At 42.2% G+C, this 284998-nt stretch overlaps 9 protein-coding genes and 1 long non-coding RNA gene across 16 annotated transcripts in view; 6 read left to right on the forward strand and 4 right to left on the reverse strand.

Moving 5' to 3' along the window:
* Positions 1-16142: 16142 nt before the first annotated feature.
* On the reverse strand, positions 16143-17403 carry LOC104579771 (neuropeptide Y receptor type 4-2). Its single transcript, XM_010227223.2, has one exon. It carries the CDS (start codon positions 17273-17275, stop codon positions 16145-16147), a length of 1131 nt encoding a protein of 376 aa, XP_010225525.2. The 5' UTR covers positions 17276-17403; the 3' UTR covers positions 16143-16144.
* Positions 17404-34317: 16914 nt separating this feature from the next.
* Positions 34318-38758, reverse strand: LOC104577208 (beta-microseminoprotein). The gene is given in 6 exon segments (XM_010224656.2): positions 34318-34447; positions 35148-35253; positions 36409-36517; positions 37180-37248; positions 37250-37293; positions 38698-38758. Coding segments are annotated over 6 exon segments (519 nt in total).
* Positions 38759-41254: 2496 nt separating this feature from the next.
* Positions 41255-45198, reverse strand: LOC104577207 (beta-microseminoprotein). The gene is made up of 4 exons (XM_010224655.2): positions 45103-45198; positions 43036-43135; positions 42478-42580; positions 41255-41619 (listed from the first exon to the last, which is right to left on the reverse strand). Exons 1-4 carry the CDS (start codon positions 45103-45105, stop codon positions 41490-41492), a joined length of 336 nt encoding a protein of 111 aa, XP_010222957.2. The 5' UTR covers positions 45106-45198; the 3' UTR covers positions 41255-41489.
* Positions 45199-52168: 6970 nt separating this feature from the next.
* LOC104577210 (WASH complex subunit 2C-like) lies at positions 52169-83304 on the forward strand. 3 transcript variants are annotated; one of them, XM_088528751.1, is made up of 30 exons: positions 52169-52319; positions 52492-52656; positions 54207-54272; positions 54966-55139; positions 55804-55897; positions 56323-56381; positions 57148-57195; positions 58030-58134; positions 58963-59050; positions 60281-60349; positions 60672-60787; positions 61285-61357; positions 62165-62221; positions 64227-64388; positions 65081-65211; positions 66415-66507; positions 67035-67139; positions 68496-68612; positions 69641-69804; positions 70202-70313; positions 71210-71392; positions 72423-72611; positions 73595-73723; positions 73959-74054; positions 76100-76222; positions 77783-77845; positions 78537-78749; positions 80017-80604; positions 81223-81397; positions 82790-83304. In XM_088528751.1, exons 1-30 carry the CDS (start codon positions 52209-52211, stop codon positions 82924-82926), a joined length of 4005 nt encoding a protein of 1334 aa, XP_088384877.1. In that variant the 5' UTR covers positions 52169-52208; the 3' UTR covers positions 82927-83304. The 3 variants fall into 3 exon arrangements, with proteins under 3 accessions (XP_088384877.1, XP_088384879.1, XP_088384878.1); XM_088528753.1 differs by lacking the exon at positions 77783-77845; XM_088528752.1 differs by lacking the exon at positions 62165-62221.
* Positions 83305-86058: 2754 nt separating this feature from the next.
* Positions 86059-107577, forward strand: ZFAND4 (zinc finger AN1-type containing 4). Of its 2 annotated transcripts, XM_088528761.1 has the most exons (10): positions 86059-86191; positions 86985-87287; positions 93773-93848; positions 93948-94015; positions 95291-95477; positions 99127-99274; positions 100098-101282; positions 101915-101969; positions 104465-104582; positions 106681-107577. In XM_088528761.1, the coding sequence occupies exons 2-10, from the start codon at positions 87104-87106 to the stop codon at positions 106814-106816; spliced, it is 2157 nt and encodes a 718-aa protein (XP_088384887.1). In that variant the 5' UTR covers positions 86059-86191; positions 86985-87103; the 3' UTR covers positions 106817-107577. The 2 variants fall into 2 exon arrangements, with proteins under 2 accessions (XP_088384887.1, XP_010217825.2); XM_010219523.2 differs by lacking the exon at positions 86059-86191 and having other exon boundaries at positions 86923-87287; positions 104468-104582.
* A 9548-nt stretch (positions 107578-117125) lies between these two features.
* On the forward strand, positions 117126-194614 carry MARCHF8 (membrane associated ring-CH-type finger 8). Of its 4 annotated transcripts, XM_088528773.1 has the most exons (9): positions 117126-117163; positions 137312-137490; positions 151482-151613; positions 175847-175897; positions 185087-185166; positions 185470-186315; positions 188269-188449; positions 191422-191569; positions 193236-194614. In XM_088528773.1, exons 2-9 carry the CDS (start codon positions 137395-137397, stop codon positions 193538-193540), a joined length of 1839 nt encoding a protein of 612 aa, XP_088384899.1. In that variant the 5' UTR covers positions 117126-117163; positions 137312-137394; the 3' UTR covers positions 193541-194614. The 4 variants fall into 4 exon arrangements, with proteins under 4 accessions (XP_088384899.1, XP_088384896.1, XP_088384898.1 ...); XM_088528770.1 differs by lacking the exon at positions 151482-151613; XM_088528772.1 differs by lacking the exons at positions 151482-151613; positions 185470-186315.
* Positions 194615-207017: 12403 nt separating this feature from the next.
* ALOX5 (arachidonate 5-lipoxygenase) lies at positions 207018-232719 on the forward strand. The gene is made up of 14 exons (XM_010225167.2): positions 207018-207175; positions 212191-212389; positions 214111-214192; positions 216189-216311; positions 218038-218144; positions 220780-220952; positions 221784-221930; positions 222035-222238; positions 222465-222551; positions 223296-223474; positions 226305-226426; positions 228468-228568; positions 230666-230836; positions 231952-232719. The coding sequence occupies exons 1-14, from the start codon at positions 207026-207028 to the stop codon at positions 232129-232131; spliced, it is 2025 nt and encodes a 674-aa protein (XP_010223469.1). The 5' UTR covers positions 207018-207025; the 3' UTR covers positions 232132-232719.
* Positions 232720-252417: 19698 nt separating this feature from the next.
* LOC148593985 (cytochrome P450 2H1-like) lies at positions 252418-259866 on the forward strand. Its single transcript, XM_088528806.1, has 9 exons — positions 252418-252627; positions 254334-254496; positions 255441-255590; positions 256230-256390; positions 256836-257012; positions 257453-257594; positions 257860-258047; positions 259119-259260; positions 259685-259866. Exons 1-9 carry the CDS (start codon positions 252451-252453, stop codon positions 259864-259866), a joined length of 1482 nt encoding a protein of 493 aa, XP_088384932.1. The 5' UTR covers positions 252418-252450.
* A 9488-nt stretch (positions 259867-269354) lies between these two features.
* Positions 269355-284998, reverse strand: part of LOC148593986 (uncharacterized) — a 21351-nt gene continuing 5707 nt past the window's right edge. Inside the window, exon 5 of the long non-coding RNA XR_015913597.1 lies at positions 269355-269391. This is a non-coding gene — a long non-coding RNA (uncharacterized LOC148593986). The remainder of the gene's footprint in view (positions 269392-284998) is intronic.
* LOC148593987 (cytochrome P450 2H1-like) lies at positions 273399-281224 on the forward strand. Its single transcript, XM_088528807.1, has 9 exons — positions 273399-273608; positions 275350-275512; positions 276456-276605; positions 277245-277405; positions 277851-278027; positions 278469-278610; positions 278877-279064; positions 280307-280448; positions 280944-281224. Exons 1-9 carry the CDS (start codon positions 273432-273434, stop codon positions 281123-281125), a joined length of 1482 nt encoding a protein of 493 aa, XP_088384933.1. The 5' UTR covers positions 273399-273431; the 3' UTR covers positions 281126-281224.

Raw genomic sequence — 284998 nt, forward strand, 5'->3', positions numbered from 1 at the left:
TTCCAGCCATCTGCAGGAAGGGAATGTCATATTGCTTGAAAGACATCATGTATTTAAGAATATACCTTGCTGATAAATAAATCTAATGCAGTGAGTTTTGGATGTCATAATGATAACTGTGTAGAACAAACATCTCTCACTGTTACTTGGAAGCATTTACATAACCCCTTTATTGTGGTATCTGAATACTTCCTGGTGTGTAAGTGTTTGTCCTCCCAACACTCCTGCTACATTTTATCTTTGTTTTGGAGAACAGGACTGAGTGAACATGGGAGCTGTTGCTACTCCCTACAGCAGGGCTTGGCTGTGTCTGTTGTCACATAGCAAATCCATAATGCTGCAAGATTTCAGTTTCCAAGGGCTGAGATTGGTTCTCCATTGACTCTTTCTCCCTCTTTCTAGTGGATCCAGCTAAATATTTGCAGTCACTAACCACCTTTCCTCAGAATTAGTCCCAAGTTGACAGGCGTGCACGAGAGATCAAGAAGTAGCCCTGCACCCACACTCCGGAGCAGGAACAGCAGCAGTGTTGGAACAGCGAAGGGTGTGCTCTCACTGTCCAAGCACTCTCTGTATTTTGGGTAAATCAAAATTTGCACTTGCTGGAACTGAAGCTCTTGACAGTCTGTTTGTTGAAAGGTCAGTAGATCTTATAAAGCATATAGGGCAGAATTTACCACGTGGTAAATTTTTGCTTAGTCTCTGACACTGCTTGACTCTGATAATGGATTCTGATCCCTAAAGAAAAGTGCTGCTTTGCTAAATGGGGCTGTGACAAGATCTGTCCCTGCCTGCTTTGACAGCTACTCTCAGCTCTGAGAGGTTTCTTGCTCTCTGGGAACCAAGTTTTGATGTTTGGACTGAGTCACCCATAGCTCTCTAAGAATCTGTTTGTAACCACCCCTGTTCAAGGACTTGTGTATAATGTAAAAATAAAACTTGTTACGCTTATCCCTTTTCTCCAGTACAAACATGGCCCATAAGGCCCTGGCATGTGATGACACCTGACTAGGTGGCAATGCAACCCGTAACCTGTGAGATTCTGCATACTTCCCTCCTGCCCACCAGCCAAGGCCAGTGACGTGAAGCAGCAGTGACAGCACGACCTTGCAAAACTCAAAAGCTGTATCTTTGCATGAGGGGATCTGTGGGTCAACAGCCAAGGAACTGAGAGTTCAACAACACCATAGGCTCTATTTTGCAAGAGCCAGCAGCCTTTTAAGGAAAAGCCAAAACTATTTTAAAAAATATGTGTTTGTGAATCAGTTAAAGGAACAAGACAGCTTATACAGGAGCCCTTTACAACAGTTGTAACATGAGCTGTGGGATACTTCCCTCACCTCAGGACCACTGGAGATACCGTATTTTGATGTTTCAGAAGTTTGTGCTGGGACTGATATCCTGCCAAGCACAGCAACATTTCTGTCTTTGGGACAGGGTGAAGTTGTTACATGTGGGTTTAAGGCTAAATAATCTCAGGGGCCAGGCTATTTAGACTGAACTTGCAACATAGCTCTTAACATTTTTCCTATTTTCCTCTAGAAGCTGACAGTTGAAAAAAAAAAACATGAAAACTCATGTTTCTTGTTAATTTTAGCATGAGATTAGCAATGAGATCCTGCTGTTATGTACAACAACATGCACAGAAATTCAAATCTGTCCCCAGAATTAACTCATTTGTGAAAGATTTATTAATGTCCTGGGTTGTCTGGGCTCCAATTCCAGTAGCTGATCCAAAACTAGGATGGAGACCCACGGACTTTAAGGAAGTTCCCATGGGTCCAGCCAGGGTCCAGTCAATGTCTTCTCAAAATCATGTGGGCTGAGAGGTGCAGAACACTGTTTTTATCGCTGATTTGCATAAGAGATGTGCAGTTCAAGCACTTGTAATAACAAGTAGATAAATATGTACAAAGTGCTTGTCATAGTGAATGAATATATGTCGCTGCTGGATGAGAGCCATGTGAAGGGATCCTCCAGAAGGATCTGCCAGTGCAACCTCTAACAGATCGCTAACTGGGTCCTCCTTTTCTTATAGCTTGTGTTATACGTCTGCCCTATGAGCACATCAGACTTTGCTCCAGACTTTGGCCTCTAAAGCCCTAGAAGCCCTCAAGATGTGGGTACCACCTCCCGGTCCCGGTGTGGTTTCCTGCTTGCCTTGCTTGCGGCTCCTGCGCGAGGCTGCCTGGGGCAGGGGCTGGAAGGCTCCTTGCTCACAGCACACGGTTTGCTTCTGCCCCTGCTCTGGCACAGCCCAGCCTGTGCGACCAGCAGATCCTGGCATCATCTAGGTACACAAAATTACTTCTTAATTTCTTAATGCTTAAAAGCTTCTTCTAGCCTTTCATACTTCTTCCCAACAGAATTGGTAATAGTAGTTTTTTTGTCACAGCGTGGCCCATTTTCCAAAGGTGTGTTAGCCAGGTGTGAAAATTCACCTCATATTTTGAAGCTCTTACAATCCAATAGATTATTAGACATGGCCTGTACAATGTCTTTCACCAAATAATAATGGAAACATTTTATTCTACTTTGCTTTCACTCAAAACTGATCACCATGTTTGGCTATTTTATTTTAGGATTTTATACATAGATATAGATATATTTATATACTCATGCACACACACATATACGTAAGTAACCTTCAGATGAGACTAGATGTTTTGGTTAACATTTAGCCTTCTGTCATTAGATCTGGACCTTAAACTCAGCTGCTTTTTGTGAACTAATCTGGGGTAGAAAGTGCCTGGAAACAGGTTTTTGAAAATAGGTCTCTTCCAGCTTCCACTTCATCTACTATAACGTTAGCCCTCCTTTCAAGATTGTCATGGGACTTTACTAATATTTGCAAAGGACAGCCTCATGCTTTGCAGAAAGGAGCTTCCTAGCTATGATGCAGCATTATAATCTTTAATATTCAAGTACATGATAAAATCAGGAAGCAGACTGATTGGTAAGAACTGAGTGTAAAATCACCAGCTGAGACATCAGGGCATGGAGAGGTGAGCAAAGCAAGCTCCATATAATTCCAATCTAAGATAATTAAACCTGAGTGTTAATCCCTGGAAAGGGCCTTAGGAAGCTTGCTCTTCATCTGTGCTACTGCATGAGCTGGGCCTGGGGTTTTAAGGTGAGAGCTGAGGAAGGGGATTCTGAAAAGATGAGCAAAAAAGCTAATATAGTTTTTCCTGCAGGCTCTTGTTGTGTTTCCCTGTAGAATAATTATTAGTGGAGATCTGATGACAACTAGAATTTCTTCAGCGTTCTTAAGTTCCTTCTTCGTAGGCATTTATCACTCATAGAAATATTTGGCTCATGGTTTGGAAACTTCCAGGCCTGGTTCTATCTAAGTAGGAATTCTTGCTGAAAAACAAACAGATCCCTGTGGGTTTTTTTGTTTTTGTTGTTGTGGTGTTTTGGTTTTTTTGGAGGGGAAAGGGAGGAGGTTGGGGCGGCTTCAGGGAGAGGAAAATGCAGTGATTGTTGTGGTGTTACTATGAGCTGCTGGATGACTCTAGGCAAGTTCCTGGGGGAAAAAAAAAAAAAGGAGGGCTTCCCAAGTCAGTGCCGCCTTGCAGACATTTGCCCACAGGTGGCTGCTGCTAAAGAAAGTAATTTTATTGTCTATACATTGCAGAAAGACCTGTCAGGGTCATGGAAAGTTTTGTGAAGTGGTGGACTGGACTAAAGGAGGAAGATTGAGGCAAGACTGGGAATGTCCTTGGGCTGCCAGCTAGGCCAGTGCCTCAGCTGCCTGTCACTGGGCCGGGCTGCGAGGGCTAGTTCACAGCTACTGTGCTAAACATTTTCACCAGCTATCCAGGTTTTGTCTTAAAAGTAATGTGGTTAAGAGGTGGCACTCTTAACTCACTCAAAGCCTTCTAATTTCCACCCCTTGGGGGGTGGAATGTTATTCTGTACCTTAAGTAGCTTGTCTTTCTCTCTGGTATTATCTGCCCCAAAACTGTAGTCACAGGCTAAATAGCCAAACTTCTTGGTTTGTAGGCTGGCTCTTTCTTGGTCCTATTAATCTTGCTTTTTAGCTGTCCTGGTTTCTGCAGGTCTTTAAGTAGATCATCAGAGCTGTATGTTGAATTCTGTATGAGGGCCTTGCACAATACAATTTCTATTATCAAAATACTGCAAATATTGTGCTTCTCAGAGTTGCCTCATATTATAAACTCACAGTTATTCTGCCTCCTTTTTCTCAACCCTGTTTAGCTGTTGAACCTTATATCCTCTTCCCATATTGCTGATGCCTTTAAATTCAGGGTCATTTTATATAATTTCAATGCCATTGTCAGAAGCAAAAATAAAGGCTAGTATTTGTCCTGTTCCCTCCTTTCCCAGAATCAATTTCCAGCTACCTGTGTCCAAACTAAAGTTTTATGTTTCTACATAATTCACTGTCATCTTAGCTGTACCTCATGTGCTGCTTCCAGACCTCCCAGACAGATCTTCAGTCCTAAACACTGCAATTACCACTGCAATGCCTCTATGAGGAGAGATGGAGAAGACTACAGGATTGCTTGAGGTATTTCCTGGAGTAATGATTTGTAGTGTGTTTTGTTGTTGTTTTTGTTTTGTTTTCCTTCTCTCTCCCCTATTCACTGATAATTTACTAGGTGGGCTTGATGTAAATATATATTCACTCAGGTTTTTAATCATCTGATAATTCTCAGCCTGTGAACTTCATGTTGACTCCCTGTCACTAGCAGGACAAATTTAAAAAAAAAAAAAAAAAAAAAAAAAGGGGGGGGGGGGGGGAGGGGGGCGGCATTATATTCCTAACTAAATGTTTGTTCAGCTCCATCTATCCCGCTGCTGTTACTTAGCCGTGGTTACTTAACATAACACCACAGAGAAGATGTTGTATAGGACAGAAAATAAAATTGAGGCTATCATGTTCCATAGAGAAACTCAGCCAGCAGACAACAATTAGGCAAGCTGGAATATGAACAGCATCCAAAACACACAGTAAGAATTCCCCTTGGCACAGTAGTGCTCAAAAAAGAAAGAAAGGAGAAAAAATAGCCATACATTTGAAATAACTATAAGGTCAGAATCTCAACTTTACAGCTCACTGTGAAAGATGGATTAGCTATTCTTTCACTCGAGTGCTTACGCCAGACTGTACCAGGTCTCTTCCTGGGTTACACTTGCCTCTGTGCTACAAACTAAGAAACATTTGGTGTTGTTAACATGGGACTGGGGTATTTTTGGAGAGCTTATAAGGCAGTAGATCAGCATGGGACTCTTATTCCAATCAGTATGGAACCTACATCTGTAAGTTAGATGACACTTTTTTGGGTGAACTCATGGCTGTATACAGCAGTTACAAATGCTCCTAGCAGAGTGATGCAGTATTTATAATATTGAGTCTAAACTGCTGGCTAAGTACCTTCTGCCTAATGAAAAACCCTCCAGCATATTGACCATGTTATCATTTCCTGCCCTGAAAGACTGTTTAGTTCTGCTGAATATCACTAAACAGATGCAGTGTTTCACCCAAGAGCAGGTTATGCTTCAGTTCTGGATGAAGTGGTTCCTGTAAATAAGGCTTTCAAAATGCTTTCTATCTGAAAAAACTACGGGCCAGTTTTTATTACATGCTATTATTATAATTATAGGATCTTTTGCTTAATCAGGATGCGCTTAATTAGGATAGCCATTTAATTGGGACATCTCCCAAGGAACCAATTTAACTTAATGATATTAGTGCTATCTAATCAGGGCAGCTTAGGAGAAAAAAAAAATGCTTTTAAAAAATAAAACCCCAAAAGAGGAAAAGATAAGCTGACATTTTGCCATTTTGATAGACCCAGCCCATTCCCTAAAGATTTGGATTGCAGCATGGCTCAAGGGTTGTGGAGTCAGTCTCCTTAAAGTCACAGAAAGCCACCGCTGTCCTCCTATGGTGGAAGCATCAGGCACCATGTATGCTGTCGGTAGCACCAGCTGTGTCCTCACATTGGAGTGCCTTGGCACAGAAAGCCCATGAACTTCACATTGTGCCCAAAAGGAAAAGTCTCCTGCTAGTATAAATGACAAATCTGAAAATACTCTCAAATTTTAATCACAAAAATATTGCAAAGGATCTTAAAGCATGTTACTTCTTCCTTTATTTTAGAAGCAGTGCTTCTTAAAGACAGATTACCACTGAAACTCTTGGCCGTTGAGTTTTTGTTTGTGCCTTAGGAAAAGTCTCCCTTCTGCATATAGCTTTCACTTTGGAATGAATCATATTATGGCTGTGCATTCAGCATTTATGCATAGATAACACTACCAAACTGAAGCTTGCTGGTCTGTAAGGAAACAGAATGATGCAAGTTAGGGATACATTTCAAGAATTTCAAAAGGACTATTTTTCATGATCAGAATTGAGATTCAGTTTTAACCTGGCAGATGTGGTGAGCTAATATGATTCCGGATGGGCCATATGGAGCCTGAACAAGTTCTGAATTTGGAGTTTCAAACAGCAGTGAGAAACTTGAAGTGAAAGTAAACAAAATAGAGGGTAGGTGATAAAAAATGGGGACCTCCCAGCACAATTGGTGCAAATGTACTTATCTACACATAATTAAAATTATGGGTTAATACAGTAAGATATAATAGTGATACGTTTACTTGTGCAAGGTTCTGACCGCATTCCCCTGAATGAGTGCGAAAGAAATGCACAGACTGAAGGTTTAGCTAGACTTCAGTCATGAAACTTGCTTAAGAAATCCTAGTCCCCAAAATTCATGTTGCTATGTTGCAGGTCACTGTGTCTTTAGTTGGTCTGATATAAATATAGATAGAGCCACAGCATCAACTGGATGCTGTCACATGGCACATGCACAAGAAAATTAAGAATAATCACTTTTCATTTCTTGGAGTGCCTCTCTTTCTCTCTCAAATCACAAACACAAAATCAGTTAAGCTTTCTTTAGTTTAGCTGAGGAGCTCTAATGGTTAACCAAAAAAGAACTAAAATTGTATGAAAACATATCTAGCAAGCTCCATGTAGGTATGTGTCCCTCAAGGCCTGGAGGGCTTATTAGCACTACAGAGCTTGCAAAAAGTGAACTCATTCAAACTAAGTTAATTACAAAATCAAATGACTCCCCAAAAAGGGAAGTTGTTATAATTGTGTCACTGGCCATCCTTATCCAGGTCACCTTGTGCAGCCCCATCTCACTCCCTATGTGTCTTCTGGGTTGAAGATCCTGAGGCTGCAGTTCTCAGGGATTTGGTTAATGTTAAGATACAAGCTGTCTTAGGGATTAGTTTATCACTAGGACTATTGTTACAGCCCTATAGGAATATATAGCCATATATGTTATAGCCCTATAGCCCCTGTTTAGGGCTGCATTCAACACCATCTTGGTTTTAAACTCACTGTATGACAGTGGCACATCACGTTGGACCTGGACTCACAGTTAGATTTAGAGGAGGTTTAGGCACCTAAAACCCAGAACAGGATCCTCGGGGCTCTTTCTAATTTCATGTATGATCCTGCTTAGCCACCTCCTTAGTCCATCTGAAATCCTACCGGGATCATGTCTAAACCCCGCTCCGTTTTGTCACCACCAGTCAGGCTGTTGCCTTTCCAGCCCCCGCCGCTCTATGTAGACCAAGTATTGCTCAGCCTGTGCTTCCCAAAAGCCTGCCTCCATAGGGGTGTACCAACAGCAATGGGAATACAACATCCTTCCCCTTTGTGCTTGCGCAGCTGCGGAGTAGCTGGCACGCAGCTTCGTTGCCCGGCGCAGGGTCTGTGGCAGAGGAGAGGTGTAGCTGCACCACGGGTTGATAAACAAAATGGTGGCTGTCAGAACAGTGCCTTTAGGAAAGGAAAGCTGTAAGGCATAAACCTAGTTACATTTTTGATGCATACTATTCTTGGGGTTAACTATCTACACGTTGTTATGGTCTCATGGCTAGGAGCAGGTGTACTGTGATGCACACCAGCAGCTCTGTGCACACACAGCCACACAAACATAGCAGATGTTGCTGCAAGCGCTTGTGGCAAGAAGGCAAAAGCACTTCTGGACCCGCTGAGGTCTGCTAGTGTGTTCCAGCCACTGGAAATGTCATTCTCTGTAGCCATCTGCACTTAATTTCTGCACATCATGAGTGTACTGCCTGGCCTACGTCACTGCAGAGGTGCCTTTCCCCTTGGTCTTGTGTTTCCCCCTTGTATCGTGGCTGCCCAAAGCCCCATCCTCGTGTGCAGACAGGCACTCGTGCCCGTGGGGGCAGTGGCCACCGTGCTGCTCTGCTTCCCTGCTCAGCTCTGCTGCCTCTCCCACTGACAGCCTGGCCCTGCTATCAGTTTCTGCTGTCATTGTTTTTTCTTTTTCTTTTCTTTTAATAAATTACCGTGAAAAGGGCAAAGCTAAATATAAGTAATGTGTAAATATTTTTGTCTCTATCGTGGTTTCCACTTGCATCCTGTATCTCTTTTCCTTTTGCTTATATTGAGAAATGGAACATGTAGGCCAGATCATTAGCTGGGCCCAATTTCTGCTCTTTAATATTGCTATTGCATTGCTGAACTAGACTGACTGAATTCAGTTTCCTATGTCTGTTTCTTAATTCTCAAACTTCTTATATTTAAGTTTTCAAAAACATAGTTTAAGCCTTCCTTGGTCTATTAATTTTCCATTATGAAAACAAGCAGTGTTGATTAGGCATAATTAAATCAATTAAATTAGTATTGGTTGTAATTTCTATTATGACAGTGACAAAGTATTCATGAGAGTGACATGACGTATTGCAATGGGAATTTGCATTGCCACAGGGCAAACAGAGGCCCAGAAGTTGGGTCTGCTGTGGCAGAGTGTGCAGAAGGAGGGAGGAGATGGGGCTGTAATGATGGGACTTATCTAGGATCAAACACTAGGTCATGAGCAGTGCTGGCAACAGGCGTCCTGTCTTTTGAACTGTCCCGGCTCACACTGTCTCTCGGAGCTGTGAGGTTGCAGGTGATCTTTCTTACACTTAGCTGCTTTTGTAAATGTTTCCACCTGTCTAAATGCATACGAGGAAGGCAAGTTTGCTGGATGTGCAGGGCTCTTGCAGAAGGGTGGCCTCCAGAAGGCTGCTGTAGATGGGTTCAGAACTGAGCTGATACTGAGATACACAGACAGTAGCAGTTCTGTGGGAAAGTTTACCCTTTTGTAAAATGTGTTGTGAGATGCATTATACATTGAGTATCTGATCCTTTAGCAAGGTCTCCAGCTAGTGTTGTCATTCTGATAATTGTACGTGGAAGTAAAAGTTCTGCCTTTTCTGAATGAAGAACTTGTAGTAGTTAAACATAGTCAACCAAAACATCTACTTGGATGTATCAAACTGCCCTTAGAGTGTAGGGAGGGATTCTTAGTTAAAAGTCAAAGTGTCTGAGGTGCAATTACTTGATGGAGTCTGTGGTGGATGGTGCTTGAGTGCATAACTTGGTTCCAGATTTGCACTTCAGGGACTGATGAGATGATAGCTCCCTCTTTGGCACTGCCGACAAAGAACAGGTATTAACAGCAACCATCCTCATAGAACCTCCTCTCCATCAAGGTTGCAACGATGTATTTGTAATGCTGTTCTTTAAAATGTGAAAATTGACTTAGTGTTTGGCTTCCATTCTGGAGTATTGCTGAGTGGAATGGGATGCTTCTGGCTGACATTAAGCCCCTTTGTTTTTGAAGGAGAAGAACAAGTAAAAGTTTCAGAGTATTACACACATCTTTAGGAATATCTGTAACTTTTTAATGACTGGTAATTCTTCTCAGTTAGTACACGTTACTATGGGATGGAACATGGCTAATCTTTCCTAGCAGGACAGTGATTTTTAAGCCTCCATTAAAATAAGTGATTATACTTTCCTCACTAATCATTGTAATTGCTGCTTTAAAAGTTTGATTAAAAATAGATATTCCTGGGACTTATACCAAGGGCCATCTTATTTACTTGTAGTTTTCTATAAAAGGAAATATTCAACATCATTTGCTCTTAGCATAAAATGAGAGATTGCCACTGATAAGCACACTTAAAAATAAGCATCACCGGGCATATTTTCATTTCCTACCAGTAAAAATAGACTACTGAGACCAGAATGAATACAGCCAGTCCAGCTGATGGCTGAATCATAACAACAGCATCAGTTAATTTGTTTCCAGGTCTAAAAAATAATACTTTATGTAATCTCCTAGAAATAAGACATTCAATGTTACCATAAGTCTCTTCCTTATGCTCATCTACCTTCTCTGTACACACAAGTGCTTTCTACTGTCTCTTTCCTAATGACTTCTAGTAAAATATATATAATATAGAATTTAAGATAGTTGTAGCAGACACATGTAACCAAGTGTCACACAGAATAATGATGCACAGTATATACCAGAAGTGTATCACACAATATAATAAGCTTCTCTTATTTATGCTGAATGAGGAATTCTTTCTCATCCTTGTGAATCATTTCTTGGAAGTTCTTAGTGTTTTATGATATTAAAAAAATGCATAGTTTATGTGTTACTCAGTGGCCCATATTCCAGAGAAATTCAAAGATTCATATTGTATTTGTTAATCCTCAAATGCTTCATAAATTGCTGTCGTGATTAACATTGATAGAGATTGTCCTTTAGGACATCAGGAACTATTCTGTAACCTGCCTTGAAATTAAATAACTACTTGGTAAGTGTAATTATTTTTAGTTTTTAAGTCAGCCTATCGAGTAGATAAATCAATGGTCATTACTGTGCTACGCACATAATGCAGGATAAGTACTTTCTGCTTGCAGTCACCCTGTAATAAAATGGAATCCAGACAAATATTCATGTATGATGGAGTGTTTGTCTAGCTGTTGGCAGGTAGGCTTTGTATCCCCATAGTCTGCACAGGGGCCACAGTAATTCATAAACTAAATTTATTGTAATCCAAGGACAAAATGTTTTTTATCTGGGATTTAAATGACAAAACCTAGTCCTATTTCTAAGAGTTAAAGTGTAAGTTTCATGTTCTGCATGCTATCCTAGCTTTTGATTGACAAAACTATATTTCTACTGCTAAGTGTTATACCTTGAGGTGGACAGAATTAGACTGTATTTGCACCTATAATAATCTGGTAAATAAGATGTATTTATGTTACTGTCACTATGTCATCTTGTCTGACATAACACACCATATTTTGCCAAGAGGCAGAAAAATAGGTGCCATATTTATCTGTATTATGATTGCTACTGAACAAAGTATATTCTACCATACAGGATGAAAACTATTGCACTATTTAACTAGTGGTTATATATACACAAATGGATTGACTGGTGGGATCTTATCAATTTTAGCCCAGTAGGAAACACTGAAGCTTATTATCATACCTGATTTCTGATACATAATCTCTATGCAGCTACTGGATTCCATGTTTGCTAAACATTTATTGGAAAAGTAACAAAGCAGTTCTGACTAAAGCCTAATGAGCACAGTCTGTCAGGAAAAGGCCTTACACAAAAATATAAATCCCATTCTTATCTTACTTATGACTTCCTGAGTTCAAAGCAGTGACTTTGTTAAACAAACTGAGATAGTGGGGGAAGCTCATAAAAGCTACATGCATGTTGATGTTTATAAAATGTAAACCTGGATTACCCATGGTGCTAAGCAACAATTTTCATTGAAATCAATGTGCTATATCCCTGAAAAAGTAGCAAGTAATTCTTGGAGATGAGCCTGCAAAAGAAAGGTGAGTGAACGTGTGAGAAGTCACATATGTCAAAGACACCTATTGTCACAAAGGAGTCTTTAGTGGGTCCTTAGGTTGTGATGAGCAATTTAGAGCAAGCTGTGTAGACGATTGCCTTTGGTGTGCATGGTCTTCATCTGAACTTAGCACACCCTGGCACTGGCCCTGCTGGAACAGCCCTCCCATGCAGGTCTACTGCTGTGCATCCTGTGACAGCATCCTTGCCTCTGTGCCCTGCAATGACACACCGGGGTGAGCAGGCATCGCTGCTGCTTTTCTTCCCTGCGTGGGTTCATGTAATAAAAAGCAACCTATGCTTGTTGTTAAAGCACAGCCTGTGGTCATCCCCCCATTTGGTTTTACTTTGTTGGGGCAGGGAACCCAGCTCATAAAAATAAACTTATTCTTTTGACCCAATCAGCATATATGAGGTTCCGTAAATTTTAGTTTTTGGGTTGGGTTTCCTGTTATGTTTCATGACTCTGCATTGTGTAGGGCCCAGTGTCCTGTGAAATTCAAGCAAGCCCCTGAAGGTGAGCTGAGTCTTGTGACCAGGAAATTGAAATGCCCCATGCCAAATTTTTGATACCTTTGGCCGAGCACCATCGTTTGTCCTGAGGAATAACATCAAGTTACGAATCCTTTACAGATCAGTGACCCCTAATCATATGGTGTAACTTTTCTTCCCCTCCCTAGCTGGGATCTAGCTGAGAACCAAATATTATGCAGTTTACACTGTAAATAGTACTATGCCATTTTATAGCAGCAGGCACAGAGAAATTAAGTAATGTAGGCAATATTGTTTTAATTTTTCTTATTAGATTTCCCAAAGTGTGTCACTTAACATCACAGGAATAAGTTGTTTGCTTGCTATGAAGATCTGTGTTCTTACAACATGTCACAAGAGGCAGAATCATGAAAAGGTTTAAAAAACCTCTGGAGTAAGTAATTTGGGGTAAGATTTGAGAGATTTTTGAACTCACGATTCACACAATGCCTCTTGCATAGTTCCTCCATTTCTTTTGCAACTCAGTGGCAGAAGACATTTCAAAACATTGCTGCAGTACAACAAACACAACAAAGTTTGATCTTTCTTAAACATAAACATTATTATTATTATTGTTTTAAGAATGGGGAAAATGTATATACACTAGTTCTGCCCTGTTATTCTTTGCTGGGTCTAAAGAGACAGAACCTCCCTTGGTTACGCTGAAGTCTCAAAGTGACAAAAATAGCTGTTTCAACAAGTGTGTAAGTTATCACATCCATCCTTGTGCCTTTGGCTTCAAAGTAAACAGCTGCTACAGAGGTTCTTAAAAACTAACAATTCAATAACTCCTACTGCTTTTGTGCATAGATACTTAGCTTTGCAAGTCTTTATATCCAAATGTAATGAAGAAGTGGCAGCAAAGACACCTTTCCTGAACATGTGATAGAAGGATTCCCAGTGGCAAAATACTTAGATAAGGCTTACACATGGCATAGAGCTTTTGCCCTTTGGAACTTAGTTTTTTTTTCTGGGCTTACTTTAAAGGTTATATTTAGCTATCTATGAAACTTTGGAAGTTGAAACACATGTGCTTCCAGAGGGTATGTAAGGGGATGAATAGATGGCAGCTGATTGGGAGTTTCAATTATCTGAATTTTGCAATTAACTGTATGAATGGGAAGTGGTGGATTTTAATGCCTAAATCCAGCAGTTTATCTAGATGAGAGTCCACTAGCATCAAACAGCACTTGGTTCAAAGCTTAACACTTTATTTAGTCATTAGAAGCAAATCAATCCCTGTGTGTATCAGTCTGGGTTATTTTAATGTTGGATCTGATTGTTTCACATGCACTTGTGATCATGGCTGTCAATGGCCAGGTGAACTGCAGTTCAAAAAAGAGTCAGACCAACTTATGTTTCTGCTTCACAGGAATAGAAATGTTGCTTCACAACACACATGAAATGAATCCATGAAATTTTTGCTTCAATGAATATGTAGTTTTAAGGATGCTTGCATCAATTTATAGCACTGCTGCTTGAGAAGTAGCATATTAATGATTACAGGTAAGATAATCTTTCATGTTTAGCAGAGTATTTTTAGTCTAGTTTGACACACATCTTAATTAAATGTGGAAATACAACAACTATAGGAAATAGACAGGATTCCTTAAGGCTAATCGGATGAAATACAAAGACACCACAAAGTTGAAGCTGTGTTTAAGCATGCAAATACAACATAATGTGTTTTGTACTGATCAGCACCACATGGTTGTATTAACTGTTTTCAGTTAAAATAGTAAATTTTAAACTAGAACTGTACATGAGAAAAAAATTAGCCCTCTTGTTCTGTGTTTCTAATGGGCTCAGTCTCCAGACTAGAAATGACATTACATACGAATGAATCAATAAAAACAACTCCTCATCATAACCGGAACAAGAAACAAGAAAAGCAAAGCAGAAGTCCATTAGAAAGAAGCATAAATATCTTGCCAGATAGTTTTGGGAAAATGCAAATGGTATTTGCACATGAACTCTCTCACTGAGGTTCTGCACAGAATCAGAATGTCGTCAGCCTCAACTTTTGAGTTAGCACTCTGAACTTGAGAATTTAATGTCCCAACCTGAATTCTGTGTTCTCGCCTCCTGGGAGTGGATTCACTCCCACCTCTGTCAGCTGAGGGAATGATCCTCTTCTTGTTGATGGCTTTTGCTAGTCTATAGCATAAGATTTTGCTCTTATCTTCATTTTTCAATTCTTTGTCCAACATCCATATGACCTGTCAGATTGTAACATGGAAAGAATTTTTCCCTCACATAATTATTTACTAGTCCATCTAGTAAGAGAGATTCCAGTCTAAGAGTTTTCCAGCTGTATACAGAGCTACGCATTGAACAGCTTCAATTCCATGTAAACCTACTGACTATGATGAGTAAGGACAGTTTATCGTGGTATCATTCAGGTTAGAATTCAGGTGGTCATTTAGTTCAGTCTTGTGCTAGGATTAGCTTAACAATTCAGGACAGAAGATGACTCCATGAATCATTAGCTGTGACCTACTGTATTGAGAATTAAGATTCACAATGTTTGTTGTGACAACAATGCTTGTTGTCTTTTTACATTGCTGTGTTTATTTTACTATTATTATTATTTTTTAAACCACTTCCTTAGCATGAACTTCTCAAAAGTACATGCTTCTTGGTTTCTTAGCAGTCACTGAACAATGTCTCAGTTTGTCCCTCAACAAGTTTGTCATATCATTCTTTTCTGAAGAAAAATTAGCTTATCATTTGTAGGTTTTGTGTAGGAAGTCTGAAAATACAACAGATGTTTAAAAAATAAATAAACACATTTCAGTAGCGTGAGTGATAATGCATCTTATTTATCTCTAGCTTGGCTTTAAGATGCGTGTCTCCGCTTGATCTGGATTCCACTTGTCTGTGTTTGTTGACCTTCAGTTGATTACTCAGTGTTTCAGCACCTTCCAGGACTAGTGTCCGACATGTGGTTGTATTTTAACCGGAAACCGAAAGCCTCCATGCATGGTTACTTCTTTGGGAGTGCAAACACTCCTATAAGCAAAGGTTTTTGGAAGGTGGTTTTTCATGCCTATTTCAATCTTCTAGTTGGGATACTCTGCATTTAGAGCACCAAAGAGCTAAGAAGCATTTCACTGTTCAAGTAGCAGTAGGACCTTACTACTAAGGTTTTGGAAAACTCCAGTAATCCAGCCCTCTCAAATTATCATGGCATGCATTTTTAGCATGAGGAGCTTTGGCAACAGAAGGAATCTGGATATCCTGTTTATTTTCATCTGCCACCATTCCTCAATAAGCAGTTGTCATCTTGAAGTAACAGGATTATTGATCTGTGTCTCTACAGAGACAGACGTTGTGAACAGGTATCCAATAGTTTGATATGAACTAGATCTGCTGAAAGATTAGTGTTACCTAATAAACTGTGAGAATCAGCAAAGCACAAAATCTTCTATATTTACATGTCTGTGTTCCACTGCTCTGTCTACAGTGGCGCAAAATCTTACTGATACTGAAAAACGAAAGAGAATCTGGATAGGTGGATAGCGTTCTGTGCAGGCTGCAGTGCCAAAACTGTCAGTCTTGGATTCTGCCTCGGTCATGACAGAGATATGGGCTTAGCTGATGAACCTATGTCAGTTTGTGTGCATCCACACCATAGTTACGGAGCTGTTAGAGCAGCCCAGTCTTCTCTATCTGTACCATCTCGGTGACGTGAACAACTTGTGTGCCATAGGAGCTACCATATATGCTTACAAACTTCCTTCGTGCTTTCTTCCAAAAATCAGGCAGTAATGGGCTCCTGTTCATGGCTGTAGCATCATCAGTTGCTTTTTATACCAACAGGTAATAGTTGGTTTGCAGTGTGCCCCACACATCCTTCTGTAAATGTTTGCTTTCTGCTAGATGGAATTATGCCTGCCGTTCAACAGTGAGCCCTTGGAGATTTCAGTCTGCATGGTGGATAAAGGTAAATGATCATATTCTTCCATGGATGCATTTACTGAATTATGCTGGCAGCTCAGAATCAGTGACTTCACTTCTTTTTTGAAATTACTATTTAGGAAACCATAGATAACAGGGTTGACACAGGCAGAAGCCATGGCTACCAGGTGGCACAATGAGAAGATCAGATTGTGGTGGCAAGGTGAAATGATTTTGTAATTCCAGTCCTCAATGGTGTTGAAAACGTGCAGTGGTAACCAGCATACAGCAAAAGCAGCAACCATGGATGCTAACAAAATGTTTATCCTTCTCAGCTGAACTGCTCGGTTGCTATATTCACTTTTCTCAAACATGTCCTTTCTCTTCTGAAGACGTAAGTAGATACGCAGATAGCAAACAATAATGAACAAGAGGGGCATGCAGTATTGCAAGAGCAGCAAAGTGGTGGTGTAGATAAGTCTGTGCTGTTCAGAAGGCCACGAGTCGATGCATATGGCCTTGTCAGTGGAAAAATTCATGATGTATGAGAGCTGCCCATACAAATCATTAGACAAGATAGATGTGGTCAGAAAGGGCAGGGACATGAGACACGCTAAAATCCAAATGACTCCAATGCCTAGATAGGCTTGGGAGACACTTGGCCTCCAGCCCGTTGGCTTTATGATGAGCTGATGTCTTTCCAGAGCAATAAGGACAAGAGAAAGAATTGACACTGTCACAGATGTACACTGAGTGAAAGAGGTCATTTTGCACATGACCTCCCCAAATATCCAGTAGTCCATCATTGTGTAAACAATGGTGAAAGGCAGGCAGACAAGACTCATGAACAAGTCTGAAATTATTAAGTTGGAAATTAGGATGTTGGTGACATTGGACTTTTCCTTCTGCCTGGCTATGACAGCAATCAGACAAATGTTTCCCACAATGCCTAGGACAGTCTCCAAACTGTAAGAGGTGGCCAGAAAGACAGTAAGGTCAGTGATATTCCTGCACTGGTTTGAAAGGTGCGTGGGGAAGCTTCGATTTGAGCTCCAGTTCTTGCTATTCACAAAGGGAAAACCGTCATTAACAACTCTTGTTTTATTCATCCTGGACCCCAAGATTATCCAAAAAGGTGATAAGGAAATAGAATTGAAGCCTTTTGAAGGCAGTCTTAGAAGTGTTTCATTTGTTCTCTTCAGCTGCAGAGGATTTGGTTAAATCTGCAAAGGAAAGGAAAAAAATAGTTGCTTAATTATGCTAAAAAGAGATAAGTCAAAAGGGTAGCAATGTCAGGGCGTGAGATAGGGAAGTGAATGCCAGTGATTCTCTGTGTCTTTTTTCATCTCCCTTTCATTTAGTGTATTTGACTGTAAAATGGAGTTATTTGCTTTACTACGGGTTCTTACTGTTGTTAGGTTGGTGCAACTCTTTTGCAATATACTTGTTTTGAGGTTGAGGTATACTCGGTAGAGAGGACTGTACGAGTGGCTCCCTGAGAGACCATTATAATCAACCCATATCACTCCTTCCCAGATCCATTGCCTCGTCTGTACACCAGGCGGATGTCCTCTTGCCCTTTCCTTATGGGTTTCCTAGTGCAGAGCTCCTTCCTTCAATCAAGCACCAGAATCCACTTATGTAGATAGTTGTCCCTTGCCTTGGCACAGTCTGCTCTACAACCTTTCCTCTGCTGTCCAGGCTTGTGCTATGTCAAGGAATGGAGAAAAACATCTAACCCTGCTGGGACTTCTCAGATCAGAGGTAGCTACATGGAGTATGAAGGCTTGTAATGTGCAGTGTAAATAAATTCTTAGGGAACAATGCTATTTACCCATTGTACGAGCCTTTTCTAAGCAATAAAAGGTTGCTCAAATGAGTTTGTGAGGTTGTGATAAACTTCTCAGGGTCTCAGGAAAACAAGTGGTCAAGCTATTAATACATAAATAAAATGATGCAGTGAACTTATCACTGTTTGAGCTGCATTCGTTGCTGAGCAGCTGCATGCATAAAGGTAACCAATACTATACAGAAGAGTCTACTACGCTATGTTCTTTGGTTTATCTAATCTTTTAAGATTTGTACTGTCTGCCTCTTAACAGGTTGACTCTCAGGAATTGTCAATAAAATCAACAATATACAGTAAATAAGGTGTTTTGTGACTGTTATTCTGTCTGATCTGCAAAAATTAGTACAGTCAGTTCTTTTGCTTCTTTGTCTGACCTGTTGGTATATCTGTAATAAATAGGTGTTAGAGATGTTCACCTAAGAAACATACATTAGTATTTTATTTTTCTTGAATTCTATTTTCCTCAGCAATTTAAAACTTGAATCCAAAAGGAAATTTTCCAAAATGTGGCCATGACTATAATTGTTTCTGTCCCCTCACTGTTGTGGTGTTCCCTGCCCAGGGTGAACAGATTTTTCTTCTCTGGAGCAAAGAAAGGCAATGACTGTGTGTGAATTACTGTCATGTATGGAGATGGCCAGTGCAGAAAAGAGTGTGTTTCAACTTGTTCGGTGTGAAAATGGTGATAGAATGGGAAACCAGGAACTGCAGCTTGTGATAACTGCTGGCCTGTGGAGATGGTCTGCAAGGGAAAAAGAGCAAAGGGATCGGGGGCTGCATATCATGTGGTACCAGCCGAAGGAGCTCAGTCATGGCATTTGGACAGGACAAGCAGGTCCTGCTGTCCATGAACACCTGGGCTTTCCACCACAGTTCCAGCCTAGTATCCTTAGCTGCAGGATCCTGGACACCAAGCCCATGCTTCTCTCGTAGCCTGAAAAATGTGTCCTGAGTTATTACAAACATCTGTGCCCGAAAGGCTGAATCTTCCCCAGGATGACAGACTCTTCTGGACGTGCTGAGGAGTCAGTAATGACATCTAGTAATGCTGAAACAAGAATATAATGTAGTGAAGCCACTCAAAAAGCAAAAACCAGAGCCCAGCACTGTAAGGGGTGTGTTCCCAAGGGCAATGTTGCTTGTGTGGCTGTAGGTCTGTGGCAGGCGGCAGATGTGTGGGGGTAATGAATATCTCAGCAGGTCTGGAATGCATTTTGAGGGGGTTCGCTGCCTTTTAGTGCTTTCATTCTGTGGTGTCTCTCACAAGGCAGCTGTTAAGCATTTCCTAGACATCCATGCTCCAGTACTGCCTAGAGGTGAATAATGTATTACCATCACAGATAAGGGCACTAAGACACAGAAGGGCAGTGAGGCTCAGCAGGCTGGTGTCTCAAGGGACTCTGTGGTGCGTTCTGCAGGTGCACACTTAAAACCTCCTGCTCACCTTTGCAAAAGTCAGAGCCCAGATCACCTGGGTCTGTAGTTCTCTGTATCTCTTATGGCAACCATAATGTAAGGAGAAGCTTTAGAAATACAGAAAAATAAAAGTTTCGGTGAGTTTTAATCATACCTCCTATTTATGGTATCCTTATATGGCTTAGGGTCAATCACTGGCAAGTCCTGTGACTGGCAAGTCTCAAAGTTTTTATTGCTATTTGTTTTTCTCTAAATCAAATAGTAAGCTAGTATTGCTAGTAGTAAGCAGTGTGTACTTACTCTGTTCAGATGTTTGAATGAAATGTTAGTTAATGTACTGAATATCAGATGTAGAGGAAAAAGCTATAGTTTCTTGCTGTATCAATTTTTTTTTGATTAGTCAGTGAAATATAGCAAAAAGACGTTATGTATGAGCAGACAAAATAGCATTTGCGTCTAGAGAGTGAAACAATTTTTACTTGCTTTGTAGGAGTAACAAGCCAATCTCCTAAATGAGCTTGAAGGAGGAGTGGGGGGAAAAGGTGGATTTTTTTTTCTTTCCTTTTTGTTACTTGAGGAAAGAGGAAATGTCTCAGAACCTCCAGGGAACTTAAAGAAAGAGAACAGCTTCAAAAACTAATGTGCAGCCTGAGATAGTTTCTCTGAAAGATGAGCGTAACAAAAATCTGCAGCAAGTCAGAGTAGGAGAAAGTGAAGGAGCTTTCAGATTTAACCTTAGTGCAAGTTAAATTCTTCATCTGTGTCTCTCAGATGTTAATCACTGTGATGCCTATGCTGGAAGCAAGTAAATAGGGCAAGCAAGGTTCGTCTTGCTGAATGTTTCAGCTTTTTAAACAAGCAAGCAAACAAATCGGTTTATCTCAAAAGAAAAAAACACCCATCAGTGATCAACTTGAAAGTCGTATCCCAAATGGCCATCCTGTATTTTTCAGAAAAATTCCTCATGGACCCAGACTCTTTGTGAACTCTACCCAAATTTGCTGAAAAGTTCCTGGATGACTTAAAGTTTTGATTTAGCAGGGAACTCCAAAAGTGTGAAAAACACCCTTTCTCCATATAACCAGTAGGAAGGGAATGTTTTATGGAGCTGAGAGATTTTCTTCCAATTCCTGATCTAAACCAGATGGAATTGAGGGTTAAATGCAGTGTTTTTCATAACCCAGATAATCACTAACTCCATTGGGTTAAATCACAGATTTGGGTATCACCTTTGCCTGTACGTTGGTTCATACCCTTTGGTCTCACTAAAAAAAGCTCAGAAATGAATTTAAATATTTTGTTTCTAATGGAACAAAATATTACATTCATATCAAAATCACTTAAAAAAATCTGAAAAATGCCTTCTTACTTAAAACAAAAACAACCCCTCTCTCACTTCTTATGTTTTGGTTCAGGCACTGACTGACAAAAGCAATTGTTTGCACAGACCTAATCAAAAGCTGAACTGTAAGCAATAAAGTATTTATCTAGGTCTCCCTTGTTCTAATAGCCCTTCTTGCTAAGTTATTACTATTAATAATTTTTATACTGTTTATTATGGTGTTTATTATGGTGGACTTATGGTAAGTCACAGTCCAGAAGACCTTAGAAAGTGGATAAGGATTAGGGAAAGAGCTAAAATGTATACAAACAAAAAAAGAATTTATTACTGTTTTTCCTTGCCATGTGAGTGGACTCAGAGCCCATTACTTATAGTGGACTTTGGATCAGGTTCGCTTTGTATTTCTGCATTTTTATTTAAGCTCTAAAGAAATGCACAACATTTGCATGGAATTGAAGGACTGTGCAAGAATTCCCTGCTCTTCAGAATCCAGCTTGTTTAAAGCCCTCTTTACTCATGGCTTCTCTTGAATTTAAACTTTATGTACCTGTCAGTAGCAATAGATTAATTTTTAAATATAAATGTTAACTGAATGCTTTGCTTTACCTCCTGCTTCCCTTAATTGTCGAATGAAGAATCATATCATATAAAGCATTTCAGAACTCCTTTTTAAATCCCTATTCTCATGTTCTTTTAAAACTTGCTACTTTAAACTGCATACAGCAGCCTCTCAGTAACTCACCATTAAATACTCCTTACATAGGACTGTAGCCTCAACTCTTGGATAAAAGTCTTAGGAGAATTCTTGGCTGACATTTTCCAATCAGAAATCAGAGTCAGTTATGCAAAGAGCTGAGCAAAAAGTTAATAATTATGGCACCAGCTTTCAGCCACACAAGTGAAAGTTTTTATAATATATTTTTATAATAAGAAGTGATGACTCCAATGAGTCGATCTGAGCTGTCATAAAGTTTAAACAAAAATTGGAAAATTCTTACCTGTCACTTGCTGGAGAAAATTGCTGCTTTTCCTGCACATTTACGTCTTGGAAGAGTGAAGGGATGTTGCAGCAGCAAAGCAAGGTCTTCTGTGTCTCCGTGGTTCACAAGAGAAGCTCGCTCTGCTGTTTCTGTAGGGAATTTGGATGGCACCTCTCTCTCTCCTCTCACTCTTTCTCTCCCCTTCCTTCCTTCCCTCCCTCCAACTAAACCACTAAATTCTGCCTTACGCTGCTTTGAAGATCTGGCTCCCTCTGCTGTTACATGGATGTGTAAATTCTACAGATACTTGAGATAAACTGCAGCTTCAAGAAAGAGCTACAGAGCTGTCTGAAGTACAACACATGTCCATGCTGCGCATGAGGGAATAGAACCTATTTCTGGCCTCCTTGTCACAGCAATATTTCTGCAGGATTCAAAAATTGTGCCTCATAGATGTAGCTAAGTTAATAGTTTCATTTTTCTCTGTTTTTTCAGTCCATTACAGGCTAGCATTGCAAATGTATTTTAGATGGATTCAGGCTTTAAGTCTTAAATATCCAGCCTGTGAAAGCCCAAGAGGTACAGCGTAATTCAAGTAAAGAACTCAGAAATGTTAGGCCTTGAGAAATTAAAAAAAAAAATACTGGAGAAAAAGGATTTGCAGAAGTGCCAGTTCTCGTTGATTCTTTCTCCTGACCTTTCTTATGAAAACCCAAGGCAGAAGTTAGAGTCACTAATTTTTCTCTTGTCTTGAGAAATGAACGAACAACAACTCCAAGAGCCATACCAGAATAACATAATTTGCACATATACTTAAGCCAGCCTTTTACCTGTGGTTGGCTGCTTAACTAGCCCAGTAGTCACTGCTGCTCTGAGGGCTTTTTTAAGGCATGATATATAGTTGAAGGAAATATGCATTTTCATATGGAGACACATAGAACATCAGCAAAACCCAAACATTTCAGTACCAACTAAACTAGCAATGAGAACAGTTAATGATTTGCACTGTGTTCTTTTTATCTTTCTTTTTTTTTTTGATACAGCTATGAGGTGACATGTGGCTGTCTACATTCTTAGCTGACATCTTCTATCATCAGAGAAATAATCAAATCATCAGCATGTATTTTTAAGGTCTTTCTATGGCATTTTGGCATTTCTGGTGTGCAAGTGGAATCTGTGTGATGAGCAGTGAAAGCTAGAGAGTTGTCTGTAATTACCAGTCCTTTCTTGTGGCAGTGCTCAAGTTGCTCCTTATTTTGTATTACTGCTTTTTTTTTTTCCAGCCTCCTTTCCAGCAGTTTTATTTACCATCTAGTCTGAAATAGCACCCTGTATCCCAGCATCCCAGACCTTTACGCAGGCTCCTTTCCCTTCCGCCTAGGTAAGGGGGCATGAAAAGTCAATGCCTGCAGCTGAGAAGGCAGCAGCCCACGCAGATCTTGAGTGCCCTGCCAGCTCCTGGGGAAGCAGAGGCTTCCAAGCCTACTGAAGCCAGAAAAACTGAAACAATTTACTTAGCTGGCCTGTTCACTTCTGTTTCTTCCCTAATATATTTATCATATGATTATTTGTGCTGCTGTTCAAAGCATTAAAGAGAAGGGAGGAGAACCACTGGGACCCAGACTGTCCTTTTACAAGAGGACAATTTGATTTGTGGAGCCGTTTTCTCTGCCTCCTCAGCTTGCAGCACACTTTGGCCAGTCTCATCTCCACACCTTCCAGAGTTGCAGATATGCTGTGTCACTTTTATTCCCTCGATTCAGAGCTTTAGGAAGAGCCTGCAATAGCAAATTAGCATCTGCTCTCATCTTAAAGTCAATAGCAGCTGCAGCACTGCTTCCGAGAGCCTGCTCAGGCCTCTGCAGCCCTGCAATCGGGAAATGACCTAACTGGGATTAGTCTGCTGTGGCATCTGGGACTTTCTTCTTGACAGGTCTTTCAGATGAACCGCTATATCGAGGTCTTGGCCATTTTCTGGTGAGGTGAGTGAGGCTACATTAGAGTCCTATTACACATACCTTTTTTCTGTTCCCTGTCCGAAGTGCACAGGGAAAATACGCCCTGTTAACAAGCTGATGGGAGAGCAGCATTTGTTTGAGTCCAGCTCTCCACAAGTTTTTGCAGCTAGGACTTGCACAAACACACATAGTAGTAATTGAGTGTAAGCAAGATACCTGGTGATGCTGAGGCTGCCCTGCCACATCTGTCCTGACCCCGGCACAGTGGGGACAATACTGGAGCTGGCTTGGAGTGAGAGCAACTGCAGCAAGACAAATGTGCAAATATCTGTTTCCTTGCTTAGATGGGTCTTAGAGCTTTGGGTCAGCCCTCTGCTGAACTACTGGTACCTGAGATGGCTGGTTTTAGGCTGGTGATACTCCATTTCGCTATACAACCAACACTACTGAACAGTGAACCTGTGGACAGTGTCTGTGAGGATCCTGACCTGCTAAGCCTTTTGGCAAATGCACAGAGTGCATAATGATGGAAATTTCTTTGTACGCAGGAGATTTGCAGTTGGAAGGCAACAGGTAAATACAGTGGAACCAGCTATTACAAGTCATGTGCCAGTCACACTGAGTATTTCTGTTCATATCAGTAGATTTGCATTGATTTTAGCAACCAATGGACCAGCCCCTGTTTGCTATTGATAGGGAGCGGGGTGAAGAAACAGTAGCTGGCATGGCATGGAACCTATCCTACCACCAATGAAGTGATAAGAACACATGCTGCAATTTTCTGTCCACAGCACATGTTCCTGTTACAGGCAGGTACTTGCATGCTGTTCTCTTTGCTCTATGGATTATTACATAGGGCAGGTGGATTCTGTGCAAACAGGCTCTTCCAAGGGGGTACAGCTGCATGGGAAATTGTCCTCTTGGTAGTGGCCAAAGAACATCTTTCTGAAAGAGATTATAGGGATAGCATGAAACACCTGTGGGCTGCAAGTATTTCCGTGGGAGAGAGGGGTATTGTCATAGCTCTAGCTCATAACTGCACCTTTGATGCTTTGAGAGGCTCTTCAGGGGCTCTTGTGTCAGGCTAGCTATACTAGCCTTCACACGTGGAGCCCCAAGCTCTGTCATTTTTTTTCCAGTGAACTTGGAGTTTCAGAGGCAAATCTTCTTACAGTACATCTAGCAAATCTAATTGTGGATTGGCATCTGGAGTCCTGCTCACTCTCTGCCACTGTTAACCTCACAAAGGAGAGTTCTAGGTAATCAAAGGCTAATTTATCTCCCTCGGATGGTGGGTTTTTTTTTTTTTTTTGACTGTTTAAGTGATGTTCATGTCTCCAGGAAAGCCGTGTAACTCCTGTCTCCAACCCCAACCAAGCCCTTGTAAATGCATCTAACTCTTACGAAGCTGATAGTGTCATCCCTTATTGGCCCCATGTGTCTGTGATTTCCTCTTCCTCTTTCCAAGGTCTTGCCTCTGTCCTGGATCTTATAACTCTATCTCAGCCCAGGAAGAAGACACAGTAGCAACTGATGCCTCATAACAGTTCAACAGCATTTTAAGTTTAAAGGTCTGCTCTGAAGTTTTTTGACATACAGCAGATTTGTTAGGTGGCAGTTCTGTGGCCAGCGCTGTATACAACCCCTGCTAGCTAGCACGAGGTTTCACAGCAGAGCCATTGGTGTCCAGCTGTTGGGGCATGCTGCACTGAGGCCCAGCCTAACACCTCTGCCTAGAGCTCAAGCCTGAGACCTTGGACACTGTCATCAGCCCTTTCATGACTATAGAGCCGTCTGTTAATGCAGAGGCATTTAGGCAAAGAGATATTGCTCTCTCTAATATACCAGCCATTCTTCTTAAGAGACTGCATGGTACTATCAATTTTGAAGCTGGGTTGCAGTGCGGGTGGTTTGCATGATTTTGGCATTAGGGTAGTAGATTAATTGCTCATGAGTTGGTCACAATACATGGCTTTTTAGAATCAAGCAAAATGATACTGCAAAATGAGTAAGAAAATGTGTGCCCCACTTTGGCGTATGTATCAAAAAAAGATATGAAACAGTGGTGTTTCTATCGATGTGTTTCAATGCTATGTGAAGCTGATGCCTCTGCAGATGCTAATGCCAGGCCAATGAAGATTATTGTTGTTTTTCCCTTTTAACCTTAAAAGAGCAACTTGTCTTGTTGCAAGGACACAAAGAACTCTTCCCCACCAACTGGTGACAAAAACACTTTTAGCACTTCACTGTTCTGGAAGCTGCAAAAGCAGAAACAACCCCTTACTTATAGATGGTGGTTTGTGGCCCTTCCAAGGTCTCCTTGCAAATGGATGTGTGTTCTGGGTAGCTCTCTTTTATAATTACTTTTGAAGTTGTCTAAATATAGAATATTTCTCACATACATGACATTCATTAACTTTGCACCAGGAACAGGATAGTGCCTAAAGTCTACGCTCTAAACATGTTTTATAGTCTAGATTTTCTGTGCAAACAGCTTTCATGAGTTTGTTTGTCATTGGGCTTTGAACCAAACAACATTATTGTAGGAAATTCTACCCTAGTACATAAGGCTACAGAACTATTTATGTGGCAATGCTTTGCAATAAGCTGGACTCTCTTATTTGCTCTATGTACAAATTTATTTAACTCTGGATCCCAAGAGGTACAAAGTTAAAAATTACCTGCGGTTAAGCTTGGTTTCAAATGTGTATGTAAAATGACAAGCCACCTAGTGACAGAGATGAGACAGATGTGATAGAGCTATGAAAGGCATGAGGAGAATCCCTTCCTCCAGAAACCATGCTGTTTTGCTGCTTTCCTCTAAATAAGAGCCCCAGAACCTGTTCATTTTCTAGGGGAGACATGGAAGTGGAGGAGCACATCAGCTGGTCTTAACCAACTCCATTGTAGACTTTGCAGTGTATGTCAGGATTGGTCCTTTTCACTACTCGGATGGAGCAGCTTTTCTTGTGGAACAGAGCAACGCAGTTCACTTTGTCATATTTCTTGGGCATTGAAACTCTGTCATTGAGAAAAGCAAAGAGAAAATCAGGAGCCAAAACAAGGATTAGGAAAAAAGATGCTTATGGATCCTGGGGCAAACTGCATCATGGATTGATTTGACTCTCAATTTCCAATAATTACAAATCCTATGGACTATCCTAAAAGGAATACAGAGCTCTGATCATGATTGTTAACACTTAAAGTGATCCGCCAGTTTGGGGCTCTTATTGACATTTTGTTACAGACTGGCAAAAATTCCCATGCAGAGGCAAAAGGGAGGCAAATTTTGGATTCCCCATTTGGACTATTTTGAGAAGAACTTTTTCAAGAGTGCTGAATCTGCCCTCATGTGAACATCTGTGGGTGAACAGCATTGGCCTGATCAGATGCTTGAGGTTTTCTAAGTCTGAACATCTCAGTACTTGAATAAGCAGAGATTGGGAGAACTTACAAGCTGCAACAGGTCATTCCAGTTATCTTGCATCTGCACTGGTAGCACTCTTCAGTCTTCCACGTAGCACCAAAGACGTATAGGTTTTCATTTGAAAGGCACCCTGCATGCACACACCAAAGAACAACAGTCAGTAGATCAGTACAAATACATACAGACATAGACCACAATCTTATGTCGGTGGCCTGGCAATTAAAGCATTCATTTATGTAGAGCCAGGAAAGAATTTGAGTGAAGTCTTTGCAAAAAGGATGCAATATCTTTGCTCCTAAAGTGTGTGTGAGTTCATGATCTGGCAAGAGAAAATGGTAGCAGTCACATACCAGAGAAGTACTATTCTGCTATTGCAGTATGTCTGAGAAAAGTCTTAGCTTATGGCTAGAATCGGATCTTTCAATCCTTTTTCATACTCAAAACAGAGGTCTAGACTATAATTTCTGTCTCTTCCGCTCCCTAATTTTTTATTAGACTTTTACTTGTTCCGTTAAACTGAATTTAAACACTGGTTTTGTTATCTTTGTTTTGATTTTAATGTCAAGTATCCTACATTAGTCAATACTGCTTAAAAGTACATGTTTTCTGTCAGGTAGGCAAGACCTTCACCTATACATAAACCCTGAGGGTGTCCCTGTTATAAGGGATAGTGTGTGTCTATCCAGAGATGCCTCCAGGTGCCTTGATATGTGAATATGCAAGTGTCTGTATCTTTTCTCAGCACAGAATGAATTATATTATTCCAACATTTCTAAGAAAATTAGGTTTACATCTCTGAGTTATTGTCTTAGAGATGACTGGTATATTTCCCATTCTTACCATATTTCCTGGGTGGTCTAAAGTAACAGTAGGCATCACACAGAGTCCTTAAGAGGAGAAGGATCAGGCAGAAGACCAGCAAGAATTTCTGGAAGACAGACAGGAAACTTTCTTTAAAATATATTTTTTTCCCCAATAGTCCAGTAGAAAGTTTGGAGACACAGAGTTAAGGATAAGTCTTACTAGTCCCATGAAACTAAACTAAAAAACATTTCCAGCATACACATGCACACACATAATATAAGCTTTTGACTTACCATACTTGCATGGGCTGCTCACATTTCTTAATGAGGAGAAGCGTGCATTTATATACAGTGAGGAAACAATGGTCAGTGCAAAGTGGGTTGATGAAAATGTGAGCACCCCTTGTGCCAATGGACACTCTAACCTGTTCCAATCATCGATCAGAAGATGTGGCCTCAAGAGGTGTTGCAAAGTCAGGTTTTGTGCACTGACATACATCAGGATCTTGATCTCCATGGCGCTGGTGTAAATCTGAAGAAACTCCAGTGGATAACCTGGTTACTCCGCATCAACGCTGGTGTTAGCAGAAGAATTTGACCCCCAGAAAGCTACACCTCCGGAACTGGCAGGCCATCAAGAAACAGTGGGGAAAGGGCACATGGTAAGCAAGGTGGCAATGCACTATTGTTCAGCTGACCTGCCCCCCAAGTATGGAACAGGTCATTCATACAGTGCAGTGGTGTGGAGAGTCCACTGTTCTAAGACTGATTTATTGAAATTTCAATTATATTATAAGAGACACATTATTTTGTCCAAATTTAGCAATCTGTGGGGACTAGCTGCAGAGTTTTGTATCCTTCAGTTGTTCATCCAAAGCCAAGCTGCGGGGGCAAAAGCAGATCACCATGACCAGATAGTGCCTCTTCGTCAGCAAAAGCTAGAGGAGCAATCTCCAGCCAAAAGTGAATGTAAGAGTCAGAATGCTTGTCACTCTTGGCTCCCTTCCTGACAGCAACAAGGGTGATGACAAAGTTTGGGGGAGGCGAGGCAAGGCGAGTGAGATCCCAATTTTCCTTCACCAAATGTGCCTCTAACATATCTGTCATCAGAAACCTTGCAGTGTTGTCATGAGGGCATTTTTTTCTATGCACATCTGGTCACAGGTATATAAGTCTTTATGCAACTTTGTGCAAATTAAAGTATTGCAACAGAGAGTTCTTGAAGCTGCACCTGAGAACCAAGCAGGTAACCTAACACAGATCCCAACTTTTATCTGTGGCTGTGTCAGGGGCTGTCAGATCTACTGCTTTGCTGAACTGGAGCACAGGTATAACAGATTAAAATAGTTACCAGAGGATTACTAGCTTAAGGAATTTCATTAATCCAATTAGCATGGATCCTCTAGCATACTTAAGCTTAATTAAACACCTTGATTGGTGTGGCAGAACTCATTAAATTTCACTGATCGACAGACATCTAAAGGAAGTGAAGTTACAGTGCATGCAGTTTTTAGATAAAAGCTGTAGTGGCAGAATGAGTTCTGTCTTTTGAGGAGTCCAGAGTAAAGGGAAAGTTATGGAGAAAAGTGTTGTTTTTTTGTAGTGACACAAGATTTAATTTATATTGTTTTTCCTGTTTCTGTCACTTACCTGAAATCGCCTCCCGCTTTTTAAGTACAAAACTTTAGAACTTTTCCAGTTGTTTGTTTGTAATTTTGCAATGCAGTTACTACTTTTGGGTTATTCTTACAATTTTGTAGATTATGCTCTGTGTGGTTCTGCTCTAGGAAACACTTCTGATATCTGCTAATAATGCCTTGAGGAAAAATATCTCTTGTGATACTTCTTAATAATAGTATGCTGCATTTGATGTGTTGAGGTGAAGGAGGTATTCATTTGTTTTACGTGTTAATTCTAATGGAGAGATATGAAGTAATGAACAAACTCTTTCTGACACAACAATGACTTTCCTCAAAGTTACTTGTTATCTGTTAGAAGAAATAAAGTGAAAATATAATGTATTTCTTTAACCACTAAGCTTTTAAATATGATCTAAATTGCTTTTATTTTAATTAAGCATCTGATTAACATCTCAGGGCCAATCTCACTTCTGGCCTGTCCCTGCTGTAACGCTTGGCATATCTTGTACTAATTTTTGTGAGAGGTAAGTGTTAATCAAAGGTATTTTGGAGAGAAATAGCCATATTAACAAGTTTCTTATATTTTTTGCTGTATCTTGGTGAGTGTGTACATTGTGTTTAAAGTAGGAAATTGAAGTGCAGTATGATTGAGGCTACTGTTAAAGAGCCACCCAGTCGTTTATGATTCTGAACCATATGAGTGTCTTAAAGCATGCCGTGCATGTTTTTCCTCTTGAGAAAAGATAAGGCAGCTTAAGGCATCTCGCATTGTAGATTTGAGAATGAAGGGCCAAATGTATTTGAAAGTCTGTAGTTTTGGGGGAGTTGACTATGAGATCAGTAATGGGGCAGAGTTTGAACCTGTCCCACTGACCATGTTCCTGCTGACCAGTTCTGAAACCGCTTCCTGAGACAAGTAAATTCTTCCAGGCCAAACAAGTAACAAAGGAGTTGAGGCCTCTCTGCTGTGCAAATGCAAGTGAACATTACCTTCTGGGGCTGCCCTGTTAAGCACAGGCCCTCTGGGGTGCCTATTTGTCATGGGAAGGTGGAGTTCCCCTAGCCTGGCTTGCCTAGTACATGACTGGGAAGGTGAGTAACATAAAGTAACCCTGAGGCTTGGAAGGGCCCCTGCGACTTGCTGTGCTCCCTGTGTATCTGTGGTGGTAGGACAGCTCTTGATCCAACTCCAGATGAGCTCTGACCTAAGGCAAGCAACCTTGTTCATCTGGCTGTGAGGATTTGGCAGCAATTAACATAGGGGTCTCCTCAACTTGAGGCCTGAAGTGATGGGTGCAGTTGCCAGTGCTGCCCTTCCCTGTTCATCTAGCAGCTGTTGGGGAAGTCACAAACTAACATGGTCGCAAAATGTAGCAGTTTGACTAAAGCAGTGACCCTATGCAAAGCTGAGGAGGCAGTTTTGCCCTGGGAAGCTGCTGGTTATTAGAAGCATTTGGGGTATCCTGCAGAGAGCCGTGGGGTAGAAAAGGCTGGGCCCTGCTTTCCTCTCTCAGATGTTGAAGCAGAGGGTGCCCAGGCAGCTGCTCTGATCACTGAAGCTATGACTGGGGGAAGGGGACACAAAATCTGCAATTCAGCTAAAACTTGCTAGTATTAAAAGAAACTTCTCACCAGTCTGTGACTTCAGACTTGGCGTGCTGCTTGCCTGTCACTCCACCTTGTATTCTGCGATTAAAACTCTATCAATATACATTTTTTTGTAAAGACTGGCGAAATTTCAAAATTGGATTAAAGTACATAAATCTGAGCCGTCTCTCAAATGATTCACATCACTAGTTTAAAGACCATCTAGGAGGTGAAATTGATGTTTCTTCTGACTCTGACAAAGGATTTCCTCCACTTCTAGCAGAAGTTGTGAGAATGAGCTGTTATGAAGTGCAAGGGAAACTTGTGCCGCCATTTGTGTTTCTTCCAGCCCATGTCCATGGCCTCATCAACTCTGAGTTATTGGTCTTTCTTGGGAAAGAAGTGTTGCAGAGACTGACTTGGTAGACAAGTAGTTGTTTCTCATCATGGCTTTCTTAAGTAGCCTCTCTGAGGACACTGGCTGGAAATCTTGAGAGGGATACATAAGGAACTTCTGGTCATGTTTGTTGCAAAATTTTCAAAAAGACAATAACCTAAGGCCCGAGCAGAGCGCAAACAGAGCTTATTACCTCAAAGTTAGGGCACGCTGCACTAATACAATACCAAACAAGGCACTACTAATGCTGACGTCCTGTGCAGTTATTGGTACAAACTGTTGAAGAAATCTCTTCCTCAGCTGATAGGGGTTTTCAAAGCATTCATAACTTTTCTGGCATCTTTCTTTATCCCTGAACATCAAGAAAGATGCAGTAAAAAAAAGGGAGTATAGTCAGAAATGGAAAAAATAAAACTGGATTTTTTTTTTTTTGTGAGGAAGGGCCTGTAAGAAAGGACAATATTGTTACTGCAGGTTTTAAAGCATGATGTTTGCTCTTTCAATGCTCTTACTGTTGAGAAAGCTTACGAAGTTGCTTCTGTTCCAATACAAAATTGATCCCAGCTTTGTAATTTCTATGATTCAGCCTCTCTAATTCTGACTTAGTTTCTTCCACTTCATCCCTAGGGATGACTCCCAGCCATCAGCCATCTGCTCTGACTGAATGCATAGCACTCTGCTCCAAGAGGCAAATTCTTCTCTTTGTTAACACAGAAAGAAAGTACTGCAAGTAAAGGTGCTAATGTGTTTATTCCCCGAAGGAAGCTTTGAAATAGCATTGCTGCAAAGTTTTAATTCTCTTAGTCCATGGTAACCCAGGCAAGCCAGACTACATCACTACATCACTACTTTCAAAAACAAATCCAAAAACCTCTAAACTACCCAGTCTTGTCCATGGTATTTGCTTGAAGGCTTTTCTCTATATGGTAGATTAAAGACACTTCTAAAATGCTGCTTGTGTTTCTAAACCTCACTGAAGCAAATAGAAATTAAGCTCAATTCTGCCAATAGAGTCGAGATGTGCTTGTTTAGTTTTTGGTTGTTTGTTTGGTGTATTTTTGTTTGTTTGTTTGTTTTTGATTTTTCATCTCCCTACAAGTTCTCCTTTAGTTCTTGCTTGCCCTGCTAGTAGCTGTTTTGGTACAAAAACGCCGTGGCAGAACCAGGATGCCACCTAGTGACTTTAGTAGCACTTTTTTTTTTTTTTTTTTTGGAGCTGATATTCACCTCTGCACACAGGTAAGCTGTATTAATACAACTGGAGCTGTAGAGCAACTTGCCCTGTCAATTGCCTGGTAGTTTCACTGAAGCTTGCTGGAAAAATTAGGTTGTATCTGAAATTCTTAGCTACAGCTGTAGTTGTGAGAGGAAAAACTGGCAGAATACAGCACTGGAATACCCTTCTCCATGTCTGATGCAATTTTTGTTGTTCAAACTTCTGAATCTCCCTTCTTCCTACTGAAGAGGCATGGGATAATCTCCTATTTAGAAGCCATAACTGAAAAAAGGTGGAGAGAGGTGTTAAGGAGAAATATTGACTTGTCAATAGAAATTATATTTTAGAAATACAAACCAGGGGCCAATCATGCAGCCTTACTAGGTATTTAACTTCTGGGTATTATACCAACAAATACTCAGGACTAACATGACTCAATAATCTTACAGAGTTGCTGCCTCATCTAAAGCATTCATATCGGTAAATCACTTACCAATTGTATTATCAAATATTACAGAGAGCAACAAGCAACTGAGTTTAAAAAAAAAAAAGGCTGTTAAATAATCCAGTCTCTAACTTCAGGGGGTATGAAACATTTTACTTGAATACCAAGCCAGATCCCTGCTCGCTTTCCCTGTCTCCTTTGATGCATCTTTTTGTCCAGCAGCCAGGCATGAAGAGGAGACTGCCTCAATAAAATAGGATCTTGCAGCCTCTTGGAATTCTTGTTCCCCAGGCAGGAGATAGGGAAACTAAGGGGCAGTGTGTTTGAAGGCATCAGGCATGACCCAGCTGGAAAGGGGAGGCAAAGGGCCTCTGTGAGCTGCTGTGCTGCACTCGTAACACTGCATGGCAGCAAAGCGACTCCTGGGTCCTGCGCTGCCATTTCGGAACAGTCGCCTCTGCTGCGCTTCGTAGCGTCATGCAGCACACTGTGGCATCTTCTGCTTTCTGCAGCTTGGATGGTGCTTTTTATTTTTATTATTTTTTTCCTCCACAGCCTTTATTGTTTCATAATCCCTATAGAGCTTTTTTTAAAACAAACAAACAAACAAAAAAAGCAAGTGATAGAAAAGTGAGTTTTCAAAGAGTTTTTTTTTTTTCATTAATTAATTTAGCTTTCTTTCTTCAACAAAGACAGTAAGAGACCCATTTGAGTCACATGAATTTAATCTTTTAATCTGATTTTATTTTTAACTTTTTTGTATGCAGGTAACAGAACATACTCCCTGACACTGACCTGTGATTGGAAAATACTTAAAATTCGTAATTACTGATGGTGCTTTAAAAGAAGAAAAGTCACTTTTGGTTTCTGATCTCAAGCATGGAACAAGTCGGCTCCTTCTTCATGAAGAAGCAGAAGGCAGAGAAGTCAATCTTTCGTGAGTCGATATAGCTCTCAGTTTCATCAAGCATTAGGTTTGGGGAATAGATTCACTCAAATGCTATGTATTTCAATGTTTTTGAATCTGACAGAGAAAAAAACGTTGAAATGAAATAAAGGAAATATCCTCCAAAATCACCATCTTTTTCTTGTTAGCCCACCCATGCAGAGACCGGGCATTCTTTTGTGTGATCAGCTTTCTCAACTACTTGGTAACTGCAGGTCTGCTTATGGAAAATACGCTCGCATTTCTCTCCATCAAAATCAACTGGTGTTGCATAGCTGCCATTGGGAAAAGAAAGACATGATGAGAACAAGAAGTAAACAGCTTCCATGTGAGACAGTATTTACACTTTTAATAGGAAGAGGCTGTATTAGGGGCATGATGAAGTGATTGCTCAGGAGAAAAGGGAGCTTCAGCAAATGTTACTTAGTGCTGAAGTGGGATGTGGGGAGAGTTGGCTTACTGATCTAGTTACATCTGAGTTCAACATGCTTATTTGCTACACCAGTATCAGTATTGCCATGTCTCTTTGTCTGCAGTATGGAATGTGAAGTCCATGATTGTCTAGGTGTGGCTATCATACAAATTTCTCTCCAAGCAGCAGCTCAGGATACATAGGCCTGACTGTAAAAAGCAGCAATGTGTGGCATTGGGAGCATCTGGAGCAAGAGTAGTAGAAAACTCTCAAACAACTAAGCGTTCTTACTTATGTCAGGGCTTCATCTGAAAATTTCACCCCAGGAAGACTGACTTTTTTTTTCCCCCTTAAAATCTTTTCCTTTTTTTTTTTAAACATGAACTGTATTTGTCAGGAACTTCTTACATGATCTGTGGTGATGGTGTTGGGTGAATATATAGCTTTACGGTATGGAGTAAGAGAAGGGTTGTGATCATTTTCCAGGGGCTTCTTAGTAAAGGAGAGTGCTGTGTGTTGTATCAGGATAGCAAAGGAAAACCCTGCTGCCAATCTGAGCTCACCTGCTACAGCATCTCGTTCCATCCTCTCCACAAGAGCAGTCCAGGCAGTTCTCGGTCCTCCATTGGGAGCCAAATTGACGTATCTTTCCCTTGGGGTCGATGCAGCCTGAAAAAATAGCATGCAAGCAGCCTGCTGGACAATTGTGCTAATGATGCTATTGCCTGTACAAACAGAGTGGGCTTTTTGTGTCAATATTTCTATTTGTTAAACACTGTTCACTAAGAGCAGGGCTACTACTATACTTTTGCATGGAAAAGGGGATCCTAGGCCCCTCCATTCCTCTGGCTCTTAGCGACATGGGCTTTCTTAGAGTAGCTCATCTTTAGATACAGGAATCAGAGTGCCAAGCAGAAAGAAAAAATAGGCAAAAATCTGTTCAGGAGTAAGAAAAGGCTTTGTTGCTCCCCCCCATTTCAACCAAATTTCAACCAAATGTTGTTGACTTCTTGTTTAAAGCAAGTCTTATTCTGTCCAGAAAACTCTCTCCAGTTCTCAAATGCAGGAAGAAGGCATACAGTGGAGTAAAGCTCCTGCCCAACGGTTGTCTAATAAATCTTCTGAGTGATGTTGAAAACAAGATTTTATGAGGACAGGGCAAAACAGAGTAGAAGGTTTGTGCATTCTGCTTTCTGTCTTTGCATACTGCTTTTGAACACTTAGTCTACCCTAGCTCCCCGAATCTGCAGTCTGGGAGATGAGCTGTATTCTGGAAGAGCTGCCTCAGCATCATAGGAAGCAACAATTTTTTTCTTGACTTTCTTGGGATAGGGAAACAACTAATGAGTTTATTGATCAGTGTGCTGAATGTTTGCCAGTCTGCTCCCTGCTTTACCACTACCATTCATAGCGCCCTGCAGTTCACCTGCGCATACTTCCCTTGTGCGCGCTTTCTCTTTCTCTCTCTCCTTCTCCCCTGCCTTCTCTGTCTTTCTAAATATGCTGGTTTTGAATTACAAATGTAATGCATAGGGTAGCTGCCAAAGCAAAAACAGAAATAGTATTTCATGCAAGTGGATAAACTAACATTATACTACTTCCTTGGAAAAAAAAATCCATTTTTTTCAGTCTCAGTGATGCTTCTCAAATAAGCTCTTCCTTTTTATAACTGTAAAATCAGTGCTCTCTCTTTCCCTTTTCCCCCAAATCTCCATGTTTTCTCCCTCTTGTGCCCAGTTTCTTCTAACTGGTTCTGCTTTGGAAAAATGAAGTCCAGCATTTCTGTGGTGCTGTCTGTCAAGCTGAAGACAGTTGACTTCTTACCTAGAATCTCTTCACCAGGCTTCCCTGCCGTCAGTGGTTCCATGAAGCAATATGCATTAGATAATGTCACACAGATGGCAAGAATGAAAAGGCAGGCCAAGAAGGTTTTCTGAAGAATAAAGCAGACAATGTGAATACAAAAGTGACTATTGAAAAGTCTTGATGCTGCCACCTTTAGAAATAAATAATAAAAAAGTTGCTTTAAAAAATTGCTGGGAAAGGTTCTACTAAACAGTAGGTGCTAGATCAAAGTTTTAAAGATATCTTGCTCAAATATTTGTGAAAATATGCTCAAGTATTTGCGAAAGAAGGAAACATGCTACTAAAATTTAGTGACATATGTTTTCATGTGGAGAGATTTTAGCTATATTTGAGCTAAAAAAGACTAAAAAAGGCATGGTAACATTTCTGAGTTTAACCAGAAGCTCAGGTGTTACCCAAGCTTTTCACAAAAATTAAAGTCAGTTCCAGGTTGAGACACAAGAGAGCTGCTTGCTGGCAGAAAAGAAGTTATATTCAAAGACTACAAGAAGGTGAAAACTGAAGGTTCTAATAAAAATCTTAACTGGGAATGTATTAGGCATTTCCTGTTGTACAAATTCTGCTCTTATGCAAGGTTAGTGCCTACCTGTCCTTATGTATCTGACTTCTACTATCTCTGAGATAGTATCAAAGAAATTATATCAAAATTATATCAAAGAAAGCTCAAATAAATCCGAGCCTTCTATAAGATCTCTGGTGTCTCTTACAATATAAAATGTGAGGACTCACCATTCTTGCAGAAGTACAAGGCTTCCAGTAAGGAGGCAGTCTGTAGGAAGATGATCTTCTCAGAGGACTTTATATAGAGAGGGACTTTCTGGTACCAGTCCTTGAGCAAACTGTCTGTATATGAATAACTCCAATAAGATTTTTGCCAAATGACCTCATTGACATTATTAAAATAAGCCAGTCATCAAGAGGAGGAACCTAAGATCCTGAGAAGTTCTGAGGAAATACGTATGCCTTCTGGCTAGAAGGCAAATATAGGAGGTACTTAGAAGGAGTTCTAGAGGAAATATTTAACACTCTGGCTGTTTAACAGCTGAGAAGCTGTTTAGAGATTGTGTGGTTGTACTTGCTACATCAAAATTTGCAGGCACTGTTTAAAGAGACTGACTTTGAGCTATCTCCTAACTTTCTTCATTCATCAACTGAAAATGAAAGAAGGATTTTATGGGAAAGGATTGATGGTTATAAAGATTATATAAAAGACTGGGTCTCTGTGGAGGGAAGCCGGCATCTCTATGTGCTTAGAAAAGAGTAGCAGATAACAATTTTATTCCTTGCTCAATTGTTCGATTTTCCACTATGTAGAACATCTAGAGGCTTAGACTGTCTGTGGGTGTGAAGAAAATGGCATCCTATACTTTCTCCTTTTATCTCTGCAGACATGGGGGAATGGGCCTTTCTGTGAAGGCTGTGTGTCAAGGGGAGCATGTGCCACTTCCAAAGGCTTAAGGCAGCAGCTTCACAGCAAGGGAACCCAGTACATGTCCCTGTTGCTTAGCTTTGAAAAGGTTAATTCAAGTATTGAAAACTGTGTGATGCTGATAATCTCATCATAATATGACTGCCTAATTGTGTTGCCTTCTTGATTGGTTTGGTAGTTAGTTCATGTTGAGCCCTGCTAGAGTGACTACCCCAAATCTTTTACCCGAGCTACTGTTGAGAGTCAGTTCAGGAGGTCGTCTTGAGAAAGTCAACAATATTGTAACTCGTATTGTAGAGTGATCACTGCTTGGGGTTCAACCTTAGCTGGCTTTCAACTTGGTAGATTGGATAAATAGCTGCCACAGGAGTGTGTGTGGTTTTTTTTGTTGTTGTTCTGTTTTCAATTACTATGCCTTTCTTTAGGGTGGGAGATAAGAACTTAGGGGTCGACAAATGTTCATAGGTTCGATAAAATTACCCAGAATCAACACCTTACTAAAAATCGGATTTGGCCAAGTTTATAAACGCACCGTCCTGGAACAGGAGAGGACAGACAGTACAGGTGCGCATGGTTTGCTCTCTTGGCATGTCGTCACTGATAAATCAACAGCACATGACAATCTGTGAAGATAAGCACTGGGTATTTACTTACTGACCTCACTGGAGTCCAGATGTCCACTTTGGATCTCTCAGAAATATGTATGAAACGAATTTAGAGTGTGGTTGTGGTTTAACATACTGTTGCTCTCTGACATATACTAGCTCTATACTGCTGCTCTTTGTAAGCTTAACAACATATGGAAGTAGCTCTTTCACCTTGGCTGTGAATGCCGTGGGAGGCAACTCTGAGTCCTCTTTCAGATATTGACCCCTTCATGTCTTCAGGGGTAATCTGGAATAATCATTCAATGGACCATCAAATTACATTACCTTAATTTTGAATGTGCTTTTAAAATACATGTTAATTCCTGAGCTTATCTGGAAAATGTTTTCCTCATGTCATGACCCTAAATGAGGTTCAGTGCTAAGCAAGAGACATAAAGCATGATGGAAAGAATTAAAGGGCCCGGGAACAACATGTTGTGTGTGGCACAGGTGTGTTGAAGACTGACAGCTTGTACAGATCGTGCCTGGATGGGACTGCCAGTGCTGTGTGGCCACCTCTGAGGAAGGTAGCCACAGGTATTGTAGCAGCAAGCTCAGTGTTTCCGTGTTTTTGGGAAAACTCACTTAATTCTGTTTATGTCCCCACCTAGCTGACTTTATTTAGAGAGCACAAGCTTCTTTCCATTTTCTAACCTGTTAGTCATTGATTCCACAACGATAAACTCGGTGGTTGGATGTCATTGCTGCACAGACTCAGAAGCGGTTGTGGTAAGAATGCAGCCACACAGTGCTTCAGTCAAATCCATGGTATATCTTGGCCACGGGATTCTTTTTTTGCCTGTTGTTTTCCACTGTAATGTAAAAAAAAAAAAAAACCTACTTTCTCCCATATTTCTCTTTCCTTCCCTATTGTTCTACAGCCTTTATATCATTTCCTGATGGGCAGTAACTAGAATGGAATGATTTAAGGGGAGCTGTTGTGGCTCTCTTCTCTGCATGTTTCTCCAGAGTTGTGAACTGGTTAACTCAAAATGTCAATCTGCATTGCATAACCATGTCAGGAAGCTAAAGGCCAGGAGGAAGCCAATGAAACACTTGTTTTAAAGAGAGACAAAGTCTGTGGCAAATTCTGGGAAGTATTTTAATAGTTACTGAGGAAGTGTCTTTGCTGGAACCAATGCTTTCTGTTCTTTGAGAAAGCAAAAGGAAATTGCACCAGCAAAAAGGGTAGGACTGAGGGCCAAACTCTAAATCAAACTCTAAATACAAGGCAGTTCTTGCAGAGGCAAGAGACTGCATTCACTGATGCAGGATATCATCTCTTCTAGCCCTGTGTCCATACACTGTTTTGCCCATTCTGGAGAGCCTACATGCTGAACAAGATTTCTGCCCGCTCTGCGGAGCCTGCAGCTACTGAATTCTGTCTCTGTTCATAGCTGTAAATATACTGGAAAATATTCTAATCATTATACTGGAAAATGTTCTAATCGGCATGAGAAACCTCACTGAGAGTAATAAAAGAATACTAGAAGGGGAATGAATAATAGCAATGGCTAATAGCAAAGGTATGCAAAGGACTTCTAGCTGTATAGAACTTGAGTTTTCTGTCTGCAACCTGAGTGCATGATTCTCAGTACCAGTCTGTAGAGCTATTGCGGACCTCCCCTCTTTCAAAAGGTGAAAATGTCAATCAATAGTTAATGTTTAAAAGTACAGTTATGAGCAAATAATTAAATATGCTTTTAGCTTGATGTATTTGCTTTGAGAAAAGCCTAGGCTTTTCTTAGCCTTGATAAGTAGGTATCTGGGCTTAGGCTGATGTAGGAGGGACCTCTAAGAGGGTGCCGGGTTATGCAAGAAAACTCCTCAGGTCTCTCTGCACCTGCTTCTACCTTTCAATGTTGAGAGTGAAACTGAAATGTGGCTATAAGCCAGGGAAAACGTATTTGTCTGTACTCAGCAGACACCTTTGATATTCTAGGGCAAGAGGGCTGTAGTAAGAAGACAATGAGGCAAAAATCTGTGTGGTTGTGGGGTTTTCTTTTGTTTTGTTTTTGTTTGCTAAAGTATCTGTTATCTCTTGCCATCATTTACCCTATAATAGACAGGTGTGTTGAAGACTGACAGCTTGTACAGATCGTGCCTGGATGGGACTGCCAGGTACTTACTTTGTAACTTGAAAGCTCAACTTTTCGCTGGAGTGGTGGGAGATGATATGGTTAACTTAGACAAGCTATTTTCTGTATCCTAGCAGTAGGTAGTGCCTGTATTCAGCTCTGATAAAGAAGTGATGAAGTATTTGCATCCTAGGAGCATCTCTTGAGCAAGCTAAGAGCGTGCTGGATTCTCTCCCTACTCCAGAGATTTCCAGTGTCTTACAAGTGAGCTCTAGCCGCGTAGTCACGGTCACCATTGAGTGCTGGGAGGTCGTCTCAGAAAAAAATGTGGTTTAGAGGAGGTGATATCTTCCTGGAGGGAATCTGGCCCAGTGACCTTGTCCCCTCCCCAGACTGCTGTATCCTTGCAGTGTGAGCCATTATGCAGCATATTTGAAGAGTGCATCGCTTCCCAGTAATGATGAATTTCCTCAGCAGGGAAAATATTTGGCTGTTCTGATGGTTAGTTAGAAAGGAACCTCCAAAGTGTGGGAGTGGCTTGTGCCAAGGCACTGGTATATGGTGTGTGTCAGAGTAGTAAGGTGATGAGGGCATTTCTCTCAAATAAGTTGAAGCTCCCCAGTGTTGTTATATAAAAAGAAAATAAGGGCTTCTGAGTTGCTTTGTCTGGATTTATTTTACTTAAAATGCTCAGCGATGCAAATGGCAGTAATAACAGAAATGACACATCGATAATCTAAATTAGAAGAAATAGGAGATTAAAAGTGAGCTGATTAAGTGCTCTCTCTTAAAAGATCTCCCGTGTGTTAGAACATCTCTGTAATGGCAAAGCGTCTGTAGAAGAGGGAGAAATTCCACGGTGCATAGTCTGGAGCAGGTCTGATATTAACCCACACGGGAATATACAAAACATTCCTTTGAGGGATCATCCTTCTCTACCACGTCGTAATTGCAGGTTTTCTTGTTGAAAACTACTTTGCATCTCTCTTTGTCGTAATTAACAGGAGTATGATAGCTGTCATGGGCAAAGAAGAAGCAAATGTTAAAATGAGAGCATATATTCAATCATTTAGTGGTTCACTGTTTATTCCTTGAAGGACTGCTGAGTGAGATATCCCTGAAATTGTAGCTAAGAACAGGGAGCTATCCTACATGCCACTCTCACATAGCTATATGACTACTTGGATGTCGTCTGCTGTCTGCAGTGGCCTGTTCACTTGGAACTAGAATAGGGATTTCTAGCATAGCACTTTAGTGTGACATAAAACATACTGGAACCATGTTTATCTCTTCTCTATTAATTTTTTGTTACTGTAATTTGCTTAGTTAGAGTGTGCTTTCTGTTTCTGACAGGAGAGGTGTCTCCTGAGCAAAGGGAATGATCATAATCAAGGCATTTTTGCTCTTTGATAAGATGCAATGAAAGAAAAAGTGAATGAAATGCCTCAGAGCAAAGCCCTTGTCACTCTATGGTCTCTATGTTTTGTGGAGAAAACCACCTGCAGCGATTCTGATCATTGGGGCTCTCATGAAGAACTTTAGTTAAGCACATGGTAGTACAAATTCCTTCTCGCCCCCAATTTTCCCACCGAGGAAAGACTTCACTGTAGTGTGAGAAGAGTTAGTAGGTGGCTTAAAGATAAAGCCAAGTATCAGCAGGAGGTGTCTGGAAGGGCCTGACCATTCCCAGGAGCTAGGAAGTGAGCAAAATTAAACCCATCCAGGAATTTAGGTGATAAGGAAGCATATGTCACTTGCCCCAGCCTTGTGACATAGATATGGGAAGGCTATCATGAGAGCTCATTTATTCTCAACAAATGTCAACCCACAGTCTTCCTATGGGCAGTGGTCCCCCTGGGAAGTTCAAACTTACAGGCTACAGCAACGCATCTCCTTTCGATTGCAGCTACAGCTGAGGCAGTCTTCTGTCCTTTCTATTTCTCCAAAGGGGTATAATTTTCCATTCAGGATACAGCCTGTGCAAGAGAGCAGCGCAACAAAAATTATTTATCTGCATCACCACAAAAATGCTGAAATTTTTTAGAATAACTGTCAGTCTCCTGGAAATTATCTGTATTGTTACTGATAAAGGAGAAGTCAATTTGCTCTCCTGACCACTACCCAAACTATTTTGAGAGCCTGAACCTGTTTCCTCTTCATTTCTTAGACAGTTTCAGCATGAAAATCTGGGATAGCAGTGAATAACCAGAGGCTGCTACCTGCTGTCACACTGTCTTTGGCGTTACCCCTAACTCCACTAGAAGCTTTATGTGCTGGATAACAGAACTAATTTTGCTACAATTACACCCAGAGAAACTTGGTGCTGAAACCTTCTATTCGGGTCTTTCTGACATCTCCTTCCCTCCCTAAAGTTTCAAGCCCCTTCCGACAGTGGCCCAAAGAGCCAATACAGAACTTTTCCTGTTCTTACCTTTGCCAGATTGCTCTGCAGTGTTCCTTTTTGTAAAACAGTACGCATCGCTCAGCGCCACTACGATGCCCACTGCAAGAAGGAAAGCGAAAAAGCTCCTCTGTAAGAGAGAGACAGAGCCCACTTCATGAGTTCAATTACGCATTGATTACATTTGTTTTAAAAACAAATGGAAACATTGTAAAAGGGAACTCCTAGATATTCCATTGCATTGATGAATTTTTCCTTAGATGAGAAGGGACAAAATGCTGTAACATAATGTGTTTTCAGCATGCCTTTATGTTAAGGCTGTTGCTTCTGGAAAGTGTGAGTGGTTAAAAGTAGCAGTGAAAGTCTTTATTTTAGAAGCAACTCTGCTGCCTACCTTGGATGACTTGAAACATGAAGATCAAAAGACAGTGAAAGGTCCAGAAACTTAGGGATATGGTGAGTAAAGGTGATTTCCCTTTCTCTGCTATGGAAATGCTTGCTAATTTAATCCCTGAAACACTGCAATGTTACAGAGTATAGGGATATTTATGGTACAGCAAAAGGAAGGAGAAGGGACTCTGGAATGGTCTGGGAAGGTTGGAATGCTGAATTTCCATAGTGGTTCTGCAGTTCAGAGTTCTTTAGACTTTAGGGCTGAGTGGAGTCAGTCACCATGCTCAGCATCACAGCCAGGAAGATGAAGGTCAACAAGAGAGACAGAAACTCTAAAATATGCCATTCCATGGTATCTGGCCAGAGCAAAGTTGTTTAACTTCTGTAATGTGAAGTTACAAGAGAGCACGTAACGCTGCAGCCTGTCTCTGCGAAACCTCCGCATGCGCCTGTCAGGGATTTCCAAGGCTGGTAGGTGTGCTGCTGCCTGGGATGATGTGAGTTCAGGGGATCCTGAACCTCCGGGGAGGATCTCCCCTATTTGGGATAGTAAGTGCTGAATGCTAGTTGTCCTGAGCTTGCTAAGTTTGAGAGTGGCCTTCCTCCAAACTGGCTCAGCACAGGCCAGAGGTCTTACTGCTCTCACTCATGCCTTTACTGCAGCAGCTGGAATCCTTCTCTTTGCTGCCCTGGGCTGCCTTCTGTGAGGGTTTTATCCTTTGTTTGCTCCCATGTTTGTCCTTATCTTGCTATTACTAAATGTGCCAGTCAGATGAATTTGGACATGTTCCTCTCTCTACAGAGCAAAGTTTTGGATCTTCCACTGAATCAACACAGAAAGAGAAGGGGAGGTCAGTGGTGTGATTTGTGACTGAGCTGGCCTTATGCTGGAAAAAGTGCAGGATATATTGGCTAAGTTGTTTAGCAGAAAAAAAGCCCACATGCAAATACAGAGGGTATCAAAACAGTAAGAAAGCACTGCAGCATCAATACTTAAGTAAAAAGTGGAGAGGTACACTGTTACACTAATGCCAAGGAATCTTAGTTAAACATCAAAGTTTTGCTCTAGATTATTCACTAACAAAGCATTTGAAGAAATGCTTTTTGTTTCAGATAGTTTGCTCCCATTGAAAGTGGATGTCATCAGCCATCTTGCAGAACAAAATCTTCCAGACTGGTTTGGATGGCCTATGAAAGTGAATGAATTCATGTGGCATGTCATACCAGATCACTTTGTCCAGCTATATTTTGTCCCACTCAGTATAGCCAAGCCCTTAGAAAAGTACAGAAATAAGTTCATGATAATTTTTCCATTTATCTACTTGTTACAGAAACAGCCATTTCCTTTGTAAAACTTAGGCCATTCCTGAGATAGTCATCAAAGATAGTATTTCATGTCTTGTGTTGGGGTTATGTGGGCATAAATTATAAAGGAATTACTTTACAAAAGAAGCATTTCTAAGAAAAGACTAAAAGCAGGTAGAGAACCTAGCAGTATATTTGTACAGCTTCTTGCAAACAATTACAAAACAAGGAACAAAGTTCACTGACAGCTTCATAAATGTCTCTCTTCTTTACATCTTTTAGCATTTTTTTATAAGAATAGTTACATTGAATGAATGTGTAATTAGGTGATTCTCTTGAATACCCTTCTTTCGCAGTTTTAACACAAATCGCTTTTAAAGATATAAAGCAGTGACTTACCATTGTACAATGTGTGGATTCCAAAGTGCTCAAAGTCTTTGGATGAACTCTGCAATAGAGTCTGCAAGCAAATATTCTATGTTGCTTTTATACTGAGGAGAAAGGAATCCTGTTATATATTAAGCAAGTCAAGTCTGTAAAAATAGCTTGCTCAATTCAAATGAAGTTATGTTGAAATTTCTGAGGAAATCGCTGAAATATGGCCAGCTGGTAACATGAAAGTGTTTGATTCTGTAAAATATTAAGCAAGCAAGGGGTTGAATGAGGAATTCTCTATTTCCTGTAAGCCTTATGATTAGACTAAACACCTTTCGAATTAAATAAAGGACTGGCAGGCTTTCAAGGTAAGCTTACACAGAGAGCTGTAGGCACTGTTATATGGTTGGTATGTTGTCTTATTAGTCCTGGGGATTTTTAGCTTTGGTAGGAATGCTGATCATTTCTTCTTTCAGTGGGCTTGGACATGCTTAGAGAGGGAAAGTAGGAGCTTTGAGAGCTTTTGATCTTTTGCCAGATCTTTCATGTATACTCATGCCTAATGCTACAAATGTGCACTATAAGATAACCAAATGTCCTTGGTCATTATCGGTATCAAATCCTCTTAATGCTCCAATCTTAGTCAAAGCTGGAGCACTTAACAACATCTGCACTTTTCCTCAACCAAAAGAAGTAATTCCTCCCAAATCCAACATCTGTTTTTCTTGTGGGACTTCTCAGGCTCTGGATTTGGGGATAATATTATATACTGGCTACCAATAACAACTGATTCCCCTATTCTATGTCTACATTCCTGCTTAAAGATATGAAGTTTTTCTATTTAGTCACCTTTAAAACACGGATTATAGAAGCACAGTTTACTCTCCAAAGACCTGACATACAATTGTTACCTGACACATTAAGCATCAGTTGCAAACTCCATCAGCAAAATTTTATATTTTATATTGTACTGCTTGATACAGGTGCTTCACAGAAATATAGAGAAAGTATAGACCATGCACACCCATCTAAGACTTTCTCCAGTTTTACAGAAGGCCCCACACCTACTGTGTTCAGGCTTTGGTACATTCAAGTCGCCATAGGCTCGTGAGGCAACTTTCTGCCAGTCATTTTGTGCTTTTTCTCAGAGCCAGTTCAAAGCAAAACTATTTTATGCCTTCAAAGCACCTGTTAGACAGAAAAGCTTATTCTTTTGCCAAAGAGTTCTTGATAAGCATGGTGGAGCCCTGCCTGCTGTGCTGCTACATGTCTCCTGGTAGGCTGGCATTGCTTTTGATACCCTTTAGCCTCCTGTCTCAGGATGGGCAGATTGTGCTTTGAAAGGATCAGCCTCTCTAAAGCCCCAGATCTGGCTGCATCTCCAATGAGAACATGGTGAGCCTGTGACCAATTTGGCCTTCTCTAAGTGTTTTCAATACTTTGCTCAAAGCTGGATTATCTAAGCATAGAGCCTTTAACACCTGCCATCTCTGAGTGAAAGAGCCTACCGATCATCAGGAAACATTTTTAAGACTTTGTGGGTATGATGATCACTAGGAATTTCATCATTAGAATTTATCTAATTCCCCAGCTGAATACTACTAAGCCTGCCAGTTCTCTTGCAGTTCCTCCTGAAGCATTTTCTCCGAAGCACTGACATCTGGAGAAGTCCCTGAAAGGTCTTTCTGTCTGGACATCATGGTATTCTATTTAGTTTTCCTGGAACATCCCTCCTGATACCTTTTTGTGTGTTTCTGCACTTTGTTTCCCAAACAAAGGTGTTGCTATTTCATCATCAAATGCAAGGGCTGGACCTATGCTTGTCACCTAAAAATATCTCTCCAGTTCTCCAGTTTAGGCTGGAAAAAAATGCAGATGGGTTGAGATGAGGTAACTCAGGATTCTCTAAGTCTGCAGCACTCTGTCTTCCTTCTGGAACACAGCAACTGGGCAGACACTGTGAACAAGAAATTGGTCTGGGGACTTGTGTTATACCAAATCCTAATGCAGAGGTTAAAGGAGAAGGAGGTTTGAAGATGCACCTGATAATATAACAGATACAATGTCAAATGTGTTACTAAAACATGCAGCATAACTGACGTCAAGTGGACAAAACCCAGAAAACTATCTTCAAAATCCAGAGCTTAAAAAAAAAAAAAGAAAAAAAAAGGTTTGGCGAAGGGGCAATCATTAGGCATTTTTCAGCCTGTACAATTCATGTTTTCTAATTTTTCCTTACAATCAAAGAGTGGAACTTGGATACTTCAGAGTTCAAAAGTGACTCCAGGTCTTTTAGGGAAGTGCTAGTGTCACAGCAACATACTTTACACAGCAAGAGCTTTCTGTATTGAAGACAAAACTAGCAACAAGGACTTATCTCTGGAGGGAGATTTAAACCCAGTGCAACTTCCATGTGAACACATTGGTTGGTTTTGATTTAGAGCGCAGGTGTCACCCAAGTAGGCTCTTTAAGTGCAGATGTGGAAGCCTCAGCAAGGCAAAATGCCTGAGATGATGTTAAAATAGAAATAGTCTATTTTATTTCTGAAAGACGTGGGCCATGTGACTTTTTAGTGTGAGTATAGTGTCAGTCTGTTGTGCATCTGTGAGCTACTGTGTTCATAAAAGGTGTATGTTGTTATGTTGTCTATTCAAGATGTAATATTCAGGAGGAGTTTCTTGATCTCCTGAATACCAATCCTTACAAATACAGGACGACAAAGGGTTATTTTCAGAAGCAATCTGTGGTGAAAACTATTCAAACTGTTATGTACTTATAAACTTAAATATATATTTTGCTTTAGAGCTGTACATAGTTTCATTGTTTACAGTAGAGCCACTCCTTGTTCTCAAGCACATGGTTGGCAGACAGCTTTGCTGGGTAACACTGAAAGCACAAACTGGCAGTCATCCTGCTCTTGATTACTTTATTAGCTATGATATGTCAACTGGTATGGAGGGTGTGCTTGACCAGTTTATAAATGAGAGAAGATAGAATTATTTTACCAGTCCTGTGAGTTTCCTGTTTCAAAGTTTTGCTAGCTCCTGGAGGAGAAAACCATGGGACTGATTCAGGATCTTCCCCTTCTTCCCTCCCTTCTCTCCCTGCCCCTCCAACCTTGAATTTAGTATTGACTTGATACATAGTTTTGGATGGCGCCATTAAGTATGTCAGCAATTATGTCTTTCAGAGCTTATGGCATGTCTGTGAAGGACCACAGACTGAGCCCAATACTCATCTTTCCCCATTCGCCACACACCAGGCATCCCTACCCCACTCCACAGGGAACCAGTTGCAGGGTAGTGCTCATCCTTTAAGACTGTGGTTTTCCTGGGAGAGGTGACCTTGGAGGATCAAAAAAGGTTCAGATCTATGTAGGGAAAATGATGAGCCAACAAAGTCAAGCATCTGTGTCTTTTTCCAGGTTCTTTCCAGGTTCTTTTATAGTATTGGCATAAGTAGTTTTTTGTTGTTGTTGTTTCTTCTTTCTTCTCTTCTTTCTGACTACCTGAAATGAGTTCATATTGAACTAGAAAGGAAATCTTTCATTCAGCCATCTTTATTTTTTCTGCTTGTATAACAACGGTCTTCCAGTAAGAAAAAGATTGTTTCATCTAGCTCAGTGCAAGACAGGAAGGTCTTTTAAATAGTGTTGTGTAATTATAGTCTGCTTATTTTTAACAGGCAAATCATGATTAAGTGTTTTTGTAGGAAAGACGAACTGATTAGCGAGTCCTGAGAGGGACTCACTAATGGGCAAGTGGTGTGTTCTATTATTTCTGTCTGCAGAAAAAAATGTTAATAATACTACAGGAAAAAAAAAAGGAAACAAAAAACCCCCAAAACCCTCTTTGAAGTTTTAAAAAAAGCCAACAACAAAACAAAAACAGTCTGAATATGAGATATTGTGTGGATCTTCTGCTGCTTATGCCTCACAAACAAGCCAGTGGAAAGAAGAAAGAATGTTTCAGTGGTTCTTCGGTTTCTTTAGGGTAGGAATTTAATGCCATGTAATGTTTCTTCATTCTTTTTGCCTTGAGGAAAAACAAATTGTACTGTCAGTTATAAGTTTACCCAGGAAAAGATAATAGCTTGTATTTTTATTGTACTTTGAATTTTTTCTTTTGCTTGCATCCTGTTCTAATATTGTAAAAGCATATTTGCTTTGTGTCAGCTATCAAGAAATCTAGCTATGGCATTCTCTTTTATTCTTTTCTTTGTAAACATTTGAGAGTTTACCAAAGTGCTGTGTCTAAGTTTTCGATAACACCTCAGTTGTAAAGCACCAGGAAGCAGCATTTCTGCCAAAATCTACCCAGAGATAAAGATAACCAATATTTTTATTTAGGTGGCAATATGGCATCTCATTACCCCAGATTACTAAAAAGAGAGAATTATATTTTAATTTCTATTTAGTTTATTATCAAAAGCCTATATCTTGGTCCACTGTAAGCAGTAAACTCTTCAGGAAACGTTCATGGGAACTCAGACACCACTTTGTCCAGAGAGCTTAAAAATAAGTGAAAGAGAAAAAACAGATTATTTCATAATCTGACTAATGTATGTATTAGAAAGCATTCTGTTTCTAGTCCTGTCATATCCTGAAAGTGAGTGGTATAGGATATCTAATGCCTTCCTGGAAAGTTGGCTGTGTTTGTAGGAAAGTTTTCTGGACAAAAAAAAATCTCCTACTTGATTTGAGAGTAGTCAGGATCCATTCCAAAATAAAATATTTGCCTTTAACTCTGCAAAAGTTGTGCAGAGCAAGTAAGATGTGTTTGTATGTACTAAGTGCACTCCAAATAATTTTCAAGCTTATATAGTTTTGCCGTTAGCCTTCAACTGGTATTCTGCAGCTGCTGAGAATCCTGTGCAGTCCCACGGGCATTCTGAGGTTAATGGGGATGCCATTGAGGGCCAGGGCCATTGGAAGGAATATTGGTCCACTTGTGCAACAGTGTAAATGCCAGATTTCCTCCTTTACTTTGTTAATATTTATTGTGTTGATGTTCGGAGATATTTTCCTGTGAACATAAAGAATTAGCTTTGTGGTTAAGATAATTTAAGTTGGTGATTCAGGAGTACTGCTATGCTCTTTGGTCTGGGTAAGCACCCCAAACATCTTTTTTACCTGTCCTACTTCCTTTTCTCCCCGTCCCATGCCTTGGTTTCTGAAAGAAGAAAGTTTGGGACCTAAGCCAGGATAAAGCCACCTACATTTCCAGGGCATAGAATCCCTAAGTGTGCCAGGGTAGCCCCCAATCGCTCAGTCTCGACAGAGTTAGTTTCAGTCCTGCACTCAGGAAGCAAACTACAGATACATATTTGCATCTGTATACCCAATTGATTTAGAAAATCTCAGTCAGCTGCAAATTCAGGCAAAATGCCATGTCTACATAAAAGTGAACCTTCAGCACTTCTGCTTCCAGTTTAAATGCCATCTTACTATTATCAACCAGAGGATTCATGGATCAACAGCAGCTTGGACTAGTGAATTTTTAGACAGCACTAAAAAACAGCTTCTGTACATACAGTTCCTTTTGCACCATCAAACATGGCAAGAGAAAGTAGACTGAAGTACGACCTAGAAAAGACCCATTAAGGTTTGTTATTCCTCATATTAGCATAGCTATAGCATCCCATTTTGCAGTGCCAGTTCTCTTTCTCCAGAAACTGAAGGGGTACCCAGGAGAAAGGAGCACCAACTGCAATATGTGTCATGTTGCACAAATCTGTCTCATGAAAGTTTCCTTCAAATCCTGTGTGTCCTGTACTTTGGCCCACATCTGTAATTGCCAGAGGCCTTCCAGGAACCTTCTGACTATCTGACTCCATCTTGAACAACTCCCGGCAGCCTCCAGATCCCCATCAAGACACCTCTGACTCCTCTCATACTGCTGCAAATGTATAAAGCCAAGCAGTTGTATGGGACTGATGGAGGTGCATCCTTGTGCTAAGCAGAAAAGATGAGCTGTCCCATGACCATTCTGGGACATACCTGCTCTGAAGCATCTTAGATAATCTGAGATACACTGACACAGATCCGAGTGCCACATACTAGTAGTAGATAGGGAGAGGGAGCTTGGTGCCTAATCTGGAACAGTGTGGAAATGAGAAAAATAATTTTCATGACTTGATGTTTCAGGCCATGCCGCAGAGCTTGGTCTGGCTGTAAATGTGACAAAAGACAGCTCAGCTCTACATAATATTACATATTCTGTTTCTTACCACGCAAATCAGTCTCTAGTGATATATGTGATTACTGATAACTTTGCATCCTGTATTCATTTGCATCCTGTATTCATGTGTTTTCCTAAAGGAAGCAAATTTGCAAGACGCCCCCCCAAACCTGAAGCTACTTCAGGAAAGGCCCCGCTTCAGGTAAGGCCCTGCAGCATCACTAGGCATGGAACATGTGATCCTCATATTCTAATATATGCAGTTTTATGCCTGTAGAGAAAGCCACTGTATTATCAACAAAGAATTTGTGAGATTAAATTCAAACATTTCAAGGAACATGAAAACCAAACTAAGGGCAATTTTCTGGGTTTCTAAGTGTAGCAAGAGAAGGAGCTACAGCACTACTAAGCCCTTTTGAGAATAATTTTAGATTAATTCTGTCTGCCTGTCCTTTTACACTCAAGTTATTGTTATGAAACTAGCCTGGGCTGACGCTTTTTCCACCCTTTATTTATTTAATTTTGGGGGGTTATTTTGTTGATTCTCTGGTCTATTACCAGTAATTACTGTAATTATTCAAGTTCTACGGGGGTTGAGGGTTACAGTCAGCGCAGGACTGGCATAAAAACAGAATTCCAGGGGATAAGGTGACACTTCGCTGCCGCAGCTCCCCAGAGCGCCACCCTTCGGGCTCTTTACAGCGTCCGGGCGCAGCCATTAGAGGCGACGCGGGGGGCGCTGGGCCCGGCCGCTGCGGCGCCCCCTGGCGGCGCGGGGCGGCGGCTCACGTGACCAGCGCAGCTGACTGCCGGGCCGGGCGGCATGGCGCCGGCGGGCGCGGAGCGCGGCCCGCGGCAGCGGTGAGTGCGGCCGGGCCGGGCCGGGCGGGACCGAGCCGAACCGGGAGCGGAGCGGAGCGGCCGGGCGCCTCACTGCCCTTGTCCCGCAGATGAACGCGGCGCAGGAGGCGGCGGCGCCGGCGGCGGCGTGGGAGCGGCCCTGGTCGCTGGAGGAGATCCGTAAGGGCAGCCAGAGCTGGTCCTTGGCCGCGGACGCCGGGGTGAGCGGCGGGGGCTGCGCGGGGCCGGGCTGGGGGCGCCGGGGCCGAGGGCCGCCCAGAGGACGCGCCTCCCGCGGCCTGGTGCTCCGTGGGGCCGAGCCCGGCCTTGGCCTGAGCGGCGCTCGGGAGGCGCGAGCGCGAGCTGAGCCCCGCTCGGTTGTGTTGTGAGCAGCTGCTGCGCTTCCTGCAAGAGTTCTCCCAGCAAACCATCTCCAGGACCCACGAAATCAAGAAGCAAGTAGATGGGCTCATTAGTGAAACGAAAGCCACCGACTGCCGCCTCCATAATGTCTTCAATGACTTTCTTATGCTGTCGAACACGCAGTTCATAGAGAATGTGAGTATGGTCGTGCACGCGCCAAGCTTGGCCTTCAGACTGTGCATCACCCCTTCCCGTGACTTGTCTTTGGGGCAGATCTGATGTTAGTTTAGAGACGAAGAGGTTTGTCATTGCGTCTTGTTAACAGGCCTTCCAGTTTCTGCTAGAGTGAGGCGCTGTTCAAGATGCGCAGATCTTGAGGCATCTTCCTCCTTGTTTATGTGTGACTGGGAGGCAGAGCAGCTGCTGTTGCTATTGGGGTTTTTCACTTACTTGTTAGGACTCTGAATGAGTCAAGATCTCTACAGGGATCTTTGGTGTATCTCTGCAATTAACATAAATATAGGATGTGCACCTCAGTTGTCTAAATGCGGGAAATGTTGTACAATACTGTAGGGTTTGCCCGTTTATTTTATTTTTTTTAATTGAAAGTAGACTGTATTCAGGGTGATGGGTGGCAGATAGTAGTCTGTTATGTTTGGTCATGATGGGTGTATCCGTTGGCTAATGCACCCGTGTTGTGAATAATGCTATTCTGGGGGAAGATAAAAGCTAGAAATGAAAGTCTGTTATGACATTGCATCAGTGAGAGCACGTGTGTAACAAAGATACAGAGATATAGTTGTTTTTAAGCACTGTGAGTTTTATCAGTCTGGATGTGCCTCCTATAAAACCACAGTGCTATAATTGAAAAGATCTTAGAAGAGAACAAGAGAATGAAAATGTACATCTCTAGTATTTTTTTTTTCAGTGCTGCAGTGTCTTTCCTAAACTAGCATTGTAATCTGAGGAGAATGGGTACCAAATGTCCTACATCTTGGGTACTTCAAGCTCTTCATCTCCCAGTTTAAGCACACAGGAATGTCTGTTCCCCCTCTTTCCCAGTTCTTAATTCTCCCTGTCTCTTCACAGATGATAGTTACATCATGTTTGTTTGGGATTTGAAAGGGTTTGGATTCAAGTGTGAAGGCTTTCTATTCCCCTGTATCTCCTGCAGTGACTCCTAAGAAAAAGTGCTAAAGAAGCCTGGGGATCCCTCTCAAAGGATTTCTCCTAAGTCTAGGCAAAGAGTGAGCACTAAGGAGGTAGAGTTCCTAAACACACAAGAACCTAAGGAAATAGAATGCTCATAACTGATGTTTGACTTTGAAAATTTCAAGAATAGCTTTATACTTGGGATTAAAGCAGGTTTTTTTTCCCCTTTATTTTTTAATTACATTCAGATCAGTCAATGAACAGAATTAAATGATGAACTTGTCTGCCACTGCCATGGACAGGTCACACTTGTAGTCTTGTGTTATCTGTCTTGGGTTGAGAGGTTAACTCATGGCTGCTTCAGAAGGATGATTTTGATGAATGAAAAAGGCTTTGAAGATGCTTAGCATGGTCTTTGGATTTTGGTTGGTTTGTTTGTTTTGTTGTTATAGTTTTGGAATGTGTAATGAAAATTGTGCTACTTATACTATCAACTTTTTTTTTTTTTTTTTTACTTTATGAGTGCTGCCCATGGTGTAGCCTCTGCAGCAGTATGTTGTTCTTACTTGAATTTATTTTGCTTAAATTCATAGAGAGTATATGATGAAGAAGTGGAAGAGCCTATTCCCAAAGCTGATGTTGGAGACAAAACAGAGCAGGTAGCTACCTTAAGTTGCAGTGAACACTAGCATCATATTTGCAGCTCTTGTCTACCTTCTTGCTTTCAAGCTTCTTTTGCAGCTGTTTACAGCTCATGAACCAAACTGCTTTCTTTATCCTTGAAATCTTCCTATTAGATAGTGCATATCATTCAATAAAACATACATAAAGTTGATAGTACCATTAGAGGCTGCTACACTACATCATCTACTAGACTCCCCCCACCTTGATCTTATATCTAGTAGGCACATTGTTGTTTAAAAAATAAAGTATCTTTTTTATTAAGAGCATGGAGGCCTCAAACTATCTTAACAAATACAGATGTAGTGAACAGTAAAAGTAGAATCTGATGGCACATCACAGGGATATAAATTTGGAGAATGTATTTTTGTATTCATATATATATGTATGCATATCTTATAATTTAATGCTTTATACCAAGATTCCTTTGGCGCCTGGGAGCACAAATAGGACAATACTGTGCTGGCACAGATGCTTAGAATGTCTCTGTGTTTGGGTTTGATAAAGATGAATTAAATAAATAAACAAAAATTTGTTGAAGGTACTTCTTTTTTTACATGTAATGAAATTGCTCTCATCATACTGATTTGAAGCTAAATTTTTTTTAATGCATATTGAGTTACTGAGTTTGACCAAAATGTAATAAGAATGTGTTGTTGGTGTTACTAAAGGAAAAGACCCGTGAGCAGAAGGAAGCTGATCTGATTCCTAAAATCCAAGAAGCAGTGAACTATGGGTTGCAAGTTCTGGACAGTGCTTTTGAGCAGCTGGATATCAAAGCAGGCAACTCTGACTCTGAAGAAGAAGAAAGTAACGGAAGGCTGGAACTGATACTTGAGCCCAAGGTACAGAGACATCTTCTTGTGGGGGCGTGGGGTTTGCGTTTTGCTGGACTCGCTCTTCACTGCTGTTAGTGGTGTCACTGCACTAATGTGCAGCTAATATAAGGTATCCCAATAACAGCATTTGGTTACTGCATCAGAAGTAGAGATGCCCACGTATTGAGCTCTTGCATGTGTAGCTTGCTTGCCTTGTAGTTGGGCTGTCATTAAGGCACTCCTAAAGGGAGTTGGTTCAGTGGCAGAGAACTTGGAAAGTAAAGCCTGAATTTTGGGTAGAATGGAACCTTGTAATCTCATGCTTTTTAGGTAGAAACCATGTATTTGTAAGTGGGTTTTATTGTCCCAATAATTAAGAGTGCTAGAAGCACCAGTTCGGGTAAGATCAGTATCTGCCAATCTGTGCAGGGATATTTACACATAAGAAACATGCTGGAACCATACAAACAGAAATAAGAATAAATCTCCTCTGACCTATGCAGTTGCACCATGGTGTACCGCATGTCTGGTAGGTCTCTCTTGAGTTAGGTTTGTCTGGTAGGTTTCTCTTGAGTTAGGTTTATATTTTCTTATGCTGAAATAAGGGTTGCAAGACTTATCTTAGGGAGCAATGTAGAGCTGTTCCTAGATGTCAAAGAGACCTTATTGTCCTTTTGTTGCCTTTTTCCAGGATCTCTATATTGACAGGCCTTTACCTTACTTAATTGGCTCTCAGCAGTTCATGGAACAAGATGATGTTGGCTTGGGAGATCTCTCTAGCGAAGGTGGGTGCAGTGTTACCTTTTATTTCTGTGAGACTACTTTGTTTCTAATGTGAAATTTTCATCTGTTTTAGCGGAATAGTGAGGGGTCATAATGCACAGCATCCTTGCATATATAGAGGCACACTGTAATTAACTACAGGAAAATGTGCAGCATGTTGTAACACTCTTCCACCTGGCACACACAGTGTGTCGTCAGTAACTAGTGCTCCTTGTGTTAGAAGAGCTAAAGTGCTGAATTTCAGCAGCCTCTAAACCTCTTTCAAAACAGTCTCTTCTCCGCCTTATTTTTGGTTCTCTTCGCAAAGCCTCTAAAGTCACAATAGATATGATTGGTGAGCAGAGAATTTCAATGTGCAGATGTCATGTTTGATATCTTAACTTCTAACTTGAACTTCTGTTAACTTTTCTGTTTTTCACTTTAATAGAAGGGTCAGTAGACAGTGATCGTGGAAGTGTAATTGACAGTGAAGAGAAGGATGAAGAGGTAAGTGAGGGAGAACTGCTCTGGAGAGATGTTATTTTGCATAAGCATTTTTGGGTCCTGGTTAGGTAAGGCCATTAGCTATTTTGCTGTTGTCAGTACTGTCTTGAGATCCCACCAGAACAGTGTCTACTCCATAGGTTTTTCCCCTTACTATTCTTATGAAGTATTTTTTTTTTCTGCAGCGTTTCAAAAAAGCAGTAAAGGTGTTGTCTGTAACTGCTATCTGTACCAAGAGATTTTAATGGAGCATTTTATTCCAGTCCAACTTATTTTATTGAAGCAAAGTAGATGCTTATCAGGAATTACGGACAGGAATTGCGGAGAAAAATGTGTGTTATATTATGTGTAGATTATGATAGTGAAGAATAAGATGGAGAATAACAAGAATAATTTTAAAAGTTTGACACGTGTCAGTGATATGCCTCCAGGCATTGCCTCATAAAATACACTGCACTGGACTGTGTTTTGCCAGCCTTTGCTGGGATATGTCTACTTTCTAATTTGTACTATGGAAGCAGTCTTTTTCCTGAGGAATTTATTTTTTCCTTTCACCAGTTAAAATTAAATCATTTAAGTTACCCAACTGCCATTTCAAACAGAGCTCTCACTTTTTGCTAAATCAATAATAGGCAGCTGTGTTCATACAGGCTGTAATGAAGTGATCTGAATGTCCAAAGCTAATCAGATTCAGAGCTTGCAAACCCTCTTCCTCAACTAATGGACAGAGTAATGCATAATACTTGTCTTTGGATCTGTTGTGTTCTAGGAATCAGATGATGAGTTTGGAAACCCTAGTGAAGATGATGCAAAGACGGTATGGTCATATGCCCTGATACAAGCAGAGAGACTTTTTACTTTTGACACAGTGAGGATGGAGGAAGGAGGAGATGAGAATTTTAAACAACTGACTATTAAAAGACTTGGTTAAGCCTGATTTGTATAATTTTGTGTGCGTGGGTTGTCCTGACCAGATGGCAGTGGCACTGGCATTATGAAATTGAACCTGAGTTGGGCTTAAAGATGTTTGCAAGCCATGTGGAATGGCATTGCGTAATGTCCCTTTTCCTCAAAAGTAGCTTTGGAGCCCTCAGAAGTCCAAGAACCTGTGGGCAACTAGGCTCCTGCAGTGATATTGTATCTATAATTAAAATTTCAGACTTTCACTGCAGGAAGTAGGAGACATGTATTTTCTGTCATTCTGCCAATCACATTAAGACTAACTCAAGGCAGTATAGTTCTTTTTGTTTTGTTTATTTGTTTTTATGCCAGTTGAGCTCATCATTCCTGAGTTAAAGCTAAATGCTAGGCCTTCACAGGGGAGCAATTAATAAAGGAAGCTGCACAAGCAAAGCTGTTTAGGCCTGTATGTGCTGGCGGTGCACTGCTGGTGATGAGTTCCTCAGTGCCGTAGGCTGCATCTCTGACCCAGAAACATTCAGTGACACAGCACAGGGCTGTACTGGAGAATAGAGCAAGTTGCTTGGAGCTAGAGGCACTCTCTCCTTACCTCAAAGGTTGTAAAGTACCCCAGTTTGGCTGAATGTTTCCTTCCTCCCAGTAAGTTTGCTCTGAATATCTTATCTTAGCAGATGGAGTTTTGTGCTTGTGTCGTTGTTTGAGAACACAATCATGTGTTACTGTTTCTTAGAGGACGGCACTGATGAGTGATGAAGATGATGATGATGGCTGTGACCTTTTTGACTCTGAAAAAGAGGAAGATGAGGATGGAGAGTTAGATGAAACCACAAAGCCTGTAAGTAATTGCTGCTGCCCTGAGAGGGGGAGGTTTAATTTCCTTCATGACTTCAGTGTGATTATAATGATAGTTCCCAGTTACCTAGAATGGGATTTTATAGAGAGGGCCTGTAAGGAACTTGTATGGTATTTTAATGTGGATGGTCAGACATTGTGCCTATAAAATACAGGATTCCTGTCTCAGAAGCTGGCATCAGCACTGACTTTAAAGGACCTTAAAAATTATCTGTTGTATTTGTGTATAGTAGATGAGTTCCAGCTTGTCCTGCTCCCAAAACAGAAAGACACTTGAATATTATAGGGCTATAAAGGATTAGAAACACATTGTTTTTCTTGATGAATGTGTAATCTCTTAACAGTTATCTTAATATAAAGCAGCATTGCCTATTCTGATGGCTTCAGTCAAAGTCTAGACAAAAAATTGTACAGATGAGGCAGTAGAATATAGTATTTGTTATTACAGCTGGGTATTGGGAAGAACTTCATAAAAAAGCTGAAAGACCCTTTATTGTGTCAAAAAAAAAACCCCACAAGTGTTGTGCCATGAGCCCCTTTCTTTGTATCGGGTCAGAAGCACCATTCCTCTCTGAGTTAATCAGCTTGAAATGATGAGCTGGGAGTGTGGAGAGCTAACATTTTTTTTTTTTTTTTCTGGGAACTCTACCTCTATTTCTAGGAATCTATCAGACTTGTTAGTTTAGGTGACTTAAGTACTGGGAGTTTAAATATCTTTATTTCATCTCTACACCACTTTATTCCTCACCAAGTTGTTAACAGGTTTACAAATAAGAAATATGGTGCTCTTTGTTTTCCCTTCCCACCCTAGAAAAAGAAAAGACCAACGTCCTTTGCAGATGAACTGGCAGCCCGAATCAAAGGAGAGGTACCAGTCAAACAGGATGAAGAGCGGTCGTGTAAGTTAGCTCTTCCATTTCAGTATGTGCTCGTGACATAGTGGGGAACTCCTGAAAGTCTATGTAGCAGTATGGGAAGTCATGTAGATCTGTTATTTGTGCCTTTATTGAAGGGTGAAAATCCCAAAAGAAGGATTAAAGTTGCAGTTACAACATACAGTTTTGTGCTGTAAGAAAGACTTTTTTTTTACCATAAGTTATATGAATAAATTGGAGTCCACTAGGATTTGTAGTGGAAAACTCGTTGATTTGGTGAGAGAAACCACTCCATAAACATACACATGGTAATGGAAAGGAAAATCCAACCTGATTGTCCCTCAGCACAAGAACTGAATGTTTGACCATGTTTACATTCTCCCTGTTTCAGGTAAGTGAAAGCCACTGGTCATTGTAATCTCTTTCCTTGAGCTCTGAAGTGGAAAACCTGCCAAACAATAGATTGGTGTTCTCATGCCCTTTTTTTTTTTTTTTTTCCTTCTCTTCTTCTTCTCCCCCGCTTTTCTCTTTGTGGATTAAATATACTGTGTTTCTTGAGGAAATTTCATTGCTAATGTTCTCAGTGATATTTTAGACTAAATATTTTATTTATCTTGTCTTTAAAATACCTATTTCAAGCTGTTAGTTGTGCAGCAAAACAGCAGTTGCATATAGCTGTCTGAAACAGAGTTGGCAAATGTTTGTGAGCCTGCTTTTGACCTGTACCTTATGAGCATGAACAGTTAAAAACCATGTGAGTTTGTTCTTAACTCCATTAAAACAATCAAGTTAGATTTGTGGATATCAGAGTATAAAACCGAAAAGCTTACTGCCTTATTCATCTATGGGGAAATCTGCCCACTGAAATAACCTTGGGGGAGGAATAAGAAGAGAGGGAATAAAACTGTCTTCACCTTCTTAGGTAACTGGATTAAGCCCTAACGTTGTGTCCTGAGCCATTTGAGATGCTCAGATGTTTCGTGTACCCTTTGCAGGACCTGTACTGTCTGGAGTGCTGCATTACTATCAGCGCTTGTGTGGGCAACTGTACTGAACTAGTAGTGACATAATGATGCCATCACTTTTCAAAGTGCCAATTTTAGAAGCTACAGTTTATGGCATTGCTTCAGCAGAGTGCTATATAGGAAAAGATGTAGATCAGCTTGCTTTGGTTATTTAGATTCTTCTTAGTATGGATTGGTCACAGGTAAAGATGGACTATCTTGTTTGTGCTTTGAACTTTTTTTCTTAAAGCCCTGTCATCAGAGACCAAAGTGAGGAAAAATCTGAAAGAGAAGAAAGAAGTTAGAGTTCCATCTGATGGTAGGATTTCCTTCTCTTTGCTTCTGAATTGCTAGTTGGATTGGAAGGAACTGCTTGGGAAAGTGCAAGTTATATACTGTAGAAGCAGGGTGGGATATCACCAGGCTTGTATCCTAGGCTTGTAAAACAAGGTAAGAAGCAGGCGCAGCAAGAGTTTCTCCTCAGATGTGGGCTTGTAGACCAGCCACAGGCAGAGAAGCTGCTATAGACAAAGTGGGTTATATCATGTTTGTAAGAGCAAGTGCTGATTTTGTTTGTATCTTAAATCCTTTTTCCCGCCACTTGATAGTCCCACCACAGTTCTGGCTCTTGTGTTTTCTAGATGATGAAGATGACATATTCAAGCCCCCCAAGCTGACTGATGAAGACTTCACACCTTTTGGTTCCAGAGGTGGCCTCTTCAGTGGTGGGAAAGGCCTCTTCGATGATGATGAGGAGGTGAGAACACTGGAGAGGATGGCAGTGGAGATCCCTATGTGTGTCCTCCTTTAAAAAACGTCAACAACAAAAATAAACAAAAAGCCTACACAGATTCCAACCTTGGGAAAGTGGGAAGAGGAAACAACACTTTGTTGCTGGGTAACTTTGAAGCATCTTGGGACAGTTTAGCTTTCAAGGTGGAAAAAAGAACCACCCAAGCAAGCTACCTGTTTTGTTTGTTTGTTATTCTTGTTTGCTCCTCTGCAGTGAACTGACTGACAATCAGTAAGTGTAAATTAGAGTAAACTATATTTTAGAAGATAGAAAGCTACTCTTCTGACTGTGTGTGCTCAAGTGAACACTTGTTTGAGTATCTAAAGCTTATATATGCAGATATACTGGTTACCTGTCTTGTCTTGGCTGAAGTGGATATTTAAGGTATGAATATGGGCATTTCTGCCTTTTGTTGCAGTTGACAATTTTTTTCCTTTCTTTGTGTCTTCCTCTACTATCAGAGTGATCTTTTTGCTGAAGCGCCAAAAAGAGAAGACTTAAAAGAGCAAGAGGAGCGAGTTCCAATAAGTGAAGGTAAGAACGAATTTTTGCTTCCTGTAGTCCTGTGTATGCAGTGCTTTATCTCACTTAACTGCTAGGGTTTTGTTTCCAAACTAGTAAGTCTGAGGGAGCAATTGCTCTCTATCAAAACTGGGAAATAGAGGAGAGTTGCCAGCACGTGTTTTTCCTTGAATTTTAAATGCAAGTGTTTAAAGTGCTCTCTCTCTTGCAAACACCTTTTCTTATGGAGTTTAAAAAATGGCTTTATTGATGGTGCCAGAGCTTACTGCACACATTGCATTGAGTTCCTGATGCTGAGGAATACTTTGTAAACTCCAGTGGTGGGTTTAAGCAGGGACAAGATTTCTTCTATTAGATGTAGGTATGTTTAAGTTTCATATTAGCTACTTCACTAGACATCTAAGGAATCGGACATGTTCTGTACCACAGCTGCTTTTACTGAAGGATTACACTCATTGAATTTTCAGATACAAGCTTGGGGACAAAATTGCTGAATGTTTTTGAGGTATTAAAAGTGTGAATGTGTACTCTTGTAAGTAATGCTGTTGTGTAGATGTGTGTCATATGTATAAGCTTTGGTGTCATAGGCTAGCTTTAATTCAGTGAAAAGAGCTAGACAGCTCTAATAAATATCTGTAAAAACAGCAAAAGTTCAAGGTGAGTGTTTAATGAGTTCTGGGCTGTTGAGCAGAAAAAATGGAGCTGAGAAGACTGCTCAGATTGTTCTCTCTGTGGTAGAATTCTGAAGGCTTTGGCAGCATACAGAAAATGCATCCATCCTTAAGCTTTTGGTTTGTATTGTACTTCCTGTGATTTCAGCGTCCTCCACAAAGTCCTTAAAGAAAGTTCCTGCAGGTGCAGTGTCTCTGTTCCCAGGTATGATTCATTCAATAGCAAATTGCTTCATGCACAAAATGCACTTTTCTTTAAACTGTACCAAGAAGTTTTTAAAGAAGAAAAATATCACAACATTGCAGCACTGCATTGCTCAAGCACGCGCTTAATGACAAATACAGGTGCTTCTACCATGCTAAACCTAATCTGCAGCATACTTCATGGATAATAGATCTGTCATGGTTCTGAGAGTAGGTATTGGCAGATGCTAGCTGCTGTCAGCCTCCAATGTTATGCCAGTTTACTCCTAAGGATGTGTGTTACTTGAATTGATATTATGTTGTTTAAATTTCTGGTATACACAGTCTTTGTTTCCCTCTATAATCTGAGAAGAAAATGCATTAAGTTACGGAGATTTGATTGTATTCTCCTGAGGTTAGCAGAGACCAGATTAAACGCAAGTACTTGAGTTTTTCTTTTTTTGTGGCACAGATTAAAAAAACCCACTCTTGTTTTTTCTGTTTTTGGTTAGGAAGATTTTCTTACATGGGGAGGAAGCAGTCCTACAACCTGCAACTAAAAATGCAGGTTTTAATTTATTTGTGCTAAAAAGCCTGTTTCTTATTTGATTTAAACCTGAGGAACAAAAATAAACATATATCCCCAGTCATTTTGAATCTACTGTGTTGCAGTAGTGTTTTTGGCTCTGTGTAGAGTCTTTGCTTGATGTATAGGAATTACTTCATCTTTTAAGTTTTGTCCTTTATTAAGAATGATCCAGTTTAAAATCTTACTTTTGTTAATTGAGCCTTCAGTCAGCACATTTCTTAGAATAGGAAAGATAAAAACCACAGGTGTTTTACTCCAGGATCAAACTCTGACATCAGCAATGAATGTTCTATGTAATTATAAAACGTGGTAGAAAACTCTAAAATAGCAATTGTGACTTTATCTTGGAGATACTGTTGTATAAGCTGTGAATTTCTACATAATTCTGATGCTATGTATTACTCCAGTTTTTGATGCCTTGTTATATGTATCATTTGTTCAGTCTTCAGTTGCTCCCCTGAGTAACTTGTAGACAATAGACTAAAGTAACAAGAGAGAAATCAAGACTGAGGCTCATCTGCTATTTGAACTTGCATGATGAACAAGTTTGCAGTGGATGTTTTGTTTAGGAACTTTTTAAGAACAATTAACTAACCATATTCTGTGGCTGTGTAAATTCTGTGGCACTTTGTAACTGGGTGAGATGTGTGTATGGGGCATGCGTTTTTTGTTTGTTTGTTTTTACTAAGTTGCTGTTGTAATGCTCAAAATTCATGTAATTTGCTGTCTTTAACCAAACAGCAGCAATTTTACTCTAACATCAGCCTTTCAGTTAAGGGTCCCAAACATCTATAAATATCTATAAATAAGGAACAAAAAGACAGGCTTCTGATTTTAACAAAATGGCTAAAAATCTGTAGAGAGTCTACGTGGATTATGTGCATCATTGAAGCAGGATATTCTCACACCAGATGCAGAATCCATTTTGATCATTGCAGTATGTGAAGTGTGCAGAAATCTTGGGGCCAAACTTGTCCTCACACTGCAGTAGTAGTAGTGGTTTTGCAAGGGCAAGTACTCCTTTTTAGGAGGTCTTGGTCTTCTGTCCTGTCCTCATCCATCTTGCCATTTTTATTTGTCCCCAGTGGCATGGCTCACTGTAAGGTGCCATTCTGGTTTGGGAAATCCATCCAAACCTCAGTGTGAGACTGAGGGCTCCTCTACCTTGAATGCAGAACCTGGCCGGCGATCCTAGGGAAGATGGACAGGTTTGAGGAAGAAGTGATTATGTTATGAGCAAGTGACTGTTGTCTCTGGCTTGCATCTGTCAAGAGGTGCTAGTGCTTTGGTAAGGCAGCGATTGAGGAATTAGTGTAAAAGTTGCTGTGGTTGAATCTGCTTGCCTGGCTCCGGTTACTGAGGTGCAAGTCTAACTTTCTGGAAACTCCTCCAGTGACATGTGTGTTGGGGGGGGGTCATTTCCTCATCTGACCTGCAGGTGGGAGTGATGTGTTTAATTCCTCCGTAACTGTGGAAAAAGACAAGAAACCTGCGGCACGGAGTACAGAGAAGGCCCCCAAACAGCCTGCGAAAGTTGCTCTGTTTGATGATGATGACGATGATGACTTCTTTGGGACAACTAGGAAGCCCCCAGATTCAGGTACCTATATTTGGTGAAGAGTTAAACCTCAAAGATTATCAAAATTTGAATTTAGGAATCACTGAGTTACAAAATTCACACCAAGCACTTCGTGTTGCTGCTCATGCTCTCCCACTACTACTTAACCTTTCTGTCCCTTATTGTTGGTACTTCTGTTCTTGTAGGAGAAGTGGTTTTTGTTTTTTGTTTAAATTTAGATGGTGATTTGGAGATTTGGGGTGTGTGGTGGACAGGACTTGTTTATACATTCTGTCCACTGACCTTCCTGTCTTGAGAGGCTCCTTCTAAGACAACATTGAGATCAGACAATCATTTTTTATTATATTTTCTTATTATTCAGTCACTCTTGAGTCCCGATGCTCATCACACTGGCAAGTTTTAGAGCTTTAGAAATACTAGCTATTGGGAACTGCTGTGTTCAGGGACTTAGGGGTGCCAAATGACTACATGGTTTGACACTACAGCTTTAACGGGCTGCACTGTCTGTTGCCAGTGGTGTCAGGCAATGTTCAGTGATATCAAGTGAGTCATAATTTATTTTGTAAGCCTGCCTAGCTTTTTCTCTTAAAGATTTCCATTGATCACCTCTGAAGAATTGAGCCTCATATCTTCTAGAACTTGGGTACCTTGTCTGGGTCAGAGCTGGCTATTCTGTTCTAGTAATTCCCTGTTTGTTTTGTCTCTTAATGCAGTCAAGTCCACATCTGATCTATTTGATGATGATGAAGGTGACTTATTCAAGGAAAATCCAGTTGTTCCCCCTGTGGCTGCCAGCATAACTAAGGAACCGGAAAGCCATAAGGAGACAGTCATGGAAAAAAAGGTATTAGTATAGAAATTTAGTTTTATGGCTAGTGTTCTGGGATTTTGTTTTCTAAGCTGACATTATTCTACAGAAGGAAAATATGTGGAAGTGCCATATTTGAGAGGCAGAACCAAATTTGTAGGATCTTCAGTGGCCAGAGTGTTTCAGGGGTCCCTGAATATATTTTGCTTCTCAAATTTTGAGTTCCTTAAAGACTGTCTGTGACTGGTCAGTGGCTGGAGGATTTCATTAAGGCAGGATTTCAGTGAATGCAATGTAAGAAGTACCTGTTAATATGAGTTGTTCATTACATGCATGGCTGAGATGAATGTCAGTCTGACCCAGAGCCTTTGGAGGCAGCACTGTGTGCTGCAGATACCATGTTGGTACTTGTGCAGCGACCACAGCCTGGAAGCAGCTTAACTGGTAACTTGTTGCTTGTGAGGGAGGAAGGGTAAGTGTCACAGTGCTTCTAAGTATATGCAGTACTTCATGAATACTCAAAAGGGCTGTTTCAGCTTAAAGCTCTTGAACAGTAGAATATTTCAGTTTCTCTTCTGAGTATGTAACGTTAGAGACCCCCTCCAGTCCCAAATACAGTCTTCCTTTTCAGAGTCTTGAGCAAAGCAATATTTCTGTTTCTTTCTATGTCAGAGACTATTTATGTTCACATGTAGAGTCATCAAAATATGAACTGATAGGAACTGAATTTGAGTGGTGTATGCTTATCACATTATATAAAGTATATCCGTGTGTGTTATATGTGTATATATGTATATGTATCTTCACTGTCCAAGGAGTGTATGAATGTAGTGAAAGGGGACCTTTTTACTCCTTTTACAAACTTGTAAGTGTACAGTCCTGGGGATGCCCAATGTAAATTGTTATGAGACTTTTTTCTTATCGCCCTATGAAAATCACCTAAGCACATCACCCAAAACCACCCTTTACCTCTCGTGCGATGCAAGAGTATCTGTTGTCATGGAGCAGGAGGTTTTTACAGAATACAACTTATTAAATCCCATTGCATAGCTCTGGCTACACTGGACAAGCTCATTCAGAACATGAGTGTTGGACTTCCAGACCACAAGGTTGTGTCCTGGTCCTTTGCTGCTGAGCAGTGCCAGCAGCGTGCCTCCTAGAGACAAAAGATCATGGAATTTGCCTGCTCTTATTCATTCTAAGTTGGTGCTTATGCTGTGTTTTTTATTTATTCTAAAGAGTCAACTATCTTCAAATGAGGACTTCAAGCCTTTAGCTGAAACAACTCCCCCAAAACAGAGGGGCCTCTTCTCTGATGAAGAAGATTCTGAAGTGAGTATTTCTAATAAATCCCTACAGAATTCCTTGGGATCTGAATTGCTGTGACTTTATGGTATCTGTGGACTACTTGTTTGTGTGTAAGATTGGGAACTTTGACACCCAGGCTTCTGTTCCCAGCCCTCCTGAAAGTTCCTTCTTTCTCCAAGGGTAAAATTTCTGAGAACTTTTTCCCCAGTATTAGAAACTCAAACTTGTCATGTCCACTCAATCATAAGCTGAAATGTTGAAGAGTTAAGAACAGCCAGTTGAGAGCAAGAATCATGAAAGAGTCTGTGTGTGTGTCTCTGTGTGCGACTGTATCTGTTATCTTGTGTCCTTGGCTTCAAGCTAGCAATTAATTGTAAAGCTGAGGGAGATTCCAGTGGAGTTGCAGGTGGTCAGGACATCTGAATTGGACAATCTTTCCTTGCTTCTTGGACACAATGCTCCTTTTTCTAAACGAAAGATGGGAATGTCACACTTAAGTGTTCAAAAAAAGAGCGGTGCTTTGCAAAGTAACTGTTTGTTTGTTTGAGCAGGATTTATTTTCATCAGCTAAAACTGTGAAATCCAAAGCAACATCTCTGCCCAGCAACAAGTCCACAGCAAAAGCTTCACTCTCGTTGTTTGATGATGATGAAGAGGTAAGTACCATTTCCTGATACTGGGTACATATATGAACCTTCCTGGATAGCCAGTTGTGAATGCAAAAGAAAGTATTTAAATACAAGTTTAAAACATTTAAGAGTTTATGACTAAAGCTCTAAATTAGAGCACAAATTGTGTACATTGTGTACAAGTCCAGTGCATGAAGACAGCATCCAGAGAGAGTGTGTGTATGTGTGTGTGTGTGGGTGCTCTTCTGGATTCTTGGTGTCTCTTTAGAATTTTGCTTTCGGTGCATCTCATCACTGGACTTAAGCTGAAGGAGATGATCCCTGTGGTATGGCTAGAGAACATCAAGCTATAGATTTGGTATAGTCTTGTAGAAGCTGTCTTACCCTGTCCCGGGGTACCTAGCCACACGGAATGCTTGTTTCTTCTGTGTCTGTGATAGCTGGCGAATTCCTTTTTTTTTTTTTTTTCTCTTGAGTTTCAGTAAGAATCACAGTTTCTAGCCCAGCGAGTGAGATCAGAGCAAGGAACTTTACAAATCTGGATTGGTATCTTTTGTACCCATTCCCTGTCAGACACATGCTCCAGAGAACTTTCCACTCTGAACTTGCAGACTTCAGGAGGAGTTAATTTATTCCATAATCATAGCCTAGGGCGAAAAGGAGGTCTATTCAGAGCCATAAGATCTGGAACCTCAACAGACTTGAGGGATGAAAGTGTGTATGTGTGTGTTTTTATTGTTTTGTTTTTGAGGAGAGAGCTGTTTCCTTTTCTCCCTTCTTCTGGGTAGAAGCCATTTGCAGATGCACTTGGCAGCATAGTGAAACATTTTGTAGTACGATTAAGACTTCTGGAGTAGAGGTTCTGTAATGGAATTGAAGTGCAAGTTTGTTGCAGAAAAGCATAAATATGAATGTTAGGTGGAGAATGCAGCATCTACCAGTATTTATTCTGGTATCTGTCCAATAGTCTGCATGAGTGTTTTGGGGTGAAAAGCCTTGATTGTTGCCACTAGCAGTGGTTCAGCTTTCCTTTGTCCATCCTCTTAAAAGGCATTAATTCCCTATCTTATTACGCAAGTGCAGAAATTGTTCCTCATTATTTTAGCTGCTGTGCAGCGGATTTGTTGGGTTTTTGCCTTCTAGTCAAGCCTTATGGTGGAGAAACTGTGGCTAAAACAAAGCTGTGATTTTAGAGGTTTCTGGTCTATCAAATAGTATGTGTGATACTCCCTGTACCACAATACTGTATCACACTTGACTCTCTTCAGAAAGGGTTCAGGAAACACTGTTTTTCTGCCCAGCTTGGCTCAACAGTGGGTGACAGCAGTCTTGCATGATGATGACTTCTCAGTTTTCCATCTTGGCTTTTTTTTTTTTTTTTAGGATCTCTTTGGTGTGGTGACTGCCAAGAAGCAACAGGCAAAACCTCTGGAAGAGAAAGCAAAACAGTCGGAACCACTCAAGAAAGCCTCCAGCTTATTGTTCAGCAGTGATGAGGAGGTACTGAAGAGTGAGATTTGCTTTAAAGGGGTCACTATATGTTTTATAATGGGCAAGTACAAAACTTGAGACAGGAACCAGTACTAGAACCCACTGCAAAACTTTCTTCTGTGTCCAAATGCCATGCTAGCTTTGTTTGCAGCTAAGGAAATTATATCATTCTTGGCTCAAAATTACTTAGATGCAGCCCAAGAAGTGGTCTATGCAGAAGGCATAAATCAGGATTTTTCAAGTAATTTACAGAAAAATGAATAACAAATCTTCTAAAATCTTGTCTGGAAGTCTTTGAATTAATTCATGTTAATACTATCTAGAACTTTAAACAACAACAACAACAAAATGCTCTTTTGCTTAGACTTCTTTTCAGTAGCTGTCCTGTAACTGCTTATTCACCAACCAGTAGTACCATTAGACTAAAGCAAGGCGTTAATTTCAGGTAAAATGAAGCAAGTCCAAGCAATTCCCTTTCAGAAAGAGAGAGATGAGGAAAGAGACAAACCAGGTGAAGTGCTGGGAATAAGAAAATGGATCAGATAGGAAACTCTCCCAGAAATATATTTCTTCCTAATACAGTTGTTATTTTTTGACTTGATCAATAGATTGACTTGATTAAATGCTATCTCCAAAGAGAAAAAATACGGGTAAAAATTGCTGAAACTAAAATATGCAGTTTCATGCCTACCATGCATGGCATGTGTTGTATTTCCTCATATGTTGCACTTTATTTAAATGGCACAGACCAGCTGTGATCTTACTTCTGCTATTCTGACCTTAATTTTGGAAAGCAGCTATAACGAGGAAGTGTGTGTATCCTGTTTTGTGGCACAGATACCATATGCCAAAAGGAGGTCAGGTCCTCTGTAAAATTTGAACACTTTTGGCTCAAAGTTCCTAATAGAAAGACAGGAAAAGAAACCAATAGAGGGATGCAAGGACTGCCAATGTGCTGAAATGTTTTTGCTTGTAGTGATGATGTGAAAGTGGCATTAACCAAGGTGAAAGAAACTTAAGACTTCCTTGTTTTTAAGGACCACTGGAATGTCTCCAAACCAGCTTTGCTTCCTTCTGATGATGACCGAAAAGACGAACCTGCAAAACCAGCCAGCACCATCAGTCAGGCTAAAACTGTGAAGAAGACAAGCCTTTTTGAGGAAGATGATGATGAGGATTTATTCGCAATCACTAAAGAGAGGTGAAAACCTTTGATGGGGAAAAGTTCTTCAGAACAGCCAATCATTGTTCTCAACCCTGACAGATACAAACATATTTCAAGTGTTCTCCCATGTTACTGCTGCTAAGAAGGAAGTAGAGATGCAGGAATGGAAACAGTCTGGGCTGGGCTCTTTCACCTCTCTTTTATCTGTGTGGTGGCTTCTTTTTTTTATTTTTTTCTCTCACTACTCAGAACTGGGCTCCTCAGTTCACTGCTTCTAATAGGGAATTCTGCTTGAACCATTTTCCTTTCCATTTCTGCAGAGGACCTTGCAGAGGAGGTTGGGAGAGTGGTAGAATTGCTGAGAAGTGAGGATTCCTTTACTTGTCCTTACATTGGCCTTCAGCTTTTTTCATCTCCCTCTCCCTCGCTACAGCCAAAGAAAGCCACAGAAGGTGTCACTGCTGTTTGAAGATGATGCTGTTAGTGGAGAATCACTCTTCAGCTCCCAGTCAACGCTACCTGCTTCAGCTGCTAAAACTGCAGTGGTACTTCTCTTTTAAATCTCATGTTGAACATTAATCAGTTTTTTCATAGTGCGTCTTCCTTGCTAGAGACTGAGTATAGGCCCAGCTTCTTTTAGATGCTGGGAGTTCTAGCAAACTTGACATGATATCAGGGCACACTGAATTCATGCATGTAAAACTTCTCATTAGTGTAATGGAGATTCTGAAATCTCCCTGACCTCTACCACCAGATTTGTTCAGCTTAGGCTAGAAGTCCTTGCTGAGGATCTTCTGAGAGCTTGGACTGTAAAGTACCACTAAAAGAGATGGACTTCATCTTTTGTGTTACCATTCAAGCTGACCCTTTAAACATGTGTACAGGCTTTTTATTGGCCATTTGTTGAGGTTTATTCTGCCTCAAACTCAGCCCACTGTGTACTGCCTTTCTAGTGATGCTCTAGAATGAAAGGAATGCTAAATTTAATATGGCTGTGTGTTTGATGGGATCTCTTCCCTCCTCTTCTTCCTCCCCTGCCAGGGTTTCTATTTACCAGGCAAACAATTGTCACAGCCAGTAAACATTCCCCCTGCCCTTGCCCTTTTTAGATTGAGTCCAGTATGGGCTGAAAACAGAAAAAGAACTGCCCAACCCACAGTTTAGCTACTGGCAGCAGTAGGCCATAATGCAGTAATCTGGACGAGCTTTCCAAAACATTCCCTCTGAGCCTGAAAATGGTTCCTGGCACTTTTCAAATAGGCTTCAGAGCCTATAGTACTAAAAATAGAAACTCAAATTTGCAATGTGCCATGGGAATAAAGTGGCAGAGAGAAAACTTGTGGGCAGTGTCTTAGACTGACATGGCAAGCTGAGAGCCTACTGTATACTTACTTCCTGTATATCCATCAGTTTTGTATCAACATCATTCTCAATTTTGCAGGAGAAAGTAAAACCAGCAAAAGCACCACCTTTGTTTACTGAAGAAGAAAAGGAGGAAAAGGAAGATGTGCCAGACACAGCAAAGTCTAAACAGGCAGAAGATACGCTGTGGTGTTTAGATGAGCCTGGAGCAGCTCCTGTATCTGGAGGAGCAAATGTTGCAGGGCACCAGACAGATGAAAAAGTGAGGGATTTTTCTTACATTAATCAGAAGCTTGGCAAAGATTCAATTTAAAAATCTGTTCATTGCTTTGGGGTAGAATTCTTTTTTCATGACTGCCTCTCCTAATGCTAAGGAGAAAAGACTTGGTTTCTCTGTTGCAAAATCACTTGTTGGCCAGTCAGCCAGCAAATTGAATAAATGACATTTTAAATTTGTTTCCAAAATGGCATAGACAGGAGTTATCTCTCTCTCCTTTTTTTTTTTTTTTTTTTTTTTTTAAGACTGAGTAGTTTTATTCATGTGTATAGATCTCTGCTTCAAAAAACAGCATATACTAATGTGTAGGCTTTGCAACTTTGTTATTTGATCATACCATCTGATAAATGTAAATGGATGTAAGAGTTGTGGAACTGCGGTTTTAGTTGTGATTTTTTTCTAGGCAGTATTGTTTGCAAAATGAAACTTGAGCACATGATTAAAAAAGCTTCTGGAGAGCTGACTCCTGAGCATGCTTCTAAGTGACTGTTGGAGAATTACCAGCTGATAAATGATAGTGTTATCATGCTTTATAACGTTAGTGTTATCATGCTTGGTAAAGGGTTTTGTGAGTACCCTTAGGGTTTAGGTAGTGCTGCTCATTTTGAAGAATCTCAAATTGTATGAACTAGGTATACTGGAGAGAATAGCAAAGCTGCTGAATGTAGCCTTGTGCAGCAGATGCAACCTGGCGTGTGTATATAGGGAGAGGAATGCTCATGCAGCAAGGTACTTGTAGTGCTATGTGTAGGATGGAAGAGGAAACTTGTATTTCCATCAGAACTTTAAAGTGTGTTCCCTTCTTTATCTATTATAGTGTCTCTTGGTTATCTGCATGGTTATCATGCATAGGAAAAATGAATTAACTTGTCTGCTATGATACTGGATTGTAGGACTCTGACCATTGGTGGTACTTAACCAGGGAAAATTAGCATTTTTTGGGCAACTCTGAGCTAATTTACTGTGTGAGTAATGTTGTGGGTTTTTTTGTTTTGTTTGTTTGCTTTAACTACAGTTAGAGACTCGTGCAGCGACGTCTTTTGAACAAGTCTATAATTCAGATCCGTTTGCCATGTCGTCACCAGCTCTGGAGAAAGATGTTAAGACCCAGGCTAAGAAGGCTTTAAGCTTGTTTGAGGAGGAGGAAGAAGAAAAAATGGAAGATGATGATGGCATTAAAAATGCACAGAAAGAAATTGGTGAGGTGAGTCTCGAGAAGTTCTGGAACATTATGAAATACTATTTTGCCCATTCTACCTCTTCTAAGAGAGCTCTTGGTTTTTTTTCCTCCTCTCATACCATGCAGAATGGTCCTTCTTTCTAAGCTTCCAAAGTGTGTGGGTGAAAAATTGTGCCTGCCCTTCCCTGTGATCCAAAATCCTTTTGCCTGGAAACTTTTTGCATCAAGTCTAAAGCATTTTAGTGTGTGCTCATACAAAAGAAGAAATTCTGCACTGATGTTTCAGTGTAGCTGCTTGATGTCTGCTGTACAGAACTCATTCACCAGTTACTGCTTAGGTCAGAGGAACTAGAAAGTAGGAGTTTGAAGTTGTATGTTTTATTCCTTTTCTTTGTGCATGTGTGTTTTTTATATATGTGTGCAATCTGCTTGGTAGATATCTGCATGCAGACTAGCTTCATATAGAGGTATCTTAAATTCTATGCTTAATTCTATTTTCAGGCATGCATATAGATTTGTTTTCTTCTCCTCACACTTGCCATATTCTGGCTTTTCTGAACTAGTGGATGTCATTACATTAAGAGGTGGGCCACATCTGGCCTATAAACTTAGGAAATCCCAAGTCCTTTCAAGCCTTCCTGGAAAGCATTCAGCAAGTAACAGCCATGCAGTCAGCAAAAACCTTCTCCCCTGCATCCCTAGAGGCAGAGATGGTAAATAGTAGAGGCAGTTTCCCATGTCAGCAGAGTGCTCTAATTAAAACTTCATGTTTTAGCTAACGGTTCCTTTATATTGTAATACAAACATTTTTATGGTATGTTTTGCTAATGCAGTCAAACTTAAATATAAAACTGATGCTTAAAGTTGTGTTTGTGTCACCAGGGTTGTAGTGTAACCTTAAGTGAATTGCAAGTCTCTGTTATCACTAGCCAAATAAGGAGGGCATCTAGTTCACAGGCTTAAGGAGGGGGTTTCTCACTGTGTGGATCTGTCTTCTCTCCTTCCAGCATTCTAAGAAAGGCAGCCGTCCCAAAAGCACTGGAGTTTTTCAAGATGAAGAGCTTCTTTTCAGTCACAAGCTTCAGAAGGACAATGATCCAGATGTTGACCTCTTTGCCAGCCCCAAGAAATCCAGGGTCAGTTCCAAACCCTTCTCTGAATCTGTTGCTTGAAAATAGTCTTTGCAATATGCAGCCTCTGAAGCTTCCAGTGTTCCTTCTTTGGACACTGCCTAAAGGATACTGACCTTCAGGGAGGGCCAAGTGCCCAGGGAGGGCTAGAATCATTTTGGGCATAGTGGGTAGTAGGACATGTGCTTTTAATCTGTGACACATCTTTTTTTTTTTTTTTTTCCCTCCTGTCTCTCTTTAGTCTGCAAACCATATCATGAAGCCATCATCTGGAGGAGGACTCTTTGGGGATGATGATGAGGATGATCTCTTCAGCACTGCTAAAACAAAGCCTCTGGTATCTGCTTCTTTACTGTAAATACCTCCTGTAAAAGACTTTGGAAATAAATGTGTAGAAGGGATTTTTTTCCAAATATATTCCTGCAAGAAACGAAGTGACATGATTAACAAATCTTATCTTTTTTAAGGGAGAGAACAGAAATGACTGTTGTAACCCTGAAGACATAGGGAACAAATAGATGCAGTTGATTTCCCAAAGAAGGGATGGGAGAATTGGATTCCTTTCCTGCCATGTATGTTGCTGGGACTGACTTAGGTGTAGGAGGTTGGGCCTGAGTAGAAGTCACAGTGGTAAAATTGTATTTGTCTTACTCGGGGTCTGTCTGATTTTCTAGATGATGATTTCTTGAAGGTGGGAAAACTCCAGCTGACTCTGCTCCAGAGGGCAGTGACATTCTTTAGGCACTGTATGTGGTGTGGAATGGTAGTAGTAAATGTAAGCCTGCATTCTGCCTAGCCAAGTTGCAGATAGCTAATGGCTAGGAAACAGGTTAAAGGGCTATAAAAAAAATCATAGTCCCTTCATCAAGGCATTATGTGATCATGGGTCCCTGTGTCCACTGCAATATGAAGTAGCTTGAACCACTTCCTTAGGAGTTCAAATGAACCAGTTCTAACTTCTGCTATAGTAGCCTAACTGTATAGTTACCCTGTCAGAAGTGAGGACTGTAACAATTTACTCCCATCTCTTTCCATATGACTAACTACTTCAGGATATAGCTATGCTTTTAGCAAAAGCACCTCTGATTCACATGCTTCCATGTCTCCTAAAAGTGAATTTAGATGTTGTTTTTTAAAACAAAGTTTAGGGATAAATGGACAGTTCTACAAGGTTTATGAAGAAAACAAAATAATCTGTTCCTTCAAGACCACAACTTCTATTGAAAAAAGCCAGGGAATAAATGTTAGTGTGTTTTTGTTTGTTTTTGTTTTCTTCCCTCAGAAGCCTTACTGGTTTATGTAGGAAGCTCTGACTGTGTATCTAGATCAAAAGCCCCAGGTCATTAGCCCAGTGGTTGAACGTTGGTCTTGAGAACAAAGCTTGTAATTGCCTGGCAATGTATCCTGAAAAGTCGACTCCCTTACAGACTATGTTCCACTCTAATTCTTTTGGCTAATAATAGTATTAAAACAATGCAATAATTCCTATGTGAGCCCTGATTTTAGGTCCAGCCCTTCTACCGAGGAAATCTAAATCTTCATTGTAAGACTTTCCATCTTTTATAGTGTTCGTGCTCATCCAGGCTCAGATCCCAGTTTTTGCTTACTTGAAAGTGATATTTCATTTGCTACTATGACTTGCCTGTCAGGCATACATGCCCGGGTCTTGGGCTGTGAGTTATGCCATTGAAATGGTTTAATTTAAGGCAATAACATGATATTGAAATGTTCCTTATAGCTAGCTGTTACCTGAATTGTTTGGAGAGTGAGCAGCTGCAGTAATGAACTGGTGTGTATTACAGATAGCCTGAGCTCAGAGTTCTAACATATATTTTGAACTGCTACTCTAAATGTATTTAGAGTTTAACTAGGTTGAGGTCATCTCTTCCTTTAACCTATTTTTTTATATCTGCAGTTGGAAGTTTGGCTAGAAAACTGGCAGTAGTTCCTGAAATTTCCTTCTTTGAGCACTGTGGAAGGAGTGGATTTAAGTAATGAGGGTTTGGCAGTTGTATATGGAGCCTGCTTGCTTGAAAATGAAGAAATAGCTTTCCTTAGTTATATTTTTTTTCCTGCTGCCCTGTGTATGTAAAGTGTATGTGCATTTGGAAATTTATCCAAACTGATTTTATGTGTAATTTCCAGAAAAATGGGAGAAAAAAAAAAAAAGGCTGAGTTAAGTCATAAAGGGTGGGAAGGGAAGGAATAGCTCCTTGTTATTACAAAGCCAATACATAATAGCTCTGTACTACAAAGCTAAAAGATACCTAATATTCTTTGCAAGTGAAAACAAGATTGTAAAAAGCTCTGTTTGATTTTATTTGTCCTTCAGGCCATGTTTTTTCCCCTATTTGTGTTGACTTCTGGTCTTAATGCTTTCAGAAAATTCCAGAGAAGAAAACAGTTACTAAGGCCAGTACTAGCCCTTCCTTGGAAAGCAGTAACCTTCTGGAAGATGCTTCAAGTGCCAAACAAGTTGAAGCTCCAAAGGCAGAAACCACAGAGGTAAGCACCTAAATCTTGTGCCTTGAACAGCACACACAGAAAAAGGCTATGCATTATTTTATTTTACAAAAGTCTCCTGAAAAGATCAAAACTAATGTCTGACTTTATTGGTTGCAAAGCCGTAGAAATGCAACAGCATGTGACCAAACTTGTCTCTATTTATTGTTCTCACTGAGAGGTTTAAATGTTGTTGAAATAGTCTTTTATTCACTGCCCATTCGGTTACATGACAGCAAAGTACAAACCAGTGAAGAATTAGGCTTTAGACTCGGTATGTTGGAAAGTAAGGTGTGATTTAACCCCTTGCACATTCTTCTCTGAAGCACCCATATCTGTTGGAGTGAACGGGATCTTTAAATGACAGGTACACTTTCTCAGAAAGGAGTTCTTGACACATAGCACAAATCTGTGGTTATTGGAAATTTTATCTTGGAGGCTGTGTGATGAGCAAACGAGATTCCAACTCCTGATTTTAATCTTGCTAAGCCACACGTCTTTGGAAGGACAGCCTGGCTGTCTTTCCATACTAGCTTGTATCTCCTAAGAGCCATTTGTTTGGTTTTTCATTAAACACTTTTCCTTAGGTTGAGAAATACAAGGTTAGTCTGTAGAGTTAAGAATTAGCCTATTTTCACTTGAAATGCTGTAATCTTTGATGTAGAGAACTAGTTTTCCCTCTTTCTTTACCACTGACAGTATGGTATAAGAAATTGGGGGTTCAACTGAATTCCCCAAACATGCAGAATGATCTCAGGTGGTGGCATTCCCCTCTCCTGCCATCAGAGCCCTCTATGACAATGTCTGAACCTTTCCAAATACCTAGATACTTCAACCCGTCCGAGGGAACTACGAGTGATCAGTCACACCCTTGGCAACGTAGCCCAGCTCAGAGCCAAAATAAATCACATATCTGGACTGGTTTGGCTCATCCTCTAGACCTAGAATTGATCCAAGTCTTCAGACCACATAGCCACTCTTGTTCAGTTAGTCTGTTAGGTCCAACTTCTGGCACTAATGGTCTGCTTCCCGTAGGGCAGCTCTCTGGCTCTGAAGCTGTGTTTTCCTTTCAGGCTGAGAGATACAACTTTGTAGCCCTTTGGCTTTTGCATGAATTCCTGTGAAGTCTGTGACCCTGTTATAGGCAGTTATAAAGAGAAATGTTGATTGTAACACGAAGGGCCAACGTGGCCTAAGAGGTCTTAGGAGGGGATAAGAAAAGAGTGTGATTTGACAAGAGGAGAGGGCTACATGACACCTGGAGGAGATGGAAGTGTAGGGTTGCTGTGTCAAAGCATGGTGCTGGGTAGAAGGAGCAGGGAGTCAAAAAGCCAGAATTAAGACGGGACCTTTGGCTGCAAAGAAGAGTTGAGTGGAACTGAGAAGAAGCTCAATATTGAGTGATTGTAGCTCTGGTAGTTGAATATGTGTTAACAGTAAGATATTTTAAGTAAGTGAGCTGTTTTCTTTCTCTAGATATATTAAAATGGAAACTGTGGTCTGGTTGAAGATGATGGTATCAACTTGTTTAGCTGATGTTTAATCCAGTGTAATTTTGTGCAGAAATTTACAGGTCCTGTTCCCATTAAAACCAAAGAGCCCTCATCTCGGATTGGAAAGCTACAAGTAATCACTTTACTGGCATTTTGGCTTAAAAAAAACAAAAATCTTCCTTGCCTCACTGATGGCTCTTTCTGAAACAAAATCTTTTTACTACTTTATCTCACTCTTGTGATTTTTTTTCAGATGACTTATTGTCCATTGTTACTTTTTCTGTATCGCATGTTCAGTGCTTTATTCGCTTCCCCCCGCGCGCCCAGACCTGACCCTGCACTGTTTAACTCTGTTTGCGGGCAAAGAGGGAGGGCTGCTCTCTGACCTGCTTTTCTCAGCTTTACTTTGAGGATGCCCAAAGACTCTTGGGAGGAGGTTGGTTTTTTTCCCCACCCTTTTCTGCCACAAAAAGGGTAATAATTGCCTGTGTTACAGTATCACCTAATGTGGGAACTCTTCCTATCCACAGGCAGGATGCTGAGCTGCATAGAATGGCTGTAGAACATCAGACTAAACACTTGTTCTTAGAGCTCTCATATGAAATAACAGGGCTGAGCTCTCTACAAATTTAGTGAGACAGAGAACATGGGAAACAGAAGTTAGTAGAGGTGAGAGGCCCAGCACTTTCAGGAGTAGAACTTGAATGCCTAAATGTGCTGTCTCTTGCTGCTTCTCTGGGGCCATGCTTCTCTCGAGCAGCATAATCTCTTATGTATTTTCTTTTTTTTTTCGTGTGTGTGTGTGTGTTCTTCCTGTGTTGCAGGCTAACTTGGCTATTAACCCTGCGGCCTTGCTTCCTGGTGCAATGCCCAAAGTCTCCAGTGTGAAGCCTCCCTTGCCGCTTTTGGAGACTCCACTGCATGAGCCCAGCAATGCACAGAACAGCGAAGCCTTCTGTGCTGCAGGAAACAATGAAGAACTCGGGGTGAGCTTTGATCAGCCTATGCAAGCAGATACCTTGCACAGTGCCAATAAGGTAGGAAGATACAAAGGGGATTAAATGTGATCTCTGTCTTGGAGAAACTTGTGTTTTGGCATGCAAGTTCTTCTGGTGGTCTATCTGAATCTAAATGTAGGTGTGGAAATTCAGTGCAGGTTTGCACTGCAAAATTCTACAGAAGTAGAAGCACTGTAGAAACCACACAGTGGATACCTTTTGTGGCTCAGACTACACATTGTAATTTTGGCATGTTGTTGCTTCTTGAATTTTTCAGTTCTGAGCTTAAGCTGTAAATGTATGCAGGCAAACACTTTTTTTTCTTTATTTTTTCTTTGCAAAGATTGGATCAAAGCAACCCACTGAGCATTCTGTTTTGGCTTTCAAAGCACAATGCATCAATCGGGGAGTTGGGCTTGCAAGTATATGTCCCTTCCATCCTTGTTTTAGTGGCTTTTTGACATGCCTTGGTTAATACATCCCCACATCCTGAAGGCAGATGTGCTGCTAAAATGATTGTGACAAAAGAGCATGGCTCCTCTAAGCTGAGTTGTCCACCTAGTTTGTCCTTCAATTGCAACACAGCAATTAGGGAAAGGGGAACAAAGATTGTGCTGTCCTGTTTTCTGCCACACTGAATACACCTGCTCATGTAGGGTATAGTAGCAGCTATAATTAAAATTTGCAGGTGGGCTGCCCTAAAAGCATTCAAGGAACAAACTACAGCTGGCTACACACAAAATGAAATTAAATGGAACATGTTATTAGACGTGACCTGGACAGAGTGTACTGCAGGAGCAGAAGCCCCTGGAATAGCATGTTGTCCAACTGAGGTATTGCCTAGAGCTCAGGGTATCAGGGCTTGTGACCTGTGTTGTTACTCTGTATGGAATTGATAGCTGTTGCTTTTGCACCCTGATTTCATCCACTGACCAGAAAGCATCGAATAGTTGCAAACTTCTCTCAGCTTTTCCCTTTCTGAAAAATGGGGGAAAAGGAGTGATGCTGAGATAATGATACACGGAGCCTCCTGCTTCCTCTGAAACTACATCGGTGTCTGCTCAGCTTTACTTGCTCAGCATTGCCAGCTGAGCTCTCATACATGTAACTGTTCAAACTAATTGAACCCAAAGCTATGAGCGGATCTTGAAGTTAATCCAGTTTCCATCATGCTACTATGAAAGGGGTAACACATGCTAACTTGAAGTGTTAAAAGAGAACATAACATGAATCTTAACCTATCTTCTGCAAAGTCTGTTTTTTTTTCCCTGCATATAAGTGTTCTGCTTTCACTCCATGCTTGCAGACCAGGATCAAGGTTACAGGAAAACGGAGACCTCCTAGCAGAACAGCTCGCCGTCTGGCTGCCCAAGAGTCTGCTGAGAGTGAGGAGGTGGACAGTGCTAAGGAACTGCAGTCCTCACTACCAAAGCAGAGATCAGTAGTGACCACAAAAGAGCCCCTTCCTACTGAACAAGAGTCCAAGGAAAACGGCTTTCTCGCTGTCTCTCCGCCAGCTCATGGCAGCACTGTCTCTGTTGGGACAGATAAACTCCTTTCTTCAGAATTCACGGGCCAAGGGGATGATCTGTTTGAATCAGAAGACCTTTTTGCAAACAGCTCAACATCTAGACCAGCTGTGCAATCAAAGGCACGAGAGGGAATGGCAGAGAGCTTAGCTAAAAAAAAATTTAAGGATAGGGAGGAAAAAACCATTCTGGATGATCAGGACAGTGGTGATCTCTTCCAGTCTGTACAACACACATCTCTGAAGAAAAATAGTCCAGTTTCATTTTTGGAGGAGGAGGAAGATCCTCTCTTTACCTATCAGAAAACTGGAAAGAAGGAGCTGAAACCTGAAAGTGTTGACCCTACTGCCCAAGATATCTTTGAGGTAATGTTTGAGGTTTGCTAGAAGGAGTTAAGGGAAAAGCCTTCCTTGACCTTTTGATACCCAGAGTCTTATGCAGGACTTTCTACATAGGCACAGGCTGAATGGAGGCTGCTGAGTAGGGTGGGTGTATAGGATGGGCCTTGAAGGTAAAATAGACACACACGGCTTCTAGGCAGTAGAAACACTTTCCTTGAATGTTCACCACTTTAATGGCAAGACTGATGTTAAAAAGTAGGACATTAACACAGCAGACAAGTCAGTAGACTCCGTGACTATGTATTTAATAGTAACATCTTTTTCAGACTAGAGAAGGACTTGGTTCTCTTCTGTTACCTGCCAGTCAATACACAGCAGAACAAATAGCACTTTTAAAAACAGGACTAAAGTTGGCAGACTCAGGAGTTGGTACAAGCCTCTCTGTGCTGTATTCAGTCTGTGCACAATCTCACAGTAAGGTGTCTGCTAGGCCTACCATGGATAGAAGGACTTGAAGTTCTTAGGTTTGTGATGCCCAGGCTGTCAGGTCTTCTAAACATCTCAGCTGCTACTTACAGCTGAGCTTGACTGTTCTTTTGGAGCATGTTGTGTACTGATGATCTCCTTATGCTTTGTTCTAAGGATGATATATTTGCTACTGAGGCAATTAAACCAACAAACAAAGTGAAAGAAAAAATGCCAGACACTAACCTGTTTGATGATAACATTGATATATTTGCGGATCTCACTGTAAAACCAAAAGAAAAGAAGACCAAGAAGAAAGTGGAACAAAAATCCATATTCGATGATGATATGGGTAAGTATTTAATATCTTGCTACTAACTTTATAATACTGGCCTAAGTTAAATTAATCAGAGATGTTGTACAACTCCTTGCTTTTTTTAATGCCTCAATTGTTCTGAAGTCTCTGGCCAACTTCAGTTTTAATCTCTGATGAGGACTTCCTAGGCTTGTAGAATGAGCTAAGCACTTAAATGCCTTATGAGAGACCATATAGAATTGTCCTGACCTCACTGTCCTGACTACTACATCAAGAAACATCTGGAACAATGTGTGTTTAGGGGGCAGTTAGAGCCAGACTCTCTTGTGCAAAGTGTCAGTACTATTTCCCATGGTCAAAATTCCTTCCTCTTCTTTAAGCCTTGTTATAAAATGGGAGGTTTTGTTGGTTTTGTTTTTTCTTCATAGTCCTTCTACATAATCTTTGAGTTAGCCTAAATTTAAAACCTAGGTGTACAGGAAGAGATAGTGAGGTGTGTGCATGAGAAACCTCCCTGGAGCACAGCTGTTCATAAGTCCTAAACAAACTTCTCTGTGATCTCCAGTTGTTGTTTCATGTCAACAATTCAGCCTGTGGACAGTGGGAACTTTATTCTTTTTTGTGAGCACAGTTCCAAACATCACTGGCATCAGCCACAAAAAGAACTGCAAGCATCTGTGAGCTCTGCTGCTGGCAGATGTTATCCATGTTGGAGGGTTTCATCTCTCCTGTTGTTCTCCAAGAGAGAACTCTAGTTAAGTGTCAATAGCACCTTAAAATTTTTCTACTTTGTGGTCCTGGTTATTCATAGCAGAAGTGTCTGCACTGAGGAAGGCATTCTTGATTCAGGACTACAGAAGACTTTATGAACACTCTGTGGGATGTCAGTCATAGCTGTCTGCCTCTTTGTGCCTTAGCTGTGCCCTATTCTCAGGTGACTTTTTATTGTGCTATAGGTTAGACTTTCTTATGAGTAGCAGATGTCACAACAGTATTCGCTAGCAAGTACTATGCGCTTTTCTCCTGATTTACTTTGACACCAATCTCAGCAGGTCTTCAATCTTTCAAGTTCCTCGAACACTGTTGTTCCAGATCAGAGCGATCTGGAACTTGCAAAGTGGAATTCATTGTACACAGTTAGCTTATTTATGCTTATCAGATGCTTGGATATATTATAAAATATAAAGTATTCTGTTCAACTAAAAAGAAAATATATTTTTGATTTGACTTACAGTTACCAGCTCCCACGTATGTTCTTACAAATGCATCTAGAATCACAAGCAGCAGGAGGACATTTGCTTATCATAGAATGTCTTTGGCGATTGCTGCTGTGTGTTGGAGATTTCTCCGTGCAATGTTATTTCTGTTTGGTAATCACTTCCCTTTAATAGCCATATTTTTTTTCTTTTTTTTTTTTTTCTTTCCTAGATGATATCTTCTCTAGCAGTCCTGTAAAGATACCCACTCCCAGAAGTCGATCTTCTCAGGCAGCCTCGGACATGAAAGCTGAAAGCAAGGCCCTGAGCACGTTTGATGACCCACTGAATGCCTTTGGAGGCCAGTAGCCACGCTGGGGTAGGCGGTGTCGGAGAAGGAGGCCTTCTTTATGTCTTGTCCAGTACTAATACTCTGGATTATCTAATACAATAGAGCTTAAATGAGATGGCTGTGGTTATTTAAGTGACAGGCTACCCATTTTACATGGTTAGTATCTTCTTGTACTGGGTCTAATTGTGCTTAATATATAAATATATTTTTTAAAAAAACAAACCTCCAACAGTAAACTCCTGCTCTCCTGTTTCTATGGTGCCCAGATGAATATAACCTGTGCAATACCTGCAATGAAGTAATCTATTATACAAAGTATAGTTTGTTTTATTGAACAGATCTACAAAGAGAATCACTGATATTGCTAAATAGTAAATGGAATCTGTTTAAACCAGGTCCGGCTGTATGTCTTGCTTTCTTTACCACTTGCTAAGAACATCTGCATCATGACTTGAAAACACTGTTAGAATGTGTCAGGGTGACCTCTCAGTCTTTATGCTAGTGTTATTTTAAGACTGAGCTCTGCTATCAGGGATTGTTCTTATGTCATAAAGTAGTTATGTGTTTTGTATTGGCAACTAGTGCAGTCCGTGAAACAACAATGGCTAGTACTTCTCTGCCCAAAAAAGTATGGCAGATCACCTAATACTACTACATCAAGATGACAGAAATCTGGAATTGTCTTCTGTTCAAGTTGCACCAAAAATGTGTACAGTGTTTTCCGAAGGGTCTATCAGTACTGGGAATTTTTGGTCATTTCCTGGATGACAAGACTATGGGCATATCTTAATGCAGAGACTGGTTTGTGCCTGGGCTTGGTTCACCCCTTGCTGTCTATTTTCCTTTCTCATCTGTTACAGTTTTATCATAGGCTGTTAACAGGAGGACATTATTTTGTGGAATCTCATTAACCAGGTAGTGTGCTTGGTTTAACTGTTGCTTCTCTTGTTTTCTAGATTGCCCCTGGTGAATTTTGTCCTTAAACGTACTTCATGTCCAGTGGAAAGCACTTACCTTCATGCATAGAAGCAGAGTGAATGTATAGGTAGAAAAGGATCAAATGTTGCTTTTATCTTACCAGTAGCTGCCTGTAATCCTGTCTTTAAAACAAGGCTGTTTTTATGGCAACAATGATCGTTTGATTCAAAATGCTGCTTGTTCCACTTTCACAGCATCTGCTTTAAATTCTCAGAAGGCCTCTTTGAGAGCACTATCTCTGTTGCCTAGGTCATTTTTCTGAGATACCTGCTTCAGTCTTTCCTGCCTCTGGAGTTGGCTTTACTTTATCAGGCATGCTAAATGCTGCAGGTTAAGCATTTAGCAATATTTAGGATAAAGCAGAGGGGAAGGTTGGAAGTAAAGAAGCACGTATTAATTTGCACCTTAGGTGGGCCTGGCACTGATTCACGTTGGGCATTGGGGGAGGTGGGAGGGGAAGGTGAGTGAAGAACAGCAGCTTGGAGAGGAATGTGGGAGATCCCTTTGTAAACGGGTGTCTATGGTGAGAACTCTTCCACTTTATTTATAGCCTTTACATCTGCTGCTTATGTCTCATACATGACTTGTACTATCTCTCTACTCCCTTCTTCTGTACTTAAAAATTCTTCAGTGACATTTTCCAGGGTGGGGGTGAGAAAAGAGATAGTGAATTCTCCCTTTTTTTCCCCTCTGTCCTCCTTTCCAGCCTTCCACATTAATAAATTGTATTAGCACTGCAGAGCGTGCCAGTCACAAGCCAAGAACCCTGAGGGCCAGGAGCTGCTGCAGTAGAAAGTTTCTGTCTTTTGAAAGAGTTCCTTAAACTTTCATGTGAAAGCTCAGTAGAGAAAAGGCCTTGATTAAAAACTTGCAGTATATCATAGATCAAACCCTTTCCTTTTCTCTAGCTCCCCCAATCTTTCGTGGCATATGTTAAAGTTGCCATACTAAAATGTGTGGTCCTCCATTAACTCCTCTTAACAGATAGTCAATCTTGATATAGGCCCTTCAGTTTGCGTTGTGTGTGTGTCTTTGTTGTTGGTGGTGTATTTTTTGTTTGTTTGTTTTTGCTTTAGTAGTGTTTGACTGAATTTTTGACCTGAAACTTTTTTTTTCAAACTTTTCTGTGTGAGCATGAAGCCCAGCAGTTAGTGAAATTGTCATTCTTGCAGAATTTAAGATCTAAATTGAAAAGTAAAGCAGTGAGTTTAATTAGCACCTTTTAATAAATTACACTTATTTTATTTGATAGTTTAGCAGAAGAACAATCTCCTGACCATTATTGTGCTGGGAAAGTATTGCTGTTGCTTACTAAAAATGAACCTTATCATATCATGTTAATTAGCAGTAGAGTTAAATATTGATGCTGAGTAAGATTAGAGCACTATTTCCTGTTGTGAGCTGCTTGGTTTCAGCAGGTTGTTCATTCTGTACCCCTGTTTGAGTCCTGAATGAGGAGGTTCTGTAGAAGTATTTAAAGGGTGGGAGAAACTATTATTCTGCTTTTAATAATGTGTGGCGTGTATTGGCATTGCTCTGAAGTCATAGCTATGCCACGTTAGTGCCTGCAGCATTCTTCATACACCCCAGCAAGCAGTGAGAAAGGAAACCCTCCCCAGGCAACAGAGGGGTCATCATTTTGCCTTGAGAGAGTTTTGCTGCCATTTCGAGTGTTTTCCATCAAGCTGGGGCTACGTGCTGCAAGGGCAGCTTTGGTTCATGACCAGCCTCTTCCCGCCAGGCTGAGTAGCTGCTGCTTTTCCTAGTGTCTTTCCCGGCTGAGGATTTACGGTGAAGTGTTTTAGAATGACAGGTCTATGAGGGTGGTTTTTTTTTTTTTTTTTTCTTTCTCTCTTGTTCATCTTCAGCAATGTATCGCTGTTCCTAGGACCGAAAGAAGGTGCTTTATATATTTTGGCTTGCATTAAAGGGTGCCTCCGCGTTTTTAACGGGAGCCCCGTCCCGTGCTGTGCGCGGTGGCGCCGCCCCCTGCCCTTCCTCGTCCTCCCCATCTCTTGAGCCTCACCCCGCCGAGACTACATCTCCCAGGAGACACCGCGGCAGGGCCACGTGACTACCGCGCAGGGCGCTGCATCCGGGTCCTTCCGCGCGTGCGCCCTACCTCCCCCCCGCCCCTTAACGACCACAACAAGCGACATCAACGCGCTGATGCCCGCGGGACACCCTCCCCTGCTAGCTCCCAAGAGCTCCGCCCCTCGCGAGCTCTGATTGGTCGGGCAGCATGAGAACAGCTGCCGCATTGGCCCGGCGCCGCCCGCCCTGCGGGGATGTCACAAAGGCTTGGTAGGCGCGCAGGCCGCCCGGGGCGCGCGGCGGCGGCGCTGGTGGCGGCGGCGGCTCCGGCCCCTCCCTCTCCCGCGGCGGCGGCGGCGGCTCCAGCTCCAGCTCGGCCGGGCCCGCCGGGGCCGCGAGCTCTGCGGGGCGCCGGGGGCTGTGTCCCCGCGAGCCCCGCGCGGGCCCGGCAGCGGCAGGTGAGGTGCGCGCCCCCTCTTCTCCCCGCGCGGCGCCTCCGGGCCGCGGCGGGAGGGGACAGCCCCTTCCCACCTCCCCTTCCTCCCGCCGCAGCCCCCGGGCGCGGCGGCCCCGTATCCCGCCCGGGCGGCGCTGTTGGTGGGAGCTGCTCTCGCTCCTTTGTCTGCGGCGCTGGGCCCGGCCGCACCGGGGGAGCGGCGCTGCGCAGGGGCGGCCGCGGACCCTCTGGCCGCAGCGCTGCCCGCCGCTCTGGCCTCCCCCGCGAGGGGTTTCCTTCCGCAGGGACCCCGCTGAGGGCTCAGTCTTCCGTAGGAGTCTGTGGGGTTAATTTCGGACCTCAGACGATGTTTCCCGTAGAGGAAAGAGAGAGGAGAGAGGGAAAAAAAAAAAAAAAGGGTAATAGGAGCTGAAATGCTCTCTGAAGCCTCGGTGTTAAATTCATGATGTTTCCAAAGCTGTTGCTGGTTATTTGTTGCATGGGCTACATGCCAATCTGCTGTGTTTTTTTTTTTTTTTTTTCCAACAACCATTTTATTTTTTGTCGTAAGTAAACTGAGACACTCTTTGAAGCTGTGTTCTGAGATTATGCTTGCTTGCTTTACAGGTGAAAAATCCAAAACATGAACAGCAATGTACCGTACCTGTCCTCAAAGCTGACTTGGCTAGACGTGGAGCATAATTCCCGAACAGATCCTCTGGCAAGAAAGTTGTAAATCCTTTGTAATGGCCAACAAGAAAGAGCCTCCTTTTTTCAATGAAGACAACTTGGGACTGTTTCACTACAAGCTGCCTTTTTATGAAAATATGGAGCTCTTTATTGAAACGCTTACGGGCACGTGCTTTGAACTGCGAGTGTCTCCCTTTGAAACTGTGATTTCTGTGAAAGCTAAAATTCAAAGACTGGAAGGTACTGTTCTGTCTTTTCTATCAGCTTAAACTTAGCTTAGAGAAGGCCTTAATTAGCAGATGATAATTATGCTAAAATCAAAACAAGTAATTTAAGTGACTTGTTCAGTAGTATCTATAAGCTCATACTCATTTTATGGCCAAGCCTTAATTGGAATTAATGTTTATTTTCTTTTTCATACTACTTTTTATCACTACTAACATAAATTTCAATACATCTGTTGTAAACCATTAATTATGTTGACATTATATGGGAAATGCTGTTTTCTGTGTTTAAAAGACTATCTGAGATATAACCTATATATTAACTAGCCAAGGTGCTCTTAGTATAGTCTGTAAACTAGAGTCTTGCTGCAGGTCTACACTGCATCTGTCCAGGCATATTTCAGACTAGGTGCTGTGGCCATTGCTATTTGGGTTAGCCAGTTTAACACAATTTGCTTTGTAACACGGTAGTTGCAAGAACTGCAGTGCAGACAAACCCCAAAGATGGCACGTAGTTACTGATGAAAGTTTCTTTTGGAGAGTGATGTTTTTCTGGCAGATGCCAGTCTGAGCAATGCTTTGTCTAAAAGTGATAAACTTGGTATGTCTTGAAAAATGAAAACATCCTTAGATTTGGGAGAGCAGCCTTAGTGCTAACACAAGGAAAAGCTTTTGGGGTTTTTGTCCTCTCTTGCCTCTTTTCTTCCATGGTGGGAATGACTGCATAGGAAACATATTTTGAAGCATGTATATTTTTGTGTTCCTTTGCTGCTTTGCAGGGTTTCATTCTCTCTTTGTAGGAGTTACTGCTTTGTTACTGTATGAACTGAGAGTACAAGACTTGGTAATTTGCAGAAAATCCTCTTTCCCAGTGTATCTGTGCATGTTTATGGTGCTCCTGTGTGTATGGAAGCTGCTCTTTGGGACGTCACCTGCTTTAGATTTGAATCCTAAAAGTTCCCCCTCTTACAGAACTTGCGCTGATGCACTGAATCTGGGAGTTGTGCACCGGTAGCCATGCATCAGTCCTGCAACAAATATTGCCATGATATGAGAGACTTTTCACAAAGGTCACGTTCTAAAAGCCTCTTGTGCAGAGTTCCCTGCAACATAGCTATATGGCTTTTGTTTCATGCAGACAGGGCAGTAATTGAACACAAATCAGAGAATGTGTCAGGCAGCTCCTGGATTCCAGGTGTGAAACACAAAAAGGAAATTTTCCCTCCCCACTCTCCTTTTCTCTATGGCTGAATATAGTGGCGATGCTAACTATATGATATATTTGATGACATACTAACTAAATGAAGTGAAAGGGAGTACAGACGACAGGGTGTATAGAAGTTGTGGACAGTGTAGAGTCCAAAATGTTTGTAAATATGTACATATTGAACTATACATATAACCTGTTACTATAGACTAGTTGTCTGGTTCACAAAAGCCTCCTATTTCATAATAAGAACAGCTAGTACTAAAGTTGTAATATCGCTTATTAGGAATTTTGTTCATGTGATGTAATTCTTGTTAAAATAATTAATAGCTTAAATGTCTGTTACGTAGACTTAAGTATATTTCATTAAAACGTGGGAGATGGAGAGTTCACTGGTGCTTATTTTTTGACAAAACTCAATTGGAATACCTTCTTAGTCCAAAACATGAATTAAAAGATCTGTAACGTCCTGGTTAATATGGTATATGTGAAAGGCAAGGTGGTGGGTTTTCTACTGAAGTCAGATTGATCACCTATGCAAGTATGTGAGGGGGGACCATCACACAATGACAAACTCATTTTACATTGTGTTTGAGGCTGGTATTGCATGTGAGAAACTTTCTTTTCAATAAGAAAGTTCCTATTATAATACACAAATTTAAGGAATTAATCACTCAAGTGGATGAAAAAATCGTAAGTAATTTGTGGTTGTAGTATAGCATGGAAAGCAAAAAGATTATTTCTATTCCTGGTTGTGCTGCTGCTTTTCACTTTTTGGTATTGTATCATGTGTGAATTTCTCCCACTTAAGCTACTCTTCTGGCTAGAGAACAAGAGAGCAACAACCTCACCCTGCCAGGTGAATGTACAGGGCCCCTGGGATCCTCATAATCTCCTTGCACTGATTTGTGTGTTGTGTGTGTGAGGATGATAGTATGTACGCACACAAAATGAAAAGTTCTGGGGAAACAATTACTTGTGCCACTTGACATTTTTGAGAAGTAAATCTAGAATCGTATCAGAAGTTAACAGATATATTCAGAAGGGCTCAGTCAACAGTATGTCTAATTCTTAGAGACTGATGGTAAAACCAAATCAAGAAGAAGTGATCTTTGTCCACGGCTAGAATATCAATAGCTGTAGGCTGTCTGCACTATAATAATAAAGAATAATATCAGTGACATGTAAGGAATTTTGGATACTTCTGGTATTGTTTGTCATTCTTATTACCTCTTAAATAATCTGATGTGGAAAGAGTTTTAGACTGCTCTAGGAGGCGTTGGTGTCTCACAAACTCCGGATCCTTCTGGTTGGTCTCTGAAAAGATTATGGATGAAACTTTATTGAAGGAGCTATAGTGCATCTAAAACTCCTCTGTAGGTTTGGTTGTAAATAAGAAATCTAACGTGTGCTAGGAGCAGATCCAGACATTTACCCTCAGATATACTGAGTGCACAGGGTATGTGTTTCCAACTTCATATTTGTTAGGATTCTGCCTTGGAGCCACCTAGAATAAATCGACCCTCTACTCAGATCCACTGAATGAGGATCTGCATTGGAGAAGAACTGACTTCCTTTGTCTCTGATAGCAGTGCCATAAAATATTCTCAGTCAGCAGCAGAATGTACTGTTGCCAGCAACACTACATGCTCCCTCAGCTTCACTGTTGTTGGCTGTTGTACCTTCAAGCAGAACTGCCTATTGATGATCACGATAGGACAGCATGTGTTTCAAGGAGGAGACTGAGATGTTTTCATGTGTGAAAGGTGCGTAAATAGCAGAATTTTGTTGAAGAGTAAATATCTTTTTTTTTTTTTTTTTTTTAATAAGCACTGCCTCTCCCTTGAGTGATGTGTTGTTACTTCCTACATTGCAAAAGTCCTTGTGACTGCAGTGCTGCAGAAGTTTGGGTTTCTTCACTTGGAAACAAAAGTGATTATACTGAATGTAATAGAATGAACGTTGAGTTGGACAATGTACTCCTAGTAGTAATTAATTCATTGATATGTCAAAGAGAACCATAAGTAAAACCTGGAAACACATCTGGTCAGGCATATAGGATTGAGCCTCAAGGGAGGAGGTGCGGCTTGTTTGTTTTATTAATTTTTATTTGTAAGAATTGATTTGCCTGGCGTATTAAGGCCTTTGTTCATTTAGCTCTATTAAAAATACGAAAACAAATATGAAACTAGTCATGATATTTTTTGCAGTGACTGCTTGGAACTGAACTGTGGTCTCTATATGTGCACATCTTCCTTTTTACCTCTAAACCTGGGAGTTTTCTTGTTCTTCTATTATAGTGAAGGAAGCAAATGAATTTTCAGAGTACCTCTCAGTGCCTTTATTTAGTTCAAGAAAGAACAGATGCCATAACCTTTTTGGTATGTGTATGTCCTCTCAGTTCTTAGTGAGAGTTGTTATGTGGTCTGTTTGCATTCGTTGTGTTGCTGCCAGTCTGACCTTCTGCACCTCTTCACTAGCGTAGCCAACTGGTGGGGCAAAATGAACAGGAACAGCCCTGCTCCTATGTAAGGAGGAACAGAAAGTAAACTCCTAAGAGGCTTTCCAGCAGCCGGGTTGATAGAAAGACGAGTGAATTGAGTTTGAACTTTGATGTTGAAATTTTTCTGCTGTTTTAAACGTATTTTATCCTTATTATCACAGAATAAGGGGTGTTGTTCTCGAGTCTGTTTAGGATCAATTAAACTCAATCCATCAATTTCTGCAGTGAGCCTACTTAGCGTGCCAGAAAGACAACTCAAGCAAGGAACGTTAGGGGTAGGTCTGGTGAGCTGATGCAGGAGCCCTCCTCTCTTCTTCCTGTAAATTTTAGTAGATCAGATTAGGTATTGGAATCGCTCCAGATGTGCTGAAAGTCCCAAAAAAAATCTCTTTGGTCTTCCAAAGCCTTACCTGGGTATCCCATTTCCATATGAACATTGAGCTGCAGCTTGTCGCCCAATTCTTCTCTCTTCCTAGTCATAATTTAGCAGACCATGAGAGTCATGTGCTGCTTATGGAGGGGAATGATAAAGGAGCATCTTGTACTTTTTTTGTTGCCAATTTTATGTACTGATCCTGTACGTAAATTCTTCCAAGAAAGGCTCCCTGTAATCCAGAAGAGGGACGGCTGACGCACGTTTTCTTGCGCATGAACCTATAAAGCACATACTACTTCATCTGTATATAAATACAGAATTCTTAGAAAGCATCTTAAAAAGCAGCTAGTAATAAAGACTTGTCTGTTTTCCATTACAGTGGAGAATAGTATTTTCAACTGTGAATTTCATTAAAAATACATTGTCATTGTTAGATGTACAAAAACATGTTTTGCAGCAGCACTGCTGTTTGCAAGCCAGTCGTTTTAACAAATGCTCTCTCAGTTTATCAAAGTAATTGGAAGTTGCTCCTCCGAGGCCACTGAAACCATAACAAATGCAGTCAGTAATAATTATTCATAACCAGAAGACTTGCAAAACAGTGTAGGGAAGAGCTACACTGCAGACTTACTGACTCTTGCCAGCTTGTTCTTACTTTGCTTACACTGCAGACCAGTTATTAAGTAGCAGTCAGGGTAACAGGTATTATTAATATGTAGCAGTCTTGTTAAACGCATTAGAAGAGTGAAGCAAAGTTATCTTGGAAGCTCATAAAAGATGGAGAGGTGAATTGTGGCGAGGACAGGGGGATATTGTCTTCTGCTGTAAAACTTAACGAAAACCACCGACTGTTCCTTCAAAATGCATTCATGGGCATGGGGCATCCACTTAGCCACCAGCTGAAGCTGCTTGGACTCTCGCCAGGATTTGGTGTTCTTTTCTTCCTTGCTGGAGGGGAATTTTGTTCCCAGCCACCTTCCACAGCTAGGAAGGGAGTCATTGACTTGACCTTTGGTCCTGCCTTGCTGAGCTCTCTCATGGACCTTGGGAAGATGACCCGGTAATGTTTGCCAAGTGGCCTGTAGAGCTCTGGGTTCCCTCTCCCTGGAGGACTCTTACTGTAGCGTTACTGCTTGCTTCCTCTTTAAGTATCTGAACATGCAAATAGGCAGTAAATGACACAATCTGACATTAAAGTGACCAAGAATAAAGTATAAGATTATTCTGACGTAGTGTTAGGAGAAATACAGGTTTTGTGTCTTAGTCTAAGGAATAGTGTTTAGATCTTTCCTCAAAAATCAGTTCCTGTGTTTTTTTTTTTTTTTTTTTTTTTTTTCCCTGTAGATTTTCACTTAATTACAATATTTGGGGAATACACAGTGAAATACTAAAATTACCTGAATTTTGCTAGATCAAAAATAAATCAGACAGAAGTACTTATGTTAAAGGGAATATTTCTTTTTCAAATGCAGAAAAGAGGGCTGTTATTTTCCCTTTAGGCTTAATGTTTTCTGGTAGTGAAAGATGAATCTTCTTTTTATGACTCTAGTTTGTAGTCCATTTGAAAATGTGAGAATAGCAGCTTTTTAATAAAAAATGTGTAAAGACTCAGTGTGATACTATCTCATGCTTATTCTCTTTCATGTCCTTAGGCCTATGTTTAAATGAATTGACTAATATAGACAAAAAGAAATAAAAGTGATCGTTAGGTAGATTTTTAATAAGAAACAAATTCTCAATACTTGCTTCTTTTGAATAGAAGATTGTCACATCCTTTTCATTTTTCATTTTTTTAAAAAGTAATTCTTTCAGTGTTTGCTGTACAAAGTTTGCCTAACTAGTATGGTATTGTGTTATACAGCTGAATTTTCCAGGTTCTGGACTAAGCAGTCCAGATAACAACTTTATTTTCACTTGTCACCACTGCACTACAGCTGCCATCAGCATTTTTTAATGGAACCTTGTCTTTACTGCGAGTAATACGGCATATCAGTCTGGCCTAAATTATTCAGCATGTCTGTAGTCTGAATGTTTTTTCCTGTTTTTCTTTCACCGCACAGAAAGCGCTGAGCTATAAATAAAAGAAAAAAAAATTTCCTCCCTGTTCCAGTTACCAGACAAGAGAGTAAGGTTTGCTTCAGGCTTGTTGTACCTTCCGCAAGCTCCTGCTTGCGCCAAAAGATGGAGCTTCACGTTAGGGCACCAGCCAGCCAAAACCCTTGCCTTTGGTCTCAGACGTTTGGGAGGCTGGTGTTGTTGCTGAAGTGTTGCTGGCGTTGTCTGACTTCCTTTCTTCTCCTGCTGCCCCCTTCTTTCCTCACCTATTTGTACTCGAGCTTTCCTCAAAAAAAAGTCACCTAAAGCCCTCCATCCAAACTCCATTTTATCTTTTTTATTTTTCTTTTTTTTGGTTAGGTATTCCTGTTTCTCAGCAGCACTTAATTTGGAATAATATGGAACTGAAGGATGACTACTGTTTGAATGATTATAAGTAAGTATAGAATAAGACTGCCATGAATATTTTTTTAAATCATTGTTAACTAGGCAATAGAAAATGCTACAAAGTTTTATTTATCTATTCCATTTACAGCATTTCAGAAGGCTGCACTCTGAAGTTAGTTCTGGCTATGCGAGGTGGACCTATTAACACTAGAAGAGGTAGGTGTTAAGTCAGTTTAAAATGATGTATTCATGCAACATCTTAGGATTATGAACAGTTTTCTTAGCTAACTATTTTGGCTAGGCAGACTTTAATGCAAAATTAATTGGAAAATATTTGACAAAAAGAGGGGTGATTTTCATCTCTTCTCGGGTGCATCCAGTGTACCATCTTTTTTACTTTTCCTTAGTTTACCAAGTATCTTCGTATATAAAGAATTGCCAAGTCTTGAAATCAGGAATTCTTAACTGGAAAGCACAAATATGTTCATGTAGTTTCATTGTAGAAATACCTTTAAAAATCTGGTTAGTAAGGGTTGGAAATTGCTTTGTTTGGTGATAAGCTCGACTATACAATCCATACTCTACAATCCATAGAAGAAATAAAGTTTCAAGTGGAGAAGTTCCCTTTGTATTTTCATTTGGAAGGTACTCAGCATATATTTTTGGCTGAGCTTTTCCAACAAAAACTGAGCTGAGCTCCCAGAAGTGGCATCCTGTATGTTAAGGGACCAAGGAAAGGAAAGTGGTAACATGAAGGTGAGGAGAAGCAGCAGTGTTAGAAATTAACTGGATTCCTTAAACCTTCAGGTTTGGTTTTGCATTTTTACCACTTCAGTTGGTGTCCCCTATAGGTAGGACTTAAAAATACCACTGAGCTGTCTCCTAAATGCTATTCCTAATGTCATAATTGGGTCTTCTATAGCTTTCCTGGATGGGTTGGTAGATGCTACTATGTTTAAGTCTCTTACATGCTTCAGAAATGCTGAGAGTGGGAGATAATTCAGGATAGCTCTGGAATGGATTTTAGTGTCTGATCGGCTGAATGAATGGGGATTCTTAGAATACAGGGTATTAGAAAAGCAGACCCATAGTTATCAGCATCTAGATATCTTTATATACAAGGACTTCTTTTAACTTCTTGAATTAATTTGCTGCTAAAGCACGCTAGGAAGCATAGAGATGTAAATGCTTAGAGATGAACTTCAGATGGATCTTTTATATATGCATATTTAAGCATCTAACTTGGATTTAGAGAATGCTACTTACAGAGCAGCAATAATGAAAGAAGCTCTTTCCAGTTGAGTCTTTGATTGCTGTTGTCTTCCGGAAGACTGGCATATTGGTGTGACACTTGTTACAAAGGTAGCTTGTTGCAGTTACCTTTAAACATAGTAAAAAACTTCTTTTTTTTTTTTCCCTTGGGAGAGCTAGAAATACAAGCCTTTAAAGTTATAATAATAATTTGTTTTTGTTTTCTTTTCCCCTTTGTAGTTCCTGTGGAAGACCCAATTAGGGAAATGGCTGAATATATGGATCCCAGTAGAGATGAGATCTGGGAGAAGGGGCCATCCAACAAACAAGTTACCTTTCTAGTATATCGAGAGGGAGATCAGCTGAACTTCTTCCGTGTGGTAGACCGGGGAGATGGTACTTTAACGCCATTGTCTGAGTCTTTGAGGTAAAGTTGGTTTTATACTTTTCTTCAAAATGAGAACTCTGAATAATTTTCAGCTAATAAATGTTGACTTTGCCAAAAGAACATCTGGAAGAATGGTTTTTGAAGGACTACCAAAGTGCTGTCGCTGAGTGACCTAGGTATATACAGTATTTGTTTTGACTGGCATCTGTCACTGTGCATGTCTTTTTATAAAGTGAGATAAAAGTGACTTAGTTCCTTGGGGCAATTCTTGCTATCCCAGGCCATTCTCAAAGGAAACATTTTCCAAGAGAACTAGTTTGGCAATGAGGATGTTAAACTTTTTTTTTCATTAAATACTTTTTTCATCCTAACGTACTTGTTTAGGTTTATAAGCATTTATTTCTTCCCAAGCCAAGCTTGCTTTTTCATATAGCAAAATGTAGTCTGGGTATTTTTTTTAAAGCTACTGCAAGTGCTAAAAATATTACAAATTTATCAGGCTGCAGGTTTTGTGTAGACAAAACTTTCTCTCTGAAAAACTTGATATTTATACAATTGCTAGGAAAGGAGTTTTGCCATTCTAAGGACTAGCTGCTTTTTCCCTAAGACTGAGGCTTGTACTGTTTTAAATAGTTACTCTTGTTCCTGTTTGCAAATTGAAAACAAGGGCTTTCCAGGAGGTGTATATTTGGTAGATTTTTTAGTTAAACCCTGTGCCTTGCTGTAGGGATTAGTGTACAGGCTATTTTTTGACCTCCTCCCTCACCAAAGCGCTCAGCAGTAGAGTTGATTTATAGTTAACATCCTAATGCAAGTAATATTTGCAGTCTATTGAAATACCATGGTTGAGTTCTGAAACAGGGGCTAGAAGGGCTAGTATTCAGTATGCAATTACTGTGGGGAAAGAGGAGGAAAGCTACAAGTATGTTAGGTTTGTTAATTTATTTTTCAGCACCTAAGTTCTTTTACAGTAAATAATCACATATGGTATTGAAATAGGGTGGGGGGGAGTAACAATTATGGGTAGAACTGAGCACCTAGACAGGTTTCTGAGAAGAGGAACTGACAAAGGAAGTTCCTGTTTTCAGTAGTATCCAACTGGGCCAAATTGCTCATTTGTTCCTTTAAACTGTAAAAAAAAAAAATCCTCAAATCAATCCAAAGAGCTAAAACTGAGGATGTTACATTGCAGAAGGTTGGCAGAAGGAGCTTGAACTTTAATTGGTCAGTATAGTAGTCTCTGTGATATCTGCTCAGCTGTTCAAATTCTTAGGTCTATTTGGTTTCATTTGCATTTTAAATGACCATGGACAATTGTCTAAAACTTGTAATATTTCTCAGTTAGGTACTCATAGTATAAGGACATTTTGGGAAGCCTTCAAAGTGCAAGATGTATGGAAAAATCAATGCATCTTCTCCTGAAATGTCATCATTGTTAAGAAGATCCAGTTAGACTGGAAGCCCACCAGCTTGAGTGTACTCAGCTTGGACCACATCTCTTCCTCCATATTCTCTGTGGGAGTTCAGTTACAGGCTCTTCTACTAGAGCAGGGATTAGCATCGATGGGCAGACACTGCCCATCAGTGCTCAAATTCCCACAAATTCTTTTGTTTTTATTGCTACTTAAAAGAAAACTTATGGGTCAAACTAGGGGAATGGGGAATGAAAAAAACCTGACGAAGGTAACAGAGAATGGAGGCAAGTCAGACCTTTCCAGTTGAACTTTATACAGAGACTATGAATCACTCTCAAGATACCAGTGTTTTCCACACTGACAATTACAAGTACTTATAGGTGTGGGTTTACTGCTGACTGAGCAGTTTGAGGCACTCATTTTATTTTTTTGTGTTTTGTGTTGCTCCAATATGGAGCAGAATTCAGTGAGCTCAGTTTAGAAATGGGCCATTTGCTGCGTTTTGTTTTATGACTGTAGACCACTATTTTGTCTGTGGTTAAGTTAACAGTTAAAACATGACAAAGTGTAAATGTGTAGCATGATTATTCTCTCCGTATTAAAAGAAAATTGGGAAAACCGGCAGGCACGAGCAACAAGACATTGTTTCGACAAGCTACTGATCATCTTTCTAGTGTGCATTTTACAAGCAAGTTTTTAGGAATGTTGACGACTCTGGACAAAGTCAGTTTGAAATCTGCTCTTCGAAAAGCTGAAAGTGTCATCATGAACAAAGTTCCCTGTCTAATCTTCATGACCTCATAATCACATTCCGGTTAAAACAAACTTGTATTACTCCATTTTTGAAATTCTAAGGGAAGGGGGTGCAAAGAACTGTTTTCAGTTGATTATGACTTTTAAGTATTTGCAGAGTTAAAATTCTAAAGTGATTCTCTAGCATTGAATCTTGACCAGGAGAGATGTAATGTACTTGCTGGCTGCCCCATACAGAGCTGTTCAATTTCTGGTAAGAAACTATATGACTACTATGCAGTGTTGCTTTCAATTTGGTGCCATTTTATTCTTAAAGATCTGTGTCCCAGCTGTGCTGCCTTCTGAGCTTTGCTACATTTTAAGAAACAGGTTTGGAGAGTTAGGGGCATAAAAATAATAGCCCTTAACTAAGGGCAGCAGAGCATTTCCAAAAGCCAACTAAGGTGCCAGCTTTAATTTGCAGTCACAGAGTTGCGAACATAGGATTTTATATACTTTGTTTTAATTACAGGAGGTTTAGTTTTATATGCCTTTTGAGGAACTGACTAACTTGTGGCATGTAGTTTTTTCTTTGTCTCTTTTAGAAAGAAGAAACTTCCCTTAAATCTTAAGACATTTGCATGAACAAAAGGAAATTGCCTAATGACTGTCACAATTTCTAGGTGCTGACAGCAAAATGGTAGAATTAAAACGCTTTTTAAAATGTGCTATACAGAGTGTTAAAAATTCTTCAATTTATAGAGAGTTGGATACTCTTAAGGGTTTTTTCATTTCACTGTCAAATGTTAATTTGTGTTACTGAATAATGCTAGATGGGAAAAACAAGTCGTATATTGAATTTAAAACATTGTCTTTTTCCATTCTGTATTTTAACAGAATGCAAAAACTCAATATGATACTATAAATTTTTAGTGATTAAGTTAAAATATTTTGTCTTTGAATTTGTTCATTTTTTCCGAATGTTGGGACTCTTTGGAAATCTAAACTGATCATTTTTTTTTTTATTTTGTTTTGTTTTATTTTGAAAAGGAGAAATAGAATATCACATCCACATGGGTGACCCCTCCATTTCCATTTATGGTGAGAACACCCCTCAGGATGGATAGAAATTTGGACTTTCCTTCCATGCCAGTGTCTGGTTAATTGGAAAACTGATCAGCTTGTTGTCTGAGTCACACTGTTAACAGCTTTGGCCATATCTTCAGGAGACTCTTGTGGAACTGGATATTGCCTCTGTGGGGAAAATATATAGTGAGTGTAAACCAACTGTATATGGTATAACAACTTCCTGAAAGTTGGGCTATGTTCCGATTTCAGCATCATCGCTTTGTGAGCACTCTAATAAGGAATATTTATGTTCTAAAATAAATGGATTTGAAATGTCTTGCATACAGTTTTACATAATGCTTTGTCAACAGATCAACTACGGATTTGGCTTTCTAGTTGTGAGAATACTCTACATTGAAAATAGAATTAAATGACTTGATCAGAGAATGAAAAGCTTTCTTTTTAATTTTCAGTGGTGGATCAGTTTATAACTTGTATGCTGATGATGAAGATGAAACCGAGGCATCACCTTCTGGACAACAGATTATTGAAAATTCAATTACTATGAATAAAATGAAGCTGCTCAAGGCAAAGATGGAGAACATGAATCTGAGTAAAAAGGTGAAGCTGTGGGTTCTATTCTTCTATTATTAAATGACTTTAATTTTCATAGTAGTGATGTTGCTAGAAAGCAGATCAGTTAGTTTTTGATTGCCCTCTTAGAATATGGAATGGTTAAGGATACATGATTTTTATTATCTGTCGTTTAACACTGTATAAATTTTTCGTGCTATGGGACACTGACTTTACTTGGATCTTTGAATCTTCAGTATTCAAAGAATTCAGTAGAGGTAATGGATTTTTTTTTTGTCTTCCGATGCTTTAAGTTGCATTGTTGTGCAATGCTGATCGGGTGAAGTCAGTAAGATGCTCTTAAATGACACTTTATTCGAGAGGAATTGTAACTAGAAAACCTATGAACTTAAATAGAAGAATGAGATCACATAATGGATGAAGAATTAGTCTGGTGTTCAGGAGATCTGGTTTAAATGTAGTCTCAGAGATTTATTAAGACTGTTTAATGCCTGTGTCCTGCTTCCCATGCCCATGTGTAAAGCAAAGATGATAGCGCTTCCTTTCTTTATCATTGTCTTGTCCGAGACAGTTCTTCTAAACAACTTTGTCATTCTGCCTTCCCTTTCCCTTTGATATGTGTCTGTTTACTAAAAAGCTTTTTTCGATGATCAGCTTTGATTTTTAGTATGTGGATGTCAGGGTGAAGTTTTCATAGCAAGTATCAGATGAAGGAGTAGAATGAATGATTTGATGGTGTCTTCTAGCTTCAGCTTTCTGAAATGCTGGTACTGTCTTTGCAGCCAGGTCTTTGAGTAAGACTGTAGTGAAAATACTGTTGTTGTTGTTGTTGTTGTTGTTTTTTTAATAGCCTAAGAAAACCGTCAAGGTGAAACCTCGTCCTCCAGTGGCTCCTCGACCATCTAGTAGCTCAGTGGCTGCTGCTGCTCGTCACAGGTTTTTAAGAGTGCTCCCCCACATCGGACAGTCCTGCCTACCTCCTCCTGGGAATTCGTATCCTTCAGAATCTTCCCAAAATGCACTTTCTGCTTTGGCTACCTTGGCCACTGCTGGTAGAGCAATGTCATCCACAACCAATGACTTTCTAAAGGAGGATGACACCTGGCAGAGCACCTCTTGGTCTCAGTCAGTTAGTAGCATTAGGTTACCACCGAAAATATCTCGTGTTGAACTGGAAAATGCAAAACTACCAACAAGTGGTATTTTGACTCCTCCTTCCTCTCTGCGTACAAGTTCAGAAAAGTCATCTGAAAATGTGGCCTCTCCAAATGAGAGGGATTCTATTCTATATGCAAATCTAACAAATTTAGAACCATATGGAACAGAAGAAAAACTTCCACCTGAAACTGATGCTTTTGCTTTGTTAACAGAAGCAAGCACCACTGAACAGTATAGTGAGATATATGACATAGGAAAGGTGAACCCAGAACTTGGACTGACTGATAGGGATGACGACTCTAAGGTTGTAGAGCAACAGAGAAAACCTGTTAGCAAAGTGCTGAGCACTGCTGCAATGGAGGCTGGACTTCTCAGTACTCATGAATTAAGTCCCCAGAAGAATACGCTTCTGACACCTCTCCAGTATTCAGCACAGGTGGCACATCACAGTCCTCTGAAACCACAACCACAAGCCAAATGTTTTGAGGTTGGGAAAATGAGATCTGCGGCCTCTCCAAACATGCTCCGATCTTTGGAAGTCCACAGCATAGCGGATTCTTCCTTTTCTAGGACTACTAGATTTCGTGGCATGAAAGTAGATTCACTTGGCAAAAGGCCTGATGTAATTTCTAACGCAGAGCCTAGGGACATTACAGATGTGGCCCACAAAGCATCCAAAGAACCCACAAATTCTGTAAATAACTTGGGATTTCTAACTTCGCTGTCCCGAAGTGCAAGCAGGGAAAACTTACAGAGTTCCTGTGGGACAGGCAGGTTTCGGACTTCTGGTATTGCACTGCCTACAAACCTTCAGTGTTTTCAGGAAGAAAGCTTTAGGAAAATGGCTCCCCCAAATGAAGCTGCTGAATACATTCTAGTGAGTACTAACTTTCAAAGAAATTGGAGTTTTCCTGTTTTTTCTGGTCCTGGCATTGTGAAAATCTTATGTTTCTGGTGTTTGTCTCTTTACGGGAAGGCATTTGGGGTGAGGGGCATGCTTAAACCCCTTGTAGTTTGAAACTGTTTTTCTAAGTTGCTCTTGGTGTCTTGACTGCATATTTTTACACATGGGTTCTGGAAACATTTTCTAAGAATTAATGTCATTAGTTTACAAACAAAATTATTAGTTTTGGTAAAGATGCGAGTAGAATTATGAGTTTGAAATGCCATCTTGCTCCATCTGCTCGTGACTTGTCACTTCTTCTGAAGTTTGCACTGTGACTGGCACTGTATGTGCCTACCTTCAGACTTCTAATGTAATATGATGTTGTGTTGATACGTGCTTAGTGTGGGGAGACTGTTAAATAGTTATTTTGAGCATAACTCTATACTGTTGAACTTTACTTTCTTGTACAAAAGTCTTGAACTCTCTTCATAGGTACATTGACTGATAAAACACTGGTTTCAACCAAGCCGATATCAGTCTGATCCTATACTTGATGTCCTATATTTAATTCCTATCTACTAGTAACTTTACTGTGGAAATTTTCTTTTTATTTATTTTTTTAGTCTTCACATGGGCTTGGAATGAATGGAAGTGTTGCAGCTGTAGGGAAAAGAATAGGTAAGTAATGTAACATAATTTATGATGATTCTTAAATCCTGATTTTTCAGATATACAGAGAGCAAGAATCATATCTCTGTAAGGCATATGCCTTTGGAAATCCTTGTTGTACAACACTTCAATAACACAATATTTACCTTTAATAGCTTAAGCCATTCGTAAATATACAGATTTCATCCCCATCTTAGGTAAACTTTACTGTGATTCTCTCCTAGCTTTTATTATTAGTAGTTACTGAATCCTACATATCATCCATGGGGATAAACATGACCTTCTACTCTGAAGTTTCCATAAGATGAGTTCTGCAAATACTTGGTGTATGCAGAAATGAGAGAGACTGCTTTCATTAGTAATATTGTCTTTAGGTCTGAAGTTTGAGCATAAAGAACATGGCAAAATGAAAGGGAGGATGCAGCAAAGGCTGCAATGATGAAGATAAGGAAAAAATTGAAACTGTATCAGTAGTTTGGGGGGCACATATTGTTCTTCCTGCCCTGAGTGCTTCATGCTTGACATCAACTGAAAATATCTGTCTTGTGCTTGAACATGAAGGTTTTTCTTTATGTGGCAATTCTTTTTTCAAAAACGTAAACTGTCTCGATGAGTATTTCTAAAACTCTTAATCCATGTAAGTTGCTTTATATTAGGAGAAGTGCAGAAGAGCATTGCCAGATAATGTTGTTTGGAATGGTTGAAGTATTGCTGGTTTGGTAGTTTTCAGAGCCAAAGCCTAAGTCCAAAGGCTAAGGCTTGTAGACAGTTCCAGGAGTTCAGGCTTACACAGCAGTTACTGAAAACAGTGACCCAGAACATCTGCTCAGGCTTCTCAACATGGTTAACCTGCTTTCTCCTTTACACCTTTGACTTGTAGTTTGCAGGGGTTCTCCCTGCCTGACTTTAGGAAAGAGATGGACACATGTTCCAGGATCTTAAGATCCAGATAGAGAATCAGCTAGATCTTCCTCATTTAGCAACTGCAGAAAAATTGATGCTATTGTAATGGCTTAAGAGCAAAAACTGCTAAAATATTGGCCTTCCTTTCACAGCTGAGGGTGCAATTTTGATTTAACAACCAGTCTTAATGAGCAGGTAGGTCTGTACCTCCTCCATGGGAAATGAGATTTTTGCCATAATAGCCCTGTCTGTTTTGTGGGAAAGCCCACCCTTCTATAACCTCCTTCATTTCTGTGGTATTTAGGTTAGACAAAAGCGTATTTTCCTAAAAGTTCTAGGCATTAGAGTGACAAAATAGATATTGTGCAGGCTTTGGGCAGAAAGATAATGATCTCTTGTATAGCTGGCCAAAGGAGAAATGTTGTGTTGTCAGAGACTTAGATTTATTTATAATTACTTTCTTTTATAATTTCTTTAGTGACCATAAATGTGAGAACAGATGTGTTATATGCTTAGGTATGGCCCATTATGGGGACTGCCTTCAGCCTCTGTCTTCCTCACAACTTACAGCAGCTGATGCTTTGGGAATAGTGTCCCTTTAGATGATGAATTGGTAGCATGGCCATACACTGTCTGGAAGTTTCCGTGCTGGATGGCAGTGGGATCACAGCACTGATCAGTAGTGATGGCTGTGATGTGGAGTGACTGGTGTTACTACAGAATGTAGCCTGCTGTATATCAGCCACAAAATGACTGTTGGGACCAACAGCTTGTTGGGCGAAGAATTCTTCTCGACTTGGATCATTTTTCTGGCTGCATCCTGACAATATAGTTTAGAAGCACTGAAGAAAACATTTGAGAGTTAATGTTGCTTATTTTCAGTATCTTAAGATGTGGCAAGGATGAATGATCAAGTTGTGGGCCAAGACCTGCTTTGTACAGAAGGAGGAAATGTGCTTTACATGGCTCTCCCTTTATCTTTAAAGGACAAGAATTATGGGGCCAAAAAAAAGGAAATTAATTTTTTGCCAAGTACAGAACCCTCATGAAATCCGCAAAGTGCAGTATGAAGCCACACGGCTAAATAGAGGCCTGTAATCTAATAGTGTGCTTTTTGTGCGTTACGGATGCTAACAAAATTATAAAAGGTTTTTTTTTTTATTTATTTGACCTTCTTCAGTTACTAGTTTTGAATATATTAGATACTAGGTACTTCAAGGTTCTATTGACTTTTCTGGAAAGCCATTGTGTGCACCTCTTTCCCAATCATGTTATGTATTTTTGTTTTGCATTATTGAAGAACATTAGAAAATGTTTCTTGTTATCTTCTGTAAATCCTCGCTAGTATGAATTTTTAGCAGATGTCAAAAATAATGTATCCAAATCCCATATTTTGCTGGCTTTTCCAAAGGTGTTGGTCTTGAGGTGCTTTTTTATTTTTGCTTTGAGTTTTGTTTGTTTTGGTTTCCCTCTTTAGGTCTGGGGGACCCACCTGAGGCATCCTAAGAAATGCAAAATGAATTTGAATTTCAAAAGATTAACATTTAACTAGTTCATGGTCAGAATAAATGAAATGTTTTTGCTGTTTCTACCTTTAAAAGCAGGTGAAACAACCCATCTTCCACCTGTGAATGGCTCAATTCAAGCAAAAAAGAAAATTACAAAGCATTGCTTTCTTTGTGGCAAGAAAACTGGATTGGCAACCAGCTATGAGTGCAGGTAGGCTGTGTATGTGACCAATCGTTGTTGAAAATGGAGAGCTGGGTTAACCAGAAGGTTTTCTGTGTCACACGGTATTCCTTAAGCGTAGCAAATTGAAAAGTAGCTTTCAGGAAAAAAAAAATGAAAATTGTTTGTATTTTACAGTTCAGCAAAACTAAGATAAACTAAAATAACAATCAGAAACGTTGTACCTGTTTCTCTGTTGAGGTATGCATTGTGCCAGAAAAAAAAATCCAGAAATGTGAAGTGCCAGGAAATAGTGAAGATCTTTTTTTTTTAAAAGAAAAAAAAAAAAAAAAAAGAAAAAGAGGAGGGAGAGATGTAATATTAGAAGATTAATGTGGGGATGCAAGTATTGTTGAGAAGCTGCACATTGTAAATCTGTAGAAACTTCAGAAAAACTGTGGCATTTTTTAAGAAAAGTATGTCAGATTTGACCCTGTTACTGCTTGTCTGCATAGTTTATGATTGCTTCTTATGAGCTTTTATTTGACAATTTATTGATCAATGTGCTTCCGTTCTTGTGAAAATTCAGTCGCCCTTGATCTCCTAGAGGAAAGCAGAGCCCTAGTTTACTGTCCCCCATGTCATGGCTTTCTGACAGCCTGCTGTCCTTGAGACTTGCTCCTGCTAGTGGTCACTGGAGATTTAAAAGAAACAAAGCAAAAAATACTTTCCCTTCTCAAAGTATGATGTTTCCACAGCATGTTCTCGTTCCTGGTATCGTTTCTCATGAGCTAGTGAAAGTTGGGAGCTACTGCACTGAGAGCTGTGTTTGAAACTGGTCTGGTTTAATGTCAATCAGCAGCAGAATTTAACAAGACTCCTGCTGTTGGGGAATTGTGATGGAGAGTTGTCAGGTGAGGAACCTCCTCACCTCCTTACTGACCTTTTTTTGATAACAATTTTGGACATTACATACCTCTCTACTGAGCAAATAGCTGTGAGGTTTTTCTAAAAATAAACCAGATTTCTGTGCTTCTTTTTTAAACACAAGAAAAGAGGGAAAATCACACATCTCCAAGAATAACATTGTTCTAGTTTCAAAAGGAGCAGCAATATAACCTTTTACTAAAACGTAACATGAATCAAGTAAGAAATACCATTGTAAGAGAGAGGCAACAACTACAGGACCAAGAATCAAAGCAAAGCAGATCTGTTGACAGATACACAAGCCTCAGGAACAGCCGCAAAGTTTAATGAACACAGATAGATAAATCGAGGACTATTATTGTTTATAATGTGACAGAAATTTGGTTGAGCGATTGTCAGCCTGTTGGAAGAGATTTCTGATTGAGTTATGCCATTACTTTACTGGCAAGAAGCATCTTTGTCAAATGACTTCAGGCAGCAGGACACTAACACTGGTTTCCTCTTCAAGCACTTGTTCAGATCAGGTACAATGTATATATTGTCCTTTGTCTGGTATTTGTGATGAAACGTCAAACTACAAGGCAAAATTAAGATTATAATTTGCTGAATTTGGAATTGATAGTGGAGGGATGCACTGTTACCAGTTATGGAAAACAACAGTCACGTTTCCTACAATCAGTTCATCTGTCTTCGCAGCTGATTAAATCTGTAACTACAGATTTAATTTGATTACAGATTACAGATTAATTAGAGTTTATTTCAGGTAGAAATTGGTGCTGAACATCTGCCTTGACGCTGTAAATGATGTGGCTTTTTTTTAATTCAAATGCATCGTGTGGATTTCACCCAATACCATTACTTTAGATGTGTGTATTTGTGCACTGAATTCTGCTTGCTGATCTTTGATCTGGAGAGGGGGAAAGGGAAAAAAAAGCCCAACAACAAAGCAAGCCCAGGCTTTTGTAACAGTTTGTAATCCCAGTTAACTGATTCCAGGGACACCAGTCTTGCTTGACTTCCAAGCTGAAGGGAGTGTTGGGTCAGAACTGTAGCAGTGAGTGACAAAAATGTCATAGTGATTTCCTAACAATTGATGTTATCAGTCGAGGATGATTAGAATCCAAACAGTTACGTTAAATAAACAAGATGTGATTAAGCCAAAGGGCTCCCAGCATCTCGGAGAAATAAAAACCTGTAACATCTAATGTTCTTGATTCTTCAGATGTGGAAACAACTTCTGTGCGACTCACCGCTATGCAGAGACTCACGCCTGCACCTACGACTATAAGAGTGCAGGGCGAAGGTATTTGCAGGACACCAATCCCGTCGTTAGTGCACCAAAGCTTCCCAAAATCTAACTTGGTTGTGCTGCATGTGGCCGTTCTGCCATTGAAGAATTGTATTGCATTCAGAGAAGCACTTGCTTAAACTGCATAATTTTGCCCTGCTCCATATCTAAAGATTTGACGAGTAACAAAAGCACATGAGGACGCATCCTATTGAAGAATAATGTGAACACTACTGCAGTTAACACTTTTCTTTAGTGAATGAAAAGCTAAAGATAGTTTTTAAAAATTGACACTATGATTTAACTGTTACTGCACGTCTTGTGTTAAGTGTTTTATATTTGGAAAGCTATTTCACTAGACAAGTCTTTGAAAGATGCACTTTACTAACTTTATTTACTGTAACCAGACTTGAGGGGGTGCTGTAATGAGGGTGTCATGTAATGTCTTCTGTACTCTTGCGTTTTGTCCATTGCGTGGGATTTTTAAGTTATTTCGCTAGAAAGATTCTCTTCCCTCCCTTTTCTTCAAACAGCCTGCTGAGATCTTCAAGGGGTGCAGCATTCTGTCCCTCTGTTCCATTCAGATTGGTATCCGTATACTGTGTATCCATTCTGAAAATGACATATCATGTTAATCACACTTTCTTAAAATGATACTGTTTATAGGCAAGTTTTTTTAAATAGAAAATTTCCCCTTTGTTGCCATTAAATATAAGGAACAATTTATTTTAACTTTTTTTGTAATCCTAGATTTTTTAAGACTTCACAATTTGGTTTGTTAAGATGTTGAATGCTGTTACTGGAGGAAATTCTAATAAATATTAAATTTTATTCTGGTTTATGCTCTTATAATAAATGCACAAAATAACTCTTCCTATTTTACAGCATGCTTCTCAATAAGATTTGGATTTAGTTACTCGGAGAGGGTGGGGGCTTGGGACTTTTGTCTTTCAAAAGTATTGACTCATCTCTGCTCCTCCTGAAGCCAGTGGTAAAACACCCCCTGACTTCATTAGGAGATGTGTGTTCACCCACTGGCACTCCAGGTGCTACTGTACAAGAGCAGCTCAGTACTTTCCTGGGACAGTGCGAAGGCGCATGTAGCTGTGGGAGGAAAAATGGTTGAAATCTTTTAATCCCTTACACATACAAAGCCTCCAGAGATAATATGCTCCCTGAGGCCTTCTGTTCTGAATACACTTTAAAACAAAACTCTGCATTGCATTCAAACAGTTAAATGCTGTCTTATTTCTAAATTGAATACCTGGCTGTGACTTATCCCTTTTTTGCCAACTTCTTCAACCACTGTGTTGGTTGTGGTATTAAAATGTTGTATGCTGCATTTTAACCAAAGAGTAGCAGCTGGTGGGCATGGCAGTTAAAAGTTGGGCTAATAAAAGGAAGAGGATAAATGAAAGATAAAGTAGTAACTTCAAGAATTCTAATCCTTGGAGAATTCCTTTTTGTGTAAGCCACTTGCATTTTCTTAAATCCCTTGGGAATTTCAGTCATGACCCTAATGCATATAGTTTTTACTATATCTCCTATACAGGTGACAATATCCGATGCCAAAGGAAAAGAATAAGAAACAGGGCAAACGTGGCAATGATTTTCCAGCCACTAGTGATTTGAGATTCATCTGCTTTCTAAGCTAGAGGTATTGGTCTCTTTGAAGACAAAGTAGGCTCTGACAGGAAGTGTAATTAAAATAACATAGGCTCTCTTAGCTTAATATCATTTTGTTAAGAATGAGTGACTGGAAATTATTTTGCAGTGCATTGGAGTGATTATAAAATCTTTACGAAAGCTGCATAACTGAGATGTGTGTCAGAAAGCATCCAAGTCAAATCTCCAGTTGGTTTGTAACTTTCCCTTTCTGTGTATGTATAATTCTACTCTGAAGTATGCAACCATTTTTCTCAGAGAACACAGTATAGTAATCTAATTTCTATGCATGTAGCTTATTACCTTTATTATACTTCATTTTTATTATACTTGATACAGGTATTATGCATAAATCTTCAGATTTTGATCTGATCTCTAGTATTCTGACAGATACTGTTATTTTCAGAAAGTAGAATAGCCCTAAGAGCACTTAAGTTTGTAATTAATAGTTGTTAATTTATGTGCTAGTAGATTTTGACAAATCCTGTGTTAGACTGTGCTATGGGTTAATTACTGTTTACTATGTAAACTCACCTTGATGATTTGGTTTTTTAAGTAGTAGTCAGTGCTTTGTGGTGCTATGCATCTGCTGTAGACAAATCTTTAGCTTTTGTTCATTTGTTCACATAATTAGATTGTATCATAAAGCATTTACATAGTGGAAGTTTGACAGTGACGTGGTGTGCTCTTCTGCTTCCCTTTTGTATATTCTTTTTTGTTGTTGTTGTTATTGTTATTTTTATTTTTTCAAATGCTGTGTGTGGAGCTGTGAGGAGGTTTAACCAGGCTGATCTGCTGTTGAATGATCTCCAGGATTCTGGTGTAAAGTCGAAAAGCTCCGTGCAGGTTTCAGAAGTGCTCTTGGATCTTGAGTGAAAGATTCCCTTTCTCTGAACCTTTAGAAGCCAGTGGTGACAAAACCTGTGTGCTTGCCGTGCCCATATCTGCTCAGCTTGCAGCCCTGTGCGGCGTAAGTGCACTAATGCTTTATATTAGTAAATTTAACTAGGAGATAAGGAGGTTAAAATTATTTAAAACAAAAGAAAAAGTATTTCTGTCTTTTTTAGACATTGTGATAAATACCGATTTTTAATATTTTTCTGTATACTTTGAACTTCCATAATAGGGGACACAGTCTCCTGGATGTGACCTGTGGATTAGAGCTGCTTGTGCGTGCAGGGAGGTGCTCGTACTACTGCCAAGTCATGTTTTTCCAGCTTTTACATGACTCGAGTTCATCTTGACCTGCCTTTGGGATTTTTTCTGGGGTCTCTGTCAGTCCTGAGCAGCTCTCTGCCCCTGCGAGGACATCTGTGTGACGAGGAAAGCCAAGTGCAGCCGTGGGACAGCTCTGTGAGCCTGCGCTGTTCCGATTGCTGGAGCTTTTGCCCTGGTTTTATTTGAGGGTAGTCTTGCAATGTTTGCCATGGTTGAAGTGCTGGGGAAAAAAGAAAGAGAAAGTAGTTTCCTTTTTGTAGATATTGGCATGTTTAAAGATGGTTATTTAAAAAAGTGGATCTGCTTAATGCAGAAATGAACTTAGGCTGTTTCTTGTGAAGTTGGTATGTTAGAGTATCACAGCCACGGGGTTTCTGTGAGCAGCAGCACTTTGTTTTTAATATGTAAAACTAATCCTTCACTTTCTTAACAGTAATTTTCCAAAGCAGCCTCCTGGTTCTTTTTAGCTAGTTTCAATTCCTAGTTTATATTTGGCATTTCAAATGTTACTGACATGTACCATTGAATGTTGAGAGCTTGTCTGTGCATGGGTAAAAGAATATTCCTTTTTCACAGTATCATTTCAAAATCTCCTTTTTCCTGTGTTCAGTGAGCAAATATCTGTAAGATAATAGATTTTGTATGCAAAACTCTTCAGTTAATCAGGGATGATGTTCTTTTTTTTGTTTTCCCTCAAAAAGAGCAATTGCTTAAAAGGTAATAGATCCTGTTTCAACCAGGTTGTGCCATGGTACAGTGGGGACCACTAGATGTCAGTGGTGAAACCAGCCTGGGGATAAACCAGTCAAACACACTTAAAAATGTGGGCAGAACGATCTATTTGGTGATCTATAATGGTGCTTCGACTGTTACTGTTTTTGACCTGTTTTATGTTCCTAACTGTCTGTTTCCTCAGCAGGCAGCTGTCCCGGATAAAGTAGCTCGGCAAGTTGGTCTTTATCACGATGAAGTTCTTCCCTGTCACTCTTATTTGCTGTAAGGCAGATCTTTGCTTTTTCTCCTAATGAAAACCTAGCACACCCTTTTTATTAGAGGGCACATCGACGGGCTCAAGAAGGGAGTCCTCTGCTTTAGCTCTTGTCATTAGCTCTTGGGACCTTCTGAGATCCTACAGCATTCTTGAGAAATCCCGCTGTAGAATGTGGGCAATTGCACTTCGAAGCCTTCAGAAGGTTTTCGTGAATAATGTGACAGATTTTCTGTATGTTTCTCAAAAGGTGTAACCATGTCATGCAGCCATCTGTTTATTGGCTCCTTGAGCTGAGTGCTTTCCTGGGGCTGATTCCGTGAATAAGAAACCTGATTGTAATGTGTTTATCTTGGGAGTACTGGCTACATCTCAGAGACGGTTGCTTCTGAGCAGTCAAATGCATCAAAAGGAATGCAAGATTTAAGAAAACTGCAGAATCCAGTCTGCATCTTGCCTAATACATGACGAACCTCCGTCCACAGCTTAAGTGTGTTCTTCTTCTTGCAGCCAGTCTTCCTAGCCCCCCACATGCACACACAGTGAGTTGCAGGCTGTGTTTCCAGCTCTTCTGGGTGTCATCCTCTTCCTTCTCCAGCTTTTCTCTCATAATGAAGCCATATATAACCCAGTATGTTTGGGTTTCTTTATCAGTCTTGCCAATGTAACCTTGTGACTTTGGCTCTAAGTTCTTTTATGGTTATAGTGTGTATATTTGATGGAAAGTAGATTAGCTTCTCTTTTGTCTTTCCAGTTAATTTTTTTTAAATGCCAACCCTGCAAAACCAAGTATTCAAATGATATGTACAGACATTTTTTTTTTATAAAAGGGGGAGGCATCTGTTACTGTAACAGTCTTCTCAGACTGAAGTCGACTTCAGTTTAGTTGGTTGGAACTGGCTAATTTTGAAGGAATTCGGGCTGGCAATGTTCACTGAAAAACATTAGTTTCATTTGTTCTTCAGTCCCTTACTAGAATGAGCATGTTTAGTAGCTTGATATTTTTGAGAAATTATTAGAAGCATCAGTTGGCAAAAGAACTGCCAGTAAAACTGCAGTCTGTTGATTTGAAGTGTGACTTTCCTCTTAAACATGGACTTCTCTAACAGAACCTGCTGAGTTGTTGGCTGTCTGCATGAAGGTGCAGAGGGAGACACCAGAGGGCAGCAGATGCATTAAGAATGGGGAAAGTTTGGGTGATAAGTGAGATTTACAAAGAAAACTACATACGGAAAACTTTTTTTATTTTTAATAGCATCCGTTTATTTTGGTCTGAACAGGTCTGAGGAGGTCAGCAATAGTGTGCATTCCTTGCCTTTGCCTTATTCCAAAGCTTTTCAAAAAACCCAGTGGAACGATGCCTCAAAAGTATGTGCCTGTACACATGTTTTATATATAATGGAAACTGTTAGCTAATGTGCAGGGGAAGAGAGCTGCTCTCTCTTTCTCCCCATGCATCCACCTCACAAGTGTGAGTTTCAGTGGGGTCTGCTGGCTAGTGGAAGCTGGATGCATAGCAAGAAATAGTACCTGGTTTTCTAGCCATATAGTGCAAAGAGATAGCTACCCTCTTTACTTCATGAAAAGAGGATGAGGGTATGAAAGGATAAATTCTGTGGCATGTGAGGAATGTATACAAACAACTGCTCAAACAAACTGGGGCCTCTTACTGTTTGTCCTTTCTAGACAAGCTTTGAGAAGCTTTATAGGTTTTGAGCAATAGAAATTTACAGCTAAACCAGCTTTTAAGGCAGTTTTCAGTTCTTTTTAATCCAGTCAGCAGTGGAGCCAGTTACTATATATTATTGCATAAGGATTAGGCATTCTAATCATAGCTGGGTGGTAAATGGTTAATGAAATTAGGTGCTCTGCCCAACATTACAAATTAAAGACAAAACCTTACTACTAAAACAGTTTGATTAACTTGGAATGTCATTATGAGGGTTAAAGATTTCAAAATAAAAACACTAAAGTTGCCTAAAAGGAAAAAACAAGGATTTCAAAACACCCCCCCCCCCCCAGCGGGAGTAAAGAAACTTGAAGGAAGAGGAAAGTTGGGAAGTTTCTCCTTTCCTTTATCTGCATAGAATGTGGTCTTTTAAATAGACTGTCACAGAATGACAGTCATTCTGCTTGAACTGGAATTGCTTGAATGTTAGACCATAGATTTATTTAGGATGAACCCAGTTTGTAATGATGTCAAATGCTGGAACTTTATCTTTGGTTCTAGATATGTTGAGAATCTGGATATGCAGAATGCAGGATTTCTTCCTAGCGTTGTCTGTGTTGTCAATCATCATAGGTAGTTTTCTTTAGTGGGAACATAGGACTTGCTAAATGAGGTGGATTAGCTGGAGAACGATCCAGTCCAGCATCAGTCTCCAGGCATGGCTGGTTACAGAGTGTTCAGAGGAAGGCTCAGGAGTTCTGCAGTAACCAAGTGTGCGGTTACCCGTTCTCAACGCCGGATCTAATCGCTGATGCTAGTGGCTGGTCTGAATTACAAAAAACTTAGTATCTCAATATGATATTAACTCGGATGTTCAGAAAGGTCTAATACTATTCTAAAATCTTGATAACTTCAGTTTCAGTTACTTACTAAGATATACGAACTAATTATATGTAGTGTGAAAAGCATTTTATTTTACTGTAGGTTTAAATTTCCTAACATTTTTTTCCATAGTGTTGTGAGAAATGTCTCTGGAGCATTCAGTTATGTTCTGTATTTGTATCACATTTCCTGTTATTCATCTCCTTTTCATGGTAACAATTTCAATCTCTTCAGTCTTCACTGTTTTAGGACCTTAATTGTGCTCATTGTGCTTCTCTGAACCTTCTCTAATTTTGCAGGATACCTACAGAGATCCTCTGTCATCTCAAGTTCTCCAATTCCCATTTTTCTGTCGTGTGCCTTTAGCTGTAAGTTGTTTGATCCTTAGTAGCCATGCATACAAGGGAGATATTTTCCGGGCTCTGTTACAAAGAAAGAGGCTCTCGTTGTGCCCTTGTTGCGCCTGTGTGTTCGGTGAACGCAGTCTAGCTGCTGCCGTGGGGGAGAAGGTTCAGAAAGTCACCTGCTGCTAGGTGGTAGGCTCAGCAGGATGAATGTCGTTCTCCTGTACCTCCTGGAGCATGGAAGGGGTGAGTTACCTAATTCTGCCGCTGCCTCAGAAATGACTTTCAAATTATCTCATCCTAGTGACTTTTCAAGGTTAAGTTTTAGTAAAATTTATCACACTGCTAATTTCTATCTTGCATCTGACATTGCAGAAAATCTAAGTTTTGGGCACTGAGAAGACGCTTGTTAAAATGTTTGCAAAGCACCTATTTGGAGCTCTGCTGGGGCTTTTATTAAAAGTGACACGAGCTGGGAAACCCTTTGTTTCTGTGGGTAAAGCTGCACACCAGCCTTGGTTTGAACAAACTCCAAGCGGTGTCTTCTGCTGGATCACTGCTTGCCAGTCAGCACAAAAGACAAATTAAAGAAAGAAAAATATTTTACAGTGACTGCAACTCTTTGGATCTCTTGCCAGTGTGTATTTTATGAGTAACCTCCCTTCTGCACTTCCTTTCTTCTTCTACCTCACAAAATGAGTCTTGGTGCTCTTGATGCTGTTCAGTGTTTTATTGTACAGTAGCATGTATATGTAGTTGTACAGTAGCATGTATATGTAGTATATGTAGCATGTTTCAGGTGCCCTCCATGCAGTTCTCACAAATTACGTATTTTCTCCTTGTATTCAGTTATTAATCTGTTGCCATTTACTAGGGCAAAACATAACCTTCAGAGAGTGAGTATCTTTTGGTCATCACATGTCTCAGCATTCCTGGTATTACAGCATTGATTTTCCAGGCTGGTAAAGAAATGAAGTGGCAGTTGTTCATTTACTGTTCTTGAGGGAACTAAGAAAACTAACTTTCAGTATTCTCGGAAATACAAATTTGCCCAGCAAATAATTTCCCTTTTAAATTGACAACAGAGATGCATTAATTTTCTTCATGCTCTAGGGGAGAACATGGCAAAAAGTACCTCCACTTATCCTAGAGAGGAAGCTAAAGCCAATTCTGTGTGCAGCACACTGGCAAGTTTTAAGGAATCCCAGATCCTATAAAGGTAAGGGGGTTTGTTTTGTTTTTCTCCTTTCAGAACCTGGAAGTATTTCTGAATGAATACGAATAAAGAATAGTTAGGGAAGGATATTGTCTTTCTTTGTATTTCCTACCGTCTTCCTGCTAGAATTCATGTCAATTGGTTTCACCCTCTGCTGATACTCTTCTTTTTTCCGTTTCTTACCAGAATCTGTTTTACTCATTTGGTATAGGCAGAAAGCAGCAGAGCAACAATGCAGAAAAGAGTGAATTCTAGGCTCATCTTCCATTAAATAGGAGTCTTCAGAGGACTGGAGAAATTCCCCTGCTCTTTTCCAGCTGTGTACATAGGAAGAAGTGCTCAGATGGACACACACAGCACAGCATATGCAAGTGGAAGGAAGTAGAGCAACTGAGCTGAACTGGAAAGAACCTAACCAAAAGGTTTAGGAAAACATCCCGTCCTGTGTGTGTATGTGGCATATTTGTGCAGGCAGGCACATACACAGAAAAAGACTTGCGTGTTCCCAGCAGCCTAACGCGGCCCTGCCTCAGTTTAGTTTCCTGGTCCTCAGGCTTAAATTCTTCGCTTTAACTTGTTGATGCCTCATTTAATAGATGTCATGTTCTGTGGCCTGATTGTTTTCCTTCTCTATGTTTAAGGCTGATAGCCATGGATAGGTTACAAAAATGCATCTGAAATGATTGAGTATGTATGCACCAGAGTGGCTATTAGCCACAGTATTAGTACCATGGAATTCTAAAGTGATCCCCCGAACTATTGTGGTGGTATCATGGAAATATGCAGATGCTCAGACCAATATTGTAGAAGAAAAACATCATTTATTATTATGTGGGAAGAATGAATGGTGCTTGTCCACATAAAAACTGCTGTATGTAAGGCAGAAAAGGAGGCAGAGATGTACAGCATACTTTTTTTAGCATTAGTTTCTGCCCCGTACGACTTCCCGTTGAAAGGAGTATTTCTGGAGAGCAGAGTCCTAATAACTGTATGTTAGAAATCTTTGCTGCCCCTAAGGAGAATTGGGGTCTGCTGGGCCCAGAGGTACTTGTCTCATTGTGTCTTTAAATATGTGTGTGTGTGTATATGTGTGTGTATATATATATATATATATATACACACATACATATATATACTATGTATGTGTATAGTTGATAGCAAGTGTATATAGAGGCCACATCTGTGTCGTCATAGCCCAGATTCTGGGGTACAGTGGGATGTATCGTTACGCCGACCCATCAGTATCTTTGGCTAGGCATGATGTGCATTTTTAGGCATATATTACAGGGAAGAGCTCAATTAGCTAAACAGCAGATGTTCTGTTTTCATGATTATTTTTTATTCTTTCATATTTTCAAATTAGTCACAACTTTTGATGGGAAAGACTTACAAAGCCTTAAGTTTGCTTTGGGTTTGTGTTGTTTTGTTTTCTCTCCTCCTGAGGGCTGTGGGCCATGCGGGGAGGATGTGCCCCCACAGCGCTCCTCAGCATCAAGGCTTTGATCCTAGCCCTGCAGTTCAGTGCTCACAGTTGTGCTGGGGCTTCTTGTAGCTCCTTTCATTCCAGTCATTCTGGCTCCTGGTCTGTTCCTGCTTCACCTGGAAAATCTGCCCTTTGTGCAAATGCATTTCTATGTATTTTTATGCCTATTACAATTGTGACTACAGGCCCCTTTCCTAGTTTGGCCTACTGTACTTTGTGGTAAACTATGCTGTGCCCAAATAATCCCCCCAAAACCAAAAAGGGGCAGAAAGGGAGGGAGGGAAAGAGCCTTTGGGATTTCCCTGTGGCCTCAAGCTAGTGGTACAGCTAAGAAGGGAAGCTGACTTTCTCTTCCAGGTAGTGTACAGTGAATAGGACATGATTATCACCATGTATTCACATGTCCGTACTTATATTAAGGAATATAATTGTATTTTCTGACTATGCTTTTTAACTGAAGTCTGCATATGACTACATAGGACTTAGAAGCCCTTGCCCTGCAAGGGTAAGTGCAGTCTCCCCGGAGCCCTGTAAATTATTGCTGTTACTGAGTGCGGACTCAGGCCATGAAAAACTTTGACCAGACGCAAGGAGCCAACTCGCCATGGGTGAGCGCAGAGCTCGGGACGGGCGGCGCTCGCCGGCCTCTCCCCGCGCGCTCCGGGTTAGTCACCCCCGCGGGCGCGGAGGGGCCCGGGGCGACGGGGCCGCACGCGCAGGCCTCGCCTCGCCGGCCGCCTCCTCGGGCCATGGCGGCGGGGGCGGGCCGGGGCGGGGCGGCCGCTGACAGGCAGCCCGGCGAGCCGCCGTAAACAGGAGCCGGGCGAGGAGCCGGGGGTGCCGGCCCCGCCGGCGCCAGGCTCGCCGCCTCCCGCGCCGGGCATGGGCAGCCGCCGCCGCCGCAGCAGCCGCCGGAGCAGCCGCCGGGCCGGGCCCTGCGCGGGGCAGCGAGGTAGGCGAGGCCGCTGCCCGCCCGCGGCAGCCGCTGGCCGGCGGGGCCCGGGTTTGGCGCCGGGAGCGCCTCGTCTCGCCGGGGCGCTGCCCTGAGGCCGGGCCCGTCCCGTCCCCACAGCAGGAAGGTTCGGCGCTCCCGGAACCGGGACGCCCCTTCCCGCCCTGGGGCGGAAAACCGGGAAGGGGCCGAGCAACAGGCGGGGCGGCTCCTGCGGCCCGGCCCGGCCCGGGGCGGCCGCGCCGGGAGGCGCCAGCGCGGAGGGCTCCGCTCGGCGCCCCCGCAGGGAGCAGCAGGTCGGCGGGCGGGAGGCGGCCCCGCCGCTCCGTGGCCTCCAGCGGGCTGCGGTGCCGGTACCGGAGCGGCAGGTGCGGGAGGCGGCTCTGGTTCTGCCTGGGCGCCGGTTCCGGAGCGGTCCCGGCTGAGTACAGGTAGGGATGTGGGATAAAAGTGCGTCGGAGATCAAACTTTACTCAAAAAGTCTTGATCGTAACGTGAACTAACAATTAATGAAGCCTCATAACAGAGCAAGTGAAGTCTTTTTTTTTTTTTAAATTGTGACTTTAGGAACTAGCAGGCAGATAGAGTAATTCTGGACTTGTCTGTGAGCACAGCACTAACTTTTCCCTCTTCATTGTGTTGGAAGTGTGCAGAAAAGTAGGATTATTAACCACCGTCTTTGTTGCAAGCTGCAGGAGAACACAGAGCTTGGGATTTGGAATTAATAAAGTACGAGTGCTTCAGAGTACAGGAAGTTTGAGAAGGAACCAGCAGCACAGACACACAAGGGCCAGCCTAGACCGAGCTTGAGGTGGAAGGAAATGTTGGAAGGAAGATCAGGGCTAAAGAGGAGGATCGGTCTGGCAACACTTAGCTGAAGCAGCGTCACTGTTTAAGAGCTATTGCTACTGAAATAACTTGTGGAGAAATTTTGAGTCGGACTGAGGGTTAGTCAATGGTAGAGTTAGTCAGAAATTTTCAGGAGAAGGAATATTTCTTTGAAAAATGCTTGTTTATCAAGGCTTAGACATTTTCTTTGGAACCTCTCAGGTTTGATGAATTTTTGCTGTTGCAGAGTTCTGGTAAAGTCTGCCCTGGACCACGATTTCTGGGAATGTGAAGGGTCCTGACTTGAGCATATCTTCTAGATGGTGTGACACCTGCTCAGAGGTGCAGAAGCTGTTCAGCTGTGGCCCAGGCTGTGTGTTTGTCGCTGGAGTCCCCAGCAAGCCCCATGGCTGCTCTTAAAATGATATTTTGTCCAGAATTTCTTTGCACTACGATTGCTGAAAGTGATAAGACATGAGGAGTGAAGAGCTGTCCTTTCACTGGGGACTTTGTGTAGTTTGGGTCTGATTTGAACTTAAGTCGACTTGATAATTCACTGATTATTTGTTTTCATTTTGACTTCGTGTTCAGCTGGCCCCAGTCAGTAGTTTTGCTTATGTGTGTAAACAGGTTTCAAGGAAGGGATTTTTTTGTTCTGTGTTGTGAAATCAGATGAAAGCCTGAAATCTTTTGTACCTCTCTGTAGGAATATGTGGTCCAAATTGCTGGTGCTGTCTGAATGAGCCAGTTGCAATTCTAGTACTAGAAAATCTACTTGTTGCCCTTTTTTTTTTTTTTTTTTTTCCCCAGTCTTAACTCTCATGAGGATAGATTAATTTAGAAGGCCAGGGCATGCTCAGTTTGTAGCTATACTTCCCATATTTGCAGCGATGTGTTTTTGCTTTCTGTTAATCTTGTCCTAACCCTTTGGACAAGCAGCCCTTCTGTCTTAGGGTGGGAAGACTCAACCTTCGCAGCTGCTGGGGCTGTCGCATATGCTGTGGGCAACGCGCCGAAGCCTCTGCTCTGCCAAGCTGGTTTCCTCGTGGCTCTTTCAAACGCTGATATTGGTGGGGGAGGCAGATAGCCACAGGAGCAGGGAGCCTCCTGCCAGCAATGCTGTCCTGTGGACGAGAGATAGATTCTTGTTACAAGGCCTACGTTGAGGCTAAGCAAGATGAGTTCAAGCCTCCGTTGAAAAGGATGTGTGTTTGACTCTTTAGTCAAAGCTGTTGAAGGCTATAACGAACGGAAAACTTCAGGTCTGGGACATGAGATATTGGAGAGGAAATTTGCCTGGCCAATAAGCTATTTGGTTATTGTCTGCTCTTTCTCCAAAGCACCTAGTGCTCGTTGCTGCAGGGCCAGCATAAGTGACACAAGCCATGCATCTAATTCACTGTGCTAATTCCTTTAAAGTGGCATGTATAATTGTCACCAACATTCATAGATTTCGTGCATGGGTTACTAACTTCTGTTTTGCTGATGTGTGTGTTAGTTGTGAAGGCTGGTTGTAGTCCGCTTTGATGCGGCAGAGCTGACATTAATAGTGAAATTCCACAACTCTGGGTCCTTGAAATGATATTTACTACCTTAGGGCCAGTTGTACTGGTTCTGTTGTCTGACTTTTAACTGAAAACACTGCTTCTGTAAAGAACTTATCATTGCTGAAACAGATTCTCTTTTCCTGCTTACCACAATATTTTCTGTGGATCTTCTGTCAAGTAATTTAACCGCCTTCCTGTGAAGCATTAAATAACTAAATAAGATTACATCATGTTTATCGATTCTGCCATGGAATAGGTAAATGGACATGATACCCTTGCAAGGTCTTTGCAAGCAATGTTTCCTGTAACATTTCAATACTATATTACTCTTGAAAGTACCCTGTCACCAGAGACCAGGCAGCTCACAAACGGAAAAAGCCTCAGCCTTAAACTGTTCCTTGTGCAGTTTCTTTCCCCAAGGATTAGAGGAAAGCGAGGCTTCGTTGTGCATCCAGCTGATTATCAGGTTTGGGCCATATTAGGTCAGCAATGTAAATGACTTCTCAGCTTCTATATCTTTAAGTGCGTGCCTATCTGAATTTCCCTTTAAAAACAAGTAGGAGAACTTGGCAGCATATCTTAAATTCAACCAGAGGTTTATCGTGGTTGAATGGACTGAAAACAGCTGAAAACAGTATGGAAGCTTTGATAACAGGAATCAACAGCAAATGTTCATTCACCTTAGTTGTTGTGGTAGCAAAGTTCTGGGCTTTCTAGGTGTATGTCTAATCCGTCAGAATTAACAGGTTCTAGAAACTTTGGATGACATTTTCCATAGTTTGATGGAATGAGATGCTCAAGACAGCTAGTAGATAAGCACTTTACTCCTTAAGACTCATTTAGTGATCTTAGATTTAAAGCTTGCTGACTTTATGGCTAGAATCAATACCAAATATGAATACTGTAGATTAGAGACAGATAAATCCTACCTGTGGCCTTTATACCTTTGAAATCTGTCCCCTAAAATTCTGCATGACCCTCCAAAGGGTTTCAGTGAGAACCTGTGTTTACACACTGAAGGATAAGGGTTGCATTACAAGGAGAAAAATACTCCCTGCTGCTCGTCCCTGAGCAGGTAGCTTGACCTTTGTCACGTTCTGGACAAGAACAAGTGACTTTTCCCTTTGGAGGATGAAGGGCAATTGGATAAAACAGGGGAAGGAAAGAAAGAATTTGCATGCCAGACAAAAAAAAAAAAAAAATGGATGCAAGGTTACACACACACAGTTGCTCCTATTTAAAAAGTCTAAAAATCTGGAATGCCTCTCTTCTCAAATACACTGCATTTTAAAAAAACCTTTCAGTTCCTCTTTATTGTGTATAATGTACTTATAAGGGAGAGTATCTGTTAAAAATGACACTTGATAAACAGGTTACCTCTTGGTCTGATGGGCTGACTCTAATGACCGGAACAAGCTGTCCCTGTGACTTGTTGCTCTTACCCCTGTGCTGCCAGTAGTGCTTGGGGGCCCGGGAAGTCACGCTTCTGCTCTTATCAAATAAGTTGTTTTTTAAGTTCAAGTCTTTTGTTGCCAAAGATTTAGCATGTGTGCGACAGTTGGGGTCCTCGTACTGTTCCTGATGACTCCTGGTGTGAGAGATATTGGCTCCTGGGCAAGGCTTTTGGAGCGATTTTTCCCAGCAGAGGATGATTTGGGTAATATCAGCCTAACAGGACAAAACCGAATCTGTGCGTCCAAGCTGCCCAGTAGCACCAATCCAATACTGAGGGAATATTCTCTCAGGTACTACAAATTCAAGTGCTTTTCTGGGCAGCAGGGGTGAACCAGTCCTCCACCTTCCTGCGAGAAGGAAGACAGTGCTATGTGGGTCATTAGTGGGAAAGCCTCCTCTCCCAGTGTAGCTTTACAGAAGGGAGTCCCTTCATTTAGTGTCACTCATGACAACCTCCCAACTCATTGCTTGGTGGGAGAGGCACTTTCCAATCCGAAGGAGGCTGTGACGAACCAGAGAACCTTCTTTGACTATTTATATTTGCTTTCACTGCCTCTGCCTCCTCGTGTCATCTAGGACAAAGGATTAATCTCTCTGATCCCTCTATTTCTAGTTGTAAAAGCGCAGTGTGTTATTGAGGGTGATTCACTGCTAGGCCAATCCCTGTTCTAATCCCTTGTAACTACAAAATCATCGGTCGGAAGAGGAAGGCTAATGGGAAAAATGTGCTGTATTCCTGTGTAAGCTGTATGTATCTGAGGAGATAGACGGATTGAAACACAGGCAGTGTTGCTATACAGGGCTGTCCTGGGCTTTCATAACACGGGCCGCGTTGCAGACAGAAATGCTTGTGATTGCCTCAACCTGCGCTGTCTGAATGTGCCCTTCTCTCCCATTTCCCATGGCCTCCTCCAGCAAACGGCTCCTGAGGGACTTGCAGGAACCGCTTGGTTGACCCTGCTGCAGTAGAAAGTGAAAGTTGGCCCTGGCTTTCCTGTTCTTGAGAAGCCCGATAAAGTCTGAAACAGGGTGAACAGCGATCGGTAGTGCTTCACAGTAGGTGACAGAAGGGAGCACAAAATATACGGGGGAACAGGCTGTCTCTTTCAGGGGGATAAGAGGAGGCTTTGGTTTTCCTTTCTTTCCCGTAAGTGAATTGAGTGTTAGTTGGAATTTTGTGTCTAAAATGTCTGTTTCAGTATGATTGTTGTCACCACAGCTTTCAGAGTCAGTGTTATGTACAACCTGCCTGCCAAATACAAACTGGAAATGCCAGGACTAGCAAGGACACTTGTTTTCAGCATTTTTTATTTTATTTTCCATCTCTTAGCTCACTTACACTTTCTGTAACTGAAGCTGCTCTTGTAAAGTGTGTGTGTACATATATATACACGTATGACACCTACAATTCTAAATAGATTGGAAACTTGCAGATGAACTGCTGCTCTCTGACACTGAAAATCATCTCTACATGAGAGTTTTCTTGCTGCAGATAACATAAATGTGTGCAGACCTACATGCTGGCTGGTTGCAAAAAAAAATCCGTTGAGAAAAGGAAGTTCTCTTGCAGCTAGAGGTGTGTAGTGAGAGACAGGAAATCTGAGTTATGTTCCTGCTTCTGAGCTGTATTCTCTGAGTATTTGTATACCTGCGTTTGCTCAGTTGTCACCTGTGGCAAAAGGTCGCTGTGAGGTGCCGGGGTGTTCCCCGCTCTGCACCCGGACGTGTGCGGACTCAACCCCACTGCTGGCAGCTGCTCAACCTGCTGGATAAGCGCCAGGCATTTGCAGGAATGGCAGCGGTCACAGGAAGAGGGGAAGGTAAACTGCAATGTCATGAGCACAGAGGGAGACAATCTGCCTTGCAGCCTCACCCTGCATTGAAGCCCATGGAGATCATACAGCTTCAGACACGAGGTAATTCCTAGGGGTGAGTAACTCCTAAGAGCACTGCAGATACAGCACGCCGAGCTGTAGAATATCAGACTGTGCTAATCCTCCTGCCTGTTGGGTGGCTGCCTGTCTTTGCAAGGCTTTGTGTGAGCCCGGGGAAAATGCTGAGCACTGTCGCTGCACTGGAGCAGTCGCGGTGCAGCCGGCTCTTCGCAAAGTTAATGTTTGATAAAATGAGGCGGTTGGGTGAGGAGGAAGGCAGCTGTAGAACTGCAGGAGTCTTGCTAGGTTGGCTTGATCTTGGGAGTTAACAGAAAGAAGAAATGTGTTGATTAAAAGATAGAAGGGGAGTTTAACTTTGCTCTTGGCATAACAAAGCAGAAGCCAATAGAAATGAGATCAAATTTCAGCCTTTTAAATGCCTCAGTGTTCTTGAGCAGTATGTTAACATGTTGCACTGAAATATCTCATTGCTTTGGGGCACAAAAGCTTTCTATAAATGTGTTTTAGCAGTTCCTTGGCATGAGAAGTGTGTTTTATTTTGTGATGCTCATGACGGGGGTGTTAAGCTATTTTGTACCCTTCATTCTAAGGCTAGAACTGCCCAGGGAGGCTAACCTGTCTGCCAGAGACCCCTGAAGTTAATAGAGTTGTGAAACACTGTTCAAATATTCACCTAGTTGCTCTTGTTGTAAAATAGTGAGGCTGGAAAGGCCTGTGTCCTGCTATGCAAACTGCTGCATGATTTTGCAAGCTTGCAAGAAAGAGCCGTGCTCTGATGCACCTGAGGAGCTCTGCAGCTCCCAGGGCTTCCCAGAGTTGAGATACTTTGGGGCCTTCTTGGCCCCTTCTTTCCCCCATTTGGAAATGTGGGAAAACTGCACTGTAGTTCTTTTTTTTTTTTTTTTTTTTTCCCAGGCAAATTGCTGGGAAGATGGAGCTTGCAGGACATTCGTGTGTTTTCCAAATGGCAAGAAGTTTGGAATTATGTGCTGCGGCCCCTCTTTGACATTCCCTGATCCATCTGACTGCTTTCTTCAAGGAGGCCCTATGCAGTTTTGTTTGTGGCAAGCTGATGTGCAAGTGACAGGCTAGAGCTGTGGCTCTGGAGCCCTGGGAGCAGCGTAGCAGGGAACGGCGGAGCGTGGAGAGTCTCTGGCCCTCACTCACCTGCATGCTCTGCGTAGCTGCCTGTGCTCATCTCTACTTGCTGTCTGCTCGTGGGTTTCTTCTCTCTGGAATCTGACTTTCCTGTGCTCTTCTTTTGGTGTTCTGGGCATCTTGAGCCACTTGTACTTGCACAAGACCTAGTTTTTTTTTTTTTTTTTTTTTTTTTTTTTTTTATCCACTAGTGGTGTTGACATCAGCTTTGCTGAACACAGCATTCTCCCCCAAACCAGGTGCCCAGCTCCCTCAGGGACAAGTGCCTTATTTCATTCCAGACAAGATTTCTCACTTGCTTTAAAAACACATAGCCCTGTGTGGTCCAGCTGCCTAGGAGCCTGAGTACGAGGACGCTGAGTCGGGATCGGTTCCTTATATAGCAAGGGAATTGGATCCATGGTGCGTTTTCCTCTTGGCCGCGATCTCCCGTTGTGTGTGTGTGTGTGTGTGTGTGTGTGTGTGTGTGAGCCGCTTGTCATGGTTGTTTGCTTCTCTGTACGCTCGAGCTCCGGTTGTCAGCTGGGACGCGTGTGCAGTCTGCAGTACCGCTCTGAGAGCCTCCTGGGGAGTTTTCCAGGCTGCATGCTCTCCCTGTGCCGTGTTACAGGTGTCTTGCATAGGCTCGGGATGCCTCTAGGGCTCTGCAGGTCCACTGCTAGCTAGGCTGCGGGTCAGCTGCCCGGCCGCTGCTTTTTCAGCCCTCCCTAGCTGCTGTGTTTAGGCTCTGGGGTTTTTCAGAGCTGCTGGGCCCGGCCCGGCTGCGCCTGGTGCGGGGGATGTGGGCGGGAAGTTGTGCTCCAGCGGGGATGCTCTGCTCGGAGGAGGCCCAATCCCGCCTGCGCCGTGGTGCTGGGGCGGCCCTTCCACGTGGCCACACGCTCTGCCCTTTCACACGGCTTGGCTGACACGGCTCCTTGTGTGAGTAAGGGAAGGAGAAACCCCAAGAGCCCCTGATCTGCACGGGCTGTCCTACGTTGAGCCATATCCTGGGTGCTCATGCATGGGCCTTCACGGATGCCTCAGAGTGACGTTTGAGCCAGGAACAGGGGATTTGGCAAGATGAGGAAACTGTTGATTTCAGAGTTTAAAGTAGTTCTTGTCAGCAGTGAACAGAGCAGAAAGCAGCCGGACTGGTACCCATGTTCCCCCAAAGCCAGTACCCAGACACATGGGAGCATAGAGCAGCTTCTCTTGAGATGCTGTTCAACCGCAGCGTCCAGCCGCTCCTGGACGTCACAGAGGGCTGTGCTTGCTTTCCTCTGTGTGCCTTTTCTTCTGCCTGTACTGAAATGTGCAAAAAAAAAAAAAAAGAAGAAATGGGCAAGATTGCTCATGTTTGCATGCTGCCACCTCAGCATGATGAGTATGTCAGTGCCGTATGTGATTGCTAGGCCTCCTGTGACCCCTTCTGCAAAAGATGCCACCGCAGTGTGACAGCTGTCAGAGGGACAGGTTACTTGAGCTTGTAGCCGTCTTCATCAGGGATGTGTGAGGACGGCTGTGCCTTTCCAGATCTTTTTCTCTATCCAGGCTTTGAGTGAAAATTCTGGGGCTCTTAAGCAGTCCCTTCTCACCTGCATGACGGCTGCTTCCCTTTGCCATACAAAGATGACTGAGATGGTGGCTTTGGAAGAATGAGATTCTAAATGTTGCATTTGAAGTTGATGCATAAAATGGAGTCTTAGGAAATGCAGTGTTAATTTATAATTGATGGTGACTCTTGCTCAGTCAGAAGATTGCTAAAAGTAATCTACCTTTTAATTCCACTGTTGACCCCTAGTTAAAGAAGTATTCTATTCTATAACCTGCCGAATGCACGAGACCAGAGATTGAAGTGATGTCTCTGTTTTGTCAACCAGGAATGTAAGGGCAGAATCAGTACTCAGAAAGGGGAGCCCAGGTGCCATAAGAGTGGTGGTACTGACTTTGCACTGAATTTGTGCTGATTGATTGACCCAAGTAGATGCTGAAGGGTGCTATATTGCCAGCAGTGTCTTCTTTCAGGCAGAGAAGGCACCTTCCTTGTTTTAAGAATCTTTTTGTTCTGGAGGAAAAAAAAACCCAAAACATTCCTTTAATTAAGAAAAGAAAAGAAATTTAAAAAAATGGAGTAAGTTATTTAGCATTGGGCTCTGCATTGCTCTTTATCCTCCTTTTGTTTAGTTGCCAAGTTAGATGTTGTACTCTGAAATGATGCACTGAGAAATTGGCTGACTGTTGCAGTGTGCAACATCTGTTGGCTTCGCAGGAAATGCAGGCAATGTGAAACTGTCCCAGGCTTCCTCTTATTGGGCAGTAATAAGGGCTTGCAAAAAACTCCAGCAGCCGAGGAGCTTTTCGAGGTGGTACCATTCCCTGAGCAGCGCGTGTCCGTGTGGGACTGCGCGCAGCCTCCTCCGGGAGCAGCGTGTTGTGCTTCGACCTCCAGAGCGGGGCTAACGCGGAGCTGAGCTGAACACTTGGTCTCTCGTGGTGTGAAGGGACTAGTGCCTCTTCCAAGCCTGAATACTGCGTCCTCTAGCACCAGAGCCTGCAGGAAAATGATCCTATCCTCCGAGAAGAAAGCAGCCGTGTGTTTATCACTCGTGGGTTCTTGTCACTTCAGAAATAACAGGCTTCACGTTTTTCAGCTTTAAATGCCTTACCACCACCTTGGTGCTATACGGCCAATATGTAGGAGCCTCTACCAAAGAGGGGACTATCTTCTTTTTTGTTTTTAACTTCCACTGCATTCAAGCAAGCTGCGATGATGTAAAATCCTGATGTGACCTCAGCAAGTTAAATGCTCCCTGCTTTCCAACAGTACACTTTATGCCAGGACTGATGAAATTTTGACTAAAAAATTATGACCTTTTTCTTCTTGCCTTAAGCTTCAACAGATAGCAGTTTCTAACTATTATATATTTCTTTTATCTTTTTTATCCTCGTGAATGTCTTGGATTTTGTAATAGTGTTCATGTGAATCAGAATTGCATGAACCTTATTTAGCACACTTGGCTCACTCTCTACTGTCTAAACTGATTTAAAGTGCATCTATTATGGGCGAAGGGAGAAAAGACGCTTCTAAATGGGATAGGGTTGAAAAATGTGACTTGTCATCTGGCATCAGCGATGTCGTCATGACCCTGAATTTTATTTGAAGCCTTTCCCTGCCTGGACAGCTTCCCATATTGACTTCCTCTAGTTGCCCCGTGGATATACAACAGCATCCAGGAATCCGTAGCACCATACTGTCCTGGCTGTTAGCAGCATCCTTCTGAATGCTTTTTTTTCTAACCACCTGCTGCTCTCTGAGGGTAATGATTCCTCTCTACCTTTACTAGATAGAGTAAAGGAGTCCTGGGTTTACCCTCTGAAGCCCTGTTTGTGCACAGTGGAAACAGGTTGCAGCTTGAAGCACTTCCTTGAGGAAAAGCCAGAAGTCCCGTAGGCAGCAAGGCAGGGGGGTGCTGCGGAATGGCCTCTTCCCACGCAGAAAGAAGCAGGCCTGGGCAGTTCTGAGCTCTGCAGTTCCTACTAGGAATTCCTGCATAGCACCCTTCTGCAGCTGGCTGTCGATCCCAGTGATTCCCAGACCAATCTGAGAAATTCTTTAGTTCTACTGATAGAAAGTTACAGTGGATTTTTTCAATATATTCTTTGCAAAAGTCTTTAAGTGCAATGGGAAGGGAATGGCAGAGATTCGTAAAACTTCTTGTGTCCTAAGCATTTGTATCTGAAGCTTGTTAGTTTTGCGACTGCCTTTGGGAGCTTCTCTTCTATCTGGCAAGTCTTTGGTGCTCCATCTGGGTTAGTAGTGCCCTCAAGTAGCATCGCTTGCTTCCGTTATCCTGCTGAAAACGAAGGGACTGCTGTTGGGATGGAACAGAAAGGATTAATGCCCAATTGCTGGAAAGAGAACCAGAAGGACAAAGGATGAGGAAATAACCGCTGGACACTAGATTTTTTGTAAGTGTAAGAAGGCAGCGATTTAAGGAATCCACAGCTGTGTATAGACTGCAGCAAGGAGCGCCTTGTCTGCGGGGCTCGGACGTGTCACGCCAGTTCCCTCTTCTGTGGTGGCACCGAGTAGTCGTGGGGCAGGACACGCAGACGGGCCGGCGCTCCCAGGCGCTCCCGTGAAGGAGCAACGCGCCGCTCTGAGGAGACGGTTCGTGCTGAAGCTTCTCCGCTGCCGAGGCGCCCTGGTGCCAGCCCTCACGTGGGGAGCCAGGCTGTTTGTCAGCCCTCCCGCAGCAGTTTCTGGTCTTTAAGCTACGCCAAGGACCCTTGAGATACGTGGAGAGCGCGCAGACTTCTTAATCCTGCTACATATGCCATGGTGTGGTTGCAGCTGAAGGAGACTACCTTGTTCTGGTGCTGCAGGGGAATGAATTTTGTTCATGGATCTGGACTCTGTAGGATTTATAGAGCTTTACATTTTAATGGTAATGCTGTGACACAGGTTTTTAAACTCCTCAGAGTGCAATTTTGTTGTTGAAATTGGTGAGAAATATCCTGTCTCTAGCAACTGTGTCAAATCAAGGATTTGGCAATTGCTGCTGACCACAGCAATTGCTTGTGCAGGTGTGAAACTGCAGGAGTGATTAATATATCTACTGCTCTTATTGCTCATCTTACAGTAGCACTTCAGCTTAGGCTCCTGTTTGGGGCAGATACTGCATATTGCAACAGTAAGGAGCAATCCCACCCTGCAGAAGTGGTGTGTGTGGATGGAAGGTGCCGAACACGGTGGAGTGGAGGTATCGTTACTCTTTCCTCATGCACAGGAGCAACTAAAGTGAAGAACATAAGCGATCTGGCTTGCTAAACCACAGCAAACGTGTCCATATAGGTAAAAACTGAAGGAAAAAAAAGTAGTTCAAGGTGGGTGTTTGTGTTCAGGGGGCTCTGGACCCCAGAGTGGGTTGTTTTTTTGGAGTGGGAGTTCTCACACAGCTCATGGTGCCGGCCTGTCCCACGTCCTGCTGTGGAAAGGAGGTTTTTTACTGGATATTGTCACTGTTTACAGAAGGTGTGAGCTTGGGAAAAGCTGAAAACTGTGACCCTATAAAGTAGACATACTGTGCCTGAATGTAATCTCCAGTAAAAAGGTCTGGCTGAAGCTGCCGCAGTTCAATGTCTCATAGTGTTTTTCCCTGTACTTAACATGAAAAATAACTCTTGACTTGAGGGACAGCACATAACTGTTGGTAGCTAGCTTTGCATTAGCAGCTCAGATTCTTTTCAAAGCATAGGAAATTATAGTCTGAAATATTATCCATGTCATAAAAATTTGTGGAAGAGTTAGGTACAGAATACTTGCTTATGTTGCCTTCTTTGCTTCTGAACCTCTCAAAGAAACTAGTTTGAACTCTCTGATCCCTGGGTTGTGCAAGTCCTAAGGAATGTGGTTCATAGCTATTTCCTCAGTAAGTTTAAAGATTTGTCATAATGATACCAACAGCTAGATTTCTATTAAGACTTTGAAAGAAAAGATATGTTGTAACCTAAAAGTGCAAATAGATAGTTATGTGGGATTCAACTCATAAATCATTAAAAAGAAATACAGTATGTGCACTATTTTTGAAATTTCTTATTTGCTAGAAGGGGAAGAGGCAATGATTTCATACTTCTTCAAAGTACAAAATCATTTAGTCAATAGCATGTTCTTTTTATTCCAGCTCAAGAGGAATATTGAAGGCTATTAGCAATTAAACAATAGTGAAGAAAGTTGCTTCAGCTCCTGTTGTTTGTAACTAGCTTTCGCAAACGTTATCCTCTGATGTAATGGAAAATAAGTGATATGGCAGAGAATCTTTCTAAAAAATACATCATTATTAGCTGTATATAATGCAGAATGCGAGCAGTGTCCTCACTGAACAATAATGAGATTGTTTTGTTTCTCCCCTATCTGCTGTTGTAAATATTTACACTGTTTGGGAAACAAAAGCTTTTGTTGTCTTCACTGTAAGCTGATGCATTTGTTTTTAAAGATCTTTATTAATTTTGAAGTTAAATGTACAGAGCAATTTTTTTCTCTGCATTACAGAGCTGCTTTCAATTTTTAAGAACCCAAAAGAGATTACAGTAGAGAATGGGAAGTGATCATAAATTATCCATGTGTTACATTGTATCATGTGGACTTGGTATACTAGATTAGAAACTTGCATGCAAATATGTGCTGGTGTGGATTGCTCTTGCTCTTCCAGGTGTGCTTTAGTATGTCCTGCTTTTCGATTGATGCAGCGTTCAACGCAGTTTGGTTTTAAAAACTCCATCACCATGTGGTAGAAGGGTTTGCCTGATCATGCAGGCATTTTGTGTAACAAATTGCTGCTGTTCTAGATGTCTGGGGTGTTGTAACGTCCTTGGTCTGTCGCATGCTCTCTTTGTGGCATGTTGTAATCTTGTGGGTTTGAGGTTTTTCCCAGGAACAGGGGGAAGGACCGTGTGTTGTGTAGCTAGTGCCTGTGCTGGGGCCTTTCTGAACCAATTGGCAATTGCAGAGGACTGTGGCAATTTAAGTGTTCCCAAACCCGTCTTCCCGTTGATCTTTTTCATTTTCTTTTAACTTAAGCATTTCAAATCACATAAAGCCTCACCACCACTATCTCTAGCCACCTTCCTGCATTAGTGAGAAAATGATGCACGTGCAGTTGCTTTAGCAGCATGAACGGGCAGCATCTGTGAGTGGAATTCATGTAGGTTAATGCTGTGCAGCGGTTTTGGACAGGTAATGAAGAAAGAAAAACAACCTTCTTCAAAACCTTAGGAAAGGACATGGCACTGTTGCATGGAGTTATCTGACTGATTTTTATGACAAAAGAAGTTATTGCCCTGATCTTTAAAGAAAATTTAATTGCATCCACATGATTGCGGCCACCTAATTTTTATTCTGCAGTATGGATTCCCTGCAAGATCAGAGGGGAAAAAATGCTGCTTTTGGAGAGGGGCATTAATTTCTTCGAAAGCCATACTGTTTATTGCAGGGTTTGATGGGGTCATGGCTCAGAGCGATACTACGTGCTATAATGTTACATCCTGCTTGGAACACAGCTCCGAAACCTTGGAAGAGACTGCTGTGCAATTCCTGTGTCAGACCTGCTTTATGTGGAAGCACTGCGGGGCCTGGAAGCTGTGTTTGGTGTGAAGGGGTGAGGTGGGGCAGTGGTGGCTCTGGTGAAAGAGCGAGAGGTCTGAACTAGCGCAGCGGGTCTGCACACGCAGCAGAGCAGCTGAGAGCGGCTGACGGCGCAGCCAGCAGCAGCCCTCGCTGCTGGAGTCCTGAGAGCGCTCCCAGCTCTGCCCTTACAGATCCCAGCGCAGAGACCGAAATTGCTGAATTAACTTCTCTTTCTTTTTGCTTATGAGATAGAGACTGTCCTGGGGATCTCTGATGGTATCAAAAACGGCATTACCCACAGGTACCACGTCTGCAGCAGGAGCTGTCTGCCTGAGCACACGCGTGTGTGGGTAGTGCCTGGCACTTGGTGGGTGCCACTGTTAATGATCATGGATGCTTGTGGTATTAGTAATGTAAGTGGGCAAAAGCCTTTTTTTTTGTTTTCTTTTTTTTTCTTTTTTTTTTTCCTATTCCCTCAAGGGATTATAATGATTCTATTATCTTGTTGTTGAAACAGGGAGAAGAGGTGCTTGTTTTCTGTTGAGTGCTGCTAAGCTAGAACATAATTACACTTAGCAACTGATTTGATTTGAAAGGGACTGAATTTAAGGAATTTGTTTCTCCCCACAGTGCAGAGCCTGCCCTCTTTCATTGAAAACAGGGAGGTGGGAGCACTAAGAGCTTGGCACCCATTATTCATTGATGCTGTGGTTTTAACAGCTTGCTTGTCTAGTTGTATTATGAAGAGCTGTTTGTAAGTACAATCATATTATTTTGGGAGGAGTCACTGAAGGCTGACAAATGCATCTATTCTCTGTATGTGTGCATGTTAACAGTGATATATTCCTATGCCTTGAACTTTCAAGGAGACCGTTCACAGGGACCCCTTTTCCCTTTTCTACCTTTCTGTTCATTTCAACTAAATAATAACAATATTTTAAAAAAATCAATCTTGAAGCTCATTATTTTTAAGATGCTAGCAGGTGGAGGAGAGGAGGAACTGAGATAAGTTATTGAAGTGGGAAGTTGCAGTTGAGCTAGTAAACAGTGCAAGTTATGTGGTCAGAAGCATAGCTGTAGGTAGCAATACTTGACGCTTTTACTAACGTAAAGCAAGATGTGAATACAAAGATTCTCTTTTAGCATTGAGATAATGTTAAACTGTGAAAGGTACTGCAGGAAAAGTTTTGGGAAAGAAGAGTTCTTTTTTCTGCCTTCCCTCACTGTAAGTCTCCTTGATTAGATTTGTTTGTCAAACTAAAAAATGCATGTGAAGTGTTTGTGCCTTGATGACCTCTCTTAAATAATACTATTAACAAAGCACTGCTTAAGCTATGGTAAAACAAAATGAATCACAGATGCAAGATCCTCTTTTTGAAATCGCACATCTGTCATCTCTAGAAAAGGTTTATGTAAGCTACATTAGTCGGAGAGGAGTTCAGACAGGCTCAAAATAATGTAAATAAAAGCTTCAAGCTGGTGCCAACACAAACTAATAGGAAATATTTGCAGATATGGACTATACCGCCTATGAAAAGTAGATGTTGAAATGGCAGGGTAGATAAGTATGTTCCTGGGGTTTTCAGATCTCTCATACAGGCCTCCAGCAGAAAAACAGGTCTCCAAAACGGTGTTAATGGATGGTTTCACGTTTCGCTTAGAGAGAGTGTGCTGGCTGATGAATCTGTACGCTGACTTGCAGTAGTCTGAGGTTTCTTTGGAGGGTTTCCATTCCTGTTTGGGTTGACCAGGTTTCACGTTACATAGGGGAAGTTTCAGAAGATCAGAGTTCACAGCAATATTTTGTAATGTCTTAGGGCAGCATTTTTCAGTCCCTGGCTTGTGCATCCCCAAAAGTCCGTAGTCTGCATCTGAGCCATAAAAGCTGTTTAACAAACCAAGGCTGTTCTCTTTGGGCTTATACTTACTGTATGAGGACTGCAACTCCATATAAAAGTCCGTGTCTGTAAACTGAAAAAGATTGAAAACTGCTGGGTTATAGCAATAGCCATAAAAGAAACCAAGTCCCATAAATAGTTTTTTTTTTTTTAAATCTTATCTCTTACAAACAGATGTTTTAATAAAGTTAAATTATATTTGTCATGATTTATGTTGAGTTCTTATTCCAAGAAATAGACAATGTGTGAATCAGCTTTGTGGCTGGATTTTTTTATGTCATTGGACAGTGTTGCTGTTGGATAGATTGGAGAGTTACCGTGGCAATGAGTGCTTAAGCATCCAACTGTGGGTCAGGATGACTGCTGCAAATCCCGAAGTGAACAAGGATCTGGGAGCAGTCCCCCTGCATTAGCTTTTCCTACTTGAGTATCTTTTTGGCAGGTCCCCAATTCAATGTGCTTGAGGTTTGGATCCCAACTGTCAGATGGCAAACTTCTCACACCCCAAGCAGGGATCCTGTGGTATTAATTTAGCTGTAGTAAAAGTCCTATGGAGTTTGTCTTAACTTTTGTGTGGAGTGGCACTGCTTTTTTGGAATCCTTGCCTGGTTGCAGTTGATGCTGTAGGTGGTCAGTTGACTTTAATTAGCACTGTGGTGTTTTCAGGTTGACTCTGACAAGTCCTAAGCGTGCACATTTAGGCTGATTTCCAGATCTGAGATACTGGTGTGGCCTTGGGATTGAGTCTAGAGCATGTCCCAGGTGCCCTTGGGCAAAGGCTGGCTCTGCTGGGGACATCCACCAGGCTCCCTGACCAGCAACGTCTTCTCTGAACACCTGCTTGGACTGCATCTGCTGTCTGAGCTCTTTCAAATAACTCTAATACATGCAATCCTTGAAGTAGCCGTAGAAAAGCTGATTTGATTTGTTTGCTATAATCAGAGGGGGTTAACTCTATTTCCTGATTTTCCTTTTTCCTGGTCAGGCAATAAGATGTCCTTGTCTGCAACTCCAAGAATCCCTTCCGAGAGGGATACAAAACTGTGTCCGTTCTCCCTGCCCTCCTGACTGGCCCAGCCATCAGCAGTGGTAGCACTGAACACATTGCCCTGTGGGTTTTCATTGGAGCTTAACATTTTTCTCTATTTAATTTCCTTCTTTTATTTTCTTGGGAAAATACCTTCCATTCCTGCTTCAGCCTGAGCGTGTCTCTCCTCTGGCACCCAAGGATGAAGCTAAACTGGTGTGCAGAGGACAGGGGAAGTTCAGTGTGTTCCCTTCGTGCTAAAGCTGAGATTAAATAGTGCTGGTAAGTCCCATGTTTCCCTCTGATAAGGAAGCGTATGTGTTAACGCTTACGTGTGCCCGTAGAAGGTGTGTTCTGTATTTAAGATGTGAGGCCTACAAGTTCCGGAGCCACCGCCTTCGTAGCTGCCGTGGATGCTGTATGAAGGGCTGCCTTAGCGCCTGTGCAATAACATGGCCTGAACCCCGAGCAGGTGGCAGCAGCGCTCTTGAATTTGGCCGAGTGCTGCGGCCGGCAAGTGAAGGGTGCTGTGGGAAGCAGCAGGTTTTTCTTTAATTTTTTTTTTCTTTTTTGTCACACTTGTTTTTGCTAGCAACTTACTGTGTAACCTTTAGTAACTCTTATCCCCTCTGTGAAAAGAGGACAATGAACTGTCATTACCTGTATAAAGTCCCTTGGAATATATATATATATTTTCTTCAGTTAAGGAAAAGTAGCTGAAAGGTCACAAACTGTTTTTGTTTGACAACTGCTGAATTCCTGGGAAGTCTAGTGGAAATAGAATCAGATGAACATCTTCCATGGAATCAAAAAATCTGGGAAGCTTGGCCTATCTTTAAAATTTCTTGTTAATTAACTATTACACTCAATAAAATATTTATGCAGTATATGTTAAGGTAATGCACTAAGTGCTGCCTTGTAGCACTACCAAATGGTTAAGCAGCAAAATATATCCATGTCTAGCCTCCTTTTTTGCTGAGATATATATATATATATATATATATATATATATATATATGTATATATATTTTTTAAAAAGCATAGGGGGAAGAGAAAAAGCATTTGATATTTTATGGAACTGGAAGAGTTAGTGCATCATCCAGTTGCCCTATTTAATATAGTTCCTGCTGTGTTAATTCCCCTCTAAGCCTTCTTTCAAACATTGTTAATTATGTCTAATTTGTGACAGGTTAGGTTCCAACTAACACTCCATGATCTTAAATGTTTCAAAAAGCTTTTTATTTAATGGAACTTTGTTAATCTAATAGAAAGTATGGGTAATTATTCTTGCCTTTCAGATTAGTGTTGCCAATTTTGGGTAATTTAGGTCTGTTACTGCCTTCCCTCTCTGTAATGCTTCATGGTGTAAAGTTGAATTAGTAAGAGAAGGACAAGGTGTCTGTAGTCCAGTGGATTTCTGATTCCTAGCTGAGGGATTTTGATCATGATGTTCCCTAATGGCCTTAGGAAAGGAATGGCTCACAGGATGCCTCCTCCTATTGCAAGTTGGTACAACTTTATATAGGTGCACAGAAGCATTGCAGGGTTGATTTCTTATTTGAGAATTTTTGCAACTTTGCAAAAAAATCTAATTTTAAGTGGAGAAGAAGTATTTGATACAGCTGGCTGGCATCTGCCCAGTGCTTCACACCCACCCCTGTTCCTTTATTTGCTTTGATTATTTTTTTCTTTTTTCTTTTTTTGATGAATTTTATATCTGTATGGTACTATTTTACTTTGAGGATCAGTGTTTTTGTGAGAGAACAAGAAGTGTTTCCCACTAGAACCATTCTTTTCTCCCTCATACTTCTACAGTTCTTTTAAAGCATTTTCATGGTTTCCGGTTAAAAATAACTGGTTGGATTTTTCCATAACACAACCTGAAGGCTAATTTATAACCTAGAAACAAGGTTTAAAGAATGAGAGGCTATGGGTACAAACTGGAACACAGGGAATGGCATCCGGACGGAAGAAACACTTTTTCCGTGTGAGGGGAGTTGTACACTGGAGCGAGAGGTCCACAAAGGTGGTAGATTTCTCCATCCTTGAAGATCCTCAAAGCCCAAGTGGGCATGGTCCTATGGGATCTGTTCTAGGTAACCCTGCTTGAGCATGGGGTTGGACCATGTGATCTCTCAATGTTCCTTTCAACCCTAGCTATTCAGTGATATTTGTGAACAAAATCCAGTTTTCTTATGTATAAAATACATGTATAAAATACGTGCAATGAAGATGCAAGTTTCCCTTCTCTCCTTCTGATGCAGTCCCCATCTTGAGCTACTTACTTCTAGTACAGGAGAAAAATGTGTTTTATTTTGGTGTGTCGCTAGTGCAGTTGTTTGGTCTCCTTGCTTTGCTGTCGCTGATGGCTGTGGATGATGAGCTGCTTTGCTTGCTAATAGCAGGCAGAAGCCATTGGTTCTTATTCCATATGAGTGATGGCAGCAGTTCTCTTACAACTTTTGAAGTTCACTACACAGAAGCAGCCTGTTTTTTTTTTTTTTTTTTTCCCCTCCTCTGTCTGGGGGTAAATAGAAGCTGATTTGTTGTAAGTTGGTATCACTGCTTTTACTAAGGCCATATAACATTTCCCGTTATGAAGCCAGGTTAAGGTGATAGTTGCACTGCCAGAGTTAGTTGATATGTAAATGGGGGCATTTCCTCACAGAGGCCTGTGGAAGGTACAACCCATTACAAGCCGTGCAGTGTCTCCAAGGGATGATTCCTGCTCTGTAGTCAGGAGTCAAATATGGCCTCCTGCCTGTGTTTGAGCAAACCCACAACATCTGATCCAGCACAGAACCTGGGGCAGCTCCATCCCTCATGGTGCAGCCGATGGCTGAAGAAATCACCTCTAGCCTGTGCAGCTGGGGGAGCAGCTGCTGCACCTTCTGCCCCTCCAGGAGGCTCAAAGTGGGGCCAAGCCCTCTCGCTCTGCTCTTGGGCCACTTTCAGAACTGCTGGATATATATGTGTGTGTACATATATATTTACATATATGTATCTCCATATATATTCTTTTTCTTTCCCATAGACACTGCTGTGGCCTGTCTAAGTCTACCTCTTGAAAACCTGCCTCATTCCTCATCCAGCCAATGCACCCAAAACTCTCCCCTTCATAAACTGGAGAGAGAATAAGGCATCTGCCTCCGTCTAGTAGATGACTTGACTTTGATTTAGAAACAATTGCATTTCAAATGACTTACCATCATCTAATATTTCTACTTTTTAGATGCAAGGACTGACAATGGCACCGAATGAGCGCTGTTTTCAAGTCTCCTTCCTATAAATGATAGGACCAAACAAGGCGGTGTGATGAACATGCCACTGCATCAGATCTCTGTCATTCCAGCTCAGGATGTTACCTCTTCCAGAGTCTCCAGGAGCAAGACCAAAGAAAAAGAAGAACAGGTAATATTAGATATTCACAGAGAGTTACCTGAATATAAAATGATTATCAAGTAAGGCCTAATTCTGCTTTACTCTTTGATGATTGTTGCTTTTGTGAAAATGAGTATATCACTCTCATCTCTTTACTCTTATGTTTGCATTTTAAAGCAGCTTGCTACAAAACACTAGAAATTGTTGTGACGTGACTCCAGCAAAACACAAACCTTCCATTTTGTGTGAGATTTCAAGGCAGATGGGCACTTTGTATGGTGGGTCTGTTGCTGTGGAATCTGTAAAAGGTTTGTGTGACTTTTGTTGGTGTGTGATTGTTGTTTATTTGTTTGCATTTTGTTTTGCTTGTTTTTCTTTTTAAAAGAGAAAAACAGTATGGGGTGCATGGGCTGCCTTTATGCAGCCAGGCATCTTGATTTCCTTTGCTCTTGACAGCATCTGGTAGCCAGGTGAGGATACTGGAGTATCACAAGGAGGGAAAAATACCCTCATCTGTTATGTTTACTCTACTGTTTCTTGGAGACCGTGATTGTATTTTTAGCTTAGGATGACATGTGTGAATGGAGTCGTTTGAGATCTTGTGATTGTGTTAATGGGAAACAGAATGCAAAAATATCTAGAGTATCTAAAGATTCTAAGTCTAATAGAATATTATTAATGACTTAACATTTTCTGATAGTATATTGTGTCTGGACTTCACATGTAATAACTTTGTTTTGTCCCTGGACTGTGTCCCTGACCCAGCTAAAGATTTTAGTATACATCATACTTTCGCATTCGCTGTACTGCATTGAATTCTACATTATCTGTCAGTTCCACCGCAACATCTGTATGTTTTTTAAGCTTTACTCTGGCATGAAAACAGGTCAAGAGAACACTCACATTATTGAAAAAGTCAAGGGATCAGGGTTATTTTATGGACTAGGAGAAATATTTAGTAGTGATTAGATTCTGAGGAGGTCTAGAGTGATATTGATTACAGATAGGGCATTGCTTAAGTATAAGGAACTAGAAAGGTGCTGTCACATTGCAGAAAAGGATTCAGTAGGACTAGTTTGGGGGATAGGATAAAGGAAGTTGCTTCTGATGGGTTAAGATCATCTGCTGTTTTCACCTGTGAGCTGTACAACTTGCACCCATGAAAGCCACTGGTGAGTCGGTAAAAATTAATTGTCCCACTGCTTGCTTTTTTTTTTTTTTTTTTTTTTTTTTTTTCCTTCTACATTCTTGGTCTTAGTAACAACTTAGTGAGCCCTTTAACAACTTAAACCAATAAACCTGATCCAAGTAGGCTGTCATGGCTCTGCTTTTGGTTGCAAGGACTAGGCAGGAAGTTGTCTTTACAGTCAAGCTGCTTTAAATCACTGAAATGTCTTGTCGCAGAAACCCACTGGAATCTCTCACTTCCTGTCCAGCCTATGTACTTCTTTCATTTCAGTCTGTGAGTTTGTCGGGCAGGTCCCTAAGAGGGCTTTTTTTCTCCTTCCCAGCCCCATCCCCACAGAAGCTAGCTAGTAATGCCAGCATCTTCAGTCAAGCAAGGATGTGCAAGCAGGGACTGAAACAGACCCCAGCCGAACAAAAGGGAATTCTGGGAACAGACTACACTGGGGCTGTGTATGTGGGATGTGAATTAGGAGGTCAAATAATCTCTGGTAACTGTTTTGTCATTCAGTGAGCTCCAAGAGTGAGAGTCACCAGTCAGTTTCTAGATCTCTTCTTCCTTTCTGACAGTTTATGCTGAAACTATGATATTAACAAGTGTTCCCTACATATTTTGGTGATAACTAGTCTGAGTGTTGATTACTGTTTTCCCCATCCATGCTGCTGTAGTACTTTCAGGTCTTGGGACCTTTGAGACAGAACACCATTAGGACTGGAAAAAAAACGACTTTAAATATCGCTTATGTGAAATACTACAGGGGAAAAATGGGGCCTGGGAGTATGCAAACGATAAATGCCTGGAAACAATTTGCATTTCCCAAATCTTGTCTTTCCTGTCCGCAACAGCATATGGATCCATGCCCCCAAGTCTCCTGTCTTCTGGCAGAACCTCTGTTGGAAGACAAGGCGAGCTGCCTGCGGTCCTTGGTGCGTGGCCGTGCTGACGCTGTGGCTGCTCACGTGCCTGCAGAGCCGTGGTCTCCCCCCGTGTGCTCCTGTAAACTGCATTGCTTCTGGTGTTAACCTTTAATGCTGGATCTAATGAATGAGCTGGAAGGCAGTCAAGTTGTTGTTAATGTGCTGTCTTTGACCAATTCAGTTAGTTTTTCATGTTGTATTAGGTAGAACCTTCAAGGCTGCTTGCCAGCTGAAGTCCCTGTTGAACCTTGGGTATAATCAGGATCTGCTTGCAATAGCTGTAAATTTTGCTCGTGCTTAAAGTAAGGGAAGGGGGAGATGGAATCCAAAGGAAAGAAACTGTAGGCTATAACCACCATTCTTAATAGCTTCAACATATCCCTATTCTATTTGAGATAGAAACCAGTGCAAGATAAACACTAGTGTGTGCAGTATGCATGATCTTCTGTTGAGCAAATCTGCTAAGCAGTTTTAGATGATTTGTGAGTCCTGGGTAACATCTCTTATATAAGAGAAGGACACTATGTAAAATTGAGAAAGAAGGCATTTATACTTCAGTTTTGCTTTGTGAGTTTAGCTCTGTGTGTCTGTGAGGGTAACCGAATGGCCATGACTACAAAATCTACCTCTTGAAGCAGCTAAACTGAGACCAAACTTCCTCACCCTGGGTTCTGTATGCCTAATCAAATGGCATCCAAAGTACCGTGTCATGCCCGTCCTGTGCTTAAAGAGGTTTGTTATGTGTCTGATAACTACTTGCTTGACCTGAGGAGAAGGAGGAAAGCACTCCCTTCCACAGCATGTACAACTGTAATCTTACAGTTATTTCTCCAGGTTGTCGATGACCTAGACATGCTTCTCACATGCAAACCCATATGATCAGTTTTCAGGCGAATTTCACATGGTTTGGTTCAAATGCCTCAATTTCTGTAGCATTCAATACTCCTTACCTTTTCTATGCAGCAATAACAGCAGGCACCTCAAGAAAAGAAGCCCTGTGCTTTTAAGTTTAGAGTTGCACAAAGTGACATGCCAATCTGAACAAAATCAAACAAACCTCAATCCACAACCAGCACCAGTACTATGTCAAAGATAAATATGTAGGTTTACATAACATACCAGGCATGGTATGTTATGGTTTTTATAGCATGTGCATTGTCAGGTGTGTGTTTTGTGGGTTGAGCAGACTCTATGCATGTCTCCCTTGTTTATTGCCCAGCTCTGACTAAAGCCAAGGTGTCGTCAAGCAGATTAAAGGTTGGCTTGCTTTAGTTCATATTTTGCTTTCTTTTCCTTTGGGAACTCGCTATTTCAAACTAGACCATTGGTCTTGTCCATTGCTGCATCTTAACACATTCTTTAGAAGAAAGGCTCAAGAAGTTTCTCAGCAGAAAATGAAGTACTGGTGTGTTTATAAAGAGAACGTCACCAGCCTGTGAAAAGTTGCTTATCATTATAAGCTTTTCAAACTCAGTAATGTATAGCCTGCAATGCATAGTCATGTCTTACGGTAACATGTAGATTAAAGGCACATAGAAGTTTGTGGCAAAAATCCAACTGAATTTGAGGTAATAAAACAAAAATGGTAGGCTTTTAAAGTCAAAGCTCTGTATTAATATGTGTTATTAGTTTATAGTGGACTGGTAGTTTCTGATTCAGATTAATTGATTAATTAATTGATTAAATTAATCGAAAACTTTTGCAGTCTTTTGTGAAACTTTGCCCATTTTTTTCATAGTAAAAATGCAGAAGGTCATAAAGGGATTAGCACTCTTGCATTTAACTCAGATGAACTGTTAGCTTTAAGGGCTATTAATAACCATTGTTAGCTTCTTACTGATCCTTCCCTAGGAATAGCTTCGTGCTTACCTGGCTTGAAGTGTGTCATGGTGGTGTTTGGGAGGTGCTACAAACCCCACTACTCTCTGCTGCAGGTAATGTAGTGTGCTGGCAGTGTTGTTTGTTAACATACCCAAAAGCCTAGAACTCTCTGCGTTTGGCATGGAAATAAGGAACAGGTGCTGATGGGTGTTTTTTGATGGAGCTTCTTTGGGGGTTTTGTGCCTTATTTGTTGAAGCAGATGGATGTGTGCTACTCCTTCTTATTAAAACTTACTGTAATATATGAAGCTCCCCAAGTAAAAGTTACTCTGCTGCTTTTCTAAAACTGTGTGAGTAACTTCACAGATGTTGCCTCCTGTGCTGTGATCTCCACAGATCTCCTAAGCGGATCAGGTACGGACAGGATCAGTGTTTGAATGCGAGATCAGAAGGTGCTGGTCCAAATCATACTGCTTACTGGATGTGCAGTACTCAATGGCCCAGACCTCAGAAGAAACACTAGATTGTCCTGAAAGATTACATGGCATTTATCACAAAAGCAGAGATGTGTGCTAGTCAAATTTAAACTTACTTATTCCACTTGACTGATCAAAACTCCCTTCTGTCCTTCTAGAGAAACTCTTTTCTTGTCTTCAAGTAGTAAGTGATACTGCTGGCTCTTTCATGCTCAGGGGGGATTTTGTGGCAATCTCAAGCATCACTGAGTGCTTCTCAAAGCTGTCATTTATGGAGGTGCTATGTCTGAGTTCTAGGGATGCTGCACTAGGCTGTAAAGCAAGCAGCACCTATTGCTTTGGATGAAGCTGTGGTGAAACAAGTATATTGTGTTACATCTTACTAAATGTCTTCTGCTTTCTTAAAGATCTTGGTAATTTTGCAATTGAAGAGGCATTATGTATTATTAATTCACATCAAGCAGTGTAGGGTTTTATTTTTGCTGTTACTGGAAAATAAGACTCTACTTCAGGAAAAAAAGAGTAGATGAGTTTTTAAGAGTTTTAGTTGAACTTGGTCAGCATGCAACATCAAGGTGCATTCCTTAAACTGTTAATTTCCAGTATGAAAACTTACGAGAATTTTTACAGTGGGTACAGAACCATGCCATGACCTTTGGGTTTCTTTGCATTCAATTTTTGGACTTTGGGCTGTGTAGGTGGGCTGTGACTAGCTGAACTTGATCCAAATGTTCAGGCTAGAGACTTGCACAGCTCTATGTGCATTTGCTTTGTTTTTCCAGTGAACTGAATTATTCACTAAGCAGTCAGGCTGTGAATACTTTGAGAATTTTGTCTGTGATTTGTATGTTTTTATGTGTAATATATTAACACTGCATGTGGCATTTTTTGCTTTATTAAAATGCGCTTGGCAAGAAAGTGGTTAACTACAGCAAAATGTTTGTTCTTTAACTCTTTAGGAGGAAGCAGAGAGTATCTCTTGCTGTTCTGCCGCAGTAGTTTTTACAGCCTAACCTTCAATGTAGGGAATGCAAAATGTGTTGCTAACAATACAAAACTTGCCTTGTAGATAGCTTGTTTCACTAGGGGATCATAAAGCATTTATCAGAAAATGTTGATGTCACTCTTAGCATTTTAAAAAAGTAACTGTTGCCTCAGAAATGGGCATAAGGCCACTGATTTCAGACAGGCCTGGTTATACCACTGGTTATACCAATTTGAGGGCCGGTGCTTGCAAGTGTATGTCTCTTACTGCCTTGCCAGAAGATGTTGGGCAGGTCCCTCCATCTCCTGTCCCCCATATGTGGCAGGCACCAACACTGGTGCCTCGGAAGGGAGCTCGGGTCTCCAGACAAGAGCTGAGCAGCTAGAGGCACTTGTTGCTGCATCCTCTGAGGTGACGGGCTGCGCTCCCATGTTGAGCGCAGGAGGGGAACTGAGGCCTCTTGAGGCCTGCACGGGCCTGCAGAGCACCACGGCACACCGAATCCCAGAGAAGTCCACAGCAAAGAAGGAAGAGAGGAAATGGGAAGTGTGGGGGCCAGGAGGAAGCTGTTCCTGTTGGAGCAGTTGTTGTAAAGCAAGTCAGATCACGTAGTTGAGTTGGGTGTTGTGCTCGTCTCTGAGTGCGTGTGTGAGGAGAGGAGCAGATGGCTTCTAAGCGGAGATGAATTATGAAAGGCAAATGTTGCAAAGTGGTTTTTAAAGAGGGTTTGAAGGAGAAAAGGGGAGAATCCTTTCTTTTAAAAATTCAGAAAACATTGCAAAAACTAGCAGCAGTTGATGTAGCAGCAGAGCTGTGTTTTATGTAGTGATGCTTCAGGAAGGAAACTTCCAAAGTTTCAGGTTTTATTGTTTGCTTTTAATCAGACTATGAATACGTGTTCTCAGTTTTGATTTCATCCATGTGTTGCATGTGAATTCCTTGTTCTGGTGCCTTGAAACCAGGAGCTTACAGTTAATTATTCGAATCTCTAGCTGTTGCATTAACTTGAATCTGTAAACCATCACTTTCGCATATTAACACACGATCTCTGCCTAGTTTTCATTAGCAGCTGACTTCACTTAACACTTTATTCTGGTGGGGATGGAGGGAAGGTCTCTTGATGATCTTAGTGTATGTTAATGTGCAGCTGCTTTTGCTTTTCACAAATGAGTCCTGTATCTGCAATCAGGGTGGGTTGGCTTCTGGTCTTGTTTTGTTTTGTTGTTGGGATTTTTGTTTTGTTTTTAAAGGCATCCTTGCTCTGTTTATGTGTCAGCCCTGATCCCACAGTGAGTTGTATGTGTATTATAAGTACCTGTATATAAGCTGTATGTGCATAAAAGTACTATACTTATACAGATATTTATAAAATGTTTGTACTTTAAGGTTTTAAAAAACGTCTATTTTTCAAGTTGTGGCCCTTTTTTTTGCTTTAAAAAAAACTCGAAAAAATTTCAGATAGCCTTAGACTTGCATATCTGATTTACTTAATTTTGCTTGATTTTTCTGCCAGTTGTGAAGAAGTCATCCCCCTGGGGAAGGGGGGCTCGGTTCATTCTTTAGAATTCATCTCCTTTCTCTGCAGAAGTCTCTGCTGTTATCACCACAGCCTTCTGAGTCCTTCGGTAGTCCTCATGCCTAGAAACAAAATCCACCTCTGGGATCCATTTAGCTACTGTTGGTCCCAGAAGTGACGGTCTTTCATGTACTGCGAAACATGTTTCTCTCAGTAGCAGACGCTGCTGCTGTATTAGCAAGTTGCTAGTGTAGATTTTTCATGATAGCTGCAAACCAAAGCACTTTTTCATTACTGATTTTCCTTCAGAGTAGGCAAGGAACAGCATGACAGTCTTTCAACACACATTGGTAGCTCTTCCTGGATACAAAGTTTTAGGGCAGGAAAATTATTAGTCACCATGGATGAATGCACAAAATCCAAAGCAGTTATATATTTTTTTCCTGTAGTAACTATTTCTGGTGACTATTCCACAGCCAGAGAAAGAGGTGTTCTCAGTTTGAAAAAAGCAAAGTACATTTCCCTGACCAAGTGGCTTGTGTTTTGGCTTCAGTTTTTGTGCACAGGGACTGTGAAAACATCCGATTGACCCCAGAGAATAGGAAAGTGCTTTTCAGCCCTTTTTGGTTACGTTTACTGCAGATAGCTGGAAGTGCATTACTTGGGTAAAGATTGCAAGTCAGGCTTCTATGCAAACAATTGAAGCATTCACTAATTTTAATATTTCAATTTCTCTGAGCTGGTTAACTCTGAGCAGTTAAGTAAATTCATTCCACATGAAATGTTGCAGTGCGACTTCTCCTTTGGCTGCAGATAAGCGTCAGGTACTCCAGAGACACTCGGGTGACTGGATCATCTGCAGGCAGAAATGCTGAAGTGATCCCCTAAATATGATGGTTCTATTTTCAGGCACCAAGGTTAGGATTCTTGGTAAAAGGGAAGTACAAGGTACTGAGTTGTGGTAAATTCTAGCTATTTCAAGTAAAGCACTTAAAAGTGATTTTCCTGTTATTTATCTTAATTCATTTCCAGATGATTATTGGAAGTATTTACTAATGTCTGGCTTAGCATCTGTCTCTGTGGAATATGTAGAAAAACCCTCATATGATGATGAATCTCCATTGACAAGGTCTCCTTCAGCAATGGCTCTTAACCATTAACGTGTATTCTATTAATGTTACTTGTTCCATTTTTAGATGGAAAAGTTTCATAATGTTAAGCAGTCGCAAATTTCTCCTCAGTGAAGTTACCTGTATTTACAGCTTAAAAAAATGAAATAGGGAAACTTGGCAAGACTTTCCTTTACTCGCCTTACATAAAATCAGTTACCCCTGCGATGAGCTAGTGTGCCTGTGCTATTTCTTTGTCATTTTTTCCTTGTCTGTAAACCTCTGTTTCTGTTTAAGTACAGATGCATTAAAGAGCATGAAACATTGCTATTTCTGCCTAGGTTTTTAAAACTCCTCTCAGTCCCCTGTGCAGAACTCCAAGCAGGATTCCCACCCAGAAGCAGTCTTGGTTTTAGCCTCTGCTCGGGCCCCATGCCTCCGAGCTGCCAGGAGTCTTCTGTCCCTCCACCCTGCAGCCGGAGCTATATTAAGGTCTCTAGGATTACCAGGCACTTGGGCTGTCAGGGGAACTTGCTTCTTTTGTGTCTTCAGGTTATTCCATGACTGTAACTCTTGCTTGTGTTTGGACAGTGTAGACCTGACTTTGCAGAGACACCTGAGGCCACCACAGTGTAAATATTTAATAACCACACAGTGAAGACACTGGCAGCCAGTCTCACCTCAGAGGTGGGCAGAGCCTGGAGAGTGAAGTTCCCAGCAGAAACTGTCAGGACTTTCCACTGCTACAAGGTGAGGGCCAAACAGCAGCCCTGCGGCTCTTCGGGAGCACAAAGTTCACTGCTGGAAAAAGGGCTCCTTAGCAGCCTATTTCCTAACTGGAGTGATGTTTTTGTTTGACTTTTTGTGTGTTTTGGCTTGGTCTGATCTGATTTGGGTCACTGCCGAACGTGAAGAGAGTAGTAGTATGTACTGAATGTGCTAGACATGAGATCCACATCCAAATACTGGGCTTTTGCAGGTTTTGATATCTGGTTGTGACAAGTGAGGTAAATGTGAACATTTCAAACTTTGCTGGTTTCAGCCTGACTTTTGGGCTCTCAGCCCATCTGCTAGGCAACTAGAAGATAACTCACCATTAGGAGAAGTTCTGCAGTTCCTTAAAGACTTCTTTTTGACCTCTCCAGTGTTAAAGCTGCTCATTTAGAGGAACTATTTAAAAAGTGTTCCCCACCACCTAGTCCAGCAAAACCCAAGCGTGTGTTTTTCGGCTCACTATGAAATGCACTCTCACTATTTATTCTCTTCCAGCAAACTCGTCTCAGTTTCAGAACGTCCCGCTGTGGTCTCCCTGCTTACGTGCCGCTGACCGGTGTGCAAGAAAATACAGGTGAAGTCTGAGGTTCTGGTTCATGCCCAGAAATTTGGGGGTGTTTAAAGCAGAGCACTGACCCCCAAGTCTGTTGCATCTTTCCTGTTGTTTTTTTCTTGTGCAGTTTTTAGGTGGGATTTAGCTGTTGCAAATATTGAATCTGATCAGCTTTCTTCTTGAACTTTGGGGGAAGAACTTACAGTTCCTCTTTATAATAAAAGTTTTTTTTTTTTTTTTTACTTTTTTCATATATGTCTGAAATGCTTGTGCAAGGCGGTGGCTAATTGGTTCCTGCATGTGCAGTTTGTTTGGTTGTTTGGGCAACTCTTATGTAGTTCACTTGTCTGAACTCAAGTGTCTTTTCTGAGGCCGGAAAGCAGAACAAGGAGCCAAAACTATAGATGTGAGAAGAAAAAACCTTCGGAAGGCTCAACATGCTCCTTGTTTTTTTTTGGCTTTTTCATTTCATATTCAATCACCCAATTCTATTGAGTGCAAAGTGTGTTTTTTTTTTTTTTTTTTTTTTTCCTCCACGCAATCAATTAATGCATTTTGAAAAACTTCCACAGACCATACTGTTATATTCCCTCCTGTTTTGTAGGTAGGTTAGTGACACCCACAATACATGGGTATAAACAGCGTTATAGTGCTCTGCAGAATTGTAATTTTACTGTTGCAATGACGAGTATCCGAATCGGCACAAGGAGCAGCTGAAAGCAGCTCCCACAAGCAGGTACTGCCACATTTCTGCCAGCCTTCCCAGCCACGCGCCTCTGGCAGGGAGCCCCGCTGCAATCCCCACCTCCCTGCCTGCTGCCAGCAGCTTCCCGAGCGTTTCCAAAGCTGCACCTGGACGGCGTCTGCTGCCAGGAGGAGGGTGCCTAGAGCTGGGGCACAGATGCAGAAACGGGGCCTAGGACATAGAACATACTGAGCTAGAAAAGGAAGCGGTGCAAATTGTTCTGGGTTTGGGTCTGTACGGCCTAACTTACAGCTGGCAAATACCATGAACGCACAGACTGAGGATGTGTTTGCTTGAGATGCACTGTAGAAAAATGACCCATTTTACTATCATTATTTTTTAATGGTTTTTACTAATCGGGTAATAACTAATTTTACTGCAGCCTTCAGTTCAGAATACTGCACACGTACACATGCACAAAGAAGTTCTGCTTGGCAGCCCAGAAATGTGTGTAAGGCCTGAAAGGAGGATTTATAGGAAATGAGCAGATGGTCTACTAGAGAATTTCCCCAGGAGGTTGCAGTTATTTAAAAATGGGAGAAACTAAATAGACTGTACAAAATTTGACTGTGAAATTAACTGGCTGGCCAGTAGCTAAGTACTTAACCAAAATGATTCAGCCTGGCCCCTAGCATAAGCATGTAATGAAGTAATGTGTCTGTGAGCTGACACTGTGTACGTTATTTCAAGTTTCACCTAATAAGTGCACTTGAATGGGAGATGCTTTTGCTGTGCACAGACTTCTGCTGTATCTCCTGTTTTCGCAGTGGCAATGTGATTCTTCAGGTTTACAGCTAGAAAATGCTGTTCGGTTAAAAGGAAATAGAAACTGTTCAGCTAAATTCTTTTAATTTCTCAGCTGTGCTCTTCTTAGCCTCTTAAATGTGTGGATTGATGTAATGGTTGCATTCTAATTTAAGGACTAGAAATATGTGATTTAAAAAAAAAAAAATTGTTCTGGAGGATGCAAGACTGGAGACTGTATTAACCCTAAATAGTCAAAACATCACAAGTCACTTTAAAAATCCATTAACTTGTGTCCATTTGAAAGAGTAACTTGTTTGCTATGTGGCTTTAGGCCTTCAACATTCAGATTTCCAGTGCTTTTCTTAAGTTGAGCTATCTAGAAATGGTGGGGGGGGGACGCGCGTTAGTGTATTTTTTTTTATGGAAGGTGAGATTTTTAGTGCAAATTACATGATTGCAGTTGCAAAGGTTTTAAGAAACGCAAACCTCAAAAGCTATGTTAAATGAAAGGGGTGGATTCAGGAATGAATTCTTTGTTCTTTAAAAATTGGAGAGAAACATGCTACTTAATTATTTAAGTCTCTCTGAAGGAATCTTCCTGGGGGGCAGATAGACTCCCAATTTCTCACATTAAATTTCAAATTGAAATACCCAGTGGACAGAGCAGTAAAACAACAAACAGGATTTAGTTACTGTGGGCTCGTGTTTGCGTTCTGGTTTGTTTCTCCCAGGCACCTACTGGAAACGCCTCGTGCCACGGGAGGAGGCCGGCAGCCCACGCGCACACAGGTTCTGCTGACGCTGCAGCGGGTAATGCCGCGGCCCAACGTCATTGCGCTGCATTCCTGTGCCAGCTTGCTGCCTTTGTAAAATTCTTTGTAAGGGTACCTACCCACTGAGCTTAGAACCAACCTTCAGAATCTTTGAGCTAACGTCCTGGAGTACCAAAGGGAGGAGGGTAAATCCCCATGGGATTACGTGGTGGAAAACGGCAAATTCCGAAGCGAGCCGGGAATCTACTGCCCTGTGCACCGAGCCTCCCAGACAGCTTTCCTGATGGATGGGCCTCCTGCTCCGGCCCCCTCCAGTTTGTTCCCATCAGTCCCACAGAGTCAGAGCCTTTGAAAAGAAGGCTCAGGGCACAAACCTAGGTCTAGTTATAGGCAGAGGCATTAAGGGATTTTTTTCTCTAACAAGGTGTATTTCTGTGGCTTCCTGTGTAGAAACAGAGTTATCTCTATAAAGTAGCCTTCCTGTGCCCTGGCTTACCCTGTCATTTACGTTATGGTGCATAATGTACAAGACTGGATTTATGCAGAGACGCTGCACAGACTTACAGAGACTCTGGGCAGCTGCAAAGGGCAGCTCTGCCATTTCTCCGGAAATTTCTTGATTCCCAGATTTTAAATAGTGAAGGAGAAAATAGTGGAGAAAGACATTAAATCCCTGTTTTTTAAATATTAGGAACATTTGCTTCCTTGGGGTTTACCCATAGGATATTTATAAGTGAAGTATTTTTGTAATCTTTATTATGAACCTGATAATATATATTTTTTTGTGGGCAGGGGGGAGTGTTTTATTGGACTCTTCCTTTTTAAAACTGAGTATTTGTTTGGAGGAGAAGCTATGCAGAGTGCTCTAGGGTGGAAGAAGAGCTCTAGTGTATGAGACAAACGGTCCATGTTGCTCAACTTGTTGTCTTTGACCATGAGAGAAAGAATATAAGAAATGAAGTGCATATAGAGTGGGTCTTGCCCCAGGTTGACTCCGAGGTTTGTGCCACATTGTTTTGTACTAAAACTGAGTTCTGAGTGGGGTTGTCTCAGTTTAAAAGTGGATGTATCAGGCAGTTGATGAAGGTGAGGAGATGGAGTTGGTCTACACAGTTAAAGGAAAGGGAAATACACCCCTGCAGAGAGGCTTTGTGGTGTGTATAGGGTTCCTGGGGTCCTAGGACACTGCAACGAAAGCATGCAAATGTTTGCAAATGTATGAATAATGTTACCTGGAAAGTCTTAAGGCTGGCTTTGATCCTTGCAGGAGGATCACCCTTAGCAGAGGTGGAAGTGCCCTGACATGTCCTCAAAAATAATAACCGCTTATGGCTAAGCCCTGGTTTGCCCTTTATTGGGCTGAACATCCTTTCCTTTCTGTTCTGGTCACCTGCTGCCTCTCTCTTGCTGAGGCCATAACATGCCTATGTTATGTGCATGGCAGCAGGTAACTGATAAACACGCCAAGTAATTTTGTTGTGTATCTAAGCTCCAAGTCAAAGCAGAGCAATTCTGAGAAACAGAACAGCCTGCAAATGGGATGTATCAGCATTTGCCTACTGTGGTAATTGTGCTTACAAATAAAGGACTAGCGAATTAGCCCTGTATTTGGAAGGATCTCTGAAAGCAAGTGATTTTTGTAGTGGGCTTGTAAAATTGTATGGAGATATCAGAATATATTGCTTAAAAGAGGAAGCGTGTGGTTTTATCCAACATATTTCCCCACCCACTAAATACCCCTAAACAATCTCTTTTCTCTATATATGGTCAATTGAATTTTCAGCCAGAACAAACATTTACTTTACACCTTCTTTTCAGTATATCCTTTTTTTTCGGTTGTTTTATTTCGCTCACTTGGCCACCTTCTTTATCTCTGTTGTCACTGCTGATTTTTAAGGCTTTTCTTGCATTGTAGCCCTCAGGAATAAAAAACAAACATACAAAAAAGCCCAGTAATTACCAAGCCACTGACTTAGTTCAGTAGTATTGTGGAGTGTGGAGGTATGGCTCTGTGCTTGTCATGCTTTCTTTGACTTCTAGCTACATGGATTTTTTTTTTTCTTTAAAATATCTCCAGATGTGTTGATTTGCCTAATGAATAGAGGAAAGAAAATGGATCTGAAGGAGGATTTTCCTTGCTCCTTGGACACTAGGAATATTTTTATGCTTCACAGCCCAGAAATTGCTAGAGACTTGTGTATTACAGATTGCTTTTTGGCTGAGGGGAGAGCAGGACATCAGCTGCAGCAAGGAATGGAGCCTGTTCATGGGAGCTCTCATGCATTATTCATTGCCAGCTCCTTTCTCTGGGATCAGCTGGAGGAAGTAGTTAGTCTAGTTTGAGCTACACTAGTTTATACTTAGGGGGCTTAAACAAGCCCAGACAAGTACAGAACCAACTCTTTCTCTTCATCTGCAGGCAAATGTAGGGCAGTCAGCAGCTCTGCTTCCACAGCTCCCTCTCTTCAGTCTGGATAACAGGAGTCATGCAACAAGAGGAAGCCACACTAAGGGTTCACACATGCACTCGTGCTGGAAAATGAAGCTTCAGGTAGGAGAATATCTTGTCAGGGGAGTATCTGGGCTTATACTTCACTGCAGATGCCATTAAGTCTTACACATTAAGGCAGCCTGTGAAGAGGGGCTGCTGTAGTGGCTCCTCGTTGGAGAGCGGCAGAAAAGATCCGCTTTCATGATACTTTGTTTAGTTCTGCTTAAGAAGCTGCATTTTTAAGCACTTTTCCTCTGTTTGCACTGACCTGCTGCTGACAGTGCAGGTGACTAAGCACAGAGACAGCTCGCTGGGATTTTTTAAGCTTGTTTTTTAATTGTATTGGTATTAGCACTTTTTGGGGAGAGGGGGCAAGGAGATGGAGATTAACTGTGGTGCAACAGACGTTAAGCTCCAATTGTGTCTCTTCAGAATTGTTTGCATTTGAATGGCTGCAGTGTTTTTTTATGATTATTTTCTGAATAAAGATGCTGGTGAAATTGGGGCTTGCGTGCTCAAAAGCTTGTCTGTATTTTCTAATGATACCAGTTGTTCTGAAAAAGCTATATTCCTTCTGTACACGAGCTTTGTGTTCTGAAATCAGCGGGGCTCAAGCAACCTATTAGTATTAGTTCAGTTTTAGACAAAGAAGGAGATTTTGCAAAACCTTATGAGGGTAACAAAGGGTCTTTGTTCTGTTTTGTGAGCGTTATTTGCTCTGTAACGCGTGGGTTTGTGCATATGCGAGAAAGGGAGGAATAAAAACACTTCATCTCATTTGGCAAGAATGTTTGAACGATATTTGCTTTGTGTGACTTAGTGTGTCCGCTGCCTCTGGTTGTTAAGGGCACGAGCGCGTGCCTGTCTTGCCAGTTGCCTTCCCTGTTTAGGGGTTTGCTTTAGTTTGCTTTTGAGAGGTAGCTGCTCAGAACCCGAAACTTGAAATAGCAAAGACTGACAGTCGCTGCTAGACAGCTAGGACAAAATGGTGCGCTTTGACGTGCAGACAACGTGTTCCTTTAAAAATGGTAGCTTTCAGTGCAGTCGGGGTTTGGTAAATAAGCATTACTGGTGGAAGCAGAAATTGTCAGCTTTATGTAAAATCCCCAAGGAGGAGGTTAATGATCACGTGCTTTTGGTGAGGCTTAAATGTATGCTGCCTGCCAGCATGTTGTCTTCTAAGATGACTTGATTGCCTAAATATAATTTGCATATACACAAGAATATGGTATTTTGGAGACTTCTTTTTTTTCTCTCTCTCTTTGTTAGCAATTGTGACTCGTGTTTTGTCACACACACGCGCGCACACACACACACACATATTAAGCCTGTGACTTTGTGGAGCAGGAAAAGGGAAATACTCTTTGGAAGTCCAGAGTAACTTCGTATGTTGACTTTAAAAAAAAACTTCTAGCTCCTGTTGATTTCATATGTTAAAGTTGCTGAATTTTGTATGCTGTATATGCAATGAGAATTCATCTGTTTCCTGCATTTTGCAGAGCTACGATACTAGTTGTAAGATATAGAGATGAGAGTCTAATGTTCTTTTCCACAGCAGAGTGGGACCTTTTAGTGTATATGACCCTTGTTTCACACTAGTTTGCTAGAAGAATTCCTGCTACTTGGAATTACTAGACTTGTTAGGTCCTGTGCATTTATGAAGAGATCTATTTAAGACATTGTGATTTAACCTTTTAGCTTTTTTTACGTTAAAGTGTATTTTACTATTTTAGTACTCAGTCACTTCTGGAGCTCGGTTGAGCATGTTTAAGCATGAGACGATAGAGAGGGAAGAGTTATTTCTGCACTTATTTATATATAGTGCACTGAGCTGCTGTGTTGATAGTTTAAAATACAGTTTTATAAAAGCACCTCAACATCGTTCTTTTTAGGCCATTGTCATTCAGGTTTGCCAGTACCCAGGCTCTCTGCTTCCAACTTAGCTGGTTTTTGTAATCACATAAGATTAAATACTGTCATTGTAGCACAGACCAGCAATTGCAGCTGTATGGGCACCGAGGAGAACCAAACACATTGGCCTCTGCCCTCAGCCGGTTTGTGCCCCCATGGCAGCACCATTTTGATGCCATCTTAAAGCTCCCAGACATATACCAGTATTGCAGAAATTCCTCAGTGTAGGTGAGGCCAGGCATAACCCAGCTATTCCTCTGTAAATTCTTGTGATGAGCTGAAATAAAAGCTCTGGAAGCTTGATGTTCTCTGTGCCCAGAGCCTGGGGAGAAGTCTGAGGCTCGGATAAAATCTAGCAGGTTTATCCTGTATCTCAGTGTCTCTTTGTAATGGAATATAAAGATTCCTAATGTAAAGGTCAGAAGTATAATGAAAATATTCAGCATTTGGCAGCAGCAAGAAACGACACAAACTGAAATGAAAAGTGTATTTATTAGCATTAAAGAATGGAAGAGGTGCTATTAACTCGTTCTGTGTTGTAAAGGTGGCAGCTTGTTGTAAAAACATCCAAAGGAAATGGTGGAAGTTACGGTGTCCTTGTGAAAAGGAAAAAACGGAGAATGTAATTTAGCTAAAAAATGTGGCCTCTGTGAATCTATCGAGCTGTAGAGACACTTCATTTTTATCTTTCTCAGATAACAAATTTTAAATGTGGATTTATTTGGGGAACAAGCGTAGCTGTTTGATTTTTCTGAGGAATAAATTTCAACTGACAAGAAAGTTTTGTAGTGTGAAATGAGCGTACTTTCCATTCAGAGCCTTTTACTACTAGGCTTTTTCCCAGTGTGCTTAACGGTGGGGAGCGTTTTGAGGCCATAGTGAACTTAAAATCAAGTCGTTTGCTGTCACAAATGATGTAAAACTTAGCAGTCGATATTTTTGTGGCATTTGTGGTGTCAGTTTTGTGACCTGCCCTGTGCTGCGCATCCTCTTAACGGCATTAGGCGTCCTGATGGTGTCTTTGGCCCTCATCCCTTCCCTGGAGCGGGGTGGCAGTCTCTGTGTTACCTCCTTGCTCCAGTCCGTGGCCTCTGGCTGTGGGGAACCTCTTCCCCTCCTTTCTTTCCCAACCGTGAATATCAAGATCTGTCAGGAACTATAAATGTATAGTAGATATGTAAATTGAGTAGTAGTAGTAGGGCTCGTGTTAAGGCCACAGGTGTTGTGGTTTGGCCATGCACATGGCACTAAGAAAAGAAGTCATACTCGACCTAGACTAACTCTCCTTTTGTTATTGATGCGTCTGATTCAGGCAGCAAACCCCAATAAGAAGGTAATAACTATGTTGAGTCCTTGCTCTTAACAGGAGGGGTGGTTTCTATAACAGCCAGCTTTTACCCTAGGCTCTTGGGTAACCAGAAAGGGTAACCAAAGGGTTCTGCAGAAAGAGAAAGGATGTGGGGAGCGTGTGGCATGACAGTGATGGGACTAGAGGTCCTGGCTGGAAATAACTTGTATGGTGGATACAGCACTTGCTCATGATTTAGTGGTGTTGTACAGCAATGGACATGGAGAGCAGTAGAGAGAGATGCCAGTGACTGCCAGAGCCAGACCTCTGAAGTGCAAATAACTGCAGAAATTTAACAAGTCCCAGTAGGGAAGTGACCTGTGTGAGATTTAGTGGAGAGGGAGGGGTGTCTTGTAATGATGTTTACTTCTAGGGACTTGGCTGCCAGCTGACAGAAGCAAACTGTCATCCAAAAGCTGTGTGAACACGAGTCCAGAGCTGTGCCCAACCAAGCACAGCTTCTCCCTTGACAGCTTCTAGGCACAGGGCACAGCAGTGGGTTATTTTGGCTCTATACAGCTCTGGTTTAGGATGCTTTATGTACCTTCATAGTAAGTAACAGCAAATTAGCAGGTTGGAGGTAAAGTAGTGCTTTGCTGTTTTGTGAGGCTTTGTGTAGTCTAAATGGTAGTGTGTGGTTGCAGTTGTGCTTTAGAGCTTGCCAGTCATGTCTTTGCCTTTCAACAATGTTTAGAGAACAATCTTGTGTGAGGTGATTGACTTGCAAAATATCTGAGCTTAAAACTAACAAAGAGACTTAAAACAGCTTTTGAGAACAGGTAGTTTCATTTTTCAAGCATTGTTTTTTGGCAGTGTTGTATGAAAGTGGCACAGAAGACCTCTAGCAGTGTATCTCATTTTACTCAGTACGACGTGTAGGAAGGGACTGTATTTAGTCTCTCAAAATTTTCAGTCTAACAAAAGTGAGTCAGCCAGAACATGTCAAGAAAAGGTTTTGTTTGCTCCATTTTGCCCTCAAAAAATTAAAGCACAAATTGATGTGGTTTGTCCAAAGAACATGCAAACACAATGATGGAACCATGAATTGAATTTATATCTCTCTGACCCAAAACCCAGTGATATATTCTTGACCATTTTTTCATTTGAACACTAGTATGTAAAATTGGACAATGAGTTTCATCTGAGACCTAAATTTTCATTCAATGAAGGTTTAGGAAACACATGGAACTGCAGGGAAAAGGCTGATGTCCAGGTTTGCCTGTTTTACTCTTTTTTAAATTTCCCATAATATAAACATATCTGATTGTATTAGTTCTGAAAACACTGCAGTGTGGTGAGTTCTGAGTGGTCAGTAGATTATAACTGCACCTGTTAAAGGCAGTCTGTCCCTAACTAATATTGGTGGTTCTAATTAGCACAGTTTGTTGTTTCTTTGAGAAAACTGCTCAACTGTATTGCCATCTGGCAATAGTCTTCTCCTCTCAAGTGATAAAGGTGCCCCATGACCAATTGTTAAGCTTTTGTGATATAGGTGTTTTGATAGGGAATCGTGTCTCTGTCACAAATGTTGTGACCATGAGTGTTATAAATACAAAGCCATGCCATCTCTGTTTTTAATAATACTTTTATACATCATAGAGAAGCTTTCCCTCTGAGTCTAGTCCAGGACTAGAAAGGTTTTGGAAGAGCAGAAATCCTATCAACTACAAGAGAAATCCATCAGTTTCAATAATGAAAACCTGCTACTGCATGACAGTATTGTATGGGCATTTGGAAAAGGACAAAAACAAAGACAGTCAGAGCTGCAGAACTGAACTTTGAATGGTTAAGAAAAGCCAAACAACATCAAAAAATCTGCCTGGGTTAATAACGATATAAGCCTATAAAGAACAGAGAGAATTTCAGATTCTGCTGTTCTTACTGCGTCCTCTCCTTTTTGATGTCTTCTGTGGCTTCCTCTCCTTTCCTTTCATGTCTCTTGATGTGTTTTTGACTTAACTGTGAGTTTTTTTTTTTTTTTTGCTAAACATCACTTCTGAGTATGTTGGGTTTTTTTCCCATATGAATTCTTACCTTTTTTTCCCCCAAAGTTGCACACTTCATATGGTTGCATTTGCTAAAGTTATGCTTTTGCAAAATGTCTTAGATTCTGCACGTTTCTCTGTCAGTAACATCCCTTCTCATCTGTCTGCTATGCATGGGGGAACAATAACAATCATAATGGGGGACTTTCCTTTCTCTGCTTTATTACCATGATTTCAAGCTCACCAAACAATTACTGCTAAGTTTATTTGGTGCCTGTTATTCAGGCATGTGGGAACCTTATGTGGTTTAAACCGAAACAATCAAGAAACCCAAGCAGTCCAGCCCTTTTTCGGTAGTCTTAGAAATTATTATTTAATGAGACGGTCTGAAGGAAAGTAGCACCTTGAAGATCTTTCTTGTAAAGTTCCTCTACCTTGTTTAGGAGAAAAATATGCAGTGCTCGTACCACCGTTTACTTCCACTGAAGTGATTCAACCTCTTGCACAGTTGTTTCCAGAGTGGGTTTGAAGGAGATGGTGCTTCTCTCTTCCTTTATGGCTTGCCAGGCACTGCAGAATCCTACTGGGAGGTGCCCTTTTTGAAATTAGTTAAAATGCCCTTACCTAGAATTTTGTCTCTGGCTTGACAGTGAATATTTTTGCATTTATTTGAACTGACTAAATGATTGGACTTTGTGTATTAAGATAGCTGTCAGGAATTTAGAAGGCCAAATTCAGGCCTCATGCAGCTAGATAGATCATTTCCAGAGATGCATTTTTTTTTTCTAAGTTGTCTCTGTAAAGAAATGCGTAAAGTCATAGGATGTCTTCCAAAGAACTTACTTTCTTAGTGACGATGAGACAGATGGGTGATTTTTCCCATTTCTTTAGATAAGTGGTTCAGGGCTTGTTTGTTCTCCCATGTCTCAACCCTTTTCTCTGTTTCCTCTTGTTAAGTGACGGCATGTGAAGGACAGAATGGCTTCTACCCCTTGGCTAGGTGGTAACCTCAGGCCCACAGCCTTGCCTCTGTGAATGGCATTTGGGAGAAGAAATGAATTTTGGTCCCAGTAAAGAAAATGGTGCCATTTGCTCCAAAGCAGTAACCACACAAGACTACTTCTTCTTTTTTTTTTTCCCCGAGATGCACCACTTAAAAACAGACAAAAACTGAACAGGAAGACTGAAGTTGTGAGATGCCTATGTTAAAAAAGAGTGGTAATTTTGTGTTCTCAGAACTGTGCATGAAAGTACCATAGCAATGTATCTATTTGAAGAAAGGGTTGTGAAGGTAAAGGTTCATATTCTGACTCCTTTTTTTTCTTTTTTTTTTTGCAACTAATGCTTGAGACATGTACATCTTAAGATTTTGTTGAGTTATGATTTTTAGCATACGTATTCTGGTGCGCACAGCCTCTGTAAGTAAGGACGTGCAAGTATTTATGAATGTTAAGCTAATCTCATTATTTTGAAGCTTGAGTCATAGTTTTTGCACATCTAAGACTGACAAACTTGAACCATCTGAAGCATGTGGAGAGCTTGAACAGCCTGTGCTTCAAGTTGTCAGAAAGAAAGAAAAAATAGAAGAGGCTACTCAATTAGAAAACCCCTGGAGAAAGATGGGAGTTAAAAATTACTTTCTGCACACTCTTTAAACACTTATGACCCTATCAGCATCTGCTTACTAGATCCAGTAGTGCTTCCATGGCAATGTGGAGACCTGAACTTGTATATTTTTAGACAAATCTTATACAAGATCCTGAATGTGCCCATCTTGCTGTGGAGATACCTGGTTCCTTCACAGTATTTTAGCAGAAATTAATCTGGAGCTCTTTGGTGACAGAAACCTGTGATTCAACAACAGGGGAGAAGACCCTGAGGTAGCAAGAGAGTGTTGAGAATAACAAGAAGAAATGTCTTAATGTTCTCCCAGGGCCTGGTTTTTGCACCTTCTGCCAGGCAGCTGGCTTGCTGTCAACATGAGTTTTTGTGCTTCTCTTGGAGATTTTTTTTTCTTTCTTTGTAATTTAATGTCAAGTTCCCAGTTTAACCTAGCATAACAGGCTGCTATCTCAAAACCAGCAATTTAAGCTCCCTTATGTCGACCTTGATAGTTGAGACTTCTTGTGGTTACTACACACAGTTGTTTCTTTCTCTCGGTATTAAGCTAACAGTTTCCTTTGAATAGTTCGTGCAGTTCCGTCTGGTTTCTGTTAATCTGTAATTTTGTTGTTGTTTCTTGTCATCAGTTTCTGTCTTGCTGTGTAATAGAAAATTGGTGCTTTATGACTCATTGAGGTGCTTGTTTTATCTAGATTGCCCTTCAGTGGTTAGCATTAGGACTTTGAAATACAACAACACTATTCCCTAAGGAAGTGTTTGCCTGTCTCAGAGGAGTCAGAATAGTTTGGAGACCCAGATGTGATGCCTTAGGCTATTTGAGGCACCAGCTCTACTTTCAAAGTCAGGCTGGGCCACTGAGGTTAGTGTAATAATCCCTGTACATTCTCTGTCTGCCTTATTCAGGAAGTATGCATCTAATAAACTTGTTTTAATGCTGTCCTCTCCCATATTTGACGCCATGCACTCATTCTGCCTCCATGAGAGCACTGCCTGTACACTGTTCTCCACAAAAATATCCTTTATTTCAAGTCAAATTTAAATCTGACTTCTGTTAGCTTCCCATTTCCCAGGTCACAATCGGGGCCAGCGCGGGGTTGACCCGGTGATGGTGTGTGGGATGTGTGCGCTGCGGCTGGACAGCACCTCTCCAATTAAGAGATCGTTACCCTGGCTGCAACCATCTGCCCCAGAGCAGGGGGACGCTCGGCAGCTGCTGGCCTCGAACCTGCACCGTGTGTGACTGTCCCTGGCAGCCTTGTCAGCTGCAGGGAGCTCGGGTGACACGTCGTGTTACGAGACTCCTGCGTTGCCACGTCAGCATCTCAGCCAAGTGGCTGGCCTGCGTTCGACCTGCTGTTTCAGGCTGCCTATGTTCTTCAACTGGAAGCGTTTTCATATTCATATTTTCCTACTTTTTTTCCCCCCATTTATGGTTGTAAGAGTGAGAGAACTATAAGCCCAACTTATACTTTGAAGGTTCATAATTTAGCACAAAACCTGTACTTAAATGGACGATAAACTGTAGACTGGCAGAAGAAAAAAATATATCTGTCTATCCATGGAGCTTATTTTGCCTGGAGAAGAAATATTAGTTGTACAGGGCAGGAAGTTTTATGCAGGTATAAGTTTGATTTGCATCTTTTTTTTTTTTTTTTTTTTCCCCATGACATGTTTGTGATATTTAAGCAAATTCCAAACCTATCCTAGCTGTTAATTGTACATTGAGTGCTTTGTTTTCTTGTGTGTGTTGCTGTATTAAATGTGAAGAGAAGATGAAGGGTGATTCCAGGACCATGCCAATTCCCAAGTGAAGTAGCTCTAACTTGCCAAAGTTAGACTTTGCTTGACTATAGCAGGACATCAATTCTCCTCATAAACTGTGAGCCCTACTATAGCACATGACTGATAATGATAATTCTAGCTTACTACAAGCGGAAAATTCAAGACATGCATTTTTGATAAGCTGCTCTTTTTCTTCTGTCACATTCTATGTGCTCTAGTGGGTCAAAGCTCTAGTACAGGTAAGGATCATTTCTAAGCTATCTAGACTACCTCATCAATCTAAGTCACTGCAGCTGTCCTGTGTGGAGAGAAACAAAAATGATAATTTAAGAAAAAAATAAAAAGGTAGCACAAGGCCCAAATTAATTTAATGCCCTCTAAATTGATTTAGAAAAAAAAGCAAACTAGGTACATACAATGACCCAGAAGCAGACTTGTCTTTTTTAAAAGACATTTTAATATGTTAGTCAATAAATTTTGGTGCATATTCTACAAACTCACCATAATATTATGTTGGATGACAACTGGAAGCAGTTAAGTGGTGGCGGATGAGGTTATTTTGTCAAAGGATTCCTCAGATTCAACAATTGTAGGAAGGATAGAAGTATTTTTATTTATACAGTCCAGTATCCGTGGGCAAATACAACAGGAACTGAGATGCTCCTTGGGTGGGTGAAGTTGTAATGGGAAGTCCCCATTCTCCTTTGCCACTAGGAATTCTGCCCTAGTCCATGAGGAGGAATGCAGGGCAGGGCCCTTGTTGCACTTCCTCTTGTGCTTCAGACCCTTAATGGTTTCTGCAACCTGCCTGTCATCGGAACACCTACATTACTCATCCCAAAGTAAATGAGGAATATGAGAATCTTATTGACATTGCTTTAAAAACTTTTTTTTTTCTTTTTACCCTCTTCCTCCTCAATAGGTGGTATTCTTGGTTATCACTTGCTCTATCCTCCTTTCACCTTTTGCACTTATGGCTTTTATTTAAAAGTTTTTACTTTTGCCTTACCATGTAGCAGCTGCTTTTGATTTATGGAAGCACAACTGGAAGCCTTCTTGTGTGTCTGACTCCAAGAAACATGTTAACATACTTTTCACTGAGAGGAAAAGAAAGGTGAACATAGATACATAAAAACAAAGCATCTGGAATATCCAAAAGTATGAATTTGACAAGGAGGAAACATGAGCAGCATGCTCACATTGCTTGCCTTTCTGCAAATGTCCTTCCATAACAGAGGCTTCCTCACTATTTATAGATGTGAACTGTTTTTACCTGTCAACATTTTTCTAAGGTGAACTCATGAGTATTCACTCCCATTCTTTTCAGATGTCAAAACTGAACTTTGTGAACGTTTAGTATCGAAGACCACACAAGTCTGAGTACAGAAAGTGCATCCTCCTGGATCCCGAGCCTCTGTCTCAGTGAAAATCCTAATCTTTGCTCTGGTTCTTTGATGCTGTCTGTGATACAGCTGAGATCAACCACCTTGCTGTTATAATTTAGCAGGCATTTGTAGGACTTTTATTTTGAGTGACTTTGACCTACAGTTTATTATATCCCTTGGAATGCAGCTGTGCTTGGAGCAGATTCTTTCCATTAAGTGAAAACAAAATGTAGTTTGATTCTTATATGGATATTTTTGAAAAATGATAAAAGAAATATGCTTGGCTACTTATGCTTAATGCACCAGTGTCCATCCCTTCCAGCTTTTGTTGTCATGTAGCTGCAGTTGTCTTTAACTTTCTTTGTATGGTTTTCTAAGCTCTCTGAAGCAATTCCAGCTTTTTGCCATGTGTTTTAATGCTTAACTCCACAGAGCCCTTGAGTTCTGTTCTTCCTTGAAAGCATCAGTTGAATTTTGCACAGTTGTCTGACTTTCTAAATTATATCCAGATAGGATGTTCCAGTGGTGCTAGGCCCTTGGGTGTTTTTAACTCTTGTTAGTGAGTTAAACTGCTTATCTTTAAGGGAATAAAACTCCCGCTGCTTTAAGTATTTGTCAGAAGAGCATGTTCAGCCAGGAGCAGAATCTAATGCTTTACCTTTGAGGAGTGTTAGGAAGCAGGAAAATAAAATCCTCTTGGATTTAGAAATGATTACATTACTTTTTTTTGCTAAGGCTTAAAGGAGCTCGTCATTGTACCTGGTGTTAGATCTTGTGAGGAGGGCTGTGTTTCTTCATGTTTGTTCAAATTTCTTGGAAGAGAGAGTTTTTACAGTATTCCAACACCCTTTGCAAACATTGAATTAAACTGCATTTCCAAATAGTTTTCCGGTGCTGACCTGGAAAGATATAAAGAGTATAGATATACAATAGTATACGATATAAAGAGTAGAGATAATAATGCATGATAAGAGAGAAGGGCTGTTGCATGTAGTCAAAGCTGCAGCTAAGAAGAAAGGAGGGTAGGAAAAGGCAGAATAAGGAAGAGAAAATATAGGCAGGACATGAGTTAAGATGCTGTTAGGGTACGGTGGCAGTTGCTGTGGTCCCTGGTTCGTTGCTTTTCCACTGCTGCGTCTCCTTGCTGTGCCGTGATGTGAAGCAGCGCTCGCTTACAGGCCGTGCTCATGTGCGGCTTTGCTGCTTTCCCCCGCCACCTTCAGAGGCAGCTATCTTTTAATCCCCTTAAGCCTCTAGCCTCTCACCAAAACATGTCCCTCCTGGAATGTAATCCTCTTAGTTCAGTTCCACTGCTGGGGCGCAGTTCTGCGTGTCTGCCTTACAGCGTGGGCAGCAGGGTTTCCACACATGCCAGAAACTGAAGAAATTAAAGTATCAGAAGACCTAGGTGAGGAGTTCTTGCAGAACTGTTCTCTAAAGCAATGTGCTTTAGTCTTGAATCCCAAGAGTAGTTAACTACTTTGAAAAAGTCTGTAGATGCCTTATGCTGTGCTGCCACCTTAGTTTTCACCTGTGGCCAAACTATTAGGCGTGCTTGAATGTTAATTTATTAGTTATATTACCCTCCACTTGCTTGTCTCCATGAGATTGCGGACCCCACTGTGTTGCCAGAGAAGTGCAAGGAGAACTTGGGATCATGCTTAGAAGCAGTGGGGGCAAACACAAAAGTTCAGAGGAGAAGCAAGATTGATGGGATAAAAGAGACTTCTTGTTTGGTTGTTTGTTTGTTTGCCTGTGGAGAAGACCTCACTAACGTGTAATATTTACCAGCTGGTGGGTTACAGTAGGTAGCTATTCAGGTTTATACTAAATTCTGATATTGCATGTGAAATGCAGGCAAGCTCCAAGCTGGAGATTAATATTCTGCCACTGAGAAAACAGGAGATCTTGCTGATGTTCTCCTTGCCTGGGCACAGTTTTGCTATATGTGAAACTCGTCCTGCGCAAAGATCACATGCACGTTCAGCCGTACGTCTGTCATGGCAGACAGCTGCTGTGTGCAGCGCCGAGCATCGCCGCGCCGAAGAGCGGGACGGATAAGGGTGAGCTGCCCCCAGGGCCGTGTAATTTCCCTGTGCCTCTGGTTTCTCGTCTGCCAGGTGATCCCTCACATTCGTCTGCTCCAGGACACTGCTGTAGAGCTCCAGGATTATATTTTGCAAGGATCTTTTGATGCAGAAAGGCTGTAAAGTTGCAAACTGCTCTATCATTTCCTTCTACTTTCTTAGATACAGTGTAGGTCAGCTCTTGATTTTAGCTGCTTGCTGCTGCTGCTCACTGTTGAGTAACTGCAGGATTTCACTTGACAGGGCAGTAGTGTGTGGGAGGAGAGCTGTTATAAAATGCAAGAAGCTCTTTTCATGTTGTGGGCTAAAGTCTCCACTCTGGTACAGCCTTATTTTCAGTGAGGTTGCCCAAGTGCATGTCTGCATTGAGAGTTTCTTCCAACTTAACAGCCTGTTCTTGATGGCAGCCATTCTGCCCTCGAGGTTACTAGCAGCAGATGTTATTAAGGAATCTCATGGGGAAAAATGTTTGTTTTTTCTGGCTGTCTTAGAGCATCTGCTGTTTGTCCCTTTGAACTCTCCCTTTTGTGTTTTACCACTGTTCTTTGCTACCTTGTTTTGTGTTAGGATAAAACTGACAATTCTGTGGGTTTTAAGAGCTGTTGTAAGAGTGATGGGTGGGATTTTGTCCGGTTGCTTGTCAGCATAAAGGAGACACTTTCATCCCCTCCATGTCCTGATCAAGAGTTTGCAAGGGAGGCTTTTTTAGATGCCACGGGAAGCACTTCCAGGGAACTGCAGGGCTATATTTAAGTGTCTCCATTTGTCTCTCCATTTTGAAGGGTATTAAAAAAAAAAAAATCATCTCTGGGGTTCACAGGTAGTTGTTGTGGCTACAGGGTGACCTGCACCTCTTGGCCTGCCTGTGTTCAGTTTTGAAGCAGCAGTTTCCACGTGCCACTCCTTGCTGCCTTGTTCTCCACGTGGCTCCAGCTGCCTATCGTGCAGATTCCCAAAGCAGCTATTATTTATTTTTGAACTTCCTGGAAAATACTTCAGTGGTCACTTCAAACTGGAAGAAATGTTTCTCAAAAAAATGGGAAAAAAAGAAAAGGCGTTAAGTTCCAGTTGTGGATCAGAACTTTATAACGGCAGCAGTTAATCTTGCACCAATGCAGTGCCCCTGTATAAGTGTAGAGTCTGCAAGGAGACTTGCCTTCCCTCAAGGTCTGACTTGATACTTTCAGAAGCTATACAGAAATTGCTAAAGGATTTCTGTACAGAAATGTCTCTAACCCTTTAACGATTCTTTGTAACTTCTTAAGAGTATCTTTAGAAAACACAAAATATATTTTAATTAAATCATTATCTTATAAAAGCAACTGCAGATTTCATAGATGTACAGGCTTTTGTTTCTGGAGTTAATGAATATGTAGAGCAGTGACTGTAGAGAAGATTGAAACCGATTATTTTAAATCTGGCTTTGGTGGGAGTCAATTTAAAGCCAGTTTGACAAAAGCAAATCTTATAAAATAATGCTCATTTTCTGAAAACTTTGATGCAATTTCCTGTGGGGGGTGGGGGGAAAAAAAAAGCTGCCCTAGCTCAAAGCTCTAGGGAAGGAAGGGCAGGAGATTTACTATGGATATGAGGTTTATTTATAACTCTTTCCCCTTGGGAAATAAACTTTAGAAAATGTTGTGTCAGCGTGTGCGCGAGAATGCGGCACGGTCCCCACTGGGTCAGCCAGCGTTCTGGCAGCTGCACTTCGTTTGCTGTTTCGTACAAATAACAGGGAGACAGAGAAGGCAGCTAAGGGAGTTGGTTAGTACTGTTGGCATAGGAAGGGTATTTTTGAGCTAATGTGCATGTCTTCTTAAAAAACCTCTGAAATGAAGGAGGATTTTGCTGGAACTGGAGTATGAGAGTTTAGGAAAGAGAATGACTAAATGTCTTCAGTTAAGTGGAAAAGCTTCTATTCCAATAAGCTAATGGCCCAGGGATTTTATTTTAGCAGAAAATGCAGGCGTTCCTGGGACTGTGGTGATAAAATTAGAGTTCTTACGCAGCTGCTGGCATTCAGCTCATTGAGACACAGCAAAACCCGCCGTGTCAGACAGGCTGCTCGGGAGAGCTCTTCTGCAGGGCCGCTTCTCTTCAGCGAGCGGGTTGTGTTAGTCCCTCACTGGGTTGCTCAAGACTATCTTTTCCTGTAATTTGACACGATTTTAGGGTTATGGTGGTGGGAAATCAGGCTGCCGTTGTGGAGCGTCCCTTATTGCATGCACGGTGCACAGTCCCCTGCTCGGAAAACACGATCCCTTTGCTTCCTGCTCCCTGGCATTTTGCTTGGCCCCTCTGCTCGCCGCGGGCGCAGCTCTGCTGGCCGCAGGGCTAGTGCTGCACAGCTGCTCATTCCTGAACGGGGATTTCTTTTAATAAAGCTCCCGCGTCTGCCTTTTGAATATGAAACAAATGTAGATTTCCATGTGCAAAGCGAAACACATGTTGTTTTTTTCTAGCTAACTCTTACTGCAGTTTCTTCTTCCTTTTTCTCATGCTGCAAGGCAAATTGGTGTTTTCAAGTGGTCCAGGCCCCAAACCACTGAGGTGTACCTAACCTCGGCCAAAATATTATGGTATCATTGATTGAAGTATTTTTTTTGTAGGTCAGGATGTTGTTAGTGGCTCTAATACCTTGTGAAATCAGAGAGGTTTCTTGCTGCTTTCAGTGGGACCACTAGGTCTGTTTGAAGTGCTGCTTTATGCTTTCTCCAGGAAATAACCCTCTACAAAACACATCAGGAGTGTGATTCTTAGCCTGTGATAACTGGCTTGATTTCCATGCTTCCTGATGTTCTTCTAAAGGCACCGGGCACAACTATGAGGTCTTGTAACTGAGCTATATGTCCTTTCTTCATTTTGCCTTGTTTCTTCTCTTAATAATCCGTTTCCATTGTATCTTCATATAAAAGCTCCTCCCTATCGTTGATCACCCCAACTGTTCGTCCCTGAACCCTTTGCATTTCCATAATACCTCTTTTTAACAAGCCTGAACTCCTGACCTGATTGGGGTGGTGGTGGAAGCCCCCCTGACCTTCAGAAAGCTGAGATTCACTCTTTTGTGCCCATACCCACCCATAAGCTGCTGATGGCCCATTGATTTTTTTGTGCTGTTTCTGTATTCATTTCCACCAGTTCCTTATCTATGATCTATGTAGATATTTTGTTTGTTGTCTGCTACTATATTTTTGAACAGAGAATGGATAAGGTTCCTTTTCTAAAACTACTTCTGTTGGACAGAGAACTAAAAAAGATGCCCCTGATACAATGAGAGGCATACAATAAGTTATTGTGCTAGTGATGTACACGTACTAGTGATTCACGTCAATCCAGCTGGACAGCATTACTGTTAAATAGGCATGGGTATAGGTGGTGGTCTAGGATTTGCAGATAGATGCTGAGTTCTTGTCCTGTTGCTCTATCAGGTCCCCAATTAATGAGTTATCTGTAAGAAAGAAAAAGGGAGCACTAATTAAAACTCTGCTTCTGTCCTTGCCTTTGTCAGTCTTTTCATCCTTTTGTGCTCAGTCTCTGCACTGTGCTTTACTTTCCCTATCCCTACCCTTTTTCCTATCCTTCCTGTATCATGGGAAGTTAACCAAAATCACCGGAATTTTTTCTTGTGAGTAATGGGTCGCAAACATAGAGTGAGAAAGTGCCAGAGTATCTGTTTGTGACTGAGAAACGCAGCATTTCTCACTGTACTTCTCTTTTACTTGTTCCTGAAATTTGTTTCCATGTAACTGCTGGGAACTCTACACCCTCAAATCCCTTGAAGTTACTCAATATGTTGATCTTCCTAAGTGCACTGCTCTAAATATGGATATGAAGTTAATAACTATGGATTTTTAAGCTAAAGAAAGAGTGAGTGAGTTTATAGCAAGCTAAATTCTCCGGGTTGAGGCAGAAGAGGCTTTTGCAGCTTTTAGCACTGTGCACATAATTGAATTGGTTCATAGAACTGGTTTTCTAGTTTTTTTCTCAATCTGTTTTTAGATCCAGGGGGGCTTTATAACCATGGCTAGGAGATGATTGGGTGATTTGCTGTTTTAATATGATGCTTTGACACTGTAATATGAGTTAGAAATGGGTGAAGCCTTGTTGGACGTGCTTACCTGAGCAAAGGGGAGGGACCAGGCCTGGAGACTGCATCCAAATTCCAGGCCATGTGCAGCCCAGGGCCACTCGGCAAGGAGCGTGTGGTAGCACCCGGGCTCTTTCCTTGGCAAACAACTGGGAAGGGCCAGCTCTTCCCAAAGCTTTCTGGGCTCCAGATTTCCTACAGCTGTTCGCAGCTTGCAAATTCCAAATTACCAGTTGCCTAGAGGGTTTTAAAGTCTGAATGCTTAAAATAGTTGCTTTGACAAGTTCACTTGTGTTGTATGTCATGAGAATTTCAGCAGTTCCATTAAATGCAATCACCTTCCAAATGGTAGAATGGTATTCCTTTTAATCTTTTTATAGTTATGGGCTTCCTCTGTGCTTGTATCTATCTTGCTTCTATTAAATGCACAAAATTGTTTGTAGTGGCATTTCCATTCTCACAGGAAAGCTTAATGCATACTGCTTCCATTATCAAGAAAGGTATGTATTTTTGGATCTTATCTTTGTACTTCATATACTTTGTTCCCTAAAGGAAGGATTTATTTTTCTGTCTTGCACTGAGTAAGGATGTGCATAAGGTCCATTTTAGGTAGGTTGTCTGGCAACAGCTAGGTAAGAACATCCATTGGATGCCAAACACTTTGCCATTTATGCCCTCTTTTGTATATTGGACACGTGGCATGTGAATTTAGTAGTTTGCAAGTGAACGTAGAGTTAGTGAAATCTACCACACTGATGGTCTTGCATGGAAGTTAAAATTTTTTTATAGTAGAATAAAGCCATGAAGAAAAGTAGCTTTTTGAAGAGAACACTGTCCTGGCCTTGCCCAGCACCCTTCTGGCTGGACTTCCAGTTTGGAATGGATCCAAGAACTGTATCCCATATGCTCCTAAGACCACGGGCAAGACTAGAGACAGCGAGTATAGACTTGGCCACAGCACAAATGTTTCTGGAGCCTCTGTGTCCACCAGGTTTGCATAGCTGTAGGAAAATCTGTGCAGGGTCTAAGAGCTATTCATGAGGTAGAGAGCAGATGAGGTGCATTGTGCTTGTGACCACCCTGGTACACAGAAAGAGTAGAGATTCTGCTATTAAAGTCACTTTGTCCTTTTATTTTCTTTGGTCTGTCGTTCCTGTTTAAGCCATATCATCCTGTGGTTTTATTTGTGTTGCTGGTGTTTTCAGGCATGGTCAAAAGGTCCACACCTGGGATAAAACTTGGTGCTTCACCTGTTTTTCTTCTTCTGATCTTGTATTTTCCATGCAAGTTGTTTCTTCCTCACTTGTCTCCTGCTGCATTAAGTAGCTGCTTGATGTGGACAGGAATGAGGAAACTGATGAGCTTCTAGAAATGCTGCCTGAGTGATGGCTTAGGCCTGCCACTGGGAATTTGCGTTAGATATACCACAATGAGAGAAGATCTGAAATCTTATATTTACATTCTATACTCATTAGTGAATAATTAATCCCAGAGAGTCCAGTGTGATCATCCAAGAATTTCTGCATTAACCTATTGCTTCATTTTTGAGGCGTGAATTGTGGAATAGAGGATGCTAGACTAGATGGATCAGGCAGCCTTTTTCAGCGTGATAAAAAAATAGCATGAAAAAATAGTATTATAGTGTGTTTTTTGCAGCCCTCCCTGCATAGCTGTCTTTGTCCAGAGTTAAATACAACACAGGAGTGAAGATGCAAGGCGCAGATGCAGTTATTTCTTCCTTGGTTAGGTCAGTGATGAACCTTGGTGATACTTGGTGATAATCATGGGCAAAAATGTGAAACGAGCAAGGAGCATTTTGCCAAGCACTGACTTTCTAAACTGTTAGTAAATCCATTGCTCTTGCATGATAGTGTGGTGACTGCCAAAAAGAAAAAAAGGAGGGGGGAAGGGGAGAGGGTATATTCAGATGAAATTATCCAAAATCCCATTTTCTGCTGAAATAATGAAATGCTGGGTTCTGTCAGTCACAGCACCTACTGCTGACAGAACCTTTGTAATTTCACAACCTATTGGATTTGATAGAGGAAGAAAGTAATTCACGAAAGCATCTCCCATCTCTTAAGTGCATATGCAAGTGTTGTATGTAAAAACATACATTCTTTTTATTTTCCACTGTTCAGATATAGAATTACAGTGCAGGATTTGCATTAGTTCTGAGAAATGGTTGCTAAGAAATCCGCTGCCAGTTTTGAAACCTGCAATAATACCAGGTTCTTTATGGCTGTGTATTGGTAGAACAGCTGTGCATTCACGAGCTCATCACAAGATTTGATGGAAGAACCAAGTTTCATTTCTGCTTTGAACTTGCTGCTTAACTGTGGAAGGATCATTCAACAATTCAGCATTTCAGCACCTCACAGTTTCTAGCGAGGCAGGGCTGTGTCCTGGTTTGTAAGTCTTGGAAGGATGGGAATTGCAATGTAAATGGGAGCTGCTGTTATTACTTATTCATTCTCCTTTGTGAAGTGTTTCTTTTTTTTTTTCTTTTTTTTTCTTTTTTTTTCTTTTTTTTTCTTTTTTTTCTTTTTTTTCTTTTTTTTCTTTTTTGTTTTCTGTTTTTTTTTTTTTTTTTTTTTTTTTTTTTTTTTTTTTTTAAGAAAACAGCCATTTATATAGAAGCCTGTTGAAAAATTGTGCCATTGGTGATGGTGAGAGCTTTAGTAGTTATCAGTCTTGTGCTTAATCTACCATTATAAAATTAGCACATTAAATTATCCTACTATGCACAACATAGGATTTAAATGGCTTTCAAATCCCCGTGTGTCCTGACTTTTTATTAGTACTTGTGAGGATCTGCAGCCAGAGCTTTAAAGTAGGAAGAAGTTCAAAACAAAGTGCCTCTGAGCGATAGCTTGGGTCGTTCCATTTCTCTGCTTTTAATTCCTGAGATTTTAGGTAGGAAACTCTTCCCGAAATGAGGCTCTTAACGCATGCTATCATGTCACATAATATCATGTAAATATTATTGCAAAATAGGGGTGCGGAGCCCCATTGGATCAGTGTGTGTGTGTTAAAGGGTTAAGCCTTGGGCAGCAGATGTGCCCAGGTAAAGTCTTTTGCTCCTCTGCCAGTGAGAAGAGAGAATAAAAATCACCTGTCTAAGCCCTTGGGATAGATCAGGTGGCAATTTCTTCCCTGTGATGGTGGCCATGGGAGAGGACGGGTTTAGTACTCGCAATCTTGAGGACTGAATGCAGCTGTGAGGTGAGGGGTGCAGCCAGCAGAAGGCTACACAAGCTGTGAGATCACCTCCCTCTGCTCACTCTGTTCATTGGAGTGGGGGAGAAAGACACATGAAACTCAAGTCAATTTACCAAGGTATTTTTCTCTTCCGTCTGAGTTGAAAGAGGAACCAGTGTGGCACACTGCTACTCTATGCTCACAAGGGCAGTTTGGGCTCCTTGAGCTCTTGGCAGTGGGTGGGGATGCTCCTTCTGCCTCAATTAATAGTAAATGGTGCTTTTGTATTTGCAAATGGGTCTTAGTTTTGCCCGTATAATTTACATAGCTGTTTCATTTTGTGGAAAATAGCTATACCGCAGCAGGGAAGCAAGGGTAAAATAATTTGCCGTGCTAAATACGGAAGAGCGCGGTAAACAGAAGGATGGGAGGTGCCAGCTTTTACATTTCCGGAGTGAGAGGAGTTAGGTGAGAGTAACGGAGACCTGGTGGCAGCAGGGGGGTGAGGAAGGGCAGGAAGAGCAGGGTTGGAAGCCCTGGTACAGGGAAGCAGGGCTGAGCTGCAGCAGGTGCTGCAGGAGGGAGGCAGCTCTGCCTCTCACAGGACGAAGCAACCTCAAGAGGATCTAGGGTAAAAGAGAAGAAAGAAGCGGACAGGGTGAGACTACCAAGGGCAATTCAGGCAAGGGCAGAGTCCAGAGGTAGAGCAACACGTACCTGTACCACCGCAGGAGGCAATAGCAGTTTTCCTGTCTCCCGGTAATTTCCATGCCTCTGCCTTTCTCTTTGCTTTCCCAAAGTCAGGCTCTGGTGGGAAGTGCAGAGCTGCAGCTGGCAGTGGCTCAGGAGAAGAAAAGTCCTGCAGCACTTGTCATTTTTGACTTTTTTTTTTTTTTTTTTTAAGTGCCTACGTAGTGGTTCTAGTTGAGTTGGGTGCATTTTGAAAGGCAGGATTCCCATTATCCCATACAGAAGGACTGGTCTGCTAAAAGAACAACACTTCATTTATCAAATAATCATATGGTTTGTGTTGGCAGATGCTGTGTTTGCCTTGACCTTTCGTTAAGCGCAAAGACTAATGCCCTTGCAAGGGAGAGGGAGAGCGTGTTTGGGGCTGTAATTACGAGATGAGAATGTACTGGAGAAAAATCTCTGAACACCTTTATTGGGTAATGATGGAACCATAATAGAGGCTTGGCCTTTTCACTGCCACATTAATGCTGATTTGTGAATGGTCTGAAAGATCCCAAGACGAATGTTTTGATAATGGATATGGTGTGAACAAGGAGCTTCTGTTTGTTTTGCCTTTTAATTAATTCATATCTGTTTAACATTTCTGTCCCTCCTGTGGCTACAGTCATTACTGTTAAAATCCACCTGTTCCAGCAGCTCCCTTCTTTTCTCCCCTCTCCCCTTCTTTTCTTCCTTTTATTGTCTTAGTGACTGAGAATAATACAGCGTATTTATGTATCACAGCATATTTGTGTATCACACTACAGGAACTACCAGCAGATAGAGGATCTATTTAATAGCTTCCACTGCTTTTTCCTTAACAATAGATGTTTTTATCATTTTATTTATAAAAGAGAATGAAACAGCCCAGCTAGAAGTCATGGCTGTATTACTTAGAAGTGTTTTTGTTGCCATTTAATGATGAAATAAAAGAACTTCAGGGTGCTTTGCAGAGCAGGCAAGAGAGCACTATAGTTTCTTTTTGCTGGGATGCCTCTCAGGCAGTCACAGTGAATTGCAGGTTGCTGCTTTTAAAGTCATAGATCATGGCTCCATAGTCATATGTTCCAACCCATAGAGTTGGAGCAGTTGTTTCAAAAAAAGTGTCTCATTCAGTAAATTTAGCACAAGAAGACAGCCTAAGACAGTGCCAGCTTGTGACTCAGAGCCTAAGGCAAAGTTACCTGGGTGATGACACCGCTTCCTAGTTTACAGGCCGGCCAAAATGAAATATTTGTTTGTGTGTGTGTTTGCAAATCCATCTTGGAGCCGATAGTGTCTCTTGGGTCAGTTGCAATTCCTTGATACTCTGTATTCCTTAAATGATTTTTTTTTTAAGAACACTTCTTTTTGTTTAAAAATGACTCCTCAATAGCAAAATCAACTGTGCACCATCATATACTGCTTGAAACCTCTGATAGGTATGTTTCCAGTAATAGATCAATAACGATGATATGACATCTGTCTCTCAGATGACCACAGTATCCATCAGATAAAATCAGGATCCTGGGAGCAGAGCAGCAAGACTGGCTTCTGTGGGGTGGATAAGAGAGCGATTGCTCTGCAAATGCAGCTCTTGTGCTCCAGGCTGTTCGTGCTTACTGCATTTCAGCTCATCCTTTTCAACACAAGTGTCTGCGTATGTTCAGTCACGCTCCTTCTCAGGCGTCGTTGTCAGCTGGAGAGCAGTGTTAGGGCATCATTTGGTTAAGAAGAACAATCTCTGCTGTGTTTAGTTTTGTGTTTAGGTCACCCTGGAGCTCTGAAATCTTAGGCTGGGTTTGAGAGCGTCACTGACCTGGGCTGTATGTCCTGCTTCAGACAGGCCTCTCGGTTACCGGTCTTGCTCTTTGTTACCATTTTCCCTTGTCCCCCATAGGTTTGCTTTGCTTATCTCCCACGTAGCCCGGTAAGGCCGAGCAAGCGCAGCCCCCTTCCAGCTCACACCTGTGTGGGGACAAATCTCTGTGCTCACCAGCCTGTGTTGGTTGTCTTTCGTCACAGCTTGAGAACATGTCCCTAGACACCTCTTCTTTTTTTTTTTCTTCTCTTGCCTGCTGTATCTTCAGTGAACTTGTTTTCTGTTGCTATAGTTACACTATTTCTGATGAAATTCAGCTAGTTCCATCCCTTACAGTTGGAGCTGATGCCAGTTTTGGCAGCAGCCCAGGCGGATGTTAGTCTTTACATGCATGTCCTGCCTCTATTCTTCGAATTATTTTAGCGGTTTGTTTTGGTTCCAAGAATACTGATATCAAGTAATAGAAACTTGTTGGCCTCTCTGTAATCAAACAGAGCCTTGCGCTATGCAAACCTGACACTGGAGTCAGTGGTTAACTTGGATCACAGTTATCCAGACATTAAATTGATCCTTGCTGATTTTTAATTGTGTTACCTCTCTTTGTTCTTCTGACGGAACATTTTACTGTCTTCTTAGTATGCAAACTCCTACATATAGAGCAGTTAGGACCCTGTATGTCCCAAATTTTAAGGAAGGAAGTACTGTTCATATCTATTAGCCAAGGAAATGCCCATCATTGTGCTGTGAGGCAACCAGTGTTGTTGCTCCACTCCTTGCTAAATGTGTCCCCTGCTCCTTCCCTGGCATGGTCATGTTGCAGCGGTTAGCCGTGATCAGGGAGGCTAAGGAGAGAAGAACTCGCCTCGTGTCTCCCTGGTTTGGTGATGTTGTGACATGGCCCAGGTTTGAGCAGTCTGGGGAGAGAAGCACTGCTGGTAAGGAAGAGCCTGCCTGCTTTTGAAAGCCCATGATGAAGCCTTTGTCCTGCTTCTCTTTCTCAGCATAGACCTTGGAGCTGCTCTAGAAATGGGTTGCAGGAATAAACGTCTCAAAAGATCCCAGGGATCCCAAAGCGTTGGTTGTGCCTCTGTGCACCCTGGCCCGTGAGCTGTCTGTGTGTGGTCTTCAGTCATTAAAGGTCACTTGGGTCATAGTGAATCACAGCCAGCAGGCCTAAAACCCGTGTGCATTATGCAATAATTGCAGTTGTCTTTTTTTACATCCCTGCTTGGTACCTACGGGGGGGACTTCTGTTCCCAAGCTCCACTGGATCCAGCAGCACCGGTGAGAGCTGGAGGGTGCTGTCCGTGCGTCTCTAAGTGATTTCCCTTTGGAGAATAGACAGGTGAAGGTGAGATGGTTTGGGTCCTGAAACGTCAGATGAAAGAGTGCACTTCAAGGAAGTCTTACCCAGTAAAGAGCTCATACAAGAATGTAGTAAAATTGTTCTGATCTTTTTTTCTAACTCAAATCTTTTCACGTCCAAACTCCACAAACTTAGAGGAATGTAGATACTGATCTGTAACCAAACGTCATGACTTGCGCTGTCTCTACTATTTGCCTAAAAGAGTTTCTTGTTGGTTTTTATACAAAAAAGCAAAGAAAATGCCTTTACAGGTAGATTCCTGTTTTCTCACCAGTGGAATGATCACGTTCAAGTACAGTTAGCATAAACGGTTAGTGTTCAGAAAGCAGAAACCCATATGAGATGAAATATGAGGGTGAAACCTACGCTGTATTTTGATAGGAGGCCGTAAGATTGTCATCCTTATCAGTCAGGCCTTGCACTGTGAAAGGTGAGTTATGGCAACAGTCGTCACTGATTCAGTTTTAAAAATTGCAACTTCTGCAATTCTTATGTCGTGTTTCCAGTTTAATTCAGAGTTCTGTGGTAAATGGAAATTTCCTTAGTAACTCTGTTTTGTCTCATGAAATGACATGGATGTGGTTACTTGGCCTTGTTTCCTCACATCACTGGGATACTTTTGTTTTAACTAAGAATTTACAGCTTAAGTGACTGGATGATTGCGTTTTCCTGTAGGGCAGGGCCAAGAAATAGCCTTTTCAAAATAGCTGACATCCAAGGAAAGGGCTTTGCAGCATCAATAGAAGAGGTCATTATTTTAGTATTTACTTTGTATTTATCTTACCTCTTTGATTTTCTATACAATAATTTCATGTTAAACCAAACAGATCAGTGATTTTTGCAGAATTCAGGTTGGTGTAAATGAAGCAACATGCTTTAAAACCACAGTTGTAACACTTTCTCCATGATGTTTTATTTCTGATATCAGCTTTAAAATACCACAACTGTGATCTGTTGCTGCATTGATCCCGTTCTTTTTTTTCAGAATGAAAAGGCTTTGGGGCATTCTGTGAGCCGTTCTAGTAACATCTCAAAGGTATGTTCCTCAGCACAACTCTGTCTTTGATAAATTTGGGAGTACTGGGATTTCTTTCATTTTAAAATTGAAATGATATGTATGACAATGTGACTGGCAGAAAATGCTGCTTATGAGTATCTCTAATTGATAGTCACTCTGTTGAAACTTTAGAATTCCGTTATTTTGCAGACCCTCTTTGTGGACAAATCTAATTTATCCCAGAGCATAGGTCTTCTCTTTTGCGCCTTCAACCTCCTTAGCTTGGAAAGGGCAAGATCAGTAACAGGTGCCTGAGATCTTACTGGGGGCGGGGGTGGGGGAAGACCCTCCAAAAACATTATTAGTCACGTAAGTTTGCTTATTCTGTAAGCTATATTTATATATCCCATAATATGCTTTGGGTATATGGTTAGATGTAAGGGACATGATGGTCCATCCAGTCTAGTCATACTGGAATATAACGGGTAGGCACATTAAAACACAATTACTTTGTTATGTGGTCAGCGAAAAAAGAAGTTGTCTTCTCTATCCAAGATAACTTGTTGTGTGTAGTGCATGCCCTACTCTCACTTCTGCTTACCAAATAAGAATATTTTAAATTAGCTGGAAGCATAATTGCTTTCTGCTTACAAAACTGCAATCGCTTAAAGCTTTAACATTAGCAATGCTGTGCTGCTCCTCATCACAGTTGGTGTTATTGGTACTCGTGACTTTTGATGAGAAACTGAATTGTTATGGCCGTGCTAGGCCTCAACCACTTCTGTTTTGGGTGTCTAGGCATGACTTGTATGTACTTTTCTGCAGCAAAGGAAACGGTAACTTCACTAAATTTGTAGTTCAACCAGTTCAACATAAAAGATATTGGTTCCTAACAGGAGCTTCTTGGAAATGTTACTGTACTTAATGTTTCTCTTCTGGCCCGGTATCTGATCGAACACCTCTGGTCTTCTAACCAGAGCAAGAAATGGAAGTTTCTCAGTGAAATCAGCCATCTCATTCCTCTGAATGTCGGCTGAGCATCCAGACAACCTGGTGCTAAGCTGCTACAATAGCCTTTGCGGTCTGCAGTTAGGATGGCTTTCAAAGTATTATAGGACATATGAAAAATGGTTCTGGTAGCAAAATACTGGGTGAAAGTATAAGTATGTGGAAATCTTTTCATTAGCTTTGAGGTTTAAAAGGGAAGTTTATTTTATTTTTATTTATTTAGAAGAATACACCAACCTGGCCAATAATGGAGGGCCAGTACATGTAAAGAAAAAAAAACTATCAGTATGCTTGGCTGTCTATATGGCCCTTTTAGCATCCTTCAAGCTTTTTGACACTACAGTATTTTAAGAGCAGCTATTTAACAAAATTTAATCATTTGTATGTGTTCAGAATAATAATCACACTTCTTGCAAATGACTGTTCCAGCTATTCCTTTTACACTCAACTCTAGATTCCTGCTACAAACGCTTGGCATCGAGTCTTGATTCAAAGTCCTTTCTGGCGATGCCATGTCATTATAAACCTGCTGTGAGTAATGCTGAGCATCTTTCCACTGCCCTCGGTTGTAAAATGCAATAGGTGTGGGAAGGACTGAGTCAGATCTCAGCTTCTAGCCAAGAGAGGATGCTGCATTACTCAGTGTGGCTAAGGAAAGGATTCAGTGCCCTAGGGCTAAAAGTGATCAAGGAGTAAGGCACACAGATGGTACCACTCAAAATGAGATCAGCTGGTAGGGGTAGCAGGACCCAACTGAACATAGACCCCAAGTGTTGGGGCCAGGTGGAGCCATCCCTTGGGAGGAAGGGGCGGAAAGGTCCCCCAAGAGGCAGATGCTGAGAGAGGCGGAGGAGGTGTGTGGCAAGGCCAAGGGAAGAAAAATAAAAAGAAGAACCTGAACATTTGCCTGGGGACAGAGGCCAGAAGCAGCGGAACGGGGAGTAGGGGATGAGATGTAGGAGCATCTTCATATGGTGCTATTAGGTTTTGTGCAGTCTGTTACGCACTGGGGGATATGGCTTTCCTCCAGACCTGCCTTCGCTTTTTGGTGTGTATATTTCAAACATTCCTTTTAAATCTGTTCCACAAGAAGTGTTTGAATTTCTGGAATCTTTCCCATATTTGTTTTGAAATAGAAAAATAGACAGCGTTGCAGCCAAGTTGAATTGATTTAGTCATGGGACTCAGATTCCAAACTTGCACTGCTCGAGAGCACTGACACTGATTGAAAGGCTCCTGATTTGCACAGATGTATACAGGGCATAGCTCAGCTGAACCAGCATTTTTGCTGAGAAGTCACAGAGGTTTATTAGTGCCTTAGTGGTACAAGCCACGCAGGGATATAATTAAGCGTAACAGAAGCCTCAACTTCTAAATATAAATAGATTTGACCCTAAAACACCCAGACACTGAGAGTAGATAAAAAAGGGATTTCCACGGCAATGGTAATTCATGTCCTCTGCTCTTGAATAAAGGAATTCTGCTAATGAGCAGATTAAATGAGGTCACTAACAAGGTTGGTCTGCAAGCAGTTATCCCTTAATTAGTAGTATTGTTTTTCTTTAAAGTGTCTGGGTGACCCTCACACTGATGATGTTATGTATGGAAATATCTTCAGGTCATCTGTGTACCATTCCTGTCATCTTACTGCTCTGGGGAGATGATTTCAACCTAGCAAGGAAGTCTTGTTTTCGTAGCCTTCTAAGGGGTAAGCTTTGAAAATGCAAATACTGGGATCAGAGCAAAGGAATCAAAAGTGCAGTCTTTAAAAAATGTAAATGCTTTGTCTTTTCTGAAGGCCGTACAGCTTTATCTTTTGAGCAGAAGCACACTGTCAAGTATTAAATTATTCTTGGGCTGAATGGCAACCAGTGCAGATGCAAAGTGGTAGCCTAAGCTTGCTATGAAATTTAAAATCCATTTAGGCTGTTCATCAGCTTGGAACAGATTTAGAAAAGCATATGAATACACACATCCACGGTTGCCTAAAGCTTTGAAGGATTCAGTGAGCATCCATCCATGGAAAAGCAGACCAGGTTTTTCAATCACTGAGCTTAGTTGTCCTGTAGCATATCAGATGACCAAGGTTTACTGCAAAGAACTGCGCTCAGAGGTGGCTTTTTCGGGGATGTGAGCTTATTTGGGGGAAAGGGGAGTGGAGTGGAGAAGTTACTTACACAAACAAACAAAAGCTGCTTCTACTGAGCTACTGGGAGTGGAAAAGACAGAAACAATTATATCATGTGAAGGTTAAGGTATGTTCTCTTCCCACCTAAAAAGCATGGAAACTTATGCTTGGACACAGTGCTATAATGTCGTTGTATAGAATATAACAATCTCCCTGTTCTCTGGTGCTCCTCCTTGCTACTGGCATCTCCTTATTAGTATCATCCCTTCCTATAGGTATGAAGGGCACCTCTTGAAGAAGCAATCCTGAAGAAGTTTTGAGTAGGTGCACTCAGCATGACCGGTTATCCTTGTTGCTGCACTGTAGACTGTGTGTGCTGCTTCGGTTTATGGTCTCTTTTGGCACACATGCAGTGAAAGGGCAACGTCTTCTCCAGAGCTAAGTGCTGGAGACTTTATAGCTGGAGTGTACTTGAGCAAGAGCACTCCAACGGTGTCTTGCAGAAAGCATGAAAATGCAAACGCGTTGCGTCCTCATGAAGGTATCGGCTGGGCTGGCAGCTCTAGCTGGAGTCAAACAGTTACTTGTTCTGCAGTGGCTCCAGGGAATAGCTGGGTGCCTCTTGTGGGTTTTCTCAAGATCTCCCTGCCTGCCTTCAAGCTAGACTTCTCAGCAGAGCAAACACTGCCGAAGAGATGGAGTTGGGACTCACCCCGTACAAGGGAAGGGAAGTGGAAGGGGCCGGGGTTTTACTGAGAGAGAGAGGCCTGGGAGTGTGGTTGCTTGCTTCTGCTGTTTCCCTTTTAATAGAGGAAAAGGAAATAAAAGAACCATAGCTACCACATCTGCACAGAGCTGAGAGCTACTTGTTTCAAAACAAAGGCTATATCTCAACGCACAGGTAATGGCTCATTGCATTTTGCTTGGCAAATGTGTAAGAAGTGACAGCCCCTTGTTGAAGAATAATATTCTGGTTCCTTGGGTCTCTTGGTAGAGCAGCCCCTGGCGTCCTTTCACCGTCCGGAGGCAGGAGCGCCATGTTCCACAGGTTCCCGAGGAATGCCCTGCGGTGGCACTCGGTGTCCCTTGTCACCACCGACTCACCTGGTCTCCTTGCTTGGACTCACAGCCTCTGTACCTAGGTCCTGCCAGAGGACTGAGAGGGACAGGAGGGTGAGCAGCAGAGAGGCCTCTTGGTGCCTCAGGTGTGTGCTATGCACAGTGAGGATCTGCCTAGCATGTGTCTAGAGGCAGCCTTGCCTTTCTGGTACATGTTTAAATAGGATATGTGTGAGGATGATAAAAGGAATTGTTTTAAAATAAAGAGCCCAATAACCATTTCTCTGCTTCTATGCCTTACCAGTGTGTTTCCATTGCATCCATCAGTGTGATGTGTTGGTACCAAGAGAGATAAATCTGATAGAAATCAAATGCCCACTGGCCCTTTGCAGATCATAGAGCTGTGTTCTCAGTGCTCAAAAAGCATCGCACTGAGGGGTTTGAGGGGATGAGGGATTAAAGGCAGTGGGCCTGGATCACTGATCAGTGTACAGAGAGCCCTGGGGCAGTGATGGGAAATGTCTGCTCTTATCCAAGGCCTGCTGTAATTCTCTCCATCTCGGTCATCCCCATGAGGAGGAGCTGGTGGTAGCTGGGATTAGCTCGATGGAGTGGACTGTCACTGTGCTCATTCTGCCCTTACAGGGAAGGGAGGCAGTCAGAAATTCCTGCAATGGTCTGGTGACATTTGGGACATCTTTTAGACCAGTTGAATTTTTGACAGCAGGTGCAGCTATTTTTGCTGTAGTTATTGCTCTATCTTTTTTAAAGCCAAGTTTTGAAATAAGTTCATCACAGTGAACATAGAGGCAGACCCATAATCAAAACACCAGGTTGAAATTAAAGTTGTGTAGTGCTTGGCTCCTTGCTCTATTCTTATCTCTGTGTTTGCCTGAAGCTCCTTGTGCCGCAAGTGCCAAGTAAAAAGCTTAGAACTGCTTCTTTTCTCTAACTCCTTATCTGCCTTATCATCAGCTGTAAGCCCAAAGGAGAGATACGCTCTATTATTAAACTTGTATAATGCTTAGCATGCTAATTCTAAGGTCCATAGTTGAGACTTCTAAGTGTTTTTGTAGCACAAGTAATAGGGCAGCAGTGTTGGTTCTAAATCATGTGGCACCTACAAATGACGAGCTTTGCAGTTTTGGGGAAAACCTATTTGTTTCCCTGCCATCAGACATTTTTAATCAATGGAGGAATTTTTTGGGAGCTGAGCTGTTTTTAACTTCCTATCTTCAGTGGGTAATTTAGTAAAGTTGTTAGAAATGTGACAGAAAATGAGGTATAATTGCTGGTAGTGAAGTGTAGCCCAAGGAGAGATGACAGGAACTAAATACAGAAGTGCCTTCTCAGAGGAGCGGGTTATTTTGGGATCTACCCGAGCCATTCACATATTCAGCACTGCTCACTGCAAAGATCACTTTGTTTCCTTTTTGCTTTTGCTTTTTGATGGGCAGCATGTAGCCACAGGCAGGTATTTTTTTCTTTTTTTAATTAAAAAGGCCTGATTTCAGTCAGCAGGAGAAGGAGCAGTGAGCGCAGAGGGAGCTGCAGGTTTCCAGCGCTTGCCACCTTCAGGAACACTGCGCTGAGCTAAATGCCAGCGTGGCGGAGCGCGCGGCGACCTCGCGGAGCTGCCTTAGATTGGAATGTCGATATTCACAGCTAACTGCCTATTGACCTTTATTCTGAGCTATTTTAGACAGCCAGTGTGGGTGTACTGGGCAGCTCGCTAGCATGTAATTCGCAAGGCTCGTTGGGGGCGATGATGCTCAGAGCAAGGACGTGGAAGTCTGTCGTTCAGCATGTGATTCTGGGTTTAGAAGGGTAAATGTTGGGCTTGTTAAAGTTCAGGATGCCTATTAAGCATATCAGAAGGCTCAAGTAATGAGTGTTTTAACCTGACTGCTGTCCCCACCATAAGTAACCTGCCCCCTGCAGCTGAGGGGCTGGTGGGGATGGTGCGAGGCAGCTGCAGTTCAGGGAAGAGCAAGCGCTCTTTAGAGCTGTGCCCCTGCGTGAGGGGAAAGGCTGTGCCCCGTGCTGGTGCCTCTCTGATGCATTTGTCCATCCTGTCACCTCCTCTTTGCTCTGTTCTCTCCCAGCCTGCCAATGTTTCCTCCCTGCTGTTGCACCTCTCTGCCCTATAGAGGCTGTGTCTTGAGTCAGCGAATATATCTGAGCTCTAATGACTGGCCAGTGTCCTCTGCCCGCTGCTTTTGCCTAGGAAAGGCAAAAATGACATCTCGGGCTCTGGGGTTATGTTTGTTTTTTGGTTGTGTTTGCATTATTTGGAGCAAAAGAAGGCCTCATGTCGAAGCAGGAAGACACTGAGAGAGGAACATGAAATGTGCTTTATGTGGCCTTGCAAGCTGTCTGGAGCAGTGCTGGCATCTAGAGACTGGTGTTTGACAGTGGCACCATGGCAGTAATGGCTGTACTCTCACTTCCATTTGCACTCTGCTGAGCTTTACAGGAATTCTGATGGTGTTTATGTTGTATATATATTCTTTGTTGCATTGGCCTAGATTTTTAGCTTCTAATATTAAATGTTCTTCTTGTCTCTCACTGGCAAATGAGAAGAATTAATAGTAGAGCAGTGGGAAAAATCACAGTGCTTGGCTCCAGTTTGATGTGAGAAAGAGAAAGGTGTTTTTAAAATGCAAATCAAATTTCATATTCTCTTGCTTGTCCTGGCCTTTTGATTTCCCAAGCATCATATCTTTGTCACTCCTTCTTGGTGCCAGGGAGCTGGATTAAGAAATGGATATCTTGGGTTTGGAAGGGAAATTTTGCGTCACTGATTCTAGTAATCTGCTATGAGATTGTCTGTATGTGCTGTTTTCAGAGTATTTTATCCCTAAAGTGAAAAAGAAAAGCATGCAGATTCTTTATATGCAGGATACCTTCTGTGCCGTGATCCTAGCAGAAAGCCTGAGGCAGTTGATTTGTGACTTCAGTTCCAACAGTATATGGCTCTGTTTCCATGTTAGAATGCAACATGCTGGATCAATATTTTGTTTTTAGAAGATTGCTAAATATGTCTTTTTAAATAATTCATTACTTAAGTCTTATTAATCTTTATTTGCATAATTATAGCAGTTCCACATGTCAGGTCTTTCACTAACTTGTCTTTCTTTAAAAAAGAATAATTACTGTGCAAACTCTTTTTGAAAGAGAGGGTTTAAAGTCAGGTTTGAGCCTACTTTCAGGAAAGACTGAGAATAAAATTAAAAAATTGCAGAAGATAGTTGACTTTACCTCACCATATGATCAGCATCCTGTATGTAAGGAACATAGTTGCATTATCTATTCTCTTCTTTTTGTCTTATACATAGCTGGGTAGGATTGGAAACAGCTTAAGATCTTGCTACCGATGCAGAGATGTGTGTTTGGGTCTTGCAGGCCCAGTTGTAGATGGAAACCTGGTTATTTGGTGTGGGGGAACCGAGTCATCCACGTGGGAGGCCGGAACATTGCTCCCCTCAGTTCTGTTGGCTGCAGAAAATGAACCTTAACAGCTGAGTCATGTTATACTGAAGGCACTTGCATTTTTGTTTATAAAGTAGCATTCATCTAGCATATCTGTCTTCACTCACAAAAAGTATATTGTGTGGCAAGGGACCTTGCTTTTGCTAGCAATTTGCTAAAGCCTGCAGCAGTCTTGTTAAAATAATACCACAGAGGCCTTTGCTGGATTAAATATGGAATCGGTTAGACCTGAGCTGGGTGCTGCGTGTGCCCGTGCTGTGAGCAGGGATCCGCGAGCCCGCGGCGGCTCCGCTATCTCCGCAGCCGGAGCGCAGGGCTGAGCACACGGAGCTCCTGTGGCCCCCGGTGCTCTCCTGGTCTGCGCAGGGCCTGCCCAGCCCCGGGTCCGTGCCAGCCCGGCGGGCTGTGCGCAGCAAAGCAGCGTGTCGGCAGTTCCATGCTGTGCTGACCACGCTGTTCATTTGTGGGGTTCAAGCTCTGCTTTGCAAATCAAAAGAGCTAGAGACCTTTGCTTGAATTTAGAAATGCGGGCTGTGTTTCGCAGCAGTGGACAAACTGCACAGCGTGTTCAACATCTGTGGAGGATGGGAGAGCCAGTGTAAAGATGTCATCAAAACAGGTCGCCTTCTCTAAAGCCTTGAGGAAGGGTGGGGGATTTCCATGAATGATCCTGATTCAGGACATAGTGGCAGAAAATACCTTTAGTAGTAGGCCATCTACTTTCAGCTGAAGTAGGACTCTTGCTTGAGCAACACTCAGGTATCAAACATGCCAAAAGTTCATATTTTTTGCGAGGGAGTAGAGAGGTGGGAAGGGGAGGGAAGGTAGGAATAGGTTAGTTCAACTGAATTCTGGATTCTTCAGCTCTTTTTCTTCTCACTGTGGTCGTGTCAGGTCTTGTAAGTGGGTTTGCTGCCACAGCTTTTCTGCAAGTAGGTGGAAGACCTTGTCAGAATAAGAGCAGGATGAAAGGCCTCCAAGTACCAGGAGTACTTCAGGGAATGGTCTGGCTTGGCAGATGGTGCTCGTGTGCATATGCTAGTATTGAAACTAAGTCCCTAAACAGTGTCTGAGTTGCTGAAGGTTCTGTGTTATGAAAAACAAGTCTCCAAACTCTTATCATTATAAATGGAGGGATTAGCTATTATGCAGTAGCTAGATTCCAACTAGCCTGTACACACACCTCCATCTAATTACTCTAATTACTGCACCACTGCTCATTTCCTCAGCTATTGTTCTGGGCAATATTTGACAGCTGGCAAGTTCCGCTCCAGAGATGGCTGCATTTCACCTTGGGGGAAAGTGTTTGTATTCCAGTTACTGTTTTTTCCAGGGATGAGGTAGTGTGACCTCCCTTTCTAGTGCATGGCAATAACGCCTGCCTTTCTTGCAGTTAGACCTTGGGTGTCAGATGTAGTGTGATAGCGGACTCCATATGCTGTGTTTAACCCTGAAGTTAACTGCAGTGCCTGCCCAAACTCTTTCTACCAATGACTTGCTTTTTTGTTTTGTTTTTGTTTGTTTGTTTTTGTTTACTGCAGGCTGGTAGTCCAACCTCTGTCTCTGCTCCTCATAGTTTCTCTCGGACTTCTGTTACTCCATCCAATCAGGACATCTGCAGGTAAAGTGTGTTGTTTCCATGACTATGTTGAGGCTCATGCAAGATTCGAACTAAGAAAAATCGAAACTGAAAAGCCTGTGTGCTGGGAAGTAAGCAATGGGGGGTTCTGATTAGAAACGTCCCATGTGTTTGACTTAACCTCTGTCTAACGCTGCTTCCTTGAGCCTCACTCACCATTTGGCCTGCTATGTTTGCCATTCCCACACTAGCTGTAACTCCCATTTCTTCACTTTTAATTATATGTGTTCTCTTATTGTAATTGTTTTTACTTTCTGTGCTTTTATTCCACTGTTCTGCATGCAGTTCCAGTGCAGTGTTTTCTGAATGTTGTCATCACAGTCCAGTGCAGTCTGCTGTTGTCTTGAAAACTCCTCACTGCCAGAGCAATCTGACACAAGGGGTCACTGTGACAGTAATCTGTCAGGACACGTTACATGCAGCAAAGAAAAACTCCCGTGGGCAGGATTGGGCCCAGGCACTCAGGTCTGCTCAGAATGCAAAGCCCACCCGCACTCTGAAATTCTCTAAGTCCCTCAATGACGTGGACCAGAAGGCCCAGAGCACCAGTGAGTGCTTTGACTATGTGGAGCGAACATGCTCAGAAGGCAAATTGACCCCAACTCAAGAGCAGTGCTTAAGGATTAACAAATTTCATCTTAAAGAAAGGAAACCGCTGAATCTCAGGCGTCTTTCTTTTAGCAATTCTAAACATTCTTACATCCCTTCCCTTTCCAACTACTCGAATGCATCGGGAGGAGCAGAGAACTACAGCACAGTACACATCCCCTTGCTGGAGGACAAGGTCGACCATGACACCTCAAGGAGCAAAAAACTGCTGCGCTACCTTTTTTCCTTCTCCCACACTTCCAGCGCCAGCAGCCTGCATAAGTTCCTCGAACTGGAGAGCTATTCCAGTCACTTCCAAGCTGAGAAATCCTCCAGCGTGCTGGTGGAGAGCACAGACTTCTGCTCTGATGATATGGGAGATGACGACGTCTTTGAGGACAGCACCTCAGTGAAACTGAACACAAAAGAGCAGCGGGCACCACTCTGTTCCGTTGAGAAGGACAGTGATCTTGACTGTCCTTCCCCCCTCTCAGAAAAATATCCCCCTCTCTCCCCTGTGTCTACTTCGGGGGATACCTGCAGGTTGGTTTATTGGAGAACTGCCTACTGTTGAGCTCTCCCATGTGTGGTGGTGACCATTCTGCTTTCTCTGCCGTCGTGCTCTTTCTCTCTCTTTTCTTTTTTACCTTGCTTTAGTATGTGCGGTTTGAAGTGTGCAGCCTTCCCTCCCCTCTTTCTCACATCCCTCTAATGCACTTAACAAGTCCACTAAGCAAAAAAATTTCCTTTGGAATCAAATTCAGTTGCAACTTGTTTTAGGTTTGGGGTCGTGAGGTGGTATTGGTGCTCAAACTGGGGATATAATGAGAGAATCCAGCTATACATATTAAAGGTCGAGATGAACTTTTCTTAGCTTTTAATAAGCAATGTGTTTCCCCAGAGTCATTGAGAGTTTTTACTGGCTTGGATTAAGGGTGGGGAGTAATAAGGAAGAGAGTTTGTTGAGTAATAAGGAAGGAATAAGGTTTGTTGAGTATTGATTTTGAGATATGGTCAATATGGTTTTGGTTTTTGATGCTTTTATCCCAGTTCACAACTGTTTTGTGTACAAAAGGCTTTCTGGATGCATGAAAGGGGGATTTGAGTGTTGAGTGTTAGTGACTGGCTTGTGTGATGTCTGTAGCGTGAGGTCCAAAAAGGATGTGTGTCCTCCTTCCAGCCACAGAAGATTAATCGTGCCCAGAGATGGTAGGAACAGGCAGTTCTGGATTGTCTTCAGGGTGAGTTTTTGGAAAACCTGCCCCATCCCAGCTCCAAAATGTAGCTGAGGAGCCAGAAACAGCAAGTGCAGGAGGAATTATCACACCCCTCTAGGTAGCGTGTTTCTATCCTAAACTTTTCCTCCCTGCTGTTGCTTTCTGAAACTGGCTTTCTTACTACCTGCCAATATTATTTTATTTCTGTCCTCAGCCAAATCTTGTTTCTTACTGGCTTGTCATTGACAATGTGCTCTTGTAATCCTCCCCCTCCTTCATTTCCATTTACCAGCTATCAACAGGGTTGCAAGAGGCAAGATGCTCCACATCAGTAAGGGATTTCAGTAATAGACAGGGATGGCAGCATGCCAGGATATAGTTCATACATGCTTAGTAACTTATACTCATTCCCCTAGCTCCTTACTATCCCCTTTCAATTCGTGATCTCTAGGGTTACCTTTTCCACGCAGTTAGAAGGACTTAAAGATGTTTGATGCAAACCAAATGCATATAAATTGAGAATGGAAATACCACCACCTGGTAGTAACACCCTATCAGGCATCCCCCCTGTCTACCAAGTAGGCAGTGAGGGAAATGGGGAATTTTGCAGGCCTGATGCTTCCTTGGCAGCTCTTGAGAAGTGAGAATTGGAGAGCAAAACAGTCCATTCAGAATAAGTGCATGTGGGGGAAATTCAGTGCTCTAGCTTTGCATTGTGGGCCTGTCTCTTAGCAATGTGCACTAGAAAAAAAAAATCACTTTGTGCAAAATCTAGGCTGCCTAAATTAACTCTTCATAATTATAGCATGGGCTCTTTTCCAGTAGGTTTGGGAAATTTGTTTTTGTCTTCTGTTTTAAATTGTAATCCATAGCTAGCTGTGCATCTCTGTGCATGTTTTGTCCTGGAAAGTACTGTGTGATCTGCTCAAATACTATTCTCAGTGAAGTACGATTCTTCTAGTCGATGAAGAGTTGTCATTTCTTACCCTCTTTTTTTCTTTTGGATACTGATTTTCTGTCAGGCTCTGTGTGCCCACCTCATCTAGTAGATAGAAGCTCTCTAGTTAGCAGTGTCTGTGCTCAATTATTTGGTGTGTGTATGTGCGTGCATGGCAAGGGGGTTCCTAGTTTCAGCTCCTTTTATGGAATACGTTCCTCTGGTGTGTATGTCTAAGGATCATCAGTGGACAACCTTATATGTGATCGTAGATATTACGTGCCTTTTCTGCATCCTTTTTGCTTCCTCTGCTCCTAATGAGCAGCTTTGTTTCTGATGCAGGATATGTCACTGCGAAGGAGATGATGAGAGCCCTTTGATTACCCCCTGTCACTGCACGGGAAGTCTTCATTTTGTGCACCAAGCCTGTCTGCAGCAATGGATCAAGAGCTCTGATACACGATGCTGTGAACTCTGCAAGTATGAGTTCATCATGGAGACAAAACTGAAGCCTTTGCGAAAGGTAGGCACACAGAGAGGGACTGCTTTGATCAGACACAGCTCTCCTCCGAAATAGGCTGTCCCTATCCATGGACCCATGGAACTCATGTGTATCATGTTTGTGTGGCTCTTTACTAAAGCCTGGTCTGTCCTGTGTGTGTGTAAAAGAAACCTGCTTAACCTTCAGCCTCACTAATTCAACATCAATTGAATCCAGCTCTGAGAGTTAAATAAGAGTTTTCCTGATGTCAGCCTTTGTAAGGATAATTCTGCTTCCAGAATTCAAGGTGGGAATCCCAAGCCAAAATGAATCCCAGCCATCCATGTGGCTATTAAAATCTCTTGCAAGTATGAGGATTTCAGGTTTAACTTCCCTCGAATCTCACTTTAGGAATATGATTTGGTTAAAATCTGTAGCCTTTCCGTAAGAGGCAAATCTATTAGCCACAATATTCAATACATTAAAGAAAGCTCAAGTGTAAATATATTTTCATTTTTATCTTTTCATAGATTATCTATGACTGGGTTTTAGTACTTTAGATGACTAGAAGCAGTATTTTTGTTTTGTAAAAAATAATGCAGTTGATTAATTTGATGACCTGAGCTATACGTAAATGCTGCTTTTATAGTAAGGCAGGTTTTGTTTGCATCCTTTTTGTTCTGCCACATCTCCCCCTGGCTTTCAAATTCAGTTGGTGCTTGCCATCAGGATTTTGACATGGAAGTTAGTGGTATTCATAGCACTGACAAATCTTTCCATATGCAACAAAAAGAAAGAAATTAGTAGCCCTAACCTCAGTCTAGAGCAAATAGGAAATTCAAGCGTGGTGATCCTAAATCACGTAGTGTGGCAAGTCCTTCAAGAGCTGCTTGGGAGCTTGTCAGATTCTTAAAAGTGACTCCTAATAGAATATAGGGCTGATATCAAGCACCTCTATTTTTTCAGAGATGTGCAGTCTGCAAAATATACAGCGTAACATGTTATGTTGATAGGAAGACTGCTGCTCAGGACTGCAGTGAATCACTGCCTTTTGAGAACTGTAGCTGTTTCCTTGATACCTGCTTTGCACAGAGCGTAACAGCTCTGAGCTACTACACTGTCATAGTCCCTGTCCATAGGGATGACACTTCACGCAACCCAGCCACAAAGCATTAAAGTGTAGAAAGTGCTCGCTCTGCCTGGGGCAGCTGGGTGGCATTTTCTGAATTCTTGCTCACTGTGAGGAAAAGCTAGTAGGCACTTTCCGAACGGAGTCACTCAACAGCATTAGTTATTTCTGAACAGGTCATTTGTGGGAAAGAGACCAGATGCCAGAAGACAGGGACAGAGTCGTAAACAGGAGGAGATGAAATTTTAACTCTCACTTCATCTAAGGGTTGTTGCAGAGGCTCAGCTGAAGCCAGAAGAAGAGGTGGCACCATGTGCTTAACTCCTCATTTGTGGTATCTTGTCAGCCAGGAGGAAATAGTCTGGAATTGCTGATAATGGACAGGATGGGAGAAATAAGAGAGCTTGTGCTTTTTTTGCAGAGTGGAAATGGACTTAAGCTTGTCCAGAATTGTAAGGCTGTTTTGCAGCAGCGTGTATTTATTGGTCTGCAAAGCATTCAAGCATTTGGATATGAAGGGAATAGACTGAGGAATAAATTGTGTCACGATTCCAGTAAAGATGAGGGGAGACAATTTTTTTCTCTCTTGTCTTTTTAAATTTCAACAGCAAAAGAAAACACTAAATCTGAATTTCTGCTGAATTTTGTTTTAGCAACACTAAAAAAAAAAAAAAAAAAAAAAAGCACTGAAAGAAATGCTGACTGTTTTGATTGGGAAATGCTGGTTGCTGTGCCGTCAGAATTGGACAGCAGGGACCTAAAGACTCCAGTTTCCTCTTTGGGCTACTGCATAGTCACAGAATATCTGCTCCTTAGCTGTGCGCTTACATTGCTTGAAGAGATGATGTTTGGTAGCTGGGATGCCAGCAGTTCATGGGAGATATGGTTTAGCAAGAGAGCTGAAGCTGTGGAGCAAAGATGAAAAAAATCAGTGCAAGTGCAAGTTCTTGTAGTGCTGTGACAGCATTCACAAATAGAGCTCACACACTTGGATTTTGGCTAAATAAATGAATAAGTTCATACTTTCTGTAGGAAGTAAATACCTTTGTTTAGATGTAAAAACACTTCTCTGTTTATAACATAAAGTCCAAAGGAAATGTTTTGATCTATCATTTTCAAAGAAGATGGAAACACTATAGCTTTCTAGCACAGTATGAGTCTAGCATATCATTGCTGGAGGCCTTGAGTTCTTTTGCCATGATGAAATTTGATTGCCTGTAGGTCTAGCTTTGACTGGCTGAAGTGATCCCCTCTTGGCAAGACAGCAAGGCTCACAGTGTCTCTGTTCTTGTAGTTGTAGCACTGGAATAATTCAACATGATGGGTGATCTCAGTCACGCTGCTGAGGTCATCCTTACTCTCTTCCATATTCTGACTCCTTTTTGAAGACGCCTTTTCTCCATCAAATGTGCCTTTCTAGACACACATAGATGTGAAGCTTATGCGTCCCACTGAGTACTTTGTGAAAGTGTGAGAAAGGCCAATCTTGACTCTACATGGAAAGTATAAGTACCTAAAATGATTGTCTATTACCCTTCCTAAAGACATTTTATGGCTTTTGTTGGGACTGTTTAAACATTATTAATAGGTGAAAATCTGGGGTCTTAACTTGCTGCACCCTCTCACTTACAAAAGCTCTCATTGCAGTTCTGCTGCCTGTTCTTAGGGCATGTGTGGTTCAGTGTTTTATTGCCCTTGAAACACGGAAAACAAAACACAGATGCCACTGCTGTGGCTAATGGTAAATATATGTGACAACTGAATGCAAAATCTCCAGAGTAGAAAGTGTTTTGTGTTCTTACTAGTGTTCTCTTCTGGTGTGTATATACAATAGTAATCAGAATTAACATCTCATTTCTTGCTCTGTGTGTGGGTTTCTTGGCAGTGGGAGAAGCTGCAGATGACAGCCAGTGAGAGGAGGAAGATCATGTGCTCCGTGACATTCCATATCATCGCCATCACCTGCGTCGTGTGGTCTCTGTACGTCCTCATAGACAGGACCGCCGAGGAGATAAAGCAGGGACAGACTACTGGTATGGGACTTGATTATCTTCCCTCTCTTCCTCTTGAAATAATTATTTATCCTAAATAAGAGCAGAGATGATGCTGAGCACAGGAGGGCGCAGGTGATGTTTTGGCTTAGCCTGAGATTGAGTTGATTTAAAAGCACAATTCTAAAGTAATTTTGCTAGATCAGAGCAAATTTGTTTGTGGGTGCTCTTAAATCTGTTTCATGTCAATTTAGTTTGCACCTGAAGTGCACAGATATGAGAGCTAATCCACTGTAGCTAGACACAAAATTGCTCTGGCTTAGCTAATTTGGTTTAAAATTGGAACAGTTCCTGAGCTGGTAAGGAAGTGAGCATTTGTTTGCCACTTTGGCTGCCCTTAAATGGGCAAAACCAGGATAATTTAGAAAGAAGAAATAGAGGCCCTTTAATCCAAATCTTCAAGGTAAATCAACAAGATTATTCTTTCTATTCAGTCGTGTTTGAAATGGGTCAGCACAAATTTTCTGTAAGATGTGTTACATGGGGGAAATTTTAATAAGTGTTGATGCAGGAAGCAGAAAAACAATCAGGTGTTAAGCATCAACAATCTTGATGCTTAAGACTGCGATTCACACACTGAGGTGACCTACAGTGGAGTTCATGCAGTGGCTGCCACCCCACTGCTGGGATATATTAACTTCTTGGACAGCAGCTCGTTTTCTTTAATATGCCAGCCATAAACTTACAAGTTGATGCCTGCTTATCTTGATGTGTTGTAAATGTGCGGCTGTTGCAGAAGTCTCGCTGGCAGCTGGGCTCTCCCTGGCTATGGGCATGGGGAGGGACAAGTTGTAACCACCAAGGCCGGGAGCCGTTAAAACTGTTTCAAGGCAAGCTGTGAAAGTTGCTGGCTCTTCAAAGTAAGGTTGCCATATGATAACAAAAAGCACATGCCTACAAAGATTTATAGCCTCCAGGTCATCTTAGTGTTTTAGAGGAGCATGGCAGTGATAGTTTGAATATTTGGTGCTTGTTGCCATGCTTTCTTCGCTGCCCTCATTTGGGTTCTGAATGAGGAGTCTGTCAACAAGCTGGGGAATATAGGGAGTGTGCGTGTGTGTGTGTATGCTTGTGTCCACACAGGGCAAGCATATGCTATTGCTGCTTGTGGCTGAGATGAGGTGCCCTCCTGTTCATCAGCAGTTCTGCAGTATTAATCACTGGCAGGATTTCATCAGTTGTCTTGTCACAATTCCTGTTGTATTTTCAAAGCATTTTCATTCCTCCCATGCTACCATGTGTTTCCAAAAGACCAAGTGGCATGCATCTCAGTAAAAGCTTGGAGGACTTGGGAAGCCACCTTTTTCCCAGACTCACAGAATGATTAAGGTGTAAAGGAATCTAAACTTATTACTGACTGTTGTCTTGACTCTCGTTGGAGTTGTGCTGCACAGGGGCTTAGACACAGAGGAGCAATTGCTTTGTTTCTCCTCTGATGAGTGAGAATACATTTAGTATATGAACAAGTATGTAGGATATGAACAATATATGGACAGTCATAGAAATCTGCATGCATTTGACTGAAAAGGGCAAAAACAAAACAAGAAAAATGGTCTGTGACCATTTCCTTAAAGATGTCTTTGAGGGCTTCAGTCAATATATAGCCAATATTGACCTGGTCTTTTATGGTTTTCTTTTTTTCTTCTAGGGATTCTAGAGTGGCCATTTTGGACTAAGTTGGTGGTTGTGGCTATTGGTTTCACTGGAGGACTTCTATTCATGTATGTACAATGCAAAGTGTACGTACAGCTATGGAAGAGACTTAAAGCTTATAATCGAGTAATATATGTACAAAACTGTCCGGAAACTAGCAAAAAGAATATTTTTGAAAAACCTGCACTAATGGAGCCAAACTTCGAAAGTAAAGAAATGCTTGGGGTTCACCATTCAGATACAAACTCTTCACATTACACAGAGCCAGAAGACTGTTCTGCAGAAATTCTTCACGTCTGATTGCTGGGTGGGAGGGATGTTTCTGTATGTCCCTGAGGATTTAAAATATCATTGTTTACTGAAAACTTCTCTACCTTTTTAAAAATCAGCTAACAGCTGAGGGCTGTCAGATGAATTTTTTTACATTTGTGCTTTGTTAGAATTTTTTTAAATCCCCTTGACATGTCCGTCAGTAGGTTATCATGGTTGCATACCTCTCAACTTCTTGTCTCTTGGACTGGCTGATCAAAGAGCCACAGGATACTGGGTAGAATGAGCCTTGGTTTTGGTATCAAGCAAACCACTAGTGAACTGTCATCAACTCTGTGGAGTCTGTTACTTTAGAAGATGACTCAGAGTGAATCTGGAACATGTGTTTTTTTTTTTTTTTTTTTTTTTTTTTTTTTTAGCACAGCGAAGGAGGTTGTCCCAGACACCCGGACACTGAGAGAAATGAGAGACTAGAATCTAACCTACCATTAACACTGCCACTAACATTTTGTTTTAGGCAGCAGATGCCAGATTATGCTTTACATATTGTGGTGAGACTTACAAAGCATATAGCACTTTTCAGAATCTTTAATTTGTAATATGTGTGTCCATTGAAAATGAAACTTGAAAGAATATGTCATTTTCAAAACATTTCTTTATTCTTTGCCCTCTCCATTCTACTGGAATATAAACCTCTTGCCTTATAAAAAAAAAATTAAAAAAAAAAATCCAACACGATTTCCAGCAAATGCCCACGTTATCTTACTAAGCATAACACTAAAAACTCTGCCTCTTTGGGTTTCCTTTGAGGAATGATGTTTTCAAAGGATATTGCACTTGTGACTTGTATATGGAGAGTAGTGGATGTGTAAAGTGTTTGTTTTCAATGCGTAATGGATTCGGTGCTCTGTTTTGGGGACTGGATTTAGTTTTTGCTTGTTTGCTTGTTTTAAAGAGGTCTCTTACACCATTGGCAGACCTGAACAAGTATATCTGATGTAACGTGCATTCCAAACCACTGAAAAAGGGTTTGGTGCTACCTTGGTAAAAATGTGAAAAGACTTTTATTAGTCAATACAGCTGAACTTGTTTTCCCTTCATTAATGCTGTGTCCTGTGTGAATTACCCAGGAATTTTTCATTGTGGGATAAGATGTTGAAAGCTAAGTCTAAGAAGTAAATATTGCATTAAGTAGATGAGTTTATAATGATCTGTCTGTTTTGAGACCTCATGGTGATGCATTACATGGATAGAGAAAAATGGGGTCTGTTGTGTTCAATTTGGGGCTGGCTTTTTAAACTCTCTGCCTTAATGAGAAAAGGGACAGTTAAAATCAATTTGAAGAGGTTTGGACAGAGTCGCCTGAACACTGGGGTGTCTGTCGTTACTCACCGAACCACTGTCTCTGTTCAAGCCCTTGTGTAAATCACATCTGCCATCTGTGACTGGAATGGAAACGAAGCCACGGTAAAAGCCAACACCCAGAGCCCCTCTGCCTGTGAAAATGCTGAAAACTGCCCCTGAAAACTCTTCTCACCTGAGCCTTGTCCAACAGAAAGCAAAGTCAATGAGAATCTCTTCGGTCTTAGTAGGAGTTGCCTAGACATCTTGGTTAAAAGTTTTATTACATTTTGAGGTATTGAGCTATATCCTAAGGTCCAGTTCAGTTTTTACTTAGTCCTTTTTCAAATACAACTTTTAGTGGGAAGACATTTGTGTAATTAAATTTTTTGCTTTGATTTATCCCCAAGAAGAAGACCAGCAAGAGGTCAGTGAATTTTCCCTAAAAAGTGATTATTAATTTATTTCTAAGTTAAGCTTTGTTTTAAAAATCAGTAGATTTCTTAAATGGCAGAGAGGGAACTATGCTAAGAGAAGGCATGAGTGGTTCCTAAGAGCTGTTCGAGGATGTGTGTGAGAATGAGACAGAGATCTCATGCTTGAAGCTAAGTGGCTGTGATCTTCATGAACAAATGGAACCTTGTTTCTGAGATGTTTGAAAAAACAACACCTCTAGACAGTCCTAGCAGAGCTGTGCTGGCTTGGGCTTGTATGTTATGCTGGATGTCACGGTGTACCATACGGATGTGATACAGGCAGACAAGCCCTGCATACCCTGCTAGTACCTGAGCAGCCGCCTTCGTGGCTATGTGCAGTTGCCTACGCCTGCCATAATGCAAAGTGCAATTACTGGAGCCCTTCCCTGAACTCTGCGGTGATTGATCGTGTTCTGTTACTTAGAGCCCAGATAATAATATAGTCTTCGATTTTGTTGTTGTTGTTGTTCTGCGAAAAGGTTCACTGGAAAAACTCAGGTGGGTTAAATATCAGGTCTTACATGTCTTCATCATGTTGTTCTGCAGTGCCCGCGTGTGCAATGCTTACACATCTGTAACAAGGTGCTCATGTTACACCTGCAAGACACAGAGGAGCAGCTGCTGACTGATGCTGTGTGAATTCTCATCTGATCTGTGGCCAATGGGTGAAATGAAAATGGACAAGTTTTGATATAAAACCTGTTTCTCAGCTCTCATGTTTGAGGCACTGGTGTTGTGACAGTGCCAATCTGGTGTACTGTTACATACTGTCCTGCTTCAATCACTGTCATCAGTCATTCCTGGTGAAACATTGTAAAATCTTGTTTGGCATTTTGGAAGCTCTGTGTGGCATATGCTAGCTAGTGTTCAGCACATTCAGGTTACTGATAGCTCTTGCTGTGCCCTTGTGTATCTTGGAAAGGAAAATCATCTCCGGTAAAATTGGCTGGAGTTAAAAAAAAAAAAAAAAAAAAAGGCAGCAGATGAAACTATTTCAGTCAGTGCTGCTGTTAACCACCCATTCCCTTTTCCTGGTACATCTTTTCTCAATGAAAATAAGACCTATTTTTCAATTCTTTATATCTTTTAGAACTGCTTATATCAGCAAGGGCTGCAGAACAGATTCCTCTGGTGGGCTCTGTCATTGGTTTTTGCTTATGCTGGTAGCTCTTCTCGTGTTGCTTCTTGCTTGGTGTTAACAGAGGGCTTCTAGAGGTGCAGTTCTCTACTTACGCGTGGTGCCATCAAATAGTGTAAAAAGGCCGAATGGTGCTTTTTCCTTCTTTCTCCTCAAGGAGACCCTGTTGACCAGCTTTCAACTTCTTGCTGCAAGGCACTGCCGCTAGCTCAGGTGAGCTCCGTCCTTCCCACCTGGCTGTCAGCGCTGGCAGTGACCATTCCTGGCCAGACCAGCCGTTCCCAAACCTTCTCCTGGCAGCTTTACAAATGGCTGGAATAAAAGTCTGACCTCTTTTGGTGATGGTCCCAAGCCCAAAGTCAGGTTCCCTGGGACTTCTTGGAGAACAGAGGGGATAGACTCTTAATATCATTTACTCCAATCACTCCCTAGATTGCGAGAGCCTTTACTGATTTGCCCCTTGGAAATAAATGCTCTAGGCAGTTGACCAACCTCCTCTTGATTTGCATAGTAAAGTCCTGTCCCAAAACACACAGGCTGTGCCAAGGAAATTCTCCTGCTGCATCTTACTTAGTATATCATGAACATACATTGTGTTAGAAGTGCTGATAAGTGCTATGGAAATGATGCACTTTAAGAGATCATGAAATCATAAATCCCTATGAAATCTCAGGATTTTCCTCAACTGTAACCTTGTATTTGGGGGTTTTAATTGTTGACCTGTGCTTGGAAGAGATCGGCTGGACCTGGAGACAGGTTCTTATGATTGAAGGGCTTTCAGGTTGGCTTTGCTTCCACAGGGGGATGCAGCAAAGATTGCACAGAGCCTGCCGGGGCTGGAGAAGTGCTGGGGCTCCGTGCTGCAGCAGGAGAAATCCCACGAAGGAGCAGTAGCTGAAGCAAATGCATGAGAGCTGCTGCTTACCAGCCTGTGCTCAGCTGGATAAACCTCTGTTACAAATTGGGAGACAGATCCGCAGATCCTCTGGAGCAGTGGAGTGTTTCATTTTCTGGTTTATTCTGCTGCTTCCAGCAGTGAAACGGAGGGCTGTCACTCCGTGTTGGCTTCCTCCCAAATATGGGTGAAACAGGGCAAATACACCAAAATTGCTGGCTGGATTTTCACAGGATTATCCTAGTTATGCAAAGAAAACTTCTAAGCAGGACCTTCTATTTTGTGATTATTTTCTAGTTTTGAGATATTGCAGTGTCTGGATATTACAATGAAGTACTGAAAGCACTTGTCTTTGTATAGGAGAAAATTGTTTAAAAAAATTGCAATAGATCTTATATTTAGGTAAAACATTTGTAGATAGGTGATTGTATAATGTTAAGCAACTTGACACTGGCATGTGTTGTATAGTTTATACAAGACATTTCTGCAGACTTTTTTTTAGTTAGTAAATTTCTAGTAACTTAAGTGTATAGTTTTGTATCTTTTCCTGTACATTCATTTCTCAGTATTACCACTTGCAGAATAATTTTTAGTTTCTTAAACTGTAATTGGTTATTTGTGTGTGATACACAGGGTTATTGACTGCAGCAATAAAGTATTTCTATAAGAAAAACAAAACAAAACTGGGATAGAATCCGTTTTGTTAAAAAAAAAAAAAAGGGTCCTACTATAGAGAAACATTGAGCTCTACAGGAGTAAGAGGACTTGATGGCTCTTCAGTGTAGCAGGTCAATGCACCGCAAGGACCAGTGACAATTTAATGTTAAAGATTATTCATAATCCTGAGGAGATGGTGAGCCATCAGAGTAAACGGGTTACTCTTTTATGGCAGTGACTTTGTTCAGGTGCTTTGGGGTCAGGTGCAGGAATCCCATGAAGAATTTTCTGGCTTATGCCATGCAGGAGGTCAGGAGAAAGGATTGCAGCAAGTCCTAAAATCCCTCGAGCTACTTGCATGGAACAGTGTTGCTCTGAATGCTTCATGTCTGCAGTCAGAGTTCCCATGTGCACTGGTGCCTGTGCAGAGCAGAAGATGCTCACTACTGTAATTCTCTTCCAAGAAGAAAAGCAATGGGAGTAAACGTGCACTTGTGTGTGGCTGCACTTCGCCTGGGGGCATGAACCCTGTTTTAGTGCTGTGTATGTTGGCTTTCATGCCGTGACCCAGCCTCAGAACCAGGATGTCTTCAGCTGTTTTCTGTGGATAGATTTCTAGCACCAAGAGGTCAAGGAAATGGCCATCTGCACTGCTGTGAGAAATATAGCCATAAGGGCTAAAGAACAGCAAGACCTGGAAGCATTGCTTCTAGTGGACACATGGGGGCACAAGGAAATATTTCTTCTTGTTTTTATGTATGTCTGTGTATATATATTTTTATATATGTATATCTGCATGTTAGAGAGTAATTAGTTTTGTATTTATTTTAGCTGAGAAAGAGGGGGGGAGTCTTACTACTGCACCCCTACGGAGATGTTTTCCACGATGAACAAAAGGCCTTCTGCCATATTCCTTAGTATAGTTTGGTTGTAGTAAATCATTTACTTGTATAAAGCTTACAGAATCTGCCAGCAAGGCCATTATACAGAAATAGTTTGTTAGAGAGATGCTAAGAGAGTTTCCAGAGTCTGCTGTTTGGTTGACACTCTCTGGTATCAAGAGCTGATGGGACAGCTTAAAGAACAGCCTGTGGAGCTGTGTGTCCTCCAGGTAAATGAGCTCCTGGTGTTGGGCTCAGGGCATCCCAAACAAATTAGAAAACTGTTTTCCTCTTGAAAGTTTTGTTTGTTCCTAAAAGAGTCTTACTGTGAAGTGCGTCCATCTTCTAGGCAGAACAGAGCAATGCTCAACAGCACAGGCACAGCGAAGTGACTCCAGGAATAGGCTGAATTTTGCAGCTATCTCAAGGACCTGGACCATGGTGAGTACATTTCTGTCATTTGACTAACAAGACCAGCATGATTTTCCTGGATCAGAACAGAGATGGTGTGAGAAGGCAGGAGAGCAGCAGCTGGGGTTGGTAAAGTCACCCGGCTGCTTTCAGGAGGCCATGGTGGAGTCGCATTTTGCAGTTCTAGCTGCTGACACCTCATCTCCTTTGAAAAACAAGCTCCAAGAGTCTCCAAGAGTCGGGTTTCTGTCTGCTAAGCTGCTCTAATGGGAACCACTGTAGAGAGACCTCAGGGAAGTAAAGCTGATAAGATGAAAAAAGTGACGTTCAGAGAAATTGCCTGGTAGAGGCGAGACGGCCTTTGTCAGGAGGGCAAGGGAAATTGGTTGTAGTGGTGGTGGCTCTGGCCCGACCACGGTGGCTCACAGCACGTGGAGCAGGAGGCAGATGCTGAACAAAACATCAGGCTGGTTCTGGCCGAGGCAGGTCACAGCACAGGACGGGCTGGGAGCTGCAGGCCGCGCGGCTCAGGAGCCCGTCTAGCCAGTAGCCCCAGGAGGACTGTGCGTTGCTGCTCAGTGCATCCTGTAAGGACCATCCCCCCACTCCTGCAATCCTTCTCTTCCCCACAGCCACCACGTGCACCATCGCACTGTTGTCTATTCTGTTTCAGACTTCCTTATCCACAGCCCATTCATCCATAGCACAGTCATTTTGCTTATGTAACCCCATTTTCCTTCCTTTTTCCTCGCTTCCTCTTTCAATCCTATCACTATTTCTCAGTCTCTCAGCTTCTCTCTGGGCAAGACTGGGCAGAGACAACATAGAAGGCATGGGCTAGAAAGAACCAAATCACATCAGCATGTGATCCATAAAGATGACTCTGGAAGTGCCCACAATGGATGCTGTGAAACTGAAGCACAATGTCCATCTACCATCCTTTTTGTTGTTGTTGTTGTTGTTGTTGTTTTTCCTCTCCTGTAAATCCCCTGGGTTCTGTTCTCTGTGTAGGATGCTCTCTGGCATTTTGGGGTTGATGGGGTGCAATGTTATTACAATACAGTTAGAGAAGGGTGCTCTTTTAGAGCCCTAGGATGGATGGCCTTAGAAAAATCCAGAAAGGGTATCTCGTTACAGAACAAGAACCAAACACAAGGAAATCCCATTCCTCTTTGCTGCGGAGAGAGGAAACGTCTTTTGCAAGGGAGGCAGAGTCCTGGGGAAAGGAAGCAGGGAGCAAGTTCAATGCATTACTTGGAATCGAGTAGTTGGAAATGTGATATTGCACAGAGTGAGTCAAGCAGTGGCAAGCTCTAAGAATACTCTTTTCAGGTGCGTTGGAGAGGAAAAGGAAATGTTGGTGGCAGAGGAATTGGGAGCTGAAGACAGGGAGGAGACCCTGCTTTGAGTATGATAAGGAGCTGAATGAAGTTGTCTCAAAGGCTCTAACATCAGAGGAGGGGTTGAAATAGCTATGCATAAAGCAACCAGGAAGCTTCACAGGGTAAAGGGAGAACACCACTGCTCAGGATGTGCTTGTTAAATCTCCAAAATTCAAAGCAGCAGACTTGCAATCCTTAATGTTTTAAGGCTACACTAGAATCAACCTCCCAATCATTTTTGCTGGGAGCCCCTGAGTGTTTCTAATACTCTCTTCCTCGCAGGCCACCTACAAGTAAGTCAGGCCAAGCAGGCTGGGGAGAATCTGTCACCATTGGAGCTGTAGGAGAAGGAGCTGAACATGTGAAACCCCAGCCCCACAACTGTAAATGGTGTTTCTTTCCATTTATTTGGTGCTCACACTGATTTTTTCAAAGCAAAGGTCAGTTGCCCCTAGATCCATCCCTGCTTTTGGTGGTCTCAAGAGCAGCGTTCTGATGTGGAGACCACATGCGGGCGCGTACTTCAGAACAGGGCTGTGCAGGGAGCCACGGCATGGCCAGGGCACTCAGGTGAGGAGAGGGGCTGGGACCTCATCGGGCACGAGGTTTCTTTGCCAAGGCAAACAGATATTTTTGTGTTTTGGGGAGAATGGGAAATATATGGGTCTGCAGACTGCTCCATACTGCACTCTGTATCTGCTTTTCACCTGAGCATCCTCAAATTACATATGAAGCACATTGCCCCCTTCTTGCAGATAAACTGAGGTCTCTATAGAGCCTGGTTTTCCACTAGTTTTGCTCTCATATATAAACTTCTTTTGAAAATACTGTATTAAAGGAAGTCATTCTTTTCCAGCTCTACAGGGTTAGCTAGATCATATCCCATATTGTGCTAAAGGGAACGAAGGATCCCATAAATACCATCTCAGAAATGATAGGAAGTGTATGGGGAGAGAGAGAGGCTCAAGACCCCCTGAAACACTGAAAAGGTTTAATGATACAGTGATAAGTGATGATATTGCAGCTCTGTTTTGGGCTTGTGAGAGCTTTGTCTGAGGTCTGCTTTGTCACAGCCTGGATGGCACAGCAAGGACACCTTGTGTGAGCTTTGCAGCCCTAGAGTTAATTTCTGGACTCTCTGAGCTGGCACAGAGGCAGGTCTACAAACAATGATTTTTTTCTTGCTGGTCTGGTAGAGCAATATACAATTAGCAGCCATATGTTCTCGTATATTAATCCCATGTACTTTGAAAATTTCTGTAGGCTCTACTGATCTCAATCATTGGTTAATTAGCATGTTGTATCATTCCTCTCCACCCCAGTCTTTTATTAGCGTGCTTCAAGAAAACCATCTGCCCATCCAAATTAGCTGGAGCCTCAGGAGGGCCATAAGGTATATGTGACATCTTCACAGAACAACCGTGTTTTTCACTGGCATGACAAGGGGATGAAGAGCAACTGACTTCTGCTGTGAGAAAACATAGGATAAATGTGAGTGATACTTGGAGGAAATGAGACCTGTGAATAACATCATTGATACTGGTGGCAGAGGAGATGCACCCTTTATAGAAGGCTGTTTTAACCTCTGCATTGACATGGTCTGCATGGGAATGGCAGTATTTTTTACTTAAAGGACCAAATTCCCAGATCCACATTGTAAGTGCAAAGACCTGGCTTCTGCCTTGGCCAACTCTTTCCAAGCGAGAAGTGAGGTGGGCATGACGGACAGCAGCTCAGGTGTGGTGGTCCCACTGCCAGGGACATCTCACTGCCGAGGTAAGTGTCTGGAGGGGAAATAAGGCTGCACTCCTTGCATTGGCAGGAGCAACTGCCAATTTTGGGAGCAGTTCCTAGAGCCCCAGAGTCTCAGCGACCACGCACATGGAAGCCATTACTAGCAGTGATACCGATGGCTTCATAGTCTATTGCATTTTGGCTGCTGGGGGTGGTTCAACGGGTAGGAAATGTTGCATTCAGAATTATAGAATTATTATGATTGGAAAAGACCTTCAAGATCATCAAGTCCAACCATAAACCCACCACCACCACGCCTGCTAAACCATGTCCCTAAGTGCCTCATCTACATGTTTCTTGAACACTGCCAGGGATGATGACTCCACCAATTCCCTGGGCAGCCTGTTCCAATGATTGATTACTCTTTCCATATAGAATTTTTTCCTAATATCTAACCTGAACAGACCCTGGTGCAGCCATTCCTCATTTCCTCTTGTCCTAGGAGTAGTTATTCTGGAGAAGAGATTGACCCCTGCCTCCCTACCCCCTCCTTTCAGGTAGCCTCCTCTTCTCCAGCTCCCCCAGCCGCTCCTCCAGCCCCTTCACCAGCTTCATATCCCACTCTTTGGACGCGCTCCCGCACCTCAATGCCTTCCTTGTAGCAAGGGACCCAGCACTAACGCAGTGTTGGAGGGGCAGCCTCACCAACACCGAGGGCAGGGAGACCACCCCTTCCCTAGCCCTGCTGGCTACACTATTCCTGGCACAAGCCAGGATGCCCTTGGCCTTCCTGGCCGCCCGGGCGCGCTGCTGGTCGCGTTCAGCCGCCTGCGGAGCGGCTGCAGCCGGGGCGGTCCCTGCGGCCCTCACGGGGCCTGCCCGGGGCTCCGCCCGCGGCCCCGGCGCTTCCCGCCGCGGGCCGCCAGGGGGCGCCGCCGCCCGCGCTCGCGGTGGCGGCAGAGCGCGGAGGAGGGGCGGGGCGGCCGCGCGCGCTGCGCGGGCCGGGGGGAGCCGCGAAGGCCGCGGGCGCGCGGGGCCGGGGGTCCCGTGGCCCGAGCGATTCTCCATCCCCGGAGTCTCTCTCCATCCCCTTGGTTGCTCTAGTCACTGGGTCGCGTTCTGGCTTGGCCTCTATCCTTCTCTTGCAGCTTAACCACTGTGCCAGGAAGAGTGTAGGGTGGTGCTGGAGGAGCCAGGAAGGAAAAATGCCAAATATCTATGCCTGATCCTATGCTCTAATATTTAGGTCACCCCCCGCACCACCACCACCACCACCAACTGGGGGATCCATATTTCCTTATCTGACATCAAGCAGCCCTTGGAGAGACCCTAGCATGATTTTATTCTGAGTTTTGGTATAGTGTGGGTCTCCTATGGGAGAACTAATGTAGTATCTTTTGCTTTCTTCAGCAGGAAATAGGATTCATCTCATTTGTCAAGATTTCAATGAAGTATGTGAAACTGTACTGCTAACATCAATAAACAACTACAGATGGAAATTAGAACAAAATGGAGATGTGACAAAAGGAACAGACTAAAAAGAGTTGTGAAAGGGAGTGAACACAGGTAACAAATGCACTTGTATGAGTTTCAGGTAGCAGAGTGAGTTTATAAAATGTTTTCTTGAATGATACTGATGAGAAAGGTTGGGCTGGTGTAAGGAAGTACCCAGGTCACGCTTTTGTACTGAGGTGTCCAGAACAACCCGAAAATAGAAGTGACAACCCAGGGAGCAGGAAGACTTTGAAAAGCTCACTCAGAACTGAAACATGAAAAAACATAGAAAATCACCAGGGAAGGTTTGGACAGTGTTTTGCTCCATCCACATTTGCAGCAAAAATGCAGGTGGTCATGTTTAACAGTAGCTAGTTCTAAAGCACTTGATGTGCTAAAAGGCTTTTGGATAATTCCACAAAGGCTAAGAAATCTGGGGTTGCCAACGCTCATGCAAAAAGGAAATGAATGTGTGATTCCTTTGAAATCCTTTAATATAAAGGAAAGAGGAAACCGAAGAACTTTAAGTACACTTTTATGGGGTAGCACTGTCCTTTTGGGGGTCACAGTGTAGCAGCAAGGATTCTTTCCTGGTTAAACCTCAGCCTAAGAGGTGAGATAGCTGGGCTGCAGCCTGTGGCCACCTCGGGAGTGCTGCGACCAGTGCACACTCCTGCATTCCTGACTGCTGTTTAAAAAGCAGCGGCAGACTGGAAATTCATGCTGATCAATTCAGCAGAGCCAAGGAAGTTCAGTGAATTTCCTTCATGTCTGCATGTAAATCTATTCTCTAGGTACCCTTGAACTTTGATAGAGCCACAGTTCAGCAAATGGTTGAGCCTCTATTCGTGTGGGAAAGAGGATGCAGACGATGTAGGAGACTTTTCACACACCTTGTCTGTGTGAGTATCGCCCAGCAAGACCCCACTCCTGTGTGAGAACAAGGCCCTTTTGGGGTACGTAGCAGGCTGCCTGTGTGTGCCATGGTGTGTAAATACTTCAGAAGCTGAACTAGAAATACAGTAAAGGCATCTGCTGCCCGGCAGCCCGGGACGCAGCACGGAGCAGCAGTTTACTAGCCGTGCTGCAGTCAGGCCCCAGGCACTTTGCAGCTGGGGCCTGCCTGCAGAGCAGAAATGGGCAAAGCCAGCAGTAAAAAACAGCCTCTCCCTCTGTTTTAGAAGTTCGGGAGCAGATAATGCCAGCTTCTTGTGTGAGGCAAGCTAATGTGTGTTGAGTGTCCCAGTTGAAAGCACTACAGAGGTATGATCAGTAATGGAGGTGATAGGATGTAGCACCTGGGGTGCACGTATACAAAGAGTAAAGCTTTTCTGGACAAGCTTTAATTCATCTTCTCTGTTTCATAGCGGCATGGAGACTAACTAGGCGAACTGCATAAAGAAACCTTGTGTACTGCACACAGCTCACACCTCAGCAAGCTATTGCTGCTAGTATCTTGTTCAGTAGATAGCTGTGCTAATCTGGGCACTAATCAAATGTATTGCGGGTGCACTGTGGGGTTTCAGGCTGGTTTATCACCCCAGTGATGGGGGTTAGGCAAAATTGCAGGAAATTAGTTAGAAATGAACATTGAAGCTATGTAATATAGCCAGGGAGGAATCTATGAGGTGTGCAAGACTGGGCCTAAAAATGAAGATAGCGTTGAATATCTGATGATCTTGTAGAATGTTGCGTTTGGGACAACCTGGTCTTCTGATAGCCCATAAATGAGGAGCTCAGTCAGACCACAGAGCAGTGTGGAAGCACAGCAGGACCTACGTCCTACAAAAGGCCCAAACTTTCTGCTTAGGGCACAAGATCAAGCAGCTGCTGCTGACTGCAGAGCCAAGGGGATCATCTGTGAGATAACCCAAGGGTGAGAGCATGCAATGTTTTGGCTGCCAGATACAGATGCAGAACAGCATAGGCTGGTCTTGACACCTTAGTGTCAGGTGTGCAGTGTTGCTGCAGTGGGGGTGCTTTCCCTGAAGCAGGCTGGGTGATGGAGGAAGCACAGGAACCCCCTCTCTCATTCCAGTGACAGCACTCTTTGTAGAGCAGAGATCTGATGCTTGCTAAAGGCAAGGTAGGCCCTGCGAAATTGTCAGCTTTTTACAGAGGCTTGTGGAAAGGATGCTGGGATTGTGTGTGTACAGCTCTGATGTGTAGATATGTCGGTGGTTGTACATATACATGTACACAGTTTTATGTACAGGTGCATATAGGCAGCGGAGAGCTTGACAATATAATGAGAATGCAGAGAGTTAAAGTATAAAGAGGATAATGCGATGAAGGGCTTATGGATGTCCAGACCTGTAAAAAAAAGGTGACATACATAAATTTGCAGATTTTGTATATAATGAGAGGGGAGTATGATGTGAGTATAGAGTGAGTGGATCTGGAGGGCCGTTTGGAAACAGTGGGCTATACAAAGCGAGGTGCACGGGTAGCACACAGAGCTGTAGCTCCTTACTGCAGGACTAGGTTTGGGTTTGAACGCGGAGCACGAGCGTGGCTGCCTCGGCAGGGCTGCGAGGGGAGGCTGCGGCGCGCGGGGCGGTGCCGGTGGGCGCGGGGGTGACACGGCGCGCGGAGCGGGGCCGGGCGGGAGGGCCGAGCGGGGCCGGGCCGGCCAGGGGCTGCAGGTGGGGCCGGGCGGGAGGGCCGAGCGGGGCCGGGCTGGCCAGGGGCTGCAGGTGGGGCCGGGCGGGAGGGCCGAGCGGGGCCGGGCTGGCCAGGGGCTGCAGGTGGGGCCGGGCGGGAGGGCCGAGCGGGGCCGGGCTGGCCAGGGGCTGCAGGTGGGGCCGGGCGGGAGGGCCGAGCGGGGCCGGGCTGGCCAGGGGCTGCAGGTGGGGCCGGGCGGGAGGGCCGAGCGGGGCCGGGGCCGGCCAGGGGCTGCAGGTGGGGCCGGGCGGGAGGGCCGAGCGGGGCCGGGCCGGCCAGGGGTTGCAGGTGGGGCCGGGGCCGGCGCGCGGGGGGGCAGCGGGGCCGGGAGGAGCGGCGGGGGGGCCGGGCGCGGGCGGCGCTTTGCGCGGTGTCTGCCGCGGCGCCTCCGCAGCCGCTCCGTGCCGTGCAGCGGGGCCGTGCCGTGCCGTGCAGCGGGGCGATGCCGTCCTACACGGTGACCGTGGCCACGGGCAGCCAGTGGTTCGCGGGCACGGACGACTACGTGTACCTGAGCCTGGAGGGCACGGCGGGCTGCAGCGAGAGGCACCTCCTGGACAAGCCCTTCTACAACGACTTCGAGCGCGGCGCGGTGAGTGTCCGCGCCCGGGCACCCCCGCTCCGCTGCGCTGCGCCTCCTGCGCCTCCTGCGCGGTCCCGAGGCGCTCGCGCCGCGCAGCCTCCCCGCAGCGTCTCCCGCCTTGGGCTTCCCCCGTCGGGGCTCAGGAGCGCAGTCTGAGGCTTGTGAAGGATCCCTCAGGGCTTCCCCGTGGATCCCAGGGAAAGCTGTTTGCTGATGGATGATGTGAGAATGATGGCGTGCGCCCATACGGTCACGGATTATCTATAACCTGGAGTCCGGGGAAGATTCCCGAGCAAATTCAGAGGCGTGTGGACTTGCTAGACGCTGCTGTTGAAGTTACCCTTGCTATTAAACATTCGTTACTCAGAAGCATTATCTAGCTCTCTCAAGTAGATACTCCCCACTCTTTTCCTTATCCATTGAATATTCTCATATAAGTGTAACTCCATCAACAAAAGAGGTTGAATAAGACCTCAGAGCAACCTGCAAGCTTGTGCTTAAGATGCTATCCCAGGAGCAGAACCCAGGAGATCCAAAATCCCCCTGGCTGAGATGAGGTTTTGGTCTCCAGTGGCTGAGCAGTTTCTGCTTATCCCAGTTATAAAAGGAGGTTCACTAATTTTAAGAGCTGGCCACGATGGGGAGGCTTGCAAAACTCCAGTTAGATTAGATCCTATAGCAGCGAGAAAATGCCATTATGTGGCATTAAGTATAAGGTCAACAGCTGCTCCTGAGCTGCTGCAGGGCTGGTTGCAGCAGGCGATACCTGTGGGTGCTGGACACTCTGGTGAGGAGGCAACGCAGGGAGGTTTGTGGACATCTGTAGCATTATGGCAGTGGATGCGTGTGCCTAAAATAATTTGTTCTCTTTGGGAATTTAACTTTTAGACACATTGGAAAGTTTTTACCTATATCTTAGCATTTTATATAAAATACGTTGTTAGGTAAGTATACTTTCTGAGGTTTGGATAGCTATAGGTGTTTCCTAGAGCAAAATTCCACAACTAAACCCAGATCAGTACTTTTTTCCCTAACTAGATTTGTTATCTCCTCTCATTCTGTGTGTTTGTGTTTAATGTACAAACGTGCATCTATTTTTTGAGTCTTGTGGATGGCAAGTTCCACAACTTCCTGGAAACCTGCAGTATGATGTGCTGAGCCTTGGTTTTCAGTGTAGCATTTTCTCGGACAGTGCTGTGTGTTTCTCCAGGTACCTGCTCAGGTAGCACTGTCCTCAGAACACAAACTCTTACAACAATTTAGACGACACTAAGTTGTCTGAAGAAAGAAAAGAAATGCCGAACTCTTCCCTGCTGCTCCTTACCCCTAATAAAAGGCAAAAGATTATCAGGTTGGTTAGTCTGCCAAATGCAGCATTTGAAAACAGTTCTGTCTTGATATTTATTTCACTAGCATTGCTCCTTTTCCATAAAGCAATTCAGTTAGGAACACATTTACAAAAAGGGCTTTTTCCAGAGACTAGCCAGAATTCTGTGTTGCATCTTGTATGGCTTTCTCCGTTTCTGCAGTTCTTTTTCTAAAGGTTGAGCCAGGCTCGGTAATTCCATCATCCAGGCAATGGCTTCATTTGAATTAATGCAAATTGTGGCTATTGCTAGATATGATGAATGAAGGCTTGGACTAATTTTGAATAAGAGATTTGCCTGTCAAATATTGTATATGGCAAAGAGATGTGGAAAACCCAAGGGGACTGACACAATGGAAGCTCAGTTTTCTCTTTTATTAGACTTTCTACAAGTACTAGACACAAGTAATTTGGAAAACCATATTCTTTTTTTCTTAGTGACTTTTGAATAAGTTCCTGTTGGTGCAGAGAGATTTCAGTGAGTGACACAGTGCCACTCAGTTCCCCGTTTTCTTCCTGTCTTCCGTTCATCTCCTTTTACTGTGGTTGAAAGAAACTCACTCCCTAGTATTTCCAGGAGGAAAAACTCTTTCCACTTGGAGTTTTGTGCTTACGAAGAGAGCTTACCTGTGTCATGACCCCTTTTGCAGTACCCTTTTGCTGGTAAGTAGGAGGCTCTCCTAAAAAACTCAGGTTTTGCAAGAGATTAAATTTCTTGTGCAGGATGCACTGTGGACTTGGACAGTCCAACAGTCTCATTACTTCTGTTCTTTCAACTGTTTATGAATGAATTATCTGTCCTTTGAGACTATGAGAAGCAAAGTTAAAGAAAATAGCTAATGAGAGAGAAAAGCTTTCAGAAGGGAGTTTGGGCACATTGTAGCAGTGAGGCTTTGGAAGCAGCAGTGCATGTTTTCCCATTAGCCTCGCTGGCTGGCAGGAAAAGCTGGATGAGAAGTCAAAAAGGAACCTCACTTGCAGCAGTGCCCTTAGCTTGGGGACTGTGATGGTCAGAAAAAGATTAAAAACCTTCAAGCATATTTGGACTAACTGAATGTCCTTTTTGCATTACACTGACAGTGACTTTTGCAGTGAATGTAGTATTTTGCCTAAGGAATGAGTGCCTTATGGCAAAGGATTGGCTACAGATGTGACATTTCTGTCAGCTCTTTGGGTTGATTCACTCTGCTCTTTCATTTTAAGTCTTAGGTGTGTATATATATATATATATATAGGTATGAGGTCATAGGAACTATAGAAATGCATACATGTAAGTGAGGATTTTTAAAGGAAATTTTTAGCTGACCATTTAAAGAAGACAAGGCTAGTCAAATATCTTGAACAGTGAGGAGTTCCTGAGAAAATAAGACTCATTTCAGGCTTTCTGTGCCATACAATCACTTGACAGCAATGGGTTTTCATGAGAACTTGAGCTAAAAATAATGCCATTTCCTTTGTCCAAATAACCGTTTCTCTTCAGAGAAAGAACTGGAACTAGAAATAATCGAGAAGATGAAGAAAAAAAAAACTGGTAGCCAAATACAAAGCAAAGCTGATTCAGATGCAATTTAACATTTGCTTCTGTAGCTTATGGTCTTTGCATTTTAATTCCCTTTACAGTGCTGAACAGAAATGGATAATAATTCAGGTTAGGCTTGTCGATTCATTTGGATTGTGTAGAGGTGGACTTGTCACCACTGTAAGGGGGTTACTTAGAACCCTGGACTTCCAAGAACAGCAGGAACAACAGTAAAATGAAAGAGAGAATTGATGTTGTGTTTGCAATTACATGTAGAGGTACATAAGGAGGAAACCCTTGAATCTGACGTATGTGGTATCGCAGCCTGTAGCGGATAATAGTTTTGCAAAGTGCTGTTTGCGGAAACACTGACTCAGTGTGAAACCCCAGCCTAGTGGGGAGTTTATTGTTACGAGCACACAGTCGCATTTTATTGAGGAAAACAGGAGTTGCAGGAAAATGAACGTGAAGTAGGAAGGATTTAAATATTGTCTATTTAGAAGTAAAAACTGTAGCACAGGAAGTAATCTGAGCTTATTACCTATGTTTTCTAACTGGTATGTAGAATTCTTTGTGCTGACTGATAAGGGTGAAGCCAAGAAGAATGGACCTTGGATGATGGGAAGAGATCAGGGTATCATCTGAAATCGGCTTCTGTGGGAGGAAGGAATTTTGTCTCCCTTAGCCAGGAGCTCGGTATGTTTGTCTTCCATTCACCGAGTGCCACAGCTGTCATTTAAGAAAATGCATTACTGTGACTTTTGTTCAGTTGTTGCACTTGTCCTGCATAGTTTCAAAGCTGATTAAAGCACATCACTGGATGAGGATAGGCCAGGACAATGTTTCATTGTCTGCTGACAAAGCCTAAATGTTTTTTCATTTTTTTTTTTTTTAACTTCTGTGAGTCAATTAGATGTGACCAACTTATGAAAGCTGATAGATTAATGTAATGGATTATGAGAGAATTGAGGTCTACCACCCCAAATCTGGTGGACAGATTGATGCCTCCATCCCCAAATGATCATCGCAGCTGGTGGATTATGCACAGCATGAAAGGATGCTCTCCTTGGTTGGGAGACTTGAGCTAAAAAGGGAGAGGAAGGGATGCCAAAGGATCCTCCTAATCATGTTTTTTCCTCTAATTGTGTGAGTGAAAATTGGCGTCTATCTTTCTTTTGTAACAGTTGAAGTAATAGGTGCTGTTTGAAGACATTTAAAAATGACTTTACCTCCTTTTTCTTCTCTGGAGTTTGATCTTTCTTCAATTTGTAGAGTTGGTCCTTTGGTGAATTAGGCTTTTCCTAGAAAATAATGCAGTTGGGGGGATACATCAGGTGTCTGGGGCCTGGGACACTGGGAAAGTGCTCCTGAAAAGAACAAGCAGAGTATTGTGGCTTGGTCAGGAGCCAAAAGATGAAGTTGCAAACGGGTGAATTGCTACAGACCTGCAGCATGCTCAGGAAGAGTGCTGTGTCCTCTCGATTTCAGCAGCCGATTGGTTTCTAAGAATGCTGATTGTGTTAAGCAAAACTAAGAGCGAGTGAAGTCTCATATCAACATTGTACTTAGCAGGATCTTATTTTGAACAGAGTAAGTTTGCGCTCTCATGATTGCAATAGCTAATTCAGCCTTGTTATCGTGTGCTTGGCAGTGCCCATTTTCTCTGAACCGTTGAAACTGTTGGAAAGGCAGAGTCAATTCTAGCTCTCCTGAATTGCCCTGGCATTCTTTAATAGTGCAAGTGTGATTGCAATGGTAGGATGCCAGATGCTGTCCCAGCATGTAATGAGACACTGTGCCCTTCTCAGAAGGGTTAGCCCTGGGCTCTAGAAGGGACTCAAGTGCCTATTTTTAGGATAAGAGTTCATGACCCTAAATCTATGATGTAATTTAGTGCAATTCAAATGGAAGAAGAAAATGTTTGCTGATAATTCTCTTACAACTCTGTAATAGGAACAGTCAGCAAGACTGACAAGTCAGCATGGCCTTTGGTGTCTTTTTTTCCTCATCTAATGCAAGTAAGAAAGTTTCATGTGCCGGTAGCACAGCTATCCACAGTGGATGTCAGATAGGCTTATGAAATGCTGGTTGTGCTTCTTGGATGCTTAGGAGATCACTAATTATATTTCCCCTCTGCAGGTTGACTCCTATGATGTGACTGTGGAGGAAGACCTTGGAGAAATTCAGCTAATAAAAATTGAGAAACGAAAATATTGGTACCATGATGACTGGTATCTTAAGTATATCACTGTAAAAACTCCACTTGGTGACTATCTGGAGTTCCCGTGTTACCGATGGATTACAGATGAAAAAGAGATTGTCCTGCGAGATGGAAGAGGTGAGAACCATGAGAAATCTCTGACATATGAAGCAGACAGGATTCCTCCACCTCTCTCTTCCCCTTTCTGGGGGGAAATCTCTCCCAATCTTTTCCCCCGTGCCAGTACTCCTCTGAATCTCAGGGAATTGCTTCTCCCTGCTGAGGAGGACTTGCTTATGAGCAGTTTGTTGGTCTGGACACTGGCTGTTGAGTTGGGAGAGTTACAAGGGAGATTCCCTAGGTTGGCTTGAATATGAAGGGCTGACTCCAATGACAAGTTTCTTCTACTCCTGGAAGCCCTTTTGGTCTTTGACCTAATGTCTTGTTGCTGTCTCCTAGTGAGCCCCTGAATATGTATTTTTTCCCATAATTAGGTGCATGGAAATTTTCTAGATTTCAACAAAAATCCAAAATTAGGCTGCTGGTAGGTGCTAGGATTGGTTGGAAATGGCAGCTTCACTTTTCCCTCCTGTACTATCGAGTTGAGGAGAAGGCAAGATGAGATGGATATGGCTGCTGTGAGTAACAGTGACCAACTGAGAAAAGTGTTTTGGCACTTCAGTGCTCTGTTCAGTTGGCTGTCGGACCTGAGATGTGTATGTTGGCTGTCTCTGCCCACGTAATCAGAGCTGTGACAGAGGACGGGGCAGTCATTTGTCACCAAGACTTGCTTATTCCCCTTCATGGTTTCTTTGTGTAGCTTGGTTGCTGCAGTGGCCTGTGGCATGAGTGCCTGGAAAAGAACAAACGAAAAACGCCAAAACCAAGCAAACAGCCTGACACAGTATATGGAGTGGTGGGAAGTACATGTTTTTCTTCCCATTAAGTTTTTGTCTGCCTGGCTAGTACTTGCTCTTGGCTGAAGAGTTGTGTATTTAAAACATTTTGTACTGTAATCTTTCAGTTTCTTTTGATCTTCAAAGGGGCTTTCTGTGCTTTTTCATTTGATTTATAAAAACTCTGGTCTTACAAAGAAAGTGGCTTTCCATGGGCTTCAAACATGGCTAGATAAAGGAAAAAAGAAAGGTACACCCTGTTTATAACTTTGGCAGCCAGCTGGAAGCTTCTAGCCCTGTCTTATCAGTCACCTTATCTCCAACATTTCCAACTCCAAACCCCAAACAGCTATTTCCGTGAAACTCCTCCTTATGTTATCTGCCTTCCCTTTTGTATATGTAAAGTGAATGAGATACCTTGCTCTTTCTCCCAGTCTCTAAGGAAATCGCTGTGTTATTTGATGCTGTTATGAATAAATGGTCAGAAGAGTAAGCTGCCAGGGAATTAAACTTCTCTGTTTTATTCTTTCTATGCTCTGTTTTATTCTTTCTGTTCTCTATTCCCATAGAAAGAATAAATACTTATTCCTCCAAACTGATAGGGAAGGGTATGGTTCAGTGTAAATGTAATGTAAAGTTAACTCAAATCACTATTCAGATAATTTAACAGTAGAAGCATACACCAGGTCCCTTCTGTAGGTATCCAGGTTTTAAATACAGTTGAGATAGATACTCCTAACTAAAGTGCACTGGCCATTGGAGGTGCTAAGTTAGGAACTTATCCCCTTCCACAGACTAATTAGTGACCTAGGGTTCTACTTCAGGAATTAAATAGAATAGTGCAACTTATTAAAGATGTAGGTCAGACGTTCGGACTTTTGGAAGCATTTCCGTTCTTCTCAAGATCTGGGCATTGATAGGTAGAGGGGCCTCACAACCCCATACCTTTCTTATTTTTCACAGCAAAGCTCCCCCGGGATGACAAGACACAGATTCTCAAGCAACACAGACGCAAAGAACTAGAGGACCGGCAAAAAACGTATCGGTGAGTTTCCTGTGGTTCTCCAGAAAATGCCAGTCCTGTTTTCCTCCAGTCACCATTTAGCACCAGTGCTTTTCTATACGAGTGCTAGCGGGCAGCCACAGAAAGCGATCGAACGTTGGATGGTGACTCTGCCCCAACATCAGTGTTAAAGCAGAGCAAGAAGCAGTTATAGTATGAGGTGTGTTGGGACCTATGGCTCCCCCGTGTGTGTCCTGGAGTGTGTGTCACAGGCGACAGCCCAGAATGCTGCAGTGCTGTTGAACAGCGCCAGCAAATCCAAATCAGGTGAGGTATGGCAGAAGAGGAGTATATTCAACTTATCTTTTTTTCTGGTTAAGTGAAACTGAATTCCCATGTTCACCATGTAGGGGTTTTACTTATATGGAATTCACGGCAAGTAATGATCATCTTGGTGCAAAGAGTGTTACCGGTTACTTGAATCCTAAATAAACCTCTCTGGAGGGTCTTGGTGTGAATTCAGTGGTACAGTTTGTGTGGGGGCTCTCTGTAGCACAGTTATGCTTTCAAGGAAGAGCCAAAGACAGATTTGGTTTGCTATTTGTATGCAGTATTTCACTGTGAACACAACCTAAACATGTCAGTTATTACCAGAGCTTATCAGCTGCTATAGCAAGTTAGTCCTCTTGTTTCTTGCAGCCAGGTTCAGTGGGTGCTTTGGCTTCTTTGGGGTGAAATGTAATGCGCTGTCAAAACAAAAGCGGCATTTTCATCTTCCAGAGGTCCTTCCCTGTGGTTGTTTTATACTGTCATAGACTTTTCTACTAATCAAAAGAAGGTCACAAATGGGGAATGCTATCTTCCTTCAACGGGTAACTCCAGAAGACATAAAACATTTCCTTTCCCTAGAAACATGCCCTTCCTTAGAATTACAAGAGTTTCTTGCATCATGAGAATAGGGATCAAAATAATAGAGGTTCTGTTCAGAATTGATTGATTGAGCCTTGGTGTATGGGTTGTTTTCGTTTAACTGAGAAAGGATCTTGCTTACAAATGATATAAATAAAACAGATTATAGCTCCAAAAAGATGTGTGATACAAAATGTGATTTATGTATGCAAAAAGGAAGGCAAAATCATTTGTAATTCCAGGGAGACAGCAATTTACAATTCAGATGTATAACTGATAACACACAGTGTGGCAGGCAATTTGGCAATAACATTGAAACATTTTTTCCTAGAAACGGCCTTGTTTTGTTTTGAAATAAAATTTGTTCCCCATCAGATGTCAAAGTGAATTGCACAATGTAAGAACATATATTGCAGAGAATGAAGAAGGTGTGTCATGACCATTAGGAGGTTATGCCCTTCTAAGAAGCTAAGGCAAGGCTGTATGTGTCTCTGGTAGAATGGCCTTTTGGCAAAAACTTGCCCGAGGAATTTTAGCTGCTAGTCATTCTGCAGTTTTGTTTTTTTTTTTTTTTTTTTTTTTTTTGCAAATGTGGGACAGATGGCATTTCTACTCAGTGACTTCTGCAGTGCCAGCTGCGTAGGACGTTGTTTTGAGTATAGCAAGGTAGGTCACTGAGCACACCTTTGGATGCTGGGAACTTTTAATAGGGCTCAAGTCACTTCCAACTGTGTGTTTCTGTGTCTGTCTATTGCACAATTACATCTGAAAAAATCATTACTGCTGTATTTCAGATGGAACCCCCAAAAGGAGGCTAATGTGATCAAACAGTGTGCAAGGCAGCAGGCTGTTCCTGCTGTCTCCCTTCCCTAAATATGAAGTTAGCCAATTGAAAAAAAAAAAAAGGCAAGTGTTTGGAAATCTTACAGATATTGAGTTATTTCAAGTTTTGTGAGTCTAGGTGGCCAAGTAGGTGCCTTTGATTGTACTTCACGAATCTATATGATACTAAGAAGTGCTCATGTATCCCAGACTAGCCTCCTGAGTCGCAGAAGCAGCGTAGGTGAAGGAATGTCACAGCTCTTGCTGGTAATATGTCTATGGTTAATGTAACTTCTCTTTTCCTCAGCTGGAAGGAGTGGCATCCAGGCTTTCCACTGAGCATCGATGCCCATTCTCACAGTGAACTGCCCCGTGACATCCAGTTTGACAACGAGAAAGGAGTTGACTTCATTCTGAACTACTCTAAAGCGTAAGTGTTTGTGAAACTTCTGGAGTTCCAGAAAAACTTTCCGTAGGTGTGATAAGGGTCTGATCACATTTTAAGTTAACATCCCAAAATCATTTTTTTTTTCCTCCAAGCTGGATCTAGGGTTACTGAAAATAGGAAAAGACTGAAGGAAATGATGTCTTTTTGTTTTTTTGATATCAATGTTTTAAACTTTTCAGACTTGGAGCTGATGAGCCCCTGTATTCTCATTAGGCTCTGTTTTGGCTGTAGAAGGGACAGGAGGAACTGCTGAAGGGCAAATGTGTAGGAAAGAGACCTGGTTTTTCACATCTGCTATTTCAGGCATCTGTTCAGTTCTTAGAGTTGCCACTTGGAGATGCTTCTCTGTTTTGGCTGTGTAGGGAAATGAAGTCTTAAAATCAAACATCAAAAAAAAAAAAAAAAGATGGTATGTGTCTTCATGAGCCCCTGCTGAAGAAAAATTGTGCTCTGAGTGTGGTCTCACTTAATCACAGGTGAGTGTATTTTGCTTGGGACAACAAACTCACCCAGCATCCACTTGCACTTGTCATATCATTGAAAAAAAAAGAAAACAAAACAAAAAAACAGTCTTGGCCAAGGGGTGAGCTCCCTCAAATACGACAGGCTTAGTGAAGCAAATAGGCCCACTGTACTCTGTGAGTCCCATTCAAGTTGCATACGTTTTGCTGCTTTATCTGCCTTCAGGCAACATCTCTTGCCTTGACCTTGATCTGCCTTAGGATCAACATCCTTTCCTGCATCTTCCCTACCTGGCATCTGCCTGGTTTATTGTCATACTGCTCTAGGCACCTCCTCCATTTTACTGCTTGCTGTTTCCCTAGACTTTTTGTGCTTTTTTACCTGTTCTTATGAAGTTCTCTTCAAGGTACCTCAATCTAACTTTATTGAGAGTGAATATACCCTCCTGGGGTTCTCCTTTTATCAGATTTTTAAGAAGATTTCCTGTGGCTTTGTAGCCTTTCTTTGCTCTATTATCTGCCTTGCTTATCCCTGTGTGGTGGGCATTGCTTCTCTTTGTACTTTGGAGTGGTGGTGTAAACCCAGCTTTCTTCTTCAAATCCATTGGTTGCCTTCCAGTCAAAATAAATGATTTTGGTTTAATTGTAACAATTTTTGCATTTATATAATGATTTAGGACTTGTCATGCTCATGTACATGATGAGCTTGAACGTGGGATGAGGTGAACTTCCTTGACTTGTTTGCAGGCAGAATTCCTTGCTGAGTTACATGTCTAGTAAGATGTTTCTGGCTTCCAGCTCCATGTTCATGTGATGTCTGCAACCTAGTGACTTGGTTTCTATTGTTAAAGTAGAGCATCAAGTTAATTCTCTGCCAGACAATGTCTGTAGCACTCGATTTTTGTTTGTTTTGCTTTGTTTTTTTTTATGAGTACAGATTTTGTATGACATAGCTCTTACACGCAATAACATATAAGAGCCCACTGCCATTGTGGGCTGCCTAGAATAACTCTGGCATGGAGTTCAAGAAATGCAGTGGCAAGTAGAGGCTCTTGAGATGTCTTTCAGGCTTGCATGTACAGGTGTAGCCAGAAAATTTCATTCTGTAGGGTAGCTGATCTTGAATGTTTCACCACTAAAAAATTCATTGTGGGTTGGTTTGTAGAAGGGTGGAGAGGAATTGTGAAGTGAATTTGAGATGATGAAGATGATTTTTTTCAAAGGTGGGGTTTTTGTTTGTTTTTTAGGATGGAGAATCTTTATATCAACCGTTTTATGCATATGTTCCAGTCCTCCTGGAGTGACTTTGCAGATTTTGAGAAGATCTTTGTCAGAATCAGTAACACAATCTCTGGTGGGTACATCAGAATTTTCTCTTGCTCACATCCCAGAAGTAGTTGTATCGATTTCTGATTAGGGCGGAAGTGGCTGACCACACTTCTGATCCTCCCTGCCTTATCATAAATACCACTGTACTCTTAGACTGCTGATCCCACTAGTAGACTGCAAGACCAGAAAGTGAGGCTATGATCTCCCTTAAACTAAAATTTCTGATGTTTGTTCCATAATGTTCTCTCTCCTGTGCTATCCTGAAGCTGAACATCATTGTTATCATATTTTCAGATATGTGCAAGATTCATATGGATACATTTTTAAAAATACTTAATAAATAAACCTGGTGATAGCTTACTGGCTTTTCAAAGCACATTAATTGTTAAGGACATTTGAAAATTCATCATGTATCTCCCACATCTGCCATCTCAAGGTACAGGGAAGACTCCAAGAGGCACTGTTGGCAATGTTGTCCTCTAAATGCAAGGGCAGTGGTCACGACTTTTGGCCTTCTGCATAGACCAGATGCAGGACTATTGCCCATGTACCAGCCACATGTCTGCTTCTGACTGTGCTGATCTGAAGGTCTTGGCTATGCTGCCTGCTTTGCCATGGGAGGGTGTCCCCATCACCTCACTGCTGTCCTGCTCCGTGTGCAGCTCTCCCTCAGCTGGTCCTTGCATTGGATCAGTGATGTGGGGTAGTTTAAGTACTTTCAGCTGCACATTTTTCATGACAGGATGGCTTTGACAGAACTTATTTCAGGTGTGAATGTGTGTGCTGTTAGAGCAGCCTCTCTGGGGACAGATATCAAATGGCTGGGAATGACCCAGGAACTCCAGCTTCTTCACTGGGTCTGCGGCAGCCGCAATAGGCTAGCGGACCACAGCCTGAGTAACCCTAAAACTGAATGGAAATTGGTGGGAGTTAGGTCTGCAAAGCCTTGTGGCATTTATCGGAAAGCTTACCCTTTCCAAAAATACCTCAGAATTAGTTGTGCATCCTGTCCCTGCCTCTAAATATTACACTGTGTTTGCTATTTTACAGTCACATCTTCATAGAAAAAAGTATTTTAAAAAGATCGTTCCTCTGTATGAGTGAGTTTCACTTTTCATTTCGGCAATATTAAGTTTCTGGAGCATCTTTCAAACTATTAAAACTCCATTGATGTAGCATTAATAAACTATAAAAATATTTATTTTCTGTAATCCCATTTGCTATGGTAATCTTGGCAGTTACTTGAAAACCGAGTAAAAGAATTTCAGAGAGGCAAGTTTCTTGAAGCTGATGGTGTCATTTTTGTAAAGCAGGGCTGCAAAGCCCTTTACTTGTGGTAAAGACCCTACCTGCTATTGTGATCGACAGCAATACAGCTTTGTTTTATTTTGCTATATTACTGGACATGATAGGTAAACAGTGTACATTTGTTAGCATGCGGCTTAGCAAATGTGTGTTTTTCACTCCTGCTCTGAAGTTTCGTACTTCTTTAGGGAGGCCAAGGGCAATTGACAGGCATAGGAGTAACTTCTGTGATCACTAGTATAAAACAGAGCACACAAGTTGGCCAGAAACACAGCAATTTTTACATGTAATAGCCTACTTCCTAAAGTATTTTTATAGTATGGTTTATAATATAGATTAATTTCATTGATAACATTTCGTATTTGAGAGTGAAACTCTAATTCTGTATGTCTTGAATTTTAAGCATCAGTCTCAAGTACAGTAATGCAACTCTGAACCTGTCTATTTGCAAACATTTGCAGAAACGAGGGTAATGCAGAAACTCATTCAAGAAAAATAAGTTTTTCTAGAAAAAAAAAGTTCCTTTCACAAAGAGATGTCTGGCTTGGCTGAAAATAGACAGTAATGGAAAACTTAACGTACTGTGTTTTTCCCCACAATACATCAGTAGGATCTTTGCACTGATCATGTGTTTTTCCAACTCTGAACTTGGAGTCTGAAATGCTCACATGGCATTACAAAACTGAAAGCTGCAATTGCTGAAAACATATAGTAGTTCTATGTATGCTGTAGTGAGGACATTGCGTACCTGAAGCTAGTGGTTTTTTAAAGATGAATTGTTAATCGGGTCACTGACAAAGAGAGGAGGGAAAACCAAACCAAAACAACAACAAAAAAAGCGAAGCAACGAATGACAGCTGTAGTAGGAGGTCCAAAGTCGATTGCTTTAGCATTTAATGTCCCTCTGCCTACCAGCTGTGAGAACCATGCCAGTCGCTGCTTTCGTTTCCCTACCCACATTACTATGTGTTTCGCTTCCGCTTCCTGTGCCATCTTTTTGTGGTTCGTTGCCCTGTACTGCAGACCCTGGGAATCCAAAGAATGGTAATTAGTAATCTGGGAGACCTGAGAAAGTGCTCTGCAGCGGGATAGAGTATTTTTCATTGGAGTGGCATATTTTATCTGTGATTGGTGCTGCAAAAGGAGAAACTATTGACTAATTCATTTTGAAGGGAAAAGATTACACTATGTATTCAGTTTAAGAGAATTTTTAAAGTTCTATGGCAACTATTGAATCTTCTTCTTGTTACTTTATTTAGTCAAAGTTGCTGTGTGATAAAAAAAAAAAGTGGGTAGGCAGAGAGGAACCTCATGTTGCAGTGATACTGATGCTGCGAGTTTCTTTTTTCCTTTAGAATATGTGATGCAGCACTGGAAGGAAGACTTCATGTTTGGATACCAGTTCTTAAATGGGTGCAATCCCGTTCTGATCAGGAAATGCACGGAGATACCCAAGAAGCTTCCAGTGACAACGGCTATGGTAGAGTGCAGCCTGGAGAGGAACCTCACATTGGAGGAGGAAGTAAAGGTGCTGCCTCAAACAAGGCTTCGCTCTAGCCTTTCTTCCCATCTTTTCTAACTGCTTTCCTGAGGAGAGCATCTCCTCTCCTCAGGCTGTACGGTGTCTTGGCAAAGCTGGTTGCTACTGCACCTTTCTGTTCACTGTTCTCCTGGAGCTGCAGGCCATGCCTTTCTCCAGGTCCAGTTAGACAGATATTATCAGGAAATGAAGGGTCCTTTCTTAGCGGTTTCCTTTGAATAGTTTGGGATTGACTGGCTCCCAGAAGTGTGCCTTTCTCTTTCCTAGAAGTATCCTGCCTTCTGTCATCTGCAGAGTTAGCTAACGTACCAAGGAAGGGTGAGTGAGAACAGGGCCTTCTTTTGGTTTCTATGATGAGTCAGGGAGTCTTCTTTGGGCTGGCATGAAGAGGATGTTTGCATTAGCATCATTGCATGCAAGTCAAATAAACAGTAGCTCTTTGCTGAAAGGCTCACAATCGGGTTCTGCAGGCACAAGCCAGCTAGTTTATACTAAGGTACCTCAGTACCTCAAGGTTGTCTTGAGGGCATATAGCATCTCTGATATACGGATATACATCTACAAATGAGAGTTCACTGGCTGCCAGCTTGTAACCACAAGGCACCAGCCAGTTACCTTGATCTGGACTTACCAGCTGTTTTGGTCTGAGCCTTACTGCTTGCAGCTTTCTTGCCTTCCTTCTGCCCCTCCCCTGAGTGCTGTCTTTATCCTCTCTCATCTCTCTCTTGATTTCTGCCCTGTCCTGTTCTCCCACACTTTTTGCTGTGTTTCTTCCTCTTTCCCTATCTCTGCCAAAACACGTCACTCCCTTTTTTCCAGCAAGGAAACATTTTTATTGTGGACTACGAGCTACTGGATGGTGTGGATGCCAATAAGACAGATCCATGTACAATACAGTACTTGGCTGCACCCATCTGTCTACTGTATAAGAATCTGGAGAATAAAATTTTACCCATTGCAATCCAGGTGGGTTTGCTGTCATGATCTTTAGAGGGATACTTGGCTTGTTGGCTTGGGCAGCCCTGTAAGCATGAATTACTTGGATTTTGTATTCTTCTTATACATTCCAGCTTGGTCAAAAGCCTGGGCCTGGAAATCCCATATTCCTTCCTTCAGATGCCACATATGACTGGCTGCTAGCCAAAATTTGGGTTCGCTCATCTGATTTCCATATCCACCAGACAGTGACCCATCTCTTACGGACACACTTAGTTTCGGAGGTGTTCAGCATAGCTATGTTTCGGCAACTGCCTGCTGTGCATCCCCTCTTCAAGGTTAGTTTTTGTATTAAGGGTATGTGTGGGTTAGGGAGCTTATCACGTTAATCTGACAAACCAGAGGGAAACAGATCCCTGGTGATAGCCCAGCTGTGACAGCACAGCTGGCTGCCCTGTAAGGCAGTGGGCAGCTATTTGTCATCTTCCAAGTCTTTTAAATTTGCACCTCATTGCATAATATATTCAATCATGAATATTTGTCACCTTTCACTGTGTTTTGCAGCTCTTAGTGCCCCACATGCGGTTCACAATAGCCATTAACACCAAAGCCCGAGAACAGCTTATCTGCGAGTGTGGCCTCTTTGACAAGGTAAATAACCTGCTTTTCCGATCTTTATTATTCTTCCCAGTTTATCCTTTAGCCATCACATATTGCCTCTTTCTTGACCTTTGTACTAGAAAGCAAACACTGTCAGTATAAGGTACCTATAAGCACAAAGTTAAGTGCATTTTTTTTTTTTTAAGTACTCAGTTATACATTTAGGGCAGGGTGGTAAGAAAAATAATTTCTGATTGCAGAAGGAAATTCACTGGTCTCACAGAAACAGATGTGAATATAAGATAGATTTTTAAGCCACAAATACAGGGCACAGATTCTAGCCATTATCTTCTTGAATTGCCATAAATAGCTGATCTGCAGATTTGTTAGGATTCAAATTTTCATCTGTGTTAATAATACATAGCCCTTTATCAGGGACTGTGGCTCAGATCATAGGCCGGATTTGAACATCTAAATACAATTGCATTAGCATTCAACATATACCCGGCTCATTCTCTTCTGGCTCTGATGATGAGTATGGTATTAAATGCTGCTCAGAGGGAATCCTGCAGTTCCAGGATCTGATTCCACTTTAGGTGAACAACCAGCTGTAATAAAATAAGTATAAATTTTAACTGAATGCTACTCCAATGGTAGCATCATATGCTAAAAAAGCAAAATTGGGGAACTTTTTTGCAGGTGTCTCATCATTTTAACTGCCTTCTCCTGCAATTAGCAAAGCTCAGCACAAGGTAATATTTATCTCCTGTACCTCTCTTGCCATTCTTCCTGCAGGCAAATGCTACAGGTGGCGGAGGACATGTACAAATGGTGCAGAAAGCAATGAAAGAACTGACCTACAGCTCCCTCTGCTTCCCTGAGGAAATTAAAGCTAAAGGGATGGACAGCCAAAAGGATATCCCCTACTACTATTACCGGGATGACGGCATTAAAGTTTGGGAGGCCATAAAGAGGTAGGAGATGATACATGCTAGTTTTCTGCAGAAGAGAAGCATGGTACATAGAGAGAAGCACTGGAAGAGATCTGGAGAGTTTGTGAAGTCTCCAAGGCTGGAGGTTTATATAATTAGCAGTTTATATAAATATCTTTCAGGAAGTGGTTTAAGTGAAGATAATCCTGTCCAATGGCAGGTAGTAAACACTGTCATGTTTGGTGAAAGGGGGTGTGCCAATACCTTGTGAAGAGCAGTTAGCAGCTCCTGCGAGGTTCTGCTGTTTAGAGTGTGAAGAGCTAGAGACGGTACCTCACACACATCTTGCCTTTTGCAAGGCACAACTGATCAGCTGAATAACTGTCTCATACCTGCAATGCAGCTTCTGAGCTCAGCGGGTGCTGGGCCTGATGCCCATGATAATGGCATGCTCTCATCTGGGGAAAAATACGTAGTCAAACACACACGCCTGAAAGGCTACTAATTCCAGCTCTTTTTCAGCCCTGTTCTCTACTACTCTGTATTTCAGAAATAGCTATATAATTACCTACTTCTGTATAGGTTACTGTAGGGGTCAGTGAGCAGGAATTTAGCCCTGCAAAGGAAATGTATTTAGTAACATTTTCAGTGATGCACAAACCAAACCAAAAGAGGACACGACTCTGCTCGTCGGACACATGAGCTCTGCAGGGTTGATGTGGAAGTGAAAGTGCGAGCTTGGTTTGCAGGACAGATTGCTGTTTAGAAACCCAGGCAATTAGGTATGAACTCATTTAACAAATCCTTTCTGAAAACGCCTTAAAATTGCAAGGCCTAAGTTTTGTTATGAATGGCAGCAATGCTGCATCTGGAGATGTTGTAGTACAGGTCTGCTCCATTGTACAAACACAGCTCTCTTCAGACCTGAACCACAGTCTCATAATGGACTGTTTCACATGCATTTCAGCCTACATTGGCATTTTAGTCACACAAAAAATGTATTTTTCATTGTATAAGAGGCTTGCTAGATATGCAGCTGCTTCTGATCATACAGCTTTAGAAAAATCTATTCAGTAAAAAGCATGTTTCATATACACAAAGTTGGGTGCTTATCATGCAAGCCTGTTTAGATATACTGGTTACATGCTTATCTCCTGTGTTTTTTGTGTTTTATTTGCAGGGGAGGGAAGTTATCTTGCAATATTTCCTGCGATTGTTAGTGCTCTTTTGGGAGAAAAGGAAGTCATAATTTTAGATAGTTGTTTTCTTGATGTAGTCTCCCCTTTTACATGTGTTTGATCTTGCTCCTCTTCTCTCCCCTGTGTTTTCTTGTTCTGACTGAGATCTGATGTCTTTCCAAACAGCAGATAGTACTTAGTCAAATGCATTAGCGTGGTTGCTGTTGGTGTTAATTTAGGTGGAAGATGATGTTACAATGTCAGACTTGACTAAGAGATTAATTTCAAATGAATAGGTGGTTTACAAAAGTCTGGGAAGCCCTGACCCAGGAACGGCATCATGCAGGTATCTGGTCACTTTGATGGTCACACAGCAAATTTTTAAATGTTTTCTGTGATACTCAGGTTCCTATTTCTGATCAAAATGCATCTGTTTTATGAAGACATTCCACCTCTAAAGAGACCTCATCTGGGTTTCATATAGTAATTTGTATTTGCATTGCAAGGAGTCTAAAATCCTGCAACGTTGTAAGAGGAGGATTACAGTTTGTGCGCGTTTGGCACAGATGCCGGGTTACGGAGGCCGAACACACGCAGAGCAGAGTTATCTTTTTTCTGCATCTTTCTGTTTGGTTGCCTGTGGAAGCAAAAATCTATAAATGTGTTTATACAAATGTCTATCTCAGTAATAACTTTTGACTACTAGCTGATAGCAATTGGGTTGATGGAGTTGTGAAGGTCTCCAAATTGCTCTAAATTTATTGCTTTTGGGGGAAAAATTAGGATTGTCTAACAATTCTTCATCCCATCAGTCACGTTTTGCAGTTAAATGTTTCACACCATGGGTTGCTGTCAAAATACTTAGAAGGAGATTATAGGAACCTGCAGAGCTAGCAGAACATCTGAGCATAGCTCTGTTAACTGGTCATTCAGTCATGAGATATGCATCTACTGAAAATCAGACTTTGCTGTTTTCACTGCTCTCACAACTATCCCATTACATTAGTATTTTAGGGCCTTTCTTTCTGAGGTTCTTTCTGAGTTGTCCTGGGCAGCTTGTACTACGGGAGGGATTTTAAAAAGAGGAACTGAACAGACAGAGGGTGGCTGCTGTGTGCAGTGGCTCTAGAAAATCAAAAAAAGAAAAAGCAAACAAAAATCCTCAAGACTTGGTTTCCCCATCAGTAGTTTTCTGGCCACACTTTGAAGTGTGCCAAAGGGTTTTGTGAAAATTACATGCAGTTGGAAGGCACCAGCTGCTTGAGTGATGTTCAGGGGTGCTTTGAAGTATCCCCTGCACAAGGTGCCTGTAGAGCAGTTTGGGATCCCCTGTCCACAGTGTGAGAGCATCGTGGGTGATACATCGTGGGTGAGGGAGTGCTGGGAGAAGGGAAGGATATAGGTTTGGGAGCAGAGGTCTGGGCATGAAGAAAGTCTCCAAAGAAAGAGTGAGGAGCACAGAAGGAAGTGTTGGGAGAGTCTGGGGACACTGCTGCTCAGCGTCTTTTTGGTGGGGAAGGAAGGGGCACTGCTGTCAGCAATGAAGGCAAGCTGCCTCTGTGAGTTCCCAGCGCTCATGGCAAGAGGTGTCAAGTCCTCTGCTTGCCATTCCCTCTTACCTCAGGCAGGAACTGCCCTCTCTGCGTGCCTGGCTGCCTTTCTACTCCTCGGTTCATTTGTTCCCTTGGCTTCAGTTTTGCAGAGGATGTGATTGGCATCTACTACGAGAGCGATGAGGTGGTCTGTGAGGATGTGGAACTGCAGGCTTTCGTCAAGGACATTTATGTCTACGGCATGAGGGGTGTGAAGGCCTCAGGTAAGGCGCTGTCTCCTGGCTAAGTCTAAAGCCTGTAGGGTGCCTACTGTTATGGGAGCTGCATGTGCAGCGTTTCTTCAGCCGCTAGAGACTCTCTTCTTTCTTAGCCCTACGATGCAGTTCTATGGGTGAGACCTTGACTCAGGCCTGTCCTCCCTCAGAGAGGGATCTGTGCCACAGATTCTCACCACAAGCTTGAGCAACTTGCATAATTTCTCTGTACATCATATCCCTTCCTGTATGCTGGGAATTGGTCTGCTTAGACTTTGAACTTGTCTTTACATGTGTTTACAACCCCCAATAACTATGTATATGCCTCCTGCTCTTGGGACCACCAGATCAGGACTGTGATAGAAATCAAAACATAAAGCAATGTTCCCTTGAATAATCTCATTCCAGCCTTGCACCAAAACAGAACAAGTAAGGATCTCCCCGGAAATATCTTGCTGCATTTTGCGTTTGTCCAGTACTTTTGTTACCATCAAGCTTTCTGCTGAATTCAAGATGAGATATTCATAATTCTTTCCAAGATTTGTTTTTCTTTGCTGTGTCTCCTCTCCCTGCTTCTCATTTATGGCAAGCCATAGCTTGACTATGAGAGGTTTCACATGGCTCTGTTCTCCTACCCAAGTTAACTTTTCTCTGCCCTTCATTAGGTATGTTCTGTTCTTCCTTCCACATGTTTTGTCTGAGCATATTTTCAGGAATTTATACAGCTAGGCAGGGATTCCTTGTACTGTCCTGAACACTTTGCTTTTGGAAACACCTGTTGTTCAGTGGTATGGCACAGATAGCTTTGGCTTTGCATGCGCCTGTGTGCGTGTGTATGGAGAACTCCAGGCAGAGCTGTGATGTTTCTACCCATTATCAGTATGTCCCCGTGTTCACGTCCCGAGCATTCCTGCAGCAACTCGGCTGCAGCCGAGAGAGCAACGGATTGACTGGGGCTGGAAAGAATGGGAGAGGGTAAAAGGGGAGGTGGTGGCACCCTGGGCTCCCTCGTTCAGTCCCCTGCTGCTGGGAGCACTGGTGCAGCTGGGAGAGTGCCTACCCCTTTTGCAGGCGGAGCAGGGCGCAGTGTGCGGGATGGGAGGAGGCAGGAAGGGAGGGAGCTTCCTCCTCTCCTCACCCCACGCTGTGCTCTCCTCTTCCCTCCCACAGCTTGAGCTCGTGTCTGCGTCAGGCTGGTGGTGGAGGAGCTGGTGGTGGAGGCACTGGCACCGCCGGCCCCGGCACGGCCCATGGTGCCACCAGCTCCTGGGACCCGCAGCCATGCCAGGCTGAGGCAGGGACAAGTTGCTGGAGCCCAGGGCTGTGTTGGGGAGGGTGCAGGAGAGACAAGCTTCGGGGTGCCTTGGCGTCAAAATACTTCCCTACCCCTGTCCATTCCTTCCTTTATTTACAGAGTTCTGGTTATTCCTCTTCAGAGAGAGCTTGATGCAGCTATTTCTGTTCCTCTTTCTCTTGTTTCTCTTTCAGAAATTCTCATTTCCTCACTTCCCATTTCAGCAGATAAGCTTTCCCTGTGCTTTTCCTCGCAATGCACCTGATTGTCAAGCCCGAGACCTTTCTAAACCCAATCATACAGTCATTTGCTCTTTGGCTTGAAGTTTCCCTGCCTGCTCTGCAGCCTGAAGAAAAAGGGAGGATCTGAGGCCCCTGTCCTGTGGACTGTCTGGGTTCCTTGCTGCAGGGTAGGTGTGTAAAAGGATGTAATTACAGTATTTTTTAAAAGATATAATTATGTCTTCTCTTTCCTTTAAGGAAATCAAAAAACTTTGAAAACACTTTGGTGATCCCTCACAAACCTTTCTAAGTAGGCAGGATCATCCTCTCTTTTACGACTGGATGGCAAAGGCATGGAAAGAGTGGGGAGCCACATGAGAAAACCTGTGCAGAGAGGGACAGAGAATGTCCTGTTTGTGATGATTGCCTTTGTCCTCTGACTCATGCCTTTTTGGTCAAAAGACTATATTGGACCAGCCTGATGACCCTAGAGCTTGTAGCTGGCTAACAGCAGGCTTTCTTCTTCCTCATGTAGGGTTTCCTAAAATGATCAAGACCCGAGAGAAGCTGGCAGAATATCTGACAGTGGTAATATTCACCACATCGGCCCAGCATGCAGCTGTGAATTTTGGTCAGGTATGCGTTTCTGGGAAGACTGTTCCTTCTGGGATGGGACATGCATTTGCTAAGGCCATGTCTGAGAAGCGCTTTTCAGTATATGAACAGACATTACATTACATTATTCTTTTTTTTTTTTTTGGACTGGTTTGAGAACCATCTGCAAATCCCAGTAAAGTCTGTGGAAGCTGGGTTGCTTTGGAAGCAGGGGGAGGCATTTTGTCTCCTAGATAGCAACAAAGCTAGAATTTTAGGATTCTAGCTTGTACAATTGAATTGTCATGATTTTACTATGGGAAGCATTTTTAAAAGCATATAAATGGGTCACTAAGGCTCATTTCAGAAGTGCTGAAGGGTTCAGGTGCACAACCAAGCTACAACAGCACTTTGTTTTTCTAGATATTGTCTCAATTGCCTGGCAAGTGCTGGTAGTCTCTGTCTCATTCTGCAATGAAACCCAGTGAATTATGCCAAGTAGCCTTACTTAACATTTGCTACATGTGCATGAATGGACGATTAGTGTGGGTTGCTCTTGTAGGCCAACTTAATTTGGCAATGTGCCTGTGCCCAGGCAGCATACATCCCATCTTTGGATGCAACTTCAGTTATGTTGCAGTGTGCAGCCCAGTGCTGTGACTGCAGATCATGTAGCTACATGTACTGTCTGTCTTTAATTTAGTCCAGTTAAGGATTTCCAACAGTCCAGCTCCAGCAATATAGAGCTTATTGGGGTGGTTACCAGGGAACTCTGAGTTAAGTAATTAAAAGCTACTTTGCACCTGCCCTCAAAAACTTCACTTCTACCTGTCTGTGGCTGGTCACAGACAAGGGGAAATCTCATTGAAGTCACTGGGACATGGGTCCAGATCCTCAGTATTATCCAAGTATTTAAATCCCACTGAAATGTGTAAAAATTGGAAGCAGAATATTCTGAGGATCTGGACTTTGGTCACATTTTCAAAAGCACCAATGTGATTAATATTCCTGATGGACAGATAGGGCATTGCTACGTATTTCTGGAGTTTGTGAGCCAGCTGGCACTTTTGAGCTTACCTCTCTGAGGTTTAATACGTCACATGCTGATAGGTGGTGTCATTGAGTGCCTTTACTGACATATATATGCCATGAAACTATAGCAGCAGGTTGCCTTTCAAAGGCCGTTTCTTTCAACATCAAAGCACTTAAGAAAATAAACTCCACAGCCAGAAGCAAAACGGTTCCTCAGTTTGCACAGAGCTTTTTTTTGGCACATCTTTTTGCTTCAGGGACAGAAAAACTCACAGATAAGTAGGAAGATATTTTTCCTATGGCAGTTTTTCCCAAATGCATGCCACATGAGGGTGGCAGGAGGGTGCTGACCCTCCTGCCCTCCCCTACAGCTCAGAGCATGAGTCAGTCTGTTTCCTAGGCGCAGTGCCAGGTAATACATTCAGAGAAAGCCCTCTGTGTCCCTGGCAGCCCTGCTGACTCTGCCGCTGGAGACTACAGAGATGCCAGCCCAAGGCTCGGTGAGCAGGTGGGATCACCTCAAGGAGTGCTGAGAGGCCCGAGCACTGGGTGCTCAGTCTTTCCCTTGAAATAGAAGTTGAATCTCTGTAACGCCCTGACCCTGTCAGAGAGAAGCCAGGCTATTCCTTTGTCATATTTGTGATCAAGGATCTCTCAGAGTGTTCGTATCTAGCTCGTTGTTGCAACTCATACCTCAGCTAATCCTGTCTGTTCAGCTAGCATTCAAAAAAATGAGTACAGTACCTGACCTCCCTCAGTGAAAAATCATGTGTTAGTATCACTCATGCTACTAAGGGTCACCAGAGAACATGCAGAGAATGAGAGGGCGATTTGGCATGCCCAGGATAATTAGCCCATCAAAAAGGGGTCTTCAGTAATAGGAAGACACGGCAGGGAGACATGGTCCTGATGGTAGGAGATGGCTGTGCACTGCGAGCAGGGAGACAGAGAGCATAAGCATGGCCTACATGCACTGGAGACTTTCCATCAGGCCGGGCTGAGGATGTGTATGGAGCCCTGTGGTCGAAGAGGTCTGAGTTTCTCTATGACATTCCCGAGTAACCAGCGCTGTGCTTTTTCACTGAGCTTTCTTACCTTGTTGTGCAGTATGACTGGTGTTCCTGGATTCCCAATGCCCCACCAACAATGCGCTGCCCACCTCCGACGGAAAAGGGAACAGTCACCATTGAGCAGATTGTGGAGAGTTTACCAGACAGGGGACGTTCTTGTTGGCACCTTGGAGCTGTCTGGGCCTTGAGCCAATTCCAAGACAACGAAGTAAGTCAACCTCCTTTCTTCAGGCTGTAGGGATGTTGGTGAAGCCATGAGAGCTGTGGCAAGACCACATGGATTCATAATGTTGAAGTGTTGCTCCTGGCTCTGTGTTTGATATGAGCATGTTCACTTCCCTGTGTAGTGGTATCAGTAGTGTGGACTTTCCCTTGTTCTTCTGAGTGCAAGTCAACTGTGAGTCAGAAGTCATATTTTTACTCTGCAGACAAGTTTCAATGAGGATAAAGGTTTCTGAACTCAAGGATGGGTCTACCAAGCTGGGATGCTAATGTGAGAGGAGGAGAGCTGTGTAGGCAGAAATGTTCTTCCCTCTGCTTTCCCCAAGCAGTGCGGTGGAGAAGCCACAACACTATTTATCCCTTACATCCTGTCCCTTTGGTAAATCAGTCCACTATGGGTACTCCCTAGACACTTAGCAAGTATCCTCTGTAGCCGTTTCTCCCATGTGAAGACTTTGCTGTCTCTCCCATAGGCTGTGCCTAGAATAATCTTTGAATGAGAGATGCTGGACAGAGGATACTTCAACTGAATTTCCCTTTAAGAAGAAGCTAATAGTATGAGGAGCCTCATGGGACGGAGTTGCTTAAAGCAGAGATTAATATTGGCAATGGATTATTCAGTGCATCTTTGCGGTCTAAGCAGGCTCAAGAAACTGTCTGTTTGAACTGGTCCTAGTTTGACATGAACTTCCACCATCACTAAAAGAAGCCATCTCACTCCTTTTTCATTGCCGAGTGTTTGTCCCCCTCCCATGCTGCCAGTTCCTTGTGTCATTGCAAGTGTTTGGGAGAACAGTGAGCTGACTTGGGGAACTGATCTGGTTGACAACTAGCCTGATAAAAAGTGTTTATTTTCATAAATGCAGTACTGAACCAGCACTAGGGAAGGAAAGAAAGATACAGGGGTGAGAACAAGCAACTGATGGTGGAGGGAAGATGAATGTCTTTCATTGGCAGTGCCAACCTATGCTAGCTTAAACATTGATTGTACTTAATATTAGTGTTCCTGAAGCTCTGGGTGTTGTTCTACTGCACGAGATAACGTTGAGAGAGAAGAGCCTTTTCTTTCTCAGAGCTTGATTTCCTGGTTTCTTTTTCTAGCTATTTCTAGGCATGTACCCAGATGAGCACTTCATTGAAAAGCCAGTGAAGGAAGCTATGGCTAAATTCCGCAAGACCCTTGATGAGATCGTCAGCGCCATCACTGAGCGAAACAAGAACAAAAAACTTCCTTACTACTACCTTTCCCCAGATCGGATTCCCAACAGTGTGGCTGTTTGAGCAGATTTCCATGAACATCCAGAGTCTAATGCTAATGAATGCTTTCCTGTTAGGTATACTTGTTATCAGTGACCTTTCCAGCATGGATGAAATAAGAAACCTGCCCTTTTCATCAAAGCTTAGTTTGACTTGAACTTGCACAAGCTAAAACAATGACTAATTATGACTAGTATTATAGTTAAGGTCTATCTGGAAACCTTCCAGATCAAATTTATTCTAGAAATCTTGGAAAAAAAAAAAAAACTTGTATAAATCTTAGAATCGCTATGCATGTTTCTGTCAGATTTCTATCTCCTGGTCAAAACAATAAAATCCCAGAAAATATGAGTCAAACTGAGCACTGCCATATTATGTGTGATAGTTGGGCAATAAGAGTAACATGGAACTGAATGGAGATGGATATTTTTATATTCATATTATACCCATCTTTGTCAGTGAAAATAAATAGTATTGAGGCAATAAACAAGTCACCTTTTTTAGTTCCTTCCTATTTTAAGGACACTTGCTGACACTGGTGGCATATGAAACCAGTCTTTAAAGTTTATATATTGTTTTTAATCCAATTAAAACAAATATTAAATGTTTTCACTGCAATGTGGAATGTTGGAATAGCGATGGAAGCATGGTGCTTACATAACATAGTTGAGGGGTTTTTTTTAAACCACTTTGTTGCTGATTACATATGAAGTGAAATAACCTGATTCATAAAAATCAAAATTTTGTACCTCCATAAATTTACTTTTTTTCCTACAAAACATATAAGGTTTGCTTCAGTCTCTGTTAGCAGAGTTTGCTGTCATCCATATGCATGTGCAAATGGTTTGCTTAGCACCACAGTAACAAAAGCAGCTGCAGCAATTTTTATGCAGGATTCCCATTTCATTGCTGAGGCTGATATTTCTGTGGATAGTTTATTCTCTCTTGTCGGGAAAGAAGGGATTAGTTTGCATAGTGATAAAACGTGGAGAAGGGTTAACTGACAGCTTCTAAGGGGAATATTTGGATTTGGCCAAATAATCACAGTCTGTCTCACCTTTGTTAGAAACTGCCTGTGTTTAATTTCAGAAACTAGGGCTATTGTTAAAGTTTGGGAAGAGTATAGAAAGTGAAAGTGAGACTTTGGAAAATTTGAAGAGTAGTGTTTTTGTTAGGAACACTTTTCATTTATTTTTTTCCGAAATTTATTCCTTCTACCAGCTACTTCAGCCTTTAGTGTCTTTTCTCAATAAATAATAAAGCTTCTTGTGCTAATAAAGTAAAATTAGACAATAAAATCTAGAGTATCTTTCTTAATTCATTATCTAAGCTGTATGTCTAGAAAACCTTGTAGAAATGTGCAGTATGCTGTGTAGAGAAACCAAGCTCCTGCACTTTGAGAAATAGTTATTTCTGCGGTTCATGTGAGTAACAGAAAAGGGTGATAATAAAATATTCATTCTGTCTTTTTTATATAAAACACAGAAGCTGAACAGATGTAGACATTTTATAGTAGGTTAATTCCATTTTTTCTACGCAGCTTAAGAGTTTCAGCAAAAATGTGGAAGGTAAGACCACTTCCTTGAGGAAGTACTTTTCAGACTCATGCGTCTTCCTTTTACCACAGTCCATGAAAAGTGATGACTGTAGGAATCAAGACATGCGACTGTTTAGCAATGCTGGAATTGGATGAAGCGATCAGACACGGTAACATGAAAGCCACACACACAAAAAAGGCAACTGAATTACACAACAAACTGATGCAATGTTGTCAACTTACCAGCCTTAACGCATGTTTTTCCCCTGCATATGCCCTCTAGTTTCAGCTTTCGTATGATAACGATCTGCACAGTAGCCAGCGTCTTCCCTTTCGTATCTCTTCTTTTTGCTCTGGCCTGTGGTTCTGGTGTACATGTAAACCTGATGGGAGGTTTGGAACTTTAAAAGTTGATATTAACATTTTATTCAGCTGCTGCAGAGACTGTGGAAAGTTGTAAGGTGGGAAGTAATTCTGGCACCAGAAAAACAAGAAAACATGTGCAAATAGTAAAGCATTCCCCAGGTGGTATCCTTCCTATGTGTGGACTGGGGGTTGCCCTACCTCCTGCAGGGTATCAGTCCAAGCTGTGGCTTGTAACATTTTTCCCCCGGGGTCACAGTACTGTGTACAGATGCTGTAAGGATGCCTTTTGGGCGGATGTGAACAAATCAGCTCTGTCCAAAGAAGTCCGTGCAGGTCTTTGTGATGATTTTGTTGACTGGTGTCCATTGTCCCAGGTCTCGTGGGCTTTGTCTTGGTTTTGTCTTGGCTAGATGCCTGCTATTGCTGGCCAGTCCCAGTGAGTTTAGCCTGTCTTTTCAACACGCGCTGGACTATCTGCAGCATGTTAATTTTAGTCTTCTAGAGAACAGACTTCATGTGTTTAGTACTGGCCAACCAGACTTTGCTCTCTTGCATCCGGGACAGATAATGCAACAGAATCCAGAAGACTTGTTTCTATGTAGCAATTTTTAATAGAGCTTTCCTGCCACAGCAGTAGCCAAATGATATTTTAGGAAATAATTGCATATACTGAGATGGTAGCACAAAATGGTTAGTTTAATTTATGCTGTAAACAGGAAAAAATATTGCACCATCAGACTTGGCTGCTAAATCTGGAAGTAACTATTTCATGCCTTTTTTATAGCCAGAAAAGATGGTTATGATCACTTGGGCTGTTTGCAGCTTAACAAGCATCTTTGGATTTTCCTCTTCAAGTTCAATAGGTATGATAGATCTTGGAAAACATACTCTGTAAAGACACCCAGTCATGAATTACTGAATTGGAGGAAGCAAACATTCAACTCAAGATTCAAGTCATTTGCCTCACTGGTGAGTCACTCTTGCTGTTAAAAATGTGTGTCACATTTTTATCCTGCATGCATTCAGCTATTGCATTTTGCTTTGTGTAGTAGCTTTGTGCGATTGGAGAGCATTCTCTGATGAGTTCCTCAGCAGATCCTTCCCTTTTCTTTTGGTAAACTGAATAGATTAATTTCCTGGAGCCTTTTGCTGCAAGACTTTCTTCAAACCCATTATCCATTCGCACCGGTTCCCTGTTAATGCTCTGTGAACAGTTGACAATGCTCTAGTAACACTACATGGACAGCGTGTAGACCCTCAACAACTGCAGTGACCCAATCACTACTTCAGTCATTATTTTCTGTGCTTCATTTTTCCCTACCTGCAACTACATATCTTCTCTTTGTCCCTAGGTTTTGGTCTCTGACATGTAGAAACAAAGCAACAGATTGTTGTCTGCTTGCAGCTAGCTGCTCAATCTACATAGAGATCTCTGTGGCCCCGCCGTGCTCGCTGCAGTTATCAGGCCACTTCTGTGCTTCTATGGTTTATCGGCAACATCTTTGTCACACTGGTTTCGACACTCAAACTCCCCCGCTGCTGACTTCTTCAGTCTGTGATCTCTACTAAACTGAGAAGTGGGAGAAATCAAATTTGAACGTTACCGCTGACACAGCTCTGAGAATGCAGAGGATATAGAGTTTAAAAGACTTAGTAAAAGGTTAACCAGCCTCTAGTCCAATTCCTTGGTAAAAACCCGGTTTGATAGGGCTATCTGGCACTATAGCTAGGAGTGTTTTGAGTCGTCTTCTTGGAGGAATTTTCTGTCTCTTTGGAGGGGAATTTTTCTCTCTTCTCATTTTCTATAATTATTCCCATTGGTACCAATACTAGAGAGCACCCATATTTAACTTAATCAGGGTTCGCTCAGAAGTTAATTAAGGCTTTTGGCTGTCTGCCTATACTCAGTATACAACATAAGTTCCTGGTAGGTCTGACCAACCAGTTAAGCACATCTGCAGAGATACAGAAGAGGAAAATTCCATACTCAACATAATTATCGCAATTTGTGTCAGCAGTGGGAACTAGGCCATCTATTTACATGGGTCAGTGAAGTCATCTCTTTCCCAACCTGGTACTTGCCTGCATAGCTCTTCGTTGACTTTTCAGTATGTGATTTATGTACCTTCCTCATATACGTAGAGTGATGAATATCTTGGGCGGACTAGGATTTGCTCGCATATAGTTATTCTTCCCCCTATTGCTTTTCCTTTCCACTTACTGCTGTGTCAGGATTCATTTCAAGAGAAGTCCCAGTAGGTGAGCAGTACATTGCACTTGCTGAAGACTTGGTAGCAGATTCTCCAAATTTCTTTTTTTCTTTGTGCTGGAGAAACAGCTGCACTCTCTGGAGTTGCTGGAGCATATGGGTGACATTCATGTTACTGGGATGTCTGTTAGATATTTTCACTTATGAAACAATTTTTTTTGGTTGTGACCTGCAGTTCTTAGACTTTGTTTTTTTTTTTCTTCAGTCCAGGAACAAGCTGAGGGACAGTGAATTTTTTTTTGCCTCCAAGACTCTCTGTACTCATTATAGTGAAGGGAGGTCCCATCCCCTCCTCAAGGCGTGGATAGTACCAAGGACATACTCCAGCCTTCCCTTCTGTGGGTCAGATCTGGACAAGCAGTGTGCGATACTGAGTCAGCTTTCTCCCATTTGCAAGGAAGATACTAGGAGGGTAACTGTAAGTGCTGCCTAGTAGCTTTTCTGGAACTGTTTACTTTTACATATCTTCTTGTATGCCCTAGAGCATTGTATCTTGGATACTCACTTCTGTCACTCACATTACAGCATATTAATGGTCTGTCCATAGGTAGAAATAGTTTTGTGTTATTCTGTATGCTAATTTCACATGCAGAAGCTACATGATCAAGGAGGAATGGGTCCAGGAGAAAGGAAAAGCAAACCTGTGGAGTTACGCTTTCTCCAGGGCCTTGAGCAGTCTCCAAGTTGCCATTACAAAGCAGATTGTGGGTGAACGTGGGCTCATTTGACCTGCAGGCTCCAGCTGAGTGGCTGTTAGCCTGGGCTGGTGGGTGCTGAACCTGGGCTCAAAGCTGAGCTAACCCAGCTGCTCTGCCTTTATCCAGCTCATGTCTTTGGGCTCCTGCCAATTAGCACAGCTAACCTGGCTGAAAGGCATGCTCATCTCATGCCAGCTACACATTCAAAGAAAGCCAGTCCAATAACCCAAATCATCAGATCTCACAGAATGTTTGTGTTTGTATTGACCAATCTGGCTTTGTCCTGAGCTTGCCTGATCACTGCTGAACCTCAAAAGGTGGGAAAGATGTGTTTGGCTATGCCAAACATCTGGTTTCTCTGACCCTGTGGGGAAGAAAATATATGTATCAGAGACAAATGTGCTGATCTAGAGCTGTCTATGGGATGTAATTGAGTGTTGTATTGTTTTTGCTGTGAATCTTGACCACTGCATTTGGCCCAAAATAAAAGCACTCATTTAAGAGACTTGATCATGGACTCATAAAAGCCAGGATGGTTTCAGACATGAAGATTTTTTAAAAAGCATTTTCAGAGTAAATTTTGACTTACAATCAATGGATTTATGCCTCTGGGAGCCTCCTTAATTCATGTTGCTTTAACAACAGCATTTCATTTGTGTCTCAAGAGGCAACCAACATATGTAATTACAGGAAGATGTAGGAGGCCTTGCAAAATTCATGTACTAGAGCACAGTGACAGAGCAGGTTGGACTGCATCTGCATAAGCCCCATAAGGTTCAGAGGCTTTGTTGAAATGACTAATCAAACCAGGATCCTATTCAGATGTGTGAATTCATCCAATCATCTAATGAGAGAAGGTCTTCCCATGGTCTTTTTCAGAGTTTCTCCACAGATGCAGATCCAGAAACACAAACATGGGGAGAATTTGGTAGCTCACTCAAAGATGGGACCAATTCTGAATGAAGGTTCAGCTTGGGTCTGAGAGTTATGTGTAAAATCTCTCCAGATGAATGTTCTCAATCATGAAATCATGAGCCTGTGCTTCATACCTTAGCTTAGTCTGTGGGAAACTGCCAAACAAGGGGTAGGCACAGGTGCCAGGAGAACTTCAACAATTTAAGGCCTTATAAATACTAAAATCTTGTGAGATTAATTCCTATAAGACTTCAGAAATGATGAGAAAAAAATGATGCCACAAGCAGGTTTGTGTCTTGGGGAGGAAACCTCATAGGTTCAGTAGCTCTCAGAGGTACACAGGGCCACCTCACTGCACTTGCGCTGTCCATGAAACGGGGTGCCTTCCAGAATCGGCATCTTTAACTTCTCTCACCCATTTTGGATAAACTCAGAAATGATTAGGAGTACATCTGGTGTGTGGTGATGTAGAGTGCAGTAATCGCACTAACAGAAGATTATATTTTAAGTTCAGTTCCCTGGTTCCCTTTTCATTCATTTTCGGCTGGCTGAACATGCTGTGCTGAAAACATCAGCCGCACAGAGCAGAAGAAAGAACTTGCTCTCTTGGTGTGGGATTATTCTATACAAGTTAATTTCATGAGGAGCTTTAAATTCTCCTTTTTTTAAAAAATGGAAGGCCTAATAAAAAACTTCCTTAGGTAAATGTGAGCAAAGAACAATGTCTCAGACATAGATGCCGGTATCTCAAAATATATCTGGCATGTATATGAGGAAAACTAGGCTTCCTTGTATTTTTGTTGTTTCTTCAAGTAACTTAAAAGGCGTGCTCCACCAAATCTATTCCAGACATGCGAGAAGATAACGTTGAACAAAGGTGATATTTTTATCTTTTCACTTTAGCAGTCCAAATTTTAGCTTCCTTATCAATAGAAATACTTAAACTTGCAGTCAAAATTGTTTGAAGAGACATTAGTTAAACAAACAAACTAGATATACTCAGATAAGAAATTTGACTTGTGGTAGACTTGTTATCATCTTCACTGGCAGTTTTTAAACTTAACCTGGCTGAATCTTTCAAGGTTATGCAGACAGGTCAGACAAGCAAAAATTCTTTGCTCCTCAGGCCAATAAAATTTCAGAATAAAATTTGGATATTTGTTTCTGTTTTTCCAAATCTTGAGGTGTTTAAAGTTGGGAAAAGTTTCTTCTAAATGAAGTGAAACCGTCAGACTGTTCTTTTACTCTTCAAAGCTTAACAGTTGTTAGAAAAAGGTAGCTAAATTGATAAGGCCACTTAGGGTAACTTATTTTTTTTCTATTACGACACCCCTAATTCTTCAATTACTCCTTTCAAGTGGTGTTCCACTAAGGTTATTAAGAGAAAATCTTTGCTTTTCCCTACTGTAAAAGGTAAGACTCAAATCCCATCATTTGCTCCATGAACACAATGGCATTTTTCTCCCAAAGAGAATACTGGCAGTTAATTTTCAGGTTCCCTTGCAAGATGCCTGCGTATGTGAGCTGGAGTCACACAGAATGAACCATATGATGAGGACAGCTCTGCGTGCACTAGAACATACATCCAGTAAAAGAAATTACTAGCTGCTTCCCCATAACCAGCGCCCTGGTGAGTACAGCAGGGCTGGTTTGAGAGAGCTTTGCTGTGGCTCTGCGCTAGCAAGGGAGCACGGCCTGCAGCCTGACTTCCTCCACAAGGAGGGCTGGTGGGTGACTGCTGCATGTGCAGACATGCAGGGGAAATAAGAGAGGGCAGATAAGATGCAGCTGTAGGTTTTTGAGAGTCTGGGTTTGACTTGAATGTGAGTCTTATGCCTCGTTTCAGGTGGAAAGCGGTGTGCGTGGATATAGCCTTGTGACTGTGCTGAGAGAGTCCACTGTGTTCTGGGAGGTAATCAGGAGAGCTAAGAAAGAGAAACTCTTTCTTCATTGCAATTCAGTGAGACTGGAGTTTTCTGGAGTGTCTTATGACAGATGGACAATGTGCAAATCATAGCAGCACTGACTTGCCAAATTTCAGGTGTGATTCGTTCTTTGAGGCAGGAGGTTTGAGGAGAAGGCAAGCACCACAGCAGAGACATAGGAGAGCCCTGCATGGAGCCTCAGCGGGACCCTGAGGGTGGAGAGGACTCTCCCTTGCTAGGGTTACCCAGGGCTTCAAAGATGTAAATCGGGTGTCCCAACGCATCTGCTGCCCTCTGCTGATCCATCACCTTTATTGCCTTAAACACTTTTGGAAATATTCTTTGTCAACATTGCAAATCTCTACTGACTGATGAAGGGAATGCTCTGGCTTCCCACCTCAATATTTCTAAGAAAACATGTGTAGACATCTGGGTAGGATGGCATTTTTCTTCTTGGTAGAGTTTTATTTTTGGCAGCAGCAAGCTCTCCATCCCTGCTTTCCTTCTCAGCAAGGCACCGAGTGGCCCATCCCTGCTGGTCTGCTCTCCCTTGAGGCCAGCTCTGAGCTCAGATTCAGTGTTCCTCAGAAGAAGGTTTTGATTTTACCCCAACATGTTTAATGCTTCTCTAGTACAATGATTTTTTCCATGTATAACCTCAGAAATATGGCTTTATTTGACTGAATGCCAGATTGTTATGATCTCTGATTTTGTCATGATCAGTATAAAACCACTGAGTCATTTGGTTGAGGCAGCATTCCTGTTCCTTGGACATGATGCAGAGTCACTAACCTCTGTCTCTACGCGCCTCTTTAATATCGTACAAGTGCAATCTCCTAGCACTGCCTTTGTGTGCATTTGATGGTGGCAAGTGGGTGATGGTCTGGTAAGTGAGAAGTGTAAGTTTGCTCCTGTTAGAAAGGTTGATGTGTGTGTGCAGATCCCTTGTGTAAAACCTGGTTGGAGCAAAGCAGGCAGAGAAAGGTTTGTGCCAGTAATTTTCCTTCTTTCTGAAAACAGCTATAGAGACCCCAAATAGGGAATATTCACTGAGGTATTAGGGAGCTTCTGAATCTCCATGAGTGCTTTCCACTCTTCCTGTAAGCAGAGGAAAGTTATAGCCCCACAACAGAATCATTTCCTATCTATAATCAATGGGTTGTCTCTCTCTAATAAAGTATTCTTTCATAATCCCCTTAACTAAATGATAGACCATACTTTTCGTGGATCTGTCCAAAATCAGTGATCATTCTGTGCAGAGGTCTTTTAGAAGCTGATGAACCATTACTGGTAATTCTGCTCTTATTCATTCCCCTCCATTAATCTGGAGTCATTCTTCTGAATTCAAGAGTAGTTCTGCATGCTTATGCCTGTGTAGTGGAATAAAGAGTCCTTTTTCTGTGGAAAGGTTTTCTTTGCCATGTTGCCTGGTATTTGGATTTGTCATGTCACCTGGGGTCTTGGACAATACAAAATAGGAGTCACCTTCTCACTCCCTCAGTAATTAGAGGAATGAGATTATTACCCTTGCAGACTTCCTCATGCTGATTCCTTCCCCGAGTAGGGAAATCATCATGTGGCTCTAACTGTCTGTATGAAGTGTTTTGTGGTAGTGTTACTTGGCTTTTTGTTCCCTCTGTGCACTTCAAAGAGCAAACCAGCATTAGACAAAATGGATAACAATTTCCACTGAGAGATTTTAAAATATTTATTTAAGACTTTCAGCCTATAGGGAGACTGGAAGTGCTGCAAAGTAGTTTATTGATGTGAATGAAGAATGAAGAGTTGGGTAAAGAGGCTGTTTTGCAGTCAAAAGACCATAAGCTCTGGGGGTCAGACACCATGTCTTGTTTGCATCTGCCCTCTTCTTTGCAAGGTAGGGCCCTGGTTAAGCAGTTTGCAGTGCAGAGTTGTGATTTCTGTATTACTGCTTGTGGCATCTGGGGAGGGATGTGATTTGGAACTCGCAGACCTCAGTAGTTCCATCCCGTGAGGGTGAAATATCACACCCGCCACACCATGCTAAACACATTTTCCTGAATGTGGTCAGGATAAAATAGCATTAAGTGTCTTCATTAAAAGCTTTTAAAAGCTAACATACTGTAAATTTCAGCATGAATTTCCAAGGCGTAGTCATGAAACACAGTCTGCCCTGCAGAGCTGCTTGCTTGGCTTTAACCTGACACATGGCAATAAGCAGAATTTTTGCTTTTGCTTGTCTCTATCTGTGCATTTTGTGGAAGATATCTCCTAAAATCTGAGAGGAGGGTATGGAAAACTGAAATAAAGACTCGAAGCGCTGAATGAAAAACGTCAGTGCGAGGCTGCTGGGGTGAGGGCTCTGATTGGCACAGCTTCATCTTATGGTGCGCTGCGCACAGCACCCGCAGGCAGCCCAGCACGTGCTGCTGCTGACACACCAGCACGTAACACACAGGTGTCTGGGGAGCCCCACGGGTCCCGGAGAGAGGAGGACTCCTGTGGGAATCCATGCTGCAGGGGAGACACGGTTGCTTCCCGTGGCCCATGTTCCTCAGTAAAGATGAGAGCTGTGGAGCTGCAGAAAGGCTTCTGCCAACCCCTCCCTGGCAGCTTGAGGAAACCCACATGGAGACAGCACCAGCCAGGAGAGAGCACTGGGATCTCACAGCACTCCAGAAACTCAGGGGACCTCGCACAGCCATTGGTGGCATCAAGCAGTAAAGGTACATCCCGTGTCCGCGATCATCTGACCTGATCAGGAATTATTAACAGGTTAGCCAAGCAGCAGGAGTTGCTCATTTCTCATAACAACCCAATATGAGTTAATGTAGAAGGTCCTGCCAAAGTTTCTTTACTGCAGTGCCAGTTGCCAGCTTGTCAATAGGGTGTATTTTTCCACCAGCTAGAAAAAATGTGTCTGTGTTAGGTGGAAACCCAACAATCTACAGAAACTACCTCAGCGACTGTGCTGCAAGGGCTCCTCTTCTGCTGGAGTCTACACTCACTTTCAAAAGCATTCAGGGTTCACATGTGAGTTTATGGCCTTTGGGAATAAAAAAAAGTGATTTTATTTGCTGAAATAACTGTGAGAAGAGATAAGATTTATTTGTGGGAACCGATAAGTTTTATTTGTGTTCTCCACCTTCTCTCAAAAATATTGCTAGTTGAAACCTGGAAAGATTACCAAAAGGAGCTACTTCATGGTGAAGATTTACTCTTCTGTCTGCCCTCTCCTCTCAGCCTCGTCTTTAGGTGAATTAAACCCATCCTGCAACGTGTGGATGGACATAGGTGGAGAGAAATACAAGAACAGCCAGCAGCCAAAGCTGGCCTAGACCAAGGCTTCATCTATGCCAAAGCCTTTCAGACAGAGCTGGGAGGTGAGAGTGTTGGACCTAAGTTCCTGGCTTTTTGTAACAGTCCCCCTGTTTGCTGATGAAGAGTCAAAAGACAGAGTTTGAGGGAGATGACATGGCTTTCTTCATCCCTCCAGCCCTGGATGAAGATGAAGTGAAGTCTGGGCTTTTGCAGGCAGCTGCAGTAAAAATTTTCAATGACATATTTCTTGGTAAGGTTAATTGGCAAATCCATGACATTAAGGGCATAATGACATAATGGTTAAGGTTGGAAGGGACCTCTAGAGATCATCTAGTCCAAGCCTCCTGCACAAGCAGGGACACCTAGAGCATGTGGCACAGGGTGACGTCCAGGCGAGTTTTGAAGATCTCCAGAGAAGGAGACTCCACAACCTCTCTGGGCAGCCTGTTGCAGGGCTCTGTCAGCCTCACAGGAAAGGAGTTCTTCCTCACATGGAGATGGAACTTCCATCAGGAAGAGTTTGGCCCCATCCTCTTTACATTCTCCACTCAGGTACTTGTACATGTTGATCAGATCCCCTTTCAGTCTTCTCTTCTCTAGGCTAAACAGGCCCAGCTCGCGTAGTCTTTCCTTCTAAGATAGATGCTTCAGTCCTTTAATCATCTTTGTTGCTCTACACTGGACCCTCTCTAGAAGTTCCATGTCCCTCTTGTACTGGGGAGCCCAGAACTGCACCCAATACTCCAGGTGTGGCATCACCAGAGCCGAGTAGAGGGGCAGGATGCCCTCCCTTGACCTGCTAGCAACACTTCTTCTGATGCACGCCAGGATCCCATTGGCCTTCTCGGCCACGACGGCACATTGCTGACTCATGGTTAACTTCTTGTCAACCAGGACTCCCAAATCCCTCTCCAATTCTAAGGGTGAACAGAATATGAAGAATTATTTGGCACTAAATGGCAGCACTGAACTGAGTCCTGTATGAGCTTGTTTTGAAAGCAGCCTGTGGGACACAGCAGAAACAATAAGAGAAGAAAAAGATTCTAGGGCTCGGGTAATAAACCACCCGCGCAGGCACCCAGCTTTAATAGGCACAAAGACATCAATGTCTTGGTGCTGTTTCTCTGTCAAGAAGTAAGTGATTTTTAGCACATGTTCTAAACAAACGTCCCATGGATTTACCCACATATCTGTAGCCTTTTGACACACATGGTGCAACTTTTACAGCTTTGCCGGGCTCAGGTGTATCAAATATGGTCCGTGTGATTCTGCATCATAATGTAATTACACATGTGGCTGATCAGACTGTACAACACAGTGCAATTCCTTGATCAAAGAAGGCTTTTGGAGAGAAGAACGAACCTTCCCTCTTACTTGCAGAGCACCTGAGAAAGGAGCAAGTCTGCAGCACCTCAGCCCCTGCAGCACAAACTCTTGCTTGGGGGGTGTTTTTCGGAAGAGTATTTTGTATATTAACAAGAACTGTCATTGGATGTCTTTTTGTCATTAGATGTCAAGGGAAAAATGATAGAGGTGAGTAGAGAAGTGTATAAAGAAGAGAAATTGTATTTCTCTTTTGAATCTTTTCTTTGAACAATTTCTGAAGCAAGTGCAGCAAGAACCAATTTATTGCTTACACAGTGATGGGGCAAGTGTGAAATTAAATGAAGGCTGAATATCTGTGAAGCCAATGGATGAGAAATTTCCATATAAATAGCAAAATATATATTTTTTAAATTATCTCTTAGCCAACTAGCTTAAACTCCTTTTTAAAATTGTATACCATGGTTAGATGCATTAGACAGATAGCTGTAGTTACGTCTTTTGATTCTTTGCATTAGTTCATTTAAGTTTGTTCTTCCCTTTCAATTGCTCTTGATCACTAGGCAGTTGCCCTCTTACCCTTGCTACTTTTCAACCCCTGTTTGTGGCCAAGGGAGTTCAGGGCATGGCAGTTCAATCTGTAGTTCAGGTGTTCGTACTTCAGTGTGCAATGTCGTTCACCTGCCATGGCAGGTAGGAAAATGCATCAGCCCTCCCTGATGTTCGTAAACCTTTCGTGTGCCAAGCGTGGCTGCTGTGGGCTGGGCATAGGGAATGAGGAAGTACCCCCTGATGGGTCACCTAGGGGTGCCTGTCCCTGTAGCCTTCCCCTCTGCATCCCCCAGTCCCTAGCGTGCTCTCAGGAGCAGAGCTGCTGCCCTCTTCCCCAGTGAGTGTCCCCCTGCCCGTGCAGCGCCCTAATGCCTGGCCGTGTTCTGTCACTATTTAGAGGCTGCAGATAGTTAGATTTAGTTTTGTTTACCTGCTCCCCCTAGACATTTCTTGCTTGCTAAGATTTTTACGCTGAGGTTTCCTGCAGCCTTGAGGACTTTCCCCCTGGCATGACTCTGGAGTACGACTACAGTTTTGTGTTGCTTAGAACTGCTCTGCTGGGGTTGTGCTTCACCTATTATGGTGTTGAGACCAGGCATTGGAGAAACATTCCTTCAGACTTAGGAAAAACACTTCATCTATGCAAAATTGAAGCTATGATAGACTTGTTTTTAAATTCCCTTTTATTTAGGATGAAGTACCTACAGGCAGGCCTGCACGCTCCCTTACTCTGCAGATGCCTTCAAGTACAACAGGATCAAATAATAAATAATAATCTCTCCTTAATATCTTTTAGTCTGGGGATTCAATGGACCTTAATCAGACAGGTACGGTAAATGAGGTACATTATAAGGTACCTAGAATAAGCTCATGCTTTCTAATAAAATTTTTTTTGCTGGTTTGATGTTGGAATCTATCAGCTGATTCCTAGGCTAACCAAGTTCTTTAGCAAACGTTTAACCCAGCCTTTGACACTCAAAAATCAAATATCCTTCCTGCCAAGTTGTTGGGGAATACCACATAGGCTGTATGAAGTGTCCGTTTAGCTTCTTTTTTAGTACTGCTTTCTCTGTGGTGACAGTATCATCACAGCTATTGAACACTAACAGAACTTGATGTACTGTACTGCATATGAATCTGTGTATATATTTTGCCTTAGCACTACTGGGAGATTTATTTCAGTGAAGGACTCCTTCTTTGAAAGTCATACAGGAGGAAGGTGGGGGGAATAACCAATTCTTGAAATTCTTTTTAATAGACATGTTTTTTTCTTTTTTGAAATGTGATATTTTTAGATATCTTTCAAGTGAGAAAAAAAATAAATCACAGCTAATGTCCTTCTCTTCCTCTGGTCCAACTGCATTTAAGCCAAATGATGTTGGACGTCTGTCATTTTTATGACAGAGAATGCATTAGGCCCTGGCATTGCCGGGGGGATGTATGTGCAGCAGAAGACAACGGCTTCGAGGATGGACTGAACCACCTTCCACACAGGACGCAGAAAGCAGAGGAGTCTTTTATCTGGGCCTTGTTTACTCACGCAGTAAGTTTGTAATGGAGAAGAATGGAAAAACTTGTTACATGGTTTGGCTATGGGATGGGGCAAAAGAATGAAGCCCTGGATTAAGACAGCTGCCACAGAAGAGAATGGGCCGTGTGGCCTTTAAATCAATCACTATTAAACATTAGCACTGTTCGTCTGCTACCCCTATCTGCTTGTCACTTCATGGAGGTCTTGATGCAGGTCATGAAAGATCAGACTGCATCAGTTAGGCTGACCCAGACAGAGTTTTCATAACTGACTTCTACCATGGTGAGCAGAAAATAAGCTCTCCGAAATGCCTGCTTGATCTTGCAAACTTTCCTTCTTCCTGTGGCCTTAGCACAGCAATACCTGGAGATCTTTCATGAAGGCAAGCACTGGTGCTGCTCAGTCTCCAGGCTTGTACTTGCAGCCTCCACTGCCCAATTACCAACTTGACACTTCTTCAGAGAAACACCCCTTACCAGCAGTGCCCTCCATCCTATCCTGTGCTCTGTGCAGGGCTCATTGACTTGCTGTCTCACTCCTCTTTCTCAAGGTAATTTGCATTTCCTCAGTTACTTAGATATAGAGTTGAGAAATGCGATGAACACTTTTACCGCATCTAATGTATTTTGGCTTGTTTAGAAAAGCCTTACTGTCAGACAGATACAACTACCTATCAACATGAAGTTAGAATACTTTTAATCTCTAAAACCCTTTCTGTCCCAAAACTGAGGCCTCCAAGATGGTAAGAAGATATGTAAATCTCTCTGTGCAAACGAGTAATAGGCTGATGAGACAAAAAATCAATAGCATATTCTCCCACAAATATTTGCATCATAACATACTAGTGTTTTCCTGTGTGATATTGAGGAAATGACCCTAGCCTCACTTCCTACCTAGTCAGTGGCTAGATGATGTCACCATGGTGAAGAAAGACCATCGTCCTGCAAGAAATGGCCATTGCTGGCTGTGACAGGATGTGAGATAACTTCTTCAGATTATCCTCTTTCCATAGTTTTCTTCTTTAGCCATCCAAACCATACTGCTACCTTGTGCTTCTGTTTCTGGCAGAACTGAAAATATGACGAAGTATCATGAAAACATATGCTAAATCAGTTGGTGTTTCCATTAGTTACTTTTTATGATTTAAATGCATAATTTCATTTACTTTTCTCATAACGGTAGTTACTTGATATCACCAAGTAGATGCAATGTTTTTGTTACCTGATCATTGCTGAATCTTCCCTTTCACGTTATCTCCCAGGATGTGGGCCTTCCAGATGCTCCGTTGTGCGCTGTGGTGGTTCAACAAGTGCTTCATAGAATCATAGAATCATTATGGTTGGAAGATTCTTGAATCCAACTGTAAGCCCCTCAACACCACACCTCTTAAATCATGTCTCTAAATGCCTCTCTTACACATTTCTTGAACACCACCAGCCAGGGATGATGAATCCACCACTTCCCTGGGCAACCTGTTCCAATGCTTGGCTACTCTTTCTGTGTAGAATTTTTTCCTAATAGCTCAGCTGTCTGTGCAGCTGAAGTGGGGTAGGCAGGAGAAAGTAGCATTCCAATTTCCTGACTTTCTTCTGCCTGACTTGGGGAAGGACCTACTCTTATTTGATTCTGAACAGAGTCTAAAGCTAAGGAACTTGTCTGTACGCCAAGGTCATGGGCAGCAGCAGCTGCAGAACGATTAACAGTTGGTAGAGTCCCAGTGCAGGTTACACAATGAGAGGCTATGAGCAAAACCTACTGAACTTCCATGCCCTCCTGGCATCTAAACAAGGTCATAGCAACGTGAGATTTATTTGAAATCCTTGATTTGCTTGATTTTTATTTAAATGAGTTGTCTTTTGGGTAAAATGAGTTTGTTCACAAATGTTTAACCAAGACTTTTGCACTGCTATCGTCTGAAAAACAACAACACAATCATATCTTATCTCTAGTGCTAGCAGGGCAGCATGTTACAAATGCACGTGTTACATAAGTTGCTTCATGGTGCTGCAGTGACTGAACCTTATTACATGCTAGTCTCGGCAGATCCTCTGTCCAATGGCTATCAGAATTAAGACAGGATTAAGACAGGGCTCGACATAGTCATTTTCTACTAGAGAGGAAGGAGAGTTGTTTCTGAAAGAAAGAATTCTTTAAGAGCTGAATTGTTGCTCACAGCAGAGCAGACAAGATTTCCACAGGCCAATCTGCATGATGATAACACATTGTTCCCTGCCTTGATTTCAGCGAGGCTTTCAACACTGCCTCCCATAATATCCTCATAGGGAAACTCAGGAAGTGTAGGTTAGATGAGAGGGCAGTGAGGTGGATTGAGAAGTGACTGGATGGCAGAGCTCAAAGGGTCGTGATAAATGGGGCCGAGTCTAGTTAGAGGCCTGTGGCCAGTAGTGTCACCCAGGGATCAGTATCAGATGTAAGAAACGTATGTTCCAATGCTAAGAAATGTATGTAATATATTTTAAAGGCTACATATAAATACAAAGGCTCCATATAAACAGCATTCCAGGAGCAAGTCCATACACAAGATCAGTTGGAGCCAGCAGAACAAGAGCTTTCAGGAGACATATCCAGAAGGAGGGCTAGAATTTCAAAGCTGGTCCAGTGCTTCCACACAGTGGAGACCAGCCCTGATAATTAGAACAGAAACAGCTCAGGCAGCCAGAGGATGGTGCATTTTGTAATGCTCCAGCATCTGCTTCCATGCCATGCTGGGAGAAAGCAGAATCTTTCAGGTGCTTCTTGTGAGCATGAACTGCCTCAGGATAGGTCTTTCCTACTCAGAAAAGCCTGCGGTCTGGTTCTTCTGTCATCAGGGGTGACCCAAAACCTTTTGAATTAACATTTCTTCCCAGTGAAACTCACAGAGTCCTCAGCGCAGTTCTGGCTTTACTGCACACCGCTTTGAAACTCCTTAGAGGGTAATGAGATACTATAAAGGGAATGCCTGGACCTTGGAGTTAAGCTGTGAGCACAGCCCTGTTTTTCCAATGGATTAGTATTCACAGCAGCTGTTTACCCTTGGCATTGCCAGTCAGGCACTGCAAGTCACTTTATCCGCAAAAGTGAAGGGGGAAAAATTGCCAACCCAATGCCACCTTGCCTCCAGACATGGTCTGGAAGGCTGTTCTCATTTTCACTCGCCTACTCACATCTAGCTTTTAAACACATGGGTACCTTCAGTGTACAGTAGGCAAACCAATGTCATTGTATTAGAAACAAGAGCAAGGCTGTTATTTAGTAAAGAACATCATTAGGACTAGGAGGCATGCACAGGGAATCAGAATCACCTTCTTCAAAACAGCCCGACATGGCTCTCTACAACTACCTGAAAGGAGGTTATAGTGAAGCATGGTCAATCTTTTCTCCAAAATAAGTACCAATAGGACAAGGAGAAATGGCTTCAAGTTGCACCAGGGTTTGTTCAGGTTAGATATTAGGAAAGATTTCTACACAGAAAGAGTGTAGTGTGCCTTTCACAGATCATTGCCATCACCTGAGGGACATGCCAATGTCCTCCAAAGTTTATATATTTTATATTTCTATCCTCTAAATTTTAACATTCCTTTCCAGTGTCATAACATCTAAGACTTTGTATCTTTTTTACTATGTATCTCAAAAGCCACAATGGGATGGTCTGGATGGAAGAAAAGAGCCGAATCATTCTCTGGCCCATTTTGATGGCCCCGAGGAAGCCACTAATGTGGTAGCTTGGATAGGATCCTCCTCATGTGCTAATGGTTGTCTAAGAATGTGGCTGAGCTCCTTTTCCACTTTGTGGAGGGGAAAGAGGCACCACTAGAGGGCAGTGATATCTGTTTGGGCCCCCGAAAGATAGGTGCCTGTGGGAGGGCTGGGCCCAGTTGCTTTCCTTTCTAGACAGGCACTGGTGAGGTGAATCCCACCCATCGGGGTTGTCTTAAGGATGCTGCGTAGATGTTGGCCTGTCTCTCATTCCTCCCTCTTCCATGTCCTGTTTCGAGTGAGCAGGAGTGGTGGAAGCAGCCCTGCCATTTCCCCTGTCCTCCTGGCACATCTTTGCATAGTGAAGAGTCCTGAGGAGCAGACCCACCAGCCTTGCACTACACAGAACAGTGTGCTGCCCACGGGCTAGGCAGGCTGTGCCATTTTGTGGGAATGGTTTGAATGGAAGTCTGTATGGTCTGTGCTTTTTACAGAATCACAGATTCGTGGAATGGCTAAGGCTGAAAGGGACCTCTAGAGATCATATGGTCCAATGCGCCTGCACAAGCAGAGACACCTAGAGCAGGTGGCACAGGGTCGTATCCAGGTGGGTTTTGAAGATCTCCAGAGAAGGAGAATCCACAACACCTCTCTGGGCATCCTATTCCAGGGCTCTGTAACCCTCACGGGAAAGAAATTTTTTCTCACATGGAGGTGTCCTGTCAGTGGCCACCACTGAGAAGAGTTTGGTCCCATCTTCCCTATATTCTCCCCTCAGGTACTTGTACATATTGATCACATCCCCTCTCAGTCTTCTCTTCTCTAGGCTAAACAGGCCCAGTTCACTTAGTCTTTCCTCATGCGATAGATGCTCCAGTCCTTTAATTTTCTTTGTCGTGCTGCACTGGACCCTCTCTAGAAGCTCCATGTCCCTCTTGTACTGGGGAACCCAGAACCATACCCAATATTCCAGGTGCGGCCTCACCAGAGTAGAGTAGAGGGGGAGGATCCCCTCCCTCGACCTGCTGGCAATGCTCCTCCTGATGTAGGCCAGGATCCCATTGGCCTTCTTGGCCACGACGGCACATTGCTGACTCATGGTTAAGTTGTTGCCAACCAGGACTCTCAGATCCCTCTCCACGGATCTGCTTTCCAGCAGATTGACCCCTAATCTGTACTGGTGCCTGGGGTTATTCCTCCCCAGCTGCAGGACCCTGCACTTGTTGAACCTCATGAGGTTCCTCTCCACCCAACTCTCCAACCTGTCTAGGTCCCTCTGAATGGCAGTACAGTCCTCGGGAGTGTCGGCCACTCCACCCGGTTTGGTATCATTCGCAAACTTGCTCAGAGCGCACCCTGTCCCCTTGTCCAAGTCATTGATGAACAAGTTGAGCTGTACCGGGCCCAGTACTCATCCCTGAGAGACACCACTGGCTATAGGCCTCCAACTAGACTCGGCCCCATTTAGCATGACCCTCAGAGCTCTGCCATCCAGCCTGTACTCGATCCACCTCACTCTCCACTCATTTCTGAGGTCTCATTTTGGTGTGTCTCAGGGGAAGGAGAAAAGGCCAGAGACCCCGTGGGTCTGAGGGAAAGAGGCACACAGCAGTTGAAGTACAAGCCAAGACAGAGTGTGGAAAGGCTTATATCCTTTCTTCTGCCACAATTCCTTCCTCCCTCCCTCCACTGTGGTTAGTGACTGGTGGTGGTTACTCTGCGAGTGAGGACAAACAGCAAGAATTTGCTATATAGGCATATACACTGCAGTAGGTCCATAATGCATCTTGGCTCTCTACCCTTCCCTACCTTTATTCTGTGAAGGAACACACCAGGATAGCATTACTCTATTTACAAGTCCCACTTGTCACAAGGATAACTACAGATCTTAACATTGCCTGAAGTCCTGAAGAAAAAAGGATTTCAAGTTCTTCTGATAGCATTAGAAGTTGATTTCTTATGTTCTATGTTACACAAAGGAACACAAGCCAGGAACACACACACACTCACACACAAATCGTCTATGTCAACAATTACTTCATTTCCAATAGGTTCATTTTTTTTTATCTTGTGCAGGTTAATAAGTAACCTCCTATCTCATCAGAAACAGAGATGTGTCCTTGGCTGATTTTTCCATGTTTTTCAGTGCTAGAACATATGTATATAACTGGCTTTGCAGGTCCAGTTTCAGTTTCTTCTGAAACTTGACATCTTTTATTTGGCCCACCATGGAGCCCCTAGGAATGACCACTATTTTCTTAATGACTTGTTTCTCATGCCTTCTCTTTTCAGCGTGGAAAGGTAAATCTAAACCAGGGAAGCAGCCTCCTGGTCCTTTAGCATTCCCCTTAATTGGTAGCATGTTCCATTTGAATCCACGAAACTTGCCTCAAAGCCTGGAGAAGGTAAGGGATTGTCTCTTTTCTTCCTATGTTTCCTCTATCGCATTTAAAATGAAGTCCAGTGCAGATGGGCTTTCAGCTCAATGCAACAGTCAAAGCTGCATTAACTGAATGTCAGCAGCACTAAAAAAGAAACTTTCTCAAAAATGTGTGCATCTGAAATCTCTATGTTATCTATCATAATAATGATAAGGGTGAGTGTTCTGCTGATCTGAACTGATGCAGTTCATGGTACTCTTCTTGTGCCCAGCTCCACATGACTCTGGCAACATTGCCTAGCCCTGCTTTGGGAATGACCTCCACTCCATTTTGCTGCCTCTCCTTCCTAGCAGATAGACGTAGATAGACGGGATCTCCTAAGAGGAGAAGTAGAGTGTGAAGCAGAAAATTCTGGAGGTGAAGTGTGCTATCCGTTTCTTCTCCCAGCTAATGGCACACATTTGTCAAACACAAACCTGTGTGTTGGGAGTTCTGTGGGAGCAGCTGCTGAGTACATGGGAAGGATAATGAATGGATGAGAAAGGTCTCTGGGCTTCCAGACATTTTGAACTGAGGTCCTCTCCATGGGGACAAATCCCAGTATTCCCAGGAATTCAGACCAGCTGAGAAGCTCGAGGCTTGAGCTACAGGCTCAGCAAGTCTGCAAGTTTTACCAGTATGTGGAAACATGGTGGCACTGTAGCATTTTGTCAAGTATGAATTCTACTTCAACCCCTATAGTTCAGTCTCCATTTATCTGTCTCCACACAGCAACTCTATACCAGAAGCATCGTTCCTCCAAAAATAGAGTCTGTGGAGAGTTCAGAATTTTCCATGTTAGGCACTGTTAAAAGGAAACTCTTGTAGATTAAATATGCCTGAGCCTAAATGTATTCCAGTTCTTTTCTCATGCACCCTTAACAGTGACTGAGATTCATCTGAGAAAAGCATAATCCCAGTTTTTGCAGTTCAATGACTACATGCCTCCAGTTTGGACATCGATAAGCAGTTTTATGGACTGGAGCATAAGAGGACATTGTGTCGGTCATGGTGGGGTGGCATCCACATATACATCCAGAGTTTTTTTTTTTTTTTTTTTAATAAAAAGACCACCACCACTACCAAAATCAGAACACTTTTATGAAGTGTTAGGACTTACAAAACTGCTTCAGAGCATTCACTTCTTTGGGCCAAAAAGGTGGCTCACATCAATGTGTACACCATCAAACACACATATAAGAGCTCCTTTCTGTCTCAGTGCTTGTGAATGTTGATAATCACAAGCATTCCTTAGGCATCCTGCTTTATTTTAGAGCACTAGGTTATTCAGTTTTTCTATGATAAGAAATAGGACTTTATCTAGCTTGCTCTTAAAGACTTAACATGAGAAAACGTGTTTCAGGTCACACCAAAAGTCCATGTTCTTTTCTCAACTGCAAGCCCAACGCAGATGCCCAGGATAGCATACGTAACCAGCACAAGGAGTCAGAGACTATTCCCTGGTATACTCTTCCAGTGCCCAAAGATTTGGGGCCCAGAAACTTTTCAAAATAAACGTGGTGCGTTTCTGTGTGAAAACCCTCCATGGACCTCTGTGACCATGTCTAACTAACTGCTTTTAGAGCCTGTGCAATCTGTTGTTATCCACCAGTACCAAGGAGTCCAGACTGTCCCGAAGGTGCTGTGAAGACACCGTTCTAGTGTGATTTTCTTTGTGTTCTTTCCTACAGCTCAGCCAAAAGTATGGTCCTGTCTTCCAAATACATTTAGGCCCAAAAGAGGTTGTGGTACTTTATGGTTATGATGCTGTGAAAGAAGCTCTGATTGATCAGGCAGATGATTTCAGTGGCAGAGGCATTCTACCCCTGTTTGAGAAATTCTTCAAAGGCACAGGTACGTTCCTGGTAACCTTAGCGTGCAGAGCTGATGCTTTCAATGCTCCAGGAAAGGGCTGAGAAGGAAGTGAAAGAGGCAGTGTGGGGATTTGGTTTATTATTGTCAGGTATTAAAAAGGAAAAAAAGGCAAAATGAAAGACAAAGAGCCAAATTCTCTACTTGGATCCTTGAGTAAATGGGAATGACACATACACATGTACAAGCACACATAAGCTGTTTAAGGTCGTATGCTGGCTTCACTGAGTGCCTTGTTTATTCAGCAGTCTGCAATTTCTAGGTAAAAATATTGTTCATGAAGCATGCTGGTAAACTTTTCCCATATCTGAAAACGTTAGCAATACAAGGTTGCTAAGGAAAGAGCAAAAGTCAAATTCCAAAGCACAACAAAGAGAAGTTAAACACAGGCCTAGGCCAAGGCCAGTAAAAGCTCTGCCATGGGTTCATTCAGTATAGCAATTGTACATGCAATAGTGTGTTGTTTATCCAAGTAAACAGCTATTCCACTGTATGAAGGAGACCGAAGGCTAGAAAACAGGGGAAAGCAGAATTGTCAGGATTTCCAAGCAACCTCACAGTCAGTAGATGCAGTCGCCTTCTACAATTAAACAAGCAGCCCTTTCCTGTAATGATTATTTCAGCTGCACTCTTAGAGAAAGCCTGGTGGCATCCAATAATGAGGAACATCATCCACTGTCTCCTTTTCAAAGACTGCTTCATACTCCTCCTTCCCTTTGTCCTGGTGTTTTACTCAGCTTGTGGCAATCCAAATGAACAGATCTGCCATCTTCAGAAGTGCAGAGAATTAGATTTTCGGGCATATAGCAATTGCAGTAAAAGTCCACAAAAAGGTGTTTTTGCATGTCAGGTATTCACTGTGCAACTCTTAACAGAGGAAAAACTCTGTCTCCTCACAACATCTCTGCTTTTCCTTTCTCTGTTAGGCGTTCTGACCAGCAATGGGGAGGTCTGGAAACAACTCCGACGATTTACCCTCACCACCCTGCGTGATTTTGGGATGGGGAAGAAAAGCATTGAGCAGCGGATCCAGGAGGAAGCTCGTTTTCTGGTGGAGAGGCTCAAGAACACACGCGGTAAGATGTGAACTTTGTGGCTCCTAGGACAGCTTAGTAGCGGCAAAGGGCGTGAAGAGTGTGGAGCTGCTTCACCAAATGCATGACACAAGAAGTGGGCACACGGCTGCTGAGTTTGCTCCCTAGTCTGAGGGGTCTTGGAGAAGCTGGTGACAAGATAACTAATTGCCAGCTATTTGGTTTTGGGCCCAGTCTTCTGAATACTAGACAATACTTCCCAACTCTTAGGCATGTGATGTTGGGGATGGGGACTACTACAGGCTGTTATCTAGGGCATAGGGTAACCCCTTTGGATTCACCCCATAAAAGCTTTTTCTGGTAGCTTATCAGTCAAAACTATTTCTTCTAAGTATCTCCCCTGAGAGTGTCACAGTCCTGGCAAGAAACACAGCGTTCCTTTCCGCAACCAGCCTTCACATATGCTCATTCTGTAAAGGAAAAAACAGACAAACCTAAAAGGATGCTGGAACACCACTTCCATGACCACGGGATTTGGTGGGATACTCAGGGCCTTCTCTAATGAGCATCCTGTAAACAAGAGAGATGTACATCATACAATAGATGCAAAGCTCCCCAGTAGCATCAGGGGAGGGAATGATGGACCGAAATAACTAATGCAAGATGCTGATTTTGTTACAGAGCGGCCCTTCGATCCTACCAACTACCTAATCCATGCTGTTTCCAACATCATCTGCTCCATCGTCTTTGGGGATCGGTTTGATTATGAGGACAAAAAATTTCTGACTTTACTTGACTTGCTAGAGGAAAATAACAAATACCAGCATTCTATGTATACAACAGTACGTGCAAAGTTTCCTTTTGTTAATGAATTTATTAATGACTTTATTTTATTAGTGAATATTTATGCTATTATTGTTTCTTTTGAATTGTATGTCCTAAAGTTGGAGAAGATTTCTGAAGGCCAAAAAAGCAGTTAAGCAAACAATTTCTCCATCTTTTTTTTCCTTAAGGACCTGCCATTGTATGTCCAAGGGAGGATATCATCGTAAAAGTAATCAAAATGTAGTAAAATGTTTCCTTGCATACAGTGACGCCATGAAGTTTGTAAAGGGCAATAAATTCTAGTTGAATATTAAAGACCTACCATATTCCAGTTCAATATTGAAGACCTACAATATTGAAGATCTACCATTCTAAAATGGTTTACCTGTTCTCTTTTCATAATCACTGCCTGGTGAATTCAAATTAACCAGGATGTGCTTTTCCCTCACTTTATTTTTACAGTTATACAATTTCCTCCCAAGTGTCCTGGAACGCTTACCTGGGCCTCATCATAAAATGGAGAAAAACCTCGAAGAAATTAATGATTTTATTTCTGAAATTGTAAGAGCCCACCAGGAAACTCTGGATCCCAGCTGTCCTCGAGATTTTATTGATGCTTTTCTTATCAAAATGGAACAGGTAGTGTAACAGACGTCTTTTTAGATTACAATAAGAACATTGTTTGGAATCCCAGGATCTTAGAGTTCTCACAGGGCACTCTACTGTTGCACATTTGTTTTTCATGGCACATCAATTTCAGTCTGTCCTCTCCATTTTCTTACTAAGAATTTTAGAAAGAGAGAAACATAGAACAATGCCATGCAGCACTCATTAGGAAAGCTGAAGATCAAGGAGGTTGATGTAAGCAAGTGTTCCTTCAAAATTTTTAAAAAAGTCATGATGTTAGTCAGTAAAAATACTGTAGTTGCTGGTGTTCTGGAGAGTGAATGTTGCATTTCGGAATGGACATTAGATGTATCTAAGAACATGTATAATGGGTACAGGACTTTCCTTCATAAACACGTTGCCTTAGATAACTTAGGTAAACAAGTTTCTGAATTTGCCAAATCTTTTTCCAGGAGAAAGGAAATGGTCATTCATATTTTAATGCTGAGAGCTTGACCAGAACCACACTTGATTTGTTCCTTGCTGGAACAGGCACAACCAGCAACACACTGAGATATGGACTTCTGATTCTCTCGAAATACCCAGAGATAGAAGGTAATACAAAAGGGAATAAGTAACTGAAGGCTTTTTTTATGTCATTGTATGAATTTGAACAACTCATGTCATTACTACAAGGGGCAGTGTTCCTCTGATTAAGGAAACATGTCTTTACGAAATGGAAGGTGTATCAATCTTGGTTGTGTTCACAGTAAACAATTATTGCTGGTGTGCACAAAGCAAGTTTTGCTGTACACACAGGATAGGTCCAGGCAAACACACAGGAGGCTTGTCCATTCAACGCTGATTTATTTTCTAACAGAGAAAATGCACAAGGAGATTGACCAGGTGATTGGCCGAGACCGAAGTCCCTGCATGGCAGATCGGAGCAAGATGCCGTACACAGAGGCTGTGGTCCATGAAATCCAGAGATTCAGCGATTTAGCTCCACTTAGTGTCGCACATGCTGTGACCAAGGACACCAAATTCAGAGGCTATTTTATCCCCAAGGTCAGTTCTAGCGCTTCTGGGAAAAGTCATGATCCTATGCCTCAAGAGGGCAAAGCTCTGCTTTCTGTTCATTGCATCCTATTTTCTTTTCAACATTGAAAATTAAGCATAGAATAATTTAGTCTGAAAGGGGCATCTAGATGTTACCTGCTCCAGCTCCTTCTGTTTGAACAAAGCCTTTCCATCCTCTATGTGAGAAGGAATTTTTCTGTATTTCACACAAATGCAAGCAAACAATCTTTTGTAATTTCTTTGGAAAAAAACCTAAATATTCTCACCACTCTTAACATTGAAATGCATTGCAAAGAGTTTTTGCCATGCTTAATTTCTACATAGACTGGTGGCGCACATTTTTCCTCACTTAAGCTTTGATTAGTTAGATTAGAAAGTTCTTCTGGCTTTTTATAGGCTAGAGGAGTAAAAGAGCATGAATCCATGATCAGTAATAACGCTTTTCAAGCTGTACTCTTTTGCTTAGGGAAAGAGCATTTCTAACCACCTAATTCCTATTTACTCTATGTGCTAAGTAGAGATTTATTTGGGCAGTTTCCTAACTCACCAAATCACATGTTCATGTGCAGTCTTAGGTACCCTGACCTCAGTAGACCAGAGCTCTGCTATGTTTTGCATTGTTCACTTTCAGCTGCCCCCTGAGATGACCATAGAGCTTGCACAAGCCAAGAGAACAGAGAAAGAGGCAAATAGAAGCTGGAGCTTCCTGTGCTGGACTTCAGGCTGTCTAGATATTGTCCCCACACAAACTTTGGAGCTGGATTCTGTTCCTATTTAATTTCAAAGCTGGAAAGTTGAGATTTAAGTCTCAGCTTTGGAGGGAGGCACATACCTCAAGCTAAGAGTCCTTTGGAGGCATGAATATGCACCAAGACTGGCAATGGTCTAGGCCTCTGATGTGGCTCCTCTGAAGTGGTATTAGTTTGTCTCATGCAATTTTAACCTTGTTACTTCTTACTGAAGGCTGTACATAATGGTTCCATATAGGGAACTTTATAATGCCACTTTGCTTTAGACTATCTCTGTTTTAAACTCTCTTCTCTCTCTTTGCCAATTCAGGGCACTCTGGTATTTCCTGTGCTGATGTCTGTCCTATATGACAGCAAGGAATTTCCAAATCCAGAAAATTTTGACCCAGGACACTTCTTAAATGCAAATGGCACCTTTAAAAAGAGTGACTACTTCTTGCCATTTTCTACAGGTAAGTAATCTACCTATTTCAGAACCTAAGTCCTCCTCCCCTAGAGATTCTTGATAATTTCAGTGGCTCTGCCACCAAGATCTCCACAGTGATGCTAGTGATCTCCTGTTACAGTCACTTTTGGCCAGCTCTAAACCCTGCACTAGAGTTCCAGTTGATTTCGTATTTTACCATTGCAAAATCTGCTAGTATCAGTCAGCAGCAGGACATGAGAAGCTGAAACCTTCAAAGTGTTTTTGCCCTCCAACTACTTCCAAGTTGTTCTAGACACTGAGCCCCCGAGTTTAATTCATTCACTTCTCCATAATTCTGTGGTGCTGCTTGTTTATTCTGAGATGTCTGAACCTTAATGAAGCAATGATCAAAATAAGTTGCTATAAAAACATTCCACTATCATCTCACATTTCTTTATTTTTCCTTGCAGGAAAACGTGTCTGTGCAGGAGAAGGTCTGGCACGCATGGAGCTATTCTTATTTCTTGCATCCATCCTGCAGAATTTTACTTTGAAGCCTGTTAAAGATCGCAAGGACATTGACATTTCTCCAGTAGTCAACAGTCTTGCAAATGTGTGCAAACCTTATGAGGTCTCTTTTCTTCCACGTTAATCAAGTAAACACTGTTGTAAGCCCACAAGCTCCTGAAAGCTCTCCTCAAATGACAATCATTTTGTAATCTGGAAATACTGAAACACTAGATTCTTTATCAAGAAAAAGATAATCCTTTTAGTTTAGAGGAAAATGTTTGCACATATTCAGCTCTAAGGCAAATATGTACTTGCACGGGGAGGAAGCAGCTCCCTACAGCAAAACTATACAGGCTTTCCTCCATCCCTACTTCACCTACCCTGGGTTCCTGTCTGATTCCTGACATGGCTTACGGTTGGGCTTGATGATCTTGAAGGTCTTTAACAACCATAACGAGTCCATTATTCTACACAAGCATTGTGTTGAAAGGTTTGTGGTTGGACTCGAGGATCTTGAAGCTCTTTTCCAACCATAATGATTCTATGGTTCTATGTCAGTTAGGGCTCTGAGAGTCCCGCTATGCTGTCCAGAGCACCAGATTTCTCAGCACAACAGGAACAAACAGTTGTAATACAGAGTCTTTCCCAGAACCAGCTTGAGGTACATGTCTCTGCTCTGTAGTCTTTTGTTGTAGTCACATATTTCTTTGTGACCTATTCTTGTAACGGCAAACACAAACTGTCTTCACACCTCAGGGGCTCAGCAGATGCTGTACTCTTGTATATATATTCTGGCCTTTGGTGGGGATGGAGTTTATCTGATGACTAGGCATATGGGTTTCCTTTTATATGATTAAAATAGAATTATAGTTTTGTGAAATTACACTTTTATTTTGCAAAATGAAGAAAAAGTAATAGACTGGACTGTTATTTTTCTCACATCCTAGACAAAGGGATTTGGTGGATAAACTGCCTCCACACAGCCTAGACTCCCAAATTGTATTCCCAGGCTTGTACATACATGACTATTTTACTTCATTCATTTATATGGAAGTTATTCTTCACTTGAAGACTGAGCTAGTCTATGACTGAAAACACTTTCCTTCCTAGTGACAATGTAAGAGTACAATCCACCTTATGAGACCACACTGACCTTACTGGGCATATTAGGATTGAAGTTACAGGGCCGTCCATTGGACAAAACAGGACAACTAATTATACTGGATGCACCAATTTCCTGAAACGATAGTGGGACCCCCACAGTGCCATTGACTAGAGAAATAGCAGCTTGTATCTTCCCATTTGAACCTGTGATATATAATTAATAGCAAAGACAGGCAGGTGAACCTGGGCTAGGCAGGAAAAGACAGCAAGAGCAACATTATCACAATGGCATTAGTTGTTTATGTAAAGCACCCAAAACTTCTTTTCTCTCAAATCCCAGATATGCTTGACATAACACAAGTTGGTAGCTGAGCATTATAGAGGCACTGAATATGAATAAAAGGTACTGCAAATCATCTACTTTATTGTCATAGGATTCCTCACCAATTGAAAAGAGATAAAAGCGCAAAGTTCACATTAAACCTCTCCCTTCATGATTTTTCCATACTCTTGCTGGACATGAAGCCCTTGCTCAGCCCTTGAACTAAGTGAAACTTCAGCTCATTCCACTTTTGACTTTTCAGTTAAATTCTCCTACAAGGACACCTCTATCCCAGTGAGAGCCCCTTTCCTGAGAAGGAACTTCTACCCACTTTATAAAGGTATGTGGAGATGTAACCTATTCCTCTGGGGAATTTTGTAGGAGTGGCATAAGTCTGCTTTTGCTGAACTGTTCACTTTCATCAGTCACAGCTTCCTGCACAACATCAGGTCCATACAGCACTGTTATGCAACTTAAACGGAGATCAGTCGCCCTCATAACCCAACTTTCAGTTCAGTATTGCTATTAAGTTAAGTCTCTGTTGTAGATTTCATGGTTTCTCCAGTTTTTTTGTCCTTGGCTTCTACAGAAGGAAAAATAACAATACTTTAGGAATGCATGGCTAAAAGGCTTGAAACCTGCAGGGTGCTATACAGCTTAAAACTCAGGTTAATTTAGAAGACCATTTTTTCCTGGAAGTACTTAAACAAATCTAGCTGTCCAGTGGATTTTTAAGAATTAGATGCTTAGGTCAAACAGTTAGTATTAAATTAGGCCAAGGGGATTGGGTGTCCGGTGGAACGTCAAAATCTCTCTCTCAAGATTTTGTCTTGGGAGCTTGGATTACTGGACATTGCAAACAAGAAACCAAACTTCCTTAAGAGACTGTGTCTCAAGAATATCTGCACAAGTCTACCTCCATATAACTTGATGCATCAGTCTTTTACCAGCGTCTGCCACTTCCCATGCACCTCCAGTATTCAGTCCCCTAAATGCAGGTCAATGCCATGCTGTATGGGTGTATTGGAGATAAAAATTTCTGATCTGTAGAGTCATAACAATTTCCCATGGGAAGCAGAGGCCAGACCTTGAGAGAGAAGATGTTTGCCTGCCTAGGCTGAGTGATAAGGAGCAAGGATGCAGCTGCACAGGCCTGTTCACAGGCAGCCCCCGCCGGAAACCTGTTGAGGCCAGCCACTCGGCCGGGCTTGTAGCCAACTTAAGTGCAGACATCCTCCAAACTGGCTTTGGAGGCCAAACAGCCGGAAATGAGGAAGAAGAGGAGGAAGGCAGGACCCTCAAATTGAGGGCTGGGGCCCCCCGACTGCCACGCACGCCTGCGCACCCCGGGGGAGAGTTGCTCAACTCGAGGTGGAGTTTGTCTGAGCCTGGGCTGCCTCCTGGGTCGGACTGACCCTACGTGCCAGGATGCACCGGGCATAAAAGTGGACAGTGCGAAGAGAGCGTGGGAGGAGAAACTCCAGACTCTGAGGCCTACACTGCCTCTGTGGGAGCCGGTCAGCAACTCTCTCTCTCTGATCTACCACCTCGAGAGGATGTTTCGTTCCAGTATCCCGCCGGCAGGTATCACCTCAAAAGGAGTTATCCGTACTTTGCTTCCTTTATGTGCTTTTGCCTGAACTAATGCTTGATGTAGTCACTTCGTTCTGGTGTGATTATTGGCGAATCCCGAGCCCATCCGGAGCAATGGGCATCTCCAAAGTTCAGACAGTAGAGGAGCTCAGAGAAACTTATTTTACCTTGTTAAATCCCCTCACAAGGGGTTATGTTGACAGCTAGTAACAGTAGGGGGCAATAGTTACCAAGTTTTTTGGAATGTGCATCCAATTTCTAAGCTGTCTGCTCCAAAGCTGCAACCTGCTCCTCAATCAGGTTGATCTGTTCCAGATAAGATTGACGAGCAGCATCTTGAAAAGCAGAGAAATCATATTCGTCAGTTCTTATTCAATCACTCAAGGAAGCAATTCACGCTTAAAACATAAGGATTTCTCCTTATGTCCATAAGGACATTCTTTGGATAAAATATTTAAAAACTCCTTCCTCACTTGCCTCCAAAATCAAGTGGTGATGCTGATAGTCCTATTTCAGTGAAGAATGAGAAGTTTAACCTATAGTTTCAAACTCAACACTAATATAATAGTGTGGGAATCAAAAAAGTGTTACTCAATCTCAACTAGTTCTGAAATTAGTGGTAAAATAGTTATGACATAGGCTAGTGTAAGAGCAAATATCACTATACTTCTGAAACTATGTAGTCTATAGACTTAAAGAAATACACAAGATTGGCATTGTGTAACAACATGTATATTTTGCAGCCTTCTTTCCTTCAGAGCCTATTGCAGTGTAAACTATCACATTCTTTAGATGCTTAGATGCTTTATTTACTGTGCAAGTGTGAGTTGTTCAAGAATGACTTATCCCTTGATGTTGCCTTTTTTGCTGTTGTTGTGATTGACTCCTGCTGCACCCTGCTTGTGAAAGGGGAAGCGGCAGTGATATCTCCAGCTGACAAGTCCCTAGGCTAAAGGTTGATCTGTCAGCAACAGCTATATTCTAGTAACAGCTGTCATTGCGGATTAGTCAAAACACTGCAAAATGAGCAAGACATGTACAAACCCTATTTAAATAATGGAGAAAGATGGAAGACTGTAATTGGAGAGAGATGGGCAGAGTCTACAGGAGAAATGTGTATGGGTGTGTATGGGTGGTAAAGGGCATTTTGGAAAGCCTGGTGTGTCTTTGCTGCTGTACATGTAAAAAGAGAAAAGATTCCTCTCAGACACAATATTTTTCTTTCTATGAGCCTCTTTAATACCGCACAAGTGCAATCTTCTAGCACTGCCTTTGTGTGGATTTGATGGTGGCAAGTGGGTGATGGTCTGATAAGTGAGACGGGTAAGTTTGCTCCTGTTAGAAAGGTTGATGTGTGTGTGCAGATCCCTTGTGTAAAACTCGGCAAAGCAGGCAGAGAAAGGTTTGTGCCAGTAATTTTCCTTCTTTCTGAAAACAGACCCCCAAATAGAGAATATTCACTAAGATATTAGGGAGCTTCTGATTCTCCGTGAGCTCTTTTCGTTTTTGCAAACAAGACACGCTGTCTTGTTTGCATCTGCCCTCTTCTTTGCAATGTAGGGCCCTGGTTAAGGAGTTTGCAGTGCAGAGTTGTGATTTCTGTATTACTGCTTGTGGCATCTGGGGAGGGATGTGATTTGGAACTCCAAGACCTCAGTAGTTCCATCAGGTGAGGGTGAAATATCACACCCGCCACACCATGCTAAACACATTTTCCTGAATGTCGTCAGGATAAAATGGCATTAAGTGTCTTCATTGAAGGCTTTTAAAAGCTAACATACTGTAAATTTCAGCATGAATTTCCAAGGTGTAGTCATGAAACACAGTCTGCCCTGCAGAGCTGCTTGCTTGCCTTTAACCTGACACACGGCAATAAGCAGAATTTTTGCTTTTGCTTGTCTCTATCTGTGCATTTTGTGGAAGATATCTCCTAAAATCTGAGAGGAGGGTATGGAAAACTGAAATAAAGACTCGAAGCGCTGAATGAAAAACGGCAGTGCGAGGCTGCTGGGGTGAGGGCTCTGATTGGCACAGCTTCATCTTATGGTGCGCTGCGCACAGCACCCTCAGGCAGCCCAGCACGTGCTGCTGCTGACACACCAGCACGTAACACACAGGTGTCTGGGGAGCCCCACGGGTCCCGGAGAGAGGAGGACTCCTGGAGGAATCCCTGCTGCAGGGGACACACGGTTGCTTCCCGTAGCCCATGCTCCTCAGTAAAGACGAGAGCTGTGGAGCTGCACAAAGGCTTCTGCCAACCCCTCCCTGGCAGCTTGAGGAAACCCACATGGAGACAGCACCAGCCAGGAGAGAGCACTGGGATCTCACAGCACTCCAGAAACTCAGGGGACCTCGCACAGCCATTGGTGGCATCAAGCAGTAAAGGTACATCCCGTGTCCGCGATCATCTGACCTGATCAGGAATTATTAACAGGTTAGCCAAGCAGCGGGAATTGCTCATTTCTCATAACAACCCAATATGAGTTAATGTAGAAGGTCCTGCCAAAGTTTCTTTACTGCAGTGCCAGTTGCCAGCTTGTCAGTAGGCTGTATTTCTCCACCAGCTAGAAAAATGTGTCTGTGTTTGTTAGGTGGAAACCCAACAATCTACAGAAACTACCTCAGCGACTGTGCCGCAAGGACTCCTCTTCTGCTGGATTCTACACTCACTTTCAAAAGCATTCAGGGTTCACATGTGAGTTTATGGCCTTTGGGAAAAAAAAAAAGTGATTTTATTTACTGAAACAACTGTGAGAAAAGATAAGATTTATTTGTGGGAGTCGATAAGATTTATTTGTGTTCTCCACCTTCCCTCAAAAATATTGCCAGTGGAAAGCTGGAAATCAAAAAGAAACAAAAAAAAAAGATAACAAAAAGGAGCCACTTCGTGTGAAGATTTACTCTTCTGTCTGCCCTCTCCTCTAAGCCTCGTCTTTAGGTGAATTAAACCCATTCTGCAACGTGTGGATGGAGATAGGTGGAGAGAAGTACAAGAACAGCCAGCAGCCAAAGGTAGGCTAGACCAAGGTTTCATCTATTGCCAAAGCCTTTCAGACAGTGCTGGGAGGTGAGAGTGTTGGACCTAAGCTCCTGGCTTGTTGTAACAGTCCCCCTGTTTGCTGATGAAGAGTCAAAAGACAGAGTTTGAGGGAGAGGACATGGCTTTCTTCATCCCTCCAGCCCAGGATGAAGATGAAGTGAAGTCTGGGCTTTTGCGGGCAGCTGCAGTAGAAATTTTCAATGACATATTTCTTGGTAAGGTTAATTGGCAAATCCATGACATTAAGGGCATAATGACATAATGGTTAAGGTTGGAAGGGACCTCTACAGATCATCTAGTCCAAGCCTCCTGCACAAGCAGGGACACCTAGAGCATGTGGCACAGGGTGACGTCCAGGCGAGTTTTGAAGGTCTCCAGTGTACGAGACTCCACAACCTCTCTGGGCAGCCTGTTGCAGGGCTCTGTCACCTTCACCGGAAAGGAGTTCTTCCTCACATGGAGATGGAACTTCCATCAGGAAGAGTTTGGCCCCATCCTCTTTACATTCTCCACTCAGGTACTTGTACATATTGATCAGATCCCCTTTCAGTCTTCTCTTCTCTAGGCTAAACAGGCCCAGCTCGCTTAGTCTTCCGTCACAAGATAGACACTTCAGTCCTTTAATCATCTTTGTTGCTCTACACTGGACCCTCTCTAGAAGTTCCATGTCCCTCTTGTGCTGGGGAGCCCAGAACTGCACCCAATACTCCAGGTGTGGCATCACCAGAGCTGAGTAGAGGGACAGGATGCCCTCCCTTGACCCGCTAGCAACACTCCTTCTGATGCAGGCCAGGATCCCATTGGCCTTCTCGGCCACGACGGCACATTGCTGACTCATGGTTAACATGGAGTACGACTACAGATTTATGTTGCTTAGAACTGCTCTGCTGGGGTTGTGCTTCACCTATTATGGTGTTGAGACCAGGCATTGGAGAAACATTCCTTCAGACTTAGGAAAAACATTTCATCTATGCAAAATAGAAGCTATGATAGACTCGTTTTTAAATTCCTTTTTATTTAGGATGAAGTACCTACAGGCAGGCCTGCACCCTCACTTACTCTACAGATGCCTTTAAGTACAACAGGATCAAATAATAAATAATAATCTCTTCTTAATAACTTTTAGTCTGGGGATTCAATGGACCTTACACTGACAGGTATGATAAAAGAGGTATGGTACGTTATAAAGGTACCTAGAATAAGATCATGCATTCTAATAAAAATTGTTTTGCTGGGTTGATGTTGCAACCTATCAGTTTGTGCATCGATTAACCGAGTTCATTAGCAAATGTTTAACTAAGCCATTGGCACTCACAAATCAAATATCCTTCCTGTCAAGTCATTGCAAAACAGGCTGTATGAAGTGTCCATTTAGCTTCTTTCTTAGTGCTCCTTTCTCTGTGGTGACAGTATCATCACAGCTATTGAACACTAACAGAACTTGATGTACATAGGATATGGATCTGTGTATATATTTTGCCTTAGCACTACAGAGAGATTTATTTCAGTTAATGACTCCTTTGAAAGTCTTACATGAGGAAGGCAGGGGGAATAACCAATTCTTGAGTTTTTTTAATTAGACATGTTTATTTTTTTGAAATGTGATATTTTTAGACATGTTTCAAGTGAGAAAAAAAAATCACAGCTGACCTCATCCTCTTCGTCTAGTCCAACTCCATTTAAGCCAAATGATGTTGGACGTCTCTCATTTTTATGACAGAGAGTGCATTAGGCCCTGGCATTGCTAGAGGGGGTGTATGTGCAGCAGAAGACAAGGCCTTCGAGGATGGACTGAACCACCTTCCACACAGGAGGCAGAAAGCAGAGGAGTCTTTATCTGGGCCTTGTTTACTCACGCAGTAAGTCTGTAATGGAGAAGAATGGAAAAGATTGTGACATGGTGTGGCTATGGGATGGGGCAAAAGAACGAAGCCCTGGATTAAGACAGCTGCCACAGAAGAGAATGGGCCGTGTGGCCTTTAAATCAATCACTATTAAACATTAAATGAAACTCAAATGCAATGAGTATCTTAGGAAACCTCACTTCAGCATGAAGTACACAGATATGTGGTTTAATCTTGTGAACTCTGGCTTTGGTCCATTCACAAGTTCATTTCTTTATGCTGATTTCCAAGTCATTGCTGCTTGTGCCCTGCCAGAGAAACTTTGTCTATTCGTCTGCTACCCCTATCTGCTTGTCACTTCATGGAGGTCTTGATGCAGGTCATGAAAGATCAGGCTGCATCAGTTCAGCTGTCCCAGACAGAGTTTTCATAACTGACTTCCACCATGGTGAGCAGAAAATAAGCTCTCCGAAATGCCTGCTCAACCTTGCAATTTTTCCTTCTTCCTGTGGCCTTAGCACAGCAATACCTGGAGATCTTTCATGAAGGCAGCCACTGGTGCTGCTCCGTCTCCAGGCTTGTACCTGCAGCCTCCACTGCCCAATTACCAACTTGACACTTCTTCAGAGAAACACCCCTTACCAGCAGTGCCCTCCATCCTATCCTGTGCTCTGTGCACTGCTCATTGACTTGTTGTCTCACTCCTCTTTCTCAAGGTAATTTGCATTTCCTCAGTTACTTAGATATAGTGTTGGGAAATGCGATGAACACTTTTACCGCACCTAATGTATTTTGGCTTGTTTAGAAAAGCCTTACTGTCAGACAGATACAACTACCTATCAACATGAGGTTAGAATACTTTTAATCTCTAAAGCACTTTCCGTCCCAAAAGTGAGGCCTCCAAGATGGTAAGAAGATATCTAAATCTCTCTGTGCAAACGAGTAATAGGCTGATGAGACAAAAAACCAATAGCATATTCTCCTACAAATATTTGCATCGTAACATACTAGTGGTTTCCTGTGCGATATTAAGGAAATTACCCTAGCCTCACTTCCTACCTAGTCAGTGGGTAGATGGCGTCGCCATGGTGAAGAAAGACCATCGTCCTGCAAGAAATGGCCATTGCTGGCTGTGCCAGGATGTGAGATAACTTCTTCGGATTATCCTGTTCCCATAGTTTTCTTCTTTAGCCATCCAAACCATACTGCTACCTTGTGCTTCTGTTTCTGGCAGGACTGAAAATATGATGAAGTATCATGAAAACATATGCTAAATCAGTTGGTGTTACCATTAGTTACTTTTCTCTTCATAATTTAAAGGCATTATTTCATTTGCTTTTCTCATAACTGTAGCTACTTGATATCACCAAGTAGATGCAATGTTTTTGTTACCTGATCATTGCTGAATCTTCCCTTTCACTTTATCTCCCAGGATGAGGGCCTTCCAGATGCCCTGTTGTGTACTGTGGTGGTTCAACATGTGCTTCATAGAATCATAGAATCATTATGGTTGGAAAAGACCTTCAAGATTCTTGAGTCCAACTGTAAGCCCCTCAACACCACACCTCTGTGCTATGAATGAAACCTACTGAACTTCCATGCCCTCCTGGAGTCTAAACAAGGTCATAGCACTTTGCAGTTTGTTTGAAATCCTTGATGAACAGAAGATATTTCATTTGCTTGATTTTTGTTCAAATGAGTTGTCTTTTGGGTAAAATGAGTTTGTTCACAAATGTTTAACCAAGACTTTTGCAGTGCCATCATCTGAAAAACAACAACACAATCATATCTTATCGCTAGTGTTGGTGGGCAGCATGTTACAAATGTACGTGTTACGTAAGTTGCTTAATGGTGCAGCGGTGACTGAACCTTATTATGCTGGTCTCTGCAAATCCTCTGTCCAATGGCTATCAGAATTAAGACAGGGCTCGACAGCCATTTTCTGCAAGAGAAGAAGGAGAGTCGTTTCTGAAAGAAAGAATTCTTTAAGAGCTGAGTTGTTGCTCACAGCAGAACAGACAAGATTTCCACAGGCCAATCTGCATAATGATAACACATTGTTCCCTACCTTGATTTCAGCGAGGCTTTCAACACTGCCTCCCATAATATCCTCATAGGGAAACTCAGGAAGTGTGGGTTAGATGAGAGGGCAGTGAGGTGGATTGAGAAGTGACTGGATGGCAGAGCTCAAAGGGTCGTGATAAATGGGGCCGAGTCTAGTTAGGGGCCTGTGGCCAGTAGTGTCCCCTAGGGGTCAGTATCAGATGTAAGAAACGTATGTTCCAATGCTAAGAAATGTATGTAATGTATTTTAAAGGCTACTTATAAATACAAAGGCTCCATATAAACAGCATTCCAGGAGCAAGTCCATACCCAAGATCAGTTGAAGCCAGCAGAACAAGAGCTTTCAGGAGACATATCCAGAAGGAGGGCTAGAATTTCAAAGCTGGTCCAGTGCTTCCACACAGTGGAGACCAGCCCTGATAATTAGAACAGAAAATAGCTCAGGCAGCCAGAGGATGGTGCATTTTGTAATGTTCCAGCATCTGCTTTCATGCCATGCTGGAGGAAAGCAGAATCTTTCAGGTGCTTCTTGTGAGCATGAACTGCCTCAGGATAGGCCTTTCCTACTCAGAAAAGCCTGAGGTCTGATTCTTGTCTTTCTGTCATCAGGGGTGACCCAAAACCTTTTGAATTAACATTTCTTCCCAGTGAAACTCACAGAGTCCTCAGCGCAGTTCTGGCTTTACTGCACACCGCTTTGAAACTCCTTAGAGGGTAATGAGATACTATAAAGGGAATGCCTGGACCTTGGAGTTAAGCTGTGAGCAAAGCCCTGTTTTTCCAATGGATTAGTATTCACAGCAGCTGTTTACCCTTGGCATTGCCAGTCAGGCACTGCAAGTCACTTTATCCGCAAAAGTGAAGGGGGAAAAATTGCCAACCCAATGTCACCTTGCCTCCAGACATGGTCTGGAAGGCTGTTCGCATTTTCACTCGCCTACTCACATCTAGCTTTTAAACACATGGGTACCTTCAGTGTACAGTAGGCAAACCAATGCCATTGTATTAGAAACAACAGCAAGGCTCTTCTTTGGTAAAGAACATTGCTACGACTAGGAGACATGCACAGGGAATCAGAATCACCTTCTTCAAAACAGCCCGACATGGCTCTCTACAACTACCTGAAAGGAGGTTATAGTGAAGCATGGTCAATCTTTTCTCCAAAATAAGCACCAATAGGACAAGGAGAAATGGCTTCAAGTTGCACCAGGGTTTGTTCATGATAGATATTAGGAAAGATTTCTACACAGAAAGAGTGTAGTGTGCCTTTCACAGCTCATTGCCATGACCTCACAGACATACAAATGTGCTCTACGTTATGTATTTTATATTTCTATCCTCTAAATTTTAACATTTCTTTCCAGTGTCATAACATCTAAGACTTTGTATCTTTTTTACTATGTATCTCAAAAGCCATAATGGGATGGTCTGGATGGAAAAAAAGAGCTGAATCATTCTCTGGCCCATTTTGATGGCCCCAAGGAAGCCACTAATGTGGTAGCTTGGATGGGATCCTCCTCATGTGCTAATGGTTGTCTAAGAACGGGGCTGAGCTCCTTTTCCACTTTGTGGAGGGAGAGAGGCACCACTAGAGGGCAGTGATATCTGTTTGGGGCCCCCTACAGATAGGTGCCTGTGGGAGGGCTGGGCCCAGTTGCTTTCCTTTCTAGACAGGCACTGGTGAGGTGAATCCCACCCATCGGGGTTGTCTTAAGGATGCTGCGTAAATGTGTGCCTGTCTCTCATTCCTCCCTCCTCCATGTCCTGTTTCGAGTGAGCAGAATTGGTGGAAACAGCCCTGCCGTTTCCTCTGTCCTCCTGGCACATCTTTGCATAGTGAAGAGTCCTGAGGAGCAGACCCACCAGCCTTGCACTACACAGAACAGTGTGCTGCCCACAGGCTAGGCAGGCTGTGCCATGTTGTGGGAATGGTGTGCTTTTTACAGAATCACAGATTCATGGAATGGCTAAGGCTGGAAGAGACCTCTAGAGATCATATGGTCCAATGCGCCTGCACAAGCAGGGACACTGAGAGCAGATGCCACAGAGTGGCGTCCAGGTGGGTTTTGAAGATCTCCAGAGAAGGAGAATCCACAACACCTCTCTGGGCATCCTGTTCCAGGGCTCTGTAACCCTCACAAGAAAGAAGTTCTTTCTCACATGGAAGTGAAACTTCGTGTGTTTCAACTTGCACCCATTACCCTTTGTCCTGTCAGTAGCCACCACTAAGAAGAGTTTAGTCCTGTCTTCCCTATATTCTCCCCTCAGGTACTTGTACATATTGATCAGATCCCCTCTCAGTTTTCTCTTCTCCAGCCTAAACAGGCCCAGCTCGCTTAGTCTTTCCTCATATGATAGACTCTCCAGTCCTTTAATCATCTTTGTCACTCTACAATGGACCCTCTCTAGAAGCTCCATGTCCCTTTTGCCCTGGGGAGCCCAGAACTGCACCCAATACTCCAGGTGCGGCTTCACCAGAGTTGAATAGAGGGGCAGGATCCCCTCCCTCGACCTGCTGGCAACTCTCCTCCTGATGCAGGCCAGGATCCCATTTGCCTTCTTGTCAATGAGGGCACATTGCTGACTCATGGTTAACTTGTTGTCAACCAGGACCCCCAACTTGCTCTCCACAGAGCTGTTTTCCATCAGGTCAACCCCTAATGTGTACTGGTGCCTGGGGTTATTCCTCCTTAGCTGCCAGACCCTGCACTTCTCGTTGTTGAACCTCATGCGGTTCCTCTCCACCCAACTCTCCAACCTGTCTAGGTCCCTCTGAATGGCAGTACAGTCCTTGGGAGTGTCGGCCACTCCACCCGGTTTGGTATCATCCGCAAACTTGCTCAGAGCGCACCCTGTCCCCTTGTCCAAGTCATTGATGAACAAGTTGAGCAGTACCGGGCCCAGTACTCATCCCTGAGAGACACCACTGGCTATAGGCCTCCAACTAGACTCGGCCCCATTTACGAGGACCCTCAGAGCTCTGCCATCCAGCCAGTGCTCAATCCACCTCACTCTCCACTCATTTCTGAGGTCTCATTTTGGTGTGTCTCAGAGGAAGGAGAAAAGGCCAGAGACCCCGTGGGTCTGAGGGAAAGAGCCACAGAGCAGTTGAAGTACAAACCAAGACAGAGTGTGGAAATGCTTATGTCCTTTCTTCTGCCACAATTCCTCCTTCCCTCCACTGTGGTTAGTGGCTTGTGGTGGTTACTCTGCAAGTGAGGACAAACAGCAAGAATTTGCTATATAGGCATATACACTGCAGTAGGCTCTATTTTTTTTTTTTCTGGTCCATAATGCATCTTGGCTCTCTACCCTTCCCTACCTTTATTCTGTGAAGGAACACACCAGGATAGCATTACTCTATTTACAAGTCCCACTTGTCACAAGGATTAATACAGGTCTTAGCATTGCGGGAAGCCCTGAAGAAAAAAGGGATTTCAGGATTTTTTGACAGCACTAGAAGATGATTTCTTATGTTTTGTGTTACGCAAAGGAACACAAGCCAGGAACACACAAAGACACACAAACAAATCGTCTATGTCAACAATTACTTCATTTCCAGTTGGTTCATTTTTTTATCTTGTGCAGGTTAATAAGTAACCTCCTATCTCATCAGAAACAGAGATGTGTCATTGGCTGATTTTCCCATGTGTTTCAGTGCTAGAACATATATATATAACTGGCTTTGCAGGTCCAGTTTCAGTTTCTTCTGAAACTTGACATCTTTTATTCGGCCCACCATGGAGCCCCTAGGAATGACCACTATTTTCTTAATGACTTGTTTCTCATGCCTTCTCTTTTCAGTATGGAAAGGTAAATCTAAACCAGGGAAGCAGCCTCCTGGTCCTTTAGCACTCCCCTTAATTGGAAGCGTGTTCCATTTGAATCCACGAAACGTGCCTCAAAGCCTGGAGAAGGTAAGGGATTGTCTCTTTGCTTCCTATGTTGCCTCTATTGCATTTAAAATGAAGTCCAGTGCAGATGGGCTTTCAGCTCAATGCAACAGACAGTGTCAAAGCTGCATTAACTGAATGTCAGAGGCAGTAAAAAAGAAACTTTCTCAAAAATATGTGCATCTGAAATCTGTATGTTATCTATTATAATAATGATAAGGATGAGTGCTCTGCTGATCTCATGACAGTACTGAAATGGCTTTGCAGCCAAGGTACTGATGCAGTTCATGGTACTCTTCTTGTGCTCAGCTCCACATTACTATGGCAACATTGCCTAGCCCTGCTTTGGGAATGACCTCCACTCCATTTTGCTGCCTCTCCTTCCTAGCAGATAGACGTAGATAGACGGGATCTCCTAAGAGGAGAAGTAGAGTGTGAAGCAGAAAATTCTGGAGGTGAAGTGTGCTATCCGTTTCTTCTCCCAGCTAATGGCACACATTTGTCAAACACAAACCTGTGTGTTGGGAGTTCTGTGGGAGCAGCTGCTGAGTACATGGGAAGGATAATGAATGGATGAGAAAGGTCTCTGGGCTTCCAGACATTTTGAACTGAGGTCCTCTCCATGGGGACAAATCCCAGTATTCCCAGGAATTCAGACCAGCTGAGAAGCTCGAGGCTTGAGCTACAGGCTCAGCAAGTCTGCAAGTTTTACCAGTATGTGGAACATGGTGGCACTGTAGCATTTTGTCAAGTATGAATTCTACTTCAACCCCTATAGTTCAGTCTCCATTTATCTGTCTCCACTCGGCAACTCTATACCAGAAGCATCGTTCCTCCAAAAATAGAGTCTGTGGAGAGCTCGGAATTTTGCATGTTAGGCACTGTTAAAAGGAAACTCTTGTAGATAAAATATGCCTGAGCCTAAATGTATTCCAGTTCTTTTCTCATGCACCCTTAACAGTGACTGAGATTCATCTGGGAAAAGCATAATCCCAGTTTTTACAGTTCAATGACTACATGCCTCCAGTTTGGACATAGATAAGCAGTTTTAGGGACCGGAGCATAAGAGGACATTGTGTCTGTCATGGTGGGGTAGCATCCACATATACATCCAGAGTGTTTTTTTTTTTAATAAAAAAGACCACCACCACCACCAGCAAAAACAGAACACTTTTATGAAGTGTTAGGACTTACAAAACTGTTTCGGAGCATTCACTTCTTTGGGCCAAAAAGGTGGCTCGCATCACTGTGTACACCATGAAACACATATATAAGAGCTCCTTTCTGTCTCAGTGCTTGTGAATGTTGATAATCACAAGCACTCCTTAGGCATCCTGCTTTATTTTAGAGCACTAGGTTATTCAGTTTTTCTATGATAAGAAATAGGACTTTATCTAGCTTGCTCTTAAAGACTTAACATGAGAAAACGTGTTTCGGGTCACACCAAAAGTCCATGTTCTTTTCTCAACTGCAAGCCCAACGCAGATGCCCAGGATAGCATACGTAACCAGCACAAGGAGTCAGAGATTATTCCCTGGTATACTCTTCCAGTGCCCAAAGATTTGGGGCCCAGAAACTTTTCAAAATAAACGTGGTGCGTTTCTGTGTGAAAACCCTCCATGGACCTCTGTGACCATGTCTAACTAACTGCTTTTAGAGCCTGTGCAATCTGTTGTTATCCACCAGTACCAAGGAGTCCAGACTGTCCCGAAGGTGCTGTGAAGACACCGTTCTAGTGTGATTTTCTTTGTGTTCTTTCCTACAGCTCAGCCAAAAGTATGGTCCTGTCTTCCAAATACATTTTGGCCCAAGAGAGGTTGTGGTACTTTATGGTTATGATGCTGTGAAAGAAGCTCTGATTGATCAGGCCGATGATTTCAGTGGAAGAGGCATTCTACCACTGTTTGAGAAATTCTTCAAAGGCACAGGTACGTTCCTGGTAATCTTAGCGTGCAGAGCTGATGCTTTCAATGCTCCAGGAAAGGGCTGAGAAGGAAGTGAAAGAGGCAGTGTGGGGATTTGGTTTATTATTGACAGATATTAAAAAAGAAAAAGGCAAAATGAAAGACAAAGAGCCAAATTCTCTACTTGGATCCTTGAGTAAATGGGAATGACACATACACATGTACAAACACACATAAGCTGTTTAAGGTCGTAGGCTGGCTTCACTGAGTGCCTTGTTTATTCAGCAGTCTGCAATTTTTAGGCAAAAATATTGTTCATGAAGCATGCTGGTAAACTTTTCCCATATCTGAAAATGTTAGCAATACAAGACTGCTAAGGAAAGAGCAGAAGTCAAATTCCAAAGCACAATAAAGAGAAGTTAAACACAGGCCTAGGCCAAGGCCAGTAAAAGCTCTGCCATGGGTTCATTCAGTATAGCAATTGTACATGCAATAGTGTGTTGTTTATCCAAGTAAACAGCTATTCCAGTGTATGAAGGAGACAGAAGGCTAGAAAACAAGGGAAAGCAGAATTGTCAGGATTTCCAAGCAACCTCACAGTCAGTAGATGCAGTCGCCTTCTACAATTAAACAAGCAGCCCTTTCCTGTAATGATTATTTCAGCTCTACTCTTAGAGAAAGCCTGGTGGCATCCAATAATGAGGAACATCATCCCCAGTCCCCTTTTCACACACTACTTCATGCTCCTCCTTCCCTTTGTCCTGGTGTTTTACTCAGCTTGTGGCAATCCAAATGAACATATCTGCCATCTTCAGAAGTGCAGAGAATTAGGTTTTGGGGCATATAGCAATTGCAGTAAAAGTCCACAACAAGGTGTTTTTGCATGTCAAGTATTTACTGTGTAACTCTTAACAGAGGAAAAAAGTCTGTCTCCTCACAGCATCTCTGCTTTTCCTTCCTCTGTTAGGCGTTGTGACCAGCAATGGGGAGGTCTGGAAACAACTCCGACGATTTACCCTCACCACCCTGCGTGATTTTGGGATGGGGAAGAAAAGCATTGAGCAGCGGATCCAGGAGGAAGCTCGTTTTCTGGTGGAGAGGCTCAAGAACACACGCGGTAAGATGTGAACTTTGTGGCTCCTAGGACAGCTTAGCAGCGGCAAAGAGTGTGAAGAGTGTGGAGCTGCTTCACCAAATGCATGACACAAGAAGTGGGCACACGGCTGCTGAATTTGCTCCCTAGTCTGAGGGGTCTTGGAGAAGCTGGTGACAAGATAACTAATTTCCAGCTATTTGGTTTTGGGCCCAGTCTTCTGAATACTAGACAATACTTCCCAACTCTTAGGGACGCGATGATGGGGATGGGGACTGCTGCAGGCTGTTACCTAGGGCATAGAATAACCCCTTTGGATTCACCCCGTAAAAGCTTTTTCTGGTAGCTTATCAGTCAAAACTATTTCTTCTAAGTATCTCCCCTGAGAGTGTCACAGTCCTGGCAAGAAACACAGCGTTCCTTTCCGCAACCAGCCTTCACATATGCTTATTCTGTAAAGAAAAAAACAGACAAACCTAAAAGGATGCTGGGACACCACTTCCACGACCATGGGATTTGGTGGGATACTCAGGGCCTTCTCTAATGAGCATCCTGCAAATGAGAGAGATGTACATCATACAATAGATGCAAAGCTCCCCAGTAGTGTCAGGGGAGGAAACGCTGGACCAAAATAACTAATGCAAGATGCTGATTTTGTTACAGAGCGGCCCTTCGATCCTACCAACTACCTAATCCATGCTGTTTCCAACATCATCTGCTCCATCGTCTTTGGGGATCGGTTTGATTATGAGGACAAAAAATTTCTGAATTTACTTGACTTGCTAGAGGAAAATAACAAGCTGCAGGAGTCTATGTATACAACAGTATGTGCAAAGTTTCCTTTTGTTAATAAATTTATTAATGACTTTATTTTATTAATGAATATTTATGTTATTATTTTTTCATTTGAATTGTTTGTCCTAAAGTAGGAGAAGATTTCTGAAGGCCAAAAAAGCAGTTAAGCAAACAATTTCTCCGTCTTTTTTTTCCTTAAGGACCTACCATTGTATATCCAAGGGAGGATATCATTGTAAAAGTAATCAAAATGTAGTAAAATGTTTCCTTGCATACAGTGACACCATGAAGTTTGTAAAGGGCAATAAATTCTAGTTGAATATTAAAGACCTACCATATTCCAGTTCAATATTGAAGACCTACAATATTAAAGATCTACCATTCTAAAATGGTTTACCTGTTCTCTTTTCATAATCACTGCCAGGAGAATTCAAATTAACCAGGATGTGCTTTTCCCTCACTTTATTTTTACAGTTATACAATTTCCTCCCAAGTGTCCTGGAACGCTTACCTGGGCCTCATCATAAAATGGAGAAAAACCTCGAAGAAATTAATGATTTTATTTCTGAAATTGTAAGAGCCCACCAGGAAACTCTGGATCCCAGCTGTCCTCGAGATTTTATTGATGCTTTTCTTATCAGAATGGAGCAGGTAGTGTAACAGATGTCTTTTTAGATTACAATAAGAACATTGTTTGGAATCCCAGGATCTTAGAGTTCTCACAGGGCACTCTGCTATTGCACATTTGTTTTTCATGGCACATCAATTTCAGTCTGTCCTCTCCATTTTCTTACTAAGAATTTTAGAAAGAGAGAAACATAGAACAATGACATGCAGCACTCATTAGGAAAGCTGAAGATCAAGGAGGTTGATGTAAGCAAGTGTTCCTTCAAAATTTTTAAAAAAGTCATGATGTTAGTCAGTAAAAATACTGTAATTGCTGGTGTTCTGGAGAGTGAATGTTGCATTTCAGAATGGACATTAGATGTATCTAAGAACATGTATAATGGGTACAGGACTTGCCTTCATAAACATGTTGCCTTAGATAACTTAGGTAAACAAGTTTCTCAATTTGCCAAATCTTTTTTCCAGGAGAAAGGAAATAGTAATTCATATTTTAATGCCGAGAGCTTGACCAGAACCACATTTGATTTGTTCCTTGCTGGAACAGGCACAACCAGCAACACACTGAGATATGGACTTCTGATTCTCACGAAATACCCAGAGGTAGAAGGTAATACAAAAGGGAATAAGTAACTGAAAGCTTTTTTTTATGTCATTGTATGAATTTGAACAACTCATGTCATTACTACAAGGGGCAATATTCCTCTGATTAAGGAAACATGTCTTTATAAAATGGAAGGTGTATCAATCTTGGTTGTATTCACAGTAAACAATTATTGCTGGTGTGCACAAAGCAAGTTTTGCTGTACACACAGGATAGGTCCAGGCAAACACACAGGAGGCTTGTCCATTCAACACTGATTTATTTTCTAACAGAGAAAATGCACAAGGAGATTGACCAGGTGATTGGCCGAGACCGAAGTCCCTGCATGGCAGATCGGAGCAAGATGCCTTACACAGAGGCTGTGGTCCATGAAATCCAGAGATTCATCGATTTCATTCCACTTAATGTCCCACATGCTGTGACCAAGGACACCAAATTCAGAGGCTATTTTATCCCCAAGGTCAGTTCTAGCGCTTCTGGGAAAAGTCATGATCCTATGCCTCAAGAGGGCAAAGCTCTGCTTTCTGTTCATTGTATCCTATTTTCTTTTCATTGAAAATTAAGCATAGAATAATTTAGTCTGAAAGGGGCATCTAGACGTTACCTGCTCCAGCTCCTTCTGTTTGAACAAAGCCTTTCCATCCTCTATGTGAGAAGGAAGTTTTCTGTATTTCACACAAATGCAAGCAAACAATCTTGTGTAATTTCTTTGGAAAAAAAAAACTAAAAAATGCATTGCAAAGAGTTTTTGCCATGCTTAGTTTTTACATAGACTGGTGGCACACATTTTTTCTCACTTAAGCTTTGATTAGTTAGATTAGAAAGTTCTGCTAGCTTTTTATAGGCAAGAGGAGTAAAAGAGCATCAATCCATGATCAGTAATAACGCTTTTCAAGCTGTGCTCTTTTGCTTAGGGAAAGAGCATTTCTAAACACCTAATTCCTATTTAATCTATGTGCTACGTAGAGATTTATTTGGGCAGTTTCCTAACTCACCAAATCACATGTCCATGTGCAGTCTTAGGTACCCTGACCTCAGTAGCCCAGAGCTCTGCTATATTTTGCACTGTTCACTTTCAGCTGCCCCCTGAGATGACCATAGAGCTTGCACAAGCCAAGAGAACAGAGAAAGAGGCAAATAGAAGCTGGAGCTTCCTGTTCTGGACTTCAGGCTGTCTAGATATTGTCCCCACACAAACTTTGGAGGTGGATTCTGTTCCTATTTAATTTCAAAGCTGGAAAGTTGAGAATTAAAGTCTCACCTTTGGAGAGAGGCACATACCTCAAACTAAGAGTCCTTTGGAGGCATGAATATGCCCCAAGACTGGCAATGGTCTAGGTCTGTGTTTCCCTTTATGAATCAATATTTCTTATTTTTCTTATAAAATAATTGTTATTGAATGAATGGCATCAATGATAAAGGGTTACGGGTTACCTCTTACATACAAACAAGTACAGCTGATGTCACTCAACCATTCCTAAACTTCCTTTCTTGCTCAGAAGAATACTTTAATACTTTAAATCTCACCCCAAATTTTCCCCAATGGCTCCTCTGAAGTGGTATTAGTTTGTCTCATGCAATTTTAACCTTGTTACTTCTTACTGAAGGCTGTACACAATGGGTCTATATAGGGAACTTCACAATGCCACTTTGCTTTAGACTATCTCTGTTTTAAACTCTCTTCTCTCTCTTTGCCGTTCAGGGCACTCTGGTATTTCCTATGCTAAGGTCTGTCCTATATGACAGCAAGGAATTTCCAAATCCAGAAAAATTTGACCCAGGACACTTCTTAAATGCAAACTGCACCTTTAAAAAGAGTGACTACTTCTTGCCATTTTCTACAGGTAAGTAATCTACCTGTTTCAGAACTTAAGTCCTCCTCTCCTAGAGATTTTTGACAATTTCAGTGGCTCTGCCACCAAGATCTCCACAGTGATGCTAGTGATCTCCTGTTACAGTCGCTTTTGGGCAGCTCTAAACCCTGCACTAGAGTTCCAGTTGCTTTCATCTTTTACCATTGCAAAATCTCATCCAATTGAATCTAAAAAAAAGAATTGCATGATGCGTAACCCACAGCCATGCCACTTGTCCCTTCTCTCCAAAGTTAGTATCAGTCAGCAGCAGGACATGAGAAGCTGAAACCTTCAAAGTGTTTTTGCCCCCCAACTACTTCCAAGTTGTTCCAGACACTGAGCCCCCGAGTTTAATTCATTTTCTCCAAAATTCTGTAGTGCTGCTTGTTTATTCTGAGATATCTGAACCTTTATGAAGCAATGATCAAAATAAGTTGCTATAAAAACATTCCACTATCATCTCTTTTTTCTTTATTTTTCTTGCAGGAAAACGTGTCTGTGCAGGAGAAGGTCTGGCACGCATGGAGCTATTCTTATTTCTTGCATCCATCCTGCAGAATTTTACTTTGAAGCCTGTTAAAGATCGCAAGGATATTGACATTTCTCCAATAATCAACGCTTTTGCATCTACAGCCAAACCTTACGAGGTCTCTTTTCTTCCACGTTAACCAAGTAAACACAGTTGTAAGCCCACAAGCTCCTGAAAGCTCTCATCAAATGACAATCATTTTCTAATCTGGAAATACTGAAACACTGAGACCATCCGCTAGATTCTTTATCAAGAGAAACGTCATACTAAAAAGAGGAATATGTTTGTACGTATTCAGCTCTAATCCTATTCCTGACATGGCTTACGGTTGGACTTGATGATCTTGAAGGTCTTTAACAGCCATAATGATTCTATGTCAGATAGGGCTCTGAGAGTCCCGCTATGCTGTCCAGAGCACCTGATTTCTCAGGACAACAGGAACAAACAGTTGTACTACAGAGTCTTTCCCAGAACCAGCTGGAGGTACATGTCTCTGCTGTCTGGTTTCTTTTTGTAGTCACATATTTCTTTGTTACCTTTGTGACTATTTTACTTCATGATTTTGTATGAAAGGTATTCTGGCTTGAAGACTGAGCTAGTTTGTGACCCAAAAAACTTTCCTTCCTAGTGACAATGTAAGAGTACAATCCACCTTATGAGACCACAGTGACCTTACTGGGCATATTAGGATTGAAGTTACAGGGCCGTCCATTGGACAAAACAGGACAACTAATTATACTGGATGCACCAATTTCCCGAAACAATAGCAGGACCCCCACAGTGCCATTGACTAGAGAAATAGCAGCTTGGATCTTCCCATTTGAACCTGTGATATATAATTAATAGCAAAGACAGGCAGGTGAACCTGGGCTAGGTGGAAAAGTACAGCAAGAGCAACATTATCACAATGGCATTAGTTGTTTATGTAAAGCACCCAAAACTTCTTTTCTCTCAAATCCCAGATATGCTTGACATAACACAAGTTGGTAGCTGAGCATTATAGAGGCCCTGAATATGAATAAAAGGTACAGCAAAACATCTAGTTTATTGTCATAAGATTCCTCACCAATTAGAAAGAGAAAAAAGCGCAAAGTTCACATTAAACCTCTTCCTTCATGATTTTTCCATACTCTTGCTGCACATGAAGCCAATCGCTTTGGTTCGGAGCTACATAAATCACTATCTAGAAGCAATTTCCACACACGGTCTCCTCAGGGTCTCCTACTGTGTATCCTTATGGTGCTGCTCTCCTATTCTTATGCTGTGCTGTTAAAATTTTCAGTAAAATCCTCTAACTTGGTACCACACAACAGAGAGGCCTATTTCTTTGAAGGAGCTTGTCTGGACTTCCCTTGTTCCTAGCATATCCTGTTAGGGGTGAGTGAGTGAGTGAGTCAGGGAAGGCAATAGAACTCATGTGAAAAACAGTCCTGTATATCTTAGGATAGAGTTGGTTGCACTAGGATTTGCCCAGTTCCTAGCATGGAAAGCTGGGAGACGATGTCACCAGAGCCACCTGCTTTCCAAATCATAACCCAGACCTTACAGGAGGGCGCCTGGGCCGTGCACGGCTCTCTACCACTCAGAACATGAGGCGGCCCAACTATGTCAACCCTGGATGGAGCAAGGCATTCTTGAACCCGCTACCCCCTCGAGCGACCAGCTTAATGGCCCAACCGACGGCCGAGCTAAATCAGCCCCTATCGCAGGAAGAACAAGAACCACCACTTGGGGACGAGACCCCAGAGTGGCCTTAGCAGTGAGATGTGACCACCCACCGGTAGTGTGGGGATCTTGTTCCCTCTCTAATGCTTTTAACGACACCGCTATTAATATCCCCTTTTTAATTGATACTGGCGCAGATGTTACAGTTATTCCGGAGACGAGTTGGCCCTCACGCTGGAAATTGGAAGACGCACCCATGGTGGGTGGAGTCGGCGGATTAACCCGAGCTCGAAAAAGTGTTCAATCGGTAGCAATCACGCTTCACACAGAAAAGGGGCCTGAAAAAACCATCACCCTTTTTCCATATGTCATGGCAGGAGTCCCACCCTTGTTGGGAAGGGACGCTCTGGTTCTATTAAAAGCCAGGGTGACAAATTTACTCTAAGGGCCACTGCCGTACACCCACTTCCACCAATTAGACTGACGTGGAAATCGTCCGACCCAGTGTGGGTTGAGCAGTGGCCCCTATCGAAGCCTCGAATGGATGCCCTTCTAGAGATAATCGACCGCGAATTACAGCGAGGTCATATAGAACCCTCCACCAGCCCGTGGAACACCCCAGTTTTTGTAATACACAAACGAAATGGCAAGGAGTTCCGTCTCCTCCATGATCTACGCGAAGTCAACAAGAGAATCCAACCCATGGGTCCTGTTCAAACGTTATTGCCCATGAACTCTATGATACCGGAAGGACAACCCTGTGCTGTCCTTGATATCAAAGACTGTTTCTTCTCAATACCTCTGCATGAGGAAGACAGGGAGCGGTTTGCCTTTTCTATTGTGTTTCCAAACAGCCAACGCCCCAACCTACGTTTCCAGTGGAAAGTGTTGCCTCAAGGAATGATCAATTCACCCACTATCTGTCAGATTACGGTGGATCGGGCATTGGCACCAGTCCGACGCAACAATCCGACTGTGACTATTATTCAATACATGGACGATATTTTAATCGCTGCACCATCAGGAAGTCAAGTGGACCAATTGGTGTTAGTAGTTTCAGAAACCCTGAAAACGAACGGATTCGAAATTGCAAGTGCGAAAATCAAAAAGGGACCATGTGTAAGTTTTTTGGGAGTAGGGATCACAAGTTCTTATATAACCCCCCCCAAAATAAAAATCCGTCGAAACATTAAAACACTCCATGATATGCAGCAGTTAGTCGGATCTTTACAGTGGCTCCGCAATATTGTCCTAATCCCTCCTGAAATCATGACCCCCCTGCACGATCTTTTAAAAGGAAAGAGCCCATGGGAACAAAAAACTTTAACAGCAGAGGCAGTGGACTCTCTCAATTTCATTGAACGGCAAGTATCATCCAGCACGCTTGCCAGGTGGAACCCAAATATACCACTTGATCTATACGTACACTTTACGGAAGGAGGAGGGGTAGGAGCACTAGCGCAGGGCCCTCCTGAAAAAGCTCAGCCAATACAATGGGTAGTCCTAGGAAAACCGTCACGTGCATTTTCTGCAGGAGTCGAGTGTCTTGGCAATCTCATCATGAAAGGCAGGAAACTCGCCTTAAGACACCTAGGCATAGAACCTACCAGGATATACCTGCCCTTCCGCAAACAGCTCCCAACGCAATCAGTAGCGATGTCAGAGTATCTGGCTGTAGCTCTCGTCGGATTTGGTGGAGAAATCCGGTACGCCGCAAAACCTCCCTGGACCCAGATGCTGACAATTGTCAACATGGACCTCCCACAGAAAATCATGGACCGGCCCCAACGGGGACCAACGGTCTTTACAGACGCATCCTCAGCGACTTCAACAGCGGCGGCAGTATGGCAATCGGGAGGAGAATGGCATTGCATTAAAGTGATCGATCGCACGCTTTCAGCCCAACAGTTAGAAGCGATGGCCGTGGTATTAGCGTGTGGGCTATTCCCAACAGAACACCTCAACATAGTAACTGATTCAATGTTTGTGGCCAAGCTTTGCTTGGCCATGTTGGGGCCTGGCGTGTCAACATCCACAACGGCCCTAATGCTGGAAGAAGCACTTTTTTCTCGAAAGGGCACCATATCAGTCATCCACGTCAATAGCCACAGCCCAATTAAAGGGTTTTTCCAAATCGGTAATAATAAAGCAGACGCCGCTGCAAAAAGACTATGGACGCTAAGAGACGCTCGACAGCTACATGAGTCTCTCCATATCGGAGCCAAAGCGTTAGCAAAAAGATGCGGGATTTCAATCACTGACGCGAAACATATAAGAGCTACGTGCCCCCACTGTCAGAAAGCACCACTGTGGTCTAGCGGGGTAAACCCCAGAGGTCTTAAACCTT

Source organism: Tinamus guttatus, unplaced genomic scaffold (genome assembly GCF_059628265.1).
Source record: "Tinamus guttatus ecotype Peru unplaced genomic scaffold, ASM5962826v1 Tinamus_guttatus_pri_ptg000314l, whole genome shotgun sequence".
Lineage (NCBI taxonomy): Eukaryota > Metazoa > Chordata > Aves > Tinamiformes > Tinamidae > Tinamus > Tinamus guttatus.

Coding starts and splice junctions, on each gene's coding strand:
- LOC104579771 (XM_010227223.2), bottom strand. CDS start 17,275: ATGAATAAAACAAGAGTTGTTAATGACGGTTTTCCCTTTGTGAATAGC.
- LOC104577207 (XM_010224655.2), bottom strand. Junction 42,581..43,035: donor TGCAGAGCAATCTGGCAAAG/GTAAGAACAGGA, acceptor TCTCTTGCACAG/GCTGTATCCTGAATGGAAAA. Junction 41,620..42,477: donor GAGATGCGTTGCTGTAGCCT/GTAAGTTTGAAC, acceptor TGCCCATGACAG/CTATCATACTCCTGTTAATT.
- LOC104577210 (XM_088528751.1), top strand. CDS start 52,209: ATGAACGCGGCGCAGGAGGCGGCGGCGCCGGCGGCGGCGTGGGAGCGG. Junction 58,135..58,962: donor TAGATGAAACCACAAAGCCT/GTAAGTAATTGC, acceptor TTCCCACCCTAG/AAAAAGAAAAGACCAACGTC. Junction 66,508..67,034: donor CTGATGAAGAAGATTCTGAA/GTGAGTATTTCT, acceptor TTGTTTGAGCAG/GATTTATTTTCATCAGCTAA.
- ZFAND4 (XM_088528761.1), top strand. CDS start 87,104: ATGGCCAACAAGAAAGAGCCTCCTTTTTTCAATGAAGACAACTTGGGA. Junction 93,849..93,947: donor TACTGTTTGAATGATTATAA/GTAAGTATAGAA, acceptor TTCCATTTACAG/CATTTCAGAAGGCTGCACTC. Junction 94,016..95,290: donor ACCTATTAACACTAGAAGAG/GTAGGTGTTAAG, acceptor TCCCCTTTGTAG/TTCCTGTGGAAGACCCAATT.
- MARCHF8 (XM_088528773.1), top strand. CDS start 137,395: ATGAACATGCCACTGCATCAGATCTCTGTCATTCCAGCTCAGGATGTT. Junction 188,450..191,421: donor AACTGAAGCCTTTGCGAAAG/GTAGGCACACAG, acceptor GTTTCTTGGCAG/TGGGAGAAGCTGCAGATGAC. Junction 191,570..193,235: donor AAAGCAGGGACAGACTACTG/GTATGGGACTTG, acceptor TTTTTCTTCTAG/GGATTCTAGAGTGGCCATTT.
- ALOX5 (XM_010225167.2), top strand. CDS start 207,026: ATGCCGTCCTACACGGTGACCGTGGCCACGGGCAGCCAGTGGTTCGCG. Junction 220,953..221,783: donor CATTGGAGGAGGAAGTAAAG/GTGCTGCCTCAA, acceptor CCTTTTTTCCAG/CAAGGAAACATTTTTATTGT. Junction 221,931..222,034: donor TTTTACCCATTGCAATCCAG/GTGGGTTTGCTG, acceptor TATACATTCCAG/CTTGGTCAAAAGCCTGGGCC.
- LOC148593985 (XM_088528806.1), top strand. CDS start 252,451: ATGGAGCCCCTAGGAATGACCACTATTTTCTTAATGACTTGTTTCTCA. Junction 256,391..256,835: donor AGCATTCTATGTATACAACA/GTACGTGCAAAG, acceptor TTATTTTTACAG/TTATACAATTTCCTCCCAAG. Junction 257,013..257,452: donor TTCTTATCAAAATGGAACAG/GTAGTGTAACAG, acceptor ATCTTTTTCCAG/GAGAAAGGAAATGGTCATTC.
- LOC148593987 (XM_088528807.1), top strand. CDS start 273,432: ATGGAGCCCCTAGGAATGACCACTATTTTCTTAATGACTTGTTTCTCA. Junction 278,611..278,876: donor GAAATACCCAGAGGTAGAAG/GTAATACAAAAG, acceptor ATTTTCTAACAG/AGAAAATGCACAAGGAGATT. Junction 279,065..280,306: donor GAGGCTATTTTATCCCCAAG/GTCAGTTCTAGC, acceptor TTTGCCGTTCAG/GGCACTCTGGTATTTCCTAT.